Source organism: Myotis daubentonii, chromosome 2 (assembly GCF_963259705.1).
Source record: "Myotis daubentonii chromosome 2, mMyoDau2.1, whole genome shotgun sequence".
Classification (NCBI taxonomy): Eukaryota; Metazoa; Chordata; class Mammalia; order Chiroptera; family Vespertilionidae; genus Myotis; species Myotis daubentonii.
In genome coordinates this window covers 123,710,219-123,998,576 of record NC_081841.1, presented here as the reverse complement: position 1 = coordinate 123,998,576, position 288,358 = coordinate 123,710,219, and the positions used below count along the sequence as shown (strand labels likewise).

The 288,358-nt window shown below is 40.3% G+C and overlaps 2 protein-coding genes and 3 pseudogenes across 4 annotated transcripts; 4 read left to right on the top strand and 1 right to left on the bottom strand.

The window, feature by feature from the left end:
- The first annotated feature begins 46,339 nt into the window (after positions 1-46,339).
- SACS (sacsin molecular chaperone) lies at positions 46,340-102,278 on the top strand. Of its 2 annotated transcripts, XM_059684451.1 has the most exons (10): positions 46,340-46,610; positions 46,735-46,885; positions 53,839-53,926; positions 55,036-55,121; positions 58,070-58,181; positions 68,675-68,821; positions 71,811-73,296; positions 74,098-74,189; positions 85,708-85,734; positions 89,417-102,278. In XM_059684451.1, exons 1-10 carry the CDS (start codon positions 46,600-46,602, stop codon positions 100,972-100,974), a joined length of 13,758 nt encoding a protein of 4,585 aa, XP_059540434.1. In that variant the 5' UTR covers positions 46,340-46,599; the 3' UTR covers positions 100,975-102,278. The 2 variants fall into 2 exon arrangements, with proteins under 2 accessions (XP_059540434.1, XP_059540435.1); XM_059684452.1 differs by lacking the exon at positions 85,708-85,734.
- Positions 102,279-104,279: 2,001 nt separating this feature from the next.
- Positions 104,280-272,418, bottom strand: SGCG (sarcoglycan gamma). Of its 2 annotated transcripts, XM_059684449.1 has the most exons (8): positions 272,310-272,418; positions 243,128-243,322; positions 217,097-217,198; positions 199,601-199,688; positions 186,693-186,812; positions 154,376-154,448; positions 107,736-107,859; positions 104,285-105,384 (listed from the first exon to the last, which is right to left on the bottom strand). In XM_059684449.1, the coding sequence occupies exons 2-8, from the start codon at positions 243,320-243,322 to the stop codon at positions 105,211-105,213; spliced, it is 876 nt and encodes a 291-aa protein (XP_059540432.1). In that variant the 5' UTR covers positions 272,310-272,418; the 3' UTR covers positions 104,285-105,210. The 2 variants fall into 2 exon arrangements, with proteins under 2 accessions (XP_059540433.1, XP_059540432.1); XM_059684450.1 differs by lacking the exon at positions 217,097-217,198 and having other exon boundaries at positions 104,280-105,384.
- Positions 154,862-155,567, top strand: LOC132226314 (succinate dehydrogenase [ubiquinone] cytochrome b small subunit, mitochondrial-like; annotated as a pseudogene).
- LOC132225893 (small ribosomal subunit protein bS21m-like) lies at positions 198,054-198,487 on the top strand (annotated as a pseudogene).
- Positions 215,130-215,244, top strand: LOC132229050 (small nucleolar RNA SNORA26; annotated as a pseudogene).
- Positions 272,419-288,358: the final 15,940 nt, after the last annotated feature.

The window sequence follows — 288,358 nt, the reverse complement described above, 5'->3', positions numbered from 1 at the left end:
GTATGAGTGTGAATTATTGAAAAGATCTAGATTTACTCCAGAAGGAGAAATGTGATAATGGCTACTTATTTGAAGATGAGAAATGGGGGATGCTGGTCATAAAGGAAGGTTTATTGTAGCTGTGATGCTTGAATTATTTATAAGAAGAATGCAATTATATGATACTTATGTAATAAAAAATAAACTAATATTTTGAGTATTAAAGAAAATATATTAAAATATTGAGTGGCTGTCTTTGTATTTTATTTTTTCTTTGATTATAGTGACTTTAATTTCATTAAATTAGAGACTGTAGTTCTAAAATTCTATATTTGACTAGGGACCCAGTGCATGAATTTGTGCACCTTGAAAGGAACTGTGGGCCACGAGGCTGCAGTGGGCACTGGGGTGGGTTTTGGCCCATCCTCCATGCCCCCGCCCAGACCCTCCCGCTGTGGCCCCTGGTCCCATCTCTGCCGGCAGGCCCGCTCCTGTCGCTGCTGCTCCCACACGCTGACAGTGCCAGGCCCGCTTGCACCCGCTGACGGCATGGAGCAATTGGGGTCAGCGCCGTCAGTGGGTGTGAGTGACAACTGCTGCCCCAATTGCCCCTCAGGAGCAGGGGGAAGTGGAGAAGCCCTCGGGGGTGATTGGGGCTGGCAGCCACCACTTGCACCCACTGGCAGCACCAAGTGATCAGGATCAGCGCTGGGCACCAGCAGCAGGTGTGAGGTGCAGCTCCGTCACTGGCTGCAGGTGCAAGTGGAGCCATCTCCAGCAGCAGGTGCAAGAGGTGGCTGTCTGCCCCGATAGCCCCTTAGGAGCAGGGGGAGATGGAGAAGCCCTAAGGGGCAATCAGGGCTGACAACTGCTACTTGCACCCGCTGACAGTGCCGAGCAATCGGGCCAGCACTGGGAGCCAGCAGCGGCGGCAAGTGGTGGCTCTGGAGCCAGCAGTGAGTGTGAGCAGGGCTGGTGCCGGCAGCAGGTGCGAGCACCGGGCAGGACCGTGATGTGCGGGAGCAAAGAATTTTCAGTAACCACCAGAGGCTCGCCCTGATGACAGTGACCAGCTCCCCGACTTGGTCTGGCACCCCCACTGACTTGCTCCAACATCCTGCTGTGGCCGACGCCCGCCATGTTCTGCGCATGTCCCCTGGTGGTCAGCACACGTCATAGTGACTGGTTGTTTGGTTGTTTGGTTGTTCCGCCATTCAGTCTATTTGCATATTAGGGTTTTATATATATAGATAACCTTGCATATGGTAAGTGTCCAGTAAATACTTTTGATTGAATATCTCTGCCTAAAATAGGACCTCCCCATGCCATTACTACCTTTTTACACTGCTTAACTTTCTTCAAACATTCATTTTGCCACTTGGAAGATATGTTTATTTGTATATTTTTGGTCACCCCACTGGAGTGGAAGCACCACATGCAGAGCTCCTGCTATTGGTTTACTGCAGCACATGTGATGCGGCCTTTCACATAGAGGACATGCAGCCAATAAATAGATAGTTGTTGATTGCACACATATGTTACACTCCCTAAAATACCAACCGTTTTCACTGACTAATATAATTATGGTTGACTTTTATAGATTTTAAATAAACTATTTTTAAAATTTTTCTTTTTAAATGTGGGAGCTGGGAGGCTCATTTGAGCAACTCCTAGCTGTATATATTCTGTTTTGTTTTGTGGCCTCAGGGAACTTAGTAGGGTTGTTGACAATAGTATTCCCTTTTTAGTGAGTTGATGATCCTATAAAACCATGTGCTTTTTTAGGTGATCAGGGTGGCTTCATGCATTACCTTAAAAGTTGATTATAATTTTGCCTACACTGCATCATGTGGCATAATTGTATACATTGTAATTAAAATGAACAAAGTTTGCAATTCTTTGTTGTAATGTTGTTATATTGTGATGTAGGCACAAAAGGAACACGATTTTGGCTTTGTACGGAAAGCTACTTAAAGGAAGCTGTGTAGTGATGGACTTTGTCTATTTGCCTCCGAAGGCCCAGTTCTTCTGGGACATCACAGTACTAGAAAACTGCAGGGAATGTTAAATCAGAGATGAACTATAGGGACTGACTTCTCAGGGAACCAATTGGAAGCATAACTGTAAGGGAGAGAAAAATCCTTTCTCCTCTACCTTCCTAGGTTCTGCAGATGGGAAATTAAACTGAAAAATATACAAATAAACATATTAACAAGTGAAAATAATACAAATTTTAATAATGTGTGCAATGTGAATATACACCGAATAATGAGTAGTAACTCAAAGGAGTGGTTAGAACTTGGGGCTTATATGGAATCTTAACAAAGAACCCTGAGGAGAACCAAGATGGCGGCATAGGTTAACGCCGGAGTTTGCTGCCTTGAACAGCTACTTCAAAAGTGAAAGTAAAAGACGGAACGGACATCACCCAGAACCACAGGAACGCTGGCTGAGTGGAAGTCCTACAACTAGGAGGAAAGAGAAACGCATACGGACACTCAGAGGAGGCGCAGTGCTGAAGTCAAATTCTGAGGTGCGGAGTGCGCGGAGCGGGCTGGCGGCGGAGGGCGCGGTTGGCGTTTTCAATCGGGAGGGAGTCGCAGACTCTGAGCTCCAGATACGGGAAAGTCTTTAGGGACCCAGACTCAAACGGGAGAAGCGGGACTGTCTGGCTTCGGTCAGAGTGAGTGCAGCTTTCTCTCCAAGGTTTGCAGCGGTCGCTGGGACTCAGAGAGGCAGAGCCCCTGGGGACAGGACTGAGAGCCACCATACTGCTCTCTCCGGCCCGCCCTGTTGATCCCGTGAGACCCACCCGCCCCGCCCAAGCCCTGCACAAAGGCATTTGCCGGATAGCCTCAGGCAAAGGCTAGATTAGCACCTCCCTAGAGGACAGAAGTTCTCTCACTGCAGACACAGCTAATTTTCACAGTCACTTGACCTGGAGGTCAAACCCTCCCTGGTATTAGCTACAACAATCAAGGCTTAACTACAAGACTGCGCACAAAGACCACTAGGGGGTGCACCAAGAAAGCATAACAAAATGCGGAGACAAAGAAACAGGACAAAATTGTCAATGGAAGATATAGAATTCAGAACCACACTTTTAAGGTCTCTCAAGAACTGTTTAGAAGCCGCCGATAAACTTAATGAGATCTACAAGAAAACTAATGAGACCCTCGATGTTATGTTGGGGAACCAACTAGAAATTAAGCATACACGGACTGAAATAACGAATATTATACAGACTCCCGACAGCAGACCAGAGGAGCGCAAGAATCAAGTCAATGATTTGAAATGCGAGGAAGCAAAAAACACCCAACCAGAGGGGCGGAATGAAAAACAAATCCAAAAATGCGAGGATAGTGTAAGGAGCCTCTGGGACAGCTTCAAGCGTACCAACATCAGAATTATAGGGGTGCCAGAAGATGAGAGAGAGCAAGATATTGAAAACCTATTTGAAGAAATAATGACAGAAAACTTCCCCCACCTGGTGAAAGAAATGGACTTACAGGTCCAAGAAGCGCGGAGAACCCCAAACAAAAGGAATCCAAAGAGGACCACACCAAGACACATCATAATTAAAATGCCAAGAGCAAAAGACAAAGAGAGAATCTTAAAAGCAGCAAGAGAAAGAAACTCAGTTACCTACAAGGGAATACCCATACGACTGTCAGCTGATTTCTCAACAGAAACTTTGCAGGCCAGAAGGGAGTGGCAAGAAATATTCAAAGTGATGAATACCAAGAACCTACAACCAAGATTACTTTATCCAGCAAAGCTATCATTCAGAATTGAAGGTCAGATAAGGAAAAGCTAAAGGAGTTCATCACCACCAAACCAGGATTATATGAAATGCTGAAAGGTATCCTTTAAGAAGAGGAAGAAAAAGGTAAAGATACAAATTATGAACAACAAATATGCATCTATCAACAAGTGAATCTAAGAATCAAGTGAATAAATAATCTGATGAACAGAATGAACTGGTGATTATAATAGAATCAGGGACATAGACAGGGAATGGACTGACTATTCTTGGGGGGGAAAGGCGTGTGGGAGATGCGGGAAGAGACTGGACAAAAATCTTGCAGCTATGGATGAGGACAGTGGGTGGGGAGTGAGGGCGGAGGGTGGGGTGGGGACTGGGAGGAGGGGAATTATGGGGGGGGAAAAAAGAGGAACAAATGTAATAATCTGAACAATAAAGATTTAAAAAAACAAAAAAACAAAGAACCCTAAGTTTGTAGAGATGAAAAGATAAAGGAGAGGGGATTTAGGCTTTTAGGGTGGCAAACTGTGGGAAGGTAAATATATGGGGAAAATAATAGAAGAAAGGATTGTTTTAACAAGGTTCCTATGTAGATTCCTCTGGTAAGAGTCCAGAGTCCTCTCTGGTGATTAAGAACATGATAAAGAGCTTTTCTGTATCTACTGTGAAACAATCAACTGTCTTCAGCTCACAATAATCCATATGCTAAAGTGGCATATTTTAGAATGTCCTATTCTGGTCCCTTACATAATAGAGTGAAGCATGAGAACAAAATTAGCCTGAGGAAGAAGTGGGCCCTTTCCAAGTCCCTTCTGTTCAGCTAACATTGGCCATACACCTTCTACATGCCCACCGTGGGCTAGAAGCTGTGGGGAATTTAAAGGAAATCTACAACATGGCTGATGCCTTTACTGTGCCAGCCCAGTCATACTAAGGAGCCACAATGCTTATGAGGTCATGTTCTGTTAGTTGTTACCTGATGCCCTTAAGAGGTTTATGTGTCCTTTTTTTTTTCTTTTCCCCTTTATTGAATAAGATATTACATATGTGTTCTTATTATGTGTCCTTCTTGGGGCACATCATGAGACCATTTTTCTACTGCTGTTAGAAATTAGGGGATTTCCTGAAAGTCTTGAGATGAGGTTACATAGATAGTTTTTAAAGGCAAGTGTCTTGTTTCCACCTCTAAAGTTATACTTCTTAAATTGGGAGAGTGCCCTAAATCAGGAAAAATAACCTCCAAAACTAATAACCTATAATTTTAACACATATTATATGCCAAGCACGGTGTACTTCCATATTGGAAGATAATATTCCATTTTACAGATGAAGAAACTGGATGTCAATTAGCATAAGCAACTTGCCTAGACATTTACTGGTTTATAAAGGTTGAATTCATGTCTGCCTTTATTAAGCTGCCAAAAGCAGTTATTGAAATTAAGAGAGTACACAAGTGAGTTAACAGAATCTGTGACAAAGATATTAAAGCTAAGACACCAGAATTATGGTGGATGCTCAGATTGAGCTAACATCTCTCAGGTTGAACAGTACTAGAAAACTGCAGGGAATGTTAAATCAGAGACGAACTGTAGGGACTGACTTCTCAGGGAACCAATTGGAAGCATAACTGTAAGGGAGAGAAAAATCCTTTCTCCTCTACTTCCTAGGTTCTGCAGATGGGAAATTAAACTGACAAACATACAAATAAACATATTAACAAGTGAAAATAATACAAATTTTAATAATGTGTGCAATGTGAATATACACTGAATAATTTCTGAACTGATAAAAATCTGACACTCATACAACTTGTGGAAGAAGACCATGAAGGACACATGGTCTCCAGGCCACATTGGAATAGAAGGCCACATGATGTGGCTGGAAAGGAAGAATGGGTCATAGTGAGAGCAACAGCTGGAGTCATTTAGGAGAAGCCAGAGGGTTGGTGGTGCCAGCTCTTTAAAAGCCCTAAAGAAGTGGCAAAGACTTATCCCTCTGGCTAAGCCTTCATGGTGCTGGGCAAGGGTGGCACTATATAATATTTTCTTACACCATTTTCTCTGGTCAACTTCAGGTGATATGATGACTTGTTGACCTCTAACTTGTGTACATGAATAGTCAATCTTTAACCAAAACATGGAAGATTCGTGATTCCCCAGTTATCCAGAAGCCATTGGCTTCTTAACACTTTTAGGACAAAGTCTAAATCTTTTGATAACAACATTAAAATACCATAAATAGTACCATGAATTTAACTGAATTCATATGGATTATTGAGTGTGCTAGTGTATCTGGACAGTGGCAGAGGTCAAGGGCTTTTGGTACACATGAAACCACCTTCAAAATGGGTATAAAGCCACATATCAACATATGCAAGTTATTGTGACAGTAAAAAGGCATATCATGTGCAATGCTCATGAAAGTATTGAAACTTTGAACTCTGCATTATTAGGCCATTTCTGCATAACCTACATTTTACTTTTATGCAGTGGGACTAGGTGGGTAAGAAGATATAACCTTTCTGAAAACAATATATATGAACCTAAAAGTTGAATAATAGGGAATTGGTGGAATAAGTTATGGTGCAATTGTAAGAAAGATCATTATGCAGGTATTAAAAAATATATTCTTAAAGAGTGAAAGAGAAAAATATTCTCAGTATAATGCTAATTGGGAAAACCAATACAAAACTGATATCCTAGCTAATAATAGACAAACATAGTAATTGACCGTACCTTCTCTACCCCTCCATTGGCTAATCAGCACTATATGCAAATTAACCACCAACAAAGGTGGCAGCTAATTTGCATACTGCAGGCAGGGCGGGACAGCGCCATCCCGCCTGCCCTGCCGCCATCCTGGCCTGCTATCTGCGACCCGGGGTGGCAGGCGTCCCTGTGCGACCCAACCCGGGGTGGCCGGGCAGTGCAGCAACGATAGGCCAGCCCACCCGGCCTCCATCTGGGCGTCCCGTGTGCAACCCAACCCGGGGAGGCGCCCCAACCCCTGGATCGGCCCTGCTGTGTGCGCAACCCAGGGAGGCGGGGCAGGCACCGAGGGATGGGGCCTGCCATCTGCCATCCGAGGAGCGGGCCTAAGCCAGCAAGTGGTTATCTCCCGAGGGGTCCCAGGCTGTGAGAGGGCACGAGTGGGTCTGAGGGGCAACCCCCACTCCCCCTCCCCTGCCAGTGCACAAATTTTTGTGTACTGGGCCTCTAGTATATGTATAATATTATATATATTATATTTATAAAAAGGTGAAGAGCAGCTATAGTTATTTCAAATGGTAGGATTATAGGTTATATTTCTCATATTTTCTAAAATAAATACATGTTGTCTTTCTAATTGGCATAAAACAATAACTGTCATTAAGAAAAAAAACCTAAAAAAAAACAAAAACAAAAAGAAATTTAAAAAAAAGAAAGAAAAAAAATCTAGATTTTGTCATTTAATTGGAAAAACATCACCAAATGAGTGACAGCACAAGACCATGGGACTCCGTCTAACTAGTTGCACCATGTGGATATAGGTGGAAGGCTAGGCCCAGGACCCATCTTCCTATCTATATATAGTGCCATAGGACACACAGAGAGCAGTTTGAAGAACCACCTTTGATGAAAAAAGAATATATTTAAGAGACAGCAAAGAAGCAATTGTAGTCATCCAGGCCTAGGGTAAAGAAAGCTTGCCTCTGGGTGGTGGCAAAACTGACACAGGGAAATGAGAAGTTAGAGGACATGGAGGTAGGGATCATGAAGAGAGGCCACACCACAGAATGGTCTACACCTAGGAGGTCTCTGGCCCAGACAGCAGAGCTCCACATTCATCCCACAGTAGTTTCTTTGTCACCCAAATATGTCTTCTTGCTACCAGAGCCGAATGTGACTTAGCACTGTATCACATTCCAAAGGATCTTAAGCCTAGCTACAAAGAGGAGAGCAGGCTTTTTTTTTTTTTTTTTTAAACTAAAGGTTTTCTCTTGATGAGGGTACTGAAGACAGAATTACATTGCCCAACCATGCTTCCCTAGCATGATTTCTGAAAAATTCATTTTCTAAATCTGTTTCCCAAAATTTTCACTCATTATGGAAACACTTCAGCTCTTCTCTCTTCTCCCCTTGACCTTCTCCAACCTCCCCAAGGCCTCTCAGTGGCATAGGTTTCACTTTCCTCAGGGCTCCTTGCTCCTGGAGATTGTTCTAGCTTGGTCAGCACTCTTAAACAGCATGATCTAATTCTTTCCTAGTCTTTTGCTGATTGCATCTCAACACCCCTACACTCAGCAAAACAAAATGATCTTCTTAGGGACCAGCTTTTCTAGGAAGGTGGGGGAATTGTAAGTTCTTACAATTGAGAACTTTTGGCCCTATGGGGCTCTGATAGTTCAAAGTTATGAGTAGATACTATGCGAAGTGAACAAAAAACTAAAGATTACTGTTTCAGTCCCTGGAGTGTAGCTGAGTGCCAGTGTTCAATGATTTTGATGACAACTTAATGATGCTGTTAGAATTGAGGCGGCTGCTGGAGGAGACAGGCTCACTTCCATAGGTGCATGCCACCAAGGGCTTACACAACACCATGGTAAGAATCAGATAAAAGAGCTCCGTAAAACACTATATCTTTCTTGTAAAAATTTTTATATAGCAATTTTGTTAGAACAAGACATTGCCCTACTATCTCCTGGGAAATTATGTGTATACTTGAATCTGTGAGTCAAGAATGGGAAGGAAATAGCAATAGATTTGGTGTCTGTTAGGGCTATACCACAGAGAGGCAGACAACTGCTTCTGAAGTGAATGATAACATTTGGGGCCTGTTTTCACCTTCCCTAGAAAAGATCAGGTTAGCTTTTTCAGGTCTGGAGTTTGCTGAGCGGAGTTAGATATTTTTCTCAGAGGCAACGCAACTGGAGCTTCAGTGTTCCAATAGATCTAGATAAGCCTCGATTCTAGATTTTCATTGATGAACTAGACAGTTCTGTAGGATACTATCATGAGGAATATAATGCACCCAAAGGGAGTAGGGGAGGGCTGTTTACAAAAACAAGCTCTCTTGGTATTTCACACCACCATTTGTAGGAAATAAGAACATAGAACTTTATTTGATTTATTGTTACACTATTTTTTATTATGAAATTGGCAGTAACAATGACAACGTAGAACATTTATAACTGCATAGCATTTCACAGTTTACAAAGCATTTTGAGTGAATGTCTTTTTTTAAACCTTTGGAACCTCATACCCAAATCCAAATAAAACACACACACACAAATGGTTTGTGAGCTATACCCTGCAATGCAAACAATGTTATTGTATTTTATCAGTGAGTGTGTAGCTGATATTTTTTAATTTAATTTTGGTAAATTATAGGCTTTCCAGGTTGGTCATTGCCTGGTCACAACTCTTCATTTTCCAGGAGTTAAATGAAACTCACGAGTGGCTTGTCCAAGGTCACACAGCTGGTGTTTAATAGAGCCAGATTGTTAGCCATGCCTACATCCTAAAATTAATCTTTGCAATATGAAGAGAATAGAAAATGTACTTACTGTTATTTTACAGCATCAGCCTGAGCAACGATGCTGCCTTTTGCAGCATAACTGAAACGTAAGGTTGAGGGTAGTTCTATCTCTTTAAGAAGAAAAAGAAATGGCCACTGAGAGTGTGTGTGTGTGTGTGTGTGTGTGTGTGTGTGTGTGTGTGTTGGGGGCGGGGGGGGGCGAGAAGTGGGGGCGCTGCTGATTGCGGCATCAGTGCAGTCCAGTCTGCCTGGACCCGGCAGCTGCGGTGGAAGCCACGCTGGGATCTGCTGATGTGACAAAGGAAAACAAAAGCATGGAGACGTGATGCTGACAGTAAGTATTTGAGGATCCAGCTCGATAGCAAATGAGAAGGGAAGATGAAGAAGCCTATGGAAGTGAGCGGGCTCCACGGTGTGATGGGTCATTCAGTCCTGTGTTGGCTGGGCTGGAACCAGGTGGGTCAGTCACTGTAGTTGGTGGAGACCTTTGACCATTTTCCTAAGATACCGGCCTTTATTAAAGGGTAGAGAATCTTCTTTAATGTGCTGTGTGCAGCAGCGAGTAGTGGATCCTTTGCAAAATTTGAAGGTTGGGCAGGCAGGCGGAGGGTTTGCTGGGGAGGCGCCAGCCAAGGTGTTATTAGAGATCCACTAAGACAGCCTGGCTTTGTCATTTTAATTTCCCCCCTGGGTTACCCTGTTTACCTACAATGGGTCAGTCTACTGCTGTAAAACAGACTGTAGGGTCAAGAGTCCTGCAGAAACAGAAAGTGGATTCTCAAAGTACCTTATATTTTATTTTGTAGTAATTGTTCTCATTTTAACAGCATGCCCTTAAATGAGTCCATATTTTATAGTTACCTTATGTATAATATTTGAAAATCCTGCTTTTACTTAAGAGCATTTTACTTATTTAATTTTATTCTAAGTGATCGGTAAATTGTTAGAAAAAGTATTCCAGTTTTAACGACGAAGTCTCTTGATGTTTTTGTTTTGTTTTGTTTTGTTTTCTCTCAAAACAAACTTGACACCCCAGTGAAGAGTGCTATACCAGTATTTGCTTCTAACACATCAATTGTTTTGGCTTTAATTTTATCCTTTCTATGGAATGAAAGGCTGCTCTATTTAAGTTAAAGGTGGAAAGCAGGTTAATTTCCAGCACAGCTGCCCGGAAGTGATACTGAAGGGGAGCTTTTTATTTCTCCATCAATGCAGATAAAAGTAATTTGTCACATGAAAAATGTTAACATAAGAAACATTCAAATCTGTGAAGAATTTTTGTGAGTTTATTTGAGCCAAACTGTCAACAATTGCCAGGAAGCAGAATCTCAGTGGATTGAGATAATACTTCAGAGGATGGAAGTTTTGCACCTTATTTTATACATTACAATCAAAAGAGGAGACTAAGTGGTTTACATGAAATCCACTGGTGATAGATTAGGAAGGTGAGAGAAAGCAAAGTGGAGAAACCTCTGGGATTGGATAAAAAGTAAAATAATAGACACATGCTTCTTTTACACAGGTGGGTGCAGGATAGTTAGCAGTCAACAATTAACTCAATAATGAGGGGATTTGTGGTCTCTGCAGAGCTGTGCCTGTGCTTTGAGGGGTTGGAAAAAGGGAAATTACATTGTTTTTGTGAAGGCCTTTGTTAATCAAGCATGTTATCTTAGATACAAAAAGACAAAGGGACAGGCTTAGTTAGGGTGAAGATTAACCTTTGTTAGGAAAAAATACTGCCTTAGGACATGATTACCCATCATAAACTGCTTTGAGTTAAAAAAAAAAAAGTTTTAATTTCAGACCATCCTTCTGAGTTTGCAAGGCTGCCATACAGGCCTTCCCTGAGCTAGTTAGGTTAACATGTGTCCCCTTTCCATCCACAAAAGTAAATTATGAAAAGTAAGTTTTTTGCATTATTTTGTTAAACTACCCATTGATAACCAAATACATACTACTAGGTCAATGCATGGTTATCATGTCACAGTGGTTTTATTTATGACTAACCAGCTTTCTTACCCTAATCTTGCCTGGAAGTTTTACTTCATGCATGGACCAATGACAGCCAGATCCTTTTCCTTTTTCCTTTGTGGCTACTCCTTTCATCCTATCTTTACCTTTCGTGGCTTTTGGGATGGCCAATTTCCTCCTTTTGTCTCTAGATCAAGGCGCCTTCAGTATCCCTTTCAAACAAACTCTAGATAAATTTTCCATATTCCCATATTTTTCTTGTACCTCGCTTGGTTTGTAAGATCTTTTCCATGATTAATGTTAGACAGACATGAGCAGGGCAAGGATGATGGGCTAGGTATAGAAACTCATCAGGGCAGAAAGCCCCTGATGCCTAGCAAGGGAAAAACTGGGAAAATAAGAACCTCACTCGCAGGGTAATCTAACCTTCCCTGGCATATCATTGGTCATGTAGTTTGGACCCCTGATTTTTCATATTGCTGGTCAGGTGCTTTATATCCCCTGACCTTTTCCTTCCTAAAGATAACATCTAGGCCTCAGTTGTATTTCAGTTCCAGGCCCAGAAAAGCCACAAAACCAGTCAAGTGATGCTGCCTTGACTGCCTCAGAACCAGCTGCATTTACTAATGACCCCTTCCCTGGCACTGACCAATCCGTGGAGACCATGACCTTGAAAAAGCACATCTGGAAAGTGGATGAATATTCTATTGAGACACTCACCTGAGACCTCCCCTAAGATTTCCACCTGCGAGAGAGCGATAAATAAGCTCAGGACAAAGGACCCAGTGTGCACTCTCCCTCCAAGGAGCATACCCGTGCCATTCCCTTCTCCCTCCCCTTCCCCCACAGGCATGTATACCCTAACCTATAAGGGATCCCTTTCTCTAAAAGATTAATGAGCATATCCTTTGGTGAAGATTAGAAAGACACACAAATTACATCTTTGAAGATACAAATTGAGATTTTAAAGGTAAACCTAAGACAGAGGAGCTTCTATTCCAGTCCTAGCTGCCCCCAAGCCCCTGCCTCCCTCCGCTGGATGATAGAGTGCAAGCTGGGGCAAGGTCAACTCAATTTAATATATGCTATAAAAATATATGTGACTTTTTATTACCTGGAAATTGGCTAATGTGACTAAATTATTCACTATTTATTGAATACTTTCTGCATCCCTGGCCCTGAATCTACCAAGTAGCAGAGTCAAAGATGAATAAGACATCCTTAAGGAAGTTTAGTAGATCAGGAATATTTGAATAACACAGAAGCCATTTAAAACATTGAAGGAATACGTTATACATTTTTAAAATTAAATTTGAAATACATTATCTTTTCTCTTGTACATTTCATATAAATATATTTAATTATACACACACACCCCTTTAGCTTCACCTTGGTGCTCTATAAAGTGCATTTATGTGCATATTCAGTTACAGGACCAATAGTGGTTGCAGTGACCATGATCTTTTCCAAAACAGAAGTCCTTGCTGATTCATGTTTGGAGAGCAAGATGATTATTCTGAGGGTGATTCCAGTGGAGGCTTTCTGTGGGCCAGAAGTATGTCTGTATTTGGCTTCTTGTTTTTGTAATGTTAGAGATATTCAAGGGTAAATTTTTCCTAAATCACAGAGGAATTAGCCATCTATAAACTTGTTTCATCAAACATGATGAAAAGTAACACTGTTGTTTAATTCCTGCATTTAGATGAATGTGTATCCCATTCTCAGGAGATACATAAAGGTAGTTCTGGCTGTAATTTTTGCTATAAATGGGTTAAAGGACTGTTCTAGGGAAACTAAAGCTATTGTAATAGGTAAAGATTCAAAGGATGTGCCTTTGAACCCTGTGGCACTAAAAACAGTGAGAGTGGGAGTCATCACCCAAGACATCCTTGCTTCCTCCAGAACACAGGCTCCTTCCTCCCCTGCCCCATGGAAGGAAGGAGCCTGTGTTCTAGTTCTAAGTCTATACAGAAAGGATGCAGTTCTGAAATTTAATAGACATCCCTAAACAAAGAGCAAGGACATCATACATCTTATAGAGATTAAATATTTATATAATCTTTTAAGTGATCACCCTGATAAGTACTCATCTGACACCATATGTAGTTATTATAATACTAGAGGCCCGGTGCACAAATTTGTGCATGGGTGGGATCAGCCTGGCCAGTGATCGGAGGCGATTGCGGCTATCTTGCCCAGTCTCAATCGGGGCTGATCAGGGCCAGCCAGCTGGGGGGAGGGACCGCGGAAGGTTGGTCAGCCAGGGGAGGTTGACTGTGGGAGTGCACTATCCACCAGGGGGCAGCTTCTGCATTGAGCGTCTGTCCCCTGGTGGGCAGTGCACGTCATAGCTACCAGCCGGTTGTCTGGTTGTAATGGTCACCTAGGCTTTTATATATATAGACTAGAGGCCCAGTGCACAAAAATTTGTGCACTTGCGGGGGTCCCTCAGCCTGGCCTGTGCCCTCTCACAGTCTAGGACGCATTGGGGGATGTCCACTTGCCCATGGGGAGCAGGCCTAAGCTGCAGTTGGACATCCTTAGTGCTGCTGAAGAGGCCGGAGAGGCTCCCACCACCACCACTTTGCTGGCAGCCGTCAGCCTGGCTTGTAGCTGAGCAGAGCTCCCCCTGTGGGAGCACACTGACCACCAGGGGGCAGCTCCTGCATTGAGCATCTGCCCGCTGGTGGTCAGTGTGCATCATAGTGACCAGTCATTCCCAGTCATTCTGTTGTTAGGGTCAATTTGCATATTACCTTTTATTATATAGGATAGAGGCCTGGTGCATAGGTGGGGGCCGGCTGGTTTGCCCTGAAGGGTGTCCTGGATCAGGGTGGGGGTCCCGCTGGGGTGCCTGGCCAGCCTGGGTGAGGGGCTGAGGGCTGTTTTCAGGCTGGCCATGCCCCCTGGTGACCCAAGCTCCCAGCCTCTCCTTTTTTTCTTTTTATTCCTGGGATTTATTTATATTCTATAATTGAAACTTTGTAGCCTTGAGCGGAGCCCAGGGCCGGCCAGGGCAGGAGGGAAGCTTTGCTTCCTCCATCGCTGGGTGCAACCCAAGCCTTCTGCTTGCTCCAGCTCCGTGGCTGCCGCCATCTTAGCTGGGTTAATATGCATACTTGCTCCTGATTGGCTTGTGGGTGTGGCTTGAGCGTAGTGGAGGGATGGTTAATTTGCAGGTTTCTCTTTTATTATATAGGATTACTAGAGGCCCAGTGCACAGGATTTGTGCACTGGTGGGGGCATGGCCTGTGGGAGTGCTGCTCATCCCAATCAGCCAAGCGGCTGTGAACCCGCACCTCTGAGCAGCACTCACACTGTGGGAGCATACTGACCACCAGGGGGTAGCTCGTGCATTGAGTGTCTGCCCCCTGGTAGTCAGTGCATGTCATAGCGACTGGTCGACTGGTCATTCTGGTCATTCAGCCATTCAGTTGCTGGACTTTTATTATATAGGATTGACTATACTACCTATGCTGTACTTTCGTTCTTGTGACATAACATCAAGGACATCTTGAAGAGGTTCAAGTACTAGGGATAACTCATGATTATACTTTTATCCCATCCTTACATGAAACACATTTCTTTTCATTCTCTTGGGTGACAGCCAGGCATCTGTGTGTTAGTTCCTAGGAAGTTTGATGTGTCACCCTTTTCTCTGGTGGGGTCTAATTTCTTTCCCCTTAGAGATGCTTTCATCTTCTCACACTCTTCTCCCTGCCTACCTCTACCAGTGGATGGCTTTGGGTTAAGGCAGTGGTTCTCAACCTTCTGGTCCTTTAAATACAGTTCCTCATGTTGTGACCCAACCATAAAATTATTTTCGTTGCTACTTCATAACTTTAATGTTGCTACTATTATGAATCGTAATGTAAATATCTGATATGCAGGATGGTCTTAGGTGACCCCTGTGAAAGGGTCATTGGACCGCCAAAGGGGTCGCGACCCACAGGTTGAGAACCGCTGGGTTAAGGGAACATAACTAATCCTATATAATAAAGAGGGAATATGCTAATTTGTTACAGTGTCCAAGTAACGACCAATATGCATATTGACAGACCAGCAGGTGGGTGCGCAGCAGGGGGACTTGCGTGAGGCTCGCCAGTGTCCTTTTTCTCCCGGGTGCACACGCCCAACAAACACCCCCGCCACACCGCGCCCCATTGGAGAGCACTCTGCCCAGGGACGCCACCAACCCCCAACTGAGGGGCGACACCTGCAGGGCAGAAGGCCAGTTCTTGGGCGTGGTTGGCAGAAGGGCCTGGGCGCGACAACAGAGAGTGCACAGGCGACCCTCACACCACAGGGAAGCAACTGCAGCTTTCTCCAGCCTTCCATTCATTCATCTTCCCAGTCCGACCCGGAAGGGGGCTGGCATCTTGGCTGGAATGCCCCCTGAGGACAAGCTGGGCCTAACCGTACCTGTACAAGCACACCCGTTGCCTGCAAATCCGGAGGGGAGCGAACAGAGAGCTGCTGGAGGCATGGGAGCGGGCACGCCAGCACTCAACGCTCAATGGGAGAAAAGCCTCACACACATGAATGCACACACGTGTGCACGTAATGCGGCAGTCCCCGGTCGCTGCAATGGATGCAGGCCCGGGCCAGCTGGACCCTCCCCCAACTCAGAGCAGGGAGGCATGGGCCACAGTAGGCAAGACACAGCTGCGTCGTCCCTCGGCCTCTCAAAGCCAGTGGGAGAGGGGCCTGAGTGCCCAAACAGAGGCGGCTACAGGTCCCAGAGAGGAAAGCAGTCAGTACTAAGGACGAAAAGCATAGAATTTTTAATTAGCTTATAAAAAGAGTAAAAGAGTGAGGGAGGAGGGGAGAAGATGGAGAATAAGGGAAGGAGGAAGGGAAGAAGTTTATAAAGGAGTCAGTAGAGAAGAGAGTTAAAGAAGGAAAGAGGATGTATGAGTGAACTGTAGGAGCTATAATGAAAATCAAGTATAGTTGTGTACTGGGGACAGATTTTAAATGTAGGAGTCAGAAAAGAAAAAAGATAAATAATAGTGAGTAATTAGGCACGTAGATAGATAGATATTAAAACAGTGGAAGTAAGTAGAAAGAGTGTATGGGAAAGGTACGATGAGAGAGAAAAAGGGAGGGAAGAAAAGTTTTAAAGGGGAGCCAGTAGAGCTTAAAAGGAGAATGGGAAGAAGGAAGAAATGAGGCAGGGAGCAAAGCAGGTTTGAGGGAGGAAGTGAAGAAAAAAATTAAGGTGAAAAGGAAGGAAAAGGGGAGGGAGGGATAAAGATAAAGGAAAGAAGGAATATGGGGAGGGAGGGAGGATAGGAGAAAGATGGGAAGAAGGATGATGAGCAGAAGTAGCAAATAAGGAGGAAAGAAAAGTTTATAAATGATGAGTCAGTAGGCAAAAGTATTACATAAAGGAGAGAGAAAAAATGTGTGAGAAGGAGAAGCCAATAAGGAAGTCAAATACAATTGTGTGTGAAAGGGATACGATATTTTAAAAAACTTAATAGGGGTGACCAGGCCAGCAGGGGAAGGTAGTTAGGGAGATCAGGCCAGCAGGCAGAGTGGTTAGGGCAGGCAGGAAGGTGAGCAGTTAGGAGACAGAGGTCCCGGATTTAAACTGGCAGTTGGACATCCTCTGAGGACTCCTGCATTGGAGAGGGTACAGGTCAGGCTGAGGCACGCAACCCCCCATGCACAAATTTCATGCACTGAGCCTCTGGTTGCTTGTATAATGGTTATGATTTAAGTCCTGAGTCTCTAGGCCAGCCGTGGGCAAACTACGGCCCGCGGGCTGGATTCGGCCCGTTTGAAATGAATAAAACTATTGGAAAAAAAGACCGTACCCTTTTATGTAATGATGTTTACTTTGAATTTATATTAGTTCACACAAACACTCCATCCATGCTTTTGTTCTGGCCCTCCGGTCCAGTTTAAGAACCCATTGTGGCCCTTGAGTCAAAAAGTTTGCCCACCCCTGCTCTAGGCTGTTTCTGCTTCAAGTAGGATAACTCAAAAAAATGTTCACTTCTCTGAGTAAGTGAAGCTGGCATGTTTTGTTCCTAGTCCTTAAATGAGGTTATACATAGTGCCAAATCTGACTATGGGAAAAGTCCAGGTTACCAAAATAGGATATTTTCACTGGGAAGGTGAAGAGGTCACTGAATGGACACACTTGCTTCTATTAGCCATGGGCAACTGCTTCAGGTTTCAGAACCAAATGAACGATTCCACAGCTGGTAGGATAGCTGGCCAAGGCCCATTCCCTAACAGCATTTACAGAGCATCCATTGTTTGTGCCCATGCTGCATATGAGGTGGACATGAACCCATGTGCGGAGAATATCATGAACACATTTTGTGTCACTGCATGTGTTCAAGAATATCACATGAGCAAAAAGAGTGCCTCCAATATTTGCAAAAACTGTCTATAGTTTACTAAGTCCTTTCTGACATAGTTCAAGTTGGTCATTATGAAGATCTGCAGGTTTCACAGGCGAGGAAAGAGAAGTCCCCATAAGTTTGGGCTGTAAAAGCCAGTGGAGATTGTGGTTGAGTGACACAGAGGCTGCTGGAGTCCCAAGTGTTCATCTTAATGAGCCCATGCATGCACCTACACAGTCTTGGTTCCTCTGAGCTCCAGTCTGTGGCTTTGGGGGAATCTAGGGACATACGGGGAGAACTGCATTGTCTGGTATCAGGGAAGGAACTCGGGAATAGCTTTCTCCCAGACAGGGGTGCTCGCATGGATCATTGACCCTGTGCTGGGACCTCCCCCATTACAGAGCTGGCTGGCAGCCATATATGAGTTTCCAGCAGCATGGCCCACATTGTTTGCTCAGCTCTGGTGATTCCCTGAGGCCTTGCCCCATTCCATTTGAAGCCCCACCCAAGCTGTTTGCAGCTGCTTTTCCATATGAATGGTCTGCCCTAGCTCAGGCTTCAGGCTTTCCCAAATTCTCTTAAACAAACAACAGCTGAAGTCAATGTGCCAGAAACCTATTGGTAAAAGGCCTCAGACCTAGCACTAGCACCAGCCTGCCTTGCTTCATAGCCGGGCCTTGCCTAGGCACTTCCTAGCTCAATACAAGTAGCAGCCATCTGCATATCTCTCTGTAGCTCCTGCAGGGTGGCTCCAGGCAGTGGCTGACTTTGTACCTCCCAAGAGGCCTCAGAGCCAGTGCACCCAGTGGGAAGCTTCAGACTATACCAGATTACAACTCTTCACATCCATAAGCAACACACTCAAGGGGCAGACTCAGTGAGCACCAAAGCCCCACTGAAGCATGCCCTGCTTCATAGAGGTGTCTCCTGCACAGCAGTTCTTCTATTGTAGACACAGCTGACCCTCACAGACACCTGGCCTGGAGGTCAATTCCTCCCAGTGATGCCAACAGCAATGAAGGCTCAACTACAACAAGACCTTGCAGACAGCTCACATAGGGATGCATTTAGAGTTCCCAGTTCAGGGCACTGGGGAGACTGAGCTACTGGGCCCTACAGGACAGACACCTAATAAGCAAGGCCACTCTACCAATTTCAGGAGACATAACAGCTCTACCTAATACATAGAAACAAACACAGGGATGCAGCCAAATTGCAGAGACAAAGAAACATGTTACAAATGAAAAAAAATGGAAGCAAAAAAACTACTGGGTACAGAGTTCAAAACAATGATTATAAGGTTACTCTATGATCTTAATGAGAGCTTCAAGGGAATTAATGAGAGGCTCAAGGGACTTAGTGAGACTTTCAAGGATCTAAGTGAGAATGTCAAAGACGTGAAAAAGAACCAGCTGGAAATTAAGCATACACTAACTGAAATAAAAAATAATTTACAGGGATTCAACAGTAGAGCAGAGGATTTAGAAAATCAAATCAACAATTTGGAATATGAGGAAGCAAAAAACACCCAATCAGAACAGCAAAACGAATCCAAAAATATGAAGACAGTGTAAAGAGCCTCTGGGACAACTTCAAATGTACCAGCATTCGCATTATGGGAGTGCCAGAAGAAGAGAGAGAGCAAGATATTGAAAACCTATTTGAAGAAATGAGAGAAAACTTTCCTTTCATGGTGAAAGAAATAGACTTACAAGTCCAGGAAGCGCAAAAGGTTCCAAACAAGAGGAATCCAAAGAGGCCCACACCAACTCACATCATAATTGCCAAAGATTAAAGACAAAGAGAATCATAAAAGCAGCAAGGGAAAAGCAGTTGTTACCTACAAGGGAATGCCCATACAACTGTCAGCTGATTTCTCAACAGAAACTTTGTAGGCCAGAAGGGTGTAGCAAGAAATACTCAAAGTGATGAAAGGCAAGGACCTACAACCAAGATTACTGTACCCAGCAAAGCTATCATTTAGAATTGAAGGTCAGATAAAGAGCTTCACAGACAACAAAAAACTAAAGGAGTTCATCACCACCAAACCAGTATTACATGAAATGTTGAAGGATATTCTTGAAGAGAAGAAAAAGAAGTAGAAGAAGAAGAAAAAGAAGAAGAAGGCAATAAATACATATCTATCAACAACTGAATCTAAAAATCAAAGTAAATGAATAAGAATTTAATGAACAAAATAAACTGATGAATAAAATAGAATCAGAGGCATGGAAACTTGGAACAGACTGATGAATCTCAGAGGGAAAGGGGGTGGGGAGGTGGGAAGAGACTAACCAAAGATCTTATATGCATATATGCATTACCTATGGACACAGACAATAGGGTGGTGAAGGCCTGGGGTAGGGAAGGAACCAGGTGGAGGGGAATATAGGGGAAAAAAGGAGGATATCTGTAATACTCTCAATAAAATTTTTTTTAATTTTTCTTTTATTATAATTATTCCACAGTAATATATTTTTTCCTTACTATTATGAATGGCTGTAATTTTTCTCATAGATAGTTTTTAATATTAATTACATGTTGAAATAATATTATAAACATATTGGGTTTAAAATATTAAAACTAGTTTTATCTGGTCATTTTTACTTTTTCTTTTTTAAAAAAATTTATTAAATTTATTGGAGTGATATCTATCTATATATATAAAAGCTTAAGTGACCAAACGACTGAACAACTGGTCGACTGGTTGCTATGACACACACTGACCACCAGGGGACAGATACTCAATGCACAGGTTTGGGATCCCTCCTGTCTGGATTGGGCCTATGGAGATTGGGCTGAAACCAGCTATCCAACACCCCGCAAGGGCGCAGGCCAGGCCAAGGGACCCCACCAGTGCATGAATCCATGCGCTGGGCCTCTAGTTGGTTAATAAAATTATATAGGTTCCAAGGGTACAATTCTATAATATATCATCTATATACTACATTATTTAGAAATACTTATTTTTAAAAAACTCTTGCTGGTATATAGAAATACAACAGGATTTATATTAGTAATCTTGATAAACTCTATTAACTCCAAGTGTGAATAGTGACAGTTTTGTTTCCACTTTCCCTCCCCTACTCCTTGTTCCTCTCTTCCTTTTTTTCCTGTCTTGTACTACCTAGCACCTGCAGTAAAATATTGAATAGAAAAGGAGACAGAAAAGTTCTGTAGCCCTATCACTGTTAAACATGAGGTTTGCCTTTAGTTTTCCCTTAAAAGGTGTTCTCATTTACTTTTTGTTTACAAAAAGATTTTCTTTTATTTCCTTTGGTGCCATTAAAAGACATTAAATTTTATATCTGAAAAATCCAATCAATTTGGTCAGTTGTTATTATCTTCTTTTATACATTGCTGGGTTCAACTTGTTAATGTTTATAAATTAGATTAGCCAGTAATTTTCCTTTTTAATACTGTCCCGATTTGGTTTAGATAATCTGGTTTAGAAATATTATCATGAAGTTATTTGGGGGTAGTTTCTGTTTTTATATTCTCTGGTTGAATTTGTAAGGTTGAGTTATTTGTTTATTGAATATTTGGTACAAATCACCAGTTAAGCAGCCTATGCTACTGTTTTCTCTGTGGGGACATTTTAAATATCAGTGATTGCATATATTTATTAGCATTGACATTTCTTGAATTAATTTTGTTAGTTGTTTTTTTTCAGGTATTTATCCATTTAAAACATTTTCAAATCATTACCTTCAAGTTCTTAATCTTTTACCCTTTTAATTTTTGATGCATTCTATTTTTCATTTCCACCATTGGTTTCTTTGTGTGACTTCTTTGCTTTTACCTTGATTAGTCTTGCCACAAGTTTCCCAATTATATTAGACTTTTTAAGGACTAACTTTTGCTTTTGCTGATATTTTCAATTGTATCTTTGTTTTCTATTTCATCAATTCTGCTATCATTTATTTTTCTATTGTTTTTAGCTTTACCCCATTACCTTTTTGAAAATAACTTTTTGAAATGGACACTTAAATTTAAGCCTTTCCTCTTTCTGAATGAGATTATTAAATGCTTGAATGTTCCCATACTTTTACTAATTCCTACTTGAAAAATTTTTTTTTTCAATTACAGTTGATATTCAATATTATATTAGTTTCAGGTATACAGCATAGTTAATAATCCCTATTTTTAATTAACTAGACTTAGTGTTTTTTGTGGGCACTTGTAGCCAACCAGAATTTAATAAGATTCCTTTTGTATTCTTTTTAGTATTTAATTTTAGACTTACTATTTATTTGTGGCACATGGTACTGGGTTTCCACTTATGGTGTGGATAGAAAGTTGCCTTTATAATACATTTATTGAAGTAGAGAATAATTTTAAGGAAAAAAATATTTAGTATTAAATCAAGCAGTTGATACACAAGTAGGCCCAAAGTCCCCAGAGTGGTAAGTTATATCTCAAATATGATAAAAATCATGGAGGTGATCATTAGTGACTAGTTTGGGAAACTGATGTTCTAGACAACATGCTGGCTTTATATACAATTGTTCAGTCACATGGTGTAATTTCTGAACAATCAGAGAATAAGATAGGTCTGGGGAGATGAACATGTACAACATTTCAAAAAGAAATAGTAATTTGGGGAATTCTAAATTGTGAGTTAGATGTTAATTGCAGAAGTGATATAAAATGAAAGATTGGATTATTGGAAAGGAAGAGTTCACGAGTTGTTAGACAAGGACACAGCAATTGGTTGGTTCAACAAGAACAGGTCATGAGGGGAAGCCTTTTTAAGAAAATATATTTTTATTGATTTCAGAGAGGAAGGGAGAAGGAGTGAGAGAGAGAAACATCAATGATGAGAGAGAATCATTGATCAGCTGCCTCCTGCATGCCAACACTGGGGATCAAGCCCACAACCTGGTCAATTGAACTGTGACCTCCTGGTTCATAGATTAGTGTTCAACCACTGGGCCACACCGGCTAGGCATGGGGGGAAGCCTTTTGACAAAATTATTAGACTGGCAGCTCAGGGGAGGTCAGTAGAAATACTTCATCTTGGCTTTAGTAATTCATTGGGAAAGTCATCATATCCTGCTAGAAATGATAGAAATAAATGTGCTGTTAATTGTACATTCATAAGGGCTAAGGGTTATTTAGGAAAAACTACTCAAAAATTGTTTTTTATAATGAATGTATCATTGCCCATCTGGAGGATAGTTATAATTTGCAATAGAATTCTATGCTATTCACCTGTTTTATCAAACATGCCATGTGGTATAAAGTTAATTAAGATTTCAGAATATATATCTTGAGAAGATATTGACACACTAGAATCAGGGATGGAAACTCATTCAGTGAGGCTGATGCGCATGAACACGCAGTGTTCCACCTTAAATCAGTTCTTCCATTTCCCTCTGATGTTTCCACAGAGACAGAACATCATGAACAAGTAATTCTAGATTTACCTTGGAGTCTCATAATTTATCATAAACACTAAAAAACACGTGAATTTGTTTTACAATACATTCAAATTTTAAAGTTATATTTAAATGACATTTTAGTTAACAAAACGTTTTTTTATTTAGAAAACATGTTTGAATTAATTCCTATCAGAACTGTTGATAAATTAAGAAATACATACTTGTCTAGAATCACAGAATTCAGGACACTTATCCCAGCTCCCTTGTTTTATAAATGAAGAAATTGATCCTAATCTTATACTTTATTATACACAACCTCTCTTAATCTAAATAAAGTGAAGAGTCCAAGTTTTAAAAGCCATTATCATACAAAAGTTTTCCATCCTCTTGCTAATATAATTATTTAATTTTAATTCTTGATTTTTAATGTTAAATCTATACCTTCTTTAATTCTTGATACAAGGCAATCAAAATTTCATGATATACATTTTATATGAAGTAACAAAAAGATTTTTAGATTGGTTTGTTTCAATGAATATCACTCATGATGCCTAGTAATATTTTTATTATAGCAAGTTACTGGGGAAGTGTTCTCAGGGAAGAGTTTCCAGTGAGTTTTGAGTTACTTTCTTATGTTTTATTGAACATTGAAGAAGCTATAGAGTTATAAGTATAGTTTATATTGTAATCTCTATATTACTTTTGTTCACAATGAAACATGTACGAAGTCAGGAGCTGGTTCTCCAGTTCCAGTCCATTGAGAGAACTTAAAAACAGTTACTTATACCCTAGCCAGTTTGGCTCAGTGGATAGAGCATCGGCCTGCGGACCAAAGGATCCCGGGTTTGATTCCAGTCAAGGGCATGTACTTTGGTTGCAGGCTCCTCCCTGGCCCAGGCCCTGATCAGGGCACATGGAGGAAGCAACCAATCGATGTGTTTCTCTCACATAAATGTTTTTCTCTGTCTTTCCCTCTCTCTTCCACTCTCTCTAAAAATCAATGGGAAAATATCCTGGGGTGAGGATTAACAACAACAACAACAAAACCCAGTTACTTACCTTCCAAGTTTCTTTAACATATTAGCAATTGTACCTCTCTTGTTCTGTCTCCTTCACAGAACTGTTAAATGTGATAATGTCTAAGAGAGCACCTTGAAAATTATAGAATATATATAATTATCATATTTGTATGAATGGGTAGAAAATTCAATCTCATGTGTTCCTCTGGTTTATCATTGTAAAAGTTTGACATTTTTTGTAGTTTATTTCTTAAAATGTTAGACTGTTGCATGCACCAAGGCACCAATGGTTACTGAGAATATTACTAGGAAATGAAGACTTTCCGATAGACACATTTTTTCTTCTTTTGCTTTCAAACATGAATTACATCATATGTAAAGTTTTAGGTTTGGATTCAAGGGTCTTGTTCATGAAAAAAAGTCACATGTGTGAAGCACATACTCCCAGTTGGAAGAAACTAGTGAGAAGAAATGCATAGGGAGTGAGAAAATGAAACTAAATTAAGTAGTATGTTTTTTATTTATAGAGACCACTATTTCTAGTTCCACACGTGCGCTTGTTGGTGTGAGGCGAGGGATAAAAGCTGGTTCACACAGCAGTTTATAATTAGAAAGTCACTGGAGCTAAGAACCGTGGCTGTCCTCATAAGGAATGACATTTTCATTGCATTTACTTCGAGTACGTTCGCTACTCCTTCCTTTACCCGTTCTTGTTTTTTCTTTCAGAAGAGCAGGAGTGATGCTGAGACACAGGAATCACCACAGCAAGAAGAAAGGTGCCTGCCAACAAGGATTTTACATCTGCTGAGATGAGGGTGAGAAACACCAACCCCAAGAACACCTACATCTTGCCCCTCTGCCTTCATAAAAGAGATATAGGAGATTCTCACATGCAAACAGCTTGTTTTTGTTTTGAAGAAAAGCCAAAAATCATTAGCTGATCATTACTTTTTACCTTATGAACTTTGTTGGATCAGGAGACATAACCCACGAAGCAACCTCTTTCAGACTGGAGAGTCATACTTTAAGGAAAACGACACAAAACACAACAATGTTTTTGAACATCAGATGATGAATGGACACTGAGGGGAAAAACAGACTTTTCTCTGGCTTTGCAGAGCTGAATTTGGAGTACATGTTTAAAGAAAACACAAACAAAAGACAAACAGAAGAAAGAAAGATACTTTCATGGTTGTCACAGACAAATATTCCAGGAGAAGTGATAATGGAGACCAAGGATAATCGGTAAATGAGTTAATGTTTTAAATTAGAGCCAGTTGCATTGAGATTTTAAGGTTTTGTAGTTTTCCCAAATGAGACGTAAGTAGACTAAAACAAATAAAAGGTTCTAGAGGTGAAAGAGAATCAACTATAGATACTTTAGTTCTAATTGGAATTGTGTAAGTAACATTTCAAGGCTTGGAAATCATTCCTTCCATTTGTCCAGGTGCTTTGGATTTTCTGTCTCCTGGGGTGACTGGTGTAATGGACAGTTGACTAGATTACCACACTTTCTCCTTCATCAAATGTATATGTTAATGCCTCTTACTGGACGTATGATTATTTGGAAAGTATTAAACAACTGTAAAGTACTTAGAAATGTATCAAATAACCTGAGAAAAGAGAAAGAGAGCACTCTGCTTTTCCTTTTTAAACTACAGTGATAAAAGGTCATGCTTGCTCCTTTTCTCCAATTTAGTTGCTATTTTATAAGAAAACTAGAGGCCTGGTGCACGAAATTCGTGCATTGGGGGAGAGGGGTCCCCTTAGCCCGGCCTGCATCCTCTCACAATCCGGGATCCCTCTCACAATCCGGGACCACTGGCTACTAACCGCTTGCCTGCCTGCCTGCCTGATTGTCCCTAACCACTCTGCCTGCCTGCCTGATTGCCCCTAACCATTCACTTGCCTTCCTGATCACCTCTAACTGCTCACCTGCCTGCCTGATCTCCCCTAATGCCTCTGCCTTGGCCCCCGCCATGGTGGCTTTCTCTGGAAGGATGTCCGGAGGGTTGTTTGGCTATCAGGTCTAATTAACATATTATGCTTTTATTATTATAGATATTTCTATTTTACAAGCTTGAGGATTTATATACAAATATAATATACATTTATAGTTACCTCTTAAATTTCTATGTGCTCTTCTCTTTCTCTTAAGCATATGACAAAAGACTTTTTCATTGATTTTGACTGCCATACTTAAGTAGAATGTCCAATAATTGAAATTTTGGTGCCATAGACACCAGGTAAGGCTTCACATCTTGTTATCTAATGATATCAACAGAAAAGGTTTTTCTTTCCAAATTTAAAACATTGAAAAAACTCAATAATTGTTCTTCTCTTTACCTTATGAAAAATTTTCATTAGATAGAGGAAGTAAGTGTAACTTTTTCACCAGAACTTGCCTCTTAACAAATCAGAATTAATTTTGTGACTCTTATTTAAATATGTGAATGTAAAAAGGTATTGATACTACTTTATGTGTTTAATTTTTATTGAAAAATAGAATATTTGATTATTTTTTGTATCTTATAATATTAGAAGTATTGTGAGATAAATTTTCTTCCTATTACTGATGCTAAATTGTTTAAACATGACAGAAATATATTTATGTATTATCATACATGTTATTTCACAGTATTTCTGTGTGTATTTCTTTTTACCTTCTTATGTGCTCCTATATAGTGCTTTCCTCTTGGTTTTGAAAGTACATATTGTTTTCAAATTAGAGTTAAACTCATTTTCATTGAACTTACCAGTAGTAAGTTTTGTTAGAAATAATTTCATTTATAATTTATTTTAAAGATGAATGATTTATAGAATCATTGATGCTTGCAATAGTATAAATTTTCAACAAAAATCAGGGTTGAGTTAAAGCATCTAACATGTTGGAAAAAACAACAGATTAGATTGTCTTTGCAATCGCTAAGTGATAAATTCAATTTATAGCTAGTAAAATATACAAATTAACTGAAAGCATCTTTGCAGAGTTTGCCATTACATAGGTTGCGTACCTTAGAATTTCCTCAAAACTTATAATTTACTTAAAGCTAAAATTTCAGTGGCTGGATATAGCAATATTTATGGATACATAGAATAGAGTTCATGGGTTGAGAGTCAAACTATCAACTGAAGATTATTTTTATAAACATAATTTTATTAAGACCATAACCATGTAAAACTTGATTGCCTGGTCTCCTTGTTCCTGGGAGAAGGTAGTAATTTTTAAAGGTAAAAAGGATCTAATGTGTGCTTCTTATCTCTGGGTGTTCTGTCCTAAGTTCTCAGAGTGTGTGGGGGCTAGTAGAGGTTTGCTCAGAGTCACAGCATGAACATGCAGGGCCTTCTCAGGGCGCTGGCTTTATGTAACTATTTTTGGGGGTGAAAAGCTAGTTTACCTATCTGATAAGCAATATAAAAATGTTGCTAAAATGAAGGCAGATAAATTATTAAATATACCATCTGAATATTTAAGGTAAAAGTTGAAACAATCTCTAGTTGAAAGCCACTTTGGGATTGGTTCCGTCTCCACTGCTTTCAGAAAGATTCTGGAACATCAGTCTGTGACAGTGCAGAGATCACATTCCAGGATATGGAGGGTGACTCAGATTTGGGGAAACTGCCCCTAGGATGCAAAGGAAATAGTCCTAGGTGTGCTAAGGGGTTTGCTATATTTGGGATGAGTCCAAGCTAGTAGCAATATCTAAGGACCTCTTTTATGGGTCTCATTTAATAGATGAGAAAACTTACTAGTATGTGACTTGCTCAAACTCATATGGTTGGCTAAAGAAATAAATTACTCTGACACTTGTAAATGGTAAGAAAGACTTTATTTAGGACTGTTGCAATAGGTGTCAAGACCATTGCAGTAGGGAAGAGAGAGCAGACTTAATTCCAAATGCAGCAAAGACAGCTAGGAATTTATAGCCAAGAAGCAGAGTAAGGGGAATCAGTAGATGACAAATTAATAAGAGGAGGCATCAAAAATAGATGACTTCTCACAATATTAGGAAATGCAGAAAATAATCAAATATTCCAATTGTCAATAAAAATCAAACACATTAAGTAGTCAATACCTATATGTATTTATATATTTAAATAACAGTAAGTCACAAAATTAATTCTGATTTGTTAAAAGGCAAGTTCTATTAAAAAAGTTACACTTCCCCTGTCTAATGAATAAAAATTTTTGAAAGGTAAAGAGAAAAGCAAATAAAGAGTTTTTTCAATGTTTCAAATTTGTTTAATGTTTCAAAGTTACAGGAAGGCCAGGATAATCAGGTGACAAAGGCAAGGGATGAAGAATTTGATTAGATATTGAGGATATCATGCATTGAGGGTGAGGGATCTTGCTAACTTGACTGAGCAGGATTCTTGTTAAAACTGGGTTAGGCAGGTCAAAGATAAAGCCTAAGGACAAGGTCCAGTTGAAAAGAGGGCTCAGAGGAGCCTTCTGAAATTTGGTCAAAGAACGAGTCTTGGTCATTTCAAGCCGTCAAGACAGGACCTGCATCTCCTGTGTTCTTCCAGGGTCCATCCAATGTGTCTGACTCTACATCTAACCTGGAATTGCAGTGCGGCACTTTCACTTAAAATTCTCCAGACTTTTGTCCTTAAAACCATTCATTCAACTGCATGTATTGAGTGTTTATTATGGGGGGACGGAGGGTGTCTTTGGAATACATCAGGGAATGAAACTGACATAGATACTAACTTCTAAAATTTACATTCTAGCAGGGGAAGATAGAAAACAAACAATAAATATAATCAATAATTAAACTACATGGTACCTTATATAGTGAAACAAAATGAATGGTAGGCAAAGAAAATGAGTTGGGAGTCCAATGGGTTATATAGGAACATGTGTCACAAGTTTAAACAGGATGATAAAGATAGACCTCATGGAAATGATGAAATCTGAGCAAACACTTGAAAAACATAAGGGAATTCACCATACGCTATTTAGGGGAAGAATGTTCCAGACAGGGAAACAAGTGCAAAGCCCCTAGGTGGGAGCTTCTTGGTAACTTCCAAGAACAAGGAGAAGGATGGGATGCTGGAGTGAAGTGAGTGAGGACCAGGGAAATTGATATGTGGTTGAAGAGGTAGCCAGGCACCAGATCACAGAGAAGGAAATTGGAACTATTGCAGAGTTTTAAGGAGTGACATGATCTGACTTATGTTTTTTCTTCAGTTAAATTTTTAAAAAATTGGAATATAGTTGGTATACAATATTATATTAGTTACATTAATTTCCAATGTACAATATAGTGATTCAATATTTTTATAGTTTACAGTATGATCACCCCACTAATTCTAGTAATCATCTGCTGACATTTTTATTTATTTATAGTTTTTATTGATTTTTTTAGAGAGAAAGGAAATGATAGATAGATGATAGATGATAGATGATAGATAGATAGATAGATAGATAGATGGATAGATGATAGATAGATGTATATCTAGCTAGCTAGCTAGCTATCTCTATATATATCCTTGTGGTGCATGGGACGATATTCCAACCAACTGAGCTACACCAGCCAGGGTTGATTTAAAGTTTTAAAGGATCCCCCTAGCTTCCATGTAGAGGTGCAGGGGTAGAAGAGGGAAACCTATTAGGATTATTATCACCATCTAGAAGAGGGTGGCTCTGGCCAGGGTGCTAGTGTGTTACAGGGATTTAGCTTCTGGCTCTGTGTCAGTCTCTCAGTGAGGCTGTGAGAATATCCTTACCATCTAGCAGTATTGGGATATTGAATTCATCTAAAATGAGTATCAACAAAGTGATTATGATGGGTGCTGTGTCATTTTTCAACAACAATTAATACCTTGATTATCCAATCCCAACTGGGTATCCAACAATTCAATTCTGACATTAACTATCCAGAGTTGGCATGGACCCCACAGGTTAAGGGCTCAGTCCTGCAAGAATGCCCCTACTTAAGGTGCTAGTCACGAATAGGATCCTCAGGTACCCAACTACAAACTGAGGATTCCCACGACCCCCTCCTTCAGGTTCAATAATTCACTGGAATGACTCAGAACTCAGAAAACTCTTTACTTACAATGACTATATTATTATAAAGGTTCGACTCAGGAACAAGAAAATGGAAGAGATACATAGGTCAAGATTTGGAGGCAGGAGTCATGTAGAGCTTCTATGCCCTCTCCAGGTTTACTAACTTCCCAGCACCTCGATATGCTCACCAACCTGAAAGCTCCCTTAGCATCATTTCAGAATTTCTCTGTTTCATTACTTAGGCATGTTTGATTAAATTGATAAAACCATTGGTGATTGAACTCAATGTTTAGCCCCTCCCCTCTTTCTGTAGGTCAGGGAGTGGGGTTGAAAGATCTAACCCTCTAACCTCATGGTAGGGCCCTTTGGTGACCAACCCCCATCTTGAGGCTATCTAGGAGCTCTGCCATCAGTTATTTCATTAGCATACAAAGATACTCCCACCATTCAAATTCCAAGAGTTTTAGGGACTCTGTGGCAGATCATGAAGACAGAGATCAAATATATATATTTTACTATACCACATTAGGAGTAACAAAGATTCAGATAAGAGAGCAGAGTCCAGTCTTCAGACGAACAGGCAGATAAGCTGAGTTCAAGTGTATGAAAAGTCAGCCCAGACAGAGAAGAGCAGGTGGGCAATAGAGAAGGCCAAGAAAATCAGGCAGCCCTGTCCTTCTGTCCCTTCTGTGAGGGACAGGACTAAATTTAGGCTTGGAGCCATGAATCTACTGGTAGCAACCCAGAAATAGAACCAGAATGATAGGCATCCAAAGAAAGAACAAGTGGATTAGAAAGTATTCCACATCTCCTAGGTTTCTGTAGCTAATAAGGTCAGTTAATATTTGCACCCATATCTCCATGGTTCCAAACCTTCACTTGAGAAGACCGAACCCTCATGCTCCTCTCTTCTGCTTAAATTATTCCAAGGCTATTTCTGGGCACCGTCAGGGCAGTGACATTTCAGACGGGCTCCGAAATTAATTTGCTCATGTTTTCCCCACTTGAGCCTCTTTGTCAAGGGGACTTATCATGGCTTCTGCAGCTGGTGCCTCTGTCAGATATTATCCTCTCCATCCAACACACCCCTTGAGTCCAAAGCAACTCTGCAACTTGTGGATGGGGTGGTGAGGGAAGATGAATAGCTTCTCCTCAAGTCCATGCTGATATTGTTTTGCAGGATGGAAGCTGTGCTGCATGGACTTAGTCCTATCCAATATTTCATGAATACTGTGGCTTCACCTTTTGTCCTCATAGGCTCAAAACCTGTCTCATGTTCTGTTCCTTCTATTGTCTTCTCTCCCTCTCCTCATTTCCTTAAATACCTCTGTATGTAAACAAAAGAAACATTCTCAACAAATATTCTCCCAGCTCCTTTAAGAGCAAACAAATTGTGTAATTAAAAGAGTATAAACTTTTGAGTCAGACATACTTGGGTTGAATCTTAGCTTTGCTATTTACCAGTCACGTGGACTTGAATAAGTTACTTTTTTTTTCATAATATGGGGAAAATCATGCCTATAATTATGTAAGATTAGAGATCATGAATGTAAAACACTTTGTATAATATTGACACAGAATACACACCCCAAAGGAAATCATTGTTATTAGTCCGTTCTCCAAAAACTAGCACAAATTCTGGCCATCCTTTGATAACTTCCACTCCCACATCTCAACTATCTGTCATCATGTAATTGTTACAGGAAAGTTGCTACTCACCACTCTCCTAGCTTCATGAGGAGTTGCAAACTGGTCTGTCTTATTCCTGTTGGTTGGTTATGGGGATTTTTCTTCCTGACACTACTGTCCCCTCAATTTGTCCAGTATGCCATGATCTGTTTTGGGGAGAGGCTTATTGAGTGTCTGGCCATATAGGAAATACAAGATGCAGAGAAGAGTCAGGGGAGAATCCTGGTGAATACCACACAGTATCTTTACAAAAAGAATAATCAGAAGTTGACAGGATGACTCTTGGTAATTGGTGGTCTCCACAAGTGGCAGTGAAAAGACCAGCTCAGTTTTCCTGTAGCTCCCTCCCACAGGCTCCTGAGAAAGGGCAAATTCAGCCCATATGTGTGATGCTCAGCTTTTCTGTGGAGTATTAGCAGCCTTGTGTTTGGTATGCAACAGGTGACTCACCATCAGTGCTGACAGCTTTAGAGGGGCAAGGAATCCATCTTCAATGTGCAAGGTAAGGCATTTGGTGACATAAGGTTAGGAAAATACTTTGTAGTATTTTTCTGCCTATAAGGCATACTGCTGCTTTTTACAATAGTGAGTTTGATTTACCCTCTCCTTGATGGATCGGTGATAATGCCTCATTAAGTGGTCTATCAGCTAGGGTCCCTACAGACATATTTGGTTTGAATCTTAGCTTTGCTATTTATTAGTTATGTGGTTTTGAATAAGTTACTTTCTTTTCATAATATGGGGAAAATCAGCTTAGGATAACCAAAGGGATTATACAAAGGGTAAAAGGAACCATGAGAAATCACTAAGGAACCTGGAGCTAGAAATAGTGGCTTTATTACTTCTCAAGACCCAAGGAACTAGGGCTAGGAGAAATTGCCTGACATTTGATGGAAAAGGGTAATACTATGGAGCAAGACTTCTTGAGAAGGGCCATGGCCTTTGATTGAAGTACATAGTCAGACCCTGGTGAGACTGTGAGATGGGTGTTGGGGGAAGAAATTCTCTGACCTCACCCCTTCCTCTCACCCTCTCCTGAGGATTCACTAGGGAAATCTTCCTGTTCTTCTGACTAGAGATTGACTGATGGCTAAAAGCTCAGTAGTGTTATTAGATTCTTCCCACTTCTGGTGTGTTTTATATATATTTCCTAAAATGTTTCCAAAATCCCATTCATGTAATTTCCTGTTACATAATCCAAGTCTGAAATTCCAGTTTTTCACCACCTCTTCAGAGAAAGAGATCTTATAATCAACCTGCTTATTTATCTCAGTCCTTACTCACTCCATAAATACTTATTGGATTGTGCCATGAACTGGAGATGTGAAGAAGGGACGCTGAGACCTATTGCCTGTTCTTAAGATGTTCCCAGTCTCCAGAGAGGACACAGCCATGTAAATATATGGTATATGTAATGTGGGAAGACCTGGGATGGATGTACAGAGTATTATGAGAGAATAAGAAAGGAGACATAAACTTAATATGTCATGAACCCATTCCCATTTTTTCTTAAATAGTATTGGTAGAAAAAGAAGGTTTCACAATTGAAGTGACATTTGAGCTGGGCCAACAGAAATGAATAATGGGTTTAATAGGTAGGAGAAAGCAGATGCTGCAGGAGGAAACAGAATGTGCAAAAATAAGTACAAAGAGATAAATGCATCTGCAGAGCTGGGTATGGGGAACGGGGATGTCCAGGAAGGCAGGGTGGGGACAAGGCTGGGAAGGTGAGTCTGACTTTGAACTATTTGGACTTTAACATGTAGGTAACTTGAAATACTGAATATTGTTATGACAGACAGAGGTTTAGTTATGTTACATTATATAATAACTCGGTGGCAAATGAAGGATTGATTGGAGAGAAAGGATTTGTGACAGTGAGAACAGTTGGGACCCTGACCTAGAGGTCTTAGTAACAGAGGTTAAGGACCTGACCCAGTATGAACAAGAAGAGGAAATAGTATGGATTCAAACGATCTTTAGCATGGTTGAGCATGATTGAATGTGTTAAGTAGTCAATTTACTGAGAATAACCAACATTTCTTTCTCAAAATATTTGTTTTATATTTATAATACCTGCAGACTGTTTAACAAAAAAATGGAAAATATTTAGAAAACAAGAAAGTAACCAAAATTCTTAAAAGACAAACACACAGTTTAATTACCAATGAAAATAAAAATATTTCCTGAACTATAGTCGTTTGCTCTAAATACCATATTTTTCCTTGTATAAGATGCTATTTTTTTCTAAAATCATTAGACTGAAAATCGAAGGGCATTTTATACATGTAAGTCAGCTGAGGAGGGAGCTGCATGTGTGCGGAGCTGCCCATATACCTTGTCAAACAGGTTTCCTCCAATCAGGAGTTTATTGTTACTGAGGGTCAGCTGATGCTGCAATTGGAGGTGGAGGTGGAAGAGTGCGCAGATGCAACAGGGACCTAAGCATTCTGAGCCCATAAAGATGTCAAAAAATAAAAAAATAAAAACCGGTAACCAATTGTCTTACTCTGCAAAATTCAAACTGAATGTGATCAACTATGCAAAAGAGCATGGAAATAGAGCTGCAGAGAGACAATTTGGACCTCCTCCCATTGAATGTATGATCAGACAGTGGAGAAAACAGGAAGAATGACTCCTTAAGATGCCAAAAAAGAAGAAGGCCTTAAGAGGAAAACTAGCAAAATGTTTAAAATATTGATTTCTTAATTTGGGGTTGGAAAAGTGGGGGGCGTCTTATACATGGAAAAATACAGTAGTTTACCAATAGAGGTTTTTTAAAAAAATATGTTTTGATTTGATTTTAAAGAGAGAAGAAGGGAGAGGGAGAGAGAAACATTGATGTGAGAGAGAAACATCAGTCAGTTGCCTCATGCATGCACCCTGACTTGGATGAAACCCAGAACCTGGGCATGTGCCCTGACGGGGAAATTCACTGGTAATCATGCTCAGCCAACTGAACCACACTGGCCAGGGCTAATTGATGAGTTTTTAATATAGATTACTTACCTATTATATTTATAAAGATTATAGAAATAGTGAACAATCAAATGATTTGTTTAGATTTAGATTTGGGCATATTCTGAAAAAAATGTACATTTGAAACTTATGTGCTCTCTCTATTTAAAAATTTTTACCTTGAAGCTTCAGAAATAATTTTTTTCCAGTGAGTCAAATGGAGCCCCATCTTTCCTCCTTGTTCTGTGAATTGAGAGAATGCAATGAGTTTATATACATACATAGGGGATCCCACATATGTGATCAGAGTGGTCTCTCATGACACAGCTTCAGAAATATTTTTATAAGCAGTGAGTAAATAGACATCTTCTTTTTACCATTTTATAACTAATTAATTCAATGAAATCATATCAGGAGAAAATTTAAAGAAGCTTAGGAAATTAAAAAACTATAGGATTTTAACAGATGAAGTTTGTATTGAATTATAGCACTCATGGAAAATCCAGGGCTTTTTTTTTTTTTTTTTTTTTAATGGATTCATTCCCAGTTTTCCATTAAAAGCTTTCTTTACCTATTTCTAACTAACATTTTCTTTGTGTTCCCTCCATTAGAGGTTGCCTGCCAACTAGGATAATTGTTCTGCAAGACAGCAAATGCGTACAACCATTCATAAATCCTTCCATGTGAAGAAGACCATAGCATGCTTTTCCTTTAATATAAAGTTTTTTAAAAAGTGCTATTTTTCACAAATTCACAGATCTGTAACTTTTGGGCAGGGTTTCTATGACTCATATGTCCAAGTTATTGTGGCATTGGCTCTGTACAGAGACAAAATAATGATCACCCTTTGAACCATTCATTGACAATATCACTTCAAGTTCAGATATTTAGAAATGGGATACATGAGTATGTTTTTTAAATATTTTAAAAATATTTAGTGACTATAAGCAAGAAATATTAAAAATAAATAAGATTCCATTTGCTCATAATTAAAAAATACTTCTGATCAGAAGATGTTAGTTTAATCACATTATGGTCTAAGGATTCAGTCTGAGACACCATTTTGAACTATTTAAAAGAGAGTGTGTATATATATATATATATATTAATAAATATTTATTGTTCAGATTATTACAGATGTTCCTCTTTCCCCCCCCCCATTACTCCCCTCCACCTGGTTCGCACCCCACCCCATGCCTTTACCCCCCCCCACTGTCCTCATCCATAGGTGTAAGATTTTTGTCCAATCTCTTCCCGCACTCCCCACACCCCCGTCCCCCTGAGAATTATCAGTCCACTCCCTTTCTATGCCCCTGATTCTATTATATTCACCAGTTTATTCTGTTCATTAGATTTTTTATTCACTTGATTTTTAGATTCACTTGTTGATAGATATGTATTTGTTGTCACTTTGTTGTTCATAATTTTTATCTTTACCTTTTTCTTCTTCTTCCCCTTCTTAAAGCATACCCTTCAGTATTTCATATAATACTGGTTTGGTGGTGATGAACTCCTTTAGCTTTTTCTTGTCTGTGGAGCTCTTTATACGACCTTCAATTCTAAATGATAGCTTTGCTGGGTAGAGTAATCTTGGTTGTAGGTTCTTGGTATTCATCACTTTGAATATTTCTTGCCACTCTCTTCTGGCCTGCATAGTTTCTGTTGAGAAATCAGCTGACAGTCGTATGGGTACTCCCTTGTAGGTAACTAACTATTTTTCTCTTGCTGCTTTTAAGATTCTCTCTTTGTCTTTTGCTCTTGGCATTTTAATTATGATGTGTCTTGGTGTGGTCCTGTTTGGATTCCTCTTGTTTGTGGTTCTCTGCACATCCTGGACTTGTAAGTCTATTTCTTTCACCAGGTAGGGAAAGTTTTCTGTCATTATTTCTTCAAATAGGTTTCAATATCTTGCTCTCTCTCTTCTTCTGGCACCCCCATGATTCGGATGTTGGTATGCTTGAAGTTGTCTCAGAGGCTTCTTAAACTATCTTCATATTTTTTAATTCTTTTTGCTTTTAGTTTTTCCGGTTGGGTGTTTTTTTGCTTCTTCGTATTTCAAATCTTTGACTTGATTCTTGGAATTCTCTAGTCTGCTGTTGGATCTCTGTATATTATTCTTTATTTCAGTCAATGTATGCTTAATTTCTGATTGGTCCTTTTTCATACCCGTGAGGGTCTCACTGTATTTCTCAGAGGTTTCTAGAAGATTCTTGAGTAACCTTATAACCGTGGTTTTGAACTCTATATCCAGTATTTTGCTTTCATCCATTTATTTCATTTGTGTCTTGTTTCTTTGTCTCCGCATTTTGACTGCTTCCCTGTGTTGATAGAGTGGCTTTGTGTGGTAGGTGTCCTATAGGGCCCAGTGGCTCAGCCTCCCCAATCATCTGAGGTGGACACTCTTGGTGCACCCCTTTGTGGGTTGGGTGCACAGTCCTGTTGTAGTTAAGCCTTGATCGCTATTGGTATCACTGGGAGGAATTGACCTCCAGGCCAATTGGCTGTGAGGACCAGCCGTGTCTGTAATGGAGGAACTGCTGTGCTGGAGACACCCTTATGGGGCAGGACTTGCTTCAGTGGGGCTTTGGTGCTCACTGGGTCTGCCCCTTGAGCGTGTCGCTTATGGATGTGAAGTGTTGTAATCTGGTATGATCTTACACGGACCAATGGGTACATTGGCTCTTGGATCTCCAAGGAGGTGCTAAGTCAGCCACTGCATGAGGCCACCCAGCAGTAGCTACAGAGAGATCTGCAGATTCCTCCTCTTTGTTTGGGTTTTGGAAATGCCCAGATGAAGCCCAGCTGTGAAGCAAGACAGGCTGCTGCTGCTGAGCCTTGGGCCTTCTTTTGGAAGCTTTTGAGCTCTCTGACCCAGCTGCAGTTTGTTAGGTTTTATGCTGTGAAAGCACAGGCCATTCATATGCAAAAGCCACTGTACACAGCTTGGGTGGGGTTGTAAATTGGGTGGGGCGGGGTCTCCGAGAATCATCAGGGCAGAGCAAACAGCAATGGCTGCCAGTCAGCCCTGTATTGGAGAGGTCTCTGCATCTCCGTGACTCGCGCCCCTGTGCAGAAACAATGATCGCTGCGAGCACCTCTGAGAGAAAGCTGCCCTCGAGTTCTGGCCCCATGACAGACAGTCCAGTTTCTCCCCGTATGAGCCTGGGTCCCCAGAGTCTCGCCCAGAACTGGAGTTCAGAGCAATCAGGAGCTTGTATCTCTCTCCCGATTGAAAAAAAAAACACCAAAAAACAAGCGCACCCATTTGCCAGCCCATTTTGTGTGCGCCTCTGTCCCTCCGCCCCATGCCCCTCCGCCCCTCCACACCTCCTAACCGTCTCAATGCACTTTTTTCTTTCCTTCTAGTTGTAGAATTTCCACTCAGCCAGATTTCCCATGGTTTTGGATGATAGATGTTTTGTCTTTTAGTTGTAGTTTTGATGTGGTTGTGAGAGGCAGCCAGTACAGGTGTTTACCTATGCCACCATCTTGGTTCTTCCAGAGAGTATATTTTTAAACAAGTAAATCAATTGGTTATAATTAACTAAGTAGAAGTAGTTAATTATAAAATCTCTTACTTTTTTGTTGAACATCTGTATTTCTATTCTGTAATTCATACTTGTATATTTATCACATACATTTAGAAGTGTTTTCTAGTGTTGGGGGAGAGGGCCTTACATCCTGCCTATATCCAGCCAGACTATAAAATTGCCACATGCTTTAAAATACAAGATTGTAATTAGCTCTTAGGAGAGAACTTAGGACACCTTTGTCCCTAAGGCATGCTGACAGTGCATAATTTTTAGAATCTCAAGCAAAGTGTTTCCCCTTCTCTTCAATTCTGGAGAACAACACAGAATAAGGGAAATTGAAGGGACACCTGGGTGCCAATCTTGATACTTGCATTTGGAAGGAAATCTCAGACAAATTATTTTTCTTTCTGGATCCTGAAGCCTGACTTATAATTGTGGCTAATGATGTCTCCTTTGAAGATTTATCTGGGAATTAAAAATAATAGGGGATATGAAAGGATTCAACATGTTGTTGGTGAAGGTCTAAAGAGGTGAAAAGAAAAATAAAATCTGTGTAAACACATGAGAGACATGTGAAAAATACACAAGAAAAGAATACCAGGGCTACTTTTCGAAAATGTAGAGGAACTGAAGTGTGGCCTAGATGGGAAGTAGATTCAATAACAACATGATAGATCTGGCTGGGAGCTAAACCCTGCATTATGCTTAGGAATAAAGATAATGAGGGAAGAAAAGAAAAACCAGATTTCATTCCAGATATAAAATCAACCAGGAATGCACTCTCTTCCCAGACTGGGACACGAAGCCATGATGCTGGTCCAGGAAAGCTCTGTTAACGGAAGACGGCATTTTGGCATTTATAGTAACTAATGACTTAGGTAGGTTTTCTTTATTTTAGCACTTTCCTTTTTATGTTGAAATTATGTTTATTATATTTGTGTATTGTTCCATTCTTTGAGCTCCATATGGGCAGTGGGGTTGTTATTATTACCATTATCTTTTATTTCTGAGCACCCCAGCAGTATGCCTGCACATAGACTATGCACAGTTAACGCTTACTGAACTCAACAGAGCTGGAGAAAAGGGGAGTACACATCAGAAAAAGGAGGTGAATTTGAGATAAAGGGGTTTAGGAGTATCCAAGACACCTTTTGCCTGATTCTTATTTTTTCTGGCATTGATCTTGACTATTCAGATGCCAAAATAAAGAAGGATGAAGAAAGGAATTGAGTGTGAGAAGAAAAGAGTATGGGGCTGCCATCTTGTAATTCTTATAACACTCCCCTAGATACGAACTATTCCTTTATCATGATATCAGTACCCAGTGTATAGTGAGTGCTACACATTTTTGTCCTATGAATAAATAAGCACCTCCTAAATCAAGGACAGCCCCATTTCACCTGACAATAACCCTAGGAGGAAGGTGTTATCAATCTAGCTAAGTAAGTAAGAAAGTGAGCTTGGAGCAGTGACAACCCACACAACTGGTAGGTGGGACAACTGGGGGCTCATTTTCTCAAGTCATCATCACACAAGGGACAGATAATGGAGACAGGCAGAAAGTGAGGAACAACTTAGGAAAGTAAAGGACAAAACATAAAAATTAACTGACTGGAATAATTACAAGAGTTGGAAGAAACAGAAAAAGGAAATGTTTTATGGTATTTGTTGCTTATAATATTTTTTTATGTTCAATGTAATCAATTTTATGTTACAATGTTTTATAGGTTTTTGTCATAAGTTTCCTACTATTGTGTCTAGTCTGACATTCTAGTTATTAGCATAAAATAAATTTATTTTAATGTACATATTTTATAGCCAGTCCACTCTGTCTCTGTATTTTCTATAAAATGTTCCAAGAGACAATGCTTAATCACAGGTCATTATAAATGGAAAAGGAATTTAAAAACCATATGTGGTTTTATTATTCCCTGACGTGGCTAATACAACTCAAGATGTGTCACCTTTATAATATCCAGGTCCCTTTAGATTACTCAGCTGATATCTGACAGCATGACTACACAAGGCCCTTCTGGTTAATTTTGCTATGGCAAAGCTATTTTAAATAATCTTGGATTTCTGGCAACCAAACAACTATTTCTCATTAAAATTAACAGTAGATTCAAAAGCATCATGTAAATTTTGTACAATGCAATCTTCTCGTAACTATTACAGCACTTTAGGGAATGCATAATGCCCTCTTTCGTAGAAAGTGCAGGAATGTTATTTCTGAAATATGACTTCATTTCCCAAAGCATGTTTAATGTAACTAAAAATAAAAGTTAAGCAATCATGTCTATTTAGCATAAAGGGAGGAATGTTGTGTCATTTATCTGACTGATTGCTGATTGAATGTGGTTTGTGGATAAAATCTGCCTGGGCCACCAGCATTTCTGGTTGAAGAGCTAGTCTTCCTTTAAAAATCTTAGTAACATTTATTCAATATTACTCTATGCTAGGCTCTTAAGATGCAAAGAGGAATGCAAAGGGCTCCCATTGCAATGAATAAACATCAATTATAATTAATAAAATGTGATACATGCTATAATACTAATGTAAATATACAATGTAGAAGTTATATAGAGAATGGCACCTGGAAGACTTGAGGAACCTGGGGAAGTGGTGATTCAGGGATTGGTACTTCAGGATTTATCAGATGAAGAGTGATAAGAAGAGGACCACAGGTAGATGAGGACAAGGCAGGTACAGTACATGGGGATAGCTAAAGCAATATGAAGTTGTTGTATTTTATAAATATTGTAGTTTAATATTTAATAGTGCTTGGGCTTTGGAGTTTAAACTTGGGCTCTCCCAATTATAGCTGTGGAACTATAAGGAAGGTGTTTAGTTTCATTTTCCCTACCTGAAAATTGAGGTTTTATGTACTTGGAGGGGTTGTTGAGAAGATCAAATGAGCTAAATCATATAAGGCTTTTAGTAGGGTGCATGGCACATAGGAAGCACTCCATAAATGTTACATATTTTAAACTGTTCATGGCGACAGATTGTATTATGGTTGGTGGGGTGACCTCAGAAGAATCTGACAAGGCTGCCTGGGGCTAAATTGTAATGGGTCTTGAATGCTATACGGAATAAATTGAACTTGATCCTACAGTCATTGGGAAATTCTTGTAGGTTCTGGAGCACAGAACTAACTCAATAACGGTCTACTAGTGGTCAATGGTCAAATCCTGTGGGCACTTTACCTATGTGATACTTGGCACTGTGAATTTCTTTCTTAAAGCTTTTAACTTAATCCCACAGATAACATTTTTTCTTGTTCTTGTTTCTATTTTTAAGTCTTGTCTCCTTCCAAGTCATCTTCAGTCCTGCCACCTGAGGATTCTTTGTATAATGTAATTCTGATCACCTACCTAATTAAAATCTGGAAGTGGCTCCTTAGCCCCTTTAAGTAACTCCATATGTGGCATAAAGGAAACTTCATGACCATATTCCTGCAGACTCCTCTAAAATCATGTTTTCTATGCCTTTACATGAATTTTATCCTCAGCTTTACAGCAATTTTTTGACACCATGATTTTGCAGGTGCTGTTTTCTCTCCCTTGGAGATCTTTTTCCTTTCTCTCCTTGGCTTATCGTTTTAATTCATTCTTTAGGATTTCACTGAATAGCATGCATACAATATCCTTATATTTTATTTTCAAGATAAACGCCTTGTGCTGACTTATTAAACAAAGGAATAACAGTTTGATAGACTTTGGTCTTTACATCACTGGCAAACATTCTTCAGAAGGGACAAATTATTGTTTCTGTATGATCCAAGACATGCTATTAGTCACAGTCCATTTCATAAAATCATGAAATATTGTTTCAGGGGAAGTTAACTCTCAGCCTTGATCTGTGCTTCCTGACTGCCGTTGATATGATGTGTGGGTCTGAGAATGGATCAGAATAAAGGCAGCCCAATTATGATTAAAGAATTTTTACATTGGGTTGAACTGGCATTTTATTATTACCTTAGATAGGTTTTACAAATACAAAAATGAGTCCATTGTAGGGATTGGAAGGGACTGGAATATTTTTATCTCTTGGGAGTGGTGAGAAAGCTAGGCCCCATGCTATGTCGGATATGTCATCCAGGAAAATGGAAAGAAAGGCAAGTTAAAACAAATGTCATGAGAAAGAATAACATTGTTTTCTGCTTCTATTGTGTTGAGGCCAGCTTGTGCAATAAAACAATTTTCTTTGCCCATCTCTACAACTGAAATAGTGCAATAAAACAATTTTCTTTGCCCATCTCTACAACTGAAATAGTGCAATAAAACAATTTTCTTTGCCCATCTCTACAACTGAAATAGGCTCAAAAGGTGGTTGGATAGACTCTTCATTTCTAACTGAGTTTGGACTCACTCTAAAAAAAGGGACCGATGTTTTGGCTTCTTGCTGTTAAGTGTTTCATAATATGCTCCTGAAGATTGGATCAAGGCTCAGCCAAACATTTCTTAAAAATTTTGCAAACTTTCTTCTTAACCTAAATAGTGGTAAAAGTTCATGAACAAAGATATTTACTGAAGTTTGTGAACTTTTGAAAAATTAAAATACTCATGTAAGTTTCAATAGGGTTAAGCAGCCTAAGATATTTCTTCTCAATGGAAAAGTAGGCAGTTATTAGAAATGAGATTTCTACAGTGATAATGATGCTGAAAATACTATGTACCCATAGTATAATTGCATTATATTAAAAAAAACTTATTAATGTCAATTTATAAAAGTGTTTTTTTTGTATTGTGGTGTTAGAATTATAAATAATGTTAGAGCTATTAAGATATTACATATGTGTCCTTATCTCCACGTTACCCCCTACCCCCCCCCCCCCGCTCATGCCCTCCCCCCCCTCCCCCCGTTGTCCGTGTCCATTGGTTAGGCCTATATGCTTGCATATAAGTCCTTTGGTTGATCTTTCCCCCTTACCCCCACCCTCCCCTACCTTCCCTCCAAGGCCTGACAGTCCAATCAATGCCTCTCTGTCTCTGGATCAGTCCTTGTTCATCAGTTTATGTTGTTCATTATATTCCACAAATGAGTGAGATCATGTGGTATTTATCCGCTCTCCAGTTCCATCCATGCTGTGGCAAATGGTAAGAGTTCCTTTTTCTTCTTCCTCTTCCTAAAGAATACCTTCCAGCATTTCATATAATGCTGGTTTTGTGGTAATGAACTCCTTTAGCTTTTTCTTATCTGTGAAGCATTAGAGCTTCTTTTTACTTTTCTATATTTTCCAGATATTTATTCATTCCTTCTTTTCTCCCTCCTCCCCCTCTCCCTTCTTCCCTCTGTCCCTGCTTCCCTCTGTCCCTCTCTCTCTTTCTTCCTTTCTATTTACTGAGCACCTATTCTACATTAGGGCTTCTTCCTGGCTCTGGGAAGCCATAGTAAACAAAACATACACCAATTCCAAATTTGATTTTGTGGAGGGTTGGGGAATGGATTGTAGAAGGGATAAGTAGAGTATGGAGAACAAGTAAGAGGCGATGGTACCAAATTCAGGTCAAAGATGATGGAAGCATGAACTATACCAGTTGCTCTGCCCTGTTTCTTCTCATATAAGCTCTTTCTGGGTAATTTCATCTTCCTGTGTTTCATTCAGGCCTCTGTTCAAATGTAACTTCTTAGAAAAGAGTTCTAGCTCCTTTACTCTCTTACCTTGGCCTGCCCCAACTACCCCCTCTGCCCCCCCCCTTTTATTGTTTAAAGTATTACACATGTCTCCCTTTTCCCTGATTGACTCTCCCCCTGGCCACTCCCACCCCTGAGGGCAAGCCCCACTGCCCCAGTGTCTGTGTCCATTGGTTATGCTAATATGCTTGCATACAAGTCCTTTGGTTGATCCCTAACCCCCCCTCCCCTGCCTTCTCTCTGAGGCTGGACACTCTGTTCAGTGCTACCTTGTCTCTGGATCTATTTTTGTTCATCAGTTTATGTTGATCATTATATATCCCACATATGAGTGAGATCATGTGATATTTATCTTTCTCTGACTGGCTTATTTTGCTTAGCATTATGCTCTCCAGGTCCATCCATGCTGTTGCAAATAGTAAAAGTTTCTTCTTTTTATAGCAGAGTAGTATTCCATTGTGTAGATGTACCATAGTTTTTTTAATCCACTCATCTGCTGATGGGCACTTAGGCTGTTTCCAAATCTTAGCTATGGTAAATTGTACTGTTATGAACATAGGGGTGCATATATCCTTTCTGATTGGTGCTTCTGGTTTCTTGAGATATAGTCCCTTCTTAAATAGCACTTTTCCTGCTTGGCTCCATACGATGAACTGATATATTATTGGTCCATTTGTTTATAGGTGTCTTTCTTCCCTAGTGTGTAAGCGTGAGATAGGGGACTTTGCTTTGTTCGTGTTGTGTTCTTATCATTTAAAAATGTATCCATCTGGGACACAGGAAAGGTTTAATAAATATTACCTGAATGATTAAACAATTGATTGCTGAATCTATTTCTTTAGCTTTGGATCCCTCCTGAGCTCCAGATTTGTAGTTCCCATGCCAACTAACCCTTCAAAATGAACCCTGAGTATACTTTGAATTCTAGATGTTCAAACTTCTTATGATCAGCCTCCTTCCCCAACCAAATTTGCTTCTTGTGAAATCCTCTCCATTAAAGTCATTTCTTGGTCTCTCAAGTCTTCAGCTCAACACCTATGTTTTTTTGTCCCTAAGAGTGATGGGAAAGCTAGGGCCTTATTCATATCCAAGGAGAGTGAATAAGGAAGCAAGTAGATCTGGGGATTGTCTTAGGAGTTAGGTGTGAAAGATTTGTGCTGGGGTAGGTATGCTGTTGATGCTATAGCAAGGAGTGACAGTTCATATTCTTTCCACTTGTTGATATTCTAATGCATTTGTTTGTGCAGTCTTGTCTGATTAAAGAAGTAAATATTTGTTCATGAGGTTTTCTGGCCTGATATTTTTGTTGAAATAGTATATTCTTTTATTGATTTAATGTGCTTATTTGTTCTAAGTAGGAAAGACCTGCATGACTTAAAGCACTCTTCCTTTTAAACATGTTTAGAAGAAAGGGATGAACACTGTAGGAGCATTCTGTATATTTATTACTGATAATGAATTCCAAGTAATATTTTTTGTGGAGGTGGGTGAGAAGAGGGAATTGAAAACCAGTAGTAATTAATACCATTTGGGGGTAAACACTAAAATTTAATTCTATTTAAGGTATTCAAACAAGAAGAACACAAATTTACTTGTTCACAACACAGCCTTTGAATTGTTTTAATAGATGTTGCAATTTTTTTTTTTGCAATGTGTGTCATTCATACCTATGAGAAATAAGCCAGAGGAAAGGACATTTTCAGAAGCTTCATCAAACCACATACACTTCCAAATTACAAAGCAACGTTAGTTACTCTGGGGCGATCCATAAACTCTAAGGCTCAAATTTCTGATTTCAAAGAGCTTGCAAGTGTGATAGAAAAACTTAGGGTGCTGATAGTATAAGATAATATTGCTAAAATAAATCACGTATATTTTTTATGTCATAGGATGTTTAGTCTCATCTATTACTTTCCTTCTGGCACTCCTTTCTTCAGCAAACTGAGTCATTGACCCTACTTTTGGGCCTTAAAAACTAACAGGAAATGAAACCATGGAAGATTTTTTTTATTAATATATTTTTATTGATTTCGGAGAGGAAGGGAGAGGGAGAGATAGAAACATCAGTGATGAGAGAGAATTATTGATCAGCTGCCTCCTGCACGCCCCCTACTGGGGATCGAGCCTGCAACGCAGGCATGTGCCCTTGACCTGAATCAAACCCAGGGCCCTTCAGTCCGGGGCTCTATTTACTGAGCCAAACCGGCTAGGGCCATGGAAGACACTTGTGTTCTGCAATCACAACGCTCCCCTCCTTTACATCTTACTTGGAGATGCTTCCAGAGATTAAAAGTCGTTAGAGTTGGAGGACAGTAGGCGCTAGTTCTGCATTTCATATAACTGTTGAACTCCGCCAGGGAGAATACACATCTCTAAACGCACAGCTCCACGTAAGTTCGTGTTTAAGGCTGTCCGGGCACCCGCGCTGCTACAGGCGGGGCGGGGCGGGGCGGAGGCTCGGCTAACGGTCCTCGCGGGAGGGCGGGCGGGCGCGTGCCCGTGGGCGGCGTCTCCAAGGCCCTTGCCGCCCGGGAGCGCGCCGCCGCCGCCTCCGTGTGCTCCTCCCGCGGGGCCACGGCTTCCTCTGGCGATTCCGCTCGGCTCTGGCTGCCGCCCCGGGACTGCGGCTGAGCGCGGCCGGGCGGCGCCTGTCTACGGATGAGGATCCAGCCTTCCGGGCCCGCGCCCGGCCTCTCGGCGCGCAAGGGCCGGCTGTGACCAGGCTCCCGCGCTGGGGCGGACGCGGGCCCTCGGCGGGGACGCAGACGATGGGGGGCAGGTAACCCCGCCCGGCCCGGAGCTGGGCCGCGAGCGTGCCTGCCACCGAGCCCGGGAGAGAGGGCGCGCTGGGCGGGCGCGGCCCCCCATGAGGCCCCCACTGAATCCCTTTGCCTTTCGCACAGGCGGCTGCGGGTGACCGTCCTTCCCGGCTGCGTGGGCTGCAGGACCGTGGCCGCTCTGGAGTCCTGGACCGCGCGCGACGTCAAGGAGAGCATCGCGGCGGAGACGGGCTTCCCCGTGTCGGAGCAGCGGCTGTGGCTCGGCGACCGGGAGGTATGCCCGTCCCCTCTCCTCTCCCCGGGGGAGGACGGGCCTGCTGTGTGCGGAGGGTGTAGCACATCAATTCGCTAGTTGATAGTGACACTGAATGGGTTTATTCTTGGGACGTGGAAGGCAGATCAAGTGGTCGCCCTGGAAAGAATGCTTCGCAAATAATGTGAGCAAAATGACACGTGTGTTCCTCTCACGGTAACTTTTATTGATTTACCATTTCAACTTTGCAGTCCCCCTCCTCCATTTTGTCTGAATCTTCACTTCCTGAAATTAAGATACTTATTTTTAAAAAATATATTTTTATTGATTTTAGAGGGGAAGGTAGAGGGGGGAGAGAGATAGAAACATCAATGATGAGAGAATCATTGATTGGCCGCCTCCTGCACGCCCCACACTTGGTCCCAGCCTGCAACCTGGGCTGTACCCTGACCGGGAATCCAGTCATAGGTCCAGGCTCAGCCACTGAGGCACACTGGCTGGGCAAGATACTTTTTTGATGAGCATTATAACCAGAGGATTTTTGTTGTTTCCGTGTTTAGAGACATCATCATTGAAGTAACTTAATCATTACAGTACTTATTTTTTCTGTTATACATTTAACATTGGTAGATATCTTAACCTTTTTACAGCTTAGAAGTTACCCCCCAGTTTTGAATCACAAAAGTTTAGACTGAAAGGATCTTCAGATACTTTCATGTAGAAGCTATTAGTTTGAGGAGTGCTTTTATATTAAAACTTCTAAGATATAAATGAATAATTTAGCAGATCAAACTTTGGAAAATAGGAATATTTCATATTGTTGAATGTATCCTTTAAGGTTGGTGAAACTACTTAAGGGAAGAGTTACATGGAGACATATTGCTGAAAATTAACATTTATCCTAATAAATATCTTCACTTTATTTTTTTTCTATGATAAAAAACACCCCACATCATTTTCAGGATTTAAAGGAGGTGACAAAGAGTTGAACAAATACACAGGGAATACTTAAGCCATAGAGAATGCCATTTTTAGTATTAGATTTCCTTACAATTGACCGAACAGCAGAATGGCAGGTCGGCTGGGGGCGGGGCTGGTGAGCAGGCGGCGCCAGCCAAGGCGCGTGCCAGCGGGCAGAGAGAGGGGACGGCGATTGGGGGGGGCAGCGGCAACCAGCGGCAGAGGGGTGATTGAGGAGGCAGGGGTAGCTGCTCACCAGCTGGTGCTGTCCCCTGATCAGCCCGCCCAGTCGCCTCCCACAGAGGCTTGGGCCTGCTCTCCACAGGGAGTGGCCCTAAGCTGTCAGTAGGACATCCCCAGACTGCGAGAGGGCACAGGGCCCCCCCTCCAAGTGCACAAATTTTCCTACACTGGGCCTCTAGTCCTATATAATAAAAGCCTAATATGCAAATCGACTGAACGGCAGAATGACTGGTGTACAACTGGTCGCTCTGATGTGCACTGACCACTAGGTGGCAGATGCTCAACACAGGAGCTGCCCCCAGCCTGCAGGCCCCAGCCAAGGCCGGTGTCAGTGGGGCCCCCCCCCATCACCCCACTGGTCGCCCACAGATCGGCCCTAATTGCCGGCCAGGCCTAGGACCCTACCAATGCACGATTTCATGCACCGGGCCTCTAGTCTAGTATAAATATTGGTGAAGTGCTTGGTACCTGTGATTTTAATCCCTCAATGTAATCTTGACCTTCTGAGTACCTGGGTCCACTCACTAGTCACTTGCCCACTTAGACCCAGATTTCCTGTTAACCTGTTCTTATGTTGCTCCATGGATTGGCCCTCTTTTCCAGTTCCCCAACCATAGTTGGTATGCAGACAGTGACTTGAGGACTTTGGATGGAATTGAGGAACAAAGCTCATCATTCTCACTTCTTTTTCTGCGCCTACTCCCATCTTTTAACCTTCCCTTGTATACTCTGCTGGTTCTATACCCACTTCTTTGGTTACTCCTCTGGCTCTGCTTTGCCCATTTGTCCCCTAGATGTGGTTATAACCAAAGGCTCAGTTGTGGCTCAGTCTTGCCATTAGAAATGTATTTGTAGGTGTCTGCAAAGTATTGGTATGGGATGGTAAACATTTCAGTGACGTGTAGAGGTTTCAGATTGAGTGAGTGGTTGGTGGAGAGGGTCCAATTAGGAAACCTGTGCTAATAATGAGGTAGTGAGGTTCTAGACTATGATTGTACAGGTAACACTGAAAGGAAAGGATGCATAGGAGAATTTGAAAAATATAAAATTATGGCAGTTTGGTACCAAATGGGGGTGGGGGGGGGCAGTGTGGAGAAGGGGGTGAGATGTAGAATAAGGCAGAAGGCCTTGCCAAGGATCTTCAGAAGCCTTGAATGAGATCAGGAAAATAATGGTTCAGTTCAGCAGAGATAAACAAGTACAGAAGATACCTAATTTTGGAGGAAAGGTGGTAACCAGTTTGCTTTTGTATATGGTTCAGCTGGTGGCAGGACATAAAAGAGATATGTAGGCAAATGCACAAAGAGGTAGGTGACGTAGATAGATCCTACTGCCAGTGGGTAACAGAGGCTAAATTAATTACCACGTTAGAATCTGCTTTCCTGTTTCCAATGGGAATGGGATAAACGAATTCTAACCAATTCTAAGATCTCTGTTATGTAAGAGTCTAGACTACAGTGATATTCAACAGGCAGATGTGGATCTGAAGCCCAAGGGATAGCTTTTGGGAAGTAACTTTTTCAGCACATTTCTCTTTCTGTACTTTGTAAATACATTGGGAATATTATTAATATTTATTGAGCTACTGACTGTGTTCCACACACTGTTCTAGATATTTTGTATATATATATCATCTCACTAGTGAAAACAAGCTCATGAGTTCATTATTACTACTCCATTTTGTAGACTAGTGAAGCCAAGATTTAGAGAGAAGTATCAAACTAGGATTGGAACCCAGATCTGTCTGATCCCAAAGTCTGGACTTGTTAACCTGCCACACCATAGAGAATCTTTCAGGGTGTCAATAAATAAAAAAGTTAAATGTGAAGTTCTTTAAAATAGAGAAGAGCTTAAACCGTTAAAAATGAACTTGAATGTCAAGGATGGAGCTCCCCCAGAAAACAAGCAGAGGGCACAATTCCCTCCTGATTCAGAGGAGATAGGCTTGTGACTTTTACCAAACTGATGAACTTGGTAATGCTAACATGTGCCATTAAAGGTCACCTTTATAGAAGCACATCTTTCACAGAGGTGGTTTTATTTCCTATTTAATTTAATGCTGTTCATAACCTTTTAGATTTGAATTATTGGCAAGAATTCTAATATTTTAAGGTAGGCAGGAAACAAAAGCTGTTGACAACTCCTTGTCACCCACTGGTTTTGGTTGGTATTGGACATAGTTAGCAGTAGGCACTTATTCCTTAGTCTTTCTGGGTCACCTAGAATCCTCTTTTACTTGTTTCTTTTGCTTTTCCTGGCCTGGAAGTGGCATTTGTCAGTTCTTTACCTCCTGTCCCATGCAGAGACTGAAGCTATTCTTTATAGCTGTGCATCTTTCTGGTCCATTTTCCTGATCCATACCAAATGTGTTTGAGTCTCAAGCCAGGTTTGAAGTATCACTTCACTTTCTTCTCTTTTGATTAAAAATGTCCTCCCTGTCAGCTTTTAAATCTTGAAAACCTCCTTGTGTCCTTGACAACTAAACAAAGGAAAAAGTGTTGGGAGATCCAGATTACAATTAAAATTGTATTGTTTGCTTAATAATTTGAAGTTACTGTTTCATAATAAATGAAAATGAGCATCTCGGAGGTTTTTAAGGGAGGGTGAAGCTGGTATGGGCAGAAATCCAGATGTTAAAATTATTTTATAATCACTGTTTTAAAGACAAATATAAAGACTGAAGTGGACTACTTTTTTTGAAATGTATTTTTTTTATTGATTTCAGAGAGGAAGGAAGACAGAGAGAGAAACATCAATGATGAGAGAGAATCATTAATTGGCTGCCTCCTGTACGCCCACCCTGGGAATTGAGCCCACAATCTGGGCATGTGCCTCCTGGCTTGTAGATTGATGCTTAAGGATTGAGCTATACTGGCCAGGCTGAAATGGACTACTATTAAGGTCTTATTGCCTCTGGAGGTGAATAAGGACCAATGCTGCTTTTTGCTTGGTTGGAGCAATTAAGGTCCAAAAAAGAATGAGGCCCAAGCAAAATCCCCAAATCTTGGCACTCTCCAGGGGAGAAAACAGATAGCACTGCTCAAGTTATCTTTGCTGCTTGCTTTCTCTTTGGGAGAATCACTTCCTTGTAAATAGGTCACTGATAACAATCTGCCAAAAGCATTCATTGTCAAACTCACATAGCCAGTTACATCTGTTTTTACTAATGTGGTCCTAGTCTGAGTGTGAGAGTGGCCCAAACCCCCTGATCGCCCTGTGGCTCTGTGTGTGACAGGGGGCGGGGCCACAACCTCTCTATCGGCCCTGCTCTGTTGTGACAGGGGAAGACGCCCCAACCCCCTGATCAGCCCTGCTCTGTGCCTGATAGGGGGGAGCTCCCCAACCTCCTGATCGCCCTGCGGTTCTGTGTGTGACAGAGTGTGGCGCCCCAACACCCCCACCCCACAGGCCCTGCTCTGTGTGTGATGGGGTAGAGCCATAACCTCCCCATCGGCCCTGCCCTGAGTGTGACAGTGGCGGCGCCCCAACCCCCTGATCCGCCCTGCTCTGTGCGTGACAGGGGGGAGCTCCCCAACCCCCTGATGGGCCCTGCTCTGTGCATGACAGGGGGGAGCTCCCCAACCCCCTGATTGGCCCTGCTCTGTGAGTGACAGGGTGAAGTGCCCCAACCCCCTGATGGTTCCTGCTCTGTGCATGACAGGGGGTGGCGCCGCAACCTCCCCATCGACCCTGCCTTGAGTGTGACAGGGGGCGGTGCCCCAAACCCCCAATCGGCCCTACCCTGAGCGTGACTGAGGGTGGCATCGCAACCTCCCAATCCACCCTGCTCTGTGCATGACAGGGGGCGGCGCCCCAATTCCCCAATCCGCCCTGCTCTGAGCCCGACCAGGGGCTGCACCTAGGGATTAGGCCTGCCCTCTGCCACCTGGGAGCAGGCCTAAGCCAGCAGGTCGTTATCTCCCGAGGGGTCCCAGACTGCGAGAGGGCACAGGCCGGGCTGAGGGACACCCCTCCTCCCCGAGTGCACAAATTTTTGTGCACTGGGCCTCTAGTGTGTGTGTGTGTGTATATATATATGTTTGTGTGTATGTGTATGTAAGTGTCCATGTGTGTATAACCTAAATATATAAACTAGGTAATATACTGTTTATTTTTAGTTACTTATGAACTTTATAAGAAGTGTATTATTCTATATGTAGAAACCTGGAATTAGATTTTTACACTGAATATTACGTTATGAATATTCACCCAAATTTATGTACAGTTTACTTAATTCATTTTTTTATTGTTGTGTAATATTCCATTGTATTAATATGTCATAGAATTTGGGTAGTTTCTAAATTTTTGTTGTTAAAACAGTACCGCTATGATTATTCTTATCCATATTTCCTGCGCAAGGAGTTTTTACAGGCTTGCTTTAAGATTCAGTGGCGATATGTATAGGAAGTGCTTCATAAACTGGGAATTGTAACACACTCAGATTTGCATGTTAGAGATGGGGACTAGAATGAAGATGATGTACAGAAAGTAAGAAGACCAGATGGGATTGTTATACAAATCTGAGATGTGGAGGGTCTGAACAATTGCAAGTAGAGAACAAGTTAGCTATGAGAAAAGTTGGGGAGGGACATGCTGGTACCCAGAAGGTAATTAATTTGACTGTGATTTGGTGAGAGAGAGGACTTTTCCCCCAGCTTTCCAATTAAAGTGACGAGATAGAAGATGCCATTAATAATTGAGATTCAGAGTAAAAGATGAGTGATAAGTGATGGAAGGAAAGCTAGTGATGTCACCTTTTGGTAAGTTGCTCTAGGGATCCTGGAAGATATCAGTGTGAAATGGGTGGTAGACAATTGGAAATACTGAATTTTTGACATGGTAAATTATGTCCTTCACACCTTGTCAAGGAAGTGAAAGGTACAATGGTGGTTCTTCAGGTGAGCTTTTGAGTAATGTTTTGCAAACTGCTGACCTGTAAGGAATCATTCCATAGCAACACTTAACAGTGGACCGGTGGGGACAAGGTTATCTGGCTTTGGATTATTTACCTTATTTTCCAAAAAAGGCACTGCTCCTGTGGCTTATGATCACACATATTGTACCTTGCCCTTATGGGAATCAGACCAAACACCAAAGGAAAATGAATATCAAGGTGTTTTTCAGGAAAGCCAATTTTAGGGAAGTTGTAGACCAAAGCAGCTTCAGACCTTGGAGTCCTTATTTGCCCCTTCCTTTTATATCATACCTTTATTGTAGCAACATCTGGGTAGCAGTGTTTTCCAAACTATATTTCTAGGAACAATATCCTAGAAAATAAATGAAAAAAAAAATCAGTGCTAAATTTGTGAAATACTGCTTATGTAATCCTTTCTGAGAAAGTTACAATACATATTAACATGTTAAATGCCCTAAACCCCAAATTATTCCAATTAATTTAAAACATTTTTTTGTCTTCTATCTGTTGACATCTCATAGAGCTGTGCTCTGAGCAATACACTTTGGAACTGCTAATCAAAAGAATGACTTTGTTTATGATCCTCATTCATTATACAAAATTTAAATTATTTTAAAGCAGAAATATGTGTATCTTTATCTATTAGTAACTATCTTTTAAATTTTTAAAAAAATTTTACTAAATTTTTATTCTTTGAAACATTCACTTCTCCAGAGCAACTTAATTCCTGATAAGAACAGTTAACAAGCATTATATCTTAAGTGCAAAAAAATTTATGATTAAGTTTTGAATTTACAGTATTAGGAACTATATTGCTTTTCATACATTTTATTCATTTCATTTTTTTTTTTTTCAGTTACCTGACTGGATCAAGATTGGAGAACTGACTTCCAAAAATTGTCATCTTTTTGTAAACCTTCAATCAAAAGGCTTAAAAGGGGGAGGTATAACATTGACTTTACCAGGATATTTTGCCCTTTTTAGTTGAATAAAGATTATGTTTTAAAAGTGAAATGAAAGTGTATAATATTGGAATGTGTGCGTGGATATCAGGGCCAAAGGAAAACAAGGGCAGATGGAGTTAGTGAGTTATAAAAATGTGTGGGATATATTAGTCTGTGGAACAGTTGGGGTTTGGTCTTGGTGCATAGTTGTGCAAAAATGATGCAAATAAATTTATAGTGATGATTCTGTTTCTTAAGCACAGACTTATTTTTTACTTATATACAGATTTTTTTGTTGTTGTTCTGTGCATCTGAGAAATTACTTTCCTTCCCCCGTTCTCCTTGTACTTGACTGTCACCTATCTGAAAGAAACCTGGTCAGTCAATTCTAAGAATCTCTAGTTTGGAAAGGCTTAAGGGTATTTGACTGGACAGCCATTGAGATGGTGATTGTGCTGAATTTCAGAACCATCAGATCATCGGTTGAGATTGAGAATATTAAGAATGTCATTATCAGCACCATTAGGTCTGGCTTATAATTTTGCAGCAAAGCACCATTTATTTCAATTGTTTTAGAAAATATCAGCCCTTTCCCCCATGCTCTTTATTTTTTAATTAATAATCGTTTGTGACATTTAGTATATTTAACATATTCTTAAAACTTAATTTGTAGCTAATGAAAAATCTTGAGATTAGATAAAGTTGAATCTTCTTTACTTTTTTTTTTAATCCACACTTGAAAAATGTTTTTATTGATTTTTTAGGAGACAGGGGGAGAGAGAGAGAGGGAGAGAGAGAGAAAGAAACAACAATGTGAGAGAGAAGCATTGATCGGTTGCCTCTGTCAACGGGGGATCGGATGAGCAACCTAGGTATGTACCCTGACCAGGAATCGAACCCACAACCTTTTGGTGTACAGGATGATGTTCCAACCAACTGAGCCACACCAGCCAGGGCAGAATCTGCTTTACTCTCTACTGAATCTGTTTATTACGTAGAGTTTCATAACCGAGAGCTGCAGTAAAACATGAAGTTTTAACTTGTAGAATTTTACTGTGTCTTGGAATCAAATAACACATTGGTAACAGGCCATGGGATTTTTATTTTAGGTAGATTTGGTCAAACAACTCCACCACTTGTTGATTTTCTCAAGGACATATTAAGAAGATATCCAGAAGGAGGACAAATTCTTAAGGTAGGGCATGTGTTGTGTACGTGTATGAATTTACTTTGATAAAAATGAGGGGAATAAAATTACTTAAAAGTCTTGTTAGTGTTTACATGTTTTAGAATTTTGTCTAGATTAGAATAGCTATACTTATTACCCTCTGCACCTGCAGTGTATTCACAGGATGATGTGGGTTGAGAACACAGTCAATATAAATATGTGGGGTTTCAGAGCAAAAGGGACCCACTAAGTTGCAGTAATCAAGTAGTGCTACTCTAGGAACACTTTTTTGTAACTGTATATAATTCTATAATGTAATTTTATGAATTGCATGTGAAACATTGTACAATGGCATTACAAATCTACCAACCAACCAACCAACCACACAAACAAAATAATACAGAATCCACATTCAGGGGCCATCGACATGTGCTCATTTGACCCCTGGTTTTAGAGGTTTGCTTTTGGGAAGACTTTAATTATTTCAGTTATTTAAAGCTATTTATGATGTATTCTTTTAGTTTGAATACACTCAAAAAAAATAAGCAACCAGAAAAGAAAGCAATATAGAAGATATTGCAAAGATTAGATTTTGTGTTTAAGTTTAGCAACACACTTCCTTAGTTGTAAAAGATCAGTCATTATGCATTTTCCTTCTCATTAATTTATTTAGTGTTTATTAAAAATTCTTTAGTCCTCATATTTTCTAGTTTAGATGGTAAATTTTTAGAAAATAAGGACTCGGTTAATAGTCATACTCAGAGAGAGCTGGAAGAGTATTGCTGCATCTTCAGTGATTTTAATAATGACATGTATCATTTAAGAATAGGCATCAGTGATTCACAGAGTTAATTTGCAAACCATTTTTATATTGTCATATTAGGAAAGTGAAGATAGGAAGAGTATGTTTATTGGGTTGAAATGGGGGTAGATAGGCAAAGAGAATAAATTTAAATTTGAAGATTTAGTTGATGTTAACAGGAGTATTATCAATTCAAAATTGAGTGATAAATCCTATCAGGAAACAAGGCCACAGTAATGAGTGAGCTCTTTGGACATTCCTGTAGCTAGCAAGCAGCTGATATTTACTCCTTCCTCTTTGCTTACTGTATATATTTATGTGCGAACCAGCTGAATATAATCTTTGTTCCTTGGATGTTTTAGTAGAATTCAGCCGTTTTAGATTTAATAGGAATCTTAGTCTTATGCCTTTTGTGATGTTTGCTGAAAGGTCCAGATATTTTAATAAATCGCCCAAGATTATATGCAAAATGACATATTTATTACCTCTTCTTCTCAGAATCAGTTTGAGAGAGATCCCCTGAGAAAAAGCATCCCATCCTATTTTTCGTTCAACTTGAGACTGATAGTTGGAGCCTGGGAGTTGGGACTTTATCTCCAGTTTTCTTCATCTCTGCCCCCTAAAATGCACATAAATAAAAAATAGATATCCAAATGAAACCAGGATCCAACCTTGAAAGTGCTCTCATTTTGAAAGTTAACATTATATTTTGCTCCCTTTTAATTCTTATTTCTCATGTATATCATAATAGCCTAATGTAAATAAGATTACTAATTTCAGGGATTCTGTTAGACTAAATAGTGTAGGAACTAGTCTACAAATTCTATGAGAAATAGGCAGTTGTGTGAACAGGAGTAATTTGTATTCGATAAGGAAGTAGATAAGGGCATGTTTGGGGTTGAACAACAGTTGGGTAAGACTTCCCAACCTCTTGGGTTATACCCAGTGAACTACACGTCTTACCTGATCTCAGAACTTGCTCTCAGATCTGTGCTAGTCCCTTATTCAGTTAGAGTTGTCTCATTTCATGTGAGCACTGTCACCTTTTTACTCTGACAAAGGTTTTGCTGTTGGCATTGCTGTCTTCAGTTCTTGCCAATTCCCCCCAACCCACTCCAGGTTTAGTAATACCAAGATTTCAGAAAAGTTAAAATATAGTTCTTCCCAATGTTAGAGGTTTATGAGTGTAAAAATAACAAGATGGGTTATTGTGTTTCTAAAGACCCATCCATTTAAAATGTAACCACCTGATTTGGTTTGGCCTAAATCACAGCTCACCCAGGCAATTGCTATGTATTGACTTTTCTATACTTTAGATAAGGTCCAAAATAAACTAGGGTTAATATCTTTGAAGTTCATTTCAAGTTCTAATGACTATGGTATTGGCTCTAGCAGTTGGACTCTTATTTTAGAGTGTGGAACTCCCAACATGATTTTGGTAGGTGTGCCAAAGTGATTGGAGTTGTTGAGACTGGGGATTTTTTTGAGGCTACTGATGGGTGTAAATCCTGTAGTTTGCCCTTTCCTTTCTCACATGATAGTGCTTTTATTACCCATTCACCCATCTACTTACTTATCCACCAGACAATATTACCATCCTTTTTTATGAAAGGAATAAGGCAGTGCTGACCTTCAAAAACTTTCATCTTAGTATAGGAGAAAGACATGCTAACCTCAAGTTTTCAAGATGCAACATACTGTACATATAGACTGATTATTTTTTTCTAAGAGAAAGGTAAGTTTGGTAAGCAAATGATAAATGAGATCTTTTTTGGTAACTGCTTGAGAATGGGTATTTATCCCAAATGACAAAATAGTCTGTGTAGTTTGGAACTTGAGTAATTTCTTTTGTGTGAAGGCTTTGGGTAGGTTGTAAATAAGAGGCAGAGTTGTAAATAGTCTCAGGATTTGTGTTGCAGGCTAAGAATAGCGAGTTAAAAAAGGCATTGTAAGTATGTGTAATTGAAGAAGGACTCATGGTCGTTTCAACCATACTCGTATGTATGTAACAATTACTTTCAGTAGTATCCTCACCAGATCTTAAAGATAATGTTGCAAGCAGTGGGTTTCTTTACTGAAATGTAATTATTTTTTAAATATTACAAGTAAATATAAAGATGGGCAGTAGATTACTGTATTATGAAATATTGTTTTTGGTGTATATCTTGATTAGGAATTAATTCAGAACGCAGAAGATGCTGGTGCCACAGAAGTAAAATTTTTGTATGATGAAACTCAATATGGAACAGAGACTCTTTGGTCAAAAGATATGGCACAATATCAGGGTAAGAATCAATATTTAGGAGTAAGTTTTATGTATTAACAGGTGCTTTTTATTGATTTATAATACTCTGTTTAATGAACAGCCTAATTACCACTCATACTTCACTTCTTGGTATATTTCATTCCACTTCAGATGGTTTTCTCTGCTTTTGGTGGGCAGGTATCTCTGCTAGTTGGTATTTTTAGAGAACAAAGAAAAAAATCTCAACACAAAGTAACAAGCAGTGTAAATTCAGTTGGCCCTTGAACAATACAGGCTTAAACTGTGCAGGTCTACTTATATGCAGATTCTTTTTAATAAATATACAGTTTTCCCTCTGTGTCCCTGAGTTTCACATCCTTAGGTTCAAGCAATTGTGGATTGAAAATAGTAATTTTGATCCACAGGTGGGAATATACGAATGCAGAGGACCTACTGGATACATTGTTCTATGCCATTTTATGTAAGGGACTTGGGCATCTTTTTTGGTGTCTGTGGGGAGTCTTGGAACCAGTCCCCTGTGGATACTGAGGGACCATTGAAGTTTTGGGGGAGTCAAAAGTAAAACACAGATTTTCAACTGGGTGCATTGGCACCTCTAATCTCCACCTTATTCAAGGGTCAACTGTACATAAGCCTCTTGTTCTATTTAGTCACTTCTGAGTATCTTACATCGTTAGCAACACAAAAAGATACCTTTTCCATATATATAACACTTCTCTACATTTGGAAAGAAGAGGATTCTGCTTTTAGGATACCCTTGAAGTGTTTTGAAGTGGGTTGGAAAGAAATTTTGAAGGAGATAAGAGAATAAGGAAAGCGAAAGACAATAAGACAGTGATGGCGAACCTATGACACACGTGTCAGAGGTGACACGCGAACTCATTTTTTTGGTTGATTTTTCTTTGTTAAATGGCATTTAAATATATAAAATAAATATGAAAAATATAAATCTTTGTTTTACTATGGTTGCAAATATCAAAAAATTTCTATATGTGACACGGCACCAGAGTTAAGTTAGGGTTTTCAAAATGCTGGCACGCCGAGCTCAAAAGGTTCGCCATCACTGCAATAAGAAAACCATAACCAATAGATTCCTGATACTTCAGTTATACTCTTTGAAGTGTTATTTTTTTAAAAAAATCATGATTTTCAGTGCAGCTATGAAGTCAATAGGATGATTGCAAATGACTGTATATTACATAGAAAGTTATTGAGAAAAAGGAGGATCAATTCAGACTTTTTCCTGAACATATTTTTAAAGAGATGTAAGTCATATATTTTTTAAAAATATGTTTTATGGTTCAGGAGGGTAATAGCATTATTGTTAAATATTTAAACATTAAACATTTAATACTTCTTATACCTAATAGATTTATTCTTAGGCCAAATTTGTGATATGAGAGCTGCATCTTTTTATTCTATAAAGAGATGTGGTGAGACATAATACATCAGTCCTAACTCCTGGGACATTTGTGATCTTGGGCATGTCACCTCACCTCCATTGGTCATGAGAGGACTGAGCCAGTAAGATTTCCTGGTTCTAAGATCCCATGGTTTAATGTAACCATTGTTAAAAAAAATACCGACTGTGGTTATGAGGGGCGTTTGCTTAAGTCCCGATACTGTACAGTGGGGGCACTGGTATGTAGAGTGGAAGCTCTGATCCTCATATTTACTCAAGGTGATTAAGCAGATTACTGAGCCTCACTTAATTTAAGTCTGCTTGCCTATACGATGGTAATAAGGACAAACTTTACCACCAGTTATTTTGAGGATTAAATCAGATCATTTATGTGATAATGTTTTAGGTCTGCTGTCATACTGACACTAGTGTGTACTAGAGAACCATAAATGAAAGAGTGAAGAGATTGTAGGAATATTTTGTTGTAAAATGTTACCTAAATTGTATGATTTTTTTTTTGATTTTTTAATTTTTTTTTTTACTTCTAGCCTTGACTTTCATTTAAAAATATTTGAAACAAGGTTACTTAACTGAGTTGGTGTATAAGTATACTTGGAGATAGGCTATTTATTTATTTAGTTTAATCCTCACCTGAGGATATCTATATGTTTCAAGAGAGGAAGGAAGAGAAAGAGAAACATTGATATAAGAGAGAAACATCGATTGGTTGCCTCCTATATGTGCCCCAACTGGAGATTGAACCTGCAGTCTAGGTATGTGCCCTGACTGGGAATTGAACCTGAAACGTTTTGGTGCATGGGATGCCATTCCAACCCACTGAGCAACCTGGCAAGGGCTAAAGATAGGCTTTAAAAGTCAAATCGGAGCTCCATTTTTAATTTTTTGAGGAAACTCCATACTGTTTTCCACAGTGGTTGCACCACTCAATATTCCCACTAGCATTGCATGAGGATTCCTTTTTCTCCACATCCTCACCACCACTTGTCATTCATTGATTTGTTGATGACAGCTGTTCTGACAGGTGTTAGATGGTACCTCATTGCCATTTTGATTTGCATCTCTCAGATGATTAGTGACTTTGAGCATGTTTTCATATGTCTCTTGGCCTTCTGTAGGTCCTCTTTCAAAAAGTGTCTATTTGAGTTCTTTGCCCATTTTTTTTATTGGATTGTATATCTTCCTTTTGTTAAGTTGTATGAGTTCCCTGTAAATTTTGGAGATTAAACCCTTATCAGAGATAACACTGGCAAATATGTTCTCCCATGCAGTGGGCTTTCTTATTGTTTTGTTGCTGGTTTCTTTCGCTGTGCAGAAGCTTTTTATTTTGATGTAGTCACATTTGTTTATTTTCTCATTAGGAGCTGTATCAGTAAAGATATTGCTACGACATATGTCTGATATTTTGCTGCCTATGGATTCTTCTAAGATTTTTATGGTTTTCCATCTTAAGTCCTTTATCTATTTTGAGTTTATTTTTGTGTATGGTGTAAGTTGGTGGTCTAGTTTCATGTTTTTCATGTATCTGTCCAATTTTCCCAACACCATTTATTGAAGAGACTATCCTGACTCCATTTTATGCTCTTGACTCCTTTGTCAAATATTAATTGAATATAATGGCTTGAGTCAACTTCTGGGTTCTCTGTTCTGTTCCATTGGTCTCTGTGTTTGTTCTGTGCTAGCATCAGGCTGTTTTGAGAACAGTGGCTTTGTAATATAGCATAATATCTGGTATTGTGATCCCTCCAACTTTGTTCTTTTTTCTCAGGATTTCTGAAGCTATTCGGGGTCTTTTTTTATTCGAGATGAATTTTTGGAAAGTTTGTTCTAGGTCTGTGAAATATTCTGTTGGTATTTTAATGGGGATTGCATTGAATCTATAAATTGCTTTGGGTAGTATGATGTTGATTCTACCAATCCATGAACACGGTATATTCTTCCATTTGTTTATGTCTTCCTCTATCTCTTTTTTCAACATCCTGTAGTTTTCCGAGTATAGGGCTTTTACCTCCTTAATTAAGTTTATTTCTAGGTATCTTAATTTTTTTGTTGCAATGATAAATGGAATTTTTTTTTTTTTTTAGTTTCTCTTTCTGTGAGTTCGTTATTGGTGTATAAAAAAGGCATAGATTTCTGGGTGTTAATTTTGTATCCTGCTGCATTGCCGAATTCATTTATTAAGTCTAGTAGTTTTTGGATGGAGTCTTTACGGTTTTCTGTGTCATCTGCAAATAATAACAGTTTTACTCCTTCTTTTCCAATTTGGATGCCTTTTATTTCTTCTTCTTGTCTGATTGCTATGGTTAGCACTTCCAGTACTATGTCAAACAGGAGTGGTGAAAGTAGACATCCCTGTCTTGTTCCTGTTCTTAGGGGAAATGGTTTTAGTTTTTTCCCATTGAGGACGATGTTGGCTGTAGGTTTGTCATATATGGCTTTTATTATGTTGAGGTATGACCCTTCTATTCCCACTTTGCTGAGAGTTTTTTATCAAAAATGGGTGTTGGATTTCGTTGAATGCTTTTTCTGCATCAATATGATCATGTGATTTTTGCCTTATAATTTGTTTATGTGATGTATCATGTTTATTGATTTGCGAATATTGTACCAGCCTTCCATTCCTGGAATAAATCCCACTTGGTCATGGTGTGTGATCTTTCTAATGTAATGCTGGATCTGATTTGGTAGAATTCTGTTGAGGATTTTAGCATCTATATTCATCAGGGATATTGGCCTGTAATTCTCTTTCTTTGTAGTGCCTTTATCTGGTTTTGGAATTAGGATAATGGTGGCCTCATAAAGAGTTTGGAAGTATTCCTTCCTCTTGGATTTTCTGAAATAGTTTGAGGAGTATAGGTGTTAGTTCTTCTTTGAATGTTTGGTAAAACTCCCCTGTGAAGTCATTCGGACCTGGGCTTTTGTTTGGTGCGAGTTTTTTTATTATTGCTTCTATTTCATCAGTTGTTATTAGCCTATTCAAGTTTTTTGATTCTTCCTGATTCAGTTTTGGGAGTTTATATTTTTCTAGGAATTTATCTATTTCATCCACATTGTCCAGCTTGTTGGCATATAGTTGTTCATAGTATTTTCTTACAATCCTTTGTATTTCCGTGGTGTCAGTGGTTACTCCTCCACTTTCATTTCTGATTTTATTTATTTGGGTCCTCTTTGTTTCTTGATGAGTCCAGTTAATGGTTTATCAATTTTGTTGGTCCTTTCAAAGAACCAGCTATTGGTTTCATTGATTTTTTGTATTTTTTTTTTTTTTTTTTAGTCTCTATGTTATTTATTTCTGCTTTAATTTTTATTATTTCCTTCCACTTACTCTGGGCTTTTCTTGTTGTTCTCTTTCTAGTTCTTTAAGTTGTAGGATTAAGTAGTTTATTGCTGATTTTTCTTGTTGTTTTTTTTTAGGTATGCCTTTAGTGCTATGGACTTCCCTCTCAGGACTCCTTTTGCTGTGTCCCAGAGATTTTTGGATTGTTGTGTGTTCATTTTCATTTGTTTCCAGGAAGTTTTTGATTTCTTTCTTGATCTTGTTGGTAACCCATTCATTGTTTAGTAACATGCTATTTAGGTTTCATGTGTTTGAATGTTTTTGGGTGTTTTTATTGTAGTTGATTTCTAATTTCATTCCACTTTGAATCTGAGAAGATGCTTGATATGATTTCAGTCTTCTTGAACTTGTAGAGACTTGTTTTGTGTCCTAACGTGTGGTCTTTGTGATCCATGTGCACTTGAGAAGAATGTATATTCTGCTGCGTTGGGGTGAATGTTCTATAAATTTCTTTTAAAGCCATCTGATCCAGTGTGTCCTTTAGAGTCTCTGTTTCCTTGTTAAGTTTTTGTCTGGAAGACCTATCCTGTGAAGTCAGAGGGGTGTTAAAGTACCCTACTATGACTGTATTGTTATTGATCTCTCTGTTAAAGTCCTCTAGAAGTTGTTTTATATATTTAGGTGCTCCGATGTTGGGTTAGATCCTCTTGTTGAATTGATCCCTTTAGTATTATATAGTGACCTTTGTTGTCTCTTATTATGACCTTCATTTTAAAGTCTATATTGTCGGATTTGAGTATTGCTACTCCATCTTATTTTTCTTTTCCATTTGCACGGAATTTTTTTTTCCATTCCTTCACTCTCATCCTGTGTGTGTCTTTTGTTTTGAGGTGGGTCTCTTATAGACAGCTTATAGTTGGGTCATGTTTTTGTATCCATTCTGCTACCCTATGCCTTTTGATTGGAGCATTTAATCCATTTACATTAGGGTTATTATTGATAGGTACTGATTTATTGCCATTATATTTCTGTATGGCTAGGTTTCTCTCTGTTTCTTCTGCTCATTACAGAATTCCTGGTGGTGATGTATTCCTTTAGCCTTTGTTTTTGTCTGGGAAGCTCTTTATTTGACCATCTATTTTGAATGAAAGCCTTGCTGGATATAGTAATCTTGGTCTCAGATCCTTGATTTCCATTTCCTTGAGTACTTTGTGCCATTCCCTTCTGGCCTGTAGAGTTTCTGATGAGAAATCAGGCGTCAGCCTTATAGGAACTCCTTTGTGGGTAACAGGTTTCTTTTCTCTTGCTGCCTTTAAGATTCTCTCTTTGTCTTTTTTGCCATTTTAATTATGATGTGTCTGGGTGTGGGCCTGTTTGGGTTCTTGTTTGAGGTTCTCTGTGCCTCCTTAACTTGTGTGAGTTTTTCCTTAACCAGGTTAGGGAAGTTTTCTGCCATTATTTCTTCAAACACCTTCTCTATGCCTTTCTCTTTTTCCGCCTCTTCTGGCACACCTGCTATTCTAATATTGTTACATTTCCGTTGTCCCACAGCTCCCTTAAGCTGTCATCCTGTTTTTTAATTGTTTTTTCTTTCTGGTTTCCTGATTGATAGTTTCAACTCTGTCTTCTAATTCACTGATTTGATTCTCAGCTTCCCCTAATCTGCTGTGTATTTCTTCCAATGTGTTCTGTATTTGTGTTATGTCATTTATCTCAGACTGTTCTTTTTTCATAGTTACTATATCTTTTTTCATGCTGTTGAGCATTTTTACCATCATTACTCTGAACTCTGATTTAGATAAATTTCATATCTCTGCTTCATTTATATCTTCTTCTGGGCTCTGACAACCAGCAGATAGGACACTTCTACTTACAGGGTGTTTTTCATTTGGGGGTTGTATTTTGTCTCCTCATTTTGGCTTTCTGTTTTGGGTTTGTTACTATGTATTAGGTAGATACTCTACACCTCTCAATCTCTAGTGTGGGACAGTGTTAAAGGCTGTTTCTGACTAATTAGATCAGGCTTAGACTCAAAGCCCCCAGAGACCGCTGCTGCCTACAGACTGATAGGATTCTGACCTGAATTGCCCCCCAGGCAATCATCCTCAGGTGTGGCAAGAGTTTTTTTAAACAAGGTAGAGTAGTTGCTACTGCCTGGAGGCTAATTGTTATTTTTAATCTCTTAAGTGGTCTCAGGGCAAGGTGTTTTCCAATAGGGTGTGTTGACTGTCTTCCCCTGAGGCAAGGCAAATGTCTGTGTGGGAAAGATGTCCTCCATTGCATGAGGGAGTGTTCCCGGGGATGGAGGCAGAGATTCAGTGACTCAAGTAGATCGGAGCAAAGGCAAAATATACAGCTTCTCTCTTCATTCCAGGATCAGAATTATACCTTGATTAAAAACCTTAAACAATATCTAGATTATACCTGCTAGATGCAGAAACCAGTTAAGAAGTCTACCTGCCTCTTACCCAGGTCTCTGCTCACTGAAGTGGGCTTGTTTATATGCACTGCCTGGTTATGATGCTGATAAGCCAGGGTGTGGGAAGGGCTCTGACAACCAGCAGATAGGACACTTCTACTTACAGGGTGTTTTTCACCTGTTCCTTCTTTCTAGAGTTGCACTGATGTGTAGGATAGGGAGTAGTTTTGACACTCCAAAAAACCGTGGAGAGGGGGTATGTGAGGAGGAAATTCTTTATCATAGGAACTACTTTTTTATTTGAAAAAAAACAAGCATCTGTTATTTTATAATTTACCAAGTGTTTTATAAAAGTAGTCAGGCAGCAAAGGGTCTGCTGCCCAGTTTTCTAGTTTACAGCAGGAAGGAAGGGGTGGGTCTTCCTTCAGGCTGGCCGCTGTGCTTCGTGGCTGGATTTCTAATTCCCTTCCGTGGACCTCGTAGTTACGCTATTTTTTCCTAGATTCTGGCAAGAGGTTCATTTTCAGCCCTGGTGTTCAGTGTTGTGAGTTTTTGTGGTTGGTCCTTGTTTCTTTTTCATCTTAGGTATTTTTAATGGGCATTTGGAACAGGCAGAACTAGGCACTGCTTGCTAGATGCCATTTTTAAACCAGCTGGAATTAGCTGTTGCATTTATTTTATCAATATTCCTATAATGTTTGTTTTGTTAATGATAAAGACTAACATTATCATATACAGTAGGTCCTCGGGTTACGTTGGAGATCCGTTCCTACGGCGCGACGTAACGCGATTTTCGCCGTAAGTTGGAACCTACCTACATAAGCACCTATGTCACTCACATGGAGCACATACACAGCAGCAATGAAGTGAAACAGTAAAAAAAAAAATTAAAAGAAAGATAACAATTCCTGACCTTTACTTGTGGTAAATAAATAATAAAAAACGTAAAGCACATATGTACGTACATATGTCAAAATGACAGAACTTTTTTTTATATGTAAATAAATGGGAGATGGCAATGTAACCACAAAACGACATATGTCGAGTCCAATGTAACCCAAGGAGTGTCTGTACTACTAATAATTATAACAGTAATAATATCTGACTCTTTTATGTCTTAATGCTGCGTATTGTGCTGAGTCCCTCATCTGTTTTTTCTCATTTGATCCTCAGCACTTTGTGGGCAGATACTGTTCTCATCCTTATTTTTACATATGAGGAAACTGAGCCTTAATGGCTTTAATTTTGCCTAATGTGATAACATAGACTGGGTCTGATATTCAAACTTACCTGGCTCTAGAATCCACTTTAATCACTGTGTTCTTTCTTTGTCCTTCTCAAAAAAGCCTCAGCAGTCTTGGCTATTTTCATATTCCTACTTTGACTATTTTACAAATAGCAGTCACATCATTTTTGTAAAACAACTATGTTTGGCCCACATCCGCATATGTGTGCTTGACTTTATAATCACATGAGAAGAGCTTCTGGGATGCTGGGATGTTCTCTATACTTAATTTGGATGGATGTTACACAGCTTTACTCACTTGGTAAGAATACATCAAGCTGTACACTTAAAACTTGGTACTTTATTGTATGTACAGGGTCAGGCAAAAGTAGGTTTATAGATTGTATAGAAAATAATACAGTAGTTAATAAATAATAATATAAGAATTAACTCTGTGTTTCGCATACTCACAATTGTAAACCTACTTTTCCCGCCCAATGTATGTTGTACTTCAGTAATATTTTCAAAGAAAAATGTTCATTAAAGTATGATGAATTACTATAGTTGAATATATTCAAAGAATATTAGAGATTTTGAAGATAAATCTCAAAAAGTAGAGTTCTAAAAATATTTTGTGTAGAATTATAATTACAACTTTTTAAAGGAGCTACTTTAGAGACAGGATGATATTCTCCTGATGTGCTTACTTAAAAATGTCTCACTTTAATGACTTTTTAAATTATATAAGTAGTGCCTCATATAGAAAAATACAGAAGCTGCCAAAAACAAATACTTACAAGGTGATTATTGTATTATTGTTCACTTTTTTAAATAATCTATATATATAAAAGCCTAAGCTACCGAATGACTGAACGACTGGTTGACCAGTCACTATGACATGCACTGACCACCAGGGGGCAGACGCTCAACGCAGGGGCTTCCCCCTGGTGGTCCGTGCGCTCCCACAGTGGGAGCACCGTACAGCTGACTGACCAGTCCCGGCGGCTCACCAACCTGGCGGCAGCCACTCCCTCCCTCAGTAGTCCTGTAGGTCCAATCTCTGGAGAACGGGCCAGGCACCAATGGACTGGTGCCACCAGCATGATCCCAACAGTGCCACTGGCCTCCTGGAAGTCGACCTCGGGCATCATGGCCACTTCCCCTCACTAGACGCTCTGCAAGGAAGAAACGATATAAAAGCGGCTGCCAGGTGGCTCCTGACAACTGGCACAAACGTCAGCGGGACAGATCTGGATCCCGAACTGGCAAAGGCATCCTACCACCCACCCAGAGGGCCGATCGCATCCTGGGACAGGCACCAGACACAGGGCTCACAGCTGGCAAATGCTGCTATGGCGACGCAAGCCTCTCCCTATTGGGACTGACTGGGCGCAAGCCCACGGCAGGCACAGCGGGGCCTGGATGAGTGGGAGTGGCAGGCAGGAGTGGCAGGCGGCGTTGGACTGCCAGTTTCGGCCCGATCCCTGCAGGCCATCCCGAGGGACCCTATCTGTGTACGAATTTTTGCACTGGGCCTCTAGTATAATAATAAGGTTTCTTCAGATAGAAAGTCTCCTTAGTATATTTACAAATAATCTCATTTACAAAAAAATTAATATGCTATTGAGAAACATATTTTACAAAGTGATTAATTTCCTTATTTGCCCTGTATTTTGATTGTTTAAATACCATAACACCCTTAATTTTCCCTTTAAAAATATTTTTATTGATTTCAGCGAAGAAGAGAGAGGGAGAGAGAGATAGAAATATCAATGATGAGAGAGAATCATCGATAGGCTGCCTGCCTCCTGCACACCCAACACTGGCGATCGAGCCCACAACCTGGGCATATGCCCTGACTGGGAATTGAACCATAACTTCCTGGTTCATAGGTTGATGCTCAACCACTGAGCCACGCCAGCTGGGCTAATTTTTCCTTTTTGAATTTTTGGCCAACAGTGCTATATTCCTTCTGCTGGTAATTTTTACCATTAATTTGTTCTTTATTTTTATTCTGAAAACAGTTGACATTATAATACAGAATTCAGTCATTCTATTCACTTCTTTTCATCTTCTCATCAAATAAGCAACTTCATGTGGAGGAAGTTCTTAAAAGAGCTGAATACCTTAGTGTGCTTTCTGAATATGTGCATGTGCATTTTAACATTCAGGGTCAGCTCTCTATGTGTACAACAATGCAGTTTTCACCCCAGAGGACTGGCATGGTATTCAAGAAATAGCAAGAAGCAGGAAGAAGGATGACCCTTTGAAGGTTGGAAGATTTGGAATTGGCTTCAATTCTGTCTATCACATAACAGGTATAGTATTTGGTTTCAGTCTTGATATTAAAAATTAGTTTAACCTGTAGTTTGTCATTTATTTGGTTAACTTCAGAGATGATGCTGTTTTAAAAGGTATTTTTTTCCAATTTTATTTTGGTCAGTGGCAAAAAGTGTATCAATGAAATATCTGTGTTTTGAGTTTTCAGAAGTTACCATGGTAACTATATCAAAGCTTCATCATATGATGCTAAAAGTTAATGTCATAATACAGTGCAATATATTCAGTCATTTTATATAGGGTTTGAAATGTAGCTCTTGAAATGCTTACACAAAATTGTTACTCTGAGATATTTTACACTGGAAATGTTTGAGTCAGGCAAACCAATTCTCACATATTCTTATACATATTTTTAAATACCAGGAGGTTAAGGAAGAAAATGTAATATTTAATGCAGGGGTCCTCAAACTATGGCCCATGGGCCACATGCAAATACAAATATTGTATTTGTTCCCGTTTTGTTTTTTTTACTTCAAAATAAGATATGTGCAGTGTGCATAGGAATTTGTTCATAGTTTTTTTTTAAACTATAGTCTGGCCCTCCAACGGTCTGAGGGACAGTGAACTGGCCCCCTGTTTAAAAAGTTTGAGGACCCCTGATTTAATGGTATCAAATAACAGACAGAGTAAAGATCTTTGAGGTGAATCTGGTTTCTCTACATTTTTCTCATAAAAATTTTGCTCTTAAACCTGTGAGTATTTTAAAGATTACTTTGAAATCATGTTTTGAATCTAGAAAGTATATGAGGTTTCTGGTTCATAGTTACAACAGGGAATCTATGAAACTTAGGATAGACATCCCTAAGAGTATACAGCTATTCTTCCAGAATCAAAGCTCTCAGTATTTACTACAGTTTGTAATAATAAAAAAAAAATTATGGAATTGGCCCTCATTACGGTTTAGTTTCAGATTGTTTTTGCATTTTGAACTTGCAGGAGGAAAGATTGAGTTGGCAGAGCTATAACTATAGCTAGGGTGATGCTATACTTTATCATCCAAACTGGAACACTCATGAGAGTGTATTATTCTCAACTGGCCTAAACTGGAAGGGCCCCAGATGAGTGGGACATAGGGTCACCCTTACTATAGCCCAATTTTAGTAAGCCTATATATATATTTTTAAATATATTTTATTGATTTTTTACAGAGAGGAAGGGAGAGGGATAGAGAGTTAGAAACATCGATCAGAGAGAAAATCGATCAACTGCCTCCTGCACACCTCCTACTGGGGATGTGCCTGCAACCAAGGTACATGCCCTTGACCAGAATCGAACCTGGGACCTTTCAGTCCACAGGCCGATACTCTATACACTGAGGCAAACCGGTTAGGGCCTATATTTTTGTATTGAATTTACATTATTATATATTGTATAATATTCTATTAAGTCATATTACTTATGTAATACAATTATATTCATAAATTACAATTTTATGTTACTGTTATACATGAATATTAATGTTCATGTGTTAAACTATTTGAATATTACCGCTCAGATCAGTTTTTAATTATGGGGCACATATGTGAATGGCATAAGTGTGGAGACTATTGTACAAGAATGAATTGTTTAGTCAGAGCCTGGCAGACTGCTAGTACCTGCATCTCCCTCTGGATTTGTTCCCCATTTGAGAATGATCACATTTATGTGCAGTAGTATTAACTGTAGTGCTGTTCTCTAATCTGAGGATTTGTGAAGGTCATAGGTCATGCTGTACAATTGTCAGATGTCTCCCTGGCATAATTTTAATAATAGGAGTGTGTACACAGTCTATGGACGAGGGTGTCACAGACCACACTTTTGACCAATTTAAATCGCAGCTAGGTTTGTGGATGTAACATTTCTGGCTTTAAATACATGAGAGCTTAGGAGTTGGTGGTTGTGACAACTAAGCCTGCAGTTGATGACAAAAAATATTAAAGGTAGACTTCATTGGAGTTGCATCATGCATGAAGGTTAGGTGCTGTAGTCAGCATGGGAGGCAAAACATCCAGATTTCCCTCGGGAAGTCCTTAAAGGCACCATGTTGAAGGATTTCTCACGATACAGCAGTTCTGACATGTCTAATTTTTCTGCCAGGGTTAAATATCACTTTGCCTTTGGTTAAAGAACAGGTGAAGCAATTTATATCAATTTAGCGGCCATGCTATACAAAAAATGTGTCTGGAGTGTAGATATCAAATGACTCTTTACACATTTTAATTCTTCTTTAATAAGTGTTGGGAGATATATCTTAGGTTTTCATAATAATGTATAATCTTTATGCTGGTACTTATTGAGTCAAGAGAGAAATCATTATTCATGTTCAAAAAATTATATTTTTGTGCTAAATTTAGTTTTTTTCTTTAGATAAATCTGTTTTGGAGTCACTTTATGGCTTATGCTTTTTCATGTGCAATATTTTTATTTTTTAATTTGAAAACTTAGTTAAATTTTATTTTATTGTTTAAAGTATTACAAATAGTAGTACATATGTCTCCTTTTTTCCCCCATTGACTTCCCCCCGGCCTCCCTTACCCCTTCCCCCCCCCCAAACACACACACACACACATGCCCTCCTCCCTCCCCCCTCCCCGCCCCCCAATGTCTTGCATCCATTGGTTATGCTTATTTGCATGCACACAAGTCCTTTGGGTGATCTCTTACTCCCCGCCCCACGCCCCCCGCCTTCCCGCTGTAGCTTGACAGTCTGTCTGATGCTTCTTTGCCTCTGTATCTATTTTTGTTCATCAGTTTATAATGTTCCTTATATTCCACAAAGAAGTGAGATCATGTGGTATTTATCTTTCACTGACTGGCTTATTTCACTTAGCATAATGCTCTCCAGTTCCATCCATGCAGTTGCAAATGGTATAATATTTTTATAGTAATTATGCATTGTAAGTGTAATTATAACTGTCCATTAAACTTCAGAGTTGATCATGACTGCTTAATTTTATTTTTTATTTATTTATTTTATTTTTTTTACAGATGTTCCTTGTATTTTTAGTGGTGACCAGATTGGGATGTTGGATCCTCATCAAACACTTTTTGGTCCGCACGAATCAGGTCAATGTTGGAACCTCAAAGATGATAGCGAAGAAATTAGTGAACTTTCAGACCAGTTTGCACCATTTATTGGCATTTTTGGAAGCACCAAGGAAACATTTATAAACGGCCATTTTCCAGGAACATTTTTCCGTTTTCCTCTTCGCCTACAACCTTCTCAGCTTAGTAGTAACCTCTACAGTAAGCAAAAGGTTCTTGAGTTGTTTGAATCTTTTAGGGCAGATGCAGACACAGTGCTGCTGTTCCTAAAAAGTGTGCAGGATGTCTCCTTACATGTCCGAGAGGCTGATGGAACAGAGAAACTAGTGTTTAAAGTGACTGCTAGTGAGAATAAGGCCCTGAAACAGGAACGGCCAAATTCTGTCAAGATTCTGGAAACTGCTATAAGTAACTATTGTAAAAAGATTCCAAGCAATAGCATAACCTGTGTAACATATCATATAAATATAGTTTTAGAAGACGAGAGTACGAAGGACACACAAAAGACATCTTGGTTGGTGTGTAACAGTGTGGGTGGTCGAGGAATGAGTAGTAAACTTGATTCTTTAGCTGATGAATTGAAATTCGTCCCAACCATTGGAATAGCTATGTCTTTATCAAACAGAGATGATGAAGAAAAAGGAGCAACATCTGATTTCTCAGGAAAAGCATTTTGTTTTCTTCCCTTGCCTCCTGGCGAGGAGAGTAAAACGGGCCTTCCAGTTCACATCAGTGGGTTCTTTGGCCTGACTGACAATCGCAGAAGCATAAAATGGAGAGAGTTGGACCAATGGAGAGATCCAGCAGCCTTATGGAATGAATTTCTGATCATGAATGTTGTCCCTAAAGCCTATGCTACTCTGATCTTAGATTCTATAAAACGCCTGGAGTCAAAGAAGAGCTCCGATTTGCCCTTGTCAGTTGACATAATCTATAAGCTTTGGCCTGATGTGAACAAAGTCAAGGTGCACTGGCAACCGGTATTAGAGCCTCTATTCAGAGAGCTGTTCCAGAATGCAGTTATTTATTCTATTAGCAATCACTGGGTCAAGTTGGAGCAGGCTTACTTCTCAGAACTTGATGAAAGTTTGGAACACACAAAGACTGTGCTCAACTACCTCCATAGCTCAGGAAAGCAGATTGTCAAGGTACCAGCGAATCTGGCTGCAGCCGTGCAGCTCACTGTCTCCAGTGAGAAACCTCTGCAGAAGGTGACACCTGCGTGGGTGCGGCAGGTGCTGAGGAAGTCTGTACACCTGGGTAGTGCTGAAGAAAAGCTTCACCTCTTAGAATTCGTGCTGTCTGACCAAGCTTATAGTGAACTGCTTGGGTTGGAGCTGCTACCTTTACAAAATGGAAATTTTATTCCCTTCTCCTCATCTGTATCAGATCAAGATGTTATTTATATTACCTCAGAAGACTATCCAAGGTATAAACCACACTTTTAAAAATATGGATTTACTCCTATAGACTCCTGCCCCTGCCCACATTTACAGTCCTTTATTATGAAATTCATCAATTATCGATGTAGATTTTTATAATAAGGAAGACTTTTGCAGAAATATAATACTTTTTAAATATGAATGGATACATTTTTACATATTAAAGTGAAAATATTCACGTTTATCAGTTAAGTTATCCGAGCCCTGGCCAGGTAGCTCAGTTGGTTAGAGCATCATCCCCATATGCCAAGGTTGTGTGTTTGATCCCTGGTCAGGGCACATGCAAGAATCAACGAATGCATAAATAAGTGTAACAACAAATAGATGTTTTTTTCCCCCACACCTTCCTCTCTCTCTAAAATCAAGTTTAAAAAAAGTTCTCCTAGCAATTGTTTGGGTTTTTTTGGAAATTTTAATAATAAAATACTGAAAACAATGGTTATTAAGTGCAAATAATAACTAAGATTTGTCAATGAATTATGAAATTTAAATGAATTAAAATACAGTTAAGTAATTCTTTATAGCTAAGGTTGTATATTGGCATTTCAGAAGATAAAATTAATTTTATTCTGAAATATTTATAGAGTATTTCTGGATATGCATGTGGTGCATGATGCCCTCATGGTTTAAAGTGAAGGCTCATTAATATTTGATCAAGAAATATTGTGTGATTTGATGTGTGTGTTCATTTATATAAAATAGTACATTTAATTGGCTTGAAATTATTTAATTATTTTATTTTAGAAGTGTTAGAAGATTATAATTGCTGTGGTCCTTTCACTTTTTAGGTCCCTTTTCCCAGGCCTTGAAGGAAGATTTATTTTGGATAACTTGAAGCCTCACCTTCTAGCTGCTTTAAAAGAAGCTGCCCAAACCCGAGGTATTATAGTTTAGCTTTGTAAAAATAAACCTATTTATAAAAAAAATAAAGTTTTTATACGTTTTCTATTAAGTTGAACCAATATGAAATTGCCAATAGTTTTCTGTTTTAGTCCTATAAGTCAACAATTTCTTATGGTTCAACCTAATATAATTGTTATATTTTAAGATGTTTCAATACTGGATTCTGACATCTGAAATAATCCAAAGTTGTATTTAAGATTCTCTCCTGCCTGGCCGGCGTGGCTTCATGGTTGAGCATTGACCCATGAACCAGGAGGTCACAGTTCGATTTCTGGTCAGGGCACATGCCCAGGTTTCCCCAGTAGGGGATGTGCAGGAGGCAGCCGATCAATGATTCTCTCTCATCACTGATGTTCCTATCTCTCTCTCCCTCTCCCTTCCTCTCTGAAATTAATAAAAAATATACTTTTTTTTTTAAAAAAAGAAACTCTCCTGTCACATTATGGGGTGTACATTGATAATATTTATGCCTGCACAGAACTTTACTTTCCATCCTTCCTCATTTCTTTCCTCATTTGAGCCCTTGACCTCATACCTTGCAGTGTGTGCAGTAATGAAGACAGCTGTTGTCTCAGATTGCACAGATGAGGAGAGAAGGTGGTTAAGTCAGGGTCTTCAGCTCATGGGTACCTTGTCAGTCATGTTCTCTTGCCCATACCACTTTGCCTTACACAGTTTTGTGCAGTTGTGCCAGGTCACTTCAGGGAAATGCAGACAGATAAAATGAACTCACAACAATATCAGGAAAAGGGACTCCTTGGGCTCTAGCAAAGGATGGGTACCCTTTATTAAGAATTCTTTTTAGGAAAAGATAGAATAGTTTTGGGGGGAAATTATTATGGTTTTAAGTTTGATATTATCTTGCAACTTTTGCAAGCATCCTTTCCCTTCTAAAACTATTGCCTAAACTTTTTCTAAGTTAGATATTGTCTTGAAAATTCTGGTTTTACTTCACTGGTTAAGGTTGTAAAGCATATTATTTGTGATGTGTCTTTTATAGCATATGCTATTTTCAAAGGTAATGACAGAAGGAAAAATTGTAATGATTGTACAGCTTAATTCATTTAAATATAAACTAAAGGAATTGGACTGGGGGAGACAAATTAAGGATGGAGTCAAAGTGAGACTAAAGGAAAATGAATATGTAAATACTGTTTACCATAAGGAATCTGTAACTATGAGGTAGTGATGGTGACATTGATGGGAATTGTCATCTTCAAGTAGCTTTTTTGGGAATCTGAATATGCATTCCTATAACCCTGCCATTGTTTGCTCCAAAGTTTTACAAATTGTTATTTTTCAAACTTGTTACTATATTCTGGTATAAAAACTTTACATTGAAATATAATATGAATACAAAAAGGTATGCATATTATAAATGTAAGCTTAATGAAATTTTGCAAACTGAAAACACCTAGATAAAAAAACAAACAAGATCACCAACACCCAGAAACTCCTTCCATGCCTTTTTCAGTCCTGCTCACTCAGGGGTAACCATGATCCTGACTTTTAATAAATTCAGTTATTTGTTCTATCTATAAAAAGAATCAAACATATGTACTCTTTGTGTCTGCTTCTATTACTTTAATATTTGTAACGTCATCAAGGTTTTTGCATGGAGTTGTAGATCTTTTTTTATTGCTGTGGTATTTCATTGTCCGATGTATTACCTTCTTTTGAAGAGAATATTTTCGTTAATGGCCAATAGTTTCTGAGGTGGATATGAATTTAGAAATCTGCCAAAAGTTATTCAGAACTAGTCAGGTAGAAAGGGTACAAGGCCAATAGAATAATACTGTGCTTTTACTCAAAGATTTTTAAATACGCTGTTGCACAGGGAATGGCAACAACTTGCTTTTCTAGCTTTAGGTGGATGGGGTACCTGTTGTTATGAGTTAAAATATATATATTAATTTAGGTAATTTGACATCTTTACAGAGTTGAGTTTTCTCACTTTGTATGTCTTCATTTTCTCATCTAGTATGAATTCTGATTTGCTATTTTGGGATTATTTCGTTCGCAGTATATTTTGTCTCTGGCTTTTGGTTAATGTTCTTTGGACTATTACACTAGATGGGATGTCTTCACTGTTTTGTTTGTCATCCATAATGTGTGACTTGGTTCTCCCAGGAATTGTCTTCATGTTCACTTTTTTTAAACCTTGATTTAAGGGTGAGGCTACCATTCTTATTGTTATTTAATAATCTTTTTCAGTATTTTTATTTGGCTATATGGGTGATGGGTAACTGTGTCCTGGGCATCTTCCTTCCTTGTTATAGTGGGGCCTTGACTTAGGAGCGTCCCTACTAATGAGTTTTTCGAGATACGAGCTGTCTCTTGGCTGATTTTTGCTTTGAGTTGCGAGCTAAAATTCTGGTTACGAGCCAGCTTCAGATACCCACCGCTAGTTGGCGCAGCGAACGTCACAGTGAACACCACAACATCAGCCCAGCATCACGTGCCTCACTCGTTCACTTTAAGATTTGACATACAAGTAATTTGAGTTACAAGCTCCGTCACGGAACAAATTAAACTCGTAAGTCAAGGCCCCACTGTATTTTTATATCATTAGTTCAAAAAAAATTAAATTTGTTTCAGACAAAAATTACTTTATTGCCATGAACAATTTTAATATTTGTGAGCACTATAATATAGGGGCTGATGGGGACCCCAAAAATGGCCCTGGCTTTTCTTTTTTGAGATCTGAGTTAATAAAGATACACAGAAAGGGGTCCAGCAGATAGATGCAAAAATCACCTGTTCTGTGTTACTGATAATTCTGGTGTTGGAGATCATGACTCATGTCAGGCAGTGGACTTTTATAATTCATCTCCAGGATTAAACTGATAAGCACAGCCATCTAGTCTCAGGCAGCACTGGAATACCACAGGCTTCCTTACGGAGGAGCTGCCCTCTAGAGCAGGGGTCCTCAAACTTTTTAAACAGGGGGCCAGTTCACTGTCCCTCAGACAGTTGGAGGGCCGGACTATAGTTTTTAAAAAAAACTATGAACAAATTCCTATGCACACTGCACATATCTTATTTTGAAGTTAAAAAACAAAACGGGAACAAATACAATATTTGTATTTGCCCGCGGGCCGTAGTTTGAGGACCCCTGCTCTAGAGACTTCTGAGCAGGCACAGATTCTATATACTTGTCATGCCACTTGCTGGAGTGGTGCAGAAGGAGGGATTAGTGAATGTGGGAGAGGGAAGCTAAGAGTATTATATTTATGGAGCTCCCTTCATATGGTAGGAAACATCACAAATATTTGACATTTTTTGCTGTAATGATTATGCAGTTATTTTGTTGACACAAAGCACTGTGGACTTCTGTTTACTGATTATCAGTAAAAACTAGCCAGTTTTGAAAGTAGTGCTGCATAAAATTAAGACCCGTTTTTTCCTCTGCAATAGGTACTTCTCTAATTCTATAGCTCAAAAAAAAATCTGTCTCATTATTTGATAGTTTTACCTTTTGTATCACATTTAAAATCGTAAGCTAAATATTAAGTTATTGCTGGTATTTTTACCCAAACTCTACTGCTTCTTTCCCTTTAGCAATTAAGTAAGCATGTTTCAGTCTTTCTCATTTTGTGGAAAACAAAACAAACCTTGACTTTGATTTCCTTTCTTACATTCTGTCATAGTCCAGCTTCTAGAACAGTGGTTCTCAACCTTGGCTGCACATTAGAATCACCTGGGAATCTTTTTAAAATCCTGATTTCTGGGCCTCATCCTCTGGAAATTCTGTTTCTTTGTTACTAATGTTGTGGCTCCACCCCATAACAAAGAAACAGAATTTCCGGAGGATGGGACCCAGAAAACAGGATTTTAAAAAGATTCCCAGGTGATTCTAATGTGAAGCCAAGGTTGAGAACCACTGCTCTAGAACAGGGGTGGGCAAACTTTTTGACTCGAGGGCCACAATGGGTTCTTCTGGATTGGAGGGCTTGAACAAAAGCATGGACGGAGTGTTTGTGTGAACTAATATAAATTCAAAGTAAACATCATTACATAAAAGGGTACGGTCTTTTTTTTTTTTAGTTTTATTCATTTCAAACGGGCCGGATCCGGCCCGCAGGCCGTAGTTGGCCCACGGCTGCTCTAGAGGGAGTACTGTATGCTTATAGTCTATGTCAGTGATGGCAAACCTATGACACGCGTGTCAGAGGTGACACGCGAACTCATTTTTTTGGTTGATTTTTCTTGGTTAAATGGCATTTAAATATATAAAATAAATATCAAAAATATGTCTTTGTTTTACTATGGTTGCAAATATCAAATTTCTATATGTGACATGGCACCAGAGTTAAGTTTGGGTTTTTCAAAATGCTGACACGCCGAGCTCAAAAGGTTCGCCATCACTGGTGTGATGTAGTAGCCTCCTTTATCCATGGTCTTGCTTTCCACGGTTTCACTTGCCAATGGTTCAGTAGCCACCTCAGTTATTAGATAGTAGACTATCACAGTGCTCATGGAGCCCAGTATATAGTCCATTTAATCCTTTTTGCCTCATTATAATCATATTTCTGTTGTGCTAGATTATTCTGCTTTATAATGGCCCAAAGCACAAGAGTAGTGATGGTGTCAAGTCAGGTCTGCCAAAGAGAGGGCATAAAATGCTTCTTTTAAGTGAAAAGGGTATGTACGCATAGGAAATTATATATATATAGTTCAGGACTATTCACGGTTTCAGTCATCCACTGGGGTCTTGGAATAAATTCCTACAGATAAGGGGGACTGATGCACTTCTTCATCAGACATTATCACTACAAACAAACTTTTCTATTATCATTCCAATAAAATTGCCTGGCTGAGGTCACCAAGGAATGGTTGTTGTTTTTTATTATTACATCTAATGGGATTTTTTTGGGGGGGGTTCTTTTTTCCTGATCTCCCTGAAGCTCATCTTACTTGGTATCCTATACTTCTTTGCCTGCTTTTTAGAATTATATTATTAATTATATTCAGTTTACCCCCTAAATATGGGTTAGTTTAGAAGCTCCTTGCTCAGCTCTTTTATTTTGTTCCTCACTTTCTTTGAGTATACTCACTGCCTCCCAGGCATCTACTATTATGTATGTATGATCACCTCCAGATCTTCTGTTGCCACTCCAGTCTCAGGCCGAGTAGTGTATAGTGGTTATAAGCCTAGACTTTTTAGTAACAAAAATCTGGGCTCAAACTTGACGCCTCTATTGTGTTACTGAAAAATTACCCAACCTCTCTGACGCTGCTTTGTCATCAATAACATGGTAATATAGTAACATCCTTCCCTAAGAATATATCAGACACTCAAGATTCAGTTACATAAAATACAAGATTGCTTTATTAGAAGGTTAATGAAATAAGAATAGAGTTGAGTAGAAGATAGCAGGCAATCAACTTACTTATTGAATTTTATCTAATTTTCATTATCACAGCAGGGTAGGCTATTGCCAAGCTGTGTTGTAATATTTTATTCATAGTAGGCATTACTCTGGAGATCAGATGATCTACACTAATAAAAGAGAAAAATGGTAATTGGCGTACGGCGATACCCTTTTCATTGGCTAATCAGGGCTATATGCAAATTAACTGCCAACTAAGATTGGCAGTTAACTGCCAACAAGATGGCGGTTAATTTGCATATGTAGGCACAATGCAGGGAGGCGAAAGGGAAAGCAGGAAGAAGCCCCCTGCCACTGACAGTGATTGGAAACCCAGGGGGGAGCTAAGAGGCCACCTTTGCCCTGCCCCCCAGCCATGATCGGAGAATCAGGTGCCTTTTCCGCCCTGGCCAGTGATAGCAGGAAGTGGGGGTGGAGCCAGCGATGGGAACTGGTCACGGTCGAAGCTGGCAGTCCCAGGAGCTAGGGGTCCCTTGCCTGGGCCTAAAGCGGAGCCCGCGATCTCGGGGCTGCTGCAGCTGCGGGTCCCCGCTGCCCAGGCCGGACGCCTAGGCCAGAGGCATTAGGCCTGGGCAGGGGTGGAGCCTGCAACCGCGGGGAGCTGGGGGTCCCCTGCCCAGGCCTGACACCTCTGCCGGAGGCCTCAAGCCTGGTCAAGGGGCTGATCCGGTGATTGGTGATCGGAGGGTGATGAGGGTCAACTCCTCTGGCTGAGGCATCAGGCCTGGGCGGGGGCCAGAGCCAGTGATCGGGGAGAGATGGGGGTCCCCTGTCCAAGCCTGACACCTCTGGCGGAGGCGTCAGGCCTGGGCAAGGGGCAGAGCCAGCAATCGGAGGGGTCTGGGGATACCCTGCCCAGGCCTGACGCCTGGGCCAGAGGCATCAGGCCTGGGCTGGGGGCAGAACCAGTGATGGGGGGAAATGAGGGTCCCCTGCCAGGCCTGACGCCTCTGGCCCAGGCGTCAGGCTGGGCAAGGGGCTGATCTTGTGATTGGAGGGTGATGGGGCACCCAGTATGTGAGAGGGGGCAGGCTGGCCTGAGGGACACTCCCCCCCCACACACACCCAGTGCACGAATTTTGTGCACCGGGCCCCTAGTATATGTATAATATATATAGTTTACATGATACCTGGCACATAATAAATGCTGACAAAATGGCAGTATTATCATTTTTCACTTGGAGTTCCATAAGTATATCAAAATAACATTTTCACAACTTGAGACCTCATCCTCTCCCCAAAGCTCTTTCTTCACTTGACTGATTTTAATGAGAAAGGTAAGGTACTCATTATCCATAAAGTTCCTCAAGAATGAATCCTCAATTTTTTTTCTTTGTTCTCCACAGTTTCCAGGTTCTGTTGATTAAATGTTCTGTATCGGACCCTTTCTCTTAGTGTACTGCCACTGTTATACTATAGGGCCTAAATTTCTGTGGCGTTATTACTGAACCCTTCTTTAGATTCCCTCCCTCAGTGTTTGCTCTTCATCTGCTCATGTTCCTCTCCTGCGGACAGTTTTCCAGTATCATGCTAGTATTGATTGTGAGGCTTTTCATGATTGTGAATTTGCCATCTCATTGGCTGAGACTCATCTTGTGTCCCTCTTCTGTTTTCCCAAGCCTTTGGAGATTGATAAACTAGTGCTCTCTTAATCTTGTGAGAGCAAAGCCCTATAAGCTTTGTCACCACCACGTAGCACAGTGCCTGCTTTAAGGTGGGTGCTTGGTAATTTTTATTTTTACCCAAATGAAATTTTTTTATATCTGTATTTTTATATATACTGTTCCTTTTGCTTAGAATACTCTTTCCATTCTCCACTTTGCCTTGCTGAATTTTATTCATCTTTTAATATTCAGCTCATCTCCTCCAAAGGCTTTCTTTCACATCTCTTCCCACACTCCTGCCCCTGCCATGCAGATCTGAGGTAGATGCCTCTACTTTGCTCATGGAGCCCAGTATATAGTCCATTTAATCCTTTTTGCCTCATTATAATCATATTTCTGTTGTGCTAGATTATAAAATCCTTGAGAGAAGAGGCAATCTTTTGTTTTTGTATTCACAGTGCCTGGTTGACAAGTTTGGTTGGACATGTTAATGCTTCCCATATGATGGTATTGGAGGGAGAGGAATACAAAAATGAAAAGGCAAACCTTTGGTATGGTGCCTATGGGTTAGTATTTCTTTTTCAAATAAGTGTCTATTATCTAAAGAGCCTATATTATCATCTTCATTTGAGAGATGGAGACATTAAAGCTGAAAGAGTATGTATGAAAGATTTTAGTGACTCATTTGAGTTTCAGAGTTGGAATTATGATTCTGTTGTTTTTTTCTCCTAGTTCCAGGTCTAGATTATTTTGGTATTAAGTCACTTGAGTAAAGAGATAACTGTCAGAAATTGGGGAATAGTTAGAAGAACAGGTAAATGGGTTTCTGAGGAAATAAATAGGAAAACAGCAGTCAGGTCAGACAAATGGTAGGAATGCAAAATAGGTTGGCGTATTTATTACATACTAGAGGCCCAGTGCACGAAATTCATGCACTCAGGGGGCGGGCTGCGATCCCTCAGCCCAACCTGTGCCCTCTCACAGTCCGGGAACCCTCAGGGATGTCTAACTGACGGCTTAGGCCCACTTCCCCAACCCCCATGGGGAGCGGGCCTAAGCCATCAGTCGGACATCCTTAGCGAGGCCATGGAGACAGGAGAAGCTCCCACCACCGCCGCTGCTCTCGCCAGCCGTGAGCCCAGATTCTGCCACCAGGGGGCAGCTCCTGCATTGAGCGTCTGTCCTCTGGTGGTCAGTGCGCGTCATAGTGACCAGTCGTTCTGCCATTCATTAGATTTGCATATTAGCCTTTTATTATATAGGACTAGAGGCCCGGTGCACAAAATTTGTGCACGAGGTGGGGGGTGGCGGGAAGGTTCCTCAGCCCGGCCTGCACCCTCTCCAATCTGGGACATCCCTCTCGCAATCTGGGACTGCTGGCTCCTAACCACTCACCTGCCTGCTTGCCTGATCGCTCCTAACTGCTCCCCTGCCTGCCTGATCACCCCTAACCACCTCTGCCTCAGCCACCACACCCGGGACCCAGGCTTGCCACCTCCAGCTGGCCACAGGCACCCATGACCCTGGGTGGCTTCACCCAGGCCGGCCACAGATACCCGGAACCTCTGATCACCCTAACTGCTCCCCTGCCTGCCTGATCACCCCTAACTGCCTCTGCCTTGGCCCCCACACCCAGGACCCAGGCTTCCCTCTTCCAGCCGGCCACAGGCAACTAGGACCTAGGGGGGGTCCCTCAGTCTGGCCTGCCCCTTCTCACAGTCCGGGAGCCCTCAGGAGATGTCCTCTGCGGGAGGTGACCAGGCTGATCAAGGGAAGGCACTGCCCATCACCCCTGCCACTGCTGCTGCCTCTGGCCTCCCTTTGCAGGAGGCGACTGGGCAATCAGGGGAAGGTGCCACCCCCATCACCCTGCTGCTGCTGCCACTGATGGCCTCTGCAGTAGCCTGCCCTTGACCCTCGCAGCCACTGTGGTGGTGGCCTGCCTTCGGCCCTTTCAGCTACCACCATGGCTGCCTGCCTTTGACCCTTGCAGCCACTGAGGCTTTGTCCAGGAGGATGTCTGGAAGACGTCTGGTCTAATTAGCATATTACCCTTTTATTACTATAGATGGCCTCATGCCTTGTTCCATTTCATGACCAAGACTCCTCAATAAACATTTGTTTGAATTTCTACCTTGTATCAGGCATCGTACTAGATGGAGATAATGTAAAAATGAATAAACACTTCATTAGTGTTTATTAGAGACTTAGAGATGAGTGGGGACAACCCACTCATAATGGCTGTCAATAATACTGCCATTTAGTATGGTTGGTTCTCCATCAAATACTGGGAATAGAGTTGGTGCAGGAGGGGGTGGCAAGTCAGAGTACCTCACAGATGAGCTGGCACATGTTCTGTCTCAAACGTTCAGAAAAGGACTACAAACATCATGTCTGGAGGGATAGCATATTCACAGTGTCCAATTTTACACAACTTTGTGATGATTTATAGTGTTCATTACAGAGATAATGGAATCGTACATATGTATGTAGAAATCTCTAGAAAAAGTTGCAATTTTAGGTGCCAGCCTCAGCTGTATGGATTAGCAGTATTCCAAAGATTTTGTTGCCAGATTTGTGCCATTAGGATGTTCTAGGTCACTACTTTTACAGCTGCTTTTCAGATGACAGGGTCATTTTTTATATATATATATATATATATATATATATATATATATATATATATATATATATATATAATATTTTATTGATTTCAGAGAAGAAGGGAGAGAGAGAGAGACAGAAACATCAATGATGACTGAGAATCGTTGATCGACTGCCTCCTGCATGCCCCACACCTGGGATCACACCTGCAACCTGGGCATGTGCCCCGACCAGGAATCAAACCATGATCTTCTGGTTTAGAGCCTGGGCTTAGGGTCATGTTTTAGGAAGTCTTTCTGCCTCTCAACCCCATCTTCAGCCTCATTCCGGAGACCATTGTACTCATCTGGAATGTAGAAATAATCTCAATCTCTTCACATCCCTTCTTGCCTCTCTGGTTAATAAAACAATACTGCTAGTATTATCTTTGTAAAATATTATCTTTCCATTTCTTATCTGAAAATCTTCCAAAGGCTTCATCTTTTTCTTTGGAACAAAGGCCAAAATCCTTAACATTTCTTCTGAGGCCCCTCTGGTTTATCTGGCTCATCTGGGTCCATTTTCTGGGCGTTACAAAGATACCTGGAACATGGAAAGAATACATCAGTGTTTGCTGTATGATAATTATTAATAATCTCCTTATATCCTTTATTATCTTTCCTGATATTTCTCATATTTGGAAAGCAACATGTTCTTTTTCTCCCTTAGGTGTGTTGCACATGGTTTCCTTTGTCATTCCCCCATCTCACTACCTCTTGCTCATCTTTCACATAGACCATGTGTGTTATCATAGTACTGAGCTCCTCCTAACACTCATATTCTTTACCTGTTTATTTATAAAAATTTGCCCTAACTGGTTTGGCTTAATAGATAGAGCGTCGGCCTGCAGACTGAAGGGTCCCAGGTTCGATTCCTGTCAAGGGCACATGCCCAGTTTGCAGGCTCGATCCCCAAGAGGGCTTGTGCAGGAGGCAGTCGAGCAGTGATTCTCTCTCATCGATGTTTCTCTCTCTCTCTCTCTTCCTCTCCCCCCTTTCTCTCTGAAATCAATAAAAATATATTTTAAAAAACTACCTACTTACATGCCTTTTTGTTATACTATTAGGCAAAGTCTGGAATCATGTTAGTTTTGTTCTTTTCTCTATATTTAGCACTCTAAGGTAATTGAAATGATGTTAAGATTTGAAGAGTTTAAATTTTTTTGTTAAGACCAGTGGTCTCTGCATTTGATGCCAAGTTTAGCCGGAGGCACCCAAATACACAAACATCTCACAAAGTTGTAGAGATGTACTTGATCAAATAAATGGCTTGCTTTAGGCAGAGGATGGATTAGATGTCCATGGAGTAATTCTTTGATGTTTTTAATTATTGGTGGTTACCATAAGCAAGCCGTAGAAATATATAAAATCTCCCTTTATTTATTATAAAGTCAGACTTGATGAATTACTTGTATACTTTGTAAAGATACTCCAAAACTTTTAAAAATCAAATGTCTTTCCTTTCTTAATTCTTATCTAGAATATCTATGTGATTATGGCCTGTACATAAAGCCCATTGGGAGCTTATTAAATGACTTTATTTCTGTTGTTGAAATGTAATTTGGACATATAAAGTACATATTCCTTTCTTTGCTTTCTTTCTAAACTTAAGATTTCCTGACCTTATATAGTTTAAATTTAATTTGCATTGAAATACAGCTTTAAATCTAAAATGTAAAATTTGCTATGTTTGGAATTATGTTTATGGCTTTTGTTTTATATAATGATATATTAAGACAAACAGTGTTAATACAAAACAGTATTATCTTAAGATACAGATTACCGTAATTTCTGTAGTCATCATGTGAAAATTGTGACATTTCTTTTTTTTAAGAAAAGATTTAATTACATTCTAGCACAACAACTTCTCTGGGGATATTCAGGTATGATAACTAACTAAATGTTGTGTTCATTTGTAGCCTGATGTTTTTGTTCATTTGATTCTTTGAATCATACTTTTTCATTTACCTAAAATGAAATTATGTCAACACTTTTTTTCTAGTGGTAATAACTATTAAAGGAGAGAGGAAACTATACTGATATAGGTACGTAGGTGGTAGTTATATATACCACAATAAAACCATATTTAAATGGCTTGGAATCATTAATTTCATAAAAAATTAGTTTCAAATGGAAGAATTATGTGGAAATCTTTATTTCAAGCTGTGATATTTAGTGGGAAAGTACGAGAGTGAACATACCTCTGTTATATGATACACATAAATAGGGTTGAGGGGCATCAGTTCTGGATCACTGAAGGGAGGGAACCTTACGGCTTAGTGTCCTGAAGGGGAGAATAGCAGAGGAAAATTACAGTGGCTAAGATAGCTTTATTAGGAACAATCAGCTGAACACTCTTACAATTCCTCGTGTGCCACTTTGTTGACTGTCCTTTTTTTAAAATAAAAGGTTTTTTACTTAACCTGAATTATTTTTCTCTTAGTTCATTTTTTACTTGGAAAATTAGAGGGTACAAGATTTGCTTTACAGAAATTTTTGGTAAAAAATGTTTTTTGGAATCAATCTATTCTTTGAAGCAGGCTACACCTATATAACAATTAATTTAGAAACTTAGCTATTGTTATACTGATAATTCATACAAAGATTAAATTTGGTTTCTAACTTGTATTAAAAAGTAGCTTACATTTACAACTACTATTATGTATTATTAAACCTTATTTAATATATCATTTTTAAGGTGTAATCAAAGAGGAAAACAAAATCTCATGGAAATGGGCTGCATACATCATTCTCACCTCCCCATGGGCTCTGGTTATGTGAGTGAGCTCCCAGTTGTTGCACTCCTATTCAAGATAAAAAGACGGAAGGCAGCCACGGTGTGCTGATTTACTAAGATTTGACCCCTAGTGCTATTTTTGAACCCCCCCTGTTCTTCATCCACATTAGAGTGGAAGTTTCCGCTGGGCCCCACAGTGCATGCCATGCTGCCCCTAATCTTGTGCAGTGCTTAGTAGGCAGGAGGCTTTCCTTTCCTTCTTTGGTTTGGTCTTTTTCTTTTCCTTTTTTCCTTTTTGGGTTTTTTTTTTTTTTTTTGAAGATTTGACTTCAAACAGCTAGATTTGACTTACTGTTTACCGTTTAATCGAACCTTCATTTTATCCCCTATGTGTTTACAAAGAGATTTGGATATCTCTACACAGTGGAGCATTGTTAGAACTCATCAACGATCAAAGCTGCCATTGCCACTTTCTGTACAAAAAAAGTATAAAAACTGTTGCTGTACTTACAGCCTTGGGTCATCAGAGTAGTCAGCTGGCTGCAACTCTGAAAGGGCCTGGTCAGGTAGTAAACTCCTAGCTCATAAAAGTAATAAGGACTGAGATTTTTTGGTTAAGTAAATTTTGAAGGAGTCTATAGTATTCTGGTTCCATCCATGTTGAAAATCATTCTCAAAGTTAGTACTGAGCATAAACACATAAATAAATGTACACAACAAAAAACAGTGCAGTCTTTCATTCAGTACATTGATGTTATTATTTTGAACTGAAGAGTAGTTTAAAGCAGAAACTACTCTTAGAAGAGTTCTTTCTAAGTTAAATAATCATATAATAGTTTAGATAAAAGCTTTCTGTCTCTAGGAATACTTTCAGTTCTGTATAGTTAACTACTTTTGACAATGCTGATAAATTTAAAGGCAAGGCCACAAACACATAAGTCATTTATTAGAAAGCTAAAAATTATTTTGCTGATGCTGTTAGAGGTGCTTTGTAATTTCAATGACTTTCTAAACCAGGACATGAAGACTTTTTTCTGGTTAACATTTATAATTTAGAGTTAAAAACTTTATAAAGGCTTAAATACAAAATAAATAGAAATTAAAACTTCAGATTGGATTGACATAGGTACTTAGAATTGTGTCTTACTACATTTTCTCTCTCCTTTACTTTCTATTATGTGTTTTAGTTCAGCATGACTGGTGTGTTAATCGCATGTTATGTGTGGGGTGTGTTCTTTTATTGTCATTTTGTTTATATGTTAATATTATATAATGTTTCTGAAGGTAGGTATGTCTTTTATAAATTGTCAAATTTCATGCATGGATTTTGGATAGAATTATTTTAAAAATGCATTATTTGGCAATTATTAACCTAGAACATAGTGTAGTGAATATTTAATTTTTTATTTTGTTTTCTGAGTGTTGTGAACTTTAATTTTTAACTCATTTTTGTATCTTTGGTGTTATATCTTTACATTTCTTATGATTTGGATATTCTATTTTGTTAATTCAGTAAGCATTTGTTTAAAACATTGTTGTTAAAAATTAATTATAAAAATTATATTTTAATGGGTCTTATCAATCAAGGAGACTATATTAATCAAATTCCTGATAAAATTTTATTTCTCAAATATTACTACTTGATTTACCCTAAATTATACAATGTAGAAACTGAAAATATTCAGAATTTGGGTATTTATAGATTTCAAAAGTTATAAAACTGTGCCCTTGCTTAAACTTCCATGGCAGTAATTTTAAAATGTCTATTGCAACATGAAAGATAATTTTTTGGACAAAGGTAAAGTCATCTTCCTGATGTGTAAGCCTGTGAAATAAGGGTGTTAAAATATACTGATATACAGAAATTTCAAGGCGCTTGAACTGTGCCCTCTTTTATATCTTTTTTCAAAATTAGTCTTTCAAGAGTCTAGAAATTATATGTACACAGGGAGAAAATGATGTTAGTTTTCCATAGGATTGAATTTAAGATATTTCTTATTTCCCTATTTAGGCAAATACATACCTATAGGTATATAGTGTTATTTCAAAATTTTGTTCCTACTGGTAATATATACTCTGAAACACAAAATACACTTAGAAATAAAGTGTTAATTTCTAGACCAGTGGTTAAAGTTACATGCTCCTTACTTGGGCATGTAAATATAGAAGTCTTGAGACCTAGAACCTCATCCTTATCCTTTTCCCAGATGAGAGCATGCAAGTCCCAGAAAGCTTAAGTGACACGTGTGATTGAAAGAAAACTAAGTTTCCTTGCTGTCTCTGCTTCAGAGAGTGTTGGTCTTACTTCATTACAACATTTGTGTTCTTACTTCAGGCCCTTCTTGTTATCTAGTGCAGCCATGTGGCTCCTGCAGACATGAAAAAAAGAAATACATGTTGTGGTTGCTTATAAATTACGTATCTACCCCTAAATAAAATGGTACTTACTTAAATTTTATCCACTTTTCTTTGGTACTTTTATTTATGAAAAATAACCACAAAAAATTCTTATCCACATTGATCCCATTTGTAGAACATTATAGGATAATTTTTAAAACACACGTAAATACATTTTACATATTTATTTAAAATAAGCACTTTCCAGACAGAATTATTTATCTCTTAGGTTATTATAAATATGGATTTATGGGTAGAATTTCTGTTATTTAAAAATTATATTAGTCCAGTTATGCTGAATTTTTGCATTTTTACAATATACTTAAAACTCTCAAAATGACTGTCTAGCACTGTCTAATCTGCAGGAATAGAAAGCTAAATAAGTTATAGTAGAATTGCATATTTATAACATGTCTGTATATGATTTACAGGAAGACCATGTACTCAGCTGCAGCTTCTAAATCCAGAACGATTTGCACGTCTAATCAAAGAAGTAATGAATACATTCTGGCCTGGCAGAGAGTTGATCGTTCAATGGTATCCATTTGATGAAGACAAAAATCATCCATCTGTTTCATGGCTTAAAATGGTTTGGAGGAATCTCTATATACATTTTTCAGAGGATTTGACTTTATTTGATGAGATGCCACTCATCCCCAGAACTACACTAGAAGAAGGTCAGACATGTGTGGAACTCATTAGACTCAGGATTCCATCATTAGTCATTTTAGATGATGAATCTGAAGCACAACTTCCGGAATTTTTAGCTGACATTGTACAGAAACTTGGAGGGATTGTCCTTAAGAAATTAGATGCCTTCATGAAACATCCACTTGTTAAAAATTACATTCATTCACCATTACCAAGTGCTGTTTTGCAGATAATGGAGAAGATGCCATTGCAAAAATTGTGTAATCAAATAGCTTCATTACTTCCGACACACAAAGATGCCCTGAGGAAGTTCCTAGCCACTTTAACTGATAGCAGTGAAAAGGAAAAAAGAATAATTCAGGAATTGGCAATATTTAAACAAATTAACAATTCATCTGGTCAGGGAATTTCCTCTTATACAAAACTGAAAGGTTGTAAAGTCTTGCACCATACTGCCAAACTTCCTCCAGATCTGCGACTCTCTATTTCAGTAATAGACAGCAATGATGAAGCTACTATTCGCTTGGCAAACATGTTGAAAATAGAGACGTTAAAGACCTCTAGCTGCTTAAAGCTTGTTTTAAAAGATATTGAAAATGGATTTTATTCACATGTAGAGATAACACACCTTATGTTATGGATCCTTGAGAATCTGTCCTCTCTTAAAAATGAGAATCCAAATGTACTTGATTGGTTAATGCCATTAAAATTCATCCAGATTTCACAGGAAAGAATGGTATCAGCCAGTGAACTCTTTGATCCTGATATAGAAGTACTAAAGGATCTCTTTTATAGTGAAGAAGAAACTTGCTTCCCACCTTCAGTTTTCACTTCACCAGATATTCTTCACTCTTTAAGACAGATTGGTTTAAAAAACGAAGCCAGTCTCAAAGAGAAAGATGTTGTACAAGTGGCAAAAAAAATTGAAGCCTTACAGGTCAGTGCTTGTCCAAATCAGGAAGTTCTCACAAAGAAAGCCAAAACACTCTTACTGGTTTTAAATAAGAATCATACATTGTTGCAGTCATCTGAAGGAATGATGACACTGAAGAAAATAAAATGGGTTCCAGCTTGCAAGAAAAGGCCTCCAAATTATCCAGGTTCTTTAGTATGGAAAGGGGATATCTGTAGTCTTTGTGCACCACCAGATATGTGTGATGCAGCCCATGCAATTCTAGTTGGCTCAGCACTTCCTCTTGTTGAAAGTATCCATGTGAACTTGGAAAAAGCTCTAGGTATCTTCACAAAACCTAGCATTAGTGCAGTCTTGAAACACTTTAAAATTGTTGTTGAGTGGTATACTTCGAAAACTTTTAGTGATGAAGACTACTACCAGTTCCAACATATTTTGCTTGAAATTTATGGATTCATGCATGATCATTTAAATGAAGGGAAAGATGCTTTCAGAGCCTTAAAATTTCCCTGGGTTTGGACTGGCAAAAAATTTTGTCCCCTCGCCCAAGCTGTGATAAAACCATTTCATGATCTTGATCTTCAGCCTTATTTGCATAATGTGCCCAAAACCATGGCAAAATTCCACCAACTGTTTAAGGTCTGTGGTTCAATAGAGGAGCTAACATCAGATCATATATCCATGGTTATTCAGAAGGTATATCTCAAAAGTGATCAAGATCTCAGTGAACAAGAAAGCAAACAAAATCTTCATCTTATGTTGAATATTATCAGATGGCTATATAGCAATCAGATTCCAGTAAGCCCGAACACACCAGTTCCTATACATCATAACAGAAATCCTTCTAAACTAATCATGAAGTCAATTCATGAATGCTGTTATTGTGACATCAAAGTTGATGATCTTAATGACTTATTGGAAGATTCAGTGGAACCAATCATTTTGGTACATGAGGACATACCCATGAAAACTGCAGAATGGCTGAAAGTTCCATGCCTTAGTACAAGATTGATCAATCCTGAAAACATGGGATTTGAACAGTCTGGACAAAGAGAACCACTTACTGTAAGAATTAAAAATATTTTGGAAGAATACCCTTCAGTGTCAGATATTTTTAAAGAACTACTTCAAAATGCTGATGATGCAAATGCAACAGAATGCAGTTTCATGATTGATATGAGAAGAAATATGGATATTAGAGAGAATCTTCTGGACCCAGGGATGGCAGCGTGTCATGGGCCTGCTTTGTGGTCATTCAATAATTCTGAATTCTCTGATTCAGATTTTGTTAACATAACTAGGTTAGGGGAATCTTTAAAAAGAGGAGAAGTAGACAAAGTTGGTAAATTTGGTCTTGGATTTAATTCTGTGTACCATATTACTGACATTCCTATCATTATGAGTCGAGAATTCATGATAATGTTTGATCCAAACATAAACCATATCAGTAAACACATTAAAGACAGATCTAATCCTGGGATCAAAATTAATTGGAGTAAACAACAGAAAAGACTTAGGAAGTTTCCTAATCAGTTCAAACCATTTATAGATGTTTTTGGCTGTCAGTTACCCTTGACTGTAGAAACACCTTACAGCTACAGTGGAACTCTTTTCCGACTGTCCTTTAGAACTCAGCAGGAAGCAAAAGTTAGTGAAGTTAGTAATACCTGTTATAATACAGCAGATATTTACTCTCTTGTGGATGAGTTTAGTCTGTGTGGACACAGGCTTATCATTTTCACTCAGAGTGTAAACTCAATGTATTTGAAGTACTTGAAAATTGAGGAAAGCAATCCCAGCTTAGCACAAGATACAATAATAATTAAAAAAAAAATCTGCTCTTCCAAAGCATTGAATACACCTATCTTAAGTGTTTTAAAAGAAGCTGCTGAGCTTATGAAAACTTGCAGTGGCAGTAATAAAAAGCCGCCTACTGATGCACCAAAGTCATCTTGCATTCTTCAGATCACAGTTGAAGAATTTCACCATGTGTTCAGAAGGATTGCTGATTTACATTCACCACTTTTTAGAGGTCCAGATGATGACCCAGCTGCTCTCTTTGAAATGGCTAAATCTGGCCAATCAAAAAAGCAATCAGATGAGTTGTCACAAAAAACAGTAGAGTGCACCACGTGGCTTATATGTACCTGCATGGATACAGGAGAGGCTCTGAAGTTTTCCCTGAATGAAAGTGGAAGAAGACTAGGACTGGTTCCTTGTGGTGCAGTAGGAGTTCTGTTGTCTGAAGTCCAGGACCAGAAATGGGCTGTGAAACCACACGTTGGAGAGGTGTTTTGCTATTTGCCTTTACGAATAAAAACAGGATTGCCAATTCACATCAATGGGTGCTTTGCTGTAACTTCCAATAGAAAAGAAATCTGGAAGACAGATACAAAAGGACGATGGAATACCACCTTCATGAGACATGTTATTGTGAAAGCTTACTTAGAGGCACTCAGTGTCCTACGTGACCTGGCCACCAGTGGGGAGTTAATGGACTATACTTACTATGCAGTGTGGCCTGATCCTGATTTAGTTCATGATGATTTTTCTGTAATTTGTCAAGGATTTTATGAAGATATAGCTCATGGAAAAGGGAAAGAATTGACCAGAGTCTTCTCTGATGGATCTATGTGGGTTTCCATGAAGAATGTGAGATTTCTAGATGACTCAATACTTAAAAGAAGAGATGTTGGTCCAGCAGCCTTCAAGATATTTTTAAAATACCTCAAGAAGACTGGGTCAAAAAACCTTTGTGCTGTTGAACTTCCTTCTTCAGTAAAATTAGGATTTGAAGAAGCTGGCTGCAAACAGATACTGCTTGAGAATACATTTTCAGAGAAACAGTTTTTTTCAGAAGTATTTTTTCCAAATATTCAAGAAATTGAAGCAGAACTCAGAGATCCTTTAATGAATTTTGTTTTAAATGAAAAAATTGATGAATTCTCAGGAATTCTTCGTGTTACTCCATGTATTCCTTGCTCTTTAGAGGGACATCCTTTGGTTTTACCATCAAGATTAATTCATCCTGAAGGACGAGTTGCAAAGTTATTTGATACTAAAGATGGACGATTTCCTTATGGTTCTACTCAGGATTATCTTAATCCTATTATTTTGATTAAGCTAGTTCAGTTAGGTATGGCAAAAGATGATATTTTATGGGATGACATGCTAGAACGTACAGAGTCAGTAACTGAAATCAATAAAAGTGATCATGCTGCTGCTTGTCTAAGAAGTAGTATCCTATTAAGTCTTATTGATGAAAAACTGAAAATAAGGGATCCTAGAGCAAAGGACTTTGCTGCAAAGTATCAAACAATTCCCTTCCTTCCATTTCTAACAAAACCAGCAGGTTTTTCTTTGGACTGGAAAGGTAACAGTTTTAAGCCTGAAACCATGTTTGCAGCAACTGACCTTTACACCGCTGAGCATCAAGATATAGTTTGTCTTTTGCAGCCAATTCTAAATGAAAACTCACATTCCTTCAGAGGTTGTGGTTCGGTGCCATTGGCTGTTAAGGAGTTTTTGGGATTACTGAGGAAGCCAACAGTTGATCTGGTTGTAAACCAATTGAAAGAAGTTGCAAAATCAGTTAATGATGGAATTACATTATACCAGGAGAATATCACCAATGCTTGCTATAAATATCTTCATGAAGCAATGATGCAAAATGAAATCACTAAGTTATCAATTGTTGAAAAGTTAAAAACCTTTAGCTTCATTCTAGTTGAGAATGCATATGTTGACTCAGAAAAAGTTTCTTTTCATTTGAATTTTGAAGCAGCACCTTACCTTTATCAGTTGCCTAATAAATATAAAAATAATTTCCGTGAACTTTTTGAAAGTGTGGGTGTAAGGCAGTCATTTACTGTTGAAGATTTTGCCCTTGTTTTGGAATCTATTGATCAAAAAAGGGGAACAAAGCAAATAACAGAAGAGACTTTTCAGCTTTGCCGGCGAATAATTAGTGAAGGAATATGGAGTGTCATTAGAGAAAAGAAACAAGAATTTTGTGAGAAAAATTATGGCAAAATATTATTGCCAGATACTAATCTTAAACTTCTTCCTGCTAAATCTTTATGCTACAATGATTGTCCCTGGATAAAAGTAAAGGATACCACTGTAAAATATTGTCATGCTGATATACCCAGGGAAGTAGCTGTAAAACTAGGAGCAGTACCAAAACGGCATAAAGCCTTAGAAAGATATGCATCCAACATCTGTTTTACAACACTTGGCTCAGAATTTGGACAGAAAGAAAAACTCACTAGCAGAATTAAGAGTATCCTTAATGCTTATCCTTCAGAAAAGGAGATGTTGAAAGAACTTCTTCAAAATGCTGATGATGCAAAGGCCACAGAAATCTGTTTTGTGTTTGATCCTAGACAGCATCCAGTAGATAGAATATTTGATGATAAGTGGGCCCCATTGCAGGGGCCAGCACTTTGTGTGTATAACAACCAACCTTTTACAGACGATGATGTGAGAGGAATTCAGAATCTTGGAAAAGGCACCAAAGAAGGAAATCCTTATAAAACTGGACAGTATGGAATAGGATTCAATTCTGTGTATCATATTACAGACTGTCCTTCTTTTATTTCTGGCAATGATATCCTGTGTATTTTTGATCCTCATGCCAGATACGCACCAGGAGCTACATCCATTAGTCCTGGACGTATGTTTAGAGATTTGGATGCAGATTTTAGGACACAGTTCTCAGATGTTCTGGATCTTTATTTGGGAACCCACTTTAAACTGGATAATTGCACAATGTTTAGATTTCCTCTTCGTAATGCAGAAATGGCAAAAATTTCAGAAATTTCTTCAGTTCCATCATCAGATAGAATGGTCCAGAATCTTTTAGACAAATTGCGATCAGATGGGGCAGAACTTTTAATGTTTCTTAATCACATGGAAAAAATTTCTATTTGTGAAATAGATAAAACTACTGGAGCTCTAAATGTTCTGTATTCCGTAAAGGGCAAAATCACTGATGGAGACAGATTGAAAAGGAAACAATTTCATGCATCTGTAATTGACAGTGTTACTAAAAAGAGGCAGCTCAAAGACATACCAGTTCAACAGATCACCTATACAATGGATACTGAGGACTCTGAAGGAAATCTTACTACATGGCTAATTTGTAATAGATCAGGTTTTTCAAGTATGGAAAAAGTATCTAAGAGTGTTATATCAGCTCACAAGAACCAAGATATTACCCTCTTCCCTCGTGGTGGAGTAGCTGCCTGCATTACTCACAACTATAAAAAACCCCACAGGGCCTTCTGTTTTTTGCCCCTCTCTTTAGAGACGGGATTACCATTTCATATGAATGGTCACTTCGCTCTAGATTCAGCCAGAAGAAATCTGTGGCGTGATGATAATGGAGTTGGTGTTCGAAGTGACTGGAATAACAGCTTAATGACAGCATTAATAGCTCCTGCATATGTTGAATTACTAATCCAGTTAAAAAAGCGATATTTCCCTGGTTCTGATCCAACATTATCAGTTTTACAGAACACGCCTATTCATGTTGTAAAGGACACTTTAAAGAAGTTTTTATCATTTTTCCCAGTTAACAGGCTTGATCTACAACCAGATTTATATTGTCTAGTGAAAGCACTTTATAGTTGCATTCATGAAGATATGAAACGTCTTTTACCTGTTGTACGGGCTCCAAATATTGATGGCTCTGATTTGCATTCTGCAGTTATAATTACTTGGATTAATATGTCTACTTCAAATAAAACTAGACCATTTTTTGACAATTTACTGCAGGATGAATTACAACACCTTAAAAATGCAGATTATAATATCACAACACGGAAAACAGTAGCAGAAAATGTCTATAGACTGAAGCACCTACTTTTAGAAATTGGTTTCAATTTGGTTTACAACTGTGATGAAACAGCTAATCTGTTCCACTGTCTTGTAGATGCAGATATTCCTGTTAGTTATGTAACTCCTGCTGATGTTAGGTCTTTTTTAATGACATTTTCCTCTCCTGATACTAATTGCCATATTGGGAAGCTGCCTTGTCGACTCCAGCAGACTAACCTAAAACTTTTTCATAGTTTAAAACTTTTAGTTGATTATTGTTTTAAGGATGCAGAAGAAAATGAGATGGAAGTGGAGGGACTTCCCCTTCTCATTACACTGGACAGTGTTTTGCAAACTTTTGATGCAAAACGACCGAAGTTTCTAACAACATACCATGAATTGATTCCATCACGCAAAGATTTGTTCATGAATACATTATATTTGAAATACGGTAATATTTTATTGAACTGTAAAGTTGCGAAAGTGTTTGACATTTCCAGCTTTGCTGATTTGTTATCCTCTGTATTGCCTCGTGAATATAAGACCAAAAATTGTACAAAGTGGAAAGATAATTTTGCAAGCGAGTCCTGGCTTAAGAATGCATGGCATTTTATCAGTGAATCTGTAAATGTGAAAGAAGAACAAGAAGAAACAAAACCAACATTTGACATTGTTGTTGATATCCTAAAAGACTGGGCATTGCTTCCAGGAACAAAGTTTACTGTTTCAGCCAATCAGCTTGTAGTTCCTGAAGGGGATGTTCTGCTTCCTCTAAGCCTCATGCATATTGCAGTTTTTCCAAATGCCCAAAGTGATAAAGTCTTTCATGCTCTCATGAAAGCTGGCTGTATTCAGCTTGCCTTGAACAAAATATGTTCAAAAGATAGTACATTTGTTCCTCTGTTGTCATGTCACACAGCAAACATAGAGAGCCCCACAAGCATTTTGAGGGCTGTACATTATATGGTTCAAACTTCAACATTTAGAGCTGAAAAATTAGTAGAAAATGACTTTGAAGCACTTTTGATGTATTTCAACTGTAATTTGAGTCACTTGATGTCCCAAGATGATGTAAAAATTTTAAAGTCACTTCCATGCTACAAATCCATCAGTGGTCGCTACATGAGCATTGCAAAATTTGGAACATGCTATGTACTTACAAAAAGTATTCCTTCAGCTGAAGTGGAAAAGTGGACACAATCATCATCATCTGCATTTCTTGAAGAAAAAATACACTTAAAAGAACTATATGAGGTGCTTGGTTGTGTACCTGTAGACGATTTAGAGGTATATTTGAAACACCTATTACCAAGAATTGAAAATCTCTCATATGATGCAAAATTAGAACATTTGATCTATCTTAAGAATAGATTATCAAATATTGAGGAATTGTCAGAGATCAAAGAACAACTTTTTGAAAAACTGGAAAGTTTATTGATAATCTATGATGCTAACAGTCGATTAAAGCAAGCAAAACATTTCTATGATAGAACTGTGAGGGTTTTTGAAGTTATGCTTCCAGAAAATTTGTTTATTCCTAAGGACTTCTTTAAAAAATTGGAACAACTTATAAAACCCAAAAATCAAGTTGCATTTATGACCTCCTGGGTGGAATTCTTAAGAAACATTGGACTAAAATACATGCTTTCTCAGCAGCAGTTATTACAGTTTGCTAAGGAAATCTCAGTGAGAGCTAATACAGAAAACTGGTCTAAAGAAACTTTGCAAAATACAGTTGATATACTTCTCCATCATATATTCCAAGAACGAATAGACTTGTTATCTGGAAATTTTTTGAAAGAACTGTCTTTAATACCATTCTTATGTCCTGAGCGGGCCCCTGCTGAATTCATTAGATTTCATCCTCAATATCAAGAGGTAAATGGAACACTTCCTCTTATAAAGTTCAGTGGAGCACAAGTGAATCCAAAATTCAAACAATGTGATGTACTTCAGTTGTTATGGACATCCTGCCCTATTCTTCCAGAGAAAGCCACACCTTTGAGTATCAAAGAACAAGAAGGTAGTGACCTTGGTCCTCAAGAACAGCTTGAACAAGTCTTGAGTATGCTTAATGTTAACTTGGACCCCCCTCTTGATAAGGTCATTAATAACTGCAGAAACATATGCAACATTACAACTTTGGATGAAGAAATGGTTAAAACGAGAGCAAAGGTCTTAAGGAGCATATATGAATTTCTCAGTACAGAAAAAAGGGAGTTTCGTTTTCAGCTGCGGGGGATTGCTTTTGTGATGGTAGAAGATGGTTGGAAACTTCTGAAGCCTGAAGAGGTGGTGATAAATCTAGAATATGAATCTGATTTTAAACCTTATTTGTACAAACTACCTTTAGAACTTGGTACCTTTCATCAGTTGTTCAAACATTTAGGTACTGAAGATATTATTTCAACTAAGCAATATGTTGAAGTGTTGAGCCGCATATTCAAAAGTTCTGAAGGAAAACAATTAGATCCTAATGAAATGCGTACAGTTAAAAGAGTAGTCTCTGGCTTGTTCAAGAGTCTACAAAATGATTCAGTAAAGGTGAGGAGTGATCTTGAGAATGTACGCGACCTTGCACTTTACCTTCCAAGCCAGGATGGTAGATTGGTCAAGTCCAGCATCTTAGTGTTTGACGATGCGCCACATTACAAAAGTAGAATCCAGGGGAATATTGGTGTGCAAATGTTGGTTGATCTTAGCCAGTGCTATTTAGGGAAAGACCACGGATTTCATACTAAGTTGATAATGCTTTTTCCTCAAAAACTCAGACCTCGTTTATTGAGCAGTATTCTTGAAGAGCAGTTAGATGAGGAGACCCCCAAAGTTTGTCAGTTTGGAGCCTTGTGTTCTCTTCAAGGAAGACTGCAGTTACTCTTGTCTTCTGAACAATTCATTACAGGACTAATTAGAATTATGAAGCATGAAAATGATAATGCATTCCTGGCCAATGAAGAAAAAGCCATAAGACTTTGCAAAGCTCTAAGAGAAGGATTGAAAGTGTCCTGTTTTGAAAAGCTTCAAACAACATTAAGAGTTAAAGGTTTTAATCCTATTCCCCACAGTAAAAGTGAAACATTTGCTTTTTTGAAGAGATTTGGTAATGCTGTCATCCTGCTCTACATACAACATTCAGACAGTAAAGACATTAATTTCCTATTAGCATTAGCTATGACGCTTAAATCAGCCACTGACAATTTGATTTCTGATACTTCATATTTAATTGCTATGCTAGGATGCAATGATATTTATAGAATCAGTGAGAAACTTGACAGTTTAGGAGTAAAATATGACTCTTCAGAACCATCAAAACTTGAACTTCCAATGCCGGGCACTCCAATACCTGCTGAAATTCATTATACTTTGCTTATGGATCCAATGAATGTTTTCTACCCAGGAGAATATGTTGGGTACCTTGTTGATGCTGAAGGTGGTGATATCTATGGATCATACCAGCCAACATACACATATGCAATTATTGTACAAGAAGTTGAAAGAGAAGATGCTGACAATTCTAGTTTTCTAGGAAAGATCTATCAGATTGATATTGGTTATAGTGAATATAAAATAGTTAGCTCTCTTGATCTGTATAAGTTTTCAAGGCCTGAGGAAAGCTCTCAAAGCAGAGACAGTGCCCCTTCTACACCAACCAGCCCTACAGAGTTCCTAGCACCTGGTGTACGAAACATTCCTCCTCTTTTCTCTGGAAAAGAAAGCCATAAGATCTCATCTTCAAAACATCATTCTCCCAAAAAGCTTAAGGTAAATTCTTTACCAGAGATTTTAAAAGAAGTGACAACAGTGGTGGAGCAAGCTTGGAAGCTTCCAGAATCTGAAAGAAAAAAGATTATTAGACGGTTATATTTGAAATGGCACCCTGACAAAAATCCAGAGAATCATGACATTGCTAATGAAGTTTTTAAACATTTGCAGAATGAAATTAACAGATTAGAGAAACAGGCTTTTCTAGATCAAAATACAGACAGAGCCTCAAGGCGGACATTTTCAACCTCAGCAGCCCGATTTCAGTCAGACAAGTACTCGTTTCAAAGATTTTATACTTCATGGAATCAAGAAGCAACAAGCCATAAATCTGAAAGGCAACAACAAAATAAAGAAAAATGCCCACCCTCAGCTGGACAGACTTACTCTCAACGGTTCTTTGTTCCTCCAACTTTCAAGTCAGTTGGTAATCCAGTTGAAGCACGTAGGTGGTTGAGACAAGCCAGAGCAAATTTTTCAGCTGCCAGGAATGACCTTCATAAAAATGCCAATGAATGGGTATGCTTTAAATGTTACCTTTCTACTAAATTAGCTTTGATTGCTGCTGACTATGCTGTGAGGGGGAAGTCTGATAAAGATGTAAAGCCAACTGCACTTGCACAAAAAATAGAGGAATATAGTCAGCAACTTGAAGGACTGACAAATGATGTCCACACATTAGAAGCTTACGGTGTAGACAGTTTAAAAACAAGATATCCTGACTTGCTTCCTTTCCCACAGATTCCAAATGACAGGTTTACTTCTGAGGTTGCTATGAGGGTGATGGAATGTACTGCCTGTATCATAATAAAACTTGAAAATTTTATACAACAAAAGGTGTGAAAGTATTTAAGAAAAAAAGTAGAGCTAGATCTTGAATGTATTGTAACACAAATATGAATTGCTGTCCTTCCTGACTTCATTGCCACTTATTTAGGAATTGTAGATTGCGAAGAATTTTGGAGTTCTTGTGAATATCAATATCAATAGAAGATCTTTACAGAATCTAAAAGAAAATTATTTTGAAGATGGTGGTGAACTGAAAAATTGCTAGATGTATTTGAATGACTAGGATGGCACCATTTTGAACTGCACTTTATATCATCAAAGCTTAGCAGTTTGTTAGAGAAGAATATGTCTCTGTTTAGGGTGAATTTTATGTTTTTAACATGGTATTTTTGAAGGGGCTAATGAAACACTGGAATATCATTGCTTTAAACAAATAAGGGGAATTAAGTCTTGGAATTTTACCCTCTATTTAAATGGATCATCTTGGATGTGCTGTTTGATTATCAGCTGGATCTGATTATGAATTTGTTGCAATTTTACGTCCTAAATACTCAGTACATTTAAAAAAAATGGTACCATATTTTAATCCTGAATATTACTTGACTTAGAATAGGCAGATAGTACTTCTAGGGTGCACTGTGAGTGCACATTGCATCTTTATTCTAAAAGTTTTTTACACCTAATGTTTACAGGTTTCCTCTTTCATGAAGATAGCATATGGAAAACTAAAATTGTGGCAGTTCTTATCACCAGATGTTATATTGCTTCCAAGAACTGCTTACCAAAACAACATTTATCAACTGATAGAACATTTGCTTTAAGTTTGTACATATTTTCCACAAGTGTCATAATTTATATAGTGTGGTTGAGCAGGATGCAATCCTTTGTTGTCTAAAGGTGCTGCAGTTAAAAAAAAATCTTTTGTCTTTCAACATGGCACTTGGTGGAGCCTTTTGGATTTTACTTTGGAAAACATTGAAAAAAAATGTATTGTGACAATATCCAGTAGTTTATAAAAGAGGAATTATCAGCTTGTATTTTTCCCATGAGTGATTCTGAACTGACAACTAAATTATGTTTGAATGTCCTACCATAGGTATTTACTTAACATATTTCTTTTGAAGAATGTAAAAGAAAGGTAATGATAATTAGTTTAAATACATGTGCAGGCTATAAATGATGCTAAATATAATATTTTATGCAATTAAAGACTTATGGAACAATAAAACTTTTTTACTTTTATTGGTAATAAGGAATGCACCTCCATGATTCTATTGTTTCTGAATGTGAAGCCCTGTAATTATTTCTGCTGTTATATTAAGTGCCATAATTTTAATAAAGCAAATATACATATGAAATCATTGTAACTGGTATTTTCTGAGAAATAGTTCATTGAAAATCAAACAATATTTCTCTATATTAAGTTTTGATATGTGTATTGTATATATGAGTTTATAGTAAATATTACAATTAAATTTCCCTATATTTTTATAATGGAATTTTAATAGGTTTCTTTTTGTATGATTGAACATAAAGTACTAGGTTTATTAGGTTCTTATTGATTAAAGAGTTCATTTTACATTTTAGGAAATAAGATTAGTTGATATATATGGTATATACAGGTGGGGCAAAAGTAAGTTACAGTTGTGAATATGTGAAAGTTTATTCTGTATTATTATTTATTGTATTATTTTCCATAAAAACAACTATAAACCTACTTTTGCCCCACCTATATATTTATGGATTTGGAAATACTTTAAATATGATTCTTCTGTAGGTAGTGGCTGAATTGATATTTTCCTTGTCTCAGGAGAGGGCTTCATGTTTGAGGCTAATTCACACTTGAGCCCTACCTAGCAGGTAGGAAATGTTCATCTTTATATCTGAGATTCAAGTCTTCAAAGTTAGTCAGAGCAGTGCTGAGAGTTCTGTCTTCTAGGACTACACAAATTCTGGATCTTCAGCTTTCTGGGCATTTTTAAAGAAGTACTTGCTACTTTGGAACTCAGTTTCAGCACTTAGACTGTATTTTATTGTTTGGGGGTATTAAAACTTACATAGGAAACCTTGTCTGGCCTTTATGAGAGTTGATCCAGTTGGAGTTTTTGAGGGATTCTTTTTTTAGACTTTATTTTAAAAGAAATATTTTTTATCGTTGATAGTATTACAGATATCTGCCATTCTACACCCCCTCTTCACCCCCGCTCCCAGCCCCTACCCACCCCTCAATGTCTTCACTAATCTATTGCCCATGTCCATGTAGGCTTTCTTTTTAAAAAAATTACAGGTTCAGCTCTAACATGTGTGGCTCAGTTGGTTGGGTGTCCCGTGCACCAAAAGGTTGCCAGTTTGATTCCTAGTTAGCAAACATGCCTGACTTGTGGGCTCAATCCCTGGTAGGGAGTATATAGGAGGCAGCTGAAAGATGTTTTGCTCTCACATCTGTATTTCTCTTCCTCTCCTCTTTAAAATTCAATTAAAAAAATTTAAAGTTACAGGTTCACAATCCTTTGTATAAAACCCTTGGATTCAAACCCTTGGATTCAAATCCTTGGATTGGGTTTTAGGAAGTTTTTAATGAAGCATTCTCATCAGAGTTGATGTTTTTGCAGTGAAATCAATGACTATTCACATTGAATTGAATACATAGATCAGATAAATATCCTCATCTAAATTTAGGTCAGGTTTTGCTACTGACATATTTGGGAAATTTTCATTTTGGGGAGCATTTTAGAATTTGAAATTCAAGGCAAGAAATTTGGAGCCTGAACTAATCATCTTATGCTTTTTCTTTCTTTTCCCCTGTTATGCTTTTTGTATTAAAAGGAAAATGGAAACTCAGCGGTATGTAGAGTAGCTGCTCCTGAGTAGCACGCAGTCTAGAACGGTTGGAACAGGCTCCTGCACTTGAGCAGGTCCTGCCAGGTTAGAGAGGGATGAAAGTTTCCTGGGCAGAAGGGCTGAATTGTTCATAGCCTCCATGAGAAAACTAGTGAACACCTGCGCAGTCCAATTAGTTGAAACACCAAGCTGGAGGGGGAGCAGGGCATGGTGAGAGCCCAGGAATGATGTTGGTAAAATGTTCAAATTGTGTTTAATAAAATAAAGTTGTTCCCAGGTCTGATTGGGGGTGGGTTGTACTTCTATCTGTACAAGTTTGCTGTACTTTTTTTTAGATGTCAAGAATAAAATTTGTAGTGCTGGTAAAAATAAAAAATAGAAAAGATTTTAATTAGTCATGTATTAATCAGGGTTTACAACCAATTGATACTAAATATTATTTTACAAACCAAGAGTCTGATTTTATGAAGTTATATCTAGTCTTTTATCTATTGTGTATAGGTAAATACACAGGATGGACAGTTATGAGTCCTACCACCTACTAGCTGTTTAATCTTGGTGGATGACAAAACACATCTGGACTTTAGTTCTTTCATTTGTCAAAAGAGTATTATCCCATCTACACATTTATGTAGATTGGTATTTTGGATGGAATGAAACAACATATAAAAGTTCTTCCACGTGAAAACAGCTGTTCAAAAGTAGGGTCACAGTTTAATTTCCAGTAGATATTGTATGACCTTGTGACTTCTTATACCTGAACCATTTTTTATCACCAGTAACTTGGGGAAAATAATACCTACCTCAAAGAGTTGTGAGGATTAAAGAAAGTAAGATGCTCAAACTGTGAAGTTTGGGGGGGGGGGGAAATGTAGGTTGATTTTTATTGCTCATTGACTATAAAGAAAGCATGATTAATTTTGTATATTTATTCCTTTGACTACATATTGAAAATCAGATCAACCTTAAAGTCCATTTAAAATATGAACATTTTCTTGTGAAACTTGACATACTTTGCATTAAAATGAATAGAGAACTCACAGGTTTGAGTGATATAATGAAAACACATCATAGAACTTTGGGTCATCTTAGTATTGACTAATGCTACTTTTAGGGGGAGTTAGCCACAATTGAACATCATAAATTAATTCCACACAGCAATTCACTATTTCATTGTAGATTGACATGTACAAGAAAGGAAAAGAAAATTCACAAGGTTCTGATGAAATCAATCTAGTAGAATAAACTTTCTTTTGTTATTTCTTTGGCTTTTGCATCTACCACCCACACACCATTCATCTGAACCCTTTCATTGACACAGTTTTCTTTTGTCCTACTTCCATCCACCACCTCAGTTTTCCAGGGTGTCAAGTTGCTCTAAGAGTGAAGGCTTGAAGTCTCTAAAGTTCACTGAAACAAGGCAGATTATCCATGGAAGATATGGGTAGTTTAGGAACAGATGTGACTGTTTTCGTGGCATGTGGTACTTGTGCCAGCCACAGACAGGTAAAGCTTCCCATCTGGACACATACAAATTTCATAGAGTCTTTGTGAGCTGCCAACAGGACCCCAAGTCCCCTGAACCAACTTGGGTAAACATACAGTTTCAGAATCAAGCACAAGCTGTTTGGGAGAAAATGAGAGATTAATTGGTAAAGGAGGAATGAACATGATAAGATAAAATGCATATTCTCAAAATGTTCTAAACAAATTAGTTTTTCTCAGCATAGAAAATGAAATAAGCACCTGCTTTTACTTGTTATAATTATCTGAATCTTTTATAGCCTATTTCTCTTTTACATTCAGGCAAAGTGTTAATAATTCCTTCAATTTGAAGTCATTTTTATTTTTACCCATTGTGCCAGTTGAACTAGGAAAATTTATAATGCTACACTCACAAAAATGCCTTTCAGAATTACCTGACAAAAGTAAAAATAGAATTCTTTTGCTGATTCACATTTATCTTGTGATCCACTTTGACGTTATGTTAAATCATCTCGTCACTATTAGGATAAATTACAAGCCACAGAAATAGATTAATCTAAATAATTTTTACCTGTGAATGTTGGCGTTTCCCCTGATTTTATTTTCTGTGAAAGGCAATTACATTTATCCTATTAGCTAGCAACCATTTCCCTAACTTTAAACATATTTGAAACTCCTGCCTTCTATTAGATGCAGAAAAGCAGTAGATAGTGATAAAAGCCAACTAAAATAAAATAAAAGCTACTGAATTTTATGTTCCTATTACAGTTAAACTGAAATGCAAACAAATGGTTATCGGTGGAGATTTGGAAATGTTTTTTGATAACTGAAGGCAATAAGTATTGTCGCACTGAGCTGCAAACCGTACCTATTCCTTCTTAGAAGGAATTAAAGCATGTTATGGGTAGGCATAATGATCTTTTTTGCCAACAAAGTTAGATCCTTTATTTTATGTGGCTCTCATCCCTGAAACTCCAATCTTTTAATAAATTGATGTTTTCAGGCGTCCTTCCGCCCAGGACACTGACCGCTGCCATGTGAAGCAGCGGGTGAAACAGTATTAGTGGCATTACAGGAAAAGCTTTACCCTTATGGTCTGGGACTCCTAGAATAAAAGGAATAAAATGGATATTTTTGAAAAAAGCAGAACCTATTTAATAGGTTATTGCCCAGTGCTTTGGGTTCTGTGGGTACTTGCTTTTTCCCATATGTGTTTGATTATTTTTAGCTTGTCTGCTTTTCCTCTCTCCTTTTTTTATGGATAATTGGTCAATTTTTTTCTAATTATTTTTTTCCAGCAAACTCTAGTCACTGGTAGTTCATGTACCGCTTCATTGCTCATCTTCTTATGCTTTTGTGGGACAATATTTTGTAGGAGGCCACACATTGCTTCACTCTGAACTGGCCCCCAGTAATAAGGGAGGGGAACTTTATGAGTCAGACTGCTAAAATTGACACATAATTCATGCGGGGAAAAGTCATGTTATTTAAAAATTACAGTCCATATAAATTTTTTACAGTTAATGCATTTTAAGAATGTAGTGACATTATGAATTAGTAATAAGATTCCAAATGTCTTGATTTCCATTTTTGCATTTATCTCTTAATGGTATCATAACTTTTTAAAGTTAAAACTTGCAGGAGCTTTGCCAGAGGACTTTTAAATTCCTTCACTGGCTGTCAGCCGGATCCTGTCTACATTAATGAGCTGCCTCTCCTGGCCTCCATTTGTTGCCTCAACTACACCTTCCTCTTAATATTAAATTACATAATTTCAAAATGTTGCCACCTATATTACCATATTGGTGTCTAATAACCCTATGACATAGTTAAGCAAATATTATTTCCCCTATTTGACAAATGAGAACATAGGGCCCAGTGAACCCTGTTATCTTTCCTGAATTCAAATAGGTAATCCGTGAATTGACCTAGCACTAGAACAATCCAGGTTGAGTGGCAGGTGCTCCATTGCCTTGCTATAACTGTGGCCTCTATCAGTAATGTTTTATTTCTGGACTTGAAGTTCCAGATTTTATCCTTATTGTAATTTACTTTTAAAGATCATATTTTCATTTAAACATAATTTGGCATAAGAAAGCCCAGTGCTATAAGCGGTAACAGATAATGGTTGTCACTTACAGGTACCTTCCAGTGACCATATTGAGAGAAATTGAATCACTAGAAAATGGAAAGTTGATATTCTCTGTAAACTCTGAAAGTCTGTAGTATTTTTTCAAAGCTGAAAATGACAAGAGACTTGATGGCACAAATACCAGTCAAAGAAAGCTGTCTGGATTCAATATGGAATTATTTTAAACTTTCTTAGACCTTCTTTCAATGCTAAATTAACATTTGCCTTTGTTTCACATTTTCTACTCTATGCTTTTTGTAACATTTCTTTATAAACTACCATAAATTTAAGATACTGATACCTTACGGACATGAGTATTGTCAAGACATGCAGTAGGAGCTTGATCAATTGAACTCACCATTCCATCATTACTATGAAAAATGATGTCCATTTGAGAAAGGGCCTTGATTTTCCCAGCATGAGCTTGAATATGAACACCCTTTGGGGCATCCATGCTTAGACTTCGTGTGGGAGATTCTAATCTGAAATGAGAGAGAGAAACCAAGGAAAAATAGTATTTAAAAAAGCCACCCCAAGAATGCCTCAATGAACAGTGTAGCACAGAAAATATGATCAATAAGATATATAGTATCCTCACATCATTCTTGAATGCTAATAAAATGTACATTATTTAAAAATCCAGAGATAATGTGTAGTAAAGAAATTCACTTCCTATCAGTGAGAGTCTATTGAAATAGTATCCTCTAAAAACAGATAAAACAGTAGAGAGCCCTAACCCTATGCAGTGGCTTCAGACGACATGGTTAAGCAGTCTGCCACTGCACACCAGAAGAAAATGCTATTTGTGAATAACTTTGTAAAATTATTTTTTTAGTTAAAACACAAACTTTTCTGGAAAAATAGACAAATTTAAGGGCAACATGTGCATCTGCTACATATTCAAAAACTAGAATGTAAGTTAGGCATTCAGATTTCGGTTGCTTTTTTAAAAATTTAGGAAAGTTACAGCGCAGATACAAAGATTTCTTTTGGAAAAATACATGAAATGATGGAGTTAATACACAGGATGGAGAATGACCTCAGCTGGCTTTACAGTATACTCATAAAATTTATCAGAATCTCTCTGTGATTAAGTCAAACATAATACAGAAATTCTAGGAATATATGTACCAGAAAAAAATCTCTTATTTTTCTCTGCCTGGAAAACACTGAATTTCCACCTTATGGCACAATGTGATTACTTGAAAGATTTTTCAATTGCTCCAACCCAACTCCAAAGTTTAAAAGGCTGTTTGATTGACATGTTTAAAGATCTATGAGAGGAATAACCGAATAGAAAAGGATCTGCATCCTCCGGGAGAGTAAGATTAGAGTGCAGGTGGGTCAGAGAGAAAAAGGGAAGTGATGAAGAAGAGAGAAGTACCATGTTAAGGAATTTGCATGTGAATTGACTGAATATTTATTTGACAGAGTTTTTAAATCAGATGGTTGCTGTCTTCAATTGGCAAGTTTTTTGTCTATCACTATTTGCAATAGTAAACAAAGTTTCGTTTTCTTGTATACATCTCAATATGTGAAATTTTATCTGTTACACATGTTAAAAGTTTAGCTTGAGCATGAGAAAACACTTAGAGATAATTATGGAATTTATTGGTCTAATTATGTTGGGTTTAGGTCATGGGCAAACACTGGTATTTCTAGATAAGCTTGGTCAAGCTCAGCAAATTTCAACCAGTGTGCCACAATAATTTTTAAAACATGCAATACCTCACTAATTAGTCAGGACACTGACCTCTTTTCCCTCTGATTGTCAAATAAAATAATAACAACAGCCAATACAACAATAGTCATCCTTTGTGAATGAATCAAAATTATACCTTTTTTTTGTCAGATTAGCAAAAAATATTTGTTGGTGGGCTGCAGAAGTTTAATAATTAGTTTATGTGAGCCATGAGATGAAAAAGTTTGAAAATCATTGATCTAGCTGGTTGCCCATTTTTACTATTTTGACCTTTGAAAATTGCATACTTATTTCCTGCCTGAATTGATAGAAAGGAGGGGAAGAGGAAGGGAAGGAAGAAGACATGTAAGCAACCTGTAAAGGTCTGGTCCATTTCAGGCAAACCATTTGTGAACTGGAATACCCTAGTAAAGGTGAATCTGTTTAAAATATCTGTTGTCAACAAAATTGACTCAATAGGGACAATTACTCATTTTTAACCAGATCATAAAATGGTGCTTCTAGAAGAGCAGATTTCTTCTTCTTTGCCATCATTTCTAGCCTTGAAGATGAAATATTTCAGTTTAGCACAACTTAAGACTCATTAGTCAAAGAACATATATGCATAGCCCATGAACACAGACAACAGTGTGGTGATGGCCAGAGAGAGGGGGCGGTGGAGTTGAATGGAGGTGGGTAAAGGGGAGAAAGTGAGGGACATCTATAATAGTGTCAAGAATTTTTTTAAAAGACTCATTTTTACCAGAGTCTGTGATTAAAATGCTCTGAAGTATACATCTCTATAAACACATTGAAGAGGAATCAGATATTTTAATAATTTAACTTAATAATTTAATGTTTTCTTTTTGTTATGTTTTAGTTTGCTAGTTATATCTACCTTTTTCATCAAATATGTGAATATATAAACATTTTTCAATGACTTATATAAAGAGAAAAAGTTTTGAGCACTTACAGAAAGCAATGCAAATAAACAAATATATACACATATACACAAAATACATATCGTAAAAGCACAATTAAGATAATTTGGTTGCTAAAGCAGATGAGTTTTCAGTTGTATTCCTTTTAAAATGAAGAAAACAGAATTCATTAACTTCACAAAGATATGCACATATTTATTAAAGTATAGCTGGTGTGCAAGATTCTATTAATTTTAGGTGTACAACAGTTGCCATTTCAATCTTAAGATGTGCTCACCACACAGCAATGGTGGTGGGAGCCTCTTCTGCCTCCTCAGCAGCACTAAGGATGTCTGACTGCAGCTTAGGTCTGCTCCCCACTGGAAATTGGACATCCCCCGAGGGCTGCCGAGCTGCCAGAGGGATGTCTGACTGCCAGCTCATGCCCAATCCCTCAGGGAGCAGGCCTAAGCCAGCAGGTGGTCATCCCCTGAGGGGTCCCAGACTGTGAGAGGGCACAGGTCGGGCTGAGGGACACCCCCCCCCCGAGTGCACAAATTTTTGTGCACCGGGCCTCTAGTTGACTATATTCGCTTTCACCTTCTATACCTATCACTCTACCACCCTGTCTGGCAACCATCAGTTTGTTCTTTGTTTCTAAGTCTGTTGTTTGTTCTTTAATAGAATACATTTATATAAAATAAAATTCTTTTTTTTCAATTACACTTGACAACCAATATTATTTTGTTTTAGTTTCTGGTGTACAGCATAGTGGTTAGACAATCGTAAACTTTACAAAGTGACCCCTTACCCCCTGATATTTTAAGTACCCACCTGGCATGATACATAGTTATTACAATATCATTGACTGCTAGAGGTCCGGTGCATGGAATTTCTGCACCGGGGGTGGAGAGGGGGGAAGAGGTGTCCCTCAGCCCAGCCTGCACCCTCACCAATCTGGGACCCTCGAGGGATGTCTGACTGCCCGGACATCCCTCTCACAATCCAGGACTGCTGGCTCCCAACCGCTCGCCTGCCTGCCTGCCTGCCTGATTGCCCCTAACCGCTTCTGACTGCCAGCCTGATCACCCCTAACCACTCCCCTGCCAGCTTGATCGACACCTAACTGCTCCCCTGCCAACCTGATTGCCCCTAACTGCCTTCCCCTGCAGGCCTGGTCACCCCTAACTGCCCTCCCCTGCAGGTCTGATCACCTGCAACTCCCCACCCTTGCAGGCCTGGTCCTCCCCAACTGCCCTCCCCTGCTGGTCTGATCTCCCGCAACTCCCCACCCCTGCCGGCCATCTTGTGGCGTTCATTTTGTGTCCACATGGGGTGGCCATCTTTGACAACATGGGAGCGGCCATCTTGTGTGTTGGAGTGATGGATTTGCATATTACCTCTTTATTATATAGGATGTTCCCTATGGGTACTTTACATCCCTGTGACTGTTTTGTGACTACCAATTTGTAATTCTTAATCCCTTCACCTTTCTCATTCAGTCCCCCAACACCATCCCCTTCCAGCAACCATCAGTCTGATTTATTTCAGTATCTATGAGTCTGTTTCTATTTTGTCTCTTTATTTATTTTGCTCTTTATTTATTTATTTTTTAAATATATTTTTATTGATTTCAGAGAGGAAGGAAGAGGGAGAGAGAGATAGAAATATTAATGATAAGAGAGAATCATTGATTGGCTGCCTTCTGCACACCCCACTGGGGATCAATCCAGGCATGTGCCCTTGTCTGGAATTGAACCTGGGACCCTTCAGTCTGCAAGGTGGCACTCTATCCACTGAGCCAAACCATCTTGGGCTATTTTGCTCTTTAGATTTCACATAAAAGTGAAATCATATGGCATTAATATTTCCTGATTTATTTTACTTTGGCTGTTCCATTTTTAATTTTTTTGAGGAAACTCCATACTGCTTTTGACAGTGGCTGCACCAATTTGCATTCCCACCAACAACAGTGCACAAGGATGCTGGAAGCCGGTCCATCCTTGCTGCTTGACACAGTCGCTGCAGGGAAGAAACATCTGCACAGCTTATGTTTCAAGGGACCTGGCGTATATGGCATATGTTTGCTCCCCCTCTTAGCGCTATGTGTTTTAAACAGGACCACCTCCCCAAGAAAGGTTGTTTCCCCAGGTTAGGGATTAACAGGACTTAGGAAGAGAATAAATCAGTAAATCCCCCTAGTGTTACAGAAGTACCATGTACTACTTATGAAGAACTTGGACTAAAACTGTTGGCAATAAATTTGGGACTTGTTGGGCCCACATCCCCAGGGGTCTGTCCACCAGGGAAAGCACCAAAGCCTATACCCCTGGAGATCCACCGACACAGGGAAGTCCCAGGGAAGGCAAGCAGCGAGGCTGGGAGGACATAATCTTTACTGGGTAGGATAATCTCCTTCAGTCACTTCCTTGTAGCTTATCAGTAGAGCAGTGACCTTGGAATAGCCCTTATAATGGAACACAGAGATTAACCTAGACAGGATTAAACTCAAAAGAACTAGATTAACAAATGCCCTAACCTTTGGAATAGAATGGATAGGATTAAAATCAACTGGTAAAAATACAGATGTAACAAGAGAATAAAGACAGAACCTAGCTAGAGAACCTGGCAGGAGAACCTGGCAAGAGAACCTAGCTATGCTGATCAACTGAACGCTGCCTCTATGTCCTTCATTCTTTGCCGACTCTGTCCACACCTTTGGGAACCCCTGGACCTGCTGGGGCTGGACCCCAACACAAGGATTTCCTTTTCTCCTCATCCTCACCAGCACTTGTTGTTTGTTGATTTATTGATGGTGGCCATTTTAACAGGTGTGAAGTGATACTTCATTGCAGTTTTAATTTGCATCTCTTTTATGTTTAGTTATGCTGAGCATTTTTTCATATGTCTCTTGGCCATTTGTATGGCCACTTTGGAGAAGTGTCTATTTAGGTCCTTTGCCCATTTTTTAATTAGAAGAATTAACATCATTCAAATGTCTATACTCATATAGGCAGACGCGTCCCAGGTTGTGTCCCGGAGCAAATGGAGTGAGCAGCTGAAACTAGTAAAACCCACCCCCAATTGGTGAAATTGCTCAGCTGGTGAGACGGTTTGCAGCCGGGAAGGGCAGAACTCCCCTGGAAAGGTAAAAAAACAAAAACCAGGGATTTGGGCAGGAAAGTTTGCCAGACCTCTGAGCCCAAAGGGTCGGAGGGAGACCGCATGGCAGACAGCCGCGTCCCCAGGGACAGGCACAGCCCCTGACGGGGGAAAGGAGATCTGCGGGATTCCTGGCGCTGCCAGGGGATTTGAGAACTGGGTTCTGTGACCACGGAGGACTGAGCCTAAAGGGGGCAGCCTGAAGAGCTGACCTGACCATGCAGTGCCAGTAAGAGAGGAGCTTACAGAACCTAAGCCTTCCCCGTTTCCACGGCCGGCATTTGTTTGTTTGTTCTCACCGAATCCTGTTCATGGGACATTTCGGATACAGACACTCACCGGTGCTGAAGAGAGGGAGAGGGTGCGGAGGAGTGGAATCTGGGGAGAGACTGAGGAGAGAAGGGGGGCCAGGAGAGGTGGCAGCGAATTGAGTGTTGAGTGCTGAGACACCCCTTAGCCCAGGACTGGGGCAGCCATTCTCACCAGAGAGTGAGACTCCTCCCCCCAGCCCCCAGGCAAGGAGCACAGCCACACCCAGATTCCACCCTGAACAAGATCAAGGATTAAAATAATCTGATCAGTCCCTGGGAGTTAACAGGGTCTGGCCTATAGAAGGATTTTCAATGCCATATAGCCTCAGAGGCCAACCCCAGAACACTGCCACCCAGAGGCTGAGCCACAAACTGACTCTTTGCTAAACACAAAATAAGGCAGTCTGAGAAACAAATAAGGCCTGCTTTGAAATAAGGACTGTGGTTTACAACACAGAGGAACAGTGTATCACAGGGAAACTCAACACTCTCCTGAATACCTGGCAGGACTAAAGGTGAGCCAGACTGAAGAATAGAAGAACCGAAGGACCTTCACTACTGCAATTTTTTTTTCTTTTTTCACCTTTTAACTAAGAAACCAATTTTTTTTCTTTTATTTTCTTCTTTTTTCTTCTTTTTTTTTCTTCTTTTTCCATCACCTGATTTTACCCTTTTAATTACTACCTTCTTATTTTTAACCAGCATTATTACTGCTACCATTTTACCATCTTTTAAAGTGCCATTTTATTTTCTCTTTATTTTATTTTGGGATTAGTGTTCTCCATTCTATTTTCATCGTTATATTATTGGTTGTTTCTAGTTTGCATCCATCTACAGGGAGCTGTTGCTGGAATTTGCTGGGATTAGCGGCGGTTCTATAGGAGTATTCTCCTCATATAAAAAGCCTCTTCCCCTCTTCCACTTCATTCTCTCTTTTCGCTCTTTTTTTTCTTTTCTTTTCTCGCTTTTATTTTTCCCCCTTCTTTTTCCCAATTTCATTTTTGCACTCCATTTTTTGATCCCTACTTTTCTTTTCTTTTTTCTCTTTTACCTTTATCTCTTCCTTCTTCCTTATCCCCTAATTCTCTTTATTCGGGTGGTCACCTCCATTTGGGGTTATTAATATTGTGAATATATTTGTGTTTAGTGCCTGGTACGTGGTGCCTTGTTGTGTTGTATTTTGTGCCCTTAAATCAATGCAGCAGATCCGAGCAATAGCAGCATACTGAACACCACACCCTCTGCTAAGGAACAGCAGCTGTACGTGATACCACCCCCCACCAGCCAGAAGAGCCACCAGAGCTGTGAACAGCACCCACCAGAGGAGCTGCTGCAAACTGAAGAGCAGCTGCTACCGCAACCGCCCGAAGAGCAACCACAGACCAAGGAGTCACTGCCACCCAGGGAGCAGCCACTGAACGACTCAACGTCTAGATATGTCAGTGAGATCAAACATGGGTAGACAAAGAAACCCCCAAAGGAAAGAGAAGGAGGACTCTCCAGAAAAGCAGCTAAGTAATACAGAGGCATGCAACATGACAGAAAAATAATTCAGAATAAGGGTCCTAGAGTGCATAAACTGGATGGAGGGAAAAATCGACAACCTCTGTAAGAAGAAAGAAGAAACAGATGAAAAAATCAACAACTTAAGTAAGACCCAAGAAGAAATGAAGAGTGATATAGCTGCAAAAAAAAAACACCATTGAAAGTATCAACAATAGGCTAGGAGAAGCGGAGGACCGAATTAGTGAATTAGAAGACAAGGAAGCAAAACACACCCAAAATGTACTTCAATTGGAGAAAAAAATTTAAAGACAGGAGGAGAGCCTAAGGGAGCTTTGGGACAACATGAAACGAAACAACATACAAATAATAGGGGTACCAGAACAACAGAAAGATGAACAAGGATTAGAAAACCTATTCGAAGAAATAATATCAGAAAACTTCCCTGAGGTAGGGAAGAAAAAAGTCACACAAGCACAGAGAGTCCCATACAAGGTGAACCCAAAATGACCCACACAAAGACACATCATAATTACCATGGCAAATGTTCAGGACAAAGAGAAAATCTTACAGGCTGCAAGAGAGAGACGGAAAGTCACATACAAGGGATCTCCCATTAGATTATCAAATGATTTCTCAACAGAAACACATCAGGCCAGAAAAGAATGGACGGAAATTTACAAAGTGATGCAAAGCAAAGGACTGAATCCAAGAATACTCTATCCAGCAAGGCTATCATTCAAACTTGAAGGGGAAATAAGAAGCTTCACAGACAAAAAAAGGCTAAGGGAGTTTATCACCACCAAGCCAGCAATGCAAGGAATGCTAAAGGGACTGGTATAAAAAGAAGAAATAAAAAGCTCAGAAAGAAAACAGCCACACACACAAAAAAAGAAATGGCTACAAACAAGTACCTTTCAATAATAACTTTAAACGTAAATGGACTAAATGTTCCAACCAAAAGACATCAAGTGGCCTTATGGATAAAAAAACAGGACCCATACATCTGCTGTCTACAAGAAACCCACCTCATTAGAAGGGACTCACACAGACTGAAAGTGAAAGGATGGAAAAATATCTTACAGGCAAATGGAAAGGAAAAGAAAGCTGGGGTAGCAATACTTATATCGGACAAAATAGACCTCAAAGTGAAGGCCATAACAAGAGATAAGGATGGCCACTTCATAATACTAAAGGGATCAATACAACAAGAAGATATAACCCTGGTAAACATATATGCACCCAATGCAGGAGCACCCAAATTCATAAAGAAACTCCTGGAAGATATCAAAGGAGAGATCGACAACAATACAATCATAGTAGGGGACTTTAATACACCACTGACAGCACTGGATAAGTCCTCTAGACAAACAATCAGCAAAGATACAGCAATCCTAAATGACTCACTAGGTCAGATGGACTTAATAGACATCTTCAGAACACTTCACCCCTAAGCCAGGAAATATACGTTCTTCTCAGGTGCTCATGGGACATCTTCAAAAATAGACCACATATTGGGTCACAAGGAAAGTATCCCCAAATTCAAGAAGATTGAAATCATAAAAAGCATCTTCGCAGACCACGATGGCATAATACTAGAAATAAACTACAATAAAAACAACCCAAAATACTCAAACACCTGGAAGCTGAATAGCATGCTATTAAATATTGACTGGGTTACCAATGAGATCAAAGAAGAAATTCAAAACATCCTGGAAACTAATGACAATGAAAACACAACAATCCAAAACCTATGGGACACAATAAAAGCAGTCCTGAGAGGGAAGTTTATAGCGCTACAGGCCTATCTCAAAAAACAAGAAAAAATGGTAGTAAATCATCAAGTAGTAACTCTACAAGTCAAAGATTTAGAAAGAGAGCAAGAAGAAAACCGCAGAGTGAGCAGAAGAAAGGAGATAATAAAGATTAGAGCAGAAATAAATGACATAGAGACCAAAAAAAACAATACAGAAAATCAATGAAACCAAGACCTGGTTCTTTGAAAGGATAAACAAGATTGACAAACCTCTAGCCAGACTCACCAAGAAGCAAAGAGAGAGGACCCAAATAAACAAAATCAGAAACGATAGAGGCGAAATAACAACAGACCCCACAGAAATACAAATGATTGTTAAAAAATACTATGGACACCTCTACTCCAACAAACTAGACAACCTGGAAGAAATGGACAAATTCCTAGAAAAATACAACATTCCAAAACTCAATCAGGAAGAATCTAAAAATCTCAACAGGCCAATAACTATGGAAGAAATTGAAGCAGTCATCAAAAAGCTTCCAGCAAACAAAAGCCCCGGACCAGACGGCTTCACAGGGGAGTTTTACCAAACATTCAAGGAAGAACTAAAACCTATCCTCCTCAGACTACTACAAAAAATTCAAGAGGAAGGAACACTTCCAAGCTCATTCTATGAAGCCTGCATCACCCTAATACCAAAACCAGGTAAAGACAACACAATGAAAGAGAATTACAGGCCAATATCCCTCATGAACATAGATGCCAAAATCCTCAACAAAATCTTAGCAAATCAGATGCAGCAGTACATCAGAAAGATCATACACCACGACCAAGTAGGATTTATCCCAGGGATGCAAGGATGGTACAATATCCGCAAATCAATAAACGTGATACATCACATAAACAAATTGAAAGAAAAAAACCACATGGTCATATCAATTGATGCAGAGAAAGCATTTGACAAAATTCAACACCCATTTTTGATAAAAACTCTCAGTAAGGTAGGAGTAGAAGGATCATACCTCAACTTAATAAAAGCCATATATGACAGGCCCACAGCCAGCATCATACTCAATGGACAAAAACTAACACCATTTCCCCTAAGAGCAGGAACAAGACAGGGATGCCCCCTCTCACCACTCCTGTTCAACATAGTACTGGATGTGTTAGCCATTGCAATTCGGCAAGAAGAAGAAATAAAAGGCATCCAAATTGGAAAAGAGGAAGTAAAACTGTCCTTATTTGCAGACGACATGATATTATACATACAAAACCCAGAGACTCCATCAAAAAGCTACTAGACTTAATACATGAATTTGGCAATGTAGCAGGATACAAAATTAACCCCAAGAAATCTGAGGCATTTCTATACACCAATAGTGAACTTTCAGAAAGAGAGATTATAAAAACAATCCCGTTTACCATCGCACCAAAAAAATTAAGCTACCTAGGAATAAACTTAACTATAGAGGTAAAAGACCTCTACTCAGAAAACTACAGGACTTTGAAAAAAGAGATAGAGGAAGACATAAACAGATGGAAGAACATACCGTGTTCATGGATTGGTAGAATCAACATCATTAAAATGTCCATACTACCCAAAGCAATCTATAAATTGAACGCACTTCCCATTAAAATACCAACAGCATACTTCAGAGATCTAGAACGAACTCTCCAAAAATTCATCTGGAATAAAAAAAGACCCCAAATAGCTGCAGCAATCCTGAGAAAGAACAAAGTAGGTGGGATCTCAATACCAGATATCAAGATGTATTACAAATCCACTGTTCTCAAAACTGCCTGGTACTGGCACAAGAATAGTCTATTGATCAATGGAATAGAATAGAGAGCCCAGAAATCGGCCCGAACCAATATGCTCAATTAATATTTGACAAAGGAGGCAAGAACATACAATGGAGCCAAGATAGTCTCTTCAATAAATGGTGTTGGGAAAATTGGACAGATATATGCAAGAAAATGAAACTAGACCACCAACTTACACCATACACAAAAATAAACTCAAAATGGATAAAGGACTTAAATGTACGACAGGAAACCATAAAAATTCTAGAAGAATCCAAAGGCAACAAAATCTCAGACATATGCCGAAGCAATTTCTTCACTGATACAGCTCCTAGGGCACTTGAAACTAAAGAGAAAATGAACAAATGGGACTACATCAAAATAAAAAGCTTCTGCACAGCAAAAGAAACCATCAACAAAACAATGAGAAAACCCACTGTGTGGGAAAACATATTTGCCAATGACATATCTGATAAGGGCCTAATCTCCAAAATTTATAGGGAACTCATACAACTTAACAAAAGGAAGTTAAACAATCCAATCAAAAAATGGGCAAAGGACCTAAATAGACACCTTTCAAAAGAGGACATCCAGAAAGCCAAGAGACATATGAAAACATGCTCAAAGTCACTAATCATCCAAGAGATGCAAATCAAAACAGCAATGAGGTACCATCTCACACCTGTCAGACTGGCTATCATCAACAAATCAACAAACGACAAGTGCTGGAGAGGATGTGGAGAAAAAGGAGCACTTGTGTACTGCTGGTGGGAATGCAGACTGGTGCAGCCACTATGGAAGACAGTATGGAGTTTCCTCAAAAAACTGAAAATGGAACTCCCATTTGACCCAGTGATCCCACTTCTAGGAATATATCCCAAGAAACCAGAAACACCAATCAGAAAGGATATATGCACCCATATGTTCATAGCAGCACAATTCACCATAGCTAAGATCTGGAAACAGCCTAAGTGCCCATCAGTAGATGACTGGATTAGAAAACTGTGGTACATCTACACGATGGAATACTATGCTGCTGTAAAAAGGAAGGAACTCTTACCATTTGCAACGGCATGGATGGAACTGGAGAGCATTATGCTAAGTGAAATAAGCCAGTCAATGAAGGAAAAATACCACATGATCTCACTCATTCATGGATAATAGGGACCATTATAAACTTTTGAACAATAATAGATACAGAGGCAGAGCTGCCTCAAACAGATTGTCAATCTGCAGCGGGAAGGCCGGGGAGGGTGGGTGCAGGAGGTAGGGGGGTAAGAGATCAACCAAAGGACTTGTATGCATGCATATAAGCATAACCAATGGACATAAGACACCGGGGGATAGGGGAGGCTAGGGGATTGTCTAGGGCGGGGGGGGGGGAAATGGACACATATGTAATACCCTTTGTAATACTTTAAGCAATTAAAAAAAAAGAAACAAATGTCTATACTACCCAAATCAATCTACAGATTCAACATAATCCCTATTAAAACACCAATGGCATACTTCACAGATAAAGAACAAATACACCAAAAATTTATATGGAACCATAAAAGACCCTGAATAGCTGCAGCAATCTTAAGAAAGAAGAACGAAGTAGGAGGGATCACAATACCAGATATCAAACTATGCTATAAAGCCATCGTAAACAAAGCAGCCTGGTACTGGCAAAAGAACAGGCATATAATCCAATTGATCATAACAGAGACTCCAGAAATTGACCCACACGATTACGGTCACTTAATATTTGATAAAGAAGGCAAGAACATACAATGGAGTAAAGACAATCTCTTCAACAAATAGTGTTAGGAAAACTGTACAGGCATGCAAAAAGATGAAACTAGACCACCAACTTACATCATACACAAGAATAAATTCAAGGTGGATAAAAGACTTAAATTAAGATGTGAAACCATAAAAATCTTAGAGGATAACATAAGCAGTAAAATCTCAGACATCTCACATAGCAATATGTTTACAGATACATCTCCTAGGAAACTAAGGAGAAAAATAAAAAAATGGGACTACATCAAAATAAAAAGCTTCTGCACAGCAAAATAAACTACCATCAAAATGAAAAAGAAACCGACTCTATGGGAGAACATATTTGCCGATGATACATCTGATAAGGAGTTAATGTCCAAAATATATAAAGCACTCATACAACGCAACAAAAGGAAGACAAACAATCCAATAATAATAATAAAAAAAATGGGCATTAGACCTAAATAGACATTCCTCCAAAGAGGACATACAAATGTTCAAGAGACATCTGAAAAAAATGCTCAAAGTCACTAATCATCAGAGAAATAGGGGTAATGACTTAATGATTAAGATGAACAATTCACAAGATTATGTAGCATAGACTTGTATGCATCTATATAATCTATAAAGGAAAAATCAATATAAAAAATATAGTGGGAGTTTTAATAAACCTCATTCGGAAATTGATAGGTACTGAAGAGAAATATAATAAGTTATATAGAAGATACTAACAATTTAATTCATAAGGTTTACCTAATAGTCATCAAAATCTGTATCTATAATAATAAAAGTGTAATGTGCAAGTTGACCAAATGACTGAACAGCAGAACGACTGTCTGGATGACCACTCTATGACACCCACTGGTGTCAGGCCAGCCAAGGTGGGTGCAATGCAATTGCAATGCAATTTGTCGGGGGCCCCACCATCGCCCCATGATCGCCCCAAAGAGGAAGGCCCAGGCTACCTGGCTGGTGGCACTGCAGCGACAGGGTGGGGCCTCCCTCGGTGGGGTGATTGATTGCAGGGCTCCTAGACTGCGAGAGGGTGCAGGCTGGGCTGAGGGACCCACCTCCCCCAGTGCATGAATTTCATGGATGAATTTCATGCACTGGGCCTCTAGTATATTCATAAGATTTACCTAATAGTCATCAAAATCTATATATCTATATTGATACCAATATATCTTGCCTTAAAGCAAAAGAGAACATACATTCACCATAAAAATTTAGGAATAACACTATGCTTTTGCTCATAATTTTGAAATCTCAAGAGGCAGAGAAAAGTATCTAGCAAGAAATAAAGAGCCAAAATGGACTTAAGAAATAAAAATCTAGCCAAAACCGGTTTGGCTCAGTGGATAGAGCGTTGGCCTGCGGACTGAAGGGTCCCAGGTTCAATTCCGGTCAAGGGCATGTGCCTGGGTTGCGGGCATATCCCCAGTGGGAGATGTGCAGGAGGCAGCTGATTGATGTGTCTCTCTCATCGATGTTTCTAACTCTCTATCTCTCTCCCTTCCTCTCTGTAAAAAATAAATAAAATACATTTAAAAAAAATCTAAAAAAAAATAAAATACATAAATAAATAAAAATCTTGAAGAAAGAAACTTCATTAAAGAAATTGAATTGGTAGTGAGAAGAAATGCAACTTCCTTAAAAGCATAGTATTTTTCCTTTCACAGAGGAATTTCTACCAAATCTTCAATTGCTCTTACACCATTTCAAAGTCCAGAAAAAAGACAGCTGAGAACTGAGACTAAAATGGAACTTTTCCAACTTTATAATAAATATAACCTATATCAGAAATTATTTATAATACTGCAAAAACCAATAATAATCACTTTGAAAATGTAATAGAAAAAGAACTAATTCTTGATAGAATTAAAGACTAGGAGCAATCTAGTAACATAGGCCAAAATTAAATGGAGAGTATCACAAAATGTTATTGTAGGGTATAAAGAAGGTAAACATATATAAAAAATTAATTCTCCCTGTAAGTCAATGCAATTCCAACCAAAAATTCAATAGCGTTTTTTATAAAGCATGACAGACTGTTTAAAAATTTTAAATGGAAAAATGAAAGTCTAAAAATATAAAGACAATTCTGAAGAAGACATGGTGGGAAACTTGCCCTAGCATGTAACAAGTTATATTGTAGAGAAGAAAAGTCATTTGGTTGATCTCTCCCCTTTACCTCCAACCTCCCCTACCTTCCCAATGAGGTTTGAGCATCTGATCGATGCTTCTCTGTCTCTGGATCTGTTTTTGTTCATCAGTTTATGTTGTTTATTATATTCCACAAGTGAGTGAGATCATGTGATATTTATCTTTCCCTGACTGGCTTATTCCGCTTAGCATAGTGCTCTCCATGTCCATCCAGCCAGCCAGCAGAGGCCTCCACTCAAGGAAGGGCTGGGAGCCTGGGTTGCTACAAAGTTTCAATTATAGAAGATAAATAAATCCCAGAAAGAAAAAAAAAAAAGGAGAGGCTGGGGCTTGGGTTGCCGGAGGGTGTGGCCAGCCTGAAAACGGCCCTCAGCCCCTCACCCAGGCTGGCCACACCCCCTGGGGTGAGGCTCCCCACTGTGGCATTTGACCAGCCTGCAAAAAGCCATCAGGCTGGCCAGGCACCTCAGTGGGGACCCAGTGGCCACCCTGAAAATGGCCTACAGCCCTCACGCAGGCTGGCCAGGCATCCCAGCGGGACCCCCACCCTGATCCAGGACACCCTTCAGGGCAAACCAACCTGCCCCCACCCGTGCACCAGGCCTCTATCCTATAATATAATAAAAGGGTAATATGCAAATTGACCCTACCAGCAGAATGACTGATCACTATGACACACACTGACCACCAGGGGGCAGATGCTCAATGCAGGAGCTGCCCCCTGGTGGTCAGTGCGCTCTCAAGGGGTAGCTCTGCTCAGCCACAGCCAGGCTGACGGCTGCCAGTACAGCGGCGGTGGGAGCCTCTCCCGCCTCCTCAGCAGCACTAAGGATGTCCAACTGCAACTTAGGCCTGCTCCCCGCTGGCAAGTGGACACCCCCCAAGGGCTCCCGGGCCGCCAGAGGGATGTCTGACTGCCAGCTTAGGCCCAATCCCGTGGGGAGCAGGCCTAAGCCAGCTGGTGGACATCACCCGAGGGGGTCCCAGACTGCGGGAGGGCATAGATGGGCTGAGGGACTCCCCGAGTGCACAAAGTTTTGTGCACTGGTCCTCTAGTCTATATATATAAAAGGCCCATGGCAGTAACACCATGACGCCGTAATGACCAAACAAGCAGTGGCTCTCGCAGCAGGCAGGGCAGGGCACGAGCTACTAGCTGTGAAGAGCTATGAGCGGCGGAAGGCAGGGCAGCGAACTATGAGCAGCGATGGGTGGAGTGGCCAGCTGAGGCAAGCAGAAGCAACCAAACAACTGGTCACCAGGAGATGCATGGAGCACCTCTTGGTCCCTCCCCACCCTCCTGGCTCGTGAGCCGCTCCCAGGGGTGGGGTGGGGCTTTCGGCTCACACTGCGCAGTGGGACTCATGTGGAAAGGGGGGGCCTGCTGGGCCTCTAGTTGGTATATAAAAAAGCCATAGCTTTCTGAGTGTTAATTTTGTATTGTGCTACACTGCCAAATTTTTTTATTGAATCTAGTAGTTTTTTGATGGAGCCTTTAGGGCTTTCTATGTACAGTATCATGTCATCTAAGAATAATAACAGTTTTACTCCTTCTTTTCCAATTTGGATGCCTTTTATTTCTTCTTATCTCATCACTATGCCTAGCACTTCCACTACTATGTCGAAAGGAATGGTGACAGTGGGCATCCCTGTCTTTTGGTGTTCTTAGGGGAAATGTTTTAGTTTTTGCCCATTGAGCATGATGTTGGCTGTAAGTTTGACATATAAGGCTTTTATTATGTTGAGGTATGATCCCTCCATTCCCACTTTGCCGAGAGTTTTTTTCAAGAAAGAGTGTTAGATTTTGTCAAATGCTTTTTCTGCATCAATTTATATGATTGTGTGATTTTTACCTCTCAATTTGTTTATGTGATGTTTCACATGCATTGATTTGCGGATGTTGTAACATCATTGCATCCCCAGAATAAATCCCACTTGGTCATGGTGTATGATCTTTCTGATGTAATGCTGGATGTGATTTGCTAATATTTTCTTGAGGATTTTAGCATCTATGTTCATCAGAGATATTGGCCTATAATTCTCTTTCTTTGTAGTGTCTTTATCTGGATTTGGGATTAGGGTAATGCTGGCTTCAGAAAAAGAAGTTGAAAATGTTCCTTCCTCTTGAATTTTTTGGAATAGTCTGAGGAGGATAGGTTTTAGTTCTTTGAATGTTTGGTAAAACTTCCCTGTGAAGCCATCTGGCCCAGAGCTTCTGTTTGCTGGAAGTTTTTTTTATTACTGCTTCAATTTCCTCCATAGTTATCAGCCTATTGAGATTTTAATCTTCCTGAATGAGTTTAGGAATATGTCCATTTTTTCTAGGTGGACCAGTTTGTTGGAATAGAGTTGTTCATAGTATTTTTTTTTACAATTCTTTGTATTTCTCTGGGGTCTTTTGTTATATTACCTCTTTCATTTCTGATTTTGTTTATGTGAATCCTCTTTCTATGCTTCTTGGTGAGCCTGGCTAGAGGTTCATCAATCTTGTTTATCCTCTCAAAGAAACAGCTCTTGGTTTCATTGATCTTTATATTATTTTGTTTTGTCTCTATGTCATTTATTTCTAATCTGATCTTTATTATTTCCTTCCTTCTGCTCACTCTGGGATTTTTCTTGTTGCAATTTTTCTAATTTTTATGTTGTAGAATTGGATAATTTATTACCAGTTTTTCTTGTTTTTTTTTTGAGGTAAACCTGTAATGCTATCAACTTTCCTCTCAAGACTGCTTTCACTGTGTCCCATAGATTTTGCATTGTTATGTTTTCATTGTCATTTGTTGCCATGATGTTTTTTATTTCTTCTTTGATCTCTTTGGTAACCCAATCATTATTTAATAGCATGCTATTTAGCCTCCAAGTGTTTGGAATTTTTTATTGTTTTTATTGTACTTTATTTCTAATATTACACCATTGTGATCTGAGAAGATGCTTGACATGATTTCAATCTTCATGAATTTGAAAAGACTTTGCCTGTGTCTCTATTTGTGGTATACCTGATATCTTTGTAAACGTCCCATGTGCACTTAAAAAGAATGTATAGTCTGTGGCTTTGGGGTTAAATGTTCTGAAGATGTCGGTAAAGTCCTGATCTAGTGAGTCATTTAGGATTGCTGTTTCTTTGATGATTTTTTGTCTAGATGCTTTATCCAGTGATGTCAGTGGAGTATTAAAATACCCTTCTATGATTGTATTATTTTTATCTCTCCCTTGATATCTTCCAGAATTTTGGGGGTTTTTTAAAAATGTATTTATTTGGGTGCCTATACATTGGGTGCATATATGTTTGCCAAAGTTATATCCTCTTGTAGTATTGATCCCTTTAGTATTTTGAAGTGACCTTCCTTATCTCTTCTTATGGCCTTCATTTGAGGTCTCTTTTGTCAGATGTAAGTGTTGCTACCCCAACTTTTTTTAAATTTCCATTTGCCTAAAAAATATTTTTCCATCCCTTCATTTTCAGTCTTTGTGACTCCCTTGATCTGATGTGGGTCTCCTGTAGACATTATATATATATATATAAAATCTCTCTCTCTATATATATATATATGTGTGTGTATATACATATATATAATATCTATCTATATATACAATCATTAGAGGCCCGGGGCACAAAAATTTGTGCACTGGGGGGGAGGGGGGTCCCTCAGCCCGGCCTGTGCCCTCTCGCAGTCTGGGACCCCTCGGGAGATAACGACCTGCTGGCTTAGGCCTGCTTCCAGGTGGCAGAGGGCAGGCCCAATCCCTAGGTGCAGCCCCTGGTCAGGCTCAGAGCAGGGCCGATTGGGGAGTTGGGGCACCGCCCCCTGTCATGCACAGAGCAGGGCGGATCGGGAGGTTGTGATGCCACCCTCAGTCACGCTCAGGGTATGGCCCATTGGGGGGTTTGGGCACCGCCCCCTGTCACACTCAAGGCAGGGTCGATAGGGAGGTTGCAGCGCCACCCCCTGTCATGCACAGAGCAGGGCCAATCAGGGCTTGGGGTGCTGCCCCCTATCAGTCACAGAGCAGGGCCCATCACGGGGTTTAGGAGCTCCCCACTGTCAGGAACAGAGCAGGGCCGATAGAGAGGTTGTGGCCACACCCCCTGTCACACACAGAGCTGCAGGGCGATCAGGGGTTTGGTCGCTGCCCCCTGTCACCCTGATCCCGGTGCTGGGAGGTCTCCTTGCTCCACTGATCCCGGGGCCAGGACCCCTCTCAGCTGCGCTGATCCCTGGCCGGGAGGCCTCGCGGCTCCGCTGATCCCAGGGGCCGGGAGGCCTCTCAGCTCCGCTGATAACCAGGGCCGGGAGGCCTCTCGGCTCCGCTGATCACGGGGTCCTGAGGCCTCACGGCTCCGCTGATCCCGGGGTCCTGACAGCCTGGGAGCCCTCGGGGGGTGTCCACTACCCAGCAGGGAGCAGGCCTAAGCTGCAGTCAAACATCCTTAGTGCTGCTGAGGAGGCAGGAGAGGCTCCCACCACCACCGCAGTACTGGGAGCCAACAGCCTGGCTTGTGGTTGAGCAGAGCTCCCCCTATGGGAGTGCACTGACCACCAAGGGGCAGCTCCTGCATTGAGCATCTGCCCCATGGTGGTCAGTGTGTTTCATAGTGACCAGTGATTCCTAGTTGCTCAGCTGTTAGGGTCAGTTTGCATATTACCCTTTTATTATATAGGATAGAGGCCTGGTGCATGGGTGGGGGCCAGCTGGTTTGCCCTGAAGGGTGTCCCAGATCAGGGTGGGGGTCCCGCTAGGGTGCCTGGCCAGCCTGGGTGAGGGGCTGATGGCTGTTTGCAGGCTGGCTACAGCCCCTTCAGTGTAGGGGTACCTACTGGTGTGCCTGGCCAGCCTTGGTGAGGGTCTGAGGGCCGTTTTCAGGCTGGCCACACCCCCTTCAGGGTGGAGGGTCCTGCTGGGGTCCCTGGCCAGTCTGGGTGAGGAGCCAATAGCTGTTTGCAGGCTGGCCAAGCCCCCCAGCAGGGACCCTCACCCCATGAGGGTGTGGCCAGTCTGGGTGAGGGGCTGATGGCTGTTTTCGGGATGAACACAGCCCCCAGCCACCCAAGGTCCCAGTGGAGGCTGGCTGGAAGCAGGTATCTGGGATTTATTTAGCTTCTATAATTGAAACTTTTTTGCCTTTTGCGGAGGCCATAGCCAGTCAGGGCAGGCGGGAAGCTTGGCTTCCTCCATTGCCAGGGCAACCAAGCCTCCTGTTTGCTCCAGCTCCATGGCTGCCAGCTGCCATCTTGGTTAAGTTAATTTGCATATTGTCTCTCTGATTGGCTGGTGGGCGTGGCTTGGGCATCATGAAGTACAGTCAATTAGCATCCTTATCTTTTATTAGTGTAGATGCCTGTGGTCCTTCTTCCTTTTCTATTTCTTCTTTTTACAACAATCCCTTGAGTATTTCTTACATTGCTAGGTACGTAGCAATAAACATTCTTAGCCCTTTTTTGTCTGTGAATCTCCTGATTTCCCCTTCGATTTTGAATTATAGCCTTGCTGGGCAGGGTATTTTTGTATTCAGTTCTTGCTTTGTATCACTTTGTATACTTCATTCCATTCCTTCTGGCCTGATGTATTTCTGTTGAGAAATAATTTGTTAATCTAATGTGAGATCCTTTGTAGGTAACTCTCTGTCTCTCTCTTGCAGCCTTTAAGATTCTCTCTTTGTTGCTAAAATGTGCCATTGTAATTAGGACATATCTTGTTGTGGGTCTTTTAGAACTCATCTTATTTGGACTTTCTGTGCTTATATGACTTTTTTCTTCCCCAAATCAGGGAAGCTTTTTGTCATTCTTTCTTCAAAAAGGTTTTCTAGTCCTTGTTCCACTTCTTGTCCTTCTGACACCCCTATTATGTGTATGTTACTTAGTTTTAGGTTGGCTCAAATCTCCCTTAGCCTCTCCGGCTTTATATGTTTTTTCTCCAACAGCTGTCCAGATTGGGTGTGTTTCTCTGCCCTATCTTCTAACTCACTAAGTTGTACCTTCATTCTTCTAGTCTACTCTTGAAATCTTCCATTTTGCTTTTTATTGTAGCTTTATCATTTTTTATTTCCTCTTGATTCTTACATAAGTTGTTGACTTTCTCATCCATCTGGTTTATGAATTGTATGACCCTTACTCTGAATTAATTTTTCTGACATATTGCATGCCTCCATTTCATTTAGTTCCATTACCGGTTGTTCCTCCTTTTCTTTCCCTTGGTGGTTGTTTCTTTGTCTCCCCATTTTCTTTTATTGCTTAAAGTATTACAAAGGGTATTACATATGTGTCCTTTTTCCCCCCCGCCCTTGACAGTCCCATAGCCTCCCCTATCCCCCAGTGTCTTATGTCCATTGGTTATGCTTATATGCATGCATACAAGTCCTTAGGTTGATCTCTTACCCTCCTCCCCCCTGCCACCCAACCCTCCCCGGCCTTCCCGCTGCAGGTTGACAATCTGTTTGAGGCAGCTTTGCCTCTGTATCTATTATTGTTCAAAAGTTTATAATGGTCTCTATTATCCATGAATGAGTGAGATCATGTGGTATTTTTCCTTCATTGACTGGCTTATTTCACTTAGCATAATGCTCTCCAGTTCCATCCATGCCGTTGCAAATGGTAAGAGTTCCTTCCTTTTTACAGCAGCATAGTATTTCATTGTGTAGATGTACCACTGTTTTCTAATCCATTCATCTACTGATGGGCACTTAGGCTGTTTCCAGATCTTAGCTATGGTGAACTGTGCTGCTATGAACATAGGGGTGCATATATCCTTTCTGATTGGTGTTTCTGGTTTCCTGGGATATATTCCTAGAAGTGGGATCACAGGGTCAAATGGGAGTTCCATTTTCAGTTTTTTGTACCTCATTGGTACCTCATTGTTGTTTTGATTTGCATCTCTCGGATGATTAGTGACTTTGAGCATGTTTTCATATGTCTCTTGGCTTTCTGAATGTCCTCTTTTGAAAGGTGTCTATTTAGGTCCTTTGCCCATTTTTTGATTGGATTGTTTAACTTCCTTTTGTTAAGTTGTATGAGTTCCCTATAAATTTTGGAGATTAGGCCCTTATCCGATATGACATTGGCAAATATGTTTTCCCACACAGTGAGTTTTCTCATTGTTTAATTGATGGTTTCTTTTGCTGTGCAGAAGCTTTTTATTTTGATGTAGTCCCATTTGTTCATTTTTTCGTTCCTTTCAAGTGCCCTAGGAGCTGTATCAGTGAAGAAATTGCTTTGGCATATGTCTGAGATTTTGTTGCCTTTGGATTATTCTAGAATTTTTATGGTTTCCTGTCGTACATTTAAGTCCTTTATCCATTTTGAGTTTATTTTTGTGTATGGTGTAAGTTGGTGGTTTAGTTTCATTTTCTTGCATATATCTGTCCAATTTTCCCAACACCATTTATTGAAGAGACTATCTTGACTCCATTGTATGTTCTTGCCTCCTTTGTCAAATATTAATTAAGCATATTGGTTCGGGCCGATTTCTGGGCTCTCTATTCTATTCCATTGATCTATATATCTGTTCTTGTGCCAGTACCAGGCAGTTTTGAGAACAGTGGCTTTGTAATATATCTTGATATCTGGTATTGAGATCCTACCTACTTTGTTCTTTTTCAGGATTGATGCAGCTATTCGGAGTCTTTTTTTATTCCAGATGAATTTTTGGAGAGTTTGTTCTAGATCTGTGAAGTATGCCATTGGTATTTTAATGGGAAGTGCGTTGAATTTATAGATTGCTTTGGGTAGTATGGACATTTTAATGATGTTGATTCTTCCAATCCATGAACATGGTATGGGCTTCCATCTGTTTATGTCTTCCTCTATCTCTTTTTTCAAGGTCCTGTAATTTTCTGAGTAGAGGTCTTTTACCTCTTTAGTTAAGTTTATTCCTAGGTAGCTTAATTTTTTTGGTGTAATGGTAAATGGGATTGTTTTTATAATCTCTCTTTCTGAAAGTTCACTATGGGTGTATAGGAATGCCTCAGATTTCTTGGGATTAATTTTGTATCCTGCTACATTGCCAAATTCATATATTAAGTCCAGTAGCTTTTTGATGGAGTCTCTAAGGTTTTGTAGTATAACATCATGTCATCTGCAAATGAGGACAGTTTTACTTCTTTTTTTCCAATTTGGATGCTTTTATTTTTTCTTCTTGCCTAATTGCAATGGCTAACACTTGCAGTACCATGTTGAACAGGAGTGGTGAGAGTGGGCATCCCTGTCTTGTTCCTGTTCCTAGGGGAAATGGCGTTAGTTTTTGTCCATTGAGTATGAGGTTGGCTGTGGGCCTGTCATATATGGAATTTATTATGTTGAGATATGATCCTTCTACTCCCACCTTACTGAGAGTTTTTATCAAAAATGGGTGTTGAATTTTGTCAAATGCTTTTTCGGCATCAATTGATATGACTATGTGGTTTTTGTCTTTCAATTTGTTTATGTGATGTATCACATTTATTGATTTGCGGTTATTGTACCGTCCTTGCAACCCTGGGACAAATCCTACTTGGTCATGGTGTATGATCTTTCTGATGTACTGCTTGATCTGATTTGCTAAGATTTTGTTCAGAATTCTGGAATCTATGTTCATGAGGCATGTTGGCCTGTAATTCTCTTTCTCTATGTTGTCTTTACCTGGTTTTGGTATTAGGGTGATGCTGGCTTCATAGAATGAGCTTGGAAGTGTTCCTTCCTCTTGAATTTTTTGTAGTTGTCTGTGGAGGATAGGTTTTAGTTCTTCCTTGAATGTTTGGTAAAACTCCCCTGTGAAGCCGTCTGGTCCGGGGCTTTTGTTTGATGGAAGCTTTTTGATGACTGCTTCAATTTCTTCCATAGTTATTGGCCTGTTGAGATTTTTAGATTCTTCCTGATTGAGTTTTGGAATGTTGTATTTTTCTAGGAATTTGTCCATTTCTTCCAGGTTGTCTAGTTTGTTGGAGTAGAGCTGTCCATAGTATTTTTTAACAATCATTTGTATTTCTGTGGGGTCTGTTGTTATTTCGCCTCTATCATTTCTGATTTTGTTTATTTGGGTCCTCTCTCTTTGCTTCTTGGTGAGTCTGGCTAGAGGTTTGTCAATCTTGTTTATCCTTTCAATGAACCAGGTCTTGCTTTCATTGATTTTCTGTATTGTTTTTTTGGTCTCTATGTCATTTATTTCTGCTCTAATCTTTATTATCTCCTTCCTTCTGCTGACTCTGGGGTTTTCTTGTTGCTCTCTTTCTAATTCTTTGAGTTGTAGAGTTAGATGATTTACTACCATTTTTTCTTGTTTTTTTGAGATAGGCCTGTAGCGCTATAAACTTCCCTCTCAGGACTGCTTTCATTGTGTCCCATAGGTTTTGGATTGTTGTGTTTTCATTGTCATTAGTTTCCAGGATGTTTTGAATTTCTTCTTTGATCTCATTGATAACCCAATCAATATTTAATAACATGCTATTCAGCTTCCAAGTGTTTGAGTATTATGGGTTGTTTTTATTGTAGTTTATTTCCAATATTATGCCATCGTGGTCTGAGAAGATGTTTTTTATAATTTCAATCTTCTTGAATTTGGGGATACTTTGCTTGTGACCCAATATATGATCTATTTTTGAATATGTCATATGAGCACTTGAGTAGAATGTATATTCCTTGGCTTTGGGGTGAAGTGTTCTGAAGATGTCAATTAAGTCCATCTGATCTAGTGAGTCATTTAGGATTGTTGTTTCTTTGCTGATTGTTTGTCTAGAGGACTTATCTGGTGCTGTCAGTGGTGTATTAAAGTCCCTTACTATGATTGTATTGTTGTTGATCTATCCTTTGATATCTTCCAGGCTTTTTTTTTTATGAATTTGGGTGCTCCTGCATTGGGTGCATATATGTTTACCAGGGTAATATCTTCTTGTTATATTGATCCCTTTAGTATTATGAAGTGGCCTTCCTTATCTCTTGTTATGGCCTTCACTTTGAGGTCTATTTTGTCCGATATAAGTATTGCTACCCCAGCTTTCTTTTCCTTTCCATTTGCCTGAAAGATATTTTTCCATCCTTTCACTTTCAGTTTGTGTGAATCCCTTGTAATGAAGTGGGTCTCTTGTAGACAGCAGATGTATGGGTCATGTTTTTTTATCCATTCAGCCACTCGATGTCTTTTGGTTGGAGCATTTAGTCTGTTTACATTTAAAGTTATTATTGAGAGGTACTTGTTTGTAGCCATTTCTTTTTGTGTGTGGCTCTTTTCTTTCTGAGCTTTTTATTTCTACTTTTTACACCAGTCCCTTTAGCATTTCTTCCATTGCTGGCTTGGTGGTGACAAACTCCCTTAGCCTTTTTTTGTCTGTGAAGCCTCTTATTTCCCCTTCAAGTTTGAATGTGAGCCTTGCTGGGTAGAGTATTCTTGGATTCAGTCCTTTGCTTTGCATCACTTTGTAAATTTCCGTCCATTCTTTTCTGGCCTGGTGTGTTTCTGTTGAGAAATCATTTGATAATCTAATGGGAGATCCCTTGTATGTAACTTTCCGTCTCTCTCTTGCAGCCTGTAAGATTCTCTTTGTCCTGAACATTTGCCATGGTAATTATGATGTGTCATGGTGTGGGTCTTTTCGGGTTCACCTTGTTTGGGACTCTCTGTGCTTGTGTGACTTTTTTCTTCCCCACCTCAGGGAAGTTTTCTGATATTACTTCTTCGAATAGGTTTTCTAATCCTTGTTCATCTTTCTGTTGTTCTGGCACCCCTATTATTTGTATGTTGTTTTGTTTCATGTTGTCCCAAAGCTCCCTTAGGCTCTCCTCTTGTCTTTTAATTTTTTTCTCCAATTGAAGTACATTTTGGGTGTGTTTTGCTTCCTTGTCTTCTAATTCACTAATTCGGTCCTCCGCTTCTCCTAGTCTACTGTTGATACTTTCAATGGTGTTTTTTATTGCAGCTATATCACTCTTCATTTCTTCTTGGGTCTTACTTAAGTTGTTGATTTTTTCATCTGTTTCTTCTAGCTTCTTCCATATGTTATTGATTTTTTCATCTGTTTCTTCTTGCTTCTTGCATAGGTAGTTGACTTTTTCATCTGTTTCTTCTAGCTTCTTACACAAGTTGTTGATTTTTTCCTCCATCTGGTTTATGCACTCTAGGACCCTTATTCTGAATTATTTTTCTGTCATGTTGCATGCCTCTGTATTACTTAGCTGCTTTTCTGGAGAGTCCTCCTTCCCTTTCCTTTGGGGGTTTCTTTGTCTACCCATGTTTGATCTCACTGACATATCTAGACGTTGAGTTGTTCAGTGGCTGCTCCCTGGGTGGCAGTGGCTCCTTGGTCTGTGGTTGCTTTTCGGCCGGTTGTGGTAGTAGCTGCTCCTCAGTTGGCAGCAGCTCCTCTGGTGGGTGCTGTTCACAGCTGTGGTGGCTCTTCTGGCTGGTGGGGGGAGGCTTCACGTACAGCTGCTGTTCCTCAGTCAGAGGATGTGGTGCTCAGGAGGCTGCTGTTGCTTGGATCTGCTGCATTGATTTAAAGGCACAAAATACAACACAACAAGGCACAACGTACCAGGCACTAACACAAATATATTCACGATATTAATAACCCCAAATAAAGGTGGCCCCCCGAATTAAGAGAATTAGGGGACAAGGAAGAAAGAAGAGAAAAAGATAAAAGAGAAAAAAGAAAAGGAAAGAAAAGTAGGGAAGAAAAAAAGTAGTGCAAAAATGAAATTGGGAAAAAGGAGGGGGAAAGAAAAGAGAAAAAAAAGAGCAAAAAGAGAGAATGAAGTAGAAGAGGCGAAGAGGCTATGTATATGAGGAGAAAAATCCTATAGAACCGCCACTAATCCCAGCAAATTCCAGCAACAGCTCCCTGGAGATGAATTCAAACTAGAAACAACCAATAATATCCAGAGAGGCAAGGGAAAACAGAAGCACAAAAATAACCTGGGGGAGGGGGGTGTGGAGGGAGTGGAAAAACCAGCAGAAAAAAAGAAAAAGAAGCAAAAGAGCCTCACAACCAGTCCAAAAGACACACACACACACACAGAGAGACACACAAAAAACAAACAACAACAAAAAAAAAACCAATATACTCAACAATCAAGCAAACAGCAACAAAACAATAGAAAGATAAAAGAAGAAGAAAAAAATTTGGATAGTGAAGAAAGATAAGGGATATTTGTATAAGGATTTAGAGCAGTGGATTGGAAATGGGATATATAAGTAGGGTGAAATTTTGACAGGTGGTAAGCAGAGGGAATAGGGAATATCTAAAGCAGGAATAGGGTAAGAGAAACAGGACAACAAAAGGGGAAAAGTGAGGGAAAGGGTTTTAGCAAAGAGGTAAAATTGAGGTAGGGAAAATTGATGCTAAAGGAATGCTGAAAATAGAATAGAGAACACTAATCCCAAAATAAAATAAAGAGAAAATAAAACGGCACTTTAAAAAATGGTAAAATGGTAGCAGTAATAATACTGGTTAAAATAAAAATGTAGTAATTAAAAAGGTAAAATCAGGTGATGGAAAAAAAGAAAAAAATTGGTTTCTTAGTTAAAAGGTGAAAAAAGAAGAAAAAAAAATGCAGTAGTGAAGGTCCTTCGGTTCTTCTACTCGTCAGTCTGGCTCGCCTTAGTCCTGTCAGGTATTCAGGAGAGTGTTGAATTCCCCTGCGATACACTGTTCCTCCGTGTTGTAAACCACAGTTCTGATTTCAAAGCAGGCCGTATTTGTTTCCCAGACTGCCTTAATTTGTATTTAGCTAAGAGTCAGTTTGTGGCCCAACCTCTGGGTGGCAGTGTTTTTGGGTTGGCCTTTAAGGCTATAGGGCCTCTCTGTCCAGTAGCTTGGGTTTATCATCTCTATTGCACTTAAAACTGGTGTGGGGAAGTCCACTGCCCAGAGCTGGTTCCTTAATAGTTGCCTGCTCTGTGTTGTTGCTGGGATTGAAAATCCCTCTATAGGCCAGACCCTTTTATCTCCCAAGGACTGATCAGATTATTTTAATACTTGATCTCGTTCAGGGTGGAATCTGGGTGTGGCTGTTCTCCTTGCCTGGGGGCTAGGTGGAGGAGACCCACCCTCCCGAGAGAGTGGCTGCCTGGATCCTGGGCCCAGGGGTGTCTCAGCACTCAATTCGCTGCCACCTCTCCTGGCCCCCCCTCTCTCCTCATTCTCTCCCCAGATTCCACTCGTCCGCACCTTCTCCCTCTCTTCAGCACAGGTGAGTGTCTGTATCCGAAATGTCTTATGAACAGGATTCAGTGAAAACAGACAAACAAACGCCGGCCATGGAAATGGGGAAGGCTTAGTTTCTATAAGCTCTTGTCTTCCCGGCACTGCCTGGTCTGGTCAGCTCTTCAGGCTGCCCCCTTTAGGCTCAGTCGTCCGTGATCACAGAACCCAGATCTCAAATCCCCTGGCACCAGGAATCCCGCAGATCTCCTTCCCTCAGTCAGGGGCTGTGCCTGTCCCAAGGGACGCGGTTGTCTGCCACGCGGTCTCCCCCCGACCCTCTGGGCTCAGAGGTCTGGCAAGCTTTCCTGCCCAAATCCATTTTTTTGTTTGTTTTTTTACCTTTCCAGGGGAGTTCTGCCCTTCCTGGCTGCAAACCGTCTCACCAGCTGAGTAATTTCGCCAATTCGGAGTGGGTGTTATTAGTTTCAGCTGCTCACTCCATTTGCTCCGGGACATGACCTGGGACGCGTCTGCCTATATCGCCGCCATTTTTTTTTCACTTTGTCTCCCCATTTTTGCTCTCACGAAAAAGTCCAGGTGCTGAGTCATGCGAGGCCTGTGCCTGCAGCCCCAGGTCAGCAGGAGGTTGGCACACCCCAAGAGTTACCAGTGAGCCCAGGTGTCAGGATGCATGGGGCCTGTGGTCACGGTGGGTTAGCGGGAGGGTCGCACAACTTGATAGTCACCAGAGAGCCTAGGCTCTGGGTTGTGTAGGGCCTATGGCTGCAGGGGTGGGCTGGCAGGATGGTTGGGCACTCCAGGACTCATAGGAGCCTGCAGCCAGGGAGGCTGGAATCCCGGTGTCCATGGCTCTGCAGCTGAGGTAGCAGGTCTTTGGCTGGACTGGCTCTAGGGTCCCAGGTGGTGTCTGAGGCCAATCTGAGTAGTGGTGAGGCTGGGCTTCTAGTCACATAATCTCTACCCTTCAAGATGGCATGGTTTCTGTGCCAGCACCAGCCACCCAGGAGTGCCTGCAATGGTAGCAGAGGCTCCCCATCTAAGAGACCCCAGTTTTCCAACCCCTGAAAGTCCTACAGGATCTAACTGTCTCTCTCTCTCTCTCTCTCTCTCTCTCTCTCTCTCTCACACACACACACACACACACACACACACACACACACATACACACACATGTCCAGCACTCCCCTTTCACTCCATCACTCACTCACACTCTCCCCCTCACTGCAATCCTGCCAACCACCATATTCTTGTTCCTTTTTGTAGTGTCTTTATCTGGTTTTGGAATTAGGACAATGCTGGCATTGTGAAAAGAAGTTGGAAGTGTTCCTTCCTCTTGGATTTTTTGGCATAGTTTAAGAAGGATAGGTATTAGTTCTTTTTTGAATATTTGGTAAAATTCTCCTGTAAAACCATCCATTCCAGGAAATTTATTTGCTGGAAATTTTTAAAATACTGCTTCAATTTCACCGGTTGTTATTGGCCTACTCAGGTTTTCTGATTCTCCTGATTGAGTTTTGGAAGATTGTATGTTTCTAGGAATTTGTCCATTTCACTCAGGTTTTCCAGTTTGTTGGCATACAGTTATTCATAGTATTTTCTTATAATCATTTGTATTTCTGTGGTGTTTACCATGTCAAAGAACCATCTGTTGAATTTATTGATCTTCTGTACTGTTTTTTTCTTTTCACTCTCTATTTCATTTATTTCCACTCTGATCTTTATTACTAGAGGCTCAGTTCACAAAATTCATGCATGGGGGTGGGGTGGGGGAGGTTTCCCTCAGCCCAGCCTGCACCCTCTCCAATCCAGGCCCCCTCGGGAGATGTCCAACTGCCGGCTTAGGCCTGATCCCAAGGATTGGGACTAAACTGGCAGTCGGACATCCCTCTCACAATCCTGGACCACTGGCTCCTAACCGCTCACCTGCCTGCCAGCCTGGTCACCCCACGCAGTCTGTTCAGTCATCTGTTGCGATGGTCACTTAGGCTTTTATATAGATAGATTTCCTTCCTTCTACTTCCTTTGGGCTTTTCTTGCTCTTCTCTTTCTACTTCATTGAGTTGTAGGGTTAGACAATTTATCAGTGCATTTCCTGGTTTCTTGAGGTAGGCCTGGAGTGCTATGAACTTCCCTCTCAGGAATACTGTCACCATGTCTCATAGGTTTGGGGTGCATCTGTGTTCATTTTCATTTGTTTCCAGGAAGTTTTTAATTTCTTGCTTGATCTCATTGGTAATACATTCATTGTTTAATTACATGCTATTTAGCCTACATGCATTTGAGTGTTTTTGAGTTTTGTTATTGTAGTTGATTTCTAACTTCATGCCATTGTGATCCAAGAAAATACTTGGTATTGTATCAATCTTCTTGAATTTGTATAGGCTTGTTTTGTGCCATAACAGGTAGTTTATCTTTGAGAATGTGCTATATGCACTTAAGTAGGATGTATATTTTGTTGCTTTGGGGGTGAAATGTTCTGTAAATATCAGTTACATCCATCTGATGTAGTGTGTAATTTAAGGCCTCTGTTTCCTGTTGTTTTTTTCTGGAATATCTGTCCAGTGGTATCCGTGAGGTGTTAAAATCCCCTACCAGGACTGTATTGCTGTCAATCTCTCCTTTAAAGTCTGCCAAGATTTTTTTTATGTACATGAGTGTGTCTATATTGGTTGTATATATGTTTACAAGGCTATATTTTCATGTTGAATCATTCCCTTTAGTGCTGTTAAATATCCTTCTTTGTCTCTTGTTGTGGCCTTTGTTTTGAAGTCTATTTTGTCTGATATGAATATTGCTACCCCAGCTTTCTTACCTTTCCATTTTTATGGAATATATATTCCATCCCTTCACTCTCAGTCTGTGTATCTTTTGTTCTGAGGTGGGTCTCTTGTAGACAGAAAATATATCCAGTTACATTTACATTTAAGGTAATTATTAATAGGTATTTATTTATTGCCATTTTTATTTTCTTTGTGCCTATAATCCTTTCTCTCTCCTTTTCTTCACCTTTTTAAAGCAATCCCTTTAACATTTCTTGCATTGCTGGTTTGGTGTTAATGTACTCTTTTATCTTTTTTTTCTCTGAAAAGCTCTTTATTCACCTTTTATTTTAAATGATAGCCTTACTGAATATAGTATTCTTGGATTTAGGCCCTTGCTTTTCATTACTTTGAGTACTTCATGCCACTCCCTTCTGGCCTGAAGTGTTTCTATTGAGAAGTCAGTTGACATTTTAATGGGAACTCCTTTGTAGGCATTTTTCTTTCTCTTGCTGCCCTTTAAGATTCATTGTTTGTCTTTAACATTTGCCATTTTGATTATGATGTGTCTAGGTTGGGTCTCTGGGTTCCTCTTGATTGGACTCTCTGTGCCTCCTGAACATGTGTGACATTTTCCTTCACCAGGTTGGGGAAGTTTTCTGCCTTTATTTCTTTAGACAGGTTCTCTGTTCCTTGCTCACTGTCTTCCCCTTCTGGTATTCTTGTAATGTGGATTCTGTTGTGCTTTGTTTTTGTCCCAGAGCTCCCTTAAGCTATCTTCCTGTTTTTAAATTCTTTTTCCCATTTGCTGCTCTAATTGGGTATTTATTTCTACCTTGTCTTCTGAATTGCTAATTCTATCCTCTCCTTCATCCAATCTACTTTTAATGCCTTCTAGTGTTTTCTTGATGTCAGATATATAATTCTTCATTTCTGTCTGATTCTTGTTCATGGCCTCTATTTCTTTTTTCATGCTGTTGTAATTTGCAATAAGTTCCTTAAGTATCTTTATAACCATTGCTTTGAAGTCTATGTCTGATAGGTTGCTTACCTCCATTTTATTTAGTTCTTTTTCTGGAGTTTCCTTATTTTCTCTCATTTGGGGGTTGTTTCTTTGTCTCTTCATTTTTTTGTGTGTCTTTGTATTTGCTTCTACGTATTAGATAACCATGTTGTGTCTCCCAGTCTTTGTGGGATGGCCTAATGTAGACAGTGTCTTGAGGGGTCCAGTATTGCAGTCTCTTTGTACACCTGAGCTGGACGCTCTATGAGTGTCCCTTGTGTGTGATATTTGAGCTCTCCTATTGTAATTGGAACTTGATTTTTGATCTCCTGTTCTTGGAAAGGATCTCCCCCCTGACTTGCTGCCAGTGAGGTTGGGGCTCATAGGATTTTTCTTGGATGTTGTTGAGTCTGGTCCCTTGGTGTATCTATCTTGAGTGTCTTTGAAACTGCTCTAGTGCAGGTGAATGTGAATCACAATCTCTTTCTGGCTCTGGGTAACCTGACTGAAGTTGAAGGGGTTGAAGCCCCTAGTAGTCCAATGGTCAGGGACTCCTTAGCCCAGAGACTGGGTCTGCCTTGAATTTCATGCCTTGACTGTCTCTTTTCTGAGTTGTACTACCTTTCTACACAGATTGGGTCCTGTGGGTGTCAGCTGCAGATGCTCAGGGTTGGTGAGGGAACATGCACAATCCCTCTGGCACACAACTCCCTGTGAGATCCCAGAGCCTGCTGATGTGCAAGTCACTGTGCAGTCCAAAGTCACTTTGGGTTCACTTGCATAATCCTGCTGGCAGGCAACTCACCTCAAGGTCCCAGCTCCTGTGGAAAGGGTTGCCTGTAAGATCCTGCTGGTGTGCAACTCAAGTTTCACTTTAAATGTTTCCTTCTCTGTCATATTATGTCAGATTACCCTGGGAATATTTTATGCTCTTTCTGCTATGCCCTCACTATAATTTTTAATTTCATCATAACAATGAACGATATTGTTTTAACTTGTTTGCATGTTTCTTTTCCCAGTAGACTATAAGCTCATTAAGATCCGGTACCAGGCCCTAACCGGTTTGGCTCAGTGGATAGAGCATCAGCATGCAGACTCAAGGGTCCCAGGTTCGATTCTGGTCAAGGGCATGTACCTGGGTTGCAGACACATCCCCAGTAGGGAGTGTGCAGGAGGCAGCTGATCAATGTTTCTCTCTCACCGATGTTTCTAACTCTCTATCCCTCTCCCTTCCTTTCTGTAAAAAATCAATAAAAACATATTTTTAAAAAAATCCGGTACCAGGCATTTTATGTAGAGTCAGCATCTGTCATAGGTATGGGTACAGAGATTTTAACTTAAATACAAGTCAATTATCTTTCTTTTTAAAGAAAATAGTTGCCACACTTCTATAAATACCATATGAGCAAATATCAAATTTTACATTGTGTTACTTAAACATGTATATTTAAGAGATACATTTATAAAAACATCATGATCTTAAGCCTACAAAATCCATATTCAGTGTTTTCATTCGTCAGTTAGGATATTCTAGAATTCTTTTCAGTTTACTCAGGCCAGAAATAGTAATGCTTCTAGACCCAGTACTAAAAAGTAAAAGATAGTTTATGATAAGAATTTATAGAAAAGAATATAACTATCAATGTAAAAGAATAATCAATCAATAGAGTTTGGCAGTAATCATTCAAGGGTCCACCTGAGTGGTAGAGAGATTGCTTTTGCTGTGTCCCAGAGATTTGAGGTTGTTGTGTGTTAATTTTCATTTGTTTTCAGGAAGTTTTTTATTTCTTTCTTGATCTCATGGGTAACCCATTCATTGTTTAATAATACACTATTTAGCCTCCATGTGTTTGAATGTTTTGGGGTGTTTTACATTAGTTGATTTCTAATGTCATTCCGCTGTGATCTAAGAAGATGCTTGATAGTATGTCAATCTTCTTGCACTGTGGAGACTTGTTTTGTGTCCTAAAATGTGGTCTATCTTTGTGAATGAACCATGTACAATTGAGAATAATGTATATTCTGCACCTTTGGGTGAAATGTTCTATAAATATCAATTAAATCCATCTAATCCAATGCTTTCCTTACAGTCACTGTTTCCTTGTTAATATTTTGTCTGAAAGATCTATCCAGTGAAGTAAGAGGGATATTAAAGTGCCCTACTATGACTGTATTCTTGTCATTCTCTCCCTTAGAGTCCTCTAGAAGTGTTTTTTTAAATATATTTAGGTGATCCTATATGGGTGCATACGTGTTTACCAGGCTTATATAGTTTTGTTTTGTTTTTGTTTTTGTTTTTGTTTTTGTTTTTGTTTTTGTTTTGTTTTGTTTTGTTTTAGGTCGGCATGCGTAGGGTTGGCTGTGCGTGGGGTTGGTGTGCATGGGGTTGGCTATGTGTGGGGTTGGTGTGCCGGGTTATATAGTCTTGTTAGATTGATCCCTTTAGTATTGTGCAGTGATCTTTGTTGTCCCTTATAATGGCTTCATTTTGAAGTATATATTTTTTCAGATATTAATATTACTACCCCAGTTCTCTTTTATTTCCATTTTCATGGAAAAATTTTTTCCATCCCTTCACTTTCATCTTGTTTGAGTCTTCTGTTCTGGTGTGGTTTTCTTGTAGACAGCATATAGTTGGTTCATGTTTGTGTATCCATTCAGCTACCCTATGTCTTTTGACTTGATCATTTAATCCATTTACATTTAAGGTTATTATTGATTTGTACTTGTTTATTACCATTTTAAATCTGTATACCTAGGTTTCTCTCTCTATTTCTTCTTCTCATTACAGCAGTCCCTTTAGCATTTCTTGCAATGTTGGCTTGGTGGTAATAAACTCCTTTAGCCTTTTTTGTCTGTGAAGCTCTTTATTTCACCATCTATTTTGAATGATAGCCTTGCTGGATATATTAACCTTGGTTTCAGATCCTTTCTATTCATTACCTTGAGTATTCATGCCATTTCCTTCTGGCCTATAGAGTTTCTGATGAGAAATTAGATGACAGCCTTATGGAAGCTCCTTTGTAGGTGGCATATTGCTTTTCTCTTGCTGCCTTTAAGATTCTCTCTTTGTCTTTAATTTTTTTGTATTTTAATTATAATGTGTCTGAGCATGGGCCTTTTTGGGTTCTTCTTGCTTAGACTCTCTGTGCCTCCTGAACTTGTGGAACTTTTTCCTTCACCAGGTTAGGGAAGTTTTCTGTCATTATTTCTTTAAACAAGTTCTCTATCCCTTGTTCACTTTCTTCCCCTTCTGGCTAATCTACTAAGCAAATATTGTTGTGTTTCATGTTGTCCCACAGCTTCCTTAAACTATATTCTTGTTTTTTGAATTATTGTTTTATTTTTGTTTGTCTGGTTGAGTGATTTTTTTCTACCATCTTCTAAAGCACTTATCAGATCCTCAGCTTCCCTTAACATGCTATGTATTCCTTCCAGTGTGTTCTTTATGAGTTCACAGTAATTCTTTATTTCCAATTATTCTTTTTTCATAGTTACTATATCTTTTCTTATGCTGTTGAGCATCTTTACCATCATTATTCTGAACTGTATATCAGATAAATTTATCTTCATTTCATTGATCTCTTCTTCTGGAGAATTCTCTGGTTCTTTCATTTGGGTGTTGCTTTTTCACCCCCATTTTGGCTACCTGTTTGCATTGGTGACTATGTACTAGGTAGACCTGCTACGCCTCTCAATCTCTAGTGCAGGACAGTGCCAAATGCTGCTTCTGACTAATTCGATCAGGCAAACACTCAAAGCCTCCAGAAACTGCCTACACCTGCAGATTTATTGAATACAGTTTTGATTAGCCCTCAGGCAATTATCCACAGGTTTGTGGGATGTTTTCCAACAGGGTGGGACAATTGCTTTTGCCTGGTTGTAAATTGTTATTGTCAGTCTCTTTATAACCCTCAGAAATTCCACACCATGGGGCACACTGTTGTCTGATAAAGATGGTCAACTGTCTTCCCCTCCCCAGGAAAAAAATCACCTGGATATCAAAGGTGTGCCTGAGAAAGATTACCTCTGCAGTGTGAGGGAATGACTTTGTACAGGAAACCAGGGTGTCTGCCTTACAAGCTCAAGCCCCAGAACCACCATCCCTGGCTTCTCCTCACACATTTCTTGTCCACTCTTCCATCCCTATCCCAGACCCCAAAGTGAGTGGCTACACACAAAATTTTTGCATTGGCCCTTTAAGAGGGTACCTGAATTTCCAGTCATCTCTCCCTGGCACACAGAAACCCTCCTGCTTTTCACAGCCAGATGTTATATGGGCACCTTTCTCAATTTTGGTGCTCTCTGCTGGGGGCCCAGCTTGGGGATTAGACCCCAGAGTTTTCAGTGACAATTCCCCACAGCTGAGATATCTCTCAGGAACTTTAGCTGCTGTTTGTGGGAGCCTGGCCAGCCCTTTCATGACTCCCCACTTCCTACCAGTCTCTATAAGGCAGGGGTCCTCAAACTACAGCCCGCGGGCCACATGCGGCCCGCTGAAAACATTTATCCGGCCCACCAGGTGTTTTTGCCGCTGCTGTGTGCATAGGAATTTGTTCATAGTATTTTTTTAAACTATAGTCCAGCCCTCCAATGGTCTGAGGGACAGTGAACTGGCCCCCTGTTTAAAAAGTTTGAGAACCCCTGCTATAAGGTCTTCACTTTCTGTCCTTGGTTATCAGGATTGTCTGAATCATTTTTCTATTATAGGAAAGTAAAATTGTTGTTCTTTCCTAACTATAATAATTCTGTAAGTTGACCTTATGATCCTTTATCAAAATTAATGAAATTGTTATAACTTAATTATAGTCACAATTTATTTTTATGTTGTAAATATTCTCTACATGGGCAAGATATATTGAGCTCCCATTTGTTTTCGATTAACATTTAACTATACATTAAAGGTTAGAGAAATGCTGAATTTCCTAACTCATTATATTTAGTGTTAATAAATACTTGGGAGAATCCTATCTAATAAAAGAGAAACATGGTAATTGGCGTATGACCACTACCCTTCCCATTGGCTAATCATGGAGATGTGCAAATTAACTGCCTGCCAAGATGGCGGCCGGCAGCCAGGCAGCTTGAAACTAACATGAGGCTTGCTTGCTTCAGTGACTGAGGACTCCAACGTTCCCCGCCTGCCTTGCCGGCCTCTGAGCCTGCAGTTACAAAAACATTGTAACAAATATAGAAGCTAAACAAAACCCCAGAAACCTGCTTTCAGCGAGCCGGGATCTCAGAGCTGGAATTGATACAGAGTTTCGATTATAGAACCTAAACAAACCAGTTACCTGCTTTCAGCAGCGGATGCTTAAGAGCTGGAGCCTCAGAGCTAAAGCTGGCCCAGAATAAAAAAAAAAAAGAAGAAGAAAAGGAGCAGTTGGGAGCTTCAGTCCCAGCCTGAAAACAGCCCTCAGCCCCTCACCCAGGCTGGCCAGACACCCCAGTGGGTACCCCCACCCTGAAGGGTGTGTGACCAGCTGCAAACACCCATCATCCCCTCATCCAGGCTGGCCAGACACCCCAGTGGGGACCCCCACCCTGACCCAGGACACCCTTCAGGGCAAACCAACCGGCCCCCACACGTGCACCAGGCCTCTATGCTATATAGTAAAAGGGTAATATGCCTCCCAGCACCGGGATCAGCGGAGCCACGAGGCCTCCTGGCACTGGGATCAGCGTGACAGGGGGCAGCGCCCAAACCCCCTGATCGCCCTGCAGCTTTGTGTGTAACAGGGGGCGGGGCCACAACCTCCCTATCTGTCCTGCTCTGTTCCTGACAGGGGAAGGCGCCCCAACCCCCTGATCGGCCTTGCTCTGTGCCTGATAGGGGGGAGCTCCCCAACCCCCTGATCGCCCTGTGGCTCTGTGTGTGACAGAGTGTGGCACCTCAACCCCCCACGCCCCACGGGCCCTGCTCTGTGTGTGACAGGGTAGAGCCATAACCTCCCCATCGGCCCTGCCCTGAGTGTGAGAGTGGTGGCGCCCCAAACCCCTGATCGGCCCTGCTCTGTGCATGACAGGGGGGAGCTCCCCAACCCCCTGATGGGCCCTGCTCTGTGCATGACAGGGGGCAGCGCCCCAACCCCCTGATTGGCCTTGCTCTGTGTGTGACAGGGGGTGTTGCCACAACCTCCCCATCGACCCTGCCTTGAGTGTGACAGAGGGCGGTGCCCCAACCCCCCAATCGTCCCTACCCTGAGCATGACTGAGGGTGGCATCGCAACTTCCCAATCTGCCCTGCTCTGTGCATGACAGGGGGCGGCGCCCCAACTCCCCAGTCGGCCCTGCTCTGAGCCCGACCAGGGGCTCCACCTAGGGATTAGGCCTGCCCTCTGCCACCTGGGAGCAGGCTTAAGCCAGCAGGTCCTTATCTCCCCAGGGGCCCCAGACTGCGAGAGGGCACAGGCCAGGCTGAGGGATCCCCCTCCACCGCCCCCCCGAGTGCACAAATTTTTGTGCACTGGGCCTCTAGTCTATATATATGAAAGCCTAAGCAACTGTTATGACACAATGACCAAAACAATCGGAACAACCAGAACAACTGGTCGCTATGATGCGCACTGACCACCAAGGGGCAGACACTCAACACAGGAGCTGCCCCCAGCCCACAGGCCCTGATCGCTGATGGGGCCTGCTGGCCAACATACTGGTACCTCCCCCCATCCCCCTCCCAGGGCCGGCAGGCCCTGATTGCCCAATCAGGGCTGGGAACCAGGGGTGGGTGGTGGTGGATGCGACCCCTTTCCCAGGGGGGCCAAGGGCCAGCTCCCTCCACAGGGCTGGTGGCCAACCTTCTGGGCCCCTCCCCATGTCTTTCCCCCAGCCAGCAGCCCCTGATCGGCCTGCTGCCCTCCCATCACAGTGGTGGTTGGCCCCTCCCCAAAGCCAGCAGGCCCCAATTGCCTTATTTGGGCTTGCTGGCCAACCTCCATGTCCCTCCCCCCAGCCCACAGGTCCCAATGGGGATGGGGAACCAGGGGTGGGTGGCAGTGCACAGGTGGCAAGGGAAGAAGGAGGTGGGGAGGTGGGGAACCACGTGGCTGCGTGCAGGCAGTGAGGGAAGGAGGAGGTGGGGAGGCAGGGAGGCAGGTAACCTGATTGGCCCTGATCACCGGCCAGGCCTAGGGAACCCACCCATGGATGACTTTCATGCACTGGGCCTGTGATAATGATATAAAAATGATTTTTGTGTTTGACTTTTAGTTTACAAAATGCTTTCAAACTAACAGCTTAGTAAATCTTTCCAAGAGCACTCTGAGATGTATAATACTATCAACATTTTATACATAAGAAAAAATAGTCTCAACAATTTAGCTTGGCCTAGGTCACCAGGCTTGTCTGTGTAAAACTGGGATTTCTACTCTACTTTATTTCTCTTATTTACATAATATCATAGAATATATTAATTGTTTTGCATATATTTCAAGTTCAAATTCTAAACATGATTTTAAGTGATATCTTAGACTTTAAGACATGTTTTAAAATATTATTTGATTTTATATAAAATACAAATATACTATTAGAATAAATATTTATAGCTATAACGTAGTAAATTCAGTAGCCTAGGTATAAAATGAAATACATTGAGGCACATATAAAGAATAAAGGTCTTACCCAGCTGGGTGTAGCTCAGCGGTTGAGTGTCACCCCAGGAACCAAGAGGCCACCGGTTCGATTCCCAATCAGGGCATATGCCCAGGTTGTGGCCTTGATCCCCAGTGGGGGGTGTGCAGGAAGCAGCCAATCAATGATTCCCTCTCAGCATTGATGTTTATATCTCTCTCTCCCTCTTCCTTCCTCTCTGAAATCAATAAAAATATATTTAAAAAATAATAATAAATAAATAAATGTCTAGCAAAGTAGGTAATTTTATATGTTCTGATATTATGTAAAGATATAGCCAAGTTTGAGAGCATTATGCTAAGTTTTATGAGCCAGTTACAAAAAGACACATACTCTGTGACTCCACTTATATGAGGTATCTAGAATAGTCACTTTCATAAAGACAGAATGTAGAATGGTGGTTGTCAGGGGCTAGGGGAGGAAATGAGAAGCTTTTTAATGGGCCCCGGCCGGGCAGCTCAGTTGATTAGACCATCATCCTGATACACCAAGGTGCCATGGTTGTGGGTTCAATCCCTAGTTGGGGCACATACAAGAATCAAGCAATGAATGCATAAATAAGTGGAACAAGAAATATCTCTCTCTTTCTCTCTTTCAAATCAATAAATTAAAAAGTTATTTAATGGGGAAAGTTTCAGTTTTACAAAATGAAAAGTTCTAGAGCTGGATGGTGATGATGGTTGCACAGCAATGTGAATGTTCTTAATACTTATGAATTATACACTTAAAGGTATTTAAGTTGGTAAATTTTATGTTATGTGTATTTTACCACACTTACACTATATATACACCAACATTTTTTGCAAATATGGATTTATCATGCATTTGATTTTTTTTATACTGCTCTTTCTCTAATATTACCCAACGATATTTTTTCCATTGATTTGTAGACAGAGTGGAAGAGCGGGGAGAGAGAGAGAGAGAGAGAGAAACATTGATTGGTTGCCTCCTGCTCCCACTCTGGCTGGGGCTGGGGATTGAACCGCAACTGAAGTACATTCCCTTGATTGGGAATCCAACTTGTGACACTAACCACTGAGAAAAACTGGCCAGAGCTACAGTACACATATTTTACTAAATGTATTGTAAATTGACATTTTCAATAATGATTTTGCAAATTTCAAGCCCACAAAGGCACCTAACTCTTTCACTAAAGGTACAAAGATTTTTCCCTGTTTGCAGCTGTATTCGAGATGGTAGTATAACAAGAAAATATCATTTTTTTTCTGTTAAAAATTGTGAACAATTTCAGGAAACTTATGCTAATGATTTTAAGGGGAAAACGATGGCTCTGTGAAACATATGAATCATAAGCCCACAGCTTATGAACTAAATAAACTAAGATTGGAGGCATAAGTAGATATTCTTGAGTCTCCAAGGGAAGAAGGGCACTCCAGGCAGATGGGACAACCTGTGTAAAAGGATGGAGTGGGGTGGGTGGCAGCACTCAAGTCTAGGAAGGCAGATCAGGCAGGGGGTGCTGTGAGGGCTCAAGGCTAGACTGCCATTATTTTTAAAATATATATATATATTTTATTGATTTTTTACAGAGAGAAGGGGAGTCAGAAACATCGATGAGAGAGAAACATCGATCAGCTTCCCCTCTGGGGAAGTGCCCACAACCAAGGCACATGCCCTTGACCGGAATTGAACCCAGGACCCCTCAGTCTGCAGGCCGATGCTCCATCCACTGAGCCAAATCGGTTAGGGCTGGACAGCCATTATTAAGAGCCCAGATCATGGAAGGCCATGAACGCCCAGAGGTTGCCCTTTCAACTTTCTTAAGGCCAAGGTGGCATCAATGAAACTGAAATGCATAGTTGCATTTGGCAGCTGATGGGCAGATTAGAGAGGAACAAACTGAAGGCAGGACTATGCTACAGGAAAATACTGGCAGGAGGGAGAGTAAATGCCTGAAGCACAGAGACAGTAAGAATGGAAAAACCAGGATTTTTATGTCTATGGGGACTCTGTTTAGAGTGCACCAGATGTCAAGGCCACTCTGAGCATGGGAATCCTAATCAGGAGTGTCAAGGTTACTCTGCTATATGCAGGTGAAAGAAGCAAGGACACAGCTATCTTACTATAGGTACACTGCACAAGCTTGCCCTTCTATAATCCAAAGACTGATGTCACTATTTGGAAAGAAGCCTCTTTTGTCTAAGTTAGTATTAAAGTATGTTACTGACCACCAGGCAGCTGGCTTGGAGGCAGCTGCTTAGTGAGGCTGTAGCTCTAAGGATGGCTCCTGTATAGCTTCTATGTTAGAGGCTACTGGTACTTTGTAGGAAAGATGTATTGTTACCTAGCAGGTGTATGGCTACTCTATGGGACTTTACTTTGAAGAACTGATTTGTCTAATAGCTCCAGTTGTAGCAGTGGCTACTTGGGCTACAATAAAGACTCTCTTATATAAGGGTCAGACAATTCATAAACCAGATGTATGAAAAGAATCAACAATTTATGTAAGAATCAAGAGGAAATAAAGAGTGATATAGCTCCAATAAGCAACACTATGGAAACTTTCAACAGTACACTAGGAGAAGTGGAGGATCAATTTAGTATATTAGACGACTGGGCAGCGACACACCCAAATTGAACAGAAATTGGAGAAAAAAATTAAGAGACAGGAGGAGAGCCTGAGGGAGCCTTAAGAAACATGAAACAAAGCAACATACAAATAATAGGAGTTCCAGAAGGACAAGAAGAGGAACAAGGGTTATAAAACCTATTTGAAGAAATAATGTCAGAAAACGTTCCTGATTTGGGGAATAAATAAGTCATACAAGCACAAGGAGTTCCAAACAAGATGAACTTAAAAAAACCCATACAAAAACACATCATAATTACCATGGCAAACATTAACAACAAAGAGAGAATCTTAAAGGCTGCAAGAGAGAGACGGAAAGTTATGTACAAGGAATCTCCCATTGGATTATCAAATGATTTCTCAAAAGAAACACATCAGGCAAAAAAGTAATGGAAGAAAGTTCACAAAATTATGCAAAGCAAGGGACTGAACCCAAGAATATGCTATCCAGCAAGGCTATCATTCAAAATTGAAGGGGAAATAAGGCACTTCACAGAAAAAAAAAATAAAAAAGGCTAAGGGAGTTTGTTACTACTAAGCCAGCATGCAAGAAATGCTAAAGGAACTGGTGTAAAACCAAGAAATAAAAAGGGAAGAAAGAATACAGGCACAAAAAATAAAAATGGCAATAAACAAGTACGTATCAATAATAACTTTAAACGTAAACGGACTAAGTGCTCCAATCAAAAGACATTGAGTGGCTGAATGGATAAAAAAACATGAGCCATATGTATGCTGTCTATAAGACCCCCACTTCAGAACAAGGGACTCAAACGTGAAGGGATGGAAAAATATCTTTCAGGCAAACGGAAATGAGAAAAAAGCTGGGGTAGCAATACTTATATCTGACAAAATAGACATCAAGGTGAAGGCCATAAAAAGAGATAAGGAGGGCCACTTCATAATCCTAAAGGGACCGATACAACAAGAGGATATAACCCTGGTAAACATAAATGCACCCAATGCAAGAGCACCCAAATACATAAAAGAACTCCTGGAAGATATCAAGGGAGAGATTGACCACAATACAATCATAGTAGGGAACTTTAATACACCACTGACATCACTGGATAAATCCTCTAGACAAAAAATAAGCAAAGAAACAGCAACCCTAAATGACTCACTAGATCAGATGGACTTAATTGAAATTTTCAGAACATTTCACCCCAAAGCCACAGAATACATGTTCTTCTCAAGTGCACATGGGACATTTTCAAAGATAGACCACATGTTGGGACACAGGAAAATATTCTCCAAATCCAAGAAGATGGAAATCATATCAAGCATCATCTCAGACCACAATGGCATAATATTAGAAATAAACTACAATAAAAATAATAAAAAAATTCAAACATTTGGAAGGTGAATAGCATGCTATTAAACAATGATTGGGTTACCAAAGAGATCAAAGAAGAAATAAAAAATATCCTGGAAACAAATGACAATGAAAACACAACAATCCAAAATTTATGGGACACAGTGAAAGCAGTCCTGAAAGGAAAATTTATAGCTCTCTACAGGCCTACCTCAAAAAAAAAAAAAAAAACCACAAGAAAAACTGGTAACAAATTATCTAACTCTACAACTTAAAATATTAGAAAGAGAGCAAAAAGCAAAGCCCAGAGTGAGCAGAAGGAAGGAGATAATAAATATCAGAGCAGAAATAAATGACATAGAGACAAAAAAAATACAAAAGATCAATGAAATCAAGAGTTGGTTCTTAGAAAGGATAAACAAAATTGATGAACCTCTAACCAGGCTCACCAAGAAGCAAAGAGAGAGGACCCAAATAAACAAAATCAGAAATGAAAGAGGCAAAATAACAACAGACCCCACAGAAATACAAAGAACTGTAAAAAAAACACACGCAATATAAACAACTCTATTCCAAGAAACTTGACAACCTAGAAGAAATGGACATATTCCTAGAAAAATGCAACCTTCCAAAACTCAATCAGGAAGAATCTAAAAATCTCAATAGGCCAATAACTATAGAGAAAATTGAAGCACTCATCAAAAAAGCTTCCAGCAAACAAAAGCTCGGGGACAGACGTCTTCACAGGGGAGTATTATCAAACATTCAAAGAAGAACTAAAACCTATCCTCCTCAGACTATTCCAAAAAATTCAAAAGGATGGAGCACTTCCAAGCTCATTCTATGAAGCCAGCATCACCCTAATATCAAAATCAGATAAAGACAACACAATGAAAGAGAATTACAGGCCAATATCCCTCATGAACATAGATGCCAAAATCCTCAACAAAATTCTAGCAAATCGCATCCAGCAGTACATCAGAAAGATCATACACCATGACCAAGTAGGATTTATCCCAGGTTTGAAATGATGGTACAATATCTGCAAATCAATAAACGTGATAATCACATAAACAAATTGAAAGATAAAAATCACATAGTCATATCAATTGATGCATAAAAAGCATTGACAAAATCCAACACTCTTTTTTGATAAAAACCCTCAGCAAAGTGGGAATAAAGGGATCATACCTCAACATAATAAAAGCCATATATGGCAAACCTACAGCCAACATCATACTCAATGGGCAAAAACTACAACCATTTCACCTAAGAAAAGGAACAAGATAGGGATGCCAACTTTCACCATTCCTGTTCAACAGAATACTGGAAGTGTTAGCTATAGCAATTAGACAAGGTATAGAAATAAAAGGTATCCAAATTGGAAAAGAAAAAGTAAAACTGTCATTATTCTTAGATGGCATGATACTGTACATAGAAAACCCCAAAGACTCCATCAAAACACTACTAGGTTTAAAAAGTGAATTTGGCAATGTAGCAGGATACAAAATTAACACCCAGAAATCTATGGCTTTTTAATACACCAATAATGAACTCAAAGAAAGAGAAACCAAAAAAAAAACAATCCCATTTACCATTGTATCAAAAAAATTAAGATACTTAGGAATAAACTTAACTAAAGAGGTAAAAGACCTGTACTCAGAAAACTACAGGACATTGAAAAAAGAGATAGAGGAAAACATAAACCGATGGGAGAACATACTATGTTCATGGATGGGTAGAATCAACATCATTAAAATGTCCATAATACCCAAAGCAATCTATAGATTCAATGCACTCCCCTTTAAAATACCAATGGCATATTTCACAGACCTAGAATGAACTCTCCATAAATTCATCTGGAATAAAAAAAAAACACCCCCAATAGCTGCAGCAATCTTGAGAAAGAAGAACAAAGTAGGAGGGATCTCAATACCAGATATCAAGCTATATTACAAAGCCACTGTTCTCAAAACTACCTGGTACTGGCACAAGAACAGCCATATAAACCAATGGAATAGGATTAAAAAACCCAGAAATTGACCCAAACAACTATACTCAATTAATATTTGACAAAGGAGGCAAGAGGATACAACTGAGTCAAGACAGTCTCTTCAATAAATGGTTCTGGGAAAATTAGACAGATACATGCAAAAAATGAAAGTAGACCACCAACTTACACCATACACAAAAATAAACTCAAAATGGTAAAGGATTTAAACGTAAGATGGGAAACAATAAAAATCTTAGAGGAATCCACAGGCAGAAAATCTCAGACATTTGCCAAAGCAATATCCACCAATGCAGCTGCTAGGGCAATGGAAACTAAAGAGAAAACCAACAAATAGGACTATATCAAAATAAAAAGCTTCTGCACAGCAAAAGTAACCATAAACAAAACAACAAGAAAGCCCACTGGATGAGAGAACATATTTGCCAATGTTATCTCTGATAAGGGTTCAATCTCCAACATTTACAGGGAACTCATACAACTTAATAAAAAGAAGATAAACAATCCAATCAAAAAATGGGCAACAGACCTAAATAGATACTTTTCAAAAGAGGACATACAGAAGGCCAAGAGACATATGAAAACATGCTCAGTCACTAATTATCTGAGAGATGCAAATCAAAGCGACATTGAGGTACCATCTCACACCTGTCAGAATGGCTATCATCAACAAATCAACAAATGACAAGTGCTGGTGAGGATGCAGAGAAAAAGGAACCCTCCTGCACTGCCTGTGGGAATGCAGACTGGTGCAGCCACTGTGGAGAACAGTATGGAGTTTCCCCAAAAAACTAAAAATGGAACTTCCATTTGACTCAGTGATTCCACTTCTAGGAATATATCTCAAGAAACTAGAAACACCATTCAGAAAGGATATATGCACCCCTATGTTCATAGCAGCACAATTTACCATAGCTAAGATTTGGAAACAGCCTAAGTGCCCATCAAAAGATGAGTTAATTAGAAAACTGTGGTACATCTATACAATGGAATACTACGCTGCTGTAAAAAGGAAGGAACTCCTACCATTTGCAACAGTGTGGATGGAGCTGTAGAGCATTATGCTAAGCAAAATAAGCCAGTCAGAGAAAGATAACTATCACATGATCTCACTCATTTGTGGAATATAATGAACAATATAAATTGATGAACAAAAATAGATCCATAAACAGAGAAGCATCAGACTGTCAAACCTCAGAGGGAAGGCAGGGGAGAATGGGAAGAAGGGGGAGACATCAATCAAAAGGCTTGTATGCATACATATAAGCATAGCCAATGAAAACATACACTAGGGGTGCGTTGGCACGAGTCGGGGTGGGGGAGGGGCAACGGGAGGATAAGGACACATATGTAATACCTTAATCAATAAAGAAAAAAACTAGCAGTGGGCAAAAAAAAAAATCAATCTGGTTACAAGTGCAAAAATATTATTCTAGCACTTATCCAGGTGTCTTCTATAGATGAGTAGTACATTTATATTTGAACAAAATTTTTACCTCAGCTCCTGAAATGGGTCGGCTCTTATGAGGGATGTTTCCACTGAATGTTCAAAAAGAGCTCCTTCAGGCCCTAAACAAAAAACAAAGATACATCATCTTACAAAAATAAAATTAGTGATACATCAAACAATAAATATTTAGACTATATAGGAAAACACAAGTAGGTTCTGATCTTTGTTGCTGAATTTGTGCAGATGTTTGAATTGCAGGAAAAAAGAATAGGCATGCCCTGGCTGGTTGGCTCAATTGGTTGGAACATTTCCCCATACAAGGAAAGGTTTCGGGTTTGATTCCTATCAGGACACACACATAGGTTGTGGTTTTGATCCCTAGTTGGGATACCTATAAGAAACAACAAATCAGTGTCTCTCTCTCTCTCTCCCTCTCTCTCCCTCTCTCTTTCTCTCTCTCTCCCCCCCCCCTTCCTTCCTCTCTAAAACCAGTAAAAACATATCCTCCAAGACCTGAACCTTCAGGAGCGAGATGGTAAGTGTGTGGAGGCTGAGTGTCCTCTGCGGTGCCCAAGGAGACCAAGCTCTCCTCCTCTGAAACCCAGGGGTCAGACTTGCTCAAATCTCAGCATTTCTCCAGGACCAACCTACCCCAGGATGGTGTGGAATACAGCACATTCACCTGTCACCCAGCTGCCTTCTGGTTCCAATGCTATGTCTCTTCACTGGACTGGTGAGAGGGTTGTCAGTGTTTTGCTCCTGGGCCTACTTCCAGCTGTGTTTTTGGATCCTTCCTTTGTGATGGAGTACTCCCTGGCTGTGGTCCTTGCTCTCCATGGTCATGGGGCCTCAGAGAAGTTGTTACTGAGTATGTTCAAAAGGATGCATTGCAAAAAGCTCCCAAGGCAGACCTTTTGATACTCTCGGCTTTCACCTTTGCTGGGCTTTGTTATTTCAACTATCACAATGTGGGCATCAGCAAAGCTGTTGCCATGCTGTGGAGGCTCTGTCCTTCTTGACTTAATACCTGGAAAATTGATTGTACACCTCTTTGCCTCTGCTCTGTCATGCCATTCATCTCACAATAAGGGGAAAATAACAGAGAAGTCCACTAGTGAGATAAACCTCTTCTAATCACCTGGCTAGTTTTAGAATTTAATCGGTGAGGAAAAGGTTTGAGAGGAATTATATCCAAGAAATTGTGAGATTGAGTTCCACATGCTGGCAAATGAATGAGGTTGTCCTCTAGCTTCTCATGAGATTCACAATATAACTGTATATTATATAAGAGCTTTCGCATTTTAATTTACCAAACTCTTAAAGGGAATCCAGCTTTATTACTATCAATACCTAATCAAACATCTATATTTGCCTTGGGAGTTATGGAGAAAGGGAAAAACTATTAAATCATAAATAAATACTACATCAACTTATCCAGTACTTAATGTTTGAAAACTTCCCCCCTTTGTTCATTTCATACCAGTCACTGATGGTTATATGTTTTTGAGAAACTTTAAAGTTAGGAAACGCTGATATTTCACATTACTAATTTCTAAATCCTGGGAAAAAGAGCCTGAAGAACTTCTTCTAAGTATAGAGAAGTTCCATGCAGGGAAGAAGTACCCATGTAGAGGTATCAAAATATTACACATTGTAAACTGAGACTTACTCCTCAAATGTGTTCATTTTACTTGTCCCAAAATAATATCCACAAATATGAAATTAAATAATAAATTGTTATTTTTCCCACTGTGAGAATCTTTAATGTGAAATGTATTCTATGGAAATATAGGTGTGTGTTTTTTAATTCTGTAATAAAAAAAAAATCAAAAAAAATATCCTTCAGTGTGGATTAAAAAATAGGCACAGTTAACTGCTCTCTTGCTTTTCCAAGGATACCACAATTTCAGTAAGTTCTTACAGAAATACGATTGTAAAGCAATTCAAAATATGCAGGCTGGGAGAACCAAGATGGCGCCGATATAGGCAGACGCGTCCCAGGTCGTGTCCCGGAGCAAATGGAATGAACAGCTGAAACTAGTAACACCCACACCGAATTGGCGAAATTGCTCAGCTGGTGAGAGGGTTTGCAGCCGGGAAGAGCAGAACTCCCCTGGAAAGGTAAAAAAACCAGGGATTTGGGCAGGAAAGTTTGCCAGACCTCTGAGCCCAGAGAGTCGGAGGGAGACCGCGTGGCAGACAGCCGCGTCCCTTGGGACAGGCACAGCCCCTGACTGGGGGAAAGGAGAACCGCGGGATTCCTGGCGCCGCCAGGGAAATTGAGAGCTGGGTTCTGTGACCGCGGAGGACTGAGCCTAAAGGGGGCAGCCTGAAGAGCTGACCTGACCATACAGTCCCGGTAAGAGAAGAAGCTTACAGAAACCAAGCCTTCCCCGTTTCCGCGGCCGGCATTTGTTTGTCTGTTTTCACTGAATCCTGTTCATGGGACATTTCGGATACAGACACTCACCTGTGCTGAAGAGAGGGAGAGTGTGTGGAGGAGTGGAATCTGGGGAGAGACTGGGGAGAGAAGGGGAGCCGGGAGAGGTGGCAGCGAATTGAGTGCTGAGACACCCCTGAGCCCAAGACTGGGGCAGCCACACTCTCCAGAGAGTGAGGCTCCTCCCCCCGGCCCCCAGGCAAGGAGCACAGCCACACCCAGATTCCACCCTGTAGGAGATCAAGGATTAAAATAACCTTATCAGTCCCTGGGAGTTAACAGGGTCTGGCCTATAGAGGGATTTTCAATCCCAGCAACAACATAGCGCCAGTAACTAACTATTACGCAGTGAGCTCTGGGCAGTGAACTTCCACTGGAAAGAGAGGCCCTATAGCCCCAGAGGCCAACCCCAGAACACTGCCACCCAGAGGCTGAGCCACAAACTGACTCTTTGCTAAACACAAAATAAGGCAGTCTGGGAAATAAATGCGACCTGCTTTAAAATAAGGACTGTGGTTCACAACACAGAGGAACAGTATATCGCAGGGAAACTCAACACTCTCCTGAATACCTGGAAGGTCTAAGGCGAGCCACACTGAAGAATAGAAGAACCGAAGGACCTTCACTACTGCATTTTTTTTTTCTTTCTTCACTTTTTAACTAAGAAATCAATTTTTTTTCTGTTCTTTTTTTTTTCTTTTTCCATCACCTGATTTTACCCTTTTAATTACTACCTTCTTATTTTTTAACCAGTATTATTACTGCTACCGTGTTACCATTTTTTAAAGTGCCATTTTATTTTCTCTTTATTTTATTTTGGGATTAGTGTTCTCCATTCTATTTTCATTGTTATATTATTGGTTGTTTCTAGTTTGCATTCATATCCAGGGAGCTGTTGCTGGAATTTGTTGGGATTAATGGCTGTTCTATAGGAGTATTCTCCTCATATAAAAAGTCTCTTCCCCTCTTCCACTTCATTCTCTCTTTTCGCTCTTTTTTTTTTCGTTTCTTTTTTCTTTTCTCGCTTTTATTTTCCCCCCTCCTTTTTCCCGATTTCATTTTTGCACTCCTTTTTTTGGTCCCTACTTTTCTTTTCTTTTTTTTTTCTTTTATCTTTTTCTCTTCCTTCTTCCTTATCCCCTAATTCTCTTAATTCAGGTGGTCACCTTTATTTGGAGTTATTAATATCGTGAATATATTTGTGTAGAGTGCCTGGTACGTGGTGCCTTGTTGTGTTGTATTATGTGCCTTCAAATCAATGCAGCAGATCCAAGCAACAGCAACCTCCTGAGCACCACATCCTCTGCTGAGGAACAGCAGCTGTACGTGAAACCTCGCCCCACCAGCCAGAAGAGCCACCACAGTTGTGAACAGCACCCACCAGAGGAGCTGCTGCCAACTGAAGAGCAGCAGCTACCGCAAACGCCCGAAGAGCAACCACAGACCAAGGAGTCACTGCCACCCAGGGAGCAACCACTGAATGACTCAACATCTAGATATGTCAGTGAGATCAAACATGGGTAGACAAAGAAACCCCCAAAGGAAAGGGAAGGAGGACTCTCCAGAAAAGCAGCTAAGTAATACAGAGGCATGCAACATGACAGATAAAGAATTCAGAATAAGGGTCCTAGAGTGCATAAACCGGATGGAGGAAAAAATCGACAACCTCTTCAAGAAGCAAGAAGAAACAGATGAAAAAATCGATAACATATGGAAGAAGCTAGAAGAAACAGATGAAAAAATCGATAACATATGGAAGAAGCTAGAAGAAACAGATAAAAAAATCAACAACTTAAGTAAGACCCAAGAAGAAATGAAGAGTGATATAGCTGCAATGAAAAACTCCATTGAAAGTATCAACAGTAGACTAGGAGAAGCGGAGGACCGAATTAGTGAATTAGAAGACAAGGAAGCAAAACACACCCAAAATGTACTGCAATTGGAGAAAAAAATTAAAAGACAGGAGGAGAGCCTAAGGGAGCTTTGGGACAACATGAAACGAAACAACATACGAATAATAGGAGTACCAGAACAACAGAAGGATGAACAAGGATTAGAAAACCTACTTGAAGAAATAATATCAGAAAACTTTCCTGAGGTGGGGAAGAAAAAAGTCACACAAGCCCAGAGAGTCGCAAACAAGGTGAACCCGAAAAGACCCACACCAAGACACATCATAATCACCATGGCAAATGTTCAGGACAAAGAGAGAATCTTACAGGCTGCAAGAGAGAGACGGAAAGTTACATACAAGGGATCTCCCATTAGATTGTCAAATGACTTCTCAACAGAAACACATCAGGCCAGAAAAGAATGGACTGAAATTTACAAAGTGATGCAAAGCAAAGGACTGAATCCAAGAATACTCTATCCAGCAAGGCTATCATTCAAACTTGAAGGGGAAATAAGAAGCTTCACAGACAAAAAAAGGCTAAGGGAGTTTGTCACCACCAAGCCAGCAATGCAAGGAATGCTAAAGGGACTGGTATAAAAAGAAATAAAAAGCTCAGAAAGAAAACAGCCACACACACACACAAAAAGAAATGGCTACAAACAAGTACCTTTCAATAATAACTTTAAACGTAAACGGACTAAATGCTCCAACCAAAAGACATCGAGTGGCTGAATGGATAAAAAAACATGACCCATACATCTGCTGTCTACAAGAAACCCACCTCATTAGAAGGGACTCACACAGACTGAAAGTGAAAGGATGGAAAAATATCTTTCAGGCAAATGGAAAGGAAAAGAAAGCTGGGGTAGCAATACTTATATCGGACAAAATAGACCTCAAAGTGAAGGCCTTAACAAGAGATAAGGAAGGCCACTTCATAATACTAAAGGGATCAATACAACAAGAAGATATAACCCTGGTAAACATATATGTACCCAATGTAGGAGCACCCAAATTCATAAAGAAACTCCTGGAAGATATCAAAGGAGAGATCGACAACAATACAATCATAGTAGGGGACTTTAATACACCATTGACAGCACTGGATAAGTCCTATAGACAAACAATCAGCAAAGATACAGCAATCCTAAATGACTCACTAGATCAGATGGACTTAATAGACATCTTCAGAACACTTCACCCCAAAGCCAGGGAATATACGTTCTTCTCAGGTGCTCATGGTACATCTTCAAAAATAGACCACATATTGGGTCACAAGCAAAGTATCCCCAAATTCAAGAAGATTGAAATCATAAAAAGCATCTTCACAGACCACGATGGCATAATACTAGAAATAAACTACAATAAAAACAACCCAAAATACTCAAACACCTGGAAGCTGAATAGCATGTTATTAAATATTGATTGGGTTACCAATGAGATCAAAGAAGAAATTCAAAACATCCTGGAAACTAATGACAATGAAAACACAACAATCCAAAACCTATGGGACACAATGAAACCAGTCCTGAGAGGGAAGTTTATAGCTCTACAGGCCTATCTCAAAAAACAAGAAAAAATGGTAGTAAATCATCTAACTCTACAACTCAAAGAATTAGAAAGAGAGCAACAAGAAAAGCCCAGAGTGAGCAGAAGGAAGGAGATAATAAAGATTAGAGCAGAAATAAATGACATAGAGACCAAAAAAAACAATACAGAAAATCAATGAAACCAAGAGCTGGTTCTTTGAAAGCATAAACAAGATTGACAAACCTCTAGCCAGACTCACCAAGAAGCAGAGAGAGAGGACCCAAATAAATAAAATCAGAAAAGATAGAGGCGAAATAACAACAGACCCCACAGAAATACAAATGATTGTTAAAAAATACTATGGACAGCTCTACTCCAACAAACTAGACAACCTGGAGGAAATGGACAAATTCCTAGAAAAATACAACATTCCAAAACTCAATCAGGAAGAATCTAAAAATCTCAACAGGCCAATAACTATGGAAGAAATTGAAGCAGTCATCAAAAAGCTTCCAGCAAACAAAAGCCCCGGACCAGACGGCTTCACAGGGGAGTTTTACCAAACATTCAAGGAAGAACTAAAACCTATCCTCCTCAGACTACTACAAAAAATTCAAGAGGAAGGAACACTTCCAAGCTCATTCTATGAAGCCTGCATCACCCTAATACCAAAACCAGGTAAAGACAACACAATGAAAGAGAATTACAGGCCAATATCCCTCATGAACATAGATGCCAAAATCCTCATCAAAATCTTAGCAAATTGGATCCAGCAGTACATCAGAAAGATCATACACCATGACCAAGTAGGATTTATCCCAGGGATGCAAGGATGGTACAATATCCGCAAATCAATAAACGTGATACATCACATAAACAAATTGAAAGAAAAAAACCACATGGTCATATCAATTGATGCAGAAAAAGCATTTGACAAAATTCAACACCCATTTTTGATAAAAACTCTCAGCAAGGTGGGAGTAGAAGGATCATACCTCAACATAATAAAAGCCATATATGACAGGCCCACAGCCAACATCATACTCAATGGACAAAAACTAACGCCATTTCCCCTAAGAACAGGAACAAGACAGGGATGCCCTCTCTCACCACTCCTGTTCAACATAGTACTGGAAGTGTTAGCGATTGCAATTCGGCAAGAAGAAGAAATAAAAGGCATCCAAATTGGAAAAGAGGAAGTAAAACTGTCCTTATTTGCAGACGACATGATATTATACATACAAAACCCTAGAGATTCCATCAAAAAGCTACTAGACTTAATACATGAATTTGGCAATGTAGCAGGATACAAAATTAACCCCAAGAAATCTGAGGCATTTCTATACACCAATAGTGAACTTTCAGAAAGAGAGATTATAAGAACAATCCCGTTTACCATTGCACCAAAAAAATTAAGCTACCTAGGAATAAACTTAACTAAAGAGGTAAAAGACCTCTACTCAGAAAACTACAGGACGTTGAAAAAAGATATAGAGGAAGACATAAACAGATGGAAGAACATACCGTGTTCATGGATTGGTAGAATCAACATCATTAAAATGTCCATACTACCCAAAGCAATCTATAAATTCAACGCACTTCCCATTAAAATACCAACGGCATACTTCAGAGATCTAGAACGAACTCTCCAAAAATTCATCTGGAATAAAAAAAGACCCCGAATAGCTGCAGCAATCCTGAAAAAGAACAAAGTAGGTGGGATCTCAATACCAGATATCAAGTTGTATTACAAAGCCACTGTTCTCAAAACTGCCTGGTACTGGCACAAGAATAGGCATATAGATCAATGGAATAGAATAGAGAGCCCAGAAATCGGCCCGAACCAATATGCTCAATTAATATTTGACAAAGGAGGCAAGAACATACAATGGAGCCAAGATAGTCTCTTCAATAAATGGTGTTGGGAAAATTGGACAGATATATGCAAGAAAATGAAACTAGACCACCAACTTACACCATACACAAAAATAAACTCAAAATGGATACAGGACTTAAATGTACGACGGGAAACCATAAAAATTCTAGAAGAATCCAAAGGCAACAAAATCTCAGACATATGCCGAAGCAATTTCTTCACTGATACAGCTCCTAGGGCACTTGAAACTAAAGAAAAAATGAACAAATGGGACTACATCAAAATAAAAAGCTTCTGCACAGCAAAAGAAACCATCAACAAAACAACGAGAAAACCCACTGTGTGGGAAAACATATTTGCCAATGACATATCTGATAAGGGCCTAATCTCCAAAATTTATAGGGAACTCATACAACTTAACAAAAGAAAGATAAACAATCCAATCAAAAAATGGGCAAAGGACCTAAATAGACACCTTTCAAAAGAGGACATCCAGAAAGCCAAGAGACATATGAAAACATGCTCAAAGTCACTAATCATCCGAGAGATGCAAATCAAAACAGCAATGAGGTACCATCTCACACCTGTCAGACTGGCTATCATCAACAAATCAACAAACGACAAGTGCTGGAGGGGATGTGGAGAAAAAGGAACACTTGTGCACTGCTGGTGGGAATGCAGACTGGTGCAGCCACTATGGAAGACAGTATGGAGTTTCCTCAAAAAACTGAAAATGGAACTCCCATTTGACCCTGTGATCCCACTTCTAGGAATATATCCCAAGAAACCAGAAACACCAATCAGAAAGGATATATGCACCCCTATGTTCATAGCAGCACAATTCACCATAGCTAAGATCTGGAAACAGCCTAAGTGCCCATCAGTAGATGAATGGATTAGAAAACTGTGGTACATCTACATGATGGAATACTATGCTGCTGTAAAAAGGAAGGAACTCTTACCATTTGCAACGTCATGAATGGAACTGGAGAGCATTATGCTAAGTGAAATAAGCCAGTCAATGAAGGAAAAATACCACATGATCTCACTCATTCATGGACAATAGAGACCATTATAAACTTTTGAACAATAATAGATACAGAGGCAGAGCTGCCTCAAACAGATTGTCAAACTGCAGCGGGAAGGCCGGGGAGGGTTGGGGGGCAGGAGGTAGGGGGGTAAGAGATCAACTAAAGGACTTGTATGCATGCATATAAGCATAACCAATGGACATAAGACACTGGGTGATAGGGGAGGCTAGGGGACTGTCTAAGGCGGGGGGATAAAATGGATACATATGTAATACCCTTTGTAATACTTTAAGCAATAAAAAAAAAAGAAAAAAAAATAACTTGTTTTGCCCTTTCTCAGAGGCAAAAACTTAAAATATATTTATTAATTTTTATTTGATAAAGCTTTCCATGTGATTTCAAGTATATTAAATTTGGCTAAATTAAAATATCCTTTAAAAAATAAATAAATAAATAAAATAGCGATAATAAACATATTACATGTTAAAAAAAATATGCAGGCTTATTATTATTATTTTAATCCTCACCCCAGGATGTTTATTGATTTTAGAAAGAAAAGGGAGAGGAAGAGAAAGAGAAACATCTATGTGAGAGAGAAACATTGATTGGTTGCCTCATGTACGCATCCCGACCAGGAATCAAACTTGCAACACAGGTATGTGCTCTGACCAGGAATCAAACCCACAACCTGTCAGTGTTCAGAAAAATGCTCCAATTAACTAAGCCACCTGGCCAGGGCTGCGGGCTTATTTTAAATGTAGGAAGCAATATAAGCCCTCAAATTGAAAAAGAATTACAGTTGAAAAGTGCATGTCTCTATCTTTTAGACTCATTTTCTAGATTTTATGTGTAAAAATTGTGTCTTGTGTCATTTGTTTCTTAAAGCACATCAGAAAATTAGAGAAAAATCAACATTTTTAAATATTGAAAATTGACTTTCTAATTTCTAGGAGTCAGTATCTTCCCTATTGTTTCACTAGTCTGAGAATCAAATTATACACAAGACATGATGTCAGTGGAGGTGAAGAGATGCAAAGATGACAGTGACATATTCTTTGATATACCTAATTGGTTTAATATTCAGAACTTTACAGGGCAGGTGAGATTATTTTACTGAGGAGAAAACTGAGGAACAGAAAGGTTAATTAAGTTTCCTAAAGTTACACAGCAAAAGGCAGGTCTGTGATTTGAATTCAAAACCCACACTTTTAATCTATATGCTATAGGGTTTATCATACATAATTAACAAATACTATATAATAGAAAGTAATGTGCCAATAGGAGTATGCAACTAAGTTATTTTGGGTGTCATCAGCAGGGGAACATTACTTTAAGGCAGCCGGGAAGACTTTCTATAATAAAATGCAGTTAGCCTGAACCTTAAAATAAATAGACATTTGTAACTATATGGAGGTGATGGACAATAATTTTCAAGGAAAGCAGTAGTGCAGGAGCAGGAAAATGTGACCAGTGTATAGGAATGAATGAATAATCCAGTTACTAGAAAAATAAAGAATTCAACATGGAAATACAAATTTTTCTTTCATATTATATTTAAAACTAGAGGCCTGGTGTACAAATTTGTGCATGGGTGGGGTCCCTCTGGGTGGCCTGCAGGGATTGGGCCAAAACCCACAGTCCAATGCCACCTGAAGCTCCTATCTGCTGCTCCTGCTCATCCTGGCCCCACTGTGCCTGCCTCAGGCTTACGCCCAATTAGTCCTGATCAGGAGACTGCCACAATAGTTCTCACCAGTCATGAGCCCTGCGTCTGATGCCCTCCCAAGGGGAGTGGCCTGCAGGATTGGGCTAAAACCGGCTCTCTGACATCCCCTGAGGGGTTCTGGATTGTGAGAGGGCACAAGCCAGGCTGAGGGACCCCACCAGTGCACAATCAGGCCAGGGAGGGACTGCAGGAGGGCTCTAGGGCATGTGTGGCCCATCTCACTCAGTCCCATCAGCCGGACCCCAGCAGCAAGCTAATCTACCAGTCAGAGCATCTGCCCCCTGGTGGACAGTACACAGTGAGCAGTTGAGCAGCCTTAGCATATCATTAGCATATTATGCTTTGATTGGTTGTTTGGTTGTTCTGCCATTCAGTCTATTTGCATATTACCCTTTTATTATATAGGACTAGAGGCCCGGTGCACAAAAATTTGTGCACTCGGGGGGGGGAGGGGGGTCCCTCAGCCTGGCCTGTGCCCTCTAGCAGTCTGGGACCCCTCGGGAGATAACGCCCTGCTGGCTTAGGCCTGCTCCCGGGTGGCAGAAGGCAGGCCCAATCCCTAGGTGCAGCCCCTGGTCGGGCTCAGAGCAGGGCCATTTGGGGAGTTGGGGCGCCGCCCCCTGTCACACTCAAGGCAGGGTCGATGGGGAGGTTGTGGAGCAACCCCCTGTCACACACAGAGCAGGGCCCATCAGGGGGGTTGGGGCTCTGTACCCTGTCACGCACAGAGCAGGGCCCATCAGGGGGTTGGGGTGCTGCCCTCTATCACCCACAGAGCAGGGCGGATCAGGGGGTTGGGGCGCCGCCACTCTCACACTCAGGGCAGGACTGATGGGGAGGTTATGGCTCTACCCCGTCACACACAGAGCAGGGCCCGTGGGGGGGGGGGAGCTCCCCCCTATCAGGCACAGAGCAGGGTGGATAGGGAGGTTGTGGCCCCGCCCCCTGTCACACACAGAGCCGCAGGGCGATCAGGGGGTTTGGGTGCTGCCCCCTGTCATGCTGATTCCAGTGCCGGGAGGCCTCACGGCTCCGCTGATCCTGGTGCCGGGAGGCATGTTACCCTTTTACTATATAGGGTAGAGGCCTGGTGCACGGGTGGGGCCGGCTGGTTTGCCCTGAAGGGTGTTCTGGATCAGGGTGGGGGTCCCCACTGGGGTGCCTGGCCAGTCTGGGTGAGGGGCTGAGGGCTGTTTTCAGGCTGGGGGTGACTGAACTCCCAAACGCTCCTTTTTTCCTTTTTTTTTTTTTTAATTCTGGGCCAGCTTTAGCTTGAGGCTTGGCTCCAGCGCTTAGGCCTCTGGCTGAAAGTAGGTTTCTGGCCTTTGCTTACAATGTTGCGATTCTGCTGGCTGAAGTTGGACGTATTTGTTACAATGTTTCTTAAACTGCCCGCTCAGAGGCAGCCGCAGGCGGGAACGTTGGTTTCCTCCGTCACTGAGGCAACCAAGCCTCATGTTAGTTTCAAGCTGCCTGGCTGCCGGCCGCCATCTTGGCTGACAGTTAATTTGCATATCTCACTGATTAGCCAATGAAAAGGGTATCGGTCGTACGCCAATTACCATGTTTCTCTTTTATTAGATAGGATATTTCTCTTTAATATTGTGGGCATACACACAGATTTAACTAGCATCACTTTGCCTATACATACTCATCATGATTTACCTAGGTCCCTGTGCCTTTCCTGAAATATACCTCATTCTTTGGTTTCACCCCTGGCTTAGACCCTACCCCTGTTTTAGGGTCTGCCCCTGGTTTAGGTCCCACTCCAGACTTAGGGTCTACAGCTGCAAAAAACTTGTTCCTCTCCCGCTTAGTCCCACAAAGAACTCAGCAGATATTTTCACATTGTGCAGAATTTCCTCTTCAGGGAATACTGAAAATAATTAAAATGTTTGTTTTTTAATTTAATCATGTACTAGTTTTGATACTTACCATTGAAAACCTGGTGAAAAGTTTCCCAGACACCAAGTTGAGCAAAGGTCTTGTCAGCAGTCTTTCCTGATTTAACAGTTCACAACATCCTCACATTTTCTCCACAACAATACTACTTGTATTAGTTTTGTCATTATAATTACTGCTTCTCTAGAAATTTTGTTTAAATATAAAGACATAACAAATGCATACATTCTCATTCAAGAAATAAAAGTATGTGGCAAATAAGTAAAATATAATTAAATTAGCAAAAAATTAAAATTTTGCTAATAACAAATCAGATTTGGTAACATGATCAACACAAAAACTGTAATCAACTGAAATAAAGGAACACAAAGGCGAAAGTTAACATTGTATGAAAATAATGTTATAATTCATACAAATTATATTCGGATGAGACTATAATATGACACATTCCTTAAAATACCACCTAAATGCCCGGCTGGCATTGCTCAGTGGTTGACTGTCAACCTATGAACCAGGAGGGCATGGTTCAATTCCCAGTCAGGGCACATGCCAGGTTGCAGGTTCAATCCCTGTGTGGGGCATGCAGAAGGCAGCCGATCAATGATTCTCTCATCATTGATGTTTCTATCTCTCTCTCCCTCTCCCTTCCTCTCTGAAATAAAAAATAAATACCACCTAAGCAAACCTCAATGATAATGGTGACCATTATGTAAAGTAAGACTATTCTAAGCACCCTTTCTAAAACAAGGTAGAAACTACAATGTATTTTGATTGAAATTTTTATTTTTATTTTAACACAGCTTCAATTCTTTTTCCTCTAAGAAGTGTAATTATTCTAATAGTGCCAGTGGGACTATTTACAAGAAAATATAACTCCATAATTAGATTTAAATGCATGCCAATTACCTTCTAATATGACCAGAGTCAATGATAGAGTGTCCCGTAAAGACAATGTACTGTTAGCAGACAATGTACTGATAATACGAACGTATACACATTATCTTCTAATAAGGGGAGCAATTTCTCTATCATTGAAATTGTAATGCCCAAATTATGTGAACTTGATTATATCATAACTCTAGCCTCAAAGTAAATATGCCTTAGAACTTATTTACATATAATAAAATAGATATTTTCTAAATGGTTTCATAAAATATTTCTCAGTAAATGATTGTTGATCTTCAATTAAGTATATTTTCTTTATGTTTTTACTCATACTTAATATCCCCAACCAAGACTATATATAAAAATATAAGGGATGTAACATCTGCTCCCTTTGAGAAATAGAGCATATTATTTGAAATTATATAAATTATAGGAAGGGGAAAAATTCCACTATAAAATGTTGTCACATAAATCATGTAGTAAAATGACCTTGTCTAATATGACCCTGTATAAATATTATATATACAAGAAAGTGTGATAAACAGACCAAAAAAGCCCAGGCTTATAATATTAACAATTTTAAAGAATATATCACTGAGATCAGACATGGTAAATGGTGTGGTCATTTCTACTATCAGTAGTATTTGAATGACACCATTCTTTTCTGGATCCTACAACAATTTATGATGAATGATACGCATGTGAGGAAATTTAGTCAGATTTTGGTACAAGATGGATTGAAATAGTGGTGAAGCAGTTGAAAAGTTCATGGGGCAGAGCCCAGAAATAATGGAGGTCATGGACAGAGCCCAAAAACTGGAGGGGAAATTGTTCCAAGTTGCTCCATTCTTTCTAACATACTGCTACCTCTGGATTCTTCAGTTACAGAAATGCACAGAGTTCAATATTAATTCCTCTGGTCAAACAATGGATAATATATATACCCAGACATATATTAGATTTTTGTATTTACACTGATAACTATTTATTAAGATTAATTCCATGTATCCATTGAGTATTTATAAACTGAAATGGTCATTTTAAATAGGGTAAAAAAATCTGTTGCTCCCTTTACAGCCAAACTTCTATACAATGTCTGTATTGCCTCCTATTCTATTCACTCTGCCACCACTACAAACTGTCCTTTGCTTAAAACTCCAATAAAAATGCTCTTGTTAATATAATAATGACCTCCATGATAACAAATCCAAGGGCCTTACCTTTCCTGGATCTCAAATTCTGGGAACACAGTGTCTGTCTTGGTGCTAGGAAAAAGGCCATTGTGACATCCCTCCCACCACATTGTCAACAACTCTCTGTTGGTGGCTGCTCTCCCTATACATGGGCTCTAATGCTGTCATCTCTGAGTTCACTTAATTGATGATGTCCTCATGTACATCTCTATTCTAGATTGCTGTTCTGAACAATAGGTCCCTCACTTATCCAATAGCAGGCTTGATATATTCACTTGGCTCTTTCACAGATATCTTCAATTTATATATCTAAAACATTAACTGCCAGTTCTCTCTGCTTTACAAATGTATTCTTCTCCTCCTCAGTCATCTCCATTACCCAGACAGTAATGACATCATCCAGATACAAATATAATCTTTTCATCTTTGATTCCCTCCCTGGATGCCTGACACCCATTTGATTTGTGTCTCTATATGTTAATTCTTAGTGTGGAGTCATTAGCTTCCCTCTATGACCATCTAGGCCAGGTCAACATCATTTATTGCCTGTACTATATCTCCATTGGATCTTACTGCTCCCATTCTTTCCTCCAAACAATATATTCTCCCTTGCAATAGTCATATTGATCTTGAAATGTATAACAAGCCAAGGAGTATATGTTCCAAACAATCCAATGTCTTTCCTTTGGCCCTAAAACAAATTCTAGCTTCTTATAGTGGCCTACAAGTCCCTGAATAATCTGGTCTTTTTGTATCTCCTGTTACACCAGGCTTATTTCAGACTAAAATTTAATAAAATTAAAAGATAAAAATTATGAAATAATATGACCCAGAAAAACCCAAAGAGAACAATTATCAAAATGAATGTGAATGCCTTAAACTCCTCACTAAAAATCAAAGTTTATTAGATTGAGTTAAAAAATAAATTATAGTTAACTGCCACTTATAAGAGCAATGCAAGTAATTTAATATGAGGTGAATTTTGTCTGGAAGGTTAACTTAAAGAGGCCAGATCACCAAAGGCCATCAAGGTTCTCTTGCTGGAAATCATTGCACAGGGAAGTGATGCTTGGAATTGATGGAGCTATTTTGCAACTAAAAGGGGAATGTCAACATATTTGAATAGAAGCAAGGCTGGAGTGAAATATTACTGGACCACTGAAGTACTTCAACCTATCCTACCTCCAGATTTCTCATATGAGATAACTAGAGGCCTGGTGCATGAAATTCGTGCACTCGGGTGGGGGCGGGGGGGGCAGTCTTCCAGCCTGACCTGTGCCCTCTCACAGTGTGGAAGCCCTGTGATCAATTGCCCCAAAGAAGTAGGCCCCGCCCAGCCATCTGGGGCTCCTGGTTGGATTGCCCCAAAGAGGAAGGCGTGGTGCGAAGGCAGGACCCCCGGCCTTGCCGCGTGGAGCCATAGGACCCACCTCCACCCTGTGAACACAGCATCAAGCCCCCGTCCACCCACATGCGCACTCAGCCCTGCCCACTGGCATGTGCCTGCTGTGCACGCAGCCTCCTGGTGATCACTCATTGCAGCGTGAGGGTGTCACAGTGTGAGGGCGTGACGACCGCATAGGCTTTTATTAATAGGATTATGTCCTTATAGTTTAAGCCATTTTTAATTTGGTCTTTTATTCCTTTCAGCTAAAAGATTTTTAACTGATAGACCAGGCCATCAACTGTCCATAGAGCTGCATCAAAAAGTGGTCAGAGATGCATGTGCTGGATATATAGCTTAAATGGTATGATGACTTATACTAGTAAGCACCTTTTAGATATTTGCCTTCATGTCTTTTTAAGGTACCTGGACTTATCATCTTTGTTTATGTTTATGCCTTCAGTTGTTAAATTCTATTCTCCAGCTCCTTTTTTGTCAATGGCTTTGTGGGTGATTTAAGCATTTCTACACCATCACTTTTCACTTTATATAATCCTGCTTAGCTTGACAGAGAGGTAAAAATAAATTGACCGGCTTATCCCTAGATCTTGTTTTCTTCATTCGTGATAAGAAAATGAATCCTATTACAGGATCCTATTTCTCTTACCAAATATTGGGGAATGGACCCAGCCTAGCAAATAATTGCCAAGGAACTAAAATACATTTGGGGCAGCCAAACTAACAATTTATCATCTGCCAGAAGTGAGGCCTGGCAATGAAATATAATTTTTTTAAGATGACATTCAGATGCTATTCCAATAATGTGTTCTGTAACTGGGGTTAGTAAAACAGGCATGCTAATTTTAGTTACTTGGTGACCAATTCTATTTATAGGGAGGAAAATGAGACTGCTTAAAAGCCTAGGTCAATTTCTAAATTGGTCAAATTGTTTAATCTCCATAATTTTTATTTAAAAATTGTTCTTCAGTTTCCCAGCTAACTAAACTCTCTATAAAAGCTGCTTAAGAGTTAGAGATTTCATCTTATTCTTTGAGTACTTAAGACAAAGGTAATGGCAAGAAAACACTTCATTATCTGAGTCAAGATCAGATTTTTGTGCAAGTCAGAAATTTGGTGTGTACCACTTTAAAGAAAGAGCCACTTCATTTCTCCCCTTAGATTTCAGGTTTGGGACAGTTGTGCATGTAACCAGAAGGGAGAAAAGTGAAGAAAAGCATTTAATTCTATTTCCCATTTCCCAGAGCGAAGCTGGCTGTCTGTCTCTTCTCTTATCACTTTTCTTTCCTTGTTTGATCCAATAAACTCCAAAGGCTACTTAGAGTCAGTCTATTTAAAAAGGAACCAAGCTTCTACAGTTAGTGGTGGAGAAAAGCTTCAGTTGCAATTTACTTTGAAAACTTAAAGTTTACCATATGTAATATTTTAATCAATAAATAATTTAAAAAATAATAATATTATAATAGCTATGTACAGGCTGGGGGGGGGGAGGTACTTAAAATATCAGGGGGACCACTCTGTAAAGTATATGATTGTCTAAGCACTATGTTGTACACCTGAAACTAATACAGAATAATATTGAATGTGAACTATAATTGAAAAAAAATTGGAAAATTGTATGTTATATGTTTTTCATCACAATTTTAAAAAAAAGAAAAATTAAAGTTTATGAAAAATTTTTAAAAATATATATTTTTATTGATTTCAGGGAGGAAGGGAGAGGGAGAGAATGATAGAAACATCAATGATGAGAATCATTGATCAGCTGCCTCCTGCATGGCCCCCACTGGAGATCGAGCCTGCAACCTGAGCATATGCCCTTGACAGGAATCAAACCCGGGACCATTCAGTCCACCAGCTGATGCTCTATCCACTGAGCAAAACCAGCTAGGGTTGAAAATATTCTTATTGTATTTTATATTTCACAGAACTTAGTCATCATTGTAACAAGTACAAAATCATCCTATCTAATAAAAGAGAAACATGGTAATTAGCCATACATCCGCTACCCTTCCCATCGATATGCAAATTAACTGCCAGCCAAGATGGCGGCCAGCAGCCAGGAAGCTTGAAGTGAACATGAGGCTTGCTTGCTTCAGTGACGGAGGACTCCAACGTTCCCGCCTGAAGCTGCAGGCCTCTGAGCTTGCAGTTTGAAACATTGTTACAAATATAGAAGCTAAAAAAAACCCAAAAACATGCTTTCAGCAGGCCGGGATCTCAGAGCTGGAGTTGAAACAGTGTTTCGACTATAGAACCCAAACAAACCAGATACCTGCTTTCAGTAGCAGAGGCCTAAAAGCTGGAGCCAAGCCTCAGAGCTAAAGCTGGCCCAGAATAAAAAAGAAAAAAAGGAGAGGTTGGGAGCTTCAGTCACCCGCCAGCCTGAAAACAACCCTCAGCCCCTCACCCAGACTGGCCAGGCACCCCAGTGGGGACCCCCACCCTGATCCAGGACACCCTTCAGGGCAAAGCAGCTGGCCTCCACCCATGCACCAGGCCTCTATCCTATATAGAAAAAGGGTAATATGCCTCCCAGCACCGGGATCAGCAGAGCCGCGAGGCCTCCCGGCACCGGGATCAGCGTGACAGAGGGCAGCGCCCAAACCCCCTGATCACCCTGCGGCTCTGTGTGTGACAGGGGGTGGGGCCACAACCTCCCTATCCACCCTGCTCTGTTTGTGACAGGGGAAGGCACCCCAACCCCCTGATCAGCCCTGCTCTGTGCCTGATAGGGGGGAGCTCCCCAAACCCCTGATCGGCCCTGCTCTGTGTGTGACAGGGTGCAGCACCCCAACCCCCCCCCCACCACAGGCCCTGCTCTGTGTGTGACAGGGTAGAGCCATAACCTCCCCATCGGCTCTGCCCTGAGTGTGACAGTGGCGGCGGCCCAACCCCCTGATTGGCCTGCCCTGAGTGTGACTGGGTGCGGTGCCCCAACTCCCCTATCGGCCCTGCTCTGTGTGTGACAGGGGGGAGCTCCCCCACCCCCTGATGGACCCTGCTCTGTGCGTGACAGGGGGGAGCTCCCCAACCCTCTGATTGACCCTGCTCTGTGTGTGACAGGGTACGGAGCCCCAACTCCCCTGATGGGCCCTGCTCTGTGAGTGACAGGGGGCAGCGCCACAACCCCCTGATTGGCCCTGCTCTGTGTGTACAGGGGGTGGCGCCGCAACCTCCCCATTGACCCTGCCTTGAATGTGACAGGGGGTGGTGCCCCAACCCCCCAATCAGCCCTGCTCTGAGCCCGACCAGAGGCTGCACCTAGGGATTGGGCCTGCCCTCTGCCACCCGGGAGCAGGCCTAAGCCAGCAGGTCATTATCTCCCGAGGGGTCCCAGACTGCGAGAGGGCACAGGCCAGGCTGAGGGACCCCCCTCCCTCCCGATTGCACAAATTTTTGTGCACTGGACCTCTAGTCTAAATATATATAAAAAGCCAGCAACTGTAATGGCCATAACTACCATAACAACTGGAGCTATGACTCCCACTGTGGCCAGTGAACCGGCCCATTCATGGGGTAGAGCCAGCCGGCCAACCTCATGGCACCTCCCCTGTGCTGGCCTTCCTCTGATTGGACTCTCCCACCCCGATCAAGAATGGGCCAGCCAAATGTCCCCTCCCATCCCCCCGGCCAGCCCTGCCCCCAATCAGCCTGCCCCACCACAATAGGCCCGCAGCCCCTCCCCCGACTGGCCCACCCCTGATCACTCCCACCCACCTCAATAGGGGGAGGGCCCAGCTGGCCACCCTCCCACAGCCCTTCATCCCCAACCCTGGCCCCACCCCAGATTGGCCCCCCCACCCTGATCAGTGGCAGGGCCAGCCAGCCAACCACCTGTGGACCCTCCCCCCAGCCAGCTCTGCTCTCAATAGGTCCCCCTACTCTAATCAGGGGCAGGGCTGGCCTGCAACCACCCATGGCCCCTCCCCCAGGCTGCTGGCCCCTGATTGGACCCCCCACCCCATTCAGGGGCGGGGCCCACTGGTCAATCACCCGCAGCTCCTCCCCCAACTGGCCTGGCCCTGATTGATTGAGCTGGGCTGGTGACCAACTTCCCGCCATCTCCTCCTCCCGACAGGCCTGACCCCGATCCGCCAATTGGGGCCAGGCCGGCCGGACCTCACCCATGCACAAATTCATGCATTGGGCCTCTAGTCCTATATAATAAAAGCCTAATATGCAAATCAACCAAATGGTGGAATGACTGGCTGTTATGACATGCACTGACCATCAGAGGGAAGACGCTCAATTCAGGAGCTTCCCTCAGCCTGCAGGCCCCAGACCAGCCAAGGTGGGTGCCAGCAGGGGCCCCCCAATCGCTCTGCCAGTTGCCCCACAGACTGGCCCTGATTGCTGGCTGGGCCTAGGGACCCTACCTGTGCACGAATTTCATGCACTGGGCCTCTAGTATGAAATAATCAAGTTTTGTTTATGGTGCAATTTTTCCAACACAGTTGAAATTGTGTAATGGCTGTATTAGTTTTCTATTTCTATGACAAACTCAGCAGCTTAAAATGATAGTCATTTGTTAGCTTAGAATTCTGTAGGTCAGAAGTCCTGCCCAGTGGGTTTGTTTAGTGTTTATGCTTGGGTTTCATAAAGCCAAAATCCAGTTGTCAACCAGGCAGGACTCTTTCTGGAGGCTCTGGACAAGAATCTGTGTCCAAGCTTAGTCAGGTTGCTGGCAAGGCACAGTTCCTCATGGTTTTGTGGCAGAGGTCCCATTTTCTTGCTATCAGACAAGGGCCTCTCTAAGCTTCTAGAAGCCACCAAATTCCTATCACATGGCCCCCTTCATCTTCATATAACAACAGAGCAACAAATCCTTCTTGCACTTTCAATTTCTCTGACTTTCCCTTCTACTACCAGCCAAAGAAAACTCTCTGTTATAGCGATCTCTTGATATTAGATTAGGCCCACTAAGATAATCTCCCCTTTGCATATAAATAATGTAATCATTAGAATTATGTCTCATCATATTTACAAATTCCATCTAGATGCAGAGATGAGGGAATTTTACAAGGGCAAAGGTCACTGGGGGTCATCTTTAGAATTCTGCCTACCACAGTGGTACAATATGATATTATTCACCTAATATCTAACATTTGCAATAAAGCCATAAGAATAGTCAAATTGAGGGAATTGTCAGTCTTCCCAAGGATGAATATTTTAATCTTATGATAGTAAAATTATTGATCTTTGAAGTACCTATCACGTCATTTTTGTTCATTTTCAATTCTGTAGTTGCTGGCAAGTCTGACTTTTCAGGTCTTCTTTTGTTACTGGGTTTGTTAGAGAGTCCAGTATTTCTACATCATTTTGACTTTAAAAACCCTGCTCCTTTGACAAGATTTGAAATTTAATTTCACAATCAATTGTATTTGCTTTATTTGATTCTGTACAATATCATTCAGTCAATAAGAGATCACTGGGTAAAGATGCTTGAAGGGGTCCTGTGAAACACTAAAGGGCAAAAGACTCACTCAAGGTCTACACTCACCTACTTTCTAAGACCAGCTCAAATTTATCTTTCCTGGAGAAACCTTCTCTGAACTACTCTTGTCTCTCCCTCACTCTCTGACACCAACTGATCCCTTTCTTCAGGCTCTTTCTGTAGCCCCTGACCCAAATAACTATTATAGTCTTTAGCAGACTATGTCTAACAAATTAATGTTTTACATATCAGCTGAAATATACACATCACCTAAAAGGGAACATGTCTTATTTTGTGCTATAGATATTTAGCTTACTAACACATTGTAAACATTAAATACTAGTAAATGTTAATAAATTCTAGAGAAACAGTATAGGTTTAAGGTAGACCAGTGGTTTTCAACGAGAGATGATTTTACCTCTTCCCCCATACCATCTAAAAATAACTTTTGGCAATGCATGGAGCCATTTTTGTTGTCACAACTCATGAGGGAGTGGGGAGGAATGCTACTGGACCTATGGATAAAGGTCAGGGATGCTGCTAAATGTCCTGCACTGTTCCCTGCTCACACCAAAAATATTCCTCAGCCCATAATGTTAATAGTGTTAAGGTTGAGCTCTGGTCAGGTGACTCATTAGGTTGGAGCCAACATCTGCTACACCAAAAAGGTTGTGGGTTCAATCCCCATTTGGGGTATGTACGAGAGGCAACCAACCGATATTTCTCTCTCTCTCTATCTCTCTCTCTATTGCTATCTCTATACTTCTCCCTTCTCTCTCTAAAAATCAATAAGCATATCCTTGGGTGAGGATTTTAAAAATCCACAGTGTTATGGTTGAGAAAACCTGAACTAGATAATATATATGGATCCGTGGATAGTGAAAAAACAAGGAAAGAAGTCAGAATTGTGGGATTTCTTGCATTTCTTTGATCATAAGTTGGAAAACTAACAAGAGTAAAATTCTAGGTCAGAATTGTACTGTTCATGCACTCAACACTCAATGGTATAAATGACAAGGAAAATAGTATATACTAGTAGTAGTTTCAGATGCAGTATACTTGATCTGATTAGTTTCACTGGAGTGAAGAGGAGTTTGGAAGAATTTTGTGCTTGAGACAAAAATAAATACATAAATAAACCTATGAAAGAGAATAAGAATATGACATCTTTAAAAAAGGATAACTTAAATGTATGTGCTACATACTGTGTCTATATGTTGCTAACATGTAGCTTCTCCCACTGACTCTAGTCAAATTAGTGTAGGACAGAGGTTCTCAGCATGTGGTCCTTGACACTACAGCATCAGCTAAGAAACGCAGAATCTCATGTCCCATTTCAGACCTACTGAATCAGACACTCTTGGGTTGAAGCCCAGATATACATATTTTAACAAGCCCTCCAGGTAATTCTGGTACATGCATGTAGGTAATAAATAACTGCTTATTGATTTTTCTCACCAGTTCTACTAATTGATGCCATGGCTTGGAAGGAGTTCTGGGCTGGGAAAAAGTACACTTCACTGATGTCTTATGTAGGATGGCTTGGGTTTGAAGCAACCTAAACTGTTTCTTTGGCTGTTTGTCCTACATATTTTATTACCCTCACTGCAATAATGCCCTACTAAGACTCTTGCTGTCCTTTGCATACATTAATCACCTTAATCCAGCAACACTAGTATGGTTGACATAATAAATCCACTTTTAAAAGTGAGAAAACAGGCTGAAATCTCTCCCGGAGCTCCGGCTCAGCTGCGGAGACCCCTCCATCTTGAGAGGCTGTTTTTCGGAAACGTATACTGTACTCCCAAAGACCTCAGATCCAGAGATCGGCTGCTAACCCGGAGACACGGGATCGGGGACAGTGCAACTACGTGGAGTACTGATTCTCATGAAAAGATCCAAGCACCAGCAGCCTCCTGATCACCACACCCTCTGTCTGAGGAACAGCAGCTGTACGTGAAGCCTCCCCTAACCAGCCAGAAGAGCCACCACAGCTGTGTACAGCACCCACCAGAGGAGCTGCTGCCAACTGAGGAGCAGCTGCTACCACAACCACTCGAGGAGCAACCACAGCCTGAGGAACCACTGCCACCCAGGGAGCAGCCACTGAACGACTCAACATCTAGATATGTCGATGAGATCAAACATGGGTAGACAAAGAAACCCCAAAAGGAAAGAAAAGGAGGACTCACCAGAAAAGCAGCAAAGTGATACAGAGGCATGCAACATGACAGAAAAAGAATTCAGAATAAGGGTCCTTGAGGGCATAAACTGGATGGAGGAAAAAATCAACAACTTATGCAAGAAGCAAGAAGAAACAGATGAAAAAATCAATAACTTATGTAAGAACCAAGAAGAAATGAAGAGCAATATAACTGCAATAAAAAACACCATTGAAAGTATCAACAGTAGACTAGGAGAAGCAGAGGGCCAAATTAGTGAATTAGAAGACAACAAAGCAAAACACACCCAAACTGTACAGCAATTGGAGAAAAAAATTAAAAGACAGGGGGAGAGCCTAAGGGAGCTTTGGGACAACATGAAATGAAACAACATACGAATAATAGGGGTGCCGAACAACAGGAAGAGGAACAAGGCTTAGAAAGCCTATTTGAAGAAATAATATCAGAAAACTTCCCTGAGGTGGGGAAGAAAAAAGTCACACAAACACAGAGAGTCCCAGACAAGGTGAACCCGAAAAGACCCACACCATGACACATCATAATTACCATGGCAAATGTTCAGGACAAAGAAAGAATCTTACAGGCTACAAGAGAGAGATGGAAAGTTACATACAAGGGATCTCCCATTAGATTATCAAATGATTTCTCAACAGAAACACATCAGGCCAGAAAAGAATGGACGGAAATTTACAAAGTGATGCAAAGCAAAGGACTGAATCCAAGAATACTCTATCCAGCAAGGCTACCATTCAAACTTGAAGGGGAAATAAGAAGCTTCACAGACAAAAAAGGGCTAAGGGAGTTTATCACCACCAAGCCAGCAATGCAAGAAATGCTAAAGGGACTGGTGTAAAAAGAAGAAGAAAAAAGCTCAGAAAGAAAACAGCCACACAAAAAAAGAAATGGCTACAAACAAGTACCTTTCAATAATAACTTTAAACGTTAATGGACTAAATGCTCCAACCAAAAGACATTGAGTGGCTGAATGGATAAAAAAACATGACCCATACATTTGCTGTCTACAAGAGACCCACCTCAGAAGAAGGGACTCACACAGACTGAAAGTGAAGGGATGGAAAAATATCTTTCAGGCAAATGGAAATGAAAAGAAAGCTGGAGTAGCAATACTTATATCGGACAAAATAGACCTGAAAGTGAAGGCCATAACAAGAGATAAGGAAGGCCACTTCATAATACTAAAGGGATCAATACAACAAGAGGATATAACCCTGATAAACATATATGCACCCAATGCAGGAGCCCCCAAATACATAAAAAAAATCCTAGAAGATATCAAAGGAGATATCGACAACAATACAATCATAGTAAGGGACTTTAATACACCACTAACATCACTGGATAAATCCTCTAGACAAACAATCAGCAAAGAAACAGCAATCCTAAATGACTCACTACATCAGAAATACACCACATTTTGGGTCACAAACAAAGTCTCCCCAAATACAAAAATATTGAAATAAGACCAAGCATCTTCTCAGAACATGAAGGCATAATATTAGAAATAAACTACAATAAAAACAACCCAAAGCCGAAACCGGTTTGGCTCAGTGGATAGAGCATCGGCCTGCGGACTGAAGGGTCCCGGGTTCGATTCTGGTCAGGGGCATGTGCCTGGGTTGCGGGCACGTCCCCGGTGGGGGGTGTGCAGGAGGCAGCTGATCGATGTTTCTCTCTCATCGATGTTTCTGACTCTCTATCTCTCTCCCTTCCTCTCTGTGAAAAATCAATAAAATATATTTAAAAAAAAAACAAAACAAAACAAAAAACAACCCAAAATACTCAAACACTTGGAAGCTGAATAGCATGTTATTAAATATTGATTGGGTTACCAATGAGATCAAAGAAGAAATAAAAACATCCAAGAAACTAATGACAATAAAAACACAACAATCCAAAAATCTATGGGACACAATGAAAGCAGTCCTGAGAGGGAAGATTATAGCTCTACAAGCCTATCTCAAAAAACAAGAAAAAATGGTAGTAAATCATCTAACTCTACAACTCAAAGAATTAGAAAGAGAGCAACAAGAAAAGCCCAGAGTGAGCAGAAGAAAGGAGATAATAAAGATTAGAGCAGAAATAAATGACATAGAGACAAAAAAACAATACAGAAAATCAATGAAACCAAGACCTGGTTCTTTGAAAGGATAAACAAGATTGACAAACCTCTAGCCAGGCTCACCAAGAAGCAAAGAGAAAGGACCCAAATAAACAAAATCAGAAACGATAGGGGCGAAATAACAACAGAATCCACAGAAATACAAATGATTGTTAAAAAATACTATGAACAACTCTACTCCAACAAACTAGACAACCTGGAGGAAATGGACAAATTCCTAGAAAAATACAACATTCCAAAACTCAATCAGGAAGAATCTAAAAATCTCAATAGGCCAATAACTATGGAAGAAATTGAAGCAGTCATCAAAAAGCTTCCAGGAAACAAAAGCCAAGGACCAGACGGCTTCTCAGGGGAGTTTCACCAAACATTCAAGGAAGAACTAAAACCTATCCTCCTCAGACTACTACAAAAAAATTTAAGAGGAAGGAACACTCCCAAGCTCATTCTATGAAACCTGCATCACCCTAATACCCAAACCAGGTAAGGACAACACAATGAAAGAGAATTACAGGCCAATATCCCTCATGAACATAGATGCCAAAATCCTCAACAAAATCTTAGCAAATTGGATCCAGCAGTACATCAGAAAGATCATACACCATGACCAAGTAGGATTTATCCCAGGGATGCAAGGATGGTACAATATCCAAAAATCAATAAACGTGATACATCACAATAACCAATTGAAAGAAAAAAACCCACATAGTCATATCAATTGATGCATAAAAACCACTTGACAAAATCCAACACCCATTTTTGATAAAAACTCTCAGCAAGGTGGGAGTAGAAGGATCATACCTCAACATAATAAAAGCCATATATGACAAGCCCACAGCCAACATCATATTCAATGGACAAAAACTAATACCATTTCCCCTAAGAACAGGGATAAGAAAGGGATGCCCACTCTCACCAATTCTGTTAAACATAGTACTGGAAGTATTAGCCATTGCAATTAGACAAGAAGAAGAAATAAAAGGCATCCAAATTGGAAAAGAGCAAGTAAAACTGTCCTTATTTGCAGATGACATGATATTATACATACAAAACCCCAAAGACTCCATCAAAAAACTACTAGACTTAATACATGAATTTGGCAATGTAGCAGGATACAAAATTAACCCCAAGAAATCTATGGCATTTCTATACACCAATAGTGAACTTTCAGAAAGATTGACTAAAAAACAATCCCATTTACCATCGCACCAAAAAAATTAAGCTACCTAGGAATAAACTTAACTAAAGAGGTAAAAGACCTCTACTCAGAAAACTACAGGATGTTGAAAAAAGAGATAGAGGAAGACATAAACAGATGGAAGGACATACCGTGTTCATGGATTAGTAGAATCAACATCATTAAAATCTCCATACTACCCAAAGCAATCTATAAATTCAACGCACTTCCCATTAAAATACCAAAGGCATATTTCACAGATCTAGAATGAACTCTCCAAAAATTCATCTGGAATAAAAAAAGACCCCGAATACATGCAGCGATCTTGAGAAAGAACAAAGTGGGTGGGACCTCAATACCAGATATCAAGATGTATTACAAAGCCACTGTTCTCAAAACTGCCTGGTACTGGCACAAGAACAGATATATAGATCAATGGAATAGAATAGAGAGCCCCGAAATCGGCCCGAACCAATATGCTCAATTAATATTTGACAAAGGAGGCAAGAACATACAATGGAGCCAAGATAGTCTCTTCAATAAATGGTGTTGGGAATATTGGATAGATATATGCAAGAAAATGAAACTAGACCACCAACTTACACCATACACAAAAATAAACTCAAAATGGATAAAGGACTTAAATGTCTGACGAGAAACCATAAAAATTCTAGAATAATCCAAAGGCAACAAAATCTCAGACATATGTCAAAGCAATTTCTTCACTGATACAGCTTCTAGGGCACTTGAAACTAAAGAGAAAATTAACAAATGGGACTACATTAAAATAAAAAGCTTCTGCACAGCAAAAGAAACCATCACCAAAACAACAAGAGAGCCCAATGCATGAGAGAACATATTTGCCAATGTCATATCTGATAAGGGCCTAATCTCCAAAGTTTATAGGGAACTCATACAACTTAACAAAAGAAAGATAAACAATCCAATCAAAAAATGGGCAAAGGACCTAAATAGACACCTTTCAAAAGAGGACATTCAGAAAGCCAAGAGACATATGAAAACATGCTCAAAGTCACTTATCATCCGAGAGATGCAAATCAAAACAACAATGAGGTACCATCTCACACCTGTCAGAATGGCTATCATCAACAAACGACAAGTGCTGGAGAGGATGTGTAGAAAAAGGAACACTTGTGCACTGCTGGTGGGAATGCAGACTGGTGCAGCCACTATGGAAGACAGTATGGAGCTTCCTCAAAAAACTAAAAATGGAACTCCCATTTGACCCTGTGATCCCACTTCTAGGAATATATCCCAAGAAACCAGAAACACCAATCAGAAAGGATATATGCACCCATATGTTCATAGCAGCACAATTCACCATAGCTAAGATCTGGAAACAGCCTAAGTGCCCATCAGTAGATGAATGGATTAGAAAACTGTGGTACATCTACACGATGGAATACTATGCTGCTGTAAAAAGGAAGGAACTCTTACCATTTGCAACGGCATGGATGGAACTGGAGAGCATTATGCTAAGTGAAATAAGCCAGTCAATGAAGGAAAAATACCACATGATCTCACTCATTCATGGATAATAGAGACCATTATAAACTTTTGAACAAAAATAGATACAGAGGCAGAGCTGCCTCAAACAGACTGTCAAACTGCAGCGGGAAGGCCGGGGAGGGTAGGGGGGCAGAAAGCGGGGGTAAGAGATCAACTGAAGGACATATATGCATGCATATAAGCATAACCAATGGACATAAGACACTGGGGGGTAGGGGAGGCCAGGGGATTGTCAAGGGTGGGGGAAAAAAGGAGACATATGTAATACCCCTTGTAATACTTTAAGCAATAAAACTAAATTAATTAATTAATTAATTAATTAATTAATGTGAGAAAACTATCAAAGCATATTAAGTAATTTGCCTGCGGTCATACAGCTAGTAATTGTTCAGATGGGACTAGACAGCGGTTCTCAACCTGTGCGTCGTGACCCCTTTGGCGGTTGAATGACCCTTTCACAGGGGTCGCCTAAGACCATCATGCATATCAGATATTTACATTATGATTCATAACAGTAGCAACATTACAGTTATGAAGTAGCAATGAAAATCATTTTATGGTTGGATCACAACATGAGGAACTGTATTTAAAGGGCCAGAAGGTTGAGAACCACTGGACTAGAAGCTCGATCTTCAAAGCCAATATTCTCTGTACTGTGCAGGAGTGATTTCTGATAACCAAGACACTTGGGAAACCTGGCTTTTTTTTTTTTTTTAACTAGGTAATACTCAATTTCCTTTCATTAGATTTCTTAGTGTCTTTTATTTTAGTAAGAAAAAGACCCTACTGCCTTGTAGTATGCTGCAACATAGGTTATGTTTTATAGTTTGTTTTGTTAGGAATTATATATGACACAAAACTTCATGTTAGAGTTGAGTGTATTTCTTTTTCTTTTTTTGAGTCAGGGAACATTATTTCTTATTTTCATTTATGAGTATTGGTAACAATATATGAGAGAATAAAATTGATATTGGTTTTCATAATAGTAGATAAAAGTATCAGGATGCCCTGAATGGATTGGTACCCTGTATGCCAAAAAAGTTTTGGGTTCAATTCCCTGTCAGGACACATACCTAGGTTACTGGTTTGATCCCCAGTCAGGGAGGATGCAGGAGGCAACCAATGCCTCTCTCTCCCTCTCTTCCTTCCTCTCTTTAAAAAAAATCAATAAACATATCCTTAGGTGAGTTCTGGGGTTCTTGTTCCGGCATCAAGAATGGTTCAGGAAATCTGGAGAAGGCTGTGCGTAGATTACATAGGAGTCCAGAGATGATACTTAATTTTGAAAGACATTTGGGGGTCAGAGGAGACTAGTTTAAAGGAAACTAAGATCTAAGTTCTCCTCACCTCAGGACCCCATCATTTTTATTAACACAAATTGTCTTGAGGCAAGGCAGAGATATACACTTCAAAGGGTCAGGGTTTCATATACAGAAGCATTGTCAGATTGGAAGAATCGCCTACGGCTGTTCAGGAGTTTCGCCAATAGGAGGCAATAACATGTAGATTAAGATGCCCTGAGCTGTCTGGCAGCCAACAATCATCCCTTTTCAGGTTTGGGGAAATGCCCTCAGCCATTCTCAGGTGGCTACATTTGTGACTCAACCTTGTTGAGTCCTCAAGTTCCATCAACCTTTTGATGAAACTCTTGCAATTATGACATGTTGGAATTGGCTTCCGGCAGGTGAGGATTAAAACAAAAAAAGTACTGGGATGAATTAAACTAGTGTCTGCCTTTGTATGTCTTCTAGTCTTTACAGAAGCTCAGCAAGTAAATTTAGAACATGTGAACAGTTTTAAAAATAAAATTTCTTCTTTTCAGTCCTAAAAATGAGTCATATCAAAACCCCATCTTATATTTATTTAAAATAAAGAAATGTTTTTTGTAAAAATACTAGAGGCCCGGTGCATGAAATTTGTTCATGGGGGAGGGGGATTGTCCCTCAGCCCAGCCTGCACCCTCTCCAATCTGGGACCCCTTGGACATCCCTCTCACAATCCGGGACTGCTGGCTCCCAATAGCTCACCTGCCTGCCTGCCTGATTGCCACAACCACTTCTGCCTGCCAGCCTGATCGCCCCCTAACCACTCCCCTGCTGACCCTATTGATGCCTAACTGCTCCCCTTCTGGCCAATCGCCCCCAACTGCCCTCCCCTGACAGCCCCAACTGCACTCTCCCGCTGGCCTGATCACCCACAACTGCCTTCCCCTGCCGCGGCCAGCCTCCTCTGTGCTGTGAAGAGCCGCGTGACCCCCTGGCCTCCACTGTGCACATGGCCATCTGTGGTGGCCATCTTGTGGCAGCCATCTTTGTGGTGGCCATCTTTGTGGTGGCCATCTTGTGGCAGACATCTTGTGATGACGTCGTGTGCGAGGGCACGAGGACCACCTAGGCCAGTGGTCGGCAAACTCGTTAGTCAACAGAGCCAAATATCAACAGCACAACAATTGAAATTTCTTTTGAGAGCCATATTTTTTAAACTTAAACTATATAGGTAGGTACACTGTTATTAACTTAATTAGGGTACTCCTAAGGCTTAGGAAGAGCCACACTAAATGGGCCAAAGAGCCGCATGTGGCTCGCGAGCCGCAGTTTGCTGACCACGGATGTAGGCTTCTATTAGTATAGATAAGGAACCCAAGTACCCCACATAATGGGAATAAAAGAGACTTGGAAGAAGGTTGTTTTGCAAAAGTCATGTTTAATATTGTGCAGATGATAGAGAAATTTATGATAAGCTTTTGGGTTACACCAGTGGAGAGAGATAAAGGGTAACAATGTGGTGGAAGGAAAGAGTGGGTAAAGATTTGTGAGGAGTATTTCATTCTTCTATGAGAATACCAAAGAATTTCCAAAGAAATGCCATGAAGAAAAGCCAACAAATTCAAATTACTATTTTCTTATTTGCCTGAAAGAGTAAATGTGCCCAAAGTATAATTTGCTTTTGCAGATGTGTACTCCATGGGATATTGTTTGTTTTTCTCAAGAGTTGCTACAGATGAATGGGTAAAGACGATGTGATGTAGAATACTATTCAGCCTTTAAAAAGAAGAAAATCTTGCCATTTGCAACAATATAGCTGGATCTTGAGGCCATTATGCTAAGTGAAATGTCGGACAGAGAAAGACAAATACATTATGATCTCACTTATACGTGGAATCTAAACAAGCAAACAAAAAACCTGAAAATGGCCCTAACCGGTTTGGCTCAGTGGATAGAGCATCAGCCTGTGGACTCAAGGGTCCCAGGTTTGATTCCTGTCAAGGACATGTACCTTGGTTGTGGGCACATCCCCAGTGGGGGGTGTGCCGGAGGCAGCTGATCGATGTTTCTCTCTCATCAATGTTTCTAACTCTCGATCCCTCTCCCTTCCTCTCTGTAAAAAAAATCAATAAAATATATTTTTTAAAAAAACCTGAATATGTAGATACAGAGAACAGATTGGTGGTTCTAAGAGAGAAGGGAGTGTGGGATGGGAAAATGGGTGAAGAAAATAAAAAGATACTAAATTCCAGCTATAAATTAAAGTCATGAGATGTAATCTATACCATAGTTCAGCCGTGGGCAAACTACGGCCCGTGGGCCAGATCCGGCCTGTTTGAAATGAATAAAACTAAAAAAAAAAACGACCGTACCCTTTTATGTAATGATGTTTACTTTGAATTTATATTAGTTCACACAAACACTCCATCCATGCTTTTGTTCCAGCCCTCTAGTCCAGTTTAAGAACCCATTGTGGCCCTCGAGTCAAAAAGTTTGCCCACCCCTGCCATACTTCTATAGTCAATGATACTGTATTGCATGTTTGAAAGTTGTTTTTTAGTAAATTTTAGAAGTTCTCATCATAAGAAAAAATTTATAAGTATGTGTGGTGATGAATATTAACTAAACTTTTTGTGGTGATCATTTCACATTATATACAAAGATGGAATCATTATGTTGCACACCTGAAACTAATTTAATTTACATGCCAATTATATCTCAATTAAAATAAAATAAAAAAGCTAGTACATACCAGTTACTCGAAGTCTGTCTGTACCAACCACAACTTTGCTTTCATCAACAGTAAACAGTGATTTGCCTTCTTTGGAACTGATCTGAAACTGTTGACTCTGGACTTCTACCATTTTGGGACCTGAAGGATTAATTGGAACAGTATTATAAAGAGTTTACTACATGCAGTGTCATGATCTCTATTTTTACACATTCCATCTCATCCAGCAATAGCAAATTACAAAATATTTAGAATTTTTTAACCAATAGTTTTTATTTTATTTTATGAGTTTTTAAGTTCTAAGCCTAAAGCTATTATATTGTTAAAATTAATTCCTGTCAAATCTGTGCTAATATTTATCAAATATATGTATTCATAAATTATTTAAAAGTTAATTTTTAGGTTTTTTGAAACCTGCCAAAAACAATTTAATTCTGCCATTCATATTATTTAAAATCTGCATTCTTTTGAGTATTAACTAAATAAGAATTTTATACTATGAAATGTGAGATTTATGAAAGACAATCTTATAAATGGCTCACTTTAATGGCGAAAATGACTCACACTCAGATTATCTTCTCTGCCCTTATCCCCAGAAGAGGTCCTCACTTCTTATTCCATGGTAAAAACAGACATCACCATGGAAGAACTCCCTCAAATTTCTGCCCTTACCAAACTCATTTTTGTCTTCTTCACTCCTTTCTTTTTATTTCAGTGACAAAGGCATCACTTTCTCCTCCAAGTTTAATTCCTTCACATGTGCTTTAGACCCATTGCCTTTCAGATCATTACTGTATTCAGCAAACATGTAACCAGTGCTATTATGGGCCAGGCACCTCATGGAGTGAATAAGATCCTATATTCATGGAGTGAATAAGATCCTATACTCATCATTTTATTGCATAATTTCACTTCGTACTTTCAATTTTTCTAACCCTGGCAGCATAATGGGTTAATCTTTCTAAAACACAGCTCTCATCATTTGCTTACAGAATTACAAGTGTTACCTAGTTCTTTTGCATGTTAGCTTTATATTATTATCTAGAAAAGTAAATTTATTGAGAAAATGAATACCTTATAGTTTTTGTGAATGTGTCCCTGTGTTCCTCATTAAAGTTGATAGATAACTGCTAGAAATTAAACAGAAGCTTTTTAATTAATATGTGAATCTATTTTGGACATGGTCACCAATGTATTCTTATGTTATTTTATTAATTTATACCTCAAAACCCTTCACTGATCCTTCATTTAAGAGTGTGTGTTTGGATAGAGAAACCAAGATGGCGGCATAGGTAAACACCTGAAATTGCTGCCTCGCACAACCACTTCAAAAATACAACTAAAAGACAAAACGGACATCATCCAGAACCACAGGAAGGCTGGCTGAGTGGAAATTATACAACTAGAAGGAAAGAGAAAAGCACACTGAGACTCAGAGGAGGTGAGGAAGTAAAGTGCAGAGGTACAGAAGCGCGCGGAAAGAGATGGCAACTGAGGATTCAGTTGTCTTTTTCAGTCGGGAGGGAGACACATGCTCCTGCTCTCAACTCCAGTTCCAGGCTAGTCTCTGGGGACCCAGACTCATATGGGGAGAAACTGGACTATCTGGAAGTGGGCGGAACTCGAGGGCAGCTTTCTCTCAGAGGTGCTTGCAGCAATTACCGCGGGACACGGAGACGCGGGGCCTCTTAGGGAAGGACTGAGGAGCAGCCATAGCTGTTTGCTCCACCCTGCTGATTCCCTGAGACCCCGCCCCACCCAAGCTGTGCCCAGACACTTTTGCATATGAATGACCTGGCCCTTTGCAATCTAAAATTACCTAACGAAATGCAGCTGGGTCAGAGAGACCCAGAACTTCCAAAAGAAGGCCCAAGGCCCTGCAGCAGCTTGCATTGCTTCACATCTGGGCCTCATCTGAGCACCTCCAAACCCAAAACAAAGAAGAGGAATCTGCAGATCTCTTCATAGCTCCTGCTGGGTAACCTCAGACAGAGGCTAAATTAGCAACTCCTTAGAGATCCAAGAGCCAGTGTACCCAGTGGTCAGAGTGGAACCATCCAGATTACAACTCCTCAGATCCATAAGGGACACAATAAGGGGGCAGACTCAGTGAGCACCAAAGCCCCACTGAAGCAAGTCTTGCCCCATAAGGGTGTCTCAAGCACAGAACTTCTCCCACCATAAACACAGCTGATTCTCACAGCCAATTGGCCTGGAGGTCAATTCCTCCCAGTGATACCAACTACAATCAAGACTTAACTACAACAAGCCTGGGCACACAGCCCACAAAGGGGTGCATAAAGAGTTTCCGCCTCAGGTAATTGGGGAGCCTGAGCTACTGGGCCCTATAGGATACCTACCACAGAAAGCCACTCTATCAACAGAGGGAAGTATAAAAAATGCAGAGACAAAGAAACAGGTCACAAATTACAGAAATGGAGGAAAGCAAACTACTGGATATAGAGTTCAAAACCACGGTTATAAGGTTTTTCAAGAACTTTCTAGAAACTGCCCATAAATTGAGTGAGACCTTCAATAAATCTAGTGAGACCCTCGAGGATATGAAAAAGGACCAAATAAAAATTAAGCATACACTGACTGAAATAAGGAATATTATACAGAGATCCAACAGCAGACAAGAGGATCCCAAGAATCAAGTCAAAGATTTGAAATATGAAGAATCAAAAAACACCCAACCAGAAAAAAAAAGAATCCAAAAATATGAAGATAGTGTAAGGAGCCTCTGGGATAACTTCAAGCGTACCAACATCCGAATTATGGGGGTGGCAGAAGAAGAGAGAGAGCAAGATACTGAAAACTATTTGAAGAAATAATGACAGAAATCTTCCCCTACCTGGTGAAAGAAATAGACTTACAGGTCCAGGAAGCGCAGAGAACCCCAAACAAAAGGAATCCAAAGAGGACCACACCAAGACACATCATAATTAAAATGCCAAGAGCAAAAGACAAAGAGATAATCTTAAAAGCAGCAAGAGAAAAAAAAAGTCAGTTACCTACAAGGGAATACCCATACGACTGTCAGCGGATTTCTCAACAGAAACGATGCAGGCCAGAAGGGAGTGGCAAGAAATATTCAAAGTGATGAATAGCAAGAACCTACAACCAAGATTGCTTTACCCAGCAAAGCTATCATTCAGAATTGAAGGTCAGATAAAGAGCTTCACAGATAAGGAAAAGCTAAAGGAGTTCATCACCACCAAACTAGTATTCTATGAAATGCTGAAAGGTATTCTTTAAGAAGAGGAGGTGGAAGAAAAAGGTAAAGATACAAATTATGAACAACAAATACACATCTATCAACAAGTGAATCTAAAAATGAAGTGAATACATAATCTGATGAACAGAATAAACTGGTGAATATAATAGAATCAGGGGCATAGAAAGGGAGTGGACTGACAATTCTTGGGGGGAAAGGAGTGTGGGGGGTGCAGGAAGAGACTGGACAAAAATCGTGCACCTATGGATGAGGACAGTGGGGAGGGTGGTGGTAAGGGCAGAGGGTGGGGTGGGAACCAGGTGGAGGGGAGCTATGGGGGTAAAAACGAAGAACAACTGTAATAATCTGAACAATAAAGATTTAATTTTTTTTAAAAAAATGATAAACATTTAAAAAAAAAAAAGAGTGTGTGTGTGTGTGTGTGTGTGTGTGTGTGTGTGTGTGTGTGTCCCTTATAAAGTGGATTCATTTTTTCCTCTTTTATCTTCTTTCTCTTAAGGAAGCCTGCCTTAATTTTTTTGATAGTTGCTTGTATTTTTTTTCTTTTGAGCTTTCACTCAGACTCAGTCACCCAGTGATTCAGTGTCATCATATACCTGGGTCACTGATATATCTTATGTATAAACACTGATTTTCATTAAGTGATGAATATACAGTTATCTTCAATATACAGTTATCTGAGTTTAAAATTAAGAAGAAAAAAATCTGAAATAATTTATCCGGTAAGAGTTCAAAGAGTTTTGCTTGCTGGAGGTTTACATAACAATTTTAGGAGGCTTTATTAAGTAAAAGGTGTTAAATTAATGACTTTTTTCTGTAATCATTGTTTTATATATATTGATGAAATCTTCAACAAATTAATTTAGTTGCCTAATTTTTCTTAGTAGCAAACCATATAAGCATTTGCTTAAATAAAAGAAAATGTAGTTTCTGTTCAACACAAATTTATTGTATTTTTTATGCTCAAGGTCCTGTGCTATAAAAATTGAGGATATATAAGTGAGTGAGATGTAGCTCACAGTTTATAAGTTCATAGTTTATAAAAGAAAAAAGCATATAAATTTAGTTCCAGGACAATTTGATAGATGCCACGATACTAGCATGGACAATGTTCAATGAGAACCTCAACAAGTAATTCATGGTCCACCCTGGGGGTCAGAAACAGAACGCTGGGGGAGATGATATCTGAGTGGACCTTGAGGAAACACTTTATGGTTCCCTACTGAGGGAGAAGGAGGCACTCCAGTAAAGGGTACTATTTAAATAAAGGTACAGTAGTGAATAAAGTTTCATTTTAATATTATAAAAATATAGACATTGAATGTTAAATTTAAATGTGTTTTCCACTTCAAAAAAATAGTTCTCCAAAGATAACAAGCCCAAAATAATAGGGATAGTAATCTCTTAAAATAATTAAGTTTATAATTGGTCTTTTAACTCTTATTAATAACTTACTAGTTTTTATAACTTAGCTGGACATGGATTATAACTGAGCAAGTAATCTTTTGTAGGAAAGGTCTTTAAGAAATAAAATTTAAATTCTATCTTGGTGATAAGTAAAACAGCTACCTGGTAAAATTAATTTTTAATGTAAGGAAGGAAATAAATAAAACATTCAGGAAATAAATAAAGGAAGGTTTTATGATCTGATGAATTTATGAAATTGTCTTAGGGTTTGTCTAGTGAAAATACAATCAAATTCTTCCTGTCATACAATATGCCTCATTAACAGCCCTCCCCAGTCCACTGTGATTGCTTGAATTTAAGATAACATCATTTCAAAACAAATATCAAATCTCACAAACCCATCTGAGTACAATTTGCATACTTCTGAGTGTGTCTCATGTTTTGGCTAACCAGAATGAGTTTCTGTTATTTTAAATCAAAAGAAAATTAACTGTAGTGACCAGAGCTGAATTTATAAGGTAAGATTCTATTATTGTTGCTTATGATTTGATATCTTTTAGCTCAATGGGGTCAAATATATGGTGATGGAAGATAATTTGACTTTGGGTGGTGGGCACATAATGCAACATGAAGATTATGTATATCGTAGAAATATACACTTGATACCTATATAAATTTATTAGCAAATATCACCCAAATAAATTTAATAAAAAGAAAAGAAAAAACATAGCTCAAAGATTTGAAATGCTAGCTATTAGTGCTTGCTTTTCAGTGCTTGATTTCTTTTGGAATTTAAGACTTTTAGTTTTGGCTATATTGATTGCCATTTTTTTTCAGTGGTTTAATGATAAATAACTATTCATTTAATTAAATGGGGTTAATTTGGCTAGGTCACATAAGTTACATTTTAATATCTGGATTGGCTAAATTTAACTTATTTTAGAAAATGTGAGGCTGGAATAACTTTGATTGCCAGAAGTCACCTACTGAAAATAATCTTGGATTTGGTGAACTGAGTTATAATCCTTAGCTCAGGGTTTTCAACATAAGAGGCTTTCCAACCAAATCTATAATAATAAAAGCGTAATAAGCTAATTAAACCAGATGTCATTCTGGACGTCCTTCAGGACAACCTTTCAGATGAAGCCGAACTGGTGGGGGCCGAGCCCCTTGTATGAATTTTGTGCATCGGGACGCTATTATTTAATAGAAATCACTAATTTTAGTGATCAGGCATGAAACTAAGGTTAAAAGTCAAGATTTGAGGCTAACAGGTTAAACCAAAGTAATTCCAATGGGAAACTTTTTTCCCCAGTAAATTCTTTGTTGTCAAAAATGGTAACTAGACAGAGCAGGGTAACAAAGAACCAGGTCTGGGCAGTGGACTTCCCCAAACCAGTTTTAAGTGCAATAGAGAAAATAAACCCTAGCTACAGGATAGAGAGGCTGTATAACCTCAGAGGCTAACCCAAAAACACTGCCACCCAGAGGCTGAGCCACAAACTGACTCTTAGGTAAATACAAATTAAGGCAGTCTGGGACACAAATACGGCCTGCGTTAAAATCAGGACTGTGGTTTACAACTTGGAGGAACAGTGTGTCGCAGGGAAATTTAACACTCTCCTGAATACCTGGCAGGACTAAGGCGGGCCAGACTGAAGAGTACAAGAACCAAAGGACCTTCACTACTGCAAATTTTTATTTATTTTTTTGTTCTTTTTTCACCTTTTAACTAAGAAGCCATTTTTTTTTTTTGCTTTTTCCATCACCTGATTTTACCCTTTAATTCCTACATTTTTATTTTTAACCAGTATTATTACTTTTACCATTTTTTAAAGTGTCATTTTATTTTCTCTTTATTTTATTTTGGGATTAGTGTTCTACATTCTATTTTCATCGATCCTTTAGCATCATTTTTCTCTACCTCAATTTTACCTCTCTCACAGCCAGCTGGCCTGGAGGTCAAATCCCCCTAGTATTAACTACAACAATCAAGGCTTAACTACAGGAGGACTGTGCACAAAGACCACTAGGGGGGTGCACCAAGAAAGCATAAAAAATGAGGAGACAAAGAAACAGGACAAAACTGTCAATGGAGGATATTCAGTTCAGAACCACACTTTTAAGGTCTCTCAAGAACTGTCTAGAAGCCGCTGATAAACTTAATGAGATCCTCAACAAATCTAATGAGACCCTCGATGTTATTATAAAGAACCAACTAGAAATTAAACATACACGGACTGAAATAATGAATATTATACAGACTCCCAACAGCAGACCAGAGGACCGCAAGAATCAAGGCAAAGATTTGAAATGCGAAGAAGCTAAAAACACCCAACCGGAAAAGCAAAATGAAAAAAGAATCCGAAAATACAAAGATAGCTTAAGGAGTCTCTGGGACAGCTTCAAGCGCACCAACATCCGAATTATAGGGGTGCCAGAAGAAGAGAGAGAGCAAGATATTGAAAACCTATTTGAAGAAATAATGACAGAAAACTTCCCTCACCTGGTGAAAGAAATAGACTTATAAGGCCAGGAAGCACGGAGAACCCCAAACAAAAGGAATCCAAAGAGGACCACACCAAGACACATCATAATTAAAATGCCAAGAGCAAAAGACAAAGAGAGACTCTTAAGAGCAGCAAGAGAAAGAAACTCAGTTACCTACAAAGGAGTACCCATACGACTGTCAGCTGATTTCTCAACAGAAACTTTGCAGGCCAGAAGGAAATGGCAAGAAATATTCAAAGTGATGAATACCAAGAACCTACAACCAAGATTACTTTATCCAGCAAAACTATCATTCAGAACTGAAGGTCATATAAAGAGCTTCACAGATAAGGAAAAGCTAAAGGAGTTCATCACCACCAAACCAGTATTATATGAAATGCTGAAAGGTATCCTTTAAGAAGAGGAAGAGGAAGAAAAAGGTAAAGATACAAATTATGAACAACAAACATGCATCTATCAACAAGTGAATCTAAGAATCAAGTGAATAAATAATCTGGTGATCATAATAGAATCAGGGACATAGAAAGGGAATGGACTGACTATTCTTGGGGGGGAAAGGGGTGTGGGAGATGCGGGAAGAGACTGGACAAAAATCGTGCACCTATGGATGAGGACAGTGGGTGGGGAGTGAGGGCGGATGGTGGGGCGGGAACTGGGAGGAGGGGAGTTATGGGGGGGGAGGAAGAGGAACAAATGTAATAATCTGAACAATAAAGATTCAATTAAGAAAAAAAATAAAATTAAAAAAAAATAGAAAAAAAATTTTACCTCTATGCTAAAACCCTCTTCCTCACTTTTCCCCTTTTGTTGTCCTGTTTCTCTTACCTTATTCCTGCTTTAGATTTTCCCTATTCCTTCTTTTTACTCCCTGTCAAAATTTCACCCTACTTATATATCCTATTTCTAATCCACTGCTCTAAATCCTTATATACCTCTATCTTATCTTTCTTCACTATCCAAAATTTTTTTTCTTTTATCTTTCTATTGTTTTGTTGTTGTTAGCTTGATTGTTGAGTATATTATTGGGTTTTTTTTAGGATTGGTGTGAAGTTGTTTTGCTTTTCTTTTTCTTTTTCTTTTTCTGCTGCCCCCCCCCCACCCTGGTTATTTTTGTGCTTCTGTTTTTCCTTGCTTCACTTGATATTATTGGTTGTTTGTAGTTTGCATTCATTTCCAGGGATCTGTTACTGGAATTTGTTGGGATTAGTGCCGGTTCTATAGGAGTTTTCTCCTCATATAAATAGTCTCTTCCCCTCTTCTACTTCATTCTCTCTTTTAACTCTTTTTTTCCCCCTTCTCTTTCCTAATTTCATTTTTGCACTCCTTTTTTTTTCTTTTTTCTTTATTTTTCTTTTCTTTTTTCTCTTTTCCCTTTTTCTCTTCTTTCTTCCTTATCCTCTAATTCTCTTAACTTGGGTGGTCACCTTTATTTGAGGTTATTAATACTGTGAATACATTTGTGTTCAGTGCCTGGTACGTTGTGCCTTATTGTGTTGTATTTTGTGACTTTAAGTCAACGCAGCAGATCCAAGCAACTGCAGGCTCCTGATCACCACACCCTCTGTCTGAGGAACAGCAGCTGTACGTGAAGCCTCTCCCAACCAGCCAGAAGAGCCACCACAGCTGTGAACAGCACCCACCAGAGGAGCTGCTGCCAACTGAGGAGCAGCTGCTACCACAACCACTCGAGGAGCAACCACAGCCCGAGGAGCCACTGCCACCCAGAGAGCAGCCACTGAATGACTCAACATCTAGATATGTCGATGAGATCAAACATGGGTAGACAAAGAAACCCCCAAAGGAAAGAAAAGGAGGACTCACCAGAAAAGCAGCAAAGTGATACAGAGGCATGCAACATGACAGAAAAAGAATTCAGAATAAGGGTCCTTGAGGGCATAAACTGGATGGAGGAAAAAATCAACAACTTATGCAAGAAGCAAGAAGAAACAGATGAAAAAATCAATAACTTATGTAAGAACCAAGAAGAAATGAAGAGCGATATAGCTGCAATAAAAACACCATTGAAAGTATCAACAGTAGACTAGGAGAAGCAGAGGGCCAAATTAGTGAATTAGAAGACAAGAAAGCAAAACACACCCAAACTGAACTGAAATTGAAGAAAAAAATTAAAAGACAGGAGGAGAGCCTAAGGGAGCTTTGGAACAACATGAAATGAAACAACATACGAATAATAGTGGTGCCAGAACAACAGAAAGAGGACAAGAATTAGAAAACCTATTTGAAGAAATAATATCAGAAAACTTCCCTGAGGTGGGGAAGAAAAAAGTCACACAAGCACAGAGAGTCCCAGACAAGGTGAACCCGAAAAGACCCACACCAAGACACATCATAATTACCATGGCAAATGTTCAGGACAAAGAGAGAATCTTACAGGCTGCAAGAGAGAGACGGAAAGTTACATACAAGGGATCTCCCATTAGATTATCAAATGATTTCTCAACGGAAACACGTCAGGCCAGAAAAGAATGGACAGAAATTTACAAAGTGATGCAAAGCAAAGGACTGAATCCAAGAATACTCTACCCAGCAAGGCTATCATTCAAACTTGAAGGGGAAATAAGAAGCTTCACAGACAAAAAAAGGCTAAGGGAGTTTATCACCACCAAGCCAGCAATGCAAGAAATGCTAAAGGGACTGGTAAAAAAGAAGAAGAAAAAAACTCAGAAAGAAAACAGCGACACAAAAAAAGAAATGGCTACAAACAAGTACCTTTCAATAATAACTTTAAACGTTAATGGACTAAATGCTCCAACCAAAAGACATTGAGTGGCTGAATGGATAAAAAAACATGACCCATACATTTGCTGTCTACAAGAGACCCACCTCAGAAGAAGGGACTCACACAGACTGAAAGTGAAGGGATGGAAAAATATCTTTCAGGCAAATGGAATTGAAAAGAAAGCTGGGGTAGCAATACTTATATCAGACAAAATAGACCTCAAAGTGAAGGCCATAACAAGAGATAAGGAAGGCCACTTCATAATACTAAAGGGATCAATACAATAAGAAGATATAACCCTGATAAACATAAATGCACCCAATGCAGGAGCACCCAAATACATAAAAAAAACTCCTGGAAGATATCAAAGGAGAGATCAACAACAATACAATCATAGTAGGGGACTTTAATACACCACTGACATCACTGGATAAATCCTCTAGACAAACAATCAGCAAAGAAACAGCAATCCTAAATGACTCACTAGGTCAGATGGACTTAATTGACATCTTCAGAACACTTCACCCCACAGCCACGGAATATACTTTCTACTCAAGTGCTCATAGAACACATTAAAAAATAGAGCATATTGGGTCACAAAGTCTCCCCAAGTTCAAGAAGATTGAAATCATACCAAGCATCTTCTCAGACCACGATGGCATAATATTAGAAATAAACTACACTAAAAACAACCCAAAATACTAAAAAAAAATGGTAACTATATTTGTAACAGCTATAACAGTTACAGGCATGCCATAATTTAAGGAAATTTGGTTAGAGAGAGGGAGGGCTCTTGGAAACATTCCTGGCTGAGAAAACAAGTCCTGGGGTCATTCCTGGTTTGACTTTTCTACTAACTAGCTGTTCCTTCTGGAGCAAATTAGCTTTTTTAGTGCTTTCAGTTTTGTTTTGTTTTTTTATTCATGAAATTGGTAACAGACTTCTATTATTTCTAATTCCCTTGGATGTTATATGAAAATCCACATTCAACCAAAAATTAAATGAGGAAACGAGGATTTGTTTTAAATCATTTTTAAGAATATAAAAGGAGTTATTTACTTTTGTAATTTCTAAAAAATAATAACACTTATATGTTATTAATTACTTGGCAGCATATAGAGACTGGTACATAGGCATTTGATAAATGTTTGTTGAAATAATGACAAAAATGGGCAAAATCCCACAAACATTTTAAAGCTAGTCATTTAAAGAATTTTAAGAAATGATTGTAAAGATAAATTATAATACTATATAATTAATCAAGAACATATCACTTGACTTAGACAAGTTTCAAGAACATGTATGCCCAATAAGCTCAAGTTTATCTCTAGATACACTGAGAATTTCACTGGACTTAGTGATCAAACAAACTTCTAAGCAAAAGAGAAATACAATTAATTTTGTGGAATAAGTTATAAAGATTAAAACAACATAAAATATGGAGTTCTTGTATTAGTATAATAAAATGGAACCATCAGGTTTACACATGGCTGTAGTTTCCAATGTAACATTATTCTGTTTTGTGAAAACAGCCATTTAAAAGAAGAAACACGTGTGCTTGTTTGTTTTTTTCCACTTCCTGTTGTGAGCAGGCTTTACGTCAACTGAGTCCCGAGAGCTTGGGGTCTTACAGATTGAGGACTTAATTCCAAGGTCATAGCAGGACATGTGAAGTTCATTGCCAGGACTGTGGTGGTATATGAAGGGAACATGGAAGGGGCATACAGAACCTTAAACAGAATCCTCAGCGTGGATGTGTTCATTGAGGACATCAATAGATGCAGGTACTATGAGAAGCTTTGCCACTGAAGGAAGAGGTAGAACTATGAAATTTGCTGGAGGATCTACAACATGGAAATTACTTGCAAGATCAACCTTTTGATGTGAGAGAATTGGAGGGATCCATGGAAGGGCTGCTGAGGCCTGCGGATAGTAGGCCCACTGTGAAAACCCCTATCCAGGTGTGTCTTCACTTCTTTTCTTTCTTCAACTCCATTTTCTCTTACAATTTCTTGCAATAAACTCAATCATACATATAAAAACATTAAAGAGAGAAAGAAAGAAAGAAAGAAAGAAAGAAAGAAAGAAAGAAAGAAAGAAAGAAAGAAAGAAAGAAAGAAAGAAGAAAAACACAAAATTAACCAACTTGTGTTGGCAGTATAACTTAAATCTATTTTCCCATAATCAAAAGGGCCATCTAATTTCTTAAATTTGGCAAACATATAGAGTGCTGATAGTAGAGAATGTATACATTTTTCTTTTACATGCTGGCTTACCCTTTTGTTATTTCTTTTATACATTTTTGTTTTGCCTGAATCCTTTTTCTTACCATGAAAGTTTTTATGTGACTTCACTCCCATGTGACCTTATTCTCTGGTCTTTTCTGGTTGGATAGATTTTCATAGCCTGCCCAAGGGCATTCAGTTGAAGATAAGTCGTGAATTTAGAATTAATGGAATTAAAGACTAAATTGGTTGGTGTTGAGAACTACAACTAATCAGATGATAAACTGGAGAGGTCCTGGAGGTCATATAAAGTTTGAACAGATGCAGCTGTAATACCCAAGGGAAAGAGGCAAATATACACTGGGAAGCAGGGGTACATGGCAGAGAGGGGGAGAGAGACATATAGGGAGGAGGTAGAGAGAGAGGGAGAGAATGAAGGAGAGAGAAAAAACAAATACTTTCGGGTCTCAGCCCCTGGTCTCTGCTTTTTGAAGCCAACTACTTTGGTTATTTTTCTTTTGTCTCTGTGAGATTCTTTTATATCCTGTAATAATCATTATGTTTCTTGTGGTACCTTGAATGCTCCTCTATTTCTTGGAATCAAAATAGCTTTAATTAAAATACTTCAGACGGTTGTCCCCTGATGCTACTTATTCTCTGTGGTCAGCACAACATGATATTTTTCTAAATTCATACATTGATTGTTCATAAATAACTTTGAATTCTTTAGAAGAAAAAAAACTCATTAATTTAGCACAATGTTCATGGACCACATATATGCAAAGCACTGTGATGAAGCCTCACTCACCCACTTTTAATCTTCCAGTGACCTCCCCTTCAGAGTTCTGTGCATTTACACTCACATTCTGAGTAGAATGTAGAAGCAGAGATGAGTCCTAGAAAGGGATTTAAGAAATTAGCCAACTGTATGTTATTTATAATGATTATATCTTTATATTTGTATATAAATTTAAGATTCATATAAAATAATTTCTCCATCATCACAGATTTATGTTTAGGACATGATATATTTTAAGAAGATAAATCAGAGAATGGTTAGCTTTTCTATAAGAAATACCATGTTACTTTTATTTTATTTATTTATTTTAAAAAATATTTTTATTGATATCAGTGAGGAAGGGAGAGGGCAAGAAAGATAGTAATGTCAATGATAAGAGAGAATCATTGATTGGCTGCCTCCTGCATGCCCCCTACTGGGGTTCAACCTTGCAACCGGGGCATGTGCCCTTGCCCAGAATCAAACCCGGGACCCTTCAGTCCACAGGCCAATGCTCTATCCACTGAGCCAAACTTGCTAGGGCAGTACCATGTTACTTTTAAAATGCAAAGGCTTCTCATAGTTGCAAAAGAACTTTTAAAATTTGTTGGATGACTATTTTTTTGAGCCCTTTGTTGGAAGATAAAGAAGCTTTATGCTCACATAAGTGCTTTATGGTTCACTCAGAGGAAACCAAATGTGTTCCAAAGTTGTGGGGGGAAATATGATTTTTCAGAAGTAAAGAATTATAGAAGTGCTTTGTAACTCTATTAAGGGCAGACATTCTCCAACTTGCTTTGTGAAAGCAGATGGATTTACCAGCATTTCATGTTTTATCCAATTATGTAACCTTAATACTTGTTGTTGCATTGTTATAAATAACTAAGGGCCTGGTGCACGAAATTCATGCATGGGCGGGGGGGCAGGGCTGGGGCGTCCCTCAGCCTGGCCTGCATCCTCTCCAATCTGGGATCCCTCTCACAATCCAGAACCACTAGTTCCTAAGTCAGTGATGGCGAACATTTTGAGTTTGGCGTGTCAGCATTTCGAAAAACCCTAACTTAACTCTGGTGCCGGGTCACATATAGAAATTTTTTGATATTTGCAACCATAGTAAAACAAAGATTTATATTTTTGATATTTATTTTATATATTTGAATGCCATTTAACAAAGAAAAATCAACCAAAAAAATGAGTTCATAGGTTCGCCATCACTGTCCTAAGTGCTCACCTGCCTGCCGGCCTGATGTCCCTAACTACTCTCCCCTCCTTGTCTGATCCCCCTAACTGCCCATCTGTTCTCCCCTCCTGGCCTGATCCCCCTAACTGCCTATCTGCTCTTCCCTCCGGGCCTAAACCCCCTAACTGCTCATCTGCTCTCCCTTCCTCTCCGCACCTTCAGACCCTAGCACAGGAGTGTTGAGAGCTCTCCTCCGAGGCCCTGCCCCCATCCTGACACCCCCCTCCAAGCCAGGCAGTGCGACGGGCCTGCACACGCCTCCGTCGGGGGGGCTGCCCCCATCCTGATGCCCCCCTCCAGGCTGGGTGGTGCAGTGGCCTGCGTGTGCCTCTGTCGGGGAGGCTGCCCCCAGCAGCAGCCTCAAGTCCCGGTGGTGCAAGTCCCCGCCCCCGTCCCTGCCCACCAGCTCCTGTGGGCATGCAGCCTGTTGAACGGTTGTGACTGGGACACCGTTAGGACCAATTACCATATTACCTCTTTATATATATACTAGAGGCCCAGTGCACAAAAATTTGTGCACTCGGGGGGGAGGCGGGGTCCCTCAGCCCGGCCTGTGCCCTCTCGCAGTCTGGGACCCCTCGGGAGATAACGACCTGCTGGCTTAGGCCTGCTCCCGGGTGGCAGAGGGCAGGCCCAATCCCTAGTTGCAGCCCCTGGTCAGGCTCAGAGCAGGGCCAATTGGGGAGTTGGGGCACTGCCCCATCATGCACAGAGCAGGGCAGATTGGGTGGTTGTGATGCCACCCTCAGTCACGCTCAGGGTAGGGCCGATTGGGGGGTTGGGGCACCGTCCCCTGTCACACTCAAGGCAGGGTCAATGGGGAGGTTGCAGCGCCACCCCCTGTCACGCACAGAGCAGGGCCAATCAGGGGGTTGGGGCGCTGCCCCCCGTAACACACAGAGCAGGGCCCATCAGGGGGTTGGAGCGCCACCACTCTCACACTCAGGGCAGGGCCGATGGGGAGGTTATGGCTCTACCCCATCACACACAGAGCAGGGCCCATGGGGGTGGTAGGGGTTGGGGAGCTCCCCTCTATCAGGCACAGAGCAGGGCTGCTCAGGGGGTTGGGGCCCCGCCCCCTGTCACACACAGAGCCGCAGGGCGATCAGGGGGTTTGGACACTGCCCCCTGTCACGCTGATCCCGGTGCCGGGAGGCATATTACCCTTTTACTATATAGGTTAGAGGCCTGGTGCATGGGTGGGGCTGGCTGGTTTGCCCTGAAGGGTGTCCTGGATCAGGGTGGGGGTCCCCACTGGGGTGCCTGGCCAGTCTGGGTGAGGGGCTGAGGGCTGTTTTCAGGTTGGGAGTGACTGAAGTTCCCAACCGCTCCTTTTTTTCTTTTTTTTTTCTTTTTTATTCTGGGCCAGCTTTACCTTGAGGCTTGGCTACAGCTCTTAGGCCTCCTTGGCTGAAAGTAGGTTTCTGGCCTTTGCTTACAATGTTGCGAATCTGCTGGCTGAAGTCCAGCGGTATTTGTTACAATGTTTCTTAAACTGCCCGCTCAGAGGCCTGCATCCGCAGGCAGGGAACGTTGGTTTCCTCCAACGATCCTCCGTCACTGAGGCAAGCAAGCCTCATGTTAGTTTCAAGCTGCCTGGCTGCCGGCCGCCATCTTGGCTGACAGTTAATTTGCATATCTCACTGATTAGCGAATGAAAAGGGTAGCGGTCGTACGCCAATTACCATGTTTCTCTTTTATTAGTGTAGATAGAGACCCAGTGCACGAAATTTGTGCACTGGGGTGGGTGTCCCTCAACCCAGCCTGCCCCTCTTACAGACTGGGAGCCCTCAGGGGATGTCCTACTGATGGTTTAGGTCTGCTCCCCGTGAGAGCAGACTGGCCTCCCTCTGCAGGAGGTGACCGGGCTGATCAGGGGAAGGTGCCAGCCCCATCACCCCGATGCTGCTGCCACTGCCAGCCACTGCAGCTGCCACAGTGTTTTCATCAACACAGGCTCTGGTCCCTTCACCATGAAAAAATGACAACTTTCTTTAGGCATTTTCAAGATGTGTCTTTCATAGGATATAACATTTCTTTCTTTCTTTCTTTTATTCTCACCTGAGGATATGTTTCCATTGATTTTAGAGAGCTTGGAAGAGAAAGGGAAAGACAGAGAGAAACATCAATGTGAGAAGGACACTTCGATTGGTTGCCTCCTGCATGAGTCCTGACCTGGGCCCCAGCCAGGGAGGAGCCTGCAACCTAGGTACATGCCCTTGATCAGAATCGAACCCAGACCCTGCGGTTGGCAGGCTGAGGCTCTATCCACTGAGCCAAACTGGCTAGGGCAGGATATGACATTTCTTAGCCCCTTCAGCAGCGGACCTTAGTTTTTTCCTCCAGGAGTGTGGTGGAAAAACCCTAGGTCACCTCCTTGGATTCTTATTACCCAAGTTACCAAGAACACTGTGAGTGGTGGCGTACAGGGAGCTTAGCCAATGAGAGGTCAGACAAGGTGTTTCCTCTTCAGCTCATGCACAGAGGCCCCCCTTTGTTCTGTCTGCTGAGGTGGGGGCATGCTCTAAGCTGCTCAGTGGCCACTGAGAGCACGCCCCCAGCCCTGCATTGTGTCCGCTGGGCTGGGTATGTGCACCGAGCTGTGTGTGCTGCCTGCCCAGACGTCCTCCTTCCCTCCTCGGCTGGGGCACGGATGCTATGGGCACCTCCATCTTTGCGACAGAGTGACAGTTAATTTGCATATTGCCCTTTTATTAGATTAGATTAGCATGATAATAAGAGTTAAATATTTACCCACAATTTTAGCATCCATTTTCTCATTTTATCCTCCACATTTGAAGTAGGTACCATTATTTCTGATATATAGATGAGGAAATTGAGTTCAAAGAGATAAATTACAGCTCATTGAAAGTCATAGCTAGCAACTGACAGTTCTACAACAGAACCAAATCTTTAGATGCTGACTTCCATGCTGTTTTCTACCATTCCCCTAGAATGGGAGGAGCTGTGAGGTCTACTCCTGTGCCTAGACAAAATAAGCTATCTGGGAACCACTAGGGCTGTCTGATCCACTGGGCACTCTCAAACCCTTTTATTTTTCTGCCTTCCACTGCAGATGTTGGAAAGCTAATTGCTTTCTCAGCCTGTCTTGTAGCTATGGGCACCCAAGTGACACAATTTTGGTCAATGAGATATAAGCCAAAATTTGCTGAGGGTGGGCTGGGGGTTTTAGGCAGGATTTTGCTTTTCTGATGAAAAGGATGCATGCATTGGCACATTTCCTTGGTCACATGCCTTGAATATTGCCTAGCAGATACCTAGTGACCAGATGATGGCATCAACAATGGTGAGTGTGAACTGTTGTCTGAGTTGACACTTTTAGCTTTTAGGTTTGTGAGAATACAAGTTCTAATTAATTTATACCACTACTAGCTACATCTTCTGTTAGAATTTAAAGCAGAAATTGCTCTGTAACAATATTAACAACAAAATGATATAAATATTCCCTCTATTAACAAAAGCTCTTATGTTGAATTGCATTTGCACTTTAATCTACATTTTATAAGCCCATTCAAATAATCAAAAGACCATTTTTTAAAAAACTGCAATGTTTATTGTGAAATGTGGGGCAATTCCATTTTATTGGTGAGGAAGCTGAGATCTAGAGATTGTGAATGAGTTTTTCAGTTTTCATAATTAGCTAGCGATATCCTGTAGACAAATTCTATGCCATTTGTAGAATGATAGAAAGGTAGAAAGTAAATATTTAATGATAGAAAGGTAGAAAGTAAATATTTAATTTTGCCATTCATCTGAATTGAATTCTGATTGTATTTATTAGGCAAAAACAATGTATCATTCAACATTATATTTAGATTTAGGAGGTAGATAAAAGAGCCATAGAACATAATATCTTTTCTCCAGAGTGTGTGATTTAGATAAGGAGCTATGAGAGAGATGCATAAAAGACTATTAAAAATTTAAGAATGTATTGGTAAGGCCCAAATGTAGATCACAACAGACATAAGAGTTCTCAATAATCCTCTTTGGTCACTTCATATATAGATGTAATTAAACAAGTACTTCAAATTGGAATCTAATATGAGAATGGCAGAGGCTTAGTTTTTTGGTTTTTAGTTGCATTGGTTTCTCTATTGCTTTTGTTTTCTTTTTTAAAAGTTCTGCTTTTTATCCTTTTATTTATTCTCTTATGTTTGGTTTAATTTGTTCTTTTTTTCTAGCTTCTCAAGGCATATGCAGAAGTCATTAATGTTCTTTTTTTTAATATAGGCACTTAGTACTATAAGTTTTCCTCTAAACGCAGCTTTAACTACATACTCCCAAATTTAATATATTATTTCTTTAATTTTTAATTAGTTAAAAATACTCTTTAATTTCTACTAGATTTCTTTTCTGACCCATGTGTTATGTATAAATGTTTTATTTAATTTCCAAATATTTGGGAAATATTCAGATATTTTTATGTTACTATTGTCTTATTAAAATTAATTATGGTCAGATAACATATATTGTATGATTTCAATACTTATATATTTAATTAGATTTGTTTTATAATCCAAAAAATAACATTAATAACTATTTCTTGTGCATTTGAAAATAACTTGTATTCAGCTGCTGGTAGGAGTGCTATGTAAATATTAGTTATATCAAATAGGTAGATAGTTTGTTCAAATCTCCTATATCTTTATTGATTTTCTGTGGGTTTGTTATATCAGTTATTGGCAGAGGCATGTTGAAATCTATGACTATAAATTTCAATAATTTTTTCTTGCAGTTCTATCAGCTTTTGCTTCAGGTATTTTGAAGCTCAAATATTAGATATATAAATATTTAGCTACATAAATGTTGATGAATTTATTCCTATGTCATTTGAAATGACCCTCAGTATCTCTGAGATATTTATCTCTTGCTCTGAAATCTACTTTGTCTATTATTAACACAGTTGATCCTTAAACAACATGGGTATGAACTGTGAGGGTCAATTATATGTGGATTTTTTTCAATAAACACTGTAAATGTGTCTTTTTTTTCCTTATAATTTTTTCTAGCTTACTTTATTGTAAGAATACAGCATATAAAACATCTTATATATATTAATTGACAGTTTATGTTTTCAGTAAGGCTTTTTGGTCAACAGTAGGTAGACGTGTTGTGCATCTCATCCTGGAGCCAGACTGGAAATACAACTAAATCAGAGAACATCCACCCAGAATTAACAAATTAGACACAGGTGAAGAGACAATTTACAACAATAAAGGGCAGAGGATGCCTGGAGACTGGTAGGAATGGGGACATGGGTTTGAGACGGGCAACCAGCCAGCAGGCCGAGAAGATAAGGAGGAAGCTGCATTGCACCAAAGCTATGTCCATTGGTGACAGGCATAACATCCAACTGTGAAAAGGAAAAGGTCACAGGGCTGCTGACTGCCAGGGAATCTGGACCCAAGATCACAGCTGCAAAAGGCTGCACCATGAAAGGTGAAAGGTGCCCCAAGCAGCACAGTGCAGTTTCATAGTAGTTTTGTCCTTGCTTTTATCCTCTAAACCCAGAACACATGACTTTTCCATTGCAAAACTCACCCGAGGCTTTGGCGCAGACTTGAGGTGTCGGAGGAGAGTCTGGGGAGGTAAGCAAGGCAGGGAGACATGGCCAGGAGTCCTGCACTGGGACATTCTTAAGCTTCCAAACCTAAGTGGCCATTTCTCCCCAGAAGAGCTAGCCCCTCCCAGTAGCCTCAAGGCAGGTAATAGAGCCTGCCACTCCTACCGTTTGAGCTTTACAGAGGAAACAAAAACAGAGGCCAAGGTTATGGGCCTGAATAGTCCCAAGGAGCCCTCAGTGACTGGATTGGAAGAGGGTCCAGTATGCCCTACTATTCTGGGAACCAAACTGATAAAAAACTCCAAGTTGCCAGCCAATCTCATTGGTCTCCATATAAGATCTCTGACCAACCAAGGCTAGAGTAATATATTGGGCCACTCATGGAGGAATAGCTCTGAGTCAGGAAAAAATACCCATCTTATTCTCTGAAAGCAAAACAGCACCAACCCCACCTAAAGCCCTGTCAGAAAGAGAAGCTTGAGTGATTAAGACTGACAATTGGCAGACAAACAAAGAGGGCAGATTGGCTCTGCCTGCTTGCACCAAGGCTTGTGGAAACAGAAACAAGCAGAGGGCCTGTGGAAACAGATACAAGCTGAGGACGTGTGGATCGCTTGGAGCTTCATAGGGTACCTGAATGGGTAAGAAAACATGACCCATATATATGTTGTATACAAGAGACCCACCTCAGAACAAAGTAATCACACAAACTGAAAGTGAAGGGAAGGAAAAATTTTTTCAGGCAAATGGAAATGAAAAAAAAAAAGCTATGATAGCAATACTTATATTTGACAAAATAGAGCTCAAAGTGAAGGCCATAACAAGATATAAAGAAGGCTACTTCATAATATTACAGAGATCAATAAAACAGGAGGCTATAACTCCGTAAACATATATACACCCAATACAGGAGCATCTAAATATATAAAAAACTTCTGGAGAATATCAAGGGAGAGATCGACAGCAATACAATCATAGTAGGGGACTTTAATACCCAACTGATATCACTGGATAAATCGTCTACTAGACAAAAAAATCAACAAGGAAACAGCAATCTTAAATGACACTCTAGAACAGATGGAACTAATTGACATTTTCAGAATATTCCACTCCAAAGCTACAGAATATACATTCTTCTCAAATAAACATAAGACACTTTCAAAGATAGACTACATGTTAGGACACAGGCTAAGTCTCTACAAATTCAAGAAGATTGAAATATCAAGCATCTTCTCATACCACAATGGCATGAAATTAGAAATCAGCTACAGTAAAAATCCTAAAAAAACAATCAAGTACATGGAGGCTCAATAGCATGCTATTAAACAATGAGTAGGTTACCAAAGAGATCAAAGAAGAAATAAAAAACATCCTGGAAACAACTGAAAATGAACACACAACAATACAAAACCTATGGGTCACAGTGAAAGCAGTCCTGAGAGGGAAGTTCATAGCACTACCGGCCTACATAAAAAAATAAAAAACAAAAAAAAAGAAAAACTGGTAATAAGTTATCTAACACTACAACTTAAATAATCTGAAAGAGAAAAACCCAGAACAAGTAGAAGGAAGAAAATAATAAATATCAAGGGGAAGTAAATGACATAGAGACCAAAAAAAAACAAACAAAACAACAATACAGAAGAACAATAAAACCAAGAGCTGGTTCTTTGAAAGGATAAACAAGATTGATAGACATCTAACCAGGCTCACCAGGAAACAAAAAGAGAGGACTCAAATAAACAAAATCAGAAATAAAAAAGGTGAAGTAATAACTGACCCCACAGAAATAGAAAGGATTGTAATAAAATACTATGAACGATTTTATTCCAACAAACAGGACAATCTGGATGAAATGGACATATTCCTAGAAAAATACAACCTTCCAAAACTCTATCAGGAAGAATCAGAAAACCTGAATAGGCTGATAAATCTGATGAAATTGAAGCAGTAAAAAAGAAAAGAAACTTCCAGCAAACAAAAGCCCTGGTCCAGATGGATTCACAGAGGAGTTTTACCCAATATTCAAAGAAGAACTATCACCTCTACTCCTCAAACTATTCCAAAAAATTCAAGAGGAAGGAATACTTCCAAACTATTTCTATGAGGCCACCATCACCCTAATTCCAAAACCAGAAAAAGACACTACAAAGAAAGAGAACTACAGGCCAATATCTCTGATAAACATAGATGTTCATCAAAATTTTAGCAAACCAGATCCAGCAATACATTAAAAAGATCGTATATCATGACCAAGTGGGATTTATTCCAGAAATGCAAGGCTTGTACAATATTCACAAATCAATAAATATGATATAGCATATAACAAGATTGCAAGACAAAAATCACATGATCATATCAGTCAATGCAGAAAAAGCATTAGACAAAATCCAACACTCTTTTTTGATAAGAATTCTTTGGTAAAGTGGGAATAGAGGGAACATATCTCAACATAATAAAGGCCATATATGACAAACCTATAGCCAACATCAAACTCAATGGGCAAAAACTAAAACCGTTCACCCTAAGAACAGGAACAAGACAGGGATGTCCTTTTTTACTACTCTTGTTTAACATAGTTCTGGAAGTCCTGGCCATAGTGATCAGACAAGAAGAAGAAATAAAAGCAATCCAAATTGGAAAGGAGGAAGTAAAACTGTCATTATTCACAGATGACATGATATGGTGCATAGAAAAGCCTAAAGACTCCATAGAAAAACTACTAGATTTAATAAATGAATTCAGAAATGTAGCAGGATATAAAATGAAGACCCAAAAATCCATAGATTTTATACACCAACAGTGAACTCTCAGAAAGAGAAACAAAAACAAAAAAAGCCCATTTACCATTTCAACAAAATAATTAAGATACTTAGGAATAAATGTAACCAAGGAGGTAAAAGACCCATACTCTGAAAACTACAGGACATTGAAAAAAGAGATAGCTCTAGCTGGTTTGGCTCAGTGGATAGAGTGTCAGCCTGCGGACTGAAGGGTCCCAGGTTCAATTCTGGTCACGGGCACATGCCCAGGTTGCAGGCTCAGTCTCCAGTAGGGGCCATGCAGGAGGCAACTGATCAGTGATTCTCTCTCATTACTGATGTTTCCATCTCTTTCTCTCCCTCTCCCTTCCACTCTGAAATCAATAAAAAATAAAAAAATACTGAACACATTTATCAACATAAATGTGGCCTCAGTGTATTAAAAAAGAAAAAAAAGATAGAGGAAGATATAAACAAGTGGAAGAATATACCATGCTCCTGGATCGGTAGAATCAACATCATTAAAATGTCCATACAACCCAAAGCAATCTATAGATTCAATGCAATCCCTATTAAAATACCAACAGACCTAGGACAAACACTCCAAAAATTTATATGGAACCAAAAAAGACCCCAAATAGCTGCAGCAATCTTGAGAAAGAATAGCAAAGTTGGAGGAATCACAATGCCAGATACCAAGTAATACTACAAAGCCATTGTACTCAGAACAGCCTGGTACTGGCACAAGGACAGGCATATAGATCAATGGAACAGAACAGAGAACCCAGAAATCAATCCAAACCCCTATGCTCAATTAATATTTGGCAAAAGAGGCAAGAGTATACATTGGAGCAGAGACAGTCTCTTCAATAAATGGTATTGGGGAAATTGGACAGGTAAATGCAAAAAATGAAACTAGACCACCAACTTACACCATACACAATAATATACTCAAAATGGATAAAAAACTTAAATGTAAGATGTGAAACCATAAAAGTCCTAGAAGAAAACATATGCACCATAATCTCAGACATCTCTCATAGCAGTATGTTACTGATACTTCTCCTAGGACCGTGGTCGGCAAACCACGGCTCGCGAGCCACATGCGGCGCTTTGGACCCTTGAGTGTGGCTCTTCCACAAAATACCACGTGCGGGCGCGCACATACAGTGCGATTGAAACGTCGTGGCCCATGTGCAGAAGTTGGTATTTTGTGGAAGAGCCAGTATTTTGTGGAAGAGCCACACTCAAGGGGCCAAAGAGCCGCATGTGGCTCGCGAGCCGCAGTTTGCCCAGCCGCAGTTTGCCGACCACTGTCCTAGGACACTAGAAATCAAGGGGAAAATAAACTAATAGGACTACATGAAAATTAAAAGCTTCTGCACAGCAAAGGAAACCATCATCAAAATAACAAGAGACACCCACCCCCACATGGGAGATCATATTTGCCAATGACATATCTGATAAGTGGTTAATCTTCAAAATATATAGGGAGCTCATATAACTTTACAAAAGGAAGATGAACAATCCAATTTAAAAATGGGCAAAGGACCTAAACAGACATTTCTCCACAGTGGGCATACAGAAGGCCAAGAGACATACAAAAAAATGCTCAAAGTCACTAATAATCCAAGAGATGCAAATAAAAATGACAATGAGATTTACTTCACACCTGTCAAAATGGCTATCATCAATAAATCAACCAACTAATGTTGGCAAGGTCGTGGAGAAGAAGGAACCCTAGTACACTGCTGGTGGGAATGCAGACTGGTGCAGTCACTTTAGAAAACAGTATGGAGTTTCCTCAAGAAATTAAAAATGGAACTCCCATTTGACCCAGTAATCCTACCTAGGAATATATCCTAAGAAACTTGAAACACTCATCAGAAAGAATTTATGCACCCCTATATTCACATGATCTCACTCATGTGTGGAATCTAATGAATCAAATAAACTGATGATCAAAAATAGACCCAGAGTCATAGAAGCATGAACAGACTGTTGAACCTCAGAGGAAAGGTAGGGAAGGGTGAGTGGGAAGAGATCAATCAATGAACTTGTATGCATATATGCATAACCTGTGGATACAGACAATGGGGTGGTGAGGGCCTGGGGGAGGAGGTAGGACAGGAGAGGGCTGGAAGAGGCTAATCAGAGGAAAAGGAGAACTTGTGTAATACTTTCAACAATAAAGATTAAAAGGAAAAAAAAAGAAAAAGGGCACAGCAAAGTGGAAAAAATATCCTATGTTCATGGATTGGAAGAATCAACATAGTTAAAATATCAATAATACCCAAAGCAATATACAGATTTAATGCAACCCCCATGAAATGCCAATGTCATTTTTTTAAAGAAATAGAGCAAGCAATCATCAGATTTGTATGGAACCATAAAATAGTCAAATAGCCAAAGCAATTTTGAGAAAAAATAACAAAGTTGGAGGTATCATGCTCCCTGATTTCAAATTATGCTGCAGAGCTACAATAATCAAAACAGCATGGTATTGACAGATAAACAGACACACATATCAGTGGAACAGAATGGAGAGCTCAGCTATAAAACCACATGTATAAGGACAGATAATTTTCAACAATGGAGCAAGAAACACACAATGAGGTAAAAATAGTCTCTAATAAGTGGTTCTCGGAAAATTGGAAACCCACATGCAAACCAATAAAATTGGATTATAGTTTGTCCCCCTGTACAAAAATTAATTCAAAATGAATCAAAGTACTAAATTTAAGATCCAAAACAACAAGTAACATAGAAGCAAAATAGGTACCAAACTTATGGACCTAAGTCACAGAAAACATTTTATGAACTTTACTCCAAAGGCAAAAGAAGTAAAGGCAAAACTAAATGAATGGGACTATATCAAATTAAAAAGCTTCTGCACACCAAAAGAAACTGACAGCAAAACAGGGGCAGCCAACCAGACAGGAAATGATATTTGCAAACAGTAGCTCTGACAAAGGTTTAATTTCCAAAATATTAATTTTATGAGTATTCCATAGGAACTCATAAAATTCACCAAACAAACAACCCAATCAAAAAGTGGGCAGAGAAGCCCGGCCGGCATGGCTCAGCGGTTGAGCATTGAACTATGAACCAGATGGTTACAGTTCGATTCCCTGTCAGGGTACATGCCCCAGTTGGAGGCTTGATCCCCAGTATAGAGCATGCAAGAGGCAGCCAATCAATGATTCTCTCTCATCATTGATATTTCTATCTCTCTCTTCCTCTCTGAAATCAATAAAATTATATTTTATTGATATATTTTTATACTGGACCTGAAAATACACCTCTCCGAAGAAGACATACAAACAGCCAATAGATATGGTCATCCTCACTAGCAATTAGGGAAATGTAAATCAAAACTACAATGAGATACCACCTCACACCTGTTAGAGTGGCCATTATCAACAAGACAAGCAATAACCAGTGTTGGAGAGGTTGTGGAAAACAGGGACCCTCATTCACTGCTGGTGAGAATGTAGACTGGTACAGCTACTATGGAAAACAGTCTGGTGATTCCTCAAAAAGTAGAGAATAGAGTGACCATACAACTCAGTAAAACCTCTCTTTGGTATATACCCAAAAAACTCAAAATCACGCATTGTCAAAGATATATTCACCACTATAGTCACTGCATCATTATTCATGGTGGCCAAGACAATCAAAGTGACCTGAGATAAAGGACTGGATAAAGAAGACGTGGTACTTATACACAATGGAATACCACTCAGTCAAAGAAAGAATGAAATAGCACCATTTGCAACAACACGGATGGACCCTGAGAATATTATGCTAAGTGAAATAAGTCAGTCAGAAAAAGCTAAGAACCATATGATTTCACTAATTTGTGGGATATAAAACTGAAACTTGTGAACACAAACAGCAGAGTTGAGGTTGCCATAGGGAAGGTGGTGAGGGGAAAAGAGAGTCCTAATATATTGTGACAGGATAAGATTTGACTTTAGGTGGTGGGCACATAGTGCATTGGAAACCCACACCTGAAATATATATGTTCATGTTGACCAATGTCACTCTAATAAATTTAATTTAAAAAATAATTAAAAGTATTATTTTTGTTTACCCACATATTTACCATTTCTGATATTTTTTATTCCTTTGTGAAGATTGATAGTTCCATCTAATATTATATTCCCTTTTGCATAAAGTACTTCCCTTAATACTTCCCATAGTGTCAGTCTGCTAAAATAACATTGTTCAGCTTTAGAAAGTCTGAAAATATTTTATTTTGGCTTTGTTTTTTAAAGATATTTCTGCTAGGTTTGGTTGGCTTTGTTTTAGTACTTTAAAGTAGGTGCTTCACTGTCTTCTGTTTTGAATTATTCCTGACTAGAAGTCTGTTATTTCCCTTTCCTCTTCTTTTCTTTTCCTTTAATTTCTTTTCTTTTCTTTTTAATATACAATTGTCCTTTTCCTCTGGCTGCTTTGAAGATTTATCTTTATCTTTAATTTTAAGCAATTTATTTATGATGTGTCTTGATGTAGTTTTCTTCATTTCCTTTGTTTGTGTTTCCTTAAGCATGTTTGATCTATGGTTTAAAGTTTTCATCACACTTGGAGAAAAAGAATCACACTCCACCCCAATATTTGTCCTTTCTTCCCTCTACCATCCTTCAAGGATTCCAATTACAAATATATAAGACCCGTTCACATTGTCCCTCAGTTCACTGATACTCTGTTAATTTTATTCAGTCTTGTTTCTCTGTGTCTCATTTTGGTTATTGTATCTATTGGATGTTAAGATTTCAACATATTGACATTTTACAGCAAAAATCATTATTTTATACATTTTTCAAGGTTTTTAGTTGGTTAATGAGAGAAGGTAAATCTATTCTCTGTTATTCCTGCCCTATATCACCTGTTTTGATTTTATAATTTGTTCTTTTAATGAAAGCTACTCAAAAACAGATTTACTTGCTTGAGATTCTTGATTTTGCTTTCACAATCATTTTCAGATTGATTATTTTTACTTAGTTGAAAATTATTCTTTTTTATAGTGTTTGATTTGATAAGTTTACCTTATGTGGTTTGAAGATTTAGTCTCAAGGTCCCTATGTGGATTATTTTAAGTTCTGCACTTACCCGGCCTGTCAAAAGGCTTTAGCATTGTTTCTATTCAAACTCCAGGGTCTCTCAGTTTTATAATAGTGGCTCAGGGCTCATGTCCTCAGTAATATTCAGGTCCTGGTTTGGCATCTCTGTGATTTCCTCCCCACAGATATGCAGCTTTATTCAAGGTTGGGCAGTAGTTGCAAATATTTTCTGCCTTTCATTGCTGTCTCATGTCATGTTAATGCTACTTTTGTTGGCTTTGCCTGTAAGCTATCCTTACCCACTTTCAGGGTTGAGAACTTCAAAGACAATCGTTTTACCTCTGTGTGCTTGTTTCATTTAATGTATGACCATATTACATATTTTTAAATACAACCTTTTGTTTTATCAGATATAATTGCTATGTGTTTGGGTTAACAGGCAGGGTGGATGGGTTTAAATTATAATCTCCAAGCTCAGTCTTGACAAGATCTCATGTAATAATTTTGAGGGGTCCCTTTTCATACTGCTAGAGGCTATAGTACCATGTTTAATTATATTTATAATAAAAAAGTTTTCTCAGCCCAGCAATACAAATGAATTTTGCAAATTCATAAGGCAATTTCTGTAAGTTTATGAAAAATTACATCCTAGACTCATCTTTGAAAAGGAAACTTAACTAATATATCAATGAACATGAAAATCACAAGACATCATTTTATTCACTTAATCCTATTATTGAAAGTCATATTGGATACAAAATACTTTGTCCATAATATTCTAAATGTTTGTGTAGTTTTGTGTAATGATTGACATATCACTTTAATATGTGATTATCTAAAACAATTTACATAATTTTACTCCTTGGTTTTTTAAAAGTATACTGTAGATGAAAGAGTCTAATAAGATATAACTAAAATTTCAGTGCCTTAAGAGGCTAACACAGAAGGGTAAACTAAGTCTCCATAAAACCCAGAGAAGAGATGGTAAAACTCCTCTTTGGATCCTGTCTGGAGTCACAGCTGGGAAAAAAAGAGATATAACTAAAAGTATTATTAATTCCAGAATATTAAATTTGCTATGATCTAATCACCTGCTTTTAGTCACCAGGTTATTCTACTAGCTTTAGCTTTTAAAAATATGGTAGGGGATCAGCCAACATAACTCTGAAGGAAAAGAAGCCTAAATTCTAATATGGAAATTTTTTTATTCTCTATTTTTTAATATGTAAATTTTTGTTCACATCTGATTTTCCTTTTTTTAAAAGCTTGCATTAATTCCCATGTTTCTATATAACAGGGCTGTTTTACACTGAAATACCATTAAGATTGATGGAAGTGTACTATCTGAATAAGCTCTCAGAATCAGGTTCATATTATAGGTCATTTGCCTGCTCCTACTGTCAACTGAGATATTTCTAGTAGTGCCTAATAACTACTTATGTGTCCTGTGCTCTCTAGGATCTCTCCTTTGCAGTCACTATTTCTGTGTAAGTTTTATACCATATCATTTTGCAGTGGTAGTAGAGCTTGGTGATTGCTCTGATGTGTAGTTTAGGAGTGCTTTATCTCTTTTACAAGACCAAGTGTTTCTCAGTTGTTGACTTTTTGTTTTCTTTCTAATTGCTCTGGAATAGTTGGTACAGACCCTGCATGTAGGAGATACTGACATATTTTTTCATATCTAGAAAGATGGGAGAAAAATGACTTACAATTTATACGTTATAGTTGGACAAAGTTTTAAAATAATTTATTTAGCTAATATCACCTAATCAGTAATCTAGCAAAATGTTAACTCTGCTACAAAGTCCATAGTATCACATAAGGTAAAGTAGTACAAAAATTGTTTGACTATATTTTGTGCTTGGCTCTACTTGTTATAAAATTCATAGAAGTAAATGAAGATAATACTGAGGCAGATTTACTTTTAAAGTCACACAATTATTTAATAGTGATGTTTAATCTCTTAATGAAGAATCCTACAGGATCACAATCAGTATAATTAGAATAATTACTATAGAACATACCACTATGACACTAATTTCTTTCTATTCTTCTTAGATAAATCTTAAATGCCTTGAAAGAAGTGTATTTAAATTAGTTGCACTAATAGAAAAAAATTTAGATTGTTTTTGATAAAGTTTTTCATTACCAACTTTACTTTATTATGGTTTAAATGACTGAGACCACCAAATTCAGATTTGAAGTGCATAAAATGGAGTCTTTTTAGAATGTAATCCTATATAATAACAGCCTAATATGCTAAGTGTTCAGTTGTTCGTTCAACCAATCAAAGCGTAATATGCTAATGAAATGCTAAGGCTGCTCAACTGCTCACTATGATGTGCACTGACCACCAGGGGGCAGACGCCCCAACTGGTAGGTTAGGTTGCTGCTGGGGTCTGGCCAATCAGGACTGACTGAGTCTGGCCAGACATACCCTGGAGCCCTCCCATGATCCCTTCCTGGCTGGCCAACCTCCCGCATCCCTCCCCAGCCCCGATTTTGCACCAGTGGGGTCCCTGGGCCTGGCCTGTGCCCTCTTGCAATCCAGGACCCCTCGGGGGATGTCAGAGAGCTGGTTTTGGCCCGATCCCACAGGCCAGACTGAGGGATCCCACTGGTGCATGAATTCGTGCTTGGGGCCTCTAGTATTAGAAATAAGTTCCACAGCCTTAGAGCAAATCCATTTATAAAGAGTTTATCATGAATGTGTGTACATGTATACATTTTATTTTATTTTTAATTTATTGTTTAAAGTATTACAGATAGTAGTACGTATGTCTCCTTTTTATTTCTCCTCAGAAATTTCTGTGCTTAACCATTATTTGTTTTTCATAAAACACAAATGATTTAAATGTTTCATCATTGACTTACCACTCTGGAGTGTATTTCTTTGGCATACAAAGGAAATAAAAATTCTGATTCCCCTTCCAGGCGAAGCCCATCTTTTGTAACACGCAAGTGACCCATTCCTGTCTGTTAAAAAGATGAAACAATAGAGATTTTGTTATGGTTTTCTTTTTCCTTTCTTTTAGTATCAGCTTAAATTACATATGCATTTTCATGAATTTCCTATCAGCACTTTTCTGTTTTTCTCTCAAATACTTTATTTAAAACTTTAGTTATTTTTATTCAATATACAGTATTTTATTGTCTTGTATAAATACAAAGGCCCACTTAGGAACTACATATAAGATTTTAAGAATCTCTTTACCATAAATACCCAAAAGATCACCATCATGTAAGAAAAATAATTATATCACTACTATTTTAAAATGTTTTAAATTTTGATGCAATAAAATGGACTCTTTTGAGGTATACAGTTCTAGGAGTTTTAACACATGTAACTGCAACACAATCAGGATATAGAACAATTCTATCACCAGCACACCCCAAAACAAATACTTTTTGAATGAAGGTTTCAAGTGTATCATTAAGTTCACAAAATAGCCAATATTTATTGGGCATTTCTTAACTAAAAAGGCAATAAAGGAGGATGTGGAGATCTATTCAAGGTGTCTGTTCTTCAGGAGTTTTCAGTGTTAAAGTAACTATCAGAAAGAATAGAAAACTTACTTCTGGAAATAACATACCACCATCATGCTACTAAATCTTGTGGACATTTGAAAACTTCATTTCCTTTGCATTCTCAACAGCATTCAATACTGTATCTATTTCTCCTTGAAATACTATCCTCATTTGATGTCCACCATCCCGTGCTCTCCTAGCTTTTCTCCTACTTCAGGAAACACTTTCCCCCTTATTACACATTCATCCCCCTCTACCCAGCCTTGACAGCTGACTTTCTCAGGCTCAATCCTAGGCCCTTTCCTGTTATTCTCTCTCTGGCCACACCCTTGGCTTCCACTAGCATCTCTCTTCTGAGCTCCATACCCAAATACATGGTTGCCAATCTGTCCTCTCCTTTAGAATGTCTCAGAAGCACCTAAATTAAACTCATTGAATCTTTATTTTCCCTCTCTTCCCCCAAAATAGACATGGATTTAAAGTTGGGGGGCAGCAGAAAAGCCAAGAGAATGAAACGAAGACATTTTATATAGTAACAGGTGATTAATTTCTAGGACAGAGATATGTTACTCTAAACTGATGCCATAGACTTCTCTGGTTGACAAGCCCCATTCACAAGAACCAAATTCAATGTGTGATTACATAATCTGCATGGTGCTCTGTCTGAGGACCATCTTTATGGTCCTCTTCCCAAAGTTAGGTTTGGGAGCAGTCGTTTCCCACTGTGCTTGATGGAAGCACCTCATGCTGCGGGGCTTGGGCCAACCCCTACCACAGGCAGGGGAGCCCTCTGGAGTCTCTCTTACAGGTGTGATTCAGTGTGCAGTTAGTTTGAAGAAAGGGCTCAAAGTCTCAAAAGTCGATAACAGTCTCTCACAGGATCCAACCATGCATTTTCAAAGCATGGTTTACAAAATTAAATCAACATTAGAAATATTATGAGATCCATCATGTGTGGATAAGTTGTATAAGCCCTGACAATTGTTGCTTTTATCTTTTCCTGTACAGTAAAACCTTGACATAATGAACTAATTCAGTTGAGGGGGTGTCTATTCAAGCTGAAAGTCCATTATAGCGTAAACCAGATTTTCTGAATGGGTATGTTAAAAAATTGACAAATTAATTTACCTGTTTTTACATATGTAAATATATTTGTGTAATTATAATTAACTATGTATAAAAAGTTTAATTTCACAGAAAAGTTTTCTAAATGTATTACTGCAACTTTAAATTTATACTGAATAGGTCTAGTAAAAGCATGCATTCAAGTCACCACAATTAAATGCACATAGCTTGGGCATGGCTTGGTGCATGTGGGAACACCTGCTAGCAGGTGTTCAAACAGCTGTAGAGAGTCACACCACGTGACTACAGAACCAATTTTTGGGCATGATGTGATGTGATCATGTGCTAATCATTCGCCTGACACTGTTTACAAACAGTAACTCTTGGATTTAAGTATGTAGACTATAGTAGTTGTAGATATGTAATATTTATGTTGGAAAAATTATTATAGTGTTTTTTCCAATATATGGCCTATTCACTAAAATTTGTTCAAAATAACAGTGAATTAACAATTACAAATAATCTGTTAATTTGATTATAAGCAAATCTTGGGTTAAAAGCATTTTAAAATTAACAGGGTGTTAATTTTCACATATGACATAGGGACTGGAAATTCTGTTAAATTGAGGTCAGCAAAATCAAGGGCTTACTGTAATGCATGGGCCTGACTTAAGCTTTGATTACCCATGCGTCCACTTCAAAGACAGCTATTTCCAATAAACACTACAAGCCACATGGAGCCAGGCTGCCTTCCCCACTGCATCTCTTGTTTTAGAGATCTTGGTTAATTGCAATAAGTGACCACTTGGGCTACTTGTTTTTGTGGGTTTTTTCCCTCTTCCTGTGCTTTAAATTCCTGCTCCTATGTTTTAAATTAACCAATAAAGGGTGGGCCAGGTGAAACCCTAGGTCCCCAGCTTCCATCCCAATAAAAGCAGAATCTCAGGATCCTGTGAACTCTCAACCTTGCTTCGTGGTCCCAGATGTTCTGTTGAATTTCCAGGTCTAGTTAAGTAACAAAACCTGTATCATTTCAGAGTTTTCTGAGTTATTACTGAAGGGCATCTTGCAATCATAAGAACTACAAGGGCTGGTCCAGCAACAACACTGGTAATTGATGATAGGCTGAGCGATACAAACCAGGATAATAAGCCACTTTTTAGCAAACAATTCCATCAGGAACTTTATATCCTAGAGCAGTGGTTCTCAACCTTCCTAATGCCGCGACCCTTTAATACAGTTCCTCATGTTGTGGTGACCCCCAATTTCATTGTTACAAATTTAACATAATTAAAGCATAGTGATTAATCACAAAACAATATGTAATTATATATGTGTTTTCCAATGGTCTTAGGTGACACCTGTGAAAGGGTCGTTCAACCCTCAAAGGGGTCGTGACCCACAGGTTGAGAACCGCTGTCCTAGAGGTAACCAAAGTGAAGTTTTTAAATGAAAGGTTTTCATGGTGGTACGTGGGCAGAATAAATAGTCATCTCAGACAGTGGATAAAGAAAAATTTAATTAATTTAAAGAAAGGGACATTAAGCGCTGAACCAAGGGGACATTGGGTTGATGATGGCTGCCCCCAGGAGCTGGAGTTTCATCCTTATGCAGTCACTTGTGGGAAGCTCTTATTGTCTGTCATCAGTGGGTTTGGGGGCTGAATGGGCGGACTTGGAATGTGGATGGAATGCAGGTGTACAATCAGGTATCTTTAGGACCGTATCAATTTCTTATATGGTCTGATTCCAAGTGTCCACCAAGTTATTTTTCTGGTCTTGTTCTCCTAAGGCAGGAAGCTTACAAATGGCCATTAAAGATCTTCTTGCCCTATAGTCCCAACATTTCCCTCCTCTATTTGTTAGTAATTATTTTTATGGAATCAGGCCAAAGGTCTCCATCTTCTACCAGTCATCCTAAGAAACTAGGCCTCCTGGTGCTGTTGGCAGGGTTATATGAATAAACAGTTACCCCACATATCAGAAACCAAGCAGCCGGCAACTTAGTATGTCCATTACTATAAGGGAGGGTGGCATTGTCAGAATAGTTTATATTGTAGACTAGAGGCCCGGTGCACAAAAATTTGTGCACTCGGGGGGGAGGAGGGGTCCCTCACCCGTCCTGTGCCCTCTCACAGTCTGGGACCCCTCGGGAGATAACGACCTGCTGGCTTAGGCCTGCTCCTGGGTGGCAGAGGACAGGCCCAATCCTTAGGTGCAGCCCCTGGCGGGCTCAGAGCAGGGCCCATCAGGGGGTTGGGGCTCCGTACCCTGTCACGCACAGAGCATGGCCCATCAGGGGGTTGGGGAGCACCCCCCTGTCATGCACAGAGCAGGGTCCATCAGGGGGTTGAGGAGTTCCCCCCTGTCACCCACAGAGTAGGGCCGATAGGGGAGTTGGGGCACCGCCCCCTGTCACACACAGAGCAGGGCGGATCAGGGGGTTGGGGCGCAGCCACTGTCATGCACAGAGCAGGGCGGATTGGGAGGTTGCGATGCCACCCTCAGTCACGCTCAAGGTAGGGCTGATGGGGGTTTGGGGCACCGCCCCCTGTCACACTCAAGGCAGGGTCGATGGGGAGGTTGCGGCGCCACCCCCTATTACGCACAGAGCAGGGCCCATCAGTGGGTTGGGTAGCTCCCCCCTGTCATGCACAGAGCAGGGCCCATCAGGGGGTTGAGGAGTTCCCCCCTGTCACTCACAGAGTAGGGCCGATAGGGGAATTGGGGCACCGCCCCCTGTCACACACAGAGCAGGGCGGATCAGGGGGTTGGGGCGCCGCCCTCTATCACCCACAGACAGGGCCGATCAGGGGGTTGCGGCGCCACCACTGTCACACTCAGGGCAGGGCCAATGGGGAGGTTATGGCTCTACCCCATCACACACAGAGCAGGGTGCCAGGGTCCAACCCCAGCGGGTCCAGGGGTCCCCAAAGGTGTGGACGGAGTCGGCGAAGAAGGAAGGACACGGAGACAGTGTTCAGTTGATCAGCAGCCTAGCCAGGATCTCCAGCCCGGATCTCCAGCCAAGTTCTGGTCTCGATCTCCAGAGAGGTTCTGCTTCGGATCTCCAGCCAGGTTCTGTGGCCATGTTCCCTCGCTAGGTTCTCCAGCCAGGTTCTGTCTGAGATCTCCAGCCAGGTTCAGTCTGAGATCTCCAGCCAGGTTCGGTCACCAGGTTCTAGTCAGGTTCTCTTGCCAATTTCTGTAGTCAGGTTCAGTCCAGGATCTTTTGCCATGTTCTCTCCAGCGAAGTTCTTCTGTCTGTAGATTCTGTGTAGGTTCTGTGCCTAGGCTCTGTCTCTCTTGGTCCTGTCTTCCAAGCCCTGTGTCTTGCTGTCTTGTTACATCTGTATTTATACCAGTTCATTTTAATCCTGTCAATCTCTATTACAAAGGTTAGGGCGTTTCTTATCTCAATTCCAGGGAGTAAAGATTATGTAGCTTAAGCATGATTGTTCGTAGTTAAAGTGATTAATTACCCGCCTGGCACTTAGTTGAGGGGTTTTATTCCCTCCCTAACTTCAGGGGAAAATCCCTACCTGGGGAAACAACCTTTCTCAGAGAGGTGACCTTGGTTAAAACACAGCACCAAGAAGGTGAGCAAACATATTAGGAACAGTATGCCATATATGCCAGGTCCCTTGAAACAACAAGCATGGACCGGCTCCCGGCAGCAGGGCCCTTGGGGTGGTGGTTGGGGCGCCGCCCTCTATCACCCACAGACAGGGCCGATCAGGGGGTTGGGGCACCACCACTCTCACACTCAGGGCAGGGCCGAAGGGGAGGTTATGGCTCTACCCCGTCACACACAGAGCAGGGCCGATCAGGGGGTTGGGGAGCTCCCCCCTATCAGGCACAGAGTAGGGCTGAACAGGGGGTTGGGGCGCCTTCCCCTGTCAGGAACAGAGCAGGGCGGATAGGCAGGTTGTGGCCCCGCCCCCGTCACCCACAGAGCCGCAGGGCGATCAGGGGGTTTGGGCGCTGCCCCCTGTCACACTGATCCCGGTGCCAGGAGGCATATTACCCTTTTACTATATAGGATAGAAGCCTGGTGCATGGGTGGGGCTGGCTAGTTTGCCCTGAAGGGTGTCCTGGATCAGGGTGGGGGTTCCCACTGGGGTGACTGGCCAGCCTGGATGAGGGGCTGATGGCTGTTTGCAGCTGGTCACACACCCTTCAGGGTGGGGGTCCCCACTGGGGTGCCTGGCCAGTCTGGGTGAGGGGCTGAGGGCTGTTTTCAGGCTGGGACTGAACCTCCCAACTGCTCCTTTTTTTCTTTTTTATTCTGGGCCACCTTTAGCTTTGAGGCTCCAGCTCTTAGGCCTCCACTCCTGAAAGCAGATATCTGGTTTGTTTCGGTTCTATAACTGAAACTCTGTATCAACTCCAGCTCTGAGATCCCGGGCTCGCTGAAAGCAGGTTTCTGGGGTTTTGTTTAGCTTCTATATCTGTTACAATGTTTCTTAAACTGTAAGCTCAGAGGCCAGCAAGGCAGGCAGGGAACGTTGCAGTCCTCCGTCACTGAAGCAAGCAAGCCTCATGTTCAGTTTAAGCTGCCTGGCTGCCAGCCGCCATCTTGGCTGGCAGTTAATTTGCATATCGCCCTGATTAGCCAATGGGAAGGGTAGCGGTTGTACACCAATTACCATGTTTCTCTTTTATTAGATAGGATACTGAAAGACAATAACTAGAACACCTGGTAAAGATGCTGCATATAATTCTTAATTTTTAACATCATGATCTACATATGCATCTATTCCTATAGCAGCTTGAAAGGGTCACCCATATGTTACTTCATAGGGACTAAACCCAACCCCATTCAGGGAGCTACTCTAATCCTGAGCAGGGTGATTGGCAACACCTGATTCCAATGTAGATGAGTCTCCTAACAGATTGCCTATATTCTTCTTTAGGGAATAGTTCATTTTCTACTTTCCCTTAAGATTGGGGGTGGTATGCTGAGTGGAATTTGTATGTGATAGCTAAGGCTGAGGAAACCTTTTGAGTGACTTGGGAGGTAAAAGCTGGTCCTGAGGCAGCCTGGCATCACTTGCTTGGTTTTGCTACTTTTCTGGGTCTGGAGCTGAAATACACCTGAGGCCTAGATGTTATCTTTAGGAAGGAAAAGGTCAGAGGGTCTAAACTGCATGACCAGTGATATGCTAGGGGAGAAAAGGTTACCCTGGGGGTGAGGTTCTTGTTTTCCCAATTTTGTCCCTTGCTAGGCATCTGGAGTTTTCTTCTCTAGTGAGTTTCTATACCTGGCCCATTGTCCTTGCTCTGGGGGTCTAACATTAATATTATAAATTCTAATCTGATGACATACTGCTTAATTTCTGGATTCAAGAGAATAAATGCTGCCTGGCCGGTGTGGTTTAGCGGTTGAGCATGGACCCATGAACCAGGAGGTAACAAACAGTTCGATCCCTGGTCAGGGCACATGCCCGGGTTGATGGCTCCATCTCCAGTAGGGGGCGTGCATGAGGCAGCCCATCAATAATTCTCTTTCATCATTGATGGTTCTCTCTCTCTCTCTCCCTTCCCCTCTCTGAAATCAATAAAAAAAATATTTTTTAAAAAAGTGAATAAATGGACAAATTGTACTTCGGAACATGGCAGCTGGCAGGACTTGAGAGAGGGACAGTGTGAGTAAGTGAGGGAGTAAGAGGGCGAGTGTGTGTGTGTGTCTGTGCCAAAGAGCCCCTGCTGCCACCACAGGCACTCCCCGCTGGCTCTGGCTTGGAAAGCCAGCCATCTGAAAGGGTTTGCAAGGTCCTCCTTGGGAGGAGGCTGCAGGAAGCAGCAGTGGGTAGGTGCCCAACCTCGCCACCACCCAGACTAGCCACAGTTGGGCCTGAACTCATGTGAGAGTGCCCCAAGGACACAACCCCAGGTCCACGCACCTAAGTACACAGCAGCAGCAGCAGCAGAGAGAGCCCGAGCCCACCTGCCACAGACAACACCTGGCCATGAACCTAAGGGAACAGCAGCAGGACCCTATGCATCTGCAGCTGACAGCCACAGGACCTCTCACTATGGGCACAGAGCCTCTGCTTCTGCTACAGCCACTCCCTGGTCACAGCTCCAGCTTGGAGAGTGTGCCACCTTGAAAGGTTTACACTCCTCCTCTTCGGGAGGAGGCTGCGAGCAGCAGCAGTGGCTATGTGCCAAGCCTCACCACCATCTGGACAGACCCCATCCTGGTCCCCGTGTGCCCACAGAGGTCACAACCCAGACGCGAATGCCTGTAACAGACACCTGTGAGGTCTCTGCACTCCTGGCACACACCCAGCCTGAACCCATGTGCCCAGTGGAACCCAGCCTGGACACTGTGCCACCACCAGGCGACCACTACTGACCCTGCAGGGCTCTTGCCCCTGACATGTACTCAACCACTGCCATCACCGCCCTAGATTCCTGCCTCCAAGAAGGACAGGAGGTGGATGTAACCTCGCCTGACCTGGAACTATTAAACTGAGGACCCGAGGAGACTGAAGAGGCTGCAGATATGTAGGTGAGACGGGAGGGCCTGGGACTGAGAGAGGAAGCCTCAAAGGCACTGTCTGGAGACTGCAGAGTGGGTGCAGTAGTAGGAGCTTGGGGATGAAATCCCTGGATAGGGTAGCACTAGCCCTCTGCCATCCTGTAGCCTGGGAAGCTCTTCTGACCAGTGGGGAGGACCACACAGTGGAGCTCAGGGACAGCCTACATTGGAGGGGCCTGAAGGACACACTTAACATTAAACCTGGAGGGCCCTCTAATACTTGAAGGAACTCGTGCAGGTGAGCAAAAAGGGCACTGGACAGTAGGTCCAGGAAGGAGATCAGTGCTGCCCACGTGGAACACAGGGGAAATCCCCTCTTTCCCACTGGCAAAACAGCTGCTTCTGACCTGACCTGCAGTGACCTGAGACAAGGGGGAACACCCCAGAGCAAAAAATCTGTGCCCCTGCAGGTAACAGAGAGGAGATACCAGCAAGCCAGAGCTGAGGCATTAGGAGAGGAAGGGCCTGCCCCCTCCCCCCACAAGCCACTGGCACCACACCCAACAGAAGTCTGATCAAACCATCCTGGCCAAGACCAGGATATCCCCACAGAGCCCAGCATCATGGGGAAAAGGAATACAGCTTACAAAAGGGACAATCAAGGTGTGAGACACAAGGCAGACCCAGCCTCTGGGCTAAGGAGTCCCCAACCACTGGACTACTAAGGGCTTCAAGTTGCCCTGGGTCAGAAAGGGACAGTAACTCATATTGACCTACACCAGAGAAGCTTCCAGGGGGCCCAGGATAGACACACTAAGAGACCACATTCAACATCAGAGCAAAACCCAAGGAGCTCCACAAATAGCAGATCCGAAGGTTTTCCAGTGGGTGTGTGTGTGAGGTTTTGTTTTTTGATCTGGGTGTGTGTGAATGGATATTATTGTTTTTGTTTTTTGTTGTTTATTTGTTGGTTGTTTTCCCCCTTTTTTTCTTTCTTCTCTCTCTCTCTCTTTTTTTGCATATCTCTAATTTCTCTCATCCCTTTGATTCTATTCTACTTTTGCCTATTCTTATTGTGATTAATTTTCCTTATTTTATTTTGATTTTCTCTTTTTTCTCCTTATTTCAATCTTACATTTTCTATCTATATCCTATATTCATTATCATTATATTTTAAATTCATTATTATTATTTCACTTATTTTCTGTTTCCTTTTCTTTTTTCTCCTATACCAGTTCTTTTAGCATCCTCCTGTTCCCATATAGCCATTTTTCCATCTTATTCTTGTTTATATCCCCCTCTAAATATTTGATTGTGTGTCTTTTAGTATTCTTTCTATTTTTTTTCTTTGCTTTGCTTTCTCTTTTTATTCCTTCTCATTATTTCCTGTTGTTGCATTGAATAGCTTGATTTTCATATTTTTTGTTTGGTCCTGTTGTGTCTTGTTATGACCTGATAGAAACAGTCCCAATTACAACAGGAGAGCCCAAATAATGCACAGAAGGGGCATTCCTAGAACATTCAGCTCAGGTGAACAAAGAAACTGCACCACTGGACTCCTCAAGACACTTTCTTCATATGGCCATCCCACAAAGATTGGAGGGCAGGGCATAACAATTCTATCAAACACATAGGAGAAAATACAGAGAGACAGCTAAAATGGGGATACCAAAAAACATCCCCCAAATGAAGGAAAAGAAGGAAACTCCAGAAAAAGAAATAAATGAAATGGACATAAGCAACCTATCAGACATAGACTTCAAAGCAATGGTTATAAAGGTGCTTAAGGAACTTATTGCAAATTACAAGCGTATGAAAGAGGACATAGAGATCATGAACAAAATCCAGACATAAATGAAGAATGATATATCTAACATCAAGAACACACTGGAAGGCATTAAAAGTAGATTGGGTGAAGCAAATGATAGAATCAGCAATTTGGAAGACAACATAGAAATAAATACCCAATTTTAGTAGCAAATTGGAAAAAGAGTTTAAAAGCAGGAAGATAGCTTAAAGGAGCTCCAGGACAACATGAAAAGTAACAATATCCACTTGATTGAAAAACCAGAAGAGGAAGAGGGTGAGCAAGGAACAGGGAACCTACTTAAAGAAATAAAGATAGAAAGCTTCCCCAACCTGGTGAAGAAAAATGTCACACAAGTTCAGGAGGCACAGAGAGTCCCAATCAAGAGAAACCCAAAGAGACCCAAACCTAGACACATCATAATCAAAATGGCAAATGTTAAAGACAAAGAATCTTAAAGGCAGCAGGAGAAAGAAACATACCTACAAAGGAGTTCCCATTAAAATGTCAACTGACTTCTCAATAGAAACACTTCAGACCAGAAGGGAGTGGCATGAAGTACTCAAAGTAATGAAAAGCAAGGGCCTAAATCCAAGAATACTGTATTCGGTAAGGCTATCATTTAAAATAAAAGGTTAACTAAAGAGCTTTCCAGAGGAAAAAAAAGCTAAAAGAGTACATTAACACCAAATGAGCAATATGAGAAATGTTAAAGGGACTGCTTTAAAAAGAAGAAGAAAAAAAGAGAGGATCATAGCCATAAACAAAAGATACACAGAAACTGACAGTGAAGGGATGAAAAAATAACTATACTAATAAAAGAGAAATATGCAAATTAACCATCACTCCACCACTCCGCTACACCCACAAGCCACACCCACCAGCCAATCATGAGTGAGTATGCAAATTAACCCAACTAAGATGGCGGCAGCCACAGAGCTGGAGCGAGCAGGAGGCTTGGGTTGCCCCTGGCGATGGAGGAAGCCAAGCTTCCTGCCTGCCCTGGCCAGCCCTGGACTCCACTCAAGGCTACAAAGTTTCAATTATAGAAGATAAATAAATCCCAGATACCTGCTTCCAGACCAAAAGGAGAGGCTGGCAGCTTGGGTTGCTGGGGGGTGTAGCCAGCCTGAAAATGGCCATTAGCCCCTCACCCAGGCTGGCCAGGCACCCCAGTGGGACCCCTACTCTGATCTGGGACACCCTTCAGGGCAAACCAGCCGGCCCCACTTGCACACCAGGCCTTTATCCTATATAATAAAAGGGTAATATGCAAATTAACCCTAACAGCAGAATGACTGGGAATGACTGGTCGCTATGACACACACTGACCACCAGGGAGCAGACGCTCAATGCAGGAGCTGCCCCCTGGTGGTCAGTGTGCTCCCACAGGGGGAGCTCTGCTCAGCCACAAGCCAGGCTGACAGCTGCCAGTACAGCAGTGGTGGTGGGAGCCTCTCCCGCCTCCTCAGCAGCACTAAGGATGTCCAACTGCAGCTTAGGCCTGCTCCCCGCTGGCAAGTGGACATCCCCCAAGGGCTCCCGGACTGCCAGAGGGATGTCTGACTGCCAGCTTAGGCCCGATCCCCCAGGGAGCAGGTCTGAGCCAGCAGGCGGATAGCCCCTGAGGGGTCCCAGACTGTGAGAGGGCACAGGCCAGGCTGAGAGATCATCCTGAGTGTACAAATTTTTGTGCACCAGGCCTCTAGTATTCCATGAAAAAGGAAAGGAAAAAAGAGCTGGGGTAGCAATACTCATATCAGACAAAATAGACACCAAAACAAAGGCCATAACAAGAAACAAAGAAGGCCACTTCATAATATTAAAGGGAATAATTCAACAAGAAAATATAAACCTTGTAAGCATATATTCACCCAATATAGGAGCACCCATGTTCATAAAAAAATTCTAGATGGTCTTTAAGGTAGAGGTTATCAGCAATACAGCCATAGTAGGGGACTTCAACACCCCACTGACACTACTAGATAGACCTTTCAGACAAAAAACAACAAGAAAACAGAGGCCTTAAATGACACACCAGATTAAATGGATCTAACTAATATTTATGGAACATTTCACCCCAAAGCAACAGCATATACATTCTTTTAAAGCACACATGGGACTTTATAAAAGATATACCACATATTAGGACACAAAACAAGCCTATACAAATTCAAGGAGATTGATATAATATCAGCATCTTCTCGGATCACAATGGCATGAAGTTAGAAATCAACTACAATAACAAAACTCAAATACATGTTGGCTAAATAGCATGTTATTAAACAATGAATGGATTGCCAATGAGATGAAGAAAGAAATTAAAAGCTTCCTGGAAACAAATGAAAATGAACACACAACAATCCCAAACCTATGGGACACGGTGAAAGCAGTCCTAAGAGGAATGTTCATAGCACTACAGGCCTACTCACCACCCCCCCCAAAAAAAAAATCAAGATAAAGGACTAATAAAATACTTAACCCTACAACTAAATGAATTAAAAAAGAGCAAGGCAAGAAAAGCCCAGAGGAAGTAGAGGAAGGAAATAATAAAGATAAGAGAGGAAATAAATGACATAGAGAATAAAAATAAAAACAGTACAAAAGATCAATGAATCCAAGAGCTGGAGAAGATAAACAAGATTGATGAACATCTAGTGAGACTTATCAAGAAAGAGGGAAGATCCAAATAAATAAAATCAGAAATGAAAGAGGCAATATAACTACGGGCACCACAGAAATACAAAGGATCATAAGCAAATGCTATGAACAACTATATGCCAACAAACTTGACAACCTAGGTGAAATGGACAAATTCCTAGAAACATACATTCTTCCAAAACTAAATCAGAAATAATCAGAAAACCTGAGTAGGCCAATAATAACTGTTGAAATTGAAGCAGTAATTTAAAAACTCCCAGCAAACAAAAGTCCTGGAACAGATGGATTTACAGGAGAATTTTACCAAACATTTAAAGAACTAACACCAATCCTCCTTAAACTATTCCAAAAAATTCAAGAGGAAGGAAAACTTTCAAGCTCTTTTTACAAAGCCAGCATTATCCTAATTCTGAAACCAGATAAAGACACTACAAAGAAAAATTACAAGCCAATATCCCTGATGAACACAGATACCAAAATCACATGATCATATCAATAGATGCATAAAAAGCATTTGACAAAATTCATTACCCTTTTATTGATAAAAACTCTCAGTAAAGTTGGAATAGAGGGATCATACTTAATATAATAAAGGCCATATATGACAAACCTACAGTCAACATAAGAGTGAATGGTCAACAACTAAAAGCATTTCCCTTAAGAACAGGAACAAGCAATCCCAGCATCAACACAGAGCGGGTAACTATTAAGGAACCAGCTCTGGATAGTTGACCTCTCCAAATCAGTTTTAAATGTGATAGAGGAGCCATATAGCCTCAGAGGCCAACCCCAGAACACTGACACCAAGAGGCTGAGCCACAAACTGACTCTTTGCTAAACACAAAATAAGGCAGTCTGAGAAACAAATATGACCTGCTTTAAAATAAGGACTGTGGTTTACAACACAGAGGAACAGTGTATCGCTGGGAAACTCAACACTCTCCTGAATACCTGGCAGGACTAAAGGCGAGCCAGACTGAAGAGTAGAAGAACCGAAGGACCTTCACTACAGCAAATTTTTTTTTCTTTTTTCACCTTTTAACTAAGAAACCAAATTTTTTTTCTTTTTTTTCTTTTTTTTTCTTCTTTTTCCATCACCTGATTTTACCCTTTTAATTACTACCTTCTTATTTTTAACCAGTATTATTACTGCTACCATTTTACCATTTTTTAAAGTGCCACTTTATTTTCTCTTTATTTTATTTTGGGATTAGTGTCCTCCATTCTATTTTCATCGTTATATTATTAGTTGTCTCTAGTTTGCATCCATCTCCAGGGAGCTGTTGCTGGAATTGGTTGGGATTAGTGGCGGTTCTATAGGAGTATTCTCCTCATATAAAAAGTCTCTTCCCCTCTTCCACTTCATTCTCTATTTTCGCTCTTTTCTTTTCTCGCTTTTATTTTCCCCCCTCCTTTTTCCCGATTTCATTTTTGCACTCCTTTTTTTGGTCCCTACATTTCTTTTCTTTTTTCTCTTTTATCTTTTTCTCTTCCTTCTTCCTTATACCCTAATTCTCTTAATTAGGGTGGATACCTCTATTTGGGGATATTAATATCGTGAATATATTTGTGTTTAGTGCCTGGTACGTGGTGCCGTATTGTGTTGTATTTTGTGCCTTTAAATCAACGCAGCAGATCCAAGCAACAGCAGCCTCCTACCACCACACCCACTGCTGAGGAACAGCAGCTGTACGTGAAGCCTCCCCCCACCAGCCAGAAGAGCCACCACAGCTGTGAACAGCACCCACCAGAGGAGCTGCTGCCAACTGAGGAGCAGCTGCAACCGCTACCGCCCGAAGAACAACCCCAAACCAAGGAGTCACTGCCACCCAAGGAGCAGCCACTGAACGACTCAACGTCTAGATATGTCAGTGAGATCAAACATGGGTAGACAAAGAAACCCCAAAGGAAAGAGAAGGAGGACTCTCCAGAAAAGCAGCTAAGTAATACAGAGGCATGCAACATGACAGAAAAATAATTCAGAATAAGGGTCCTAGAGTGCATAAACCGGACGGAGAAAAAAGTCAACAACTTATACAAGAAGCTAGAAGAAACAGATGAAAAAGTCAACTACCTATGCAAGAAGCAAGAAGAAACAGATGAAAAAATCAATAACATATGGAAGAAGCTAAAAGAAACAGATGAAAAAATCAACAACTTAAGTAAGACCCAAGAAGAAATGAAGACTGATATAGCTGCAAAAAAAACACCATTGAAAGTATCAACAGTAGACTAGGAGAAGCAGGGGATCAAATTAGTGAATTAGAAGACAAGGAAGCAAATCACACCCAAAATGTACTGCAATTGGAGAAAAAAATTAAAAGACAGAAGGACAGCCTAAGGGAGATTTGGGACAACATGAAACGAAACAACATACGAATAATAGGGGTGCCAGAACAACAGAAAGATGAAAAAGGATTAGAAAACCTATTCGAAGAAGTAATATCAGAAAACTTCCCAGAGGTGGGGAAGAAAAAAGTCACATAAGCACAGAGAGTCCCAAACAAGGTGAACCCGAAAAGACCCACACCAAGACACATCATAATTACCATGGCAAATGTTCAGGAAAAAGAGAGAATCTTACAGGCTGCAAGAGAGAGATGGAAAGTTACATACAAGGGATCTCCCATTAGATTATCAAATGATTTCTCAACAGAAACACATCAGGCCAGAAAAGAATGGATGGAACTTTACAAAGTGATGCAAAGCAAAGGACTGAATCCAAGAATACTCTACCCAGCAAGGCTATCATTCAAACTTGAAGGGGAAATAAGAAGCTTCACAGACAAAAAAAGGCTAAGGGAGTTTATCACCACCAAGCCAGCAATGCAAGGAATGCTAAAGGGACTGGTGTAAAAAGAAGAAATAAAAAGCTCAGAAAGAAAACAGCCACACACAAAAAGAAATGGCTACAAACAAGTACCTTTCAATAATAACTTTAAATGTAACCGGACTAAATGCTCCAACCAAAAGACATCGAGTGGCTGAATGGATAAAAAAACATGACCCATACATCTGCTGTCTACAAGAGACCCACCTCAGAAGAAGGGACTCACACAGACTGAAGGTGAAAGGATGGAAAAATATCTTTCAGGCAAATGGAAAGGAAAAGAAAGCTGGGGTAGCAATACTTATATCGGACAAAATAGACCTGAAAGTGAAGGCCATAACAAGAGATAAGGAAGGCAACTTCATAATACTAAAGGGATCAATACAACAAGAAGATATAACCCTGGTAAACATATATGCACCCAATGCAGGAGCGCCCAAATACATAAAAGAACTCCTGGAAGATATCAAAGGAGAGATCGACAACAATACAATCATAGTAGGGGACTTTAATACACCACTGACAGCACTGGATAAATCCTCTAGACAAACAATCAGCAAAGATACAGCAATCCTAAATGAATCACTAGATCAGATGGACTTAATTGACATCTTCAGAACACTTCAACCCAAAGCCACAGAATATACATTCTACTCAAGTGCTCATAAGACATATTCAAAAATAGACCATATATTGGGTCACAAGCAAAGTATCCCCAAATTCAAGAAGATTGAAATCATAAAAAGCTTCTTCTCAGACCACGATGGCATGATATTAGAAATAAACTACAATAAAAACAACCCAAAATACTCAAATACCTGGAAGCTGAATAGCATGCTATTAAATATTGATTGGGTTACCAATGAGATCAAAGAAGAAATTAAAAATATCCTGGAAACTAATGACAATGAAAACACAACAACCCGAAACCTATGGGACACAATGAAACCAGTCCTGAGAGGGAAGTTTATAGCTCTACAGGCCTATCTCAAAAAACAAGAAAAAATGGTAGTAAATCATCTAACTCTACAACTCAAAGAATTAGAAAGAGAGCAACAAGAAAACCCCAGAGTGAGCAGAAGGAAGGAGATAATAAAGATCAGAGCAGAAATATATGACATAGAGACCAAAAAAAACAATACAGAAAATCAATGAAACCAAGACCTGGTTCTTTGAAAGGATAAACAAGATTGACAAACCTCTAGCCAGACTCACCAAGAAGCAAAGAGAGAGGACCCAAATAAACAAAATCAGAAACGATAGAGGTGAAATAACAACGGACCCCACAGAAATACAAATGATTGTTAAAAAATACTATGGACAGCTCTACTCCAACAAACTAGACAACCTGGAGGAAATGGACAAATTCCTAGAAAAATACAACATTCCAAAACTCAATCAGGAAGAATCTAAAAATCTCAACAGGCCAATAACTATGGAAGAAATTGAAGCAGTCATCAAAAAGCTTCCATCAAACAAAAGCCCAGGACCAGACGGCTTCACAGGGGAGTTTTACCAAACATTCAAGGAAGAGCTAAAACCTATCCTCCTCAGACTACTACAAAAAATTCAAGAGGAAGGAACACTTCCAAGCTCATTCTATGAAGCCTGCATCACCCTAATACCAAAACCAGGTAAAGACAACACAATGAAAGAGAATTACAGGCCAATATCCCTCATGAACATAGATGCCAAAATCCTCAACAAAATCTTAGCAAATCGGATCCAGCAGTACATCAGAAAGATCATACACCATGACCAAGTAGGATTTATCCCAGGGATGCAAGGATGGTACAATATCCAAAAATCAATAAACGTGGTACATCACATAAACAAATTGAAAGAAAAAAAACACATGGTCATATCAATTGATGCAGAAAAAGCATTTGACAAAATTCAACACCCATTTTTGATAAAAACTCTCAGTAAGGCGGGAGTAGAAGGATCATACCTCAACATAATAAAAGCCATATATGACAGGCCCACAGCCATCATCATACTCAATGGACAAAAACTAACACCATTTCCCCTAAGAACAGGAACAAGACAGGGATGCCCACTCTCACCACTCCTGTTCAACATAGTACTGGAAGTGTTAGCCATTGCAATTAGGCCAGAAGAAGAAATAAAATGCATCCAAATTGGAAAAGAGGAAGTAAAACTGTCCTTATTTGCAGATGACACGATATTATACATACAAAACCCTAAAGACTCCATCAAAAAGCTACTAGACTTAATACATGAATTTGGCAATGTAGCAGGATACAAAATTAATCCCAAGAAATCTGAGGCATTCCTATACACCAATAGTGAACTTTCAGAAAGAGAGATTATAAAAACAATCTTGTTTACCATCGCACCCAAAAAATTAAGCTACCTAGGAATAAACTTAACTAAAGAGGTAAAAGACCTCTACTCAGAAAACTACAGGACATTGAAAAAAGAGATAGAGGAAGACATAAACAGATGGAAGAACATACCGTGTTCATGGATTGGTAGAATCAACATCATTAAAATGTCCATACTACCCAAAGCAATCTATAAATTCAACGCACTTCCCATTAAAATACCAACGGCATACTTTATAGATCTAGAAAGAACTCTCCAAAAATTCATCTGGAATAAAAAAAGACCCCGAATAGCTGCAGCAATCCTGAAAAAGAACAAAGTAGGTGGGATCTCAGTATCAGATATCGAGATGTATTACAAAGCCACTGTTCTCAAAACTGCCTGGTACTGGCACAAGACTAGGCATATAGATCAATGGAATAGAATAGAGAGCCCAGTAATTGGCCCGAACCAATATGCTCAATTAATATTTGACAAAGGAGGCAAGATCATACAATGCAGCCAAGATAGTCTCTTCAATAAATGGTGTTGGGAAAATTGGACAGATATATGCAAGAAAATAAAACTAGACCATCAACTTACACCATACACAAAAATAAACTCAAAATGGATTAAGGACTTAAATTTACTACAGGAAACCATAAAAATTCTAGAAGAATCCAAGGCAACAAAATCTCAGACATATGCCGAAGCAATTTCTTCACTGATACAGCTCCTAGGGCACTTGAAACTAAAGAGAAAATGAACAAATGGGACTACATCAAAATAAAAAGCTTCTGCACAGCAAAAGAAACCATCAGCAAAATAATGAGAAAACCCACTGTGTGGGAAAACATATTTGCCAATGTCATATCTGATAAGGGCCTAATCTCCAAAATTTATAGGGAACTCATACAACTTAACAAAAGGAAGTTAAACAATCCAATCAAAAAATGGGCAAAGGACCTAAATAGACACCTTTCAAAAGAGGACATTCAGAAAGCCAAGAGACATATGAAAACGTGCTCAAAGTCACTAATCATCCGAGAGATGCAAATCAAAACAACAATGAGGTACCAATGAGGTACAAAAAACTGAAAATGGAACTCCCATTTGACCCTGTGATCCCACTTCTAGGAATATATCCCAGGAAACCAGAAACACCAATCAGAAAGGATATATGCACCCCTATGTTCATAGCAGCACAATTCACCATAGCTAAGATCTGGAAACAGCCTAAGTGCCCATCAGTAGATGAATGGATTAGAAAACTGTGGTACATCTACACGATGGAATACTATGCTGCTCTAAAAAGGAAGGAACTCTTACCATTTGCAACGGCATGGATGGAACTGGAGAGCATTATGCTAAGTGAAATAAGCCAGTCAATGAAGGAAAAATACCACATGATCTCACTCATTCACGGATAATAGAGACCATTATAAACTTTTGAACAATAATAGATACAGAGGCAGAGCTGCCTCAAACAGATTGTCAAACTGCAGCGGGAAGGCCGGGGAGGGTTGGGGGACAGGAGGTGGGGGGGTAAGAGATCCACCAAAGGACTTGTATGCATGCATATAAGCATAACCAATGGACATAAGACACTGGGGGATAGGGGAGGCTAGGGGACTGTCTAGGGCCGGGGGGGGGGGGGGGGAATGGACACATAGGTAATACCCTTTGTATTACTTTAAGCAATAAAAAAATAAGAACAGGAACAAGACCAGGATGTCCACTTTCACTATTCATATTCAACATGGTACTGGAAGTCCTAGCCACAGCAAAGAAGACAAGAAGAAGAGATAAAAGGCATCCAAATTGAGAGAAACCAAGATGGTGGTATAGGTAAATACCGGAGATTGCTGCCTCACACAACCACTTCAAAAATACAACTAAAAGACGGAATGGACATCACCCAGAACCACAGGCAGGCTGGATGAGTGGAAATTCTTCAACTAGAAGGAAGGAGAAAAGCATACCGAGACTTAGAGGAGGCGCAGTGCGGAAGTAAAATACTAAGGTGCGGAGCGGGCTGGCGGCTGAGGGCGAGGTTGTCGTTTTCAATCAGGAGGGAGTCTCAGGCTCTGAGCTCCAGTTCCGGGTGAATCTCTAGGGACCTAGACTCATACAGGAGAAGCGGGACTGTCTGGCATCAGTCGGACCTCGAGGGCAGCTTTCTCTCCAAGGGGCTTGCAGCGATTACCGGGACATTGAGAAGCAAAGCCTCTGAGGGCAAGACTGAGAGCAGTCATAACTGCTATCCCGCCCTGTTGAACCCGTGGGACCCGCCCCACTCAAGCCCTGCAGGGAGGGTTTTGCTGGATAGCCTCAGGCAAAGGCTAGATTAGCACCTCCCTAGAGATCCAGGACCAGGAAGCCCAGAGGTCAGAGTGGGACCATCCAGTTTGCAGCTCCATGGAAACATAAAGGACACACTCAGGGGGCAGACTCAATGAGCACCAAAGCCCCATTGAAGCAAGTCTTGCCCCAGAGGGGTGTCTCCAGCACAGAAGTTCTCCCACTGCAGACACAGCTGATTCTCACAGCCAATTGGCCTGGAGGCCAATTCCTCCCAGTGATACCTACAACAATCAAGGCTTAACTACAACAAGACTGTGCACAAAGACCACAAGGGGGTGCTCCAAGAGTGTCCTTCTCAGGTAATTGGGTAGGCTGAACCACTGGGCCCTAGAGGACACTTAGCACAGAAAACCACTGTATCAACACACGGAAGCATAAAAAAATGCAGAGACAAAGAAACAGGACACAAATGACAGAAATGGAGGAAAGCAAACTACTGGATATAGAGTTCAAAACCACACTTTTAAGGTCTTTCAATAATTTTCTAAAAACTGCCAATAAACTTAATGAGATCTACAAGAAATCTAATGAGACCCTCGATGTTGTGATAAAGAACCAACTAGAAATTAAGCATACACTGACTGAAATAAAGAATATTATACAGACTCCCAACAGCAGATTAGAGGATTGCAAGAATCAAGTCAATGATTTGAAATAGGAAGAAGCAAAAATCACCCAACCAGAAAAGCAAAATGAAAAAAGAATCCAAAAATACAAAGATAGCGTAAGGAGCCTCTGGGACAGCTTCAAGCGCACCAACATCCGAATTATAGGGGTGCCAGAAGAAGAGAGAGAGCAAGATATTGAAAACCTGTTTGAAGAAATAATGACAGAAAACTTCCCCTACCTGGTGAAAGAAATAGACTTACAAGTCCAGGAAGCACAGAGAACCCCTAACGAAAGGAATCCAAAGAGGACCACACCAAGACACATCATAATTAAAATGCCAAGAGCAAAAGATAAAGAGAGAATCTTAAAAACAGCAAGAGAAAGTAACTCAGTTACCTACAAGGGAATACCCATACGACTGTCAGCTGATTTCTCAACAGAAACTTTGCAGGCCAGAAGGGAGTGGCAAGAAATATTCAAAGTGATGAATACCAAGAACCTACAACCAAGATTACTTTATCCAGCAAAGCTATCATTCAGAATTGAAGGTCAGATAAAGAGCTTCACAGATAAGGAAAAGCTAAAGGAGTTCATCACCACCAAACCAGGATTATATGAAATGCTGAAAGGTATCCTTCAAGAAGAGGAAGAGGAAGAAAAAGGTAAAGATACAAATTATGAACAACAAATATGCATCTATCAACAAGTGAATCTAAGAATCAAGTGAATAAATAATCTGATGAACAGAATGAACTGGTGATTATATTAGAATCAGGGACATAGAAAGGGAATGGACTGACTATCCTTGGGGGGGAAAGGGGTGTGGGAGATTCGGTAAGAGACTGGACAAAAATCGTGCACCTATGGATGAGGACAGTGGGTGGGGAGTGAGGGCGGAGGGTGGGGTGGGAACTGGGAGGAGGGGAGTTATGGGGGGGGGAAGAGGAACAAATGTAATAATCTGAACAATAAAGATTTAATAAAATAAATAAATAAATAAATAAATAAATAAATAAATAAATAAATAAAAAACTCAAAATGGCTAAAGGACTTGAATGTAAGACGGGAAACCAGAAAAACCCTACAAGACTCCATAGGCAGCAAAATTGCAGACATATGTCGTAGCAATATCTTTACAGACACAGATCATAGGGCAAGAGAAACTAAGGAGAAAATAAACAAATGGGATACAGGAGCAGGTTTTTGGAGCAGGAGCAGGTTTTTGGCCACCCATGTGTATTTAACTTCAAACTCCAAATGTATCCCATATTTAGTACTTTATCTCTTTCAAGTCCAGGCTGGTTGCTTGCTCTCAGGAAGGTTCTCCCAGACAGGCAGGAGGGGTATTTGCCTTCGCCCCCATTTCCCACAACCGCCTTGCTCTCCAACCTACAATATCGATGCTGGTTTCTTTTGCTGTGCAGAAGCTTTTTATTTTGATGTAGTCCCATTTGTTTATTTTCTCCTTAGTTTCTCTTGTCCTAGGTATTGTATCAGTGAAAATTTTGCTATGTGAGATCTCTGATATTTTGTTGCCTACGTTTTCTTCAAGGATTTTTATGGTTTCCTAACTTACATTTAAATTTTTGTATCCCTTTTGAGTTTATTCTTGTGTATGATATAAGATGGTAGTCTAGTTTCTTTTTTTATTTTATTTTATTTTCTATTGATTTCAGAGAAGAAGGGAGAGGGAGAAAGAGAAATGGAAACATCTATGATGAGAGAGAATTACTGATTGGCTGTCACCTGCATGCCCTCTATTGGGGATCAAGTCCGCCACCGGGCATGTGCCCTGACCAAGAATCGAACCCTAACCTCCTGGTTCATAGGTTGAAGCTCAACCACTGAGCCACACTGGCTGGGCTAGTTTCATTTTTTTTACATGTACCTGCCCTATGCACCCCACCCCTATGTCCATGGCAGCACTATTTTCAATAGCTAAGATCTGGAAACAGCCCAAGTGCCCATCAGTAGATTAATGGATAAAAAAGCTGTGGTACATTTACACCGTGGAATACTATGCAGCTATAAAAAAGAAGGTTCTCTTACCCTTTGAGATAGCATGGAGGGACCTGGAGAGTATTATGCTATGTGAAACAAGTCAGAGAAAGACAAATATCACATGATCTCACTTATATGTGGAATCTAATGAACAAAATAAACTGACAAACAAAATAGATCCAGAGACACATTCAATAGACTGAGGATCCTCAAAGGGAAGGCGGGGGGGCAGGGGGGAGATAAACCAAAGAACTTATATGCATATATGTGTAACCCATGGACACAGACAATAGTGGGGTAAAGGCCTGGGGAAGGGCCAGGAGTAGAGAGGAGGGTGATCAATATGGAAAATAAGAGGACATCTGTAATACTTTCAAAAATAAAGATATATTTTTTAAAAAGGAATAATTTACTTTATAATGAAATAACTTCCCAGGTAGCAAGTGGTTAAAATATACATTATTAGATTAGGCTAAATTATTTATCTAGTTGCTGATTACTCAGTTATTTAAAAGATATCAATATCCAGCAACATAAAGAAATAAATTAAATACTTCTCTAATAATTAATGACTAAGAATATAGATCATCAGGTAAGTTCATTTAGGTATTTTAGAGTTTTTAATTTTTTTGTTTTGTTTTGTTTTGTTTGTTTTGTTTTTTGGGGGGTCAATATCCAGTAAAAGAAATTAAACACATTTTTGAATAATGGAGAACACTGTACTAATTTTCTATTGCCATGTAACAAATTTTCACAAATGTAGTAGCTTAGTGATACCTATTTCCTATCTCACAGTTTCCATGGGTCAGGAATTTGGTTAATGCTCTGGGTCTCATACAGCTGATGTATCAGTAATGATGGGTTCCTTTCTGGAGCTTGGGTTTTTTTTCAAGTTTTCATGGTGGTTGATAATTCCTTGTGGGAGTAGGAGTGAGGTCTCCATTTTCCTTCTGGCTGTCAGTCAGAGGGCACTCTTGGCTCCTAGGGGCCACCTGCAGTTCCTTGCCAGGTGGCCCCCTCATAGACCCTCATAACATGGCATCTCATGCCTTCAAGGCTAGTGAGAGAATCTCTCATCAAAGGTCTTAAGGTCATTTGCCTAATTAAATCAGGTCCACTCAGGATAATATCCCTTTGATTAATTAAAAATCAACTGATTTGGAACCTTAATTATATCTGCAAAGTCCCTTCACCTCAGCTATATAATGTAACCCAATCCCATCACTTATGCCAAATTCTGTTGGCTAGAAGCAAATCACAGGTACTGCCCATACTCAAGGAAAGGGGATTGATTATACAGGACAACACCAGGGATGAAGGTCATGGGAAAAGCCTTCTTAGAATTTTGCCTATCACTGCATAAACCAGGTAGTTTTTTAAAAAATAAAATTAATATATTTAATAACACAAAGACATTTTATAAATTGTCATTATTATCATTAAATTTGATTTTGATTTTCATAGCACACTCTAGATTATCATGAAATACCCAAAGCAACAAATTAAGTTTATAAATCTTGATCCTCCCAAATAAGACATGATGGAGCTCAGTTACTGGTGCAAGAGACTATTAAAATCTGGCTGTCCCCTACCCATGCAGGGCTGATATGGCTTCCTCTTTCTCCCAGGCCCTTCTAAGGGTCTTACTGCCAGTAAATTTTCTCTTAGCTTTATGCTAACTGAGGGACTGACCACAGGTTGATGCAAGGTCCTCTAGTCAGGAGGCTTCCTTGACAGATTCCATAGCTTATAATTTGAAAAGTTCAACCTTGATTCAGTCTCCAAAAAAATAAGGTATTTTAAATTTAGACAAAAAGGCAGGTGATGTACCAAACATGCATACCATATATTGTGCTGCATCTATAAAGAGAAGCTGTACTATGGAACTAAACATTATTGTTATACTGTAAAAATATTGTTGCTATAAATTTTAAAGAAGAAATGACAACTTAAAGATATTTATATGTAATATTTATATAATTTATAATATATACTTATATTAAATATTTTATTTTATTTTTTTATATATTTTATTGATTTTTTACAGAGAGGAAGGGAGAGAGATAGAGAGTTAGAAACATCGATGAGAGAGAAACATCGATCAGCTGCCTCCTGCACACCTCTTACTGGGGATGTGCCCACAACCCAGGTACATGCCCTTGACCGGAATCGAACCCAGGACCCTTCAGTCCGCAGGCCGACGCTCTATCCACTGAGCCAAACCGGTTTTGGCAGTATATTAAATATTTTAAATGCATTTATTTAATATAGTAACACACATTTCAAGCTATATTTTGATTGGATTAGTATTTTACCTCTTTGAATGTGTGAAAATATAAATATTTGTTTATTATGCCAACAACAAAAATAATGTGTCTACTGCCTATAAAATTATGGTATAAGATAAATTATTGCATAGAAAGTGAAGGATACTAATTAACAGAAGGTATTTCAGGCTGAATGCTAAAACTATTGTTATTGGAAAAAAACCATGCCTATATCACACCTTCAAGATGAATGTGAGAAGCAGATTTACCTACCTATGGTGTCCACTGAAGCATTTTTTTCTCACTGTAATTATTTTACATACTACATTATATAACTGTTTTTTCAAAAAATACTCAAAACATTGTCAGAGCATATAAAATTAACTAGCTATCTTACAAACATGAGGTTATTTAAAAATATGATTTCCTTAGGACTAGTGATATTTTACTTATTAAATGTTGAAGTGTAGACATGAATTTATTGCATGTCAGCATGTAGCTTTTTAAAAAATGAGAAAGTACAATCTGAATGGTAAATATTTATAAATTAATGAGATTAGAAAAATATAACAAAATTTTACCAATTAAACAATTATTAAGCAATCATGACTCAACCAACCATAAACTCAAGATCATCACAATTTTCCCCCATGTAAAGATAATTACTAATAAAAAGTATAATAAAACAAACAAAACCCAACGAAGTATATAGTTTACACTGAAATTATTTAAAAGGATAAAAAGGGAAAGTGTTATATGTATTTTTGCCACTGAAAATTCTGATAACAGACAGGAAACAAACATTAATTATATTAAAGAAAGCTTCTACTAATACAATAAGGATGAAGTGATGGTGCAAACATAACCAGAACATGCCTACCAGCAATAATAAATAAATAAACAAACAAATAAACAGGCAAACAAACAAACAGATAGATAGATAAAAATAAAATACTTACTGGGGAAAACCACATCACTTTAAGAATCCAAATTGCAAGAGCAAAATTCACAAGAAGGATGATGAGTAAAAGAAGAACAAATAAGTAGAGGCAACGCTTTCTCCAGCCATAAATGCCAATTTTGTAGACATACTGGTTCTCTGGCCGCTCTATGTGGGTGCCTTCTGTGGCTGTATTGTACTGTTCACGTACCATCTGCCATTGGGTGAGATTAGGGTGTAAGAAGAGTGGGGGAGGGAAAGATGGACAAAGGGAGAGAGAAGGGAGGGTAGGAGAGCAGGAAGTGAGAGGGAAGGAGACAGGGAGAGAAGGAGGGATAGACAGAAAGAAAGAACTTGTTTGTCAATACTGATTTATTATGATTCCAACAAAATATTTTTATCCCAATAATAAATTTCCAAAGTTAATGATTTTTTTAAAAAGAATAAAATATTACTTGGAAATAGGTCACTACATTTCAACCACAGAATGGTATTTAATTTGTCATGCAAAATGTTTTAGATGTGACATACCCATTTCAAGTCCAATGGCCATATTTTCAGATTTCAATCAGTAGGTTCAGTATATATACATCTTTCAAAATTCTGCAGGGTTAAACTTATAATTGAATTATCAACCCAAAATAATTAAATTACCAAGTTCTTAAAAGGTTTGGTGGGAGGAAAATCAAGCTGGCACCTACATGTTTTCTAAAAAATAGAATCCAGCCATGGTTGGTGTGGCTCTGTTATTAGAGCATCAGCCCATAGACTGAAGGGTCTTGGGTTCAATTCCTGGTCAATGGCATGTACCTGGATTGCAGGTTTGATCCCTGGCCCTGGTAGGAGCACATGCAGAAGACCACCAATTGATGTATCTCTCTCACATTGATGTTGATCTCTCTCCCCTCCTACCATTCCTCCCTTCCATTCACTCGAAAATTCCATGGAAAAACACCCTCAGGTGAGGATTAAAAATAAATAAATAAATAAATAAATAAATCCAATTATTCATTTTTTTCCAAATAATTAAATTGACTTTTTTCAGTTACCAAGTTACTCAGAATTAAAAAGGCTCTTTATAAGATACTTACCACACTAACTTTGGTCTATAGTTAAGTTTCCAAGAATTGTCTTAGTTCCAGAAAAATCAAAACATGTATGAGTATAAATGTTTACAAATATTTCTTATGTTAAGTGGGTGTTTTAGTAACAATTTCAACTCTATGAAGAGATTTTTTTAAATTACTCATTTTTTCCCTTTATGCAAAGAAAAAAAGAAAGTGGTTTTAATATATAAAATTAAAACTGGAAATTATTAAGACTTTTCTGCTTGTAAATGTAGTAAAATGATGAATTAGAATATAAAATATTCTTCTCTGACGTTTTTGTGTATGTGTGTGAAAAAGTTATGCATGTATTTTTAGGAATGTTTTGGAGGTATCTTTATTTAAAATAAATCATGGTCTAAAAAAATTATTTAAATCTCTTTCCATTTTAGCAATAGGCATTTTCCCAGGTTCTAACTGATTCCATAAAATTGTGCGTTCATCACACAGTATTTTTAAATACTCAGGACTGACAATCTATGTTATGCAAAAACTAAATGTTTCAAGATATCATATGGGCACTATTTATTGATTCATCTCTTTGAACTTGTTCTGTCTTCCTTATATGAGAAAGTTCACTATCATCCTCACAGTTACTGCCATCAAAATCACAGAAGTCGTCCTTGCTTCTCTTTTCTCTTCAAGTTCTGCATAAGCAGTTATCAACTGGTTCTTCAACATATGTCACAAACCTGTCTACTCCTCTCCATTTTCATTGCTATCACACAACTTCAAGCCAGCAGGAACTCCCTTCTGCACTACTGCAAAGCCTTCCCTCCTCTTTTTCCCCTCTAGCAATCATTCTCTACTCAGTAGCAACAAGTAAAAGGTAAGCTCTTGTCACTCAATTGTTTCAAACTTTTCAATAGGTTTTCTCCACACTGAATATCCAAACTCCTCCATCATCTACCAGACCCTACACAAAGGGCCTTTGTTTAAGTCTTCAGCTTCCTTTACTACTATCTGTCTTTTGCTCACAGTTCTCCCTCTACTCTTTAATAGATCAGGTTAATGCTCACCTGGACCTTCTCTCCACCTGAAATGCTGGAGGCTAGAAAATGGAGCTTCCACAACCTGAAAATTACCTAACAAACTGCAGCTCGGTCAGAGAGACCCAGAACTTCCAAAAGAAGGTCCAAGGTCCCACAGCAGCTTGCATTACTTCACAGCTGTGCCTCATCTGGGCACCTCCAAACCCCAAACAAAGAAGAGGAATCTCGCCATAGCTCCTGCTGGGTAGCCTCAAGCAGAGGCTAAATTAGCACCTCCATAGAGTTCCAAGAGCCAGTGTACCCAGTGGTCAGAGTGGAACCATCCAGATTACAACTCCTCAGATCCATAAGGGACACAATCAGGGGGCAGACTCAGTGAGCACCAAAGCCCCACTGAAGCAAGTCTTGCCCCAAAAGAGTGACTCCAGCTCAGAAGGTCTCCCACTGCAGACACAGCTGATTCTCACAGCCAATTGGCCTGGAGGTCAATTCCTCCCAGTGATACCAACAACAATCAAGGCTTAACTACAACAAGACTGTGCACAAAGCCCACAAAGGGGTGCACCAAGAGTGTCCACCTCAGGTAATTGGGGAGGCTGAGCCACTGGGCCATATAGGGACACCTAGCGCACAAAGCCACTCTATCAACACAGGGAAGCAGCCAAAATGCAGAGACAAAGAAACAGGTCACAAATGACAGAAATAGAGGAAAGAAAACTCTGGATATAGAGTTCAAAACCACACTTTTAAGGTTTTTCAAGAATTTTCTAGAAACCGCCAATAAATTTAGTGAGACCCTCAAGAAATCTAGTGAGACCCTCGAGGTTATGAAAAAGGACCAACTAGAAATTAAGCAAACACTGACTGAAATAAAAGAATATTATGCAGAGTTCCAACAGCAGACTAGAGGATCACCAGAAACAAGTCGAAGATTTGAAATACGAAGAAGCAAAAATCACCCACCCGGAAAAACAAAAAGAAAAAAGAATCCAAAAATATGAAGATAGTGTAAGGAGCCTCTGGGACAACTTCAAGCGTATCAACATCCGAATTATGGGGGTGCCAGAAGAAGAGAGAGAGCAAGATATTGAAAACCTGTTTGAAGAAATAATGACAGAAAACTTCCCCTACCTGGTGAAAGAAATAGACTTACAAGTCCAGGAAGCACAGAGAACCCCAAACAAAAGGAATCCAAAGAGGACCACACCAAGATACATCATAATTAAAATGCCAAGAGCAAAAGAAAAAGAGAGAATCTTAAAAGCAGCAAGAGAAAAACAATCAGTTACCTACAAGGGAGTACCCATATGACTGTCAGCTGATTTCTCAACAGAAACTATGCAGGCCAGAAGGGAGTGGCAAGAAATATTCAAAGTGATGAATAGCAAGAACCTACAACCAAGATTGCTTTACCCAGCAAAGCTATCATTCAGAATTGAAGGTCAGATAAAGAGCTTCACAGATAAGGAAAAGCTAAAGGAGGTCATCACCACCAAACCAGTATTATATGAAATGCTGAAAGGTATCCTTTAAGAAGAGGAAGAGGAAGAAAAGGTAAAGATACAAATTATGAACAACAAATATGCATCTATCAACAAGTGAATCTAAGAATCAAGTGAATAAATAATCTAATGAACAGAATAAACTGGTGAATATAATAGAATCAGAGGCATAGAAAGGGAGTGGACTGACTATTCTCAGGGGGGGAAAGGGGTGTGGGGGTGTGGGAAGACACTGGACAAAAATCGTACACCTATGGATGAGGACAGTGGGGGGGGTGGTAAAGGCAGAGGGTGGGGTGGGAACAGGGTGGAAGGGAGCTATGGGGGGAATAAAGAGGAACTGTAATAATCTGAACAATAAAGATTTAATTTAAAAAATGAAGGGGTTACAAATGACATCAAGGAAGAAATTTTAAAATTTCTTGAAATGAATGAAAATCACCACACTGGTATGCAAAATTTATGGGACACACAAAAGGAGTCCTAAGAGGGGAATTCATAGCACTACAGGCCTACATCATGAAATAAAAAACATATCTCTAATAAACTATCTGACATTGGTACTAAAATAACTAGAAAGACAACAACAAAAAGAGCCCAGAGTAAATAGAAGGAAGGATATAATATACATCAGAGGGAAATTAATGACATAGAGAATTTTTAAATAAATACAAAAGATCAGTCAAACAAGGAGCTAGCTCTTTGAAAAAGTGAACAGATGAAATTTTATCCAGACTCATCAAGAAACTAAAAGAGACACAGCTGATTCTCACAGCCAGTTGGCCTGGAGGTCAAATCCCCGCCAGTATTACCTACAACAATCTAGGCTTAACTACAACAAGACTGCGCATAAAGACCACTAGGGGTTGCACCAAGAAACCATAAAAAATGTGGAGACAAAGAAACAGGACGCAGATGTCAGAAATGGAAGATATAGAGCTCAAAACCACACTTTTAAGGTCTTCCAATAATTTTCTAAAAACTGCCGATAAATGTAGTGAGATCCTCAAGAAATCTAATGAGACCCTCAATGTTGTGATAAAGAACCAACTAGAAATTAAGCATACACTAACTGAAATAAAGAATATTATACAGACTCCCAACAGCATACCAGAGGAGTGCAAGAATCAAGTCAAAGAATTGAAATGTGAAGAAGCAAAAAACACCCAACCGGAAAAGCAAAATGAAAAAAGACTCCGAAAATACGAAGATAGTGTAAGGAGCCTCTGGGACAGCTTCAAGCATACCAACATCAGAATTATAGGGGTGCCAGAAGATGAGAGAGACCAAGATATTGAAAACCTATTTGAAGAAATAATGACAGAAAACTTCCCCCACCTGGTGAAAGAAGTAGACTTACAGGTCCAAGAAGTGCAGAGAACCCCAAACAAAAGGAATCCAAAGAGGATCACACCAAGACACATCATAATTAAAATGCCAAGAGCAAAAGCAGCAAGAGAAAGAAACTCAGTTACCTACAAGGGAATACCCATACGACTGTCAGCTGATTTCTCAACAGAAACTTTGCAGGCCAGAAGGGAGTGGCAAGAAATATTCAAAGTGATGAATAGCAAGAACCTACAACCAAGATTACTTTATCCAGCAAAGCTATCATTCAGAATTGAAGGTCAGATAAAGAGCTTCACAGATAAGGAAAAGCTAAAGGAGTTCATCACCACCAAACCAGTATTATATGAAATGCTGAAAGGTATCCTTTAAGAAGAGGAAGAGGAAGAAAAAGGTAAAGATACAAATTATGAACAACAAATATGCATCTATCAACAAGTGAATCTAAGAATCAAGTGAATAAATAATCTCATGAACAGAATGAACTGGTGATTATAATAGAATCAGGGACATAGAAAGGGAATGGACTGACTATTCTTGGCGGGGAAAGGGGTGTGGGAGATGCACGAAGAGACTGGACAAAAATCGTGCACCTATGGATGAGGACAGTGGGTGGGGAGTGAGGGCGGAGGGTGGGGCTGGAACTGGTAGGAGGGGAGTTATGGGGGGAAAAAAGAGGAAAAAATGTAATAATCTGAACAATAAAGATTTAATAAAAAAAAGAGAGAGAGAGAAAGAAAAGAAACTAAGAGAGAGGACCCAAATAAATAAAATCAGAAATGTAAGAGATGAAGGAACAAATGACACCACAAAAATTCAAAGGATTTTAAGAAAATATTAGGAGCAAATATATGCCAACAAATTGGACAACCTGGGTGAAATTGACAAATTCCAAGAAACACACAATCTTCTAAAACTCAATCAAGAATACAATCTTCCAAAACAAAATCAGGAAGAATCAGAAAACCTAAAAAGACAAATAACAGCAAATGAAATTAAAGCAGCAATAAAATAAAATAAAAAAAAACTCCCAGCAAACAAAAGTCCTAGGCCTGATGGCTTCATGGATGAGATTTATCAAGCACTCAAAGTTGAACTAAAACCTATCCTCCTCAAACTATTCCAAAATATTCAAGAGGACTGAAGACTTCCAACTGCTTTATATAAGGCCAACTTTATCCTAATTTCAAAACCAGATAAATACACAAGAAAGAAAAAAAATTACAGGCCAATATCCCTGATGAACATTGCTGGTAAAATCCTAAACAAATTACTAGCAAATCAGATTCAGCAATATATTAAAAATATTATACACCTTGATCAAGTGAAATTTATTCTGGTGATGCAATACTGGTCCAATAGTCACAAATCAATAAACATGATACATTATATAAACAAAAATGGGGTAAAATCACATGATCATATCAATAAAGCATTTGACAAAATCCAGCACCCATTTAAGAAAAAGACTCTCAGCAAAGTGGTCATAGAGAGATCATATCTCAACCTAATGAAGGCCACATATGACAAACTTACAGCCAACATCATACTCAATGCACAAAAACTAAAAGCATTTCCCTTAATATCATAACAAGAAAGGGATGTCTGCATTCACCATTCTGACCTGGTAATCAACATAGTCCTGTAAATCCTAGCCATAGCAACCATCGAGGATCATGAAGGGGAAGGTTACCATCCAGAAATTCTCTCATAGCTCATTGTTTCAGGCAGAGATTTTAATTTATTGTAGCTGCTAACTATTGCACAGCTGACTGGAGATGCCCTCAAGTAATTAAAACTAAAGGTGTTGAAATAAAAATTTATTCTTTCATCCCGATTATTGACCTTCGAAGAACTTTCACTGGGGTGAAAAGAATCCTCTCCAAGCTAGCACATGCACATGTATATTTGAGTCTGAATGCAGCTCCACTTCATCCACTGCAGTGAACCGAACCACTATCTACTGGTTTGCTTCAGCCAGAAACCTCAAGATCATCTTTGACTACATTTTTGCTTGACTTTAGGTGAATATAAGTGTTTTCACTTTTTATTATGGAGAATTAAATATATAGGTGGAGACAACCAAGATGGCGGCATAGGTAAACACCTGAACTTACTGCGGTGCACAACCACATTAAAACTACAACTAAAAGACAAAACGTATATCATCCAGAACCACGGAAGGCTGGCTGAGTGGAAATTCTACAACTAGAAGAAAAGAGAAAAGCACATTGAGTCCGGTAGGAGGTGCAGAGGTATGGAAATGTGGAAGTACAAAGGGGCTGGCAGCTGGGCACACTGCTGTCTTTTTCAATCGGGAGGGAGATACAAGCTCCAGACTGCTCTGAACTCCAGTTCGGGCGAGAATTGGGGACACAGACTCATACGGAGAGAAACTGGACTGTCTGTCATCAGGCCGGAACATGAGGGCGGCTTTCTCATAGAGGTGCTTGCAGTGTTCATTGTTCCTGCACGGGGCCATGGGACACAGCCCAGGGACCTCTCTGAGGCAGAGCAGACTAGCAGTCATTGCGGTTTGCCTTGCCCTGGTTATTCCATGAGACACCACCCCACCTAATTTACAACCCCACCCAAGCTGTTTGAAAAGGCTTTTGCATATGAATGGCCTGGCCTTTCTCCGCCTAAAAACTTGTCAAACTGTAGCTGGGTCAGAGAACCCCAGAGCTTCCAAAAGAAGGCCTAAGGCTTGTCAGCAGTCTGCATTGCTTCACAGCTGGGCCTCATCTGGGCATCTCCAAACCCCAAACAAAGAGGAGGAACCTGAAGATCTCTCTGTAGCTCCTGCTGGGTGGCCTCAGGCAGTGGCTGACTTGGCACCTCCTTGGAGATCCAAGAGCCACTGTACCCAGTGCTCAGAGTGGGACCATCCAGATTACAACTCCTCATCCATAAGAGACACACAAAGGGGGCATACTAAGAGAGCGCCAAAGCCCCACTGAAGAAAACCCTGCCCCATACAGGTGTCTCCAGCACAGAAGATCTCCCATTGTAGACACAATTGGTCCTCACAACCAATTGGCCTGGAGGTCAATTCCTCCCAGTGATACCAACAACAATCAAGGCTTAACTACAACAAGACTGTGCACAAAGCCCACAAAGGGGTGCACCAAGAGTGTCCACCTCAGGTAATTGGGGAGGCTGAGCCACTGGGCCCTATAGGGACACCTAGCACACAAAGCCACTCTATCAACACAGGGAAGCAGCCAAAATGCAGAGACAAAGAAACAGGTCACAAATGACAGAAATAGAGGAAAGCAAACTCTGGATATAGAGTTCAAAACCATGGTTATAAGGGTATTCAAGAGTCTTCTGGAAACCTTCGAGAAATATAGTGAGACCCTCAAGGATATGAAAAAGGACCAATTAGAAATTAAGCATACACTGACTGAAATAAAGAATAATATAGAGATCCAACAGCAGACTAGAGGATCCCAAGAATCAAGTCAAAGATTTGAAATACAAAAAAGCAAAAAACACCCAACCGGAAAAGCAAAAGGAAAAAAGAATACAAAAATATGAAGATAGTGCAAGGAGCCTCTGGGACAACTTCAAGCGTACCAACATCCGAATTATAGGGGTGCTAGAAGAAGAGAGAGGGCAAGATATTGAAACCTATTTGAAGAAATAATGACAGAAAACTTCCCCTACCTAGTGAAAGAAGTAGACTTACAAGTCCAGGAAGCGCAGAGAACCCCAAACAAAAGGAATCCAAAGAGGACCACACCAAGACACATCATAATTAAAATGCCAAGAGCAAAAGACAAAGAGAGAATATTAAAAGCAGTAAGAGAAAAAACAGTTTCTGATTTCTCAACAGAAACTATGCAGGCCAGAAGGGAGTGGCAAGAAATATTCAAAGTGATGAATACAAGCACCTACAACCAAGATTACTTTACCCAGCAAAGCTATCATTTAGAATTGAAGGTTAAATAAAGAGCTTCACAGATAAGAAAAAGCTAAAGGAGTTCATCACCACCAAACCACTATTATATGAAATGCTGAAGAGTATCCTTTAAAAAGAGAAAGAAGAAGAAAAAGGTAAAGATAAAAATTATGAACAACAAAGTGACACCAAATACATATCTATCAACAAGTGAATCTAAAAATCAAGTGAATAAAAATCTGATGAACAGAATAAACTGATGAATAGAATAGAAGCAGGGGCATAGATAGGGAGTGGACTGACAATTCTCGGGGGAAAGGGGTTTGTGGGCTGCCGGGAGAGACTGGACAAAAATCATACACCTAGGGAGAGACAAGATGGTGGTGGAATAGGCCGACGTGCCCCAAGGCTTCTCCCAGAGAAAATAGAATGAGCATCTGAAACGAATAACATCCACCCTGAATTGGTGAAGGAGACTCAGCTGGTGAGACAGTTTGCAGCCGGGAAGGGCAGAGTTCCCCTGGAAAGGTAAAAACCTGGGATCTGGGCAGGAAAGTTTTCCAGATCTCTGAGCCCAGAGGGTCAGAGGGAAACTGTGCGGCACCCAGCCATGTCCCTTGGGACAGGCACAGCCTCTGACTATGGAAAGGAGATCCGCAGGACTGTTGGCGCTGGGGGATTCGAGATCTGGGTTCCATAACACGGAAGACTGGGCCCAGAGGGGGCAGCCTGAAGGACTGACCAGACCATGCAGTGCCAGTAAGTGAGGAACTCACAGAGGCTCGGTCTTTCCGGTTTCTGTGGCTGGCGTTTGTTTTTTGTTTTTTTTTTTCACTGAACCCTGTTCATAGGACACTTTGGATACAGACACTCACCCGTGCTGAGGTGCGGGAGAAGGTGTGGACAAGTGGAGTCTAGGGAGAAGCTGGGGAGAGAAGGGGGTCCAGGAAAGGTGGCAGCAAATTGAGTGCTGAGTCACACCTGAGCCCGGGACGGGGCAACCATTTTCTCCTGATGATATAGCCCCTCCCTCCAGTTTCCAGGCAATGAATACAGCCACACCCAGATTCCACCCTGAATGGTACAAAGGATTAAAAAAATCTGAATAGTCCCTGGGAGTCCACACGGTCTGGCCTATATAGAGGCCTTCAGTCCCAGCAACAGAAAATTTTTTAAAAATCGCAGACATTCCAGAAAACTGGGATCCTAAGCCAGCCAAAGGAACGACATTTCAATTTTTCATTTTTATTTTTATTATTATTTTGTTAGCTCTTTGTTTTGCTTTTTTCTTTGTTTCTCTTTTTTTGTTTGTTGCTTTATTTTCTATTTCTTCACATTATTTTTCCATCATTCTATTTTATTTTATTTTTACTTGCTATTTTCTATTTTTATACCATTTTTTAAATCAACTTTTTTGTAAATATATTATTTTGTTCTCCTCTTTGTCTTCTTATCCACTCATTCCTTTTCTACTTCCTCTATACTGAATTGAGGTCCTCCCCATATTTATCCAATTCTTAACCTTATTTTCTGTATATCAGCTCAGCCTCTACAGATTCTGACCCCACCCTCTTTGCTGGGTGTTTGGTGTTTGTATTTGTTTGGTTTACCTATTGGTTCTGTGGTATTTTCTCCATATATTTATATTCTCCTTTTTCTTTTCTCTCTTATCTTTCTTTTTCTCTCTTAGAAATCATTTGTGCTCTCTTTTCTCTCCCCTAATTCTCTTTTCTCAGGTGGTCACTTATATTGGGGTTATCAGTGTCATGAGTACATTCATGCTTTGTTTCCTTTGTGTCATGTCATGTTAAGGTGAATTTTATCCTGTCTGGCTAATGTGCTAGAGAGCAAGCCACATAATCAGACACGTGTAGAGGACACTCCATCCACGAATGGGTCAATTACACCCTAGACCCAGCTACAGAGGCAGGAAGAAGGTGGCAGTGAGAGAGAAAAAGAGTGTGTGATTTTGTGGTGTGTGTGTGTGTGTGTGTGTGTGTGTGTGTGTGTGTGTGTGTGTGTAAGGCACAGTTAGACCCTGAAAGACCTTCGGGGGTAGGCTAACTGGGCTAGCCTAACTAGGCAGCCTCTGCTACCACTGCAAACAGTACTGGGAGGCCGGCTCATCCTCAGAGGCCTCGCCTTTTTGAAGGGGAGAGCTGATGTAACTGAGAGACCAGCCTCACCTCCACCCAGGGTGCCCTCAGGTAACACCTGGGACTCTACAGCCACCTCTGCCAGGGACCTGCTACCTCGGCTGTGGTCCCACGGTCAACGAGTCGCCAGCCACCCTGGGCGCAGGCTCCTGTGGGTTTTGAAGCACGCTCCCCTCTGACTGGCCCAACGCTTTAGTCCAGGGCACTACAACCATGTGAGCAGCAGACATGTGAGCAGCCCACTCCTGTCCAAGGAGCATCAGCCCCACGAGCAGCCCGCCCCAGGCCTAAGACCAGCAGCCTCACGTGGTCTGCCCCTGTCCACAGAGCAGCAGCTGTGAGAGCAGCCCGCTCCCCTGTCCGAGGAGCGGCAACCATGCGACAGCCCGCCCCATTCAAGGAGCAGCAGCTGCACGAGCAGTCTGCCCATGGCTGAGAAGCGGCAGCTCCGCGCAGCCTGCCTCCATCTGAGGAAGAGCAGCTGTGCACAGCCTGCACCCTGCACCAGTCCGAGGAACAGCAGCTGCGCAAGCAACCTGCCCTCGTCCACGCAGCAGCAGCCAAATGAGCAGCCTGCCCCAATCCGAGGAGAAGCAGCGGTATGAGCAGCTCGCCCACATCCGAGGAGCAGCAGCTCCACGAGCAGCCCATCCCCATTCGAGGAGCAGCAGCAGCCCACCCCAGTAGGAGGAGCAGCAGCCACAAGAGAAGACCCGCCCACGTCCGAGGAGCGGCAGCCCTGCGCAGCGAGCACTGGTCCGAGGAGCAGAGCCACACACAGCATGCACCTGTCCAGCGAGCAGCAGCCGGGTGAGTGGCCCGGCCCTGTCTGAGGAGGAGCAGCCACTCGTGCAGCTCACTTCTGTCTGAGGAGCAGCAGCTGGGCAAGCAGCCCATCTCCATCCGAAGAGCAGCAGCCGTGCGAGCAGCCCACCCCGATCCGAGGAGCAGCAGCCCTGAAATCAACCTGCCCCTGTCCAAGGAGCAGTAGCCTCATGAGCAGCCTGCCCCAGCAGAGGAACAGCAGCAGCATATAGCCAGCCACGATCCAAGGAACAGCAGCCATGTTAGCAGCCCACCCCAATCCAAGGAGTAGCAGCTGCATGTAGCCCACCCCCATCCAAGGAACAGCAGCCTCGTGATCAGGACACCCTCTGTCTGAGGAACAGCAGCTGTTCAAGAAGCCTCCCCGCACCAGCCAGAGGAGCCAACACAGCTGTGAACAGCACCCACCAGAGGAGCAGCTGCCAACTGAGGAGCAGCTGCTGCTGCAACTGCCCAAGAAGCAGCCGCAGCCCGAGGAGCCACTGCCACCCAAGAAGCAGCCCCTGAACAACTCAATATCTAGATCTGTTGGTGAGATCAAACATGGGTAGACAAAGAAACGCCCAAAGGAAAGAAAACGAGGAATCACAAGAAAAGCAGCTAAGTGAAACAGAGACATGCAATACGTCAGAAAAGGAATTCAGAATAAGGGTCCTATATTCATAAACCAGATGAAGGAAAAAATCAAAAACTTATGCAAGAATCAAGAAGAAATGGATGAAAAAATCAACAACTTATGTCAGAATCAAGAAGAAATGAAGACTGATATAGCTGCAATTAAAAACACCATGGAAAGTTTCAACAGTAAATTAGGAGAAGCGGAAGACCAAATTAGCGAATTAGAAGACAGGGAAGCAAAACACACCCAAACTGAACTGCAATTGGAGAAAAAAATTAAAAGACTGGAGGAGAGCCTAAGGGAGCTATGGGACAACATGAAACAAAGCAACATACAAATAATAGGGGTGCCAGAACAACAGGAAGAGGAACAAGGCTTAGAAAACCTATTTGAAGAAATATTGTCTGAAAACTTTCCTGATGTGGGGAAGAAAAATGTCACACAAGCACAGAGAGTCCAAAACAAGATGAACCTGAAAAGACCCACACCAAGACACATCATAATTACCATGGCAAATGTTCAGGACAAAGAGATAATTTTAAAGGCTGCAAGAGAGAGGCAGAAAGTTACGTACAAGGGATCTCCCATTAGATTATCAAATGATTTCTCAACGGAAACACATCAGGCCAGAAAAGAATGGAAGTAAATTTACAAAATGATGCAAAGCAAGGGACTGAATCCAAGAATACTCTATCTAGCAAGGCTATCATTCAAAATTGAAGTGGAAATAAGAAGCTTCACAGACAAAAAAAGGCTAAGGGAGTTTATCACTACCAAACCAGCAATGCAACAAATGCTAAAGGGACTGCTGTAAAAAGAAGAAATAAAAAGGTAAGAAAGAGCACAGGCACAAAAAAATAAAAATGGCTACAAACAAGTACTTTTCAATAATAACTTTAAACGTAAATGGACTAAATGCTCCAATCAAAAGACATTGAGTGGCTGAATGGATAAAAAAACATGACCCATATATATGATGTCTACAAGAAACACACCTCAAACAAGGGACTCACAAAGAATGAAAGTGAAGGGATGGAAAAATATTTTTCAGGCAAATGGAAATGAAAAAAAAGCAGGGGTAGCAATACTTTTATCTGACAAAATAGACCTCAAAGTGAAGGCCTTAACAAGAGATAAGGAAGGCTACTTCATAATACTAAAGGGATCGATACAACAAGAGGATATAATCCTGATAAACATATATGCACCCAATGCAGGAGTGCCCAAATACATAAAAAAAAAACTCCTGGAAGACATCAAGGGAGAGATTGACAATAATACAATCACAGTAGGGGACTTTAATACACCACTGACATCACTGGATAAATCCTCTAGACAAAAACTAAGCAAAGAAACAGCAATCCTAAATGACTCACTAGATCAGATGGACTTAATTTACATCTGCTGGGGTCCAACCCCAGCAGGTCCAGGGGTTCCCAAAGGTGTGGATGGAGTCGACGAAGAAGGAATGACACGGAGACAGTGTTCAGTTGATCAGCAGCCTAGCCAGGATCTCCAGCCAGGATCTCCAGCCAAGTTCTGTGTCCATGTTCTCTTGCTAGGTTCTCCAGCCAGTTTCTGTAGGTTCTCCAGCCAGGTTCAGTCACCAGGTTCTAGTCAGGTTCTCTTGCCAATTTCTGTAGTCAGGTTCAGTCCAGGATCTTTTGCCATGTTCTCTCCAGCGAAGTTCTTCTGTCTGTAGGTTCTGTGTAGGTTCTGTCTGTAGGTTCTCTCTTCTAAGTTCTGTCTCTTGCTGTCTTGTTACATCTGTATTTATACCAGTTGATTCAATCCTATCAATCTCTATTACAAAGGTTAGGGCGTTTCTTATCTCCATTCCAGGGAGTAAAGATTACGTAGCTTAAGCATGATTGTTCATAGTTAAAGTGATTAATTACCCGCCTGGCACTTAGTTGAGGGGTTTTATTCCCTCCATAACTTCAGGGGGAAATCCCTACCTGGGGATTCAACCTTTCTCGGAGAGGTGACCTTGGTTAAAACACAGCGCCAAGAAGGTGAGCAAACATATTAAGAACCGTGTGCCATATATGCCAGGTCCCTTGAAACAGCAAGGACCGGCTCCCGGCAAATTCCCCCTTTTTTATTTTTTAAAAGCAGGCATTAAAAAGAAAAACCCAAAATGCTCTCTTGTATCCATTTTAAGAGTAGGATTGGCGCTTTCTGCTATTACCTGAGTCCTGATCTATCACCCCAGGGAGAGCTTGCCAATCCTGCATTTTCCCAGGGTGGAAAGGCTGCAGTGGGGTTAGGATAAGGCTCCTTGGGCCTACTTCCTCCCATGCCTTTACATTTACCTTTCCTTCCTCAGAAAAGCAAGCATTAAAAAGAAAAACCTATTTGCCGGGAGAGGGTCCATGCTTGCTGTTTCAAGGGACCTGGCATATATGGCATATTGTTCTTAATATGTTTGCTCACCTTCTTGGCACTATGTGTTTTAACCAAGGTCTCTGAGAAAGGTGGTTTCCCCAGGTAGGGATTTTCCCCTGAAGTTAGGGAGGGAATAAAACCTCTTAACTAAGTGCCAGGCGGGTAATTAATCACTTTAACCACGAACAATCATGCTTAAGCTACATAATCTTTACTCCCTGAAATGGAGATAAGAAACGCCCTAACCTTTGTAATAGAGATTGATAGGATTGAATCAACTGGTATAAATACAGATGTAACAAGACAGAACTTAGAACACAGAACTTAGATGAAGATCCTGGAGACAGAACCTACACAGAACCTATAGACAGAAGAACTTCGCTGGAGAGAACATGGCAAAAGATCCTAGACTGAACCTGACTACAGAAATTGGCAAGAGAACCTGACTAGAATCTGGTGACTGAACCTGGCTGGAGAACCTGGACAGAACCTGGCTGAAGAACCTAGCGAGGGAACATGGCTACAGAACCTCGCTGGAGATCCAAAGCAGAACCTCTCTGGAGATCCAGACCAGAACTTGGCTGGAGTTCCTGGCTGGAGATCCTGGCTAGGCTGCTGATCAACTGAACACTGTCTCCGTGTCCTTCCTTCTTCGCCGACTCCGTCTATCCCTTTGGGGACCCCTGGACCTGCTGGGGTTGGACCCCGGCAGACATCTTCAGAACGCTTCACCCCAAAGCCACGGAATATACGTTCTTTTCAAGTGAACATGGGACATTTTCAAAAATAGACCACATACTGGGTCACAAGCAAAGTCTCCCCAAATTCAAGAAGATTGAAATCATATCAAGCATCTTCTCAGACCACAATGGCATAATATTAGAAATAAACTACAATGAAAACAATCCAAAAAATTCAAACACCTGGAAGCTAAATAGCATGCTATTAAACAATGGTTGGGTCACCAAAGAGATCAAAGAAGAAATAAAAACATCCAAGAAACTAATGACAATGAAAACACAACAATCCAAAATCTATGGGACACAATGAAAGTAGTCCTGAGAGGGAAGTTTATAGCTCTACAGGCCTACCTCAAAAAACAAGAAAAAATGGTAGGAAACTCTACAACTTAAAGAATTAGAAAGAGAGCAACAAGAAAAGCCCAGAGTGAGCAGAAGGAAGGAGATAATAAAGATTAGAGCAGAAATAAATGACATAGAGACCAAAAAAACAATACAAAAGATCAATGAAACCAAGAGCTGGTTCTTTGAAAGGATAAACAAGATTGATGAACCTCTAGCCAGGCTCACCAAGAAACAAAGAGAAAGGACCCAAATAAACAAAATCAGAAATGAAAGAGGTGAAGTAACAACAGACCCTAGTGATATACAAAGGATTGTCAAAAAATATTACAAACATCTCTACTCCAACAAACTGGACAACCTCGATGAAATGGACACATTCCTAGAAAAATACAACCTTCCAAAACTCAATCAGGAAGAATCTAAAAATCGTAATAAGCCAATAACTATGGAAAAAATTGAAGCAGTCACCAAAAAGCTTCCAGCAAACGATAGCCCAGGGCCAGGCGGTTTCACAGGGGAGTTTTACCAATCATTCAAGGAAGAACTAAAATCTATCTTCTTCAGACTATTCCATAAAATTGAGGAGGAAAGAACACTTCCAAGCTCATTCTGTGAAGCCAACACCACCCTAATACCAAAACCAGATAAAGACAACACAATGAAAGAGAATTACAGGCCAATATCCCTCATGAACATAGATGCCAAAATCCTCATCAAAATACTAGCAAATAGGATCCAGCAGTACATCAGAAAGATCATACACCATGACCAAGTAGAATTTATCCCAGGGATGCAAGGATGGTAAATATTCGCAAATCAATAAATGTGATATATCACATAAACAAATTTAAAGACAAAAATCACATAGTCATATCAATTGACACAGAAAAAGCATTTGACAAAATCCAATACCCTTTCTTGATAAAAACTCTCAGCAAGGTGGGAATAGAAGGATCAATCCTCAGCATAATAAATCCATATATGTAAAACCCACAGTCAACATCACACTCAATGGGCAAAAACTAAAACCATTTCCCCTAAGAACAGAAACAAGAAAGGGATGCCCCTCTCACCACTCCTGTCTGGCATAGTACTAGAAGTACTAGCCATTGCAATCAGACAAGAAGAAGAAATAAAAAGCATCCAAATTGGAAAAGAAGAAGTAAAACTGTCCTTATTCGCAGATGAAATGATACTTTACATAGAAAACCCTAAAGACTCCATCAAAAAAATTATTAGACTTAATAAATGAATTCGGCAATGTAGCAGGATACAAAATTAACGCCAAGAAATCTATGGCATTTCTATACACCAATAATGAACTTACAGAAAGAGAGACTAAAGAAGCAATCCCATTTACTATCGCACCAAAAAAAATTAAGCTACCTAGTATAAACTTAACTAAAGAGGTAAAAGACCTCTACTCAGAAAACTACAGGATGGTGAAAAAAGAGATAGAGGAAAACATAAACAGATGGAAGAACATACCGTGTTAATGGATTGGTAGAATCAACATCATCAAAAAGTCCATACTACCCAAAGCAATCTATAAATTCAACGCACTCCCCATTAAAATACCAATAGCATATTTCACTGACCTAGAACAAACTTTCCAAATATTCATCTGGAATAAAAAAAAGACCACAAATAGCTGCAGCAATCCTGAGAAAGAAGAACAAAGTAGGTGGGATCTCAATACCAGATATGAAGCTGTATTATAAAGCCACTGTTCTCAAAACTGCCTGGTACTGGCACAAGAACAGACATATAGATCAATGGAATAGAATAGAGAACCCAGAAACCGACCCAAACCACTATGCTCAATTAATATTTGACAAAGGAGGCATGAACATACAATCGAGTCAAGACAGTCTCTTCAATAAATGGTGTTGGGAAAATTGGACAGATACATGCAAAAAAATGAAACTAGACCGCCAACTTACACTATTCACAAAAATAAACTCAAAATGGATAAAGGACTTAAACATAAGATGAGAAACCATAAAAATACTAGAGGAATCCACAGGCAGCAAAATAGCAGACATATGCTGAAGCAATTTCTTCACAGATACTGCTCCTAGGGCAATGGAAACTAAATAGAAAATAAACAAGTGGAACTACATCAAAATAAAAAGCTTCTGCACAGCAAAAGAAACCATCAACAAAACAACAAGAAACCCCACTGCATGGGAGAACATATTTGCCAATGTTATCACCGATAAGGGTTCAATCTCCAACATTTACAGGGAACTCATACAACTAAACAAAAGGAAGTTAAACAACCCAATCAAAAAATGGGCAATGGACCTAAATAGAAGCTTTTCAAAAGAAGACAGAAGGAAGGCCAAGAGACATATAAAAACACTAGAGGCCCAGTGCACAAAAATTTGTGCACTCGGGAGGGAGGGGGGGTCCCTCAGCCTGGCTTGTGCCCTCTCGCAGTCTGGGACCACTCGGGAGATAATGACCTGCTGGCTTAGGCCTGCTCCCAGGTGGCAGAGGGCAGGCCCAAACCCTAGGTGCAGCCCCTGGTCAGGCTCAGAGCAGGGTGGATTGGGAGTTGGGGCGCTGCCCCCTGTCATGCACAGAGCAGGGCAGATCGGGAGGTTGTGGTGCCACCCTCAGTTCACGCTCAGGGTAGGGCCGATTGAGGGGTTGGGGCACCGCCCCCTGTCACATTCAAGGCAGGGTCGATGGGGAGGTTGCGGTGCCACACCCTGTCATGCACAGAGCAGGGCCAATCAGGAGTTTGGGGCGCTGCCCCCTGTCACTCACAGAGCAAGGCCCATCAGGGGGTTGGGGCTCCATACCCTGTCATGCACAGAGCAGGGCCAATCAGGGGGTTTGGGGCTCCGTACCCTGTCATGCACAGAGCAGGGCCCATCAGGGGGTTGGGGAGCTCCCCCCTGTCACACACAGAGCAGGGCCCATCAGGGGGTTAAGGAGCTCCTCCCTGTCACACTCAGGGCAGGGCCGATGGGGAGGTTATGGCTCTACCCCATCACACACAGAGCAGGGCCCGTGAGGGGTGGGGGGTTGGGGGCGCCGCCCTCCATCACCCACAGAGCAGGGCCGATCAGGGAGTTGGGGCGCTGCCACTCTCACACTCAGGGCAGGGCCGATGGGGAGGTTATGGCTCTACCCCGTCACACACAGAGCAGGGCCAATCAGGGGGTTGGGGCACCACACCCTGTCACACACAGAGCCGCAGGGCAATCAGGGGGTTAGGGAGCTCTCCCCTATCAGACACAGAGCAGGGCTGATCAGGGATTGGGGCGCCTTCCCCTGTCACGAACAGAGGAGGGTGGATAGGGAGGTTGTGGCCCCACCCCCTGTCACACACAGAGCCGCAGGGCGATCAGGGGGTTTGGGCGCTGCCCCCTGTCACGCTGATCTGGGTGATGGGAGGCCTCTCGGCTCCGCTGATCCTGGTGCTGGGAGGCATATTACCCTTTTACTATATAGGATAGAGGCCTGGTACACGGGTGGGGTCCGGCTGGTTTGCCCTGAACGGTGGTCCTGGATCAGGGTGGGGGTCCCCACTGGGGTGCCTGGCCTGCCTGGGTGAGGGGCTGAGGGCTGTTTTCAGGTTGGCGGGTGACTGAAGCTCCCAACTGCTCCTTTTTTCTTTTTTCTTTTTTATTCTGGGCCAGCTTTAGCTCTGGCTCCAGCTCTGAGGCCTCTGCTGCTGAAAGCAGGTATCTGGTTTGTTTGGGTTCTATAATCGAAACACTGTATCAACTCCGGCTCTGATATCTCGGCTGGCTGAAAGCAGGTTTCTGGGGTTTTGTTTAGCTTCTATATTTGTAACAATGTTTCAAACTGCAAGCTCAGATGCCAGCATCGGCAGGCAGGGAACGTTGGAGTCCTCCGTCACTGAAGCAAGCTAGCCTCATGTTAGCTTCAAGCTGCCTGGCTGTCAGCCGCCATCTTGGCTGGCAGTTAATTTGCATATCACCCTTATTAGCCAATGGGAAGGGTAGCAAACATATGGCTAATTACCATGTTTCTCTTTTATTAGATAGGATGCTCAAAGTCACCAATCATCTGAGAGATGCAAATCAAGATGCCAATGCGGTACCATCTCTCTCCTGTCAGAATTGCTGTCATCAACAAATAAACAAATGACAAGTGCTGGTGAGGATGTGGAGAAAGGAGAACCCTTGTACGCTGCTGGTGGGAATTCAGACTGGTGCAGCCACTGTGGAGAACAGTATGGAGTTTCCTCAAAAAACTAAAAATTGAACTCCCATTTGACCCAGTGATCCCACTTCTAGGAATATATCCCATGAAACTAGAAACACCAATCAGAAAGGATATATGCACCCCTATCTTCATAGCAGGACAATTCACCATAGCTAAGATTTGGAAACAGCCTAAGTGCCCATCAACAGAGGAATGGATTAGAAAACTGTGGTACATCTACACAGTGGAATACTACGCTGCGGTTAAAAAGAAGGCATTCTTACCATTTGAAGCAGCATGGATGGATCTGGAGAGCATTATGTTAATTGAAGTAAGCCAGTTAGAGAGAAACAAATATCACATGATCTCACTCATTTATAAAATATAATGAACAACATAAACTAATTAACAAAAACAGATCCAGAGACAGAGAATCATCAATCAGACTATCAAATCCCAGAGGGAAGGTAGGGGAGGGTGGGGGTAAGGGGGAGAGATCAACGAAAGGACTTGTATGCATGCAAATAAGCCTAACTAATGGACACAGACAACAGGGGGGTGAGGGCATAAGTTGGGGGGGTTGGGGGGGCTTATGGTGGGATAAGGACACATATGTAATACCTTAATCAATAAAGAAATTTAAAAAATAAAAAAAATCATACACCTATGATGAGGACAGTGGAGGGGGGAGGGTAATGGCAGGGGGTGGGGTGGGAACCGGGTGGAGGGGAGCTATTGGGGGGGAAAAAGAGGAAGAATTGTAATAATCTCAATGATAAAGGCTTATTAAAAATATATATATACATGGAGAAAGGACAGTGTAATGAACCCTACTCAGATACCTATCACTCAGTTTCAACAATTATCAACTCCTGGTCAAGAGTTTATTATTATTTGACAAATATCTATGATATATGAATCATCTACCAACTTCCAAACTATGCCCTAGGGATCCAAAGATGTATCAGATTTGACTATAACCCAATCTGGAGGATATAACATCTGGCCTTGGTCCTTGATAGGTGAATAAGAGTTACCCAGAAAAAGAAAGTTGTCCTTATTCATTCATTCTCTTTCAACAAATTATTATTACGTGTGAGGCACTGTCCTTGGTGCTAGGAACACATTTTTAAACAAGGTTGTGTTTCTCCCTTCTTGAAGCTTGAATAATGGGAAAGAGACATTAAACATGTAATTAGAAATGTGATGAGTGTCTTTTTTAAATATATTTTTATTGTTGATAGTATTACAGATATCTCCCACTTCCCTTATTTCCCTTCCCCTAGCCCCTACCCACCTACCTCTATGTCTTCACTACTCTATTGCCCGTGTCCATGGGCTATGCATACCCTACATAATAAAAGGATAATATGTAAATTGACTGAACAGAGGAACAATCAGTCACTGTGATGCACACTGACCACCAGGGGGGCAGACACTCAATGCATGAGCTGCCCCCAGCCTGCAGGCCCCAATCGCCTGATTGGGGCTTGCCAGCCAACCTCCGCCCAATGGCAAATGGGGAACCGGGGATGTTGGTGGCAGGTGGTGGGGCCAGCTGCCAGCAGCCAGGTAAGATGGCCCTGATCTCAGGCCAGGCCTAGGGACTGAACCTGTGCCGGGCCTCTAGTTGTAAATAATACTGCAGTGAGCATAAGAGTGCATGGGACAGGTACATGTGAAAAAAAAAAATGAAACTAGACCACCATCTTACACAATACACAAGAATGGACTCAAAAGGGATAAAAGACCTAAATGTAAACCATGAAACCATAAATATCCTAGAAGAAATTTTAGGCAGCAAAAGCTCAGACATCTCTTGTAGTAATATGTTTGCTAATATGTCTCCGAGGGCAAGGGAAACAAATGAGAAAATGAACAAATGGGACTACATAAAAATAAAACCCTTCTGCACAGCAAAAGAAACCATCAACAAAATTAAAATGCAGCCCACTGTACGGGAGAACATATTTGCCAATTATATATCTAATAAGGGGTTCATTTCTAAAACATATAAAGAATTCATACAACTCAAAACAAGGAAGACAAACAATCCAATTAAAAATGGGCAAAGACTTGAACAGATACTTCTTTAAAGAGGATATACAGATAGCCAAGAGACATATGAAAAAAAAAATGGTCAACATCACTCATCATCAGAGAGGTACAAATCAAAACTACAATGAGGTATCACCTCACCCTTGCCAGAATGGCTACCATCAATAAATCCACAAATAACAAGTGCTAGCAAGGATGTAGAGAAAAGGAAACCCTAGTACACTGCTGGTGGGAATGCGGAGTAGTGCAGTTAATGTGGAAAATAGTATGGAGTTTCCTCAAAAAATTAAAAATAGAACTGTTGTTTGACTCAGGGATTCCACTTCTGGAAATATATGCTAAGAATCCTGAAACACCAATCAGAAAGAATATATGCACCCCTATGTTCATAGCAGTGTTATTTACAATAGCTAAGATCTAGAAACATCCCAAGTGCCCATCAGTAGAGGAGTGGATAAAAATCTTTGATTGACCTCCTGTCAAGATTGTGTCCTAGGTAAACTTGGCACTTGCATTCTCCTACAACCACATCAAAATTACAATTAAATCGCCGAACCGGTTTGGCTCAGTGGATAGAGCGTTGGCCTGCGGACTGAAGGGTCCCGGGTTCGATTCCGGTCAAGGGCATGTACCTTGGTTGCGGGCACATCCCTACTGGGGGGCGTGCAGGAGGCAGCTGATCGATCTCTCTCATCAATGTTTCTAGCTCTCTATCCCTCTCCCTTCTTCTCTGTAAAAATTCAATAAAATATATTTTAAAAAATTACAATTAAATCACAGAACAACCAACATTCAGAACTGCCTGAAATATGGCCGAATGGAATTCCTACAACTAGAGAATTAAAGAAGAAGCCACTTTGAGACTAGAAGGAGTTGCGGTAGTGCAGAACAGGCTAGCCCTGACACCCACGTGTGGCTTTTTTTTTTTCAATTAGGAGTAATATCTTGCCTGCAGAGGTCTACATGAGGAAGAAGGGTTACCAACCCCACATCAGTACCCTCAGCCTAGAGTTCCAGTGCCGAAAAGAGAATTTCCAATAACTTGGGTCTGTAAGAAGCAGAGGGAATTTTGGCTGAGTAACACAGTGGCTGCTGGAGTCCCAAATGTTCTTCTTAAAAGGCCAGTCCATGAACTTACCTGTACTCATTCCCTCTGAGTTCCAGTGCTGGGGCATCAGCTTGAAAAGATCAATACACTAAATTGCATGGCATCAGGGCAAGAACTGGGGGCAGCTTTCTCTCAGAAAAATGTTCTGGCAGAGGTCATTATTCCTATGCTAAGACCTCCCCACCACAGAGCTGACTGGTAGGCACCATAGCTGAGTTTCCATCAACCTGGATCACACAGTTCACCTTGCTCTGATGACTCTCTGAGACCCCCACCCACCTGATTTGCAACCCCACCTAGGCTGTTTGCAATGGTCGTTCCATATGAATAGCCTATCCTGGCTCATGCTTCATACTTTTCTAAAATCTCTCAAATAAGCAGCAGCTGTCCTCAGCATGCTCCATACCTCTCAATAAGAGGCCCTAGGCCCACCACTTGTTCACAGCTGGGCCCCTCTAAGCCCAACACAAGTAGCAGCCATCTGCAGATAACTCTGTAGCTTATGCTGGGTGGCCCCAGGCAGAGCATAGGCACTGGCTGACTTTGCACCTCTTGGGATACCACAGAGCCAGTGAACCTGGTGATCAGCTTCAAACTACATCAGATTAAACCGTACCACCTTCATGAGTGACACACTCAAAGGACAGATTTTGAGACTGCAAAAGCCCAACTGAAGCAAGTCCTACTCCACAGGGGTGTCTCTTACACAGCAGCTCTTCCACTGTAGTTGCTGCTGGTCTGCACAGCCAATTGGCCTGGGAGTAAATCCCTCCCAGGGACACCAAAAGCAAGCAAGACTCAACCACAATAGCACAGTATATTCAGCCCACACAGGGGTACACCTAGAGTGCCCAGGTCAGGTGAATGGGTAGGCTGTGCTACTGGGCCCTATAGGACACCTACTACACAAGGCCACTTTACCAATTCCAGGAGACATAGAAGCTCTACCTAATACATAGAAACAAACACAGAGAAACAGCCAAAATGCAGAGACAGAGAAACGTGTCACAAATGAAAGAACAGAAGAAATCTCCAGAAAAAGAACTAAATGAAATGGAAGCAAATATACTACTAGATACAGAGTTCAAAACAATGGTTATAAGTATGCTCAAGGAACTTAATTAGATCTTTAAGGATCTTAGTGACAACTTTGAGCAACTTAGAGAGAACATCAATGACATAAAAAAGGACCAGTCAGAAGTTAAACACTAACTAAAATGAAGAATAATTTACAGGGAATCAACAGTAGAGAGAGGACACTAAGAATCAAGTCAGTGATTTGGAATAGGAGGAAGCAAGAAACACTTAATCAGAAGAGAAAAAAGAATTTAAAAATATAAATATAGTGTAAGGAGCTTCTGTGACACCTTCAAGCGTATTAACATTCTCATCCTGGGGGTGCCATAAGGAGAAGAGAGGGAGCAAGAAATTGAAAACCTATTTGAAAAAATAATGACAGAAAACTTCCCTTACTTAGTAAAAGAAATAGACATACAAGTCCAGGAAGCACAGAAAGTCCCAAACAAGAGGAACCCAAAGAGGCCTACACCAAGACACATCATAATTAAAATGCTAAAGGTTAAAGACAAAGAGAGAATCTTAAAAGCAGTTAGTTACCTACAAGGGAACTCTGAAGGCTAGAAGGGATTGGCAAGAAATATTCGAAGTGATGAAAAGCAAGGACCTACAACCAAAATTACTCTACCTAGCAAAACTATAATTTAGAATTAAAGGTCAGATAAAGTGCTTCCCAGACAAGAAAAAGTAAAGGAGTTCATCACCACTAAATCAGTATTACATGAAATGTTAAGTGGTCTTCTTTAAAAAGAAGGGGGAACAAAAGATATAAATAATAAAATGGCAATAAATACGTATCTATCAACAACTGAATCTAAAAATCAAAATAAATGAACAAGTAATCTAATGAACATGATAAACTTAAGAATAAAATAGAACTAGGGGCATGGAAACATGAAACAGACTGAAGAATCTTAGAGGTAAGGGGGAAGAGGGCAGGATGAGATTAGCCAAAGATCTTATATGCATAACCCATGAACACAGACAATAGGATGATGAAGGCCTGGGCAGGGTGGAATCTGGATGGAGTGGAGCAATGGAGGGAAAAGGGGGTACATCTTTAATACTCTCAACAATAAAGATTTTTTTAAATGCTATGGTATATTTATACAATGGAATATTATGCAGCTGTAAAAAAGAAGGATCTCTTATCCCTTGCAACAGCATGGATAGACCTGAAGATTGTTATGCTAAGCAAAATAAGCTGGGCAGAGAAAGAACAATATCACATGATCTCACTTATTTTGTGGAATCTAATGAATAAAATAAACTGATGAACAAAAAAGAAACAGAAGCATGGATACAAAAAAATGACTAAAAGGCCTCAGATGGAAGAGGGTTGGGTTGGAAGGGAAGAGATTAACCAAAGAACATATATGCATAGCAATACAAACAATAATGTGGTGAAGGCCTGGGGAGTGGTGGGGGCTGGTGGAGGAAGGCAAAGGGGAGGAAAATGAGGGATATTTATAATACTGTCAACAATAAAAATATGCATATTGAGATGACTCATAGTTCCATGTCACCCACCACTAATTCTCTGACACCTCTCCCCTATCTCATCCTCTGGCCATAGAGGGGTGTCCCTATGACCAACCTACAGGGGAGGAAAATAAAACAAGTGTGGTTTCAGGGTGGTTTGGTTCCATATTGGTGCAAGTCACAAAAGGCCTGTCATCTAGCTTATTAAGTCTCTGGAGTTTTATAACTAAAACTGAAATTTTCAGTCAAACCAACTATAATCTCCCTTTCCTTCCCTCGAAACCTCAATTTTCCCAGTCCCTAAAAACAATATTAAACTAAATCCTAACTATGAAAAATACTCACACAAAATTAAAAGCAAATTTTAAGAAAAAAGTTGTTTACATTTATCAACCAAGCTAAGCTTCTTTTTTAGTTGCAAGTCTCTATATGAAAGATTTAAAGCAAAAAGAAATTCTTGAAGTATACATAATTAGTTTTCTTATCAAATGCAGTGTATATGCAATTTTCTGATTGCTTTGACAGTTTTTTAAAAGTTTCAGAGGACTTCAGCACCATGTTTCACTTCTATTCTTGTAGTCAGTCAGGATCAGAATATGATGATTTAAAGTGATTTGCAAATGTTGTTAGGAAAACCCACTCAAATCATTCCAATAAGGGGACCGCACAATTTTATGTTTTACTGAGATTAACACCTTAGAATATTTTACATAAATTTTTCATTAAGATCTAACATGTTTAGGAAACTTTAACAGTCATTTGATTTTTTCTTCTTCATAAATACCATTAAGGATTTTCTTTCAGTCAGTTGGCGAGAATGTCAGGGAAGGTTTTCTATTTGTATTCTGGAATACACATTTTCCTCCTCAGCAGCTATCACATATTAGTATGTGGAGAATGTTCTCTGCTGGAGCAGAAATAGCCTCATCCTAGAATCTCCTGCCTAGATAGGGCCCATGTGCTTTCTTAGGGGATCTGGAGAAGCAGGTTACAAATCCTGACCACTCACCATTCTGAGGTTCTTTTCTGACCTCCCTATTAGTGAGAATGGGAATAAAAGGTTATATGTTGCCTTGCTGTTGATGATGATGGTGGTGATAGTGGTGGTTATGATGAGGAGGAGGAAAAGGAAGAGGAGGAGGGGGAGCTGCTGTTTACCAAGAAGTCAGACACTTCCTAAATGTTTATATGAACTGAATTTGACACTCATAATAGCCTTAGGAGGTAGATACTGTCATTATCCTCCTTTTTACAAATGAGGAAACTGAGACAGAGAGCAATTAATTCACACAAAGTCATACAGCTAGAAAGTGGCAGGTCTGACTCCACAGCCTAAAGTTGTAACACGTCCTCTTCATGCTTTTCAGATGTTTCACAAGTAAAATTAATTGAGAATGTTTACGATAGAGTTAAAAGTCACAAAGGTGAGGTTAGGTTTTAAGGTGCCCATCTTCATGGCGATGACTTCCTCCTAGTTCTCTCTTGTGTTCCATTTCCCAATCCTCAGCTGAGGCAATTTTTTTACTTTTTACAACTCCTCCTGTCTCCCTCCTCTGATGCTCCTAATCCACTCTCCTTGGTAACCTGAGTGACTTTCCAAAAAGTGCGTTCCTGCTATTTTTCTGTTGTAAATACTCAAATGGATCCCCACTGCTTTAGGCTGATGCACAAATCCCTTTGGGCATAAGAGAGACCTCCTTGAAATCTCTGGTGTCATTTCTTATCAGCAGTACACTGCACAACAGTTATATTGAAGTTATGCTGAGAGTTTGAGAGAAATTTTGATATATTTGCAAATTATTAAATTTACTAAATACTCCTATATCAATTTTCCCATAAAGTTATCTATAGCATAATAACGTGTAAAATTAAAAATGAAGTTTGAGTCTGAAATGGTAAATATAGTGGGTGAGGAATTCTTCAATACTCATGAAAACATCATAGAATTATCAGTCCCTGTGGTTGGTCCAGAGAATGATAAAGCTAGACAAGTGCTGACCAGGCTAAAAAGAAGAGGAGAAGGAAGGATAGACAGAAACATAAAAGCAGGTTCTGAGGACAGAGGCAGGCTCTGAAGGAATGGAAAAGTAGTAGAATCATACTCAAGACTCTAGTTTTTTCCGTCTTACTAGGAAGCCACAGCAATGGTGGACTCAGTTGAGAAGCAGCAAGGGGCTGCAATGAACCAAGTAGAACAGGGAGCAGAGGAGAACCACAGGTCCTACAAAGTATGCAAGATTAAACCAAATCATAATTTTCCATTATTATTTGATTTTCATATATTATATAATATAAATTTAACTTAATAAATAGAAAGTATATTTTTTAAAAGGACAATATGGAGCAATATTAATTTCAGCATTTCAACTGCAAGCTTAGTCAACATCTTTTGGAAATGTTTTCGAGTTTAAAAGAAAACCTTAGATAAATTCTAGAACCTATAAAACCAACACCAACTTGAGCCATTAGTTTTGAAACTTCATAAGTGTGCCTTTTTGTACCTATCTCCACAAAATGTTACCAAGAAAATAAGCAAAAGGTAAACATAGTGCATTTTATAGTTCATTTTGTACTAGTAAGTTACTCATCCTGCTGACAAATTTTTCAGTCAGTTGAGTTATAGTTTCCCTTATTATCTTTCTGTATGTCTTCCTTTAAAAACTTGTTTTTGGATTGCCCCATATTAACTTAGGGAACACAAAAAAAGAACTGACAACTTTAGTAAGCCACAGCATAGCACAAGTTTATATTTTACCCTACTTACATTTACTTTTTTGAGATATATATTATGAACAACAATTTATTTATTTCCAGATTTGGGGGAGAAATCATCCTCCTTCTTTCATTCCAAGAATGGTTAGGAAGCTGAAGTTGGTGTTTTGCTTAATTCCAATTTATCAAATGACTTTTGTCCTCATTAATATTAGTCTGTTTTTAATGTCTGTAACAAAACTATAGACAAAATGTAAAGCCAATGTAATTTCACCAACAAATTTAAGAGTAGAATTAGAAATAGGTGATCTTAAAGACAATATCTTATCTAGATTAACCACAGTATACAATTTAATGCTTGATAATATATAAATATGCTATCATGGTATTCTATAAATTAAAATATTAGGAATATAAATTATACTAAAATACATAGCATATTAGTAATCACAATAACTTAAATGATATTAAATAGAAGTTAACACATTTTGTTGATATTTAATAATCGTTTGAAATGAACTTAATCAACATTTTAAATTTAATTTATTCATTTTTATGTCACCTTTTGAGGAAAAAACCAAGAAGTCTTGCCTCTATTTGATTTTTAATTGTACATTGTAATTATATAAAATACAAGTAAAAAATGATTGCTTACCTTAAATTGCTTGCAACCAGTTCAAGCTCTACCAGAGACAGAATGTTTCAAACGTTTCCATCAGTTGCAGGAGGAGAGTGAACGATTCAGGCTTCACCAATTATGCCTGAAAGAAAAGGCTCTCAAGTGTTTGGCCTGTCTCATGTTTCATCTCCTCCTACTAGCAGCAGGCGTGTATCTAATTTTACTCAGTGACATAAACAGCTCATACCAGCTTAACATTGTTTGGGCACCAATTCCAGGACACAGCTCTAAGTATGCCAAACACACACACACACACACACACACACACACACACACACACACACAATCTTACAAAACCAACATTTAAACCCTGAATCATAATAATATTAGACAACTTTCTAAAATAAACTTTATCTCAAATGAATAGCAAAAAGCTTCTGAGATAGTTTCCAGTGGAATCTAATGTTGACAAAATCTCCTGAAAAATCACTTCAAATTAACATGCAACATTTAGAACTTACAACTTTATTAGTATTAAATGTATATGTTCTCATCCAATTGAGCTGTGTATCAAGTCACTCTTTAAAAATGACTTTCTTTAAGCCTCTTATTAAGTGAAAAACTCTCATATTTGAGGAGAAAACCTTCAATAATGATAATAATAAATAGAAGATAAACAAACTATTAAAATTATGTGTCCTTTTCTAGTAAACTACATTTGTATTATGTCTAACAAATTATGTGAATGTAACAATGTGATCTTGGTATCTTACCTTTATTAAATTATTCAATTTTTATAAAGTGTTCTTGAAGAACATAGGATACTAAATTTTTAAATAATCTTAATCTTTTATTTTGTATCACTTATATATATCCTGGTTAGCAGATTGGCTTAAACACAAACTAAATTATAGATTTGAAATTAGTATTTTAGTACTAAACCTTGAATATGAGAAACAATGTAATGATATTCCATATGCTTAATTTTTATTTTATTTATTTTATCCTCAGGAGACATTTTCTCTTGTTTTATTTCTTCATATTCCAATTCTTTTTGAATTTTGATGCTTCTTACACAATACCTCCAGGCTTTGAAAACTGGTACAGTTTCAACTAATCAGACATCCTATATATTAAAAGTGTAATATGCAAATCGACCAAATGGCAGAACAACCAGTGAGTGGGGGGTGGGGCCGGCAAGCAGCTGTCACCAGGCCAGTCAAAGTGCATGCCAGCGGGTAGAGGGAGGGGATGGCGATTGGGTGGGGGGACAGGAGCAACCAGTGGTGGCAGGGCAATAGAGGCTTACACCGTTCCCTGATTGCCCACCTGTTTGCCTCCTGCAGAGGGAGGCCATGGGCGGCAGCAGCGGTGGGGCAATTTGGGGCAGGGCCACCCAGCACCATCCCCATATAGGCCTGCTGCAGTTGCCCCCCCACAGAGGGAGGCCACCAGTGGCCCTGGAACAACTGGGGGCGGGACCGGCCACTCACTGCCCATGCCATCCATATCGATTGTCATGCTGGTCAGCTCCCACAAAGGGAAGACAGACTATGGCTTAGGCCCCCTCCGCTCCCCTAAGCTGTCAGTTGGACATCCCCTGAGCGCTCCCAGACTGTGAAAGGGCACAGGCTGGGCTGAGGGATCCCCTCAAGTGCACAAATTTTTGTGTGCTGGGCTTCTAGTATATTTATATGATGTTAAAAATATTTCATAAATTCTCTGAGCATTACTATCATGGCAATTCAATTAGACAAATTATAGCACAGCTATCAATTCTTTTAAAATCTATATAACAATCATTATATGAGACTATTTTTTATGAGTATGTGTCTGAAAAGTCAAATTTTAAAAATTTGAACTCAGTGTTCTTGTTGAAATATCACATATATACAGGTTAAATAATGAGGGATCAATCAGTAAATTTAGTTTATAGCAATGAATTTTTCAATGTTTTGAGGTCTGCTTTGTAAAAGTATTAGTCAAATAAAATGTACTAGACCATGTTCAGGACCGGTTGAATCTGATAAAAGTACAGTAGTTCCATTTTTAATAATTCCTATGACTTTATACACTAACTGCAGTTGTAAGCTCCTATGACTAAGTCCTCCCAAACCACATCATACCTTCCTCACAAACTAAACTAATCAACTCCACAAACCTGCTCTTTTATCCATCCTTCCTTTCTTGGTTTATGGCTCCATCCTCCACAAAGTCACAGAGACAGATTTGGGAACCTCCCTCACTCATAAGACATCCAGTCACAAAGCTCCCAGTATCACGTGCTGGGCCTGCTTTCTCCACCTTGGGTCCTGTTTGACTAGGGGCCTTCAGGCCAAGCCTGTAGCCTTTAGCTGTTAGCTCTTTCCCTGCTTCCAAGCATTCCATATTATATACTGAGGATGGCCAGAGAAATGCCAAGAACAGATAATTCTGTCCATATCATTTCCCTGCTTAAAATCCTCAGTGAGCCTTCAGGATATGGTACCCGTTACCTGAGAGGACACACATATCTTTATGAGTGCTCCCTGTCCATCTCTACTGTCCCTTGTCTTTTGGGTCCCATACGAAACCACAAAATTCACACTGCCTTTGGGTGTTCCGCCATATCTCTGACTAATGTTACCTCCCATCTTTTTCACTGGAGAACTATGTAACTTTTTAAAAATCTCACCTTGGATGTTTTCATTGACTTTTTTGAGAGAGAGAGAGAGAGAGAGAGAGAGAGAGAGAGAGAGAGAGAGAGAGAGAGAAACATCAATGTGAGAAATAAACATTGATCAGTTGCCTGCTGTATGTGCCCTGACCTGGAATCAAACCCACCACCTATCAGTGTACAGAACAACACTCCAACCAACTGAGCCATACTGGCCACGGCTGGAGAACTATGTAACTTTTAAAAGTCTATTCACATGTCACTGTCAGATTTTTATGTGTTTGAGGGGAGCCCACCTTGGGGTTTAGACCACAGACTTCTCAGGGCCAACCCCCCACAGCTGAGATATCCCTCCAGAATTTCAACCACTGCTTGTGGGAACATGGCCAGCCCTCTCACACCTCCTCACTTCCCACCAGGCTTGATGTGGCCTCCTCTTACTGTCCTTGGTTATAAGTATTATCTCCAGCTAGTCTAAGGTTGGTTATTCAGAATGATTTTTCTATATTTTAGTTCTAATTCCAGTTTGGTCCTGAGAGAATGTCAGTGTAGCTTCCTCTTAATCTGCTGCCATCTGGAAAGCCCAAGTTTCTCTCTATCTTTAACCTTTGTCATTTTAATTTTGATGTGTTTTGGTGTGAGCATCTTTTGCTTCATCTTCTTTGGGACTCTGCTCTTTCTGGACTTGTGTGCTCTTTTCCTTCACAAGATTAGGGAAATTTTTGGTCCTTATTTCTTCAAATAAGTTCTCAATTTCATTCTCTTCTTTTTCTAGTACACCTATGATGTAGATGTTGTAGATCTTCATGTTGTCCCATAAGTTCCTTAAACTATCCTCATTTTTAAAATTTCTTTTCTCTTTTTGCTGCTCTGATTGGGTGTTTTCTGCTACTTTGTCTTCCAAATTGCTGATTGAGTTTCAGCTTCATTCAACATTACCTGTATTCCTTCTAGTGTATTCTTCATTTCCAACTCGTTCTTTTTTATGGTTTCTATGTTCTCTTTCATATCTGCTATCTTTTTTTGAAGTTCTCGTAAGTTCCTTGAATGCCCTTATAACTACTTTTTTTAACTCTCTATCTGCTAAATTGCTTGCCTCTGTTTTATTTAGTAATTTTTTTCATTTTTTCTAAAGGTTTCTCCTGTTCTTTCATTTGGGGCTATTTCTTTGCATCCCATTCTGGCAAACTCTTTGTGTTTGTTTCTATGTGATAGATAGCTTTACTGTCTCCCAATCTTGGTAGGGTGCCCTCTAGGAAGAGACTCTGGTACAGATCAATTTCACATGCTGCCTCTGACTGGCTCTGAGCAATATGTTTGAAACTAAAAAGCAATCCACAGTTTGTGGCTACCTTGGCTAGGCCTGTGTGTGCACAAGAGCCAAGCTGCACATCAAGGCCAGATTCTACCTGCAAAAGCCCCAAGGCACACAAAGATATGCCTCCATCTGCCTCTGTTTGCCAGCTGCCTGTTAGGTTCAATCACTGAAAGAGCCTCTGGTAGTACTTGAGTTGCATGAGGAAGGTTCTCAGTGAGTGGTGTTCATCAGATTGATACATGTTCAAATTTGGTTGTATGGAGCGGCTATAGAGTCAAGCCTTGGACTGACCTGTGGCAGAGCCACAAACAAATCCCAGCTCGGAGGGCAGAGCCCTCCTAGCATAATTTAGCTTGACATTATAGATCTCCCTAGTTCCTTCCTAGGTAGCTAATGGGCTGTGAGCGGTGCAGCAAGTGCTGCCAAAACAAGGTGAAACTCATAAGAGCATTGTAAACATGTTGACCACGTCCCTTGTTTTGCTTTGTGTGCTCTGACTATAAAATAAAGCTTTGGCTTGCAGGCTGGGTCACTGTTTCCTGCACAGTGATCTGACCTAACCCCAGCTGTATTCTCTTGTCTGTCTTCTTTAATCCTTCACCACCCCTCCTCAGGCTCACTGAACATGGCCATGCTGGCGCAGCACATTTGATGCTAATGCTAAATCTGAGGCCACTCAGCACAATCCCTGTTATACCAAGTCTAGCTATTACCTGTCAGGTGCCTGCAGACCCTTTTGGTGGGACAGGGTCTCAGGGTGTCATTAGCATGATGCTAGCAGAGTTTATCAGGCCCAAACAAACCAAGAATTGGCTATGTGAAGAGAGGGCTTTACACCAGTTTCGTATGTGAGAGAAATATGACCCTGTTTTAGAGCCACACAATTTAGTCTGTCTTAGATTCTACCTGGAGCCCAATTTCAGCAGGTGAGTCACTGGGGTTTGGAGGGTGGGGCTAGTGGATCTTTTCCAAGGGAAGGTCCTTGTCAGGCTTGGGGGAAAGTGGGAAGAGTGGCCCCTGCCCCAGAGCCACACAACTCAGTCTGTGCCTGTACTTCTAGCAGACTCTCATATCTCTCTGGAAGACAGAGTCCATGCTGACTTTCGCAGCCAGACGTTATATGGGCATCTCTTCCCAGCTCTGGTGTTCTGGACTGTGGAGCCCAGTGTGGGGTTTAGATCCCATGCTTCATAGGGGAACCTTTGCAGTTCAGATATCCCTTTTGAATCTCAGCTACCAGTTTGTGTCTCTGCCCTTCCTACCAGTCTCTATGTAGCTTTTTTTAAAATAAATTGTTGGTTTTAAGACTTCTGTTCAGTTAGTCTGCAGTAGGTTATTCAGGTTGATTGGTCTATATTTTAGTTATAACTCCAGTTTGGTCCTGGGAGGAGGTGGATGTAGCTTCCACCTACTTCAACACCATCTTGGATAGCACCTATCTCTTTGTTATAGTTCTCACTAATTTCTTCTACTCTTCCGCTAAGTTCAATGAGCACCATTAAGACCAGTGTTTTGAATTCTGCATCTGGTAAAATGCTTGTCTCCATTTTGTTTAGTTCTTTTTCTGATGTTTTGTTCTATTTTTACATTTGAGGCATATTTTTTTGTCTCCTCATTTTGGCTGTCTCCCGTGTTTGTTTCTTTGTGTTAAGTAGAACCACTACATCTCCTAGTCTTGGTAGAGCAGCCTAATTGTCTTCTATAAGGCCCATTAGCAGAGCCTCCCTGATCACCCAAGCTGGGCACTCCAGGTGCACCCCCATGTAGGCTGTGTACACCCTCCTGCTGTAGTTGAGCCTCAGCTGCTTTTGGAACCTCAGGGACTTACATCAGACTGATGGGTTGTGAGGAATGGCAGCAACCACCATGGAGGATCATCTGTGTAGGGTCCTACTCCATGGAGCAGGACTTACTTAGTAGGGCTTTGGTGCCTGCTGAGTCTGCTTCTTGAGTGTGCTGATTGAGGAGGTGTTTGGGTGGTGCCTTTATTTGGCCTGAAGTTATCCACTGGGTGCACTGGCTCTATTGCCTCCTAGGAGTTGCAGGCCAAGTTCAGCTGCCAACTGCTCCCTGCCTGGGACTACCCAGCATGAGTTAGAAAGCCACCTGCAGATCATTGCTACTTGTGCTGGGCTTGTAAGAGCCCTGGAGTGGCCAAGCTGTTACTCAAAGCATGCTGCAACTTGTGCCTGGTCTGTGGCTATTTGTTGAGAGGGATATGGCAGGCCAAGGCCAGATGCAGCTTGCTTGAGAGATTTTAGAAAAGTCTGCAGCCTAAGCCAAGACAGGCCATCAACACTAATAAAAGAGAAAAATGGTAATTGGCGTACGAGCTACCCTTTTCATTGGCTAATCAGGGCTATATGCAAATTAACTGCCAACTAAGATTGGCAGTTAACTGCCAACAAGATGGTGGTTAATTTGCATATGTAGGCACAATGCAGGGAGGCGAAAGGGAAAGCAGGAAGAAGCCCCCTGCCACTGACAGTGATTGGAAACCCAGGGGGGAGCTAAGAGCTGGGGGGCAGGGCAAAGGCGGCCCTGGTGCCGCCTTTGCCCTGCCCCCCAGCCATGATCAGAGAATCAGGTGCCTTTTCCGCCCTGGCCAGTGATAGCAGGAAGTAGGGGTGGAGCCAGTGATGGGAGCTGGGCACGGTCGAAGCTGGCAGTCCCAGGAGCTAGGGGTCCCTTGCCTGGGCCTAAAGCAGAGCCCACGATCGAGGGGCCGCTGCAGCTGTGGGTCCCCGCTGCCCAGGCCGGACGCCTAGGCCAGAGGTGTTAGGCCTGGGCAGGGGCGGAGCCTGCAACTGCTGGGAGCTGGGGGTCCCCTGCCCAGGCCTGACACCTCTGCCGGAGGCCTCAGGCCTGGTCAAGGGGCCGATCCGGTGATTGGTGATCGGAGGGTGATGAGGGTCAACTCCTCTGGCCGAGGCATCAGGCCTGGGTGGGGGGCGGAGCCGGGGATTGGGGGGATATGAGGGTCCCCTTGCCCAGGCCTGAAGCCTGGGTCAGAGGGGTCAGGCTTGGGCAGGGGGTGGAGCAAGCGATCAGAGGGAGATGGGGGTCCCCTGCTCAGGCATGATTCCTGGGCCAGAGGCCTCAGACCTGGGCGGGGGCCAGAGCCAGTGATCGGGGGGAGATGGGGGTCCCCTGTCCAAGCCTGACACCTGTCAGAGGCGTCAGGCCTGGGCAAGGGGCTGATCCTGCGATTGGAGGGTGATGGGGATCAACGCCTGAGAGCTCCCAGTATGTGAGAGGGGGCAGGCTGGGCTGAGGGACACTCTCCCCCCCGCCCCCACACACACACCCAGTGCACGAATTTCGTGCACCGGGCCCCTAGTCCTATCTAATAAAAGAGAAACATGCAAATTAACCATCACTCCATTATGCCCACAAGCCATACCCACCAGCCAATCAGGAGTGAGTATGCAAATTAACCCAACTAAGATGGCAGCGGCCATGGAGCTGGAGCAAGCAGGAGGCTTGGGTTGCCCCTGGAGATTGAGGAAGCCAAGCTTCCCACCCGCCCTGGCCAGCCCTGGCCTCCGCTCAAGACTACAAAGTTTCAATTATAGAAGATAAATAAATCCCAGATACGTGCTTCCCTCTGCTCAAGGAGCTGAAGAAGAAAAAAAAAAAAAGACAGAAAGGAGGGGCTGGGAGCTTGGGTCACCGGGAGCCATGGCCAGCCTGCAAACAGCCATCAGCCCCTCACCCAGGCTGGCCAGGCACCCCAGCGGGGACCCCCACCCTGAAGGGGCTGTGGCCAGCCTGCAAACAGCCATCAGCCCCTAACCCAGGCTGACCAGGCACCCCAGTGAGCCCCCCCACCCTGAAGGGGGTGTAGCCAGCCTGCAAACCACCACAGGCCCCTTGCCAAGGCCACCCCATGCCCCAAGGGAACCCCAACCCTGATCCGGGGACACCCTTCAGGGCAAACCAGCCGGCCCCCACCGGTGAACCAGGCCTCTATCTTCTATACTAATGAAAGGGTAATATGCTAATTAGACTGGGAGACCTTCCGGATGTTCTTCTGGACAAAGCCATGGTGGTGGGGTCAAAGTAGAGATGGTTAGAGGTCAAAATGGGAGAGCAGTTGTGGGTGATCAGGCTGGTGGGGAGAGGGGCCGTTGGGGGTAAGCAGACCAGCAGGGAAGCCAGTTGGGGGCAAGCAGGCCGTCAGTGGGGGTCAGTTGGAGGTGATCAGGACAGCAGGGGGGGCAGTTTGGAGTGAGCAGGCCAGCAGGGGGGCAGTTGGGGGAGAGCAGGCCAGTGGGGAGGGATGGTGGGGGCAAGAAGGCCAGCAGGGGGGGAGTTGGGGGTGAGCAGGCTGGCAGGGGAGGCAGTTGGGGGTGAACAGGCCAGCATGCAGAGTGGTTAGGGGCAAGCAGGCAGGCAGGTGAGCGGTTAGGAGCCAGCAGTCCCAGATTGCGAGAGGGATGTCCAACTGCCGATTTAGGCCCAATCCCTGTAAACCAGCAGTAGGACATCCTTCCAGGGGTCCCAGATTGGAGAGGGTGCAGGCCGGGCTGAGGAACACCCCCCTCCCCCGTGCATGAATTTCATGCACCAGGCCACTAATTTGTATGGAAAAGCCAATGGAAGTGGCTTGGGTGGACCTGAAGATTGGGTGAAGTCTCAGGGAATCACCAGGGCAGGGTGAATGGTGTTGGGCAGTTTGATGGAGAATCAGATATAGTACCCACTTGCTGGCTCTTTGCAGGAAGAGCTCAGCAAAGGAGCAATGACTTCTGCCAACACTTCTGGCTTGGAGAAACTGGTCACTCAGCTCTTGCCCTGATGCCAGACCACTCAGTTTCTCCCTGTGCATCTCTTTCTATCTGCTGCCCCAATGCTAGAGTTGAGGGGGAATGAGTCCAAGTAAATCCAGGCATAGGTTCTTTAACACTCTGCCAGCCTTCCAACTCATTCAGCCATAAAACCATGCTGGTTTTTATAGCTGTAAGTTAAGGAAACTTCTCTTCCTGACACTGAAAACCAGGGCTTGGGCCTAATGTGGGGCTAGGACCCTCTCGCTCCTCAGGGGGGATTTCCACAGCTGAAATATCCCTCCTGATTGTTATCTGCCACACATGGGTATGGGACCAGTACATTTCTTGTCTCCGCCCCTCCTACCCATCTCAGTCCCTCCTATAGGTCTCAGTGTGGCTCTATATATCCTTAGTTGTAGCACCTCTGTTCAACTAGATTTCAGGATGTTCTGAATGATGGTTGTTCTGTAGTTTATTGTTCATTTTGATGTGGTTGTAGGAAGTTTCAAGTACCACATTTACCTATTCTGCCATCTTAACCAGAACTTCTCAATTATTTTTTTCATGAATCATGCTCTCAGTGTTATATCTAAAAATTCCATCACCAAACCCAAAGTCATGTAGATTTTCTTCTTTGTTATTGCCTAGTTCTATAGTTTTCTGTTTCCTATTTAGGTATGTGATTCCTTTTGAAGTATTTTTTTCTGAAAGATATAGGCCTGTCTCTAGATTTATTTATTTGGAATGTGGATGTCATTGTTCCAGCACCATTTATTGAAAAGACAATCTTTTCTCCATTAAACTGACTTTGATACTTGATCAAAGATAAGTTTTCTATATCTGTGTGGGTATATTTCTAGTCTCCTTATTCTTTTCAATTGATCTATTTGTCTATTCTTTAACCAATAGCACACTGTCTTGATTATTGTAACCTTATATTAACTCTTAAAGTTGGGTAGTGTCCGTACTTTGTTCTCCTTCAATACTCTATTGGCCATTCTGGGTCTTTGCCTCTCGGCATAAACTTCAGAATCAGTTTATTGGTACCTACAAAATAATATGCTAGGAATTTATTGGGATTATATTGAATCTATAAATCTAATCATGAGGAAATTACATCTTGACAATATTGACTCTTCTTATCCACAAACATGGACTGTGTTTCCATTTACTTAGTTACTCTTTGATTTCTTTTCATCAGAACTTTGTAGTTTATTTTATATAGATCTTGATCATATTTTGTTACATTTATACCTAAGTATTTCATTTGGGAAGTCCTAATGTAAGTGGTATTGTCCTTTTAAAAATAGTTTTTTATTGATTTCAGAGAGGAGGAGGAGGAGGAGGGGGAGAGAGAGAGAGAGAGAGAGAGAGAGAGAGAGAGAGAGAGAGAGAAATAGAGAGAGAAATAGAGAGAGAAATAGAGAGAAACATCAATGATTAGAGAATATCATCCATCAGCTGCCTCCTGCATTCCCCACACTGGGGATCGAGCCCACAACTCAGGTATGTGCCCTGATCAGGAACTGGATTATTTGTCTTCTTGGTGTTGAGTTGTATAAGTTCTTTGTATATTTTGGAAATGAATCCCTTATCAGTTGTACCATTGGCAAATATGTTCTCCCATACATTAGGTTCCCTTTTCATTTTGTTGATGGTTTCTTTGCTTTGCAGAAGCTTTTTAGTTTGATGTAGCCCCATCTGATTATTTTCTCCTTTATTTCCTTGCCCTATGAGACATATTAGCAAAAAATATAGGTAGGAGAACCCTGGCCAGAGCGGCTCAGTTTGTTGAACATTTCCCCATGCACCAAAAGGTCACAGGTTAAATTCTCAGTAAGGGCACACACCCATGTTCCAGATTGAATCCCTGGGGAGGCAACTAATGGATGTTTCTCTCTCTCTGTTCTTTCCCCTTCCTCTTCCTCTAAAATCAATAAAAACATATTTTGGGGTAAGGATTTAAAAAAATATCTTGCTAGAAGAAATGTCTGAGATTTAGAGGAGAACCAAGATGGCGGCGATATAGGCAGACGCGTCCCAGGTCGTGTCCCGGAGCAAATGGAATGAGCAGCTGAAACTAGTAACACCCACACCGAATTGGCGAAATTGCTCAGCTGGTGAGAGGGTTTGCAGCCAGGAAGAGCAGAACTCCCCTGGAAAGGTAAAAAAAACCAGGGATTTGGGCAGGAAAGTTTGCCAGACCCTCTGAGCCCAGAGAGTCGGAGGGAGACCGCGTGGCAGACAGCCGCGTCCCCTGGGACAGGCACAGCCCCTGACGGGGGGGGGGGGGGGGGGGGGGGGGGGGGAGAACCGCGCGATTCCTGGCGCCGCCAGGGAAATTGAGAGCTGGGTTCTGTGACCGCGAAGGACTGAGCCTAAAGGGGGCAGCCTGAAGAGCTGACCTGACCATACAGTCCCGGTAAGAGAAGAAGCTTACAGAAACCAAGCCTTCCCCGTTTCCGCGGCCGGCGTTTGTTTGTCTGTTTTCACTGAATCCTGTTCATGGGACATTTCGGATACAGACACTCACCTGTGCTGAAGAGAGGGAGAGTGTGCGGAGGAGTGGAATCTGGGGAGAGACTGGGGAGAGAGGGGGAGCCGGGAGAGGTGGCAGCGAATTGAGTGCTGAGACACCCCTGAGCCCAAGACTGGGGCAGCCATTCTCTCCAGAGAGTGAGGCTCCTCCCCCCGGCCCCCAGGCAAGGAGCACAGCCACACCCAGATTCCACCCTGTAGGAGATCAAGGATTAAAATAACCTTATCAGTCCCTGGGAGTTAACAGGGTCTGGCCTATAGAGGGATTTTCAATCCCAGCAACAACATAGTGCCGGTAACTAACTATTACGCAGTGAGCTCTGGGCAGTGAACTTCCACTGGAAAGAGTGGCCCTATAGCCCCAGAGGCCAACCCCAGAACACTGCCACCCAGAGGCTGACCCACAAACTGACTCTTTGCTAAACACAAAATAAGGCAGTCTGGGAAATAAATGCGACCTGCTTTAAAATAAGGACTGTGGTTCACAACACAGAGGAACAGTATATCGCAGGGAAACTCAACACTCTCCTGAATACCTGGAAGGTCTAAGGCGAGCCACACTGAAGAATAGAAGAACCGAAGGACCTTCACTACTGCATTTTTTTTTCTTTTTTCACTTTTTAACTAAGAAATCAATTTTTTTTTTCTGTTCTTTTTTTTTTTCTTTTTCCATCACCTGATTTTACCCTTTTAATTACTACCTTCTTATTTTTTAACCAGTATTATTACTGCTACCATTTTACCATTTTTAAAGTGCCATTTTACTTTCTCTTTATTTTATTTTGGGATTAGTGTTCTCCATTCTATTTTCATTGTTATATTATTGGTTGTTTCTAGTTTGCATTCATATCCAGGGAGCTGTTGCTGGAATTTGTTGGGATTAATGGCTGTTCTATAGGAGTATTCTCCTCATATAAAAAGTCTCTTCCCCTCTTCCACTTCATTCTCTCTTTTCGCTCTTTTTTTTTTTTCTTTTCTTTTCTCGCTTTTATTTTCCCCCCTCCTTTTTCCCGATTTCATTTTTGCACTCCTTTTTTTGGTCCCTACTTTTCTTTTCTTTTTTTTCTTTTATCTTTTTCTCTTCCTTCTTCCTTATCCCCTAATTCTCTTAATTCAGGTGGTCACCTTTATTTGGAGTTATTAATATCGTGAATATATTTGTGTATAGTGCCTGGTACGTGGTGCCTTGTTGTGTTGTATTTTGTGCCTTTAAATCAATGCAGCAGATCCAAGCAACAGCAACCTCCTGAGCACCACATCCTCTGCTGAGGAACAGCAGCTGTACATGAAACCTCGCCCCACCAGCCAGAAGAGCCACCACAGTTGTGAACAGCACCCACCAGAGGAGCTGCTGCCAACTGAAGAGCAGCAGCTACCGCAACCGCCCGAAGAGCAACCACAGACCAAGGAGTCACTGCCACCCAGGGAGCAACCACTGAACGACTCAACATCTAGATATGTCAGTGAGATCAAACATGGGTAGACAAAGAAACCCCCAAAGGAAAGAGAAGGAGGACTCTCCAGAAAAGCAGCTAAGTAATACAGAGGCATGCAACATGACAGATAAAGAATTCAGAATAAGGGTCCTAGAGTGCATAAACCGGATGGAGGAAAAAATCGACAACCTCTTCAAGAAGCAAGAAGAAACAGATGAAAAAATCGATAACATATGGAAGAAGCTAGAAGAAACAGATGAAAAAATCGATAACATATGGAAGAAGCTAGAAGAAACAGATGAAAAAATCAACAACTTAAGTAAGACCCAAGAAGAAATGAAGAGTGATATAGCTGCAATGAAAAACTCCATTGAAAGTATCAACAGTACACTAGGAGAAGCAGAGGACCGAATTAGTGAATTAGAAGACAAGGAAGCAAAACACACCCAAAATGTACTGCAATTGGAGAAAAAAATTAAAAGACAGGAGGAGAGCCTAAGGGAGCTTTGGGACAACATGAAACGAAACAACATACGAATAATAGGAGTATCAGAACAACGGAAGGATGAACAAGGATTAGAAAACCTACTTGAAGAAATAATATCAGAAAACTTTCCTGAGGTGGGGAAGAAAAAAGTCACACAAGCCCAGAGAGTCCCAAACAAGGTGAACCCGAAAAGACCCACACCAAGACACATCATAATCACCATGGCAAATGTTCAGGACAAAGAGAGAATCTTACAGGCTGCAAGAGAGAGACGGAAAGTTACATACAAGGGATCTCCCATTAGACTGTCAAATGATTTCTCAACAGAAACACATCAGGCCAGAAAAGAATGGACTGAAATTTACAAAGTGATGCAAAGCAAAGGACTGAATCCAAGAATACTCTATCCAGCAAGGCTATCATTCAAACTTGAAGGGGAAATGAGAAGCTTCACAGACAAAAAAAGGCTAAGGGAGTTTGTCACCACCAAGCCAGCAATGCAAGGAATGCTAAAGGGACTGGTATAAAAAGAAATAAAAAGCTCAGAAAGAAAACAGCCACACACACACACAAAAAGAAATGGCTACAAACAAGTACCTTTCAATAATAACTTTAAACGTAAACGGACTAAATGCTCCAACCAAAAGACATCGAGTGGCTGAATGGATAAAAAAACATGACCCATACATCTGCTGTCTACAAGAAACCCACCTCATTAGAAGGGACTCACACAGACTGAAAGTGAAAGGATGGAAAAATATCTTTCAGGCAAATGGAAAGGAAAAGAAAGCTGGGGTAGCAATACTTATATCGGACAAAATAGACCTCAAAGTGAAGGCCTTAACAAGAGATAAGGAAGGCCACTTCATAATACTAAAGGGATCAATACAACAAGAAGATATAACCCTGGTAAACATATATGCACCCAATGTAGGAGCACCCAAATTCATAAAAAAACTCCTGGAAGATATCAAAGGAGAGATCGACAACAATACAATCATAGTAGGGGACTTTAATACACCATTGACAGCACTGGATAAGTCCTATAGACAAACAATCAGCAAAGATACAGCAATCCTAAATGACTCACTAGATCAGATGGACTTAATAGACATCTTCAGAACACTTCACCCCAAAGCCAGGGAATATACGTTCTTCTCAGGTGCTCATGGTACATCTTCAAAAATAGACCACATATTGGGTCACAAGCAAAGTATCCCCAAATTCAAGAAGATTGAAATCATAAAAAGCATCTTCGCAGACCACGATGGCATAATACTAGAAATAAACTACAATAAAAACAACCCAAAATACTCAAACACCTGGAAGCTGAATAGCATGTTATTAAATATTGATTGGGTTACCAATGAGATCAAAGAAGAAATTAAAAACATCCTGGAAACTAATGACAATGAAAACACAACAATCCAAAACCTATGGGACACAATGAAACCAGTCCTGAGAGGGAAGTTTATAGCTCTACAGGCCTATCTCAAAAAACAAGAAAAAATGGTAGTAAATCATCTAACTCTACAACTCAAAGATTTAGAAAGAGAGCAAGAAGAAAACCGCAGAGTGAGCAGAAGGAAGGAGATAATAAAGATTAGAGCAGAAATAAATGACATAGAGACCAAAAAAACAATACAGAAAATCAATGAAACCAAGAGCTGGTTCTTTGAAAGGATAAACAAGATTGACAAACCTCTAGCCAGACTCACCAAGAAGCAAAGAGAGAGGACCCAAGTAAATAAAATCAGAAACGATAGAGGCGAAATAACAACAGACCCCACAGAAATACAAATGATTGTTAAAAAATACTATGGACAGCTCTACTCCAACAAACTAGACAACATGGAGGAAATGGACAAATTCCTAGAAAAATACAACATTCCAAAACTCAATCAGGAAGAATCTAAAAATCTCAACAGGCCAATAACTATGGAAGAAATTGAAGCAGTCATCAAAAAGCTTCCATCAAACAAAAGCCCAGGACCAGATGGCTTCACAGGGGAGTTTTACCAAACATTCAAGGAAGAACTAAAACCTATCCTCCTCAGACTACTACAAAAAATTCAAGAGGAAGGAACACTTCCAAGCTCATTCTATGAAGCCAGCATCACCCTAATACCAAAACCAGGTAAAGACAACACAATGAAAGAGAATTACAGGCCAATATCCCTCATGAACATAGATGCCAAAATCCTCAACAAAATCTTAGCAAATCGGATCCAGCAGTACATCAGAAAGATCATACACCATGACCAAGTAGGATTTATCCCAGGGATGCAAGGATGGTACAATATCCGCAAATCAATAAACGTGATTCATCACATAAACAAATTGAAAGAAAAAAACCACATGGTCATATCAATTGATGCAGAAAAAGCATTTGACAAAATTCAACACCCATTTTTGATAAAAACTCTCAGCAAGGTGGGAGTAGAAGGATCATACCTCAACATAATAAAAGCCATATATGACAGGCCCACAGCCAACATCATACTCAATGGACAAAAACTAACACCATTTCCCCTAAGAACAGGAACAAGACAGGGATGCCCCCTCTCACCACTCCTGTTCAACATAGTACTGGAAGTGTTAGCCATTGCAATTCGGCAAGAAGAAGAAATAAAAGGCATCCAAATTGGAAAAGAGAAGTAAAACTGTCCTTATTTGCAGACGACATGATATTATACATACAAAACCCTAGAGATTCCATCAAAAAGCTACTAGACTTAATACATGAATTTGGCAATGTAGCAGGATACAAAATTAACCCCAAGAAATCTGAGGCATTTCTATACACCAATAGTGAACTTTCAGAAAGAGAGATTATAAAAAGAATCCCGTTTACCATTGCACCAAAAAAATTAAGCTA

Bases quoted from the DNA above. Each gene is read 5' to 3' on its own strand.
- SACS (XM_059684451.1), top strand. The intron at 55,122-58,069 runs GTAGGGCATGTG...TATCTTGATTAG, and splicing joins AAGGAGGACAAATTCTTAAG to GAATTAATTCAGAACGCAGA. The intron at 74,190-85,707 runs GTATTATAGTTT...ATTACATTCTAG, and splicing joins AGAAGCTGCCCAAACCCGAG to CACAACAACTTCTCTGGGGA.
- SGCG (XM_059684449.1), bottom strand. From the start codon at position 243,322: ATGGTACGTGAACAGTACAATACAGCCACAGAAGGCACCCACATAGAG. The intron at 154,449-186,692 runs GTATGTACTAGC...TTTTTTGTTTAG, and splicing joins AGACAGACTTCGAGTAACTG to GGCCTGAAGGAGCTCTTTTT. The intron at 105,385-107,735 runs GTGAGTTCAATT...TCTCCCAAACAG, and splicing joins TTCATAGTAATGATGGAATG to CTTGTGCTTGATTCTGAAAC.